Source organism: Pseudopodoces humilis, chromosome 1 (genome assembly GCF_049639895.1).
Source record: "Pseudopodoces humilis isolate 2021_Gansu_Grassland_sample_001 chromosome 1, ASM4963989v1, whole genome shotgun sequence".
Classification (NCBI taxonomy): Eukaryota; Metazoa; Chordata; class Aves; order Passeriformes; family Paridae; genus Pseudopodoces; species Pseudopodoces humilis.
The window spans coordinates 148,866,555-149,154,912 of NC_142200.1; the positions used below are offsets into that span (position 1 = coordinate 148,866,555).

The window sequence follows — 288,358 nt, forward strand, 5'->3', positions numbered from 1 at the left end:
AATGAGACATGGAGACACAACCTGTGACTTACAAGGTATTGGCAACAGAAAGGTGAAATTTCACATCCCTTTGTAAGTATCTTTTCATCTTTGCCCTTAGGAAAGATCAAAGGGAGTTCATGTTATTTCTATTCATGCTCAGAGCTTTATAAGTTGTACAAATATTTTGCCTAATGCAGTGTTAGAGCCCTTTGGGAGCTGGACTGAGTCCACTCAACACATTGCTCATGATAATTTTGCCCATGCTTTTTAATCTCTTTATGGAACAGATCTTGGTCCTCAGGACAAATTCTTTACCATTGTACAGAGCCAGACGCCAAAAAAGAGGTAATTAAACAGAAAATGAGCACATTATTTAGAATTTCTTTACATAAGATTTTTAAGGAGTAAGAACCTAAAAATTAAGCCCCAAGATTTGCATCTTGAGAATTGCAAGAGCTCTTGCCATCATGACTTTCAAGACCCAGAGGACAACACTCCTGGAAGCTTATAAGACAGACTGGTCCTGATTCCTGTCTTTAATTAATTAGAGATCCTTAAATGAGCTGCCTTCTGCTGGGAATGTCCTTGAGATTAATGCTGGGTCAGTGCTGACACTGGATAGATTCAGTTTTTTGCAAGGTGTTGCACAGCGAGGGGCGAAATGCAACCTGAAATTTAAAATCCTTTGCAGTCGTAGAGAATCTGCAACATTCGTGCAAAGCAGCTGAAGAATCACATTTCTTTAATATGGCAAATTCTGCTAGAGCAAAATTATCTGTGTCTGCCTCCCTCTCCTGTGAGGTGGTGAACCTTTTGCTGCTCCACTTCTTTATTCTGCATCCCAGTCAGCCCAGCTATTCGTTTGTGCTTGGAAAGGATTATTTTTGTCCATTAGCCTCCTTTATCTCCATGTGAGAAATATCACATCTTGAAATCCTATCCACCCTTGATACATGAAAAGGTTGCTTAATGAAAGCCTTAGTGAGACACTAATTATCCAGTTGGATTTTGAACTTGTGCTTGAAGTTCAGCTGCAGGAAGAGGCTGAAAACTGCAGCACAGAACAGAATTTGTGACTCTGGTTCAAAGGATAATCTACTGAGCAAATGCTCAAAGTCTGGTGGTGCATTTGCTTGAGGCTGCACACAGGTTGTGGTGGTCTGAGGAATCATGAGTGGAAAGCAATCCCTTCATTTAATTAATCATTTAATTTCTTCATGCAACCATGTGAAATGTTTGCTGCGTTCTTGTCACTGGAAAGGGCAGTTCAAAAAACATACCATCATCTTTCCTTCTTTTTAAATGAAGAAAACCTCTGTTTAACAGATAAGAGCTTTTATTATGTTAAGCAATGCAGTTAATTAAATTTATGGTAATTTTTACTTACATGACCATACTATTACTTTTCACACTAAAATATAAATTCAGGGAAGAAATGGAGTTCATGAAATTACTGAAAATGGCTTTCTTAATGATTTTCATTCCAAACGTCTTTGGAAACAACCTTGATAGCATTTTGAATGGGTTTTAAATATTCCATAGCAATAATAGAAGACTTAGCCCTACTCTGTAAAGAAAAGGGAGATTATATAGCTGGAGAAATAAGGAGAACCTGTGAGGTAATTCTGATTTCTGTGTCTATGCTGGAGGAGTGAACACTGTAAGATTTAAGTAACTGCTTCAGTTTAATGAAATGAGGAATATAATATACTGAGAAATTAAAAGTATCTTGATGCGGTTTTAATAACTTGAGGGAACAGAGTAATTAAACAAATAACTTTATTTATACAAAATGAAAAAACAACAACAAGTTTAACCATATAAAAGTTCACCAGATTGTTCTGGTTGCCCAGGGGATTTAAAAAGAAAAGAATAAAGATCTTCATTAGCAGAAGGCCTTGTAAAGTCTGGTTTCTTTTCCATTCTGAAGATTCGCTGGTGTCAAATATTATGATTAAAATCCTGAATATCCAATTCTTATAATTGCAACACCAGCTGTTGCCCATCTCCTCTTTCTTCCTAACCATCCTTAGCAGACTTTAATATCCTTGAAGCATTTACCTCTCGTCTAATGATGATTGAACCTGGCCAAGGTATTTGATGAATAGTGGGGACTGGCAGACATGCAGCAGGGTTGCAGAAACTTCTTTTCCCTTAGGAAATCAATTAAAAAATGATGAAGACTTTGTTTGTGCCTTGCATTTTATGTGCTGGAGGTGCTGGGCAGGTGAAAATGGAACAGGAAGAAAAGTCTGCTGTGGCATCTGAGCGAGGAGAGGTGTCCAGTGTTGTGGGGAAGGGTTGCAGGCCAGCAGCCTGGTCTAGGGAAAGGTGTCCTTGTCCAGGGCAGGGGGTTGGAGCTGGGTGGTTTCTGAGCTCCCTTCCAACCCAAAGCAGTTTGTGTTTTGATGGTATAACTCGACTCACAGGCCAATAAACGTGAGAAAGTCCAGGGACTGTCTAGAGTGTGTGCACCTGCAATATCTCACCTGAGCAAGAACTGCTTCCTAAAGACCAGGTGGCTGAGATGGCTGAGAAGCCAGACAGGGTTTTTAATTCTCTGCCAACCCCTTTCAGCCATGGGAGCCCTGCAGAAACAGCTGCAGTTTTCAGACCCTGACATTTCAGAACTCATGGTTGGGTCAGCCTCGTGGAATTGCTTTCCACCCGTGATTCCTCAGACCACCACAACCTGAGCAGCCTCCCCAGGGCCAGGAACACCTGCAGAAGGTTCTGTTTAACTGGCTTTAAAAAAAACCAAAACAAAACAAAAAAACAGAACGAAGCAGAGAATCCAAACCTGGCAGACTCATCTGCTGCTCCTTCCTTCTCCTCAGCTACTTGACACTTCTGCAAAGTTTTCTCTCAGTGCAGCAACCATGTTGACCTTGGTAGGCTGGCCTAAGAGGAAAAGAAAAATTGAAAGTATTATCTGATGCCCAGGTGATTCCCATCATTTCAGCACGGAAACACACATCCTGGGATGTCTCTGGAACAACCATGCCATTAGAATCTCTGTATTGCTGTCCCAAATTTCTCACAGGGAAATGTTTGTGTTTCCCTGTTTAGTCCATTTCTCGGGTGTGGATACGGCTTCCATTCCATTCTGCTGGATAAAAAAATCCCCAAAATACAGAGTTTGGTTCATGCCATAGCCAGAGATAAAGATTTCCTGCTGTTTGAGACTCCTTTTGCCACCTGCATGTAAACAACTGTAATGATCTTGAAGGGTTGATAGCTTAATCTCCTGGGAATAGTAAAGGTGAAAGGAAAATGTCAGGCTCTGACAGTAATTGCATAAGTATGATTAAGCTAAACTGCTGCCTACAAACTTTGATTGTGGTACAGCAAAGGAAAATGAAAATTATTTCCTGCTTCAGAGCAGCATGGAAGGAAAAATACATCCTAATTTTTAATATATCAAGTGACAGAGGAATGATACCTCATCAGTTTATTTATACAAATCCATTTGGGGATTTAGAATCATAGCTCCAGGAGAGTATTTTCATTTTGCATTACCCAGAGCCATCAAGGCTATAATTTAATTTGGGAGAATGGAAAGAAGAGGAAAATGTGGATTAAAATGGTGCTGTGTGTGTAAATAAAGCAGTTCATAGTGCTAAATTACAGCAGTATTAGGAGTAAACCATGATTATTTTGGAAGCTGTGGAAAGACTGCAGAAACATGACCTGTTTTCCCTTTTCTTCTCTGTTCTGGAGAGAGATGGGAATACTTAGTTCAGTTCAGCAGAGTTTTCATCTGCCTTTGACTCGGCAGTGATCTCACGTACTTATCCTCTCCAGTCCAGATCCACAGCTCGGATTAATTTGACCCAGCACCAGTGACTTTACTGGAATCTCACCAATTTACTCTGAGAATTCAGCCTGCCCTGATTTCCTCTTCTTCCTGTAGCAGTTTGTGGTCTCTTGCTGCCTTGGCTCTTTTTTTTTCCTATTTTTTAATTAAATATGCTTTTTCACAGCTTATTAAACCTTCTTTTTTTTGCAGGCATTCAAAAACAGAGGTTAATGTGTCAGGTTTTTCTTCCTGATATAAGACTTTAGGCTTGACCAAGGCCACCAGGGAATGACTTTTACAAATTGCTCATTGTTTCTCTGAAAAAAACCTAATAACTTCAGAAGAATTCAGCTAATACATGTCAAATAAATCCCCAACAGGAGATAAAAAACCAGAACACACTCTCTACTGGAAGATGAAAATTGTTCATAGTTTTACCCACTCTGATCAGCTTTGTGTGTGCTGAAATGCTCAGAATCAAATATTTCAGACAAAAGTGCAAGAAAATCTGAAACTGACAAATGAAGCACAGTTTCAACTCAGAATCGAAATAGAAAAGAGGTCCTGATCCCTTTTTTTTCTGGAACTCTGTTATCCATAAGTTTTCCTCAAAATTCTCAGCTCCTTATCCTGCAAAGGGCAGCTGGGTTGCTAAAGAGTTGGGAATGTGTAGAAGCATTTGCTAATTGATGTATATTACACCGAAATTAGTGGTTTTAAATTTGCTTTTACAAGAAAGACAAATTTTCCAGAGGAAAAGCTTGTAAAATGTGAACCTAAGTCCAATAAAAATAAATTACAAAGCCTGATTCAAAAAGAAAAGGTCAAAATATCTTTTTTTGAGAGAGAGAGGAAGGAAAGGAGACAGTCTTGTCAGGGGAGAGAGAATAGTCCTCTTCTCCCTTTCCTGAGCAGCTGAGGTTTGATCTGGAGTTTAGCACTCAAAAGCCCAAATGTGTTGGAATGAAATAATGACTTCCTTGGGCCAACTTCTGTGTGTAGGAGCAGCATTCAAAATTAGACAATTTTATGGCAGTGTCATTTTCTGGGTTGGTTCAGCAACTTTTGACCGGGCTTGGAGCAGCCTGGTCCAGTGGAAGGTGTCCCTGCCCATGGCAGGAAAGAGAAGCACTGGATGATGCTGAAGGTCCCTTCCAACCAAACCCTGCAGGGGTTCCATTGTTGGGGAAGATGAAACAGGTAAACCTTATGAATATGATTGTTTAGCAAAAGATTCTGAAAACATGAAACCTAGAATCGAAATAGAAATGAGAGCTAGCTTTGAGCCATAGGATACTGAGTGCTAGTGACCATATAACCAAAGAACAATAGCCTAGCCAGCTGAAGGAGAATCCCTGTTGATAGAACAATACCCTTCTGATGATATAGAAGCAGCAAGAGAAGAATTTGAAAGGCTTTTAGAGTTTAAAATGTAACACTGTATGGTAATGTAGTAGTTCTTATAGGCTATATGTAAATTATTTAGAATGTGTGTCATGTAGTGGTTGGCTACTTGGAATTAGAATATTCACTATAGAGAAGGATATAATGTATTGTAACAAGAACTTCACTCTCTTAACTCTCCCTCTTACTCTTAACTCTTAAGTTCCACGCTTCTCTTGCTCTTAACTCTTAATTTCTCCCCCCTCTTAACCTGCTCCCTTAATCCCTGCTCTTACTCTTACCTGCCCTTACTTGCTCTTACTTTTACCTTCCCTTACCCGCCCCTCTTAACTCTTACTCCCTTCTCCTACTCTCTCTCCCCTCTCCACTCTCTCTCTCCCTCCCTGACCACATTTATGCTGTGGCTGGCGGGGGAAACAGGTCTCTTCCTCCCTCTACCCAAATAATAATAAATACATAAATTAATATAATATATAATAAATAAATGATAATAAACTGCTTACACCTGAACAGCCTGACCCTGGAGAAGTCTCTCACCACATGTGATTTGTACATCAATAACTGGCGCCCAACGTTCGGAAGCTGCTCCACGCCTTCTCCATCGGTGAGACACTTCTCCATCGGTGAGACACTTCTCCATCGGTGAGAACTTCTCCATTGGTGAGACACTTCTCCATCGGTGAGACACTTCTCCATCACTGCTAACTAAAAACACTGCTTTTTCACCCTTTAAGGCTGTCTCGAGGCGTGAGGAGAGGAGGTGCAGATAACCCTGGTTTATAAAGGGTTAATTGGCTGGTCCCCACTCTCTTTCCCGTGGTGGGATTTTCCTCCCCTCTCCTGGGATGCCTGAGGTGCAGATGTGGGTGGGAATTCCATCCCCCAGGGCTTCACTGACCATCAGTGGACAAAGCCAGGCAGTTCCTCAGCGTGGCTCGTGTCACCAACACCGGATGTCACACTGAGAGTTAGAAGATTTGGATCTCCCCGTGCATCGGATGAATTGATCAGACCTCAAGAAGCTCCATGGGAGCAGCTCAGGCAGAAATATCTCTATTTTTCAGGTGCTTATGAATAGTAAAAGTAAATCCTTTGTGATAGATATTGTCTCCTTTTTTAACACAGAAATACCCAGAATCAGCTTTTTAGCCCAGAAACTTCTATTTGCTTCTCTTTTTGCCATTTTTTTCTTTTTTTCCTTTTTTTCTTTTTTTTTTATTAAAAAAATATTTTAAAAAAAAATTTATTAAAAAATCTGTACCCAAGATATCTGGGAATTCCTCTTTGTTGTTCTGGGAACTTCTCTCTTTCTTTTCCACATCCCCACCTAGAATTGACTTTTTTTTTTTTCCCCAGAAATCATGATTATTTCCACAGGAACCAATGGGAATTCTCAAACACAGAGCTGTTATGTCAGCTGAAAAGTAAACAGCAGAAGCAGATCCATGACTGCAGCAGCAGAGGTACAGTCTGCTCTCCTTTTCAGAGTTTTTGAGCATCCCTCGTCCTGTTTTATTCAAAAAGCATGACTGCAATGCCAGCCTAAGTGAATAAATGTTTTCTTATTTATCTTTGCTACTAAAAGTCTATAATTCAGTAGACTCTGGAAAAAAAAAAAACAAAACCAAAAAAACTCTTACATCCTAAAATATTAACTTGAAATTTAAATGTGGACTTCTTGTTCAAATAAGAAAGAAAACTAAGGATAATCCTCCATCAGTATGGAATGGGTTTTATCCAGTTTATTTTCTGATATGGTCTGGAAGGGGCAAGTTATGATGCTGATGCCAAGCATTTATTGGACATGAAAGGAAAAAAATATCATTCTAACAGAATGACAATGAAGGAAAAATACTGCTTGCCATGGGTGAAGGAACCAGATTGTTCCCAGTTGTTGTGTTATTTATTGTAAGTCTGAGAAAGGAGAGTGAAATTCATTTCACTGAGATCCACAAAAGCATCCAAGACATCTTCCTTAGCTCCCTCCACAGTGATTGAAAGAAAAAAGGCATCTCCAGGGTGTGATTATACCTAGACACCTTATACATAATATAAATTTATCCTGTAACATGAAGGACTAAATTTAAATGAAAGCACAAATTATATTTTTTTCTCTTTGAAGTCCCAATTTCTGTGTAAATATGAAGAGAGAAAAAACTTAACTATAATTGAAAAGGAAAATAAAAGTGTCCCCCTTTCCTGATTGACATAGAACAGCTTTAAAACACGTTGTGATGTCTCTGTAGTTTTAAAACAAGAAGCAATACACAAGGTTTTAATTGCTTTGGAGGTTTTGTTATTTATTTATACCTGTGAGGGATTTCATTCCAAGTAATCAGACCCCAAGGAAAAGTGACAGGACAAGAGGAAATAGCTTCTGTTTGGGCCAGGGAGGTTTAGATTGGGTATTAGGTAAAAAGTCTTCATGGAAAGGGTCAAGTGTTGAAACAGGTGCCCAGGGAGTCGCCATCCTTGTGGGGATTTAAATGATGTGGCACTTGGGGAAGGGGCCCAGTGGTGACCCCCCACATCACTGGAGAAAACACTTTTAACCCAGACACTCTTTCAACTTCAGTTTACCAGAATTGTCCCAAAAAGTTTGCTCCTGGGATTTCCTGTGCAGCTGGCAGCGTGGTGACCTGGCTGGGGACACAAGTCAGGGCTCAGGCAGAGGTTGAGGGAGCACCCATTGCACCAGGAACAGCAATTAACTGTCCTTGGATGCTTGTGGGCATGGCAGGGGAAAACTGAATGAAACAGCTGCTGGGATGCAGCTTTGCTGGAGCTTTGCAAGGTGAAATTGCACGTACAGGGATCGTGGATCATCTGCTTCGAGGCACAGCCAGGGCATCCCAAGTGCCCGTGCTTGGAGAAGTTTCCACGTTCTGTGGCACAGCTGGCTGTGCTTGCTGCCACTCCAGTGATCTGCAGCCCAAATCAGCCACTTCAGGACCAAAGATGTCCCATTTTACTTTGAATTTCCAGGAAGTAGGGTTGGACACGTCTCCCACAGTCACTTCTCAGCTGTTAAGGGGAGTTCATCAGCTCAGATTTTGTGTGGGTCTGTGACCAGAGACCATGGGCACTCCTCAGAGAATGGGATGTGCTCATTTCTCACTTCTCTCTCTTTCCATCCATTTTATTGCCAAGACAAATTCATGAGCTTGGCAGATCAAGCAAAAGACCCTTGGGAATCCCATACCTCTCCTGAGCTGCTGAAGGAAGCCTGGCAGAGTGGAGGCAAGGTTTGGTTAATTACAAAATACCCAAAAGCCTCAGCAGAGCGAGGTCAAGGAGAAAGAAATTGAGAAAGAAAGAATGAGAAACAAAACCAGGTTCCCTCAGTGCTGCACTCTCCAGTGTAAGACAGCAAAAATCAGGTGGCCAGACAGTGTTTCTTCTCATCACAGGTGGGTTTTGTGGTCTGTGCATATTTTAAGCAGGAGAACTTGGAGAAACAAGCATTTCCCAGGAGGAGAGGTGTCGAGATGAAGGACAAGAGATGGGACCACCTTGCTTTGAGATGATTTATTGCTCAAGTAGCCAGATAAGATGTCAGACTGAAGGTGTGAGATTTAGAGGAGCAACAAGTCAACCATAGCTCAAGGAAGACACAAAACATAGAAAACATAGACAGTTGTCACAAGACTTGTTTCCACTCATTAACCTATCACTTTAACTTAATTTTGCCTCACTGTGTCTCTCTCTTAGCCAATAAGCAGACAGGTCACGTACTCACATACCCCTCCACTACAGTTTCTGGATCTCTAACCTACTCTATACATCACACTATTGCAGCTTAAACCTCAAACTATTTTACATAATATAATTTCTTATCTACTCTAGGCATATTCTTACTTATAACTATAGAGACATAAGTTTATAATTTCTCTACCCCATGTCTGTGTATCTTCATCACAACATTAACCCAAGCTCTTTCTAAGGCTGCAGATGAACCCTTCAGCACCTGTGGAATTTTCCCTTTTTCTGTTTCCAACAGAGAGGGGTAAACTTGGAGCTGCTGGAGCAGGTCCAGAGGAAGACTCTGAAGGTGATGAAGGGGCTGAGCAAAGGCTGAGGCAGCTGGGGCTGTTCAGCCTCAAGAAGAGATGAGTGAGAGGGGCCCCCATCCCTGGGTGTCTGCATGGATCAGACCCTGCTCCGTGGGACCCAGCAGCGGCACCAGGGGAACGGGCAGGAACTGATCCCAGGAAGTTCCCCCTGGATATGAGGAAGAATTTCTCCCCTGAGCAGTGATCATGGGAGGGTTTGCTTCATTCCCAAGGATTGTGGGAAGGCAAGTGCCACACAGCTCTCTGAATCCTCTTTGTTGTTTTGTTTTGTGGGTTTTTTTAAATTTTATTTACACTGGGGACACCTCTTTAGCTCAGAAAACTTTCATTTAAGATGTAAAGTGGCAGCATTTTGTCAGCCAGCTCCCTGCTGGATATATCCCATCCAGCTCCAGCACTCGTACACATCCAGTTTACCAGGAGTAGGGGTTTACTAGACTCCCAAATCCCCAACCTAGTGCTTCAATTTCCTTCTATCTGAGAAGAGAGACTTTTTTTTTTCTGCTGTTGTTCCTCTCTGAATCCATCAACCTAATTATTATGAACAGCTACAGCTGAGGCAAACAGCATCTACAACATTTCAATTAATGCTCTATTGAAAACACTTAGGACTGCATGTATCCACTCCAAACCTCCCATCCAGTCACATTTTTCCCCTCCCAGCCTTCAAACTTCCAGGTCACCACTGTGGGGCATGGAAAATGGATTCACATTGCACATAGCACAACAGAAGCTAATTTTGCTCATCTCTTTAGTCCCTACTGATCAGCTGAATCTGAGCCTGACAGAAAACAGCTCATGGTGACAAGTGGCTTTGTCTCTCAGCGTGGCCTGATGTTTATCTCACCTTGCACGCTCCAAATGTTTACCCGGAACCAGCATGGGTTGTGGATGTTGATGAAGATTGGAGGATTCTATGGAATGTTCTAGTCTCAGCTGGCAGGAAGCCCTAAAAAGCTGTTGGAGACTCAAAAAAAAAGTCATGAAGTGAAGCTCAGCCTGGAAAGGGAGTTCCTCATCTTCCTGAAAGGAGGTTGGAATGACGTGGGGCTCATCTCTTCTCCCAGGTAACAAGAGGCAGAAGAAGAGGAAACGATCTCAAGTTGCACCAGGGGAGGTTCAGATTGGCTTTTTGGAAATATTTCTTCACAGAAAGAGTGGTCAGACATTGGAACAGGCTGCCCATGGAAGTGATGGAGTCACCATCCTCGGAGGGATTTAAAAGATGCGGATGTGGCACCTGGGGACGTGGTTTAGTGGTGGACCTGGCAGTGCTGGGTTAACATTTAAACTCAGTGATTTTACAGGTCCTTTCCAACCTAAATAATCCTGTGACTACGAAATCTCACCTTTTCTGGCTTGGGACACCACGGAGAAAGCAACAATTCTTTCCTGACATAAAGAGAAGCAGTAGAGCACAGCACATTTATTTTACTCCCTCCCTCAGGGAGTAAAATAACCTCCCTCAGGTCAAGGATTCTCAGATGAAGTGTCCTCATCCTCTGTGCCAAAGCTGCAGACTGAAAGGGCCAAAGCTACAAAGGAATCTGCTGTGTCACCTCCAGCTGATGTTTTGCACAGCTGGAAGTTGGGGATGAGCAGGACCCAGCTCAGTAAAAATTAACACTGACATTACAGACATTTAACCCTGGAGTGGGCACCACCCTTTGTGGTCAGATCTAGGATAGGATTCTTATTCCTAAACAAAATTTCTTGTCCTGTCAACTTCACAGCTGTGCTCCAGAAGGGCATAAAATCCCTCCACATCTGCCAGGTTTGCCAGGCCTCTGCGGATGCCTGGTACCCACAACAGGTGAGCATCCTGATCAACAGGCACTTCCAAAAAGGGAAATAAATGAATGTGTCCCCTGAAGTCTGGCAGGGTAAATCCTACCCACATGGACTCCTTCACTCCCATTCCTGGATGTGTTTTTGATCGGTCCCCACGTAGTTGGAATAAAATTCCTCTGTTTTCAAAGGGGGAAAAAAATTGCTCCTTGTTTAAGACATGACTTTATTCCATTCTCAAAGGGTTCCCTAAATGGAAACAAGCTGAAAAATTAACAATGACAAGTGTGATTAATATGTTGGAAGAGCTGGCAGATTTATTTTCTATTGAAAAAAACCTTTTTCATCCAAATAATGGAAAGAATTTTAAAATACATTTTTAGTGAAAATTTAGCCACTGGCACAACTCTAACCAGCTTCCTTTTACTTCCTAGAAACAATTTTTTTTTCCATAAAATGGGGGGAGAGGGGAGCTATTTGTTTCTTTTTCTTTCTAGGTTATAACTTCATATTTTTATAATACCCCTATCACACTGAGTCATTTGCTTGTCGTGGGAATGAGATATTAAGTGTTTTATATGAAAATACTGTGAGCAACACCTTACAATACTGATATTATTTACTTTAGTGAACACCTTAGGAAAACCTCACAGGGAGATTAAATCAAACCTCCTTAGCAATTTCAATAAGGTTCCCATAAAAACACACACAAAAAACCCCATAGACAACAGTGAAATTCACTCCTATTTAAGAACCCTGTAAATTTTAACAAAAAACAGTTGGATTGTCATTCTTTATCCTTCAATTATTTCAAGAAGGATCATGATATTATTTTCTTTAATTTTTAAATTGTGATGATGATGATGATGATGATGATGATGATCCCCAGTCCCATGGGGATGTACATCCCAAATAACACAGGGTGCCAAAAAACCAATCATATCTTTAATTAAGAGCAAAGCTCTGGGAATTTAATGTGTGTTAAAGATATTGAACTTTAAGAAAAAAATTGTTTGTTAGTCTAACAAAGAGCCTGATCAGAAGGGATTAAAAGTCACTAAAAACTAAAATTACGGAAAAGTTAAAAATTCAAAATTAGGGCAGACTGGAAAACTATATTTAAAGAGGGTCTCTGTTTATTAGACAAACCTTCTGAAAATCTTATTTTTCCTCCAGAACAGGACTTGAGTTTGAAAAGGACAGAAGTAAAAGGAAGTTCTTCAAGGAAAAGCAGCAACGACCTGGCAGAAGGTAGAGGCAGGAATAAAGATGATGACAATAAAAACTTCCTGTGCATGTGAAGAAGTTGGCAATATAAATGTTATTTATAGAGCGCAGGGGTGTCTGGAGTGCTGACCATAACTAAGCACTGTGCTGTCAAGTTATTGGCATTTTAATGAACGAAGAAAATATGAAACCACAAAAGCCATTTCCTTCCTTTCAACAAACTTCCAGCTCATTTGGTTTGATATCTATTCTGCAGCTGTTTATTCCCAATAAAAATGTTGTGCCCAGCATGGACTGAATAAAAGCACTCACTCCTGGATGAGGTTTACAACCTTCTCTGGTTGAAAAGTCACTTTTTTTAAAGCATGGAATCCTGAACACCAAAAAATATTTTCAGGTAAATTTTCCTTTCAGAGGGAAATGGCGCTGGCAGACATAATCTGAACTTTTCATGACAGATATCTGAGAAATTAAATATATTCTGTAAAGATATGACCAATTTTTTAATTTTCTTTTTAGACCAGGGTAAAACAGAGGAAAAAAGGGAGAAGAGAAACAATATGAGCAGGACCTCTTGTTATATGGCCATAACTCTAAATCCAAACCCTACGACAATAAAGTCTTAATTCTATCAACTTATTCTGCAAAGGGAGTCAAAAGTCTGGTTTTTGAAGAAAAAGAGTGAACTTGATCTCCAAAATTCACATCTGGAGGATCTCACCCAGAAATGAAGATTCACAGTGATTTACTGTGACCTTCCCCTGTGATCTTTTGCTTGGGCTCTCCCTTGTGCTCAGAAAGTTCTTGTAAGGATCCAGATTATCCCATTATCTTGCTATAAATGTTCTTTTCACAGATATCTGCAAATGTTTTGTTAGTCTGGTCAGCTGGGGATCATCACCCATGCTGCTGCTATTTAATATTGACTAATGACTTCTTTAGAAATTGAATAATCTTCAAATAAAGTTTTCTCTGTGTTCTGCACTTTCCATCATAAGGTCCTGAAACAGCAGGGGCACGGGAATTGAGAGGACCAGGCAGGGGCAGCCAAAATCCTCATTTCTTGTTTTAGGAGTTGTTTTAGGAGTTTTAGGAAAGGCTCAGCTCAGCAATGCACAAAGCTGTAAAATATTCCTGCAGGCAAGAGACAGGTAACCTCGTTTATCGTGATGTTAGAGCTTGCTGGATAATGGGACAGAACACACACGCACCTCTAACAAGGTTAATGGGTTTGACAAAATGGCAAAACCATTGTCAGGCTTTCCTAATTAATAATTTATAGCAGCTTATAGGAGATTAAATAACACCAGCCAGTGACAGAAGGGAGAAGAAGCAGATGTTTAGCTGAGACTTTGAGATGTGTGTAAATGGAATGGGCATTACCCAGACTGGGTGGTTTAATTAGTCAAAAATACTTTGTGAATCTCTCCAGCTTCTGAGGATAAATAGGCAATGCTGAGTTGTGAGCAGCACTGAGATTCCTTCCCTAAAGGTCAGCAGAATATGAGCTTCTGCTCCAGATTCAGTGAAGACACCAGTCCTAATCAGAGCAACAATCCCTAAAGTTTTGCCAGATTTTGTGGCAATCACTGAATCTGCCAAATGCACAGCACGTCAAGTTTGTATTTTGTATTGTCCCTTTAAAATGTGTGATCTCTGCACCATGTACAGAATAAGAGCCTGCTGGAGTGAAGAGATTCAGTTCTCTCTAAACCTACACTATGAAGTCTTTTATTTGCTTTAAGCTTCTTCTGAGCATTGTTACATCCCACAATTTTATATATATATATATATATATATATATATATATATATATATATAAATATATAAACCCTAACCCAGAAATAAAAACAAATCAAAATTAAAAACAACTATTAATGACAATTTCTTGTAAATGAAGAAAAACTATTTTCTATGAATGAGCAAAATGATCTGACCCATTTCTATTACAGACCATGTAAAGAAAGAGAGAAGAAGGATGAGAAAAAGCAAAAGGTGGGAAGAAAAACTCAGTCATCTTTATTTCAGGCAACAGTATTTGGCAAAGTTAGAGGTAAATTAAAGAAGAATTGTAACACTTTGGTTTTTAATCTTGACTACAGGAGAATGACACAGAAAAGGAGGCTCATGGGGACTTTCTGGCTCTGCACAAATCCCTGACAGGAGGAGGCAGCCAGGGATGGGTCAGGCTCTGCCCCCAGGGAAAAAGTGATAAAACAAAAGCAAACGGCCCCAGGTTGCACCAGGGGAGGTTTAGTTTGGATATTAGGAAAAAAATTCTCCCTGGAAAGAGTTGTCAAGCATTGGAAGAGACTGCTCAGGGTGGAATAACAATCCCTGGAGGGATTTGTGGATGTGGCACCTGGGGACACGGCTCAGTGATGGGCTTGGCTCTGCCCAGTTCATGCCCAGCCTCAACGATCTTTGGGGTCTTTTCAAAACTAAATAATTCTGTAGTTCTCTGCCATTCAACCCACGCTGAGCCTGTGCTCACTGATTTGTCCTGACTGAAGCATCTCCTTCTGAATTTTTTTATTCATTCTATTTTTATTTGAAGGCATCAGAAAGGAAGAATACATGACTCAACTTGGAGTGGTTTACTGAATACTAAAAACATGTTTTATTTCTAATGTGAACTAGTCTGGCTTCAGCTTCCATCCACTCCTCCTCTTTTACAATTAGGTTAAAGAGCTTATCAGGAAGCCTTATTTCCTTCCAAGGTGTTATATTTATTTATTATCTGACCATTATCAATCTGATCTAAGTCATGTTGTGATAACCAAAATGGCCTTTTTTTGTTGGTTTTTTTTTTGTTTGTTTGTTTGTCTTTCAGAGCATGATTTATACAACTGAATACCCATTTTTTTCAATAAAAATATCTCTACTAGAGTGATTCCCTCTTGACTCTTGGCAGCCACTTAAAAGCCAGTGAGAAGAGTCAGTGGAAACCAGGACACGATTTATCTCACCCAAAATAAATATCTGAAATGTGCCACGTGACTCACACCTGAAAAGGGCCCATTCCTTCCCACTGACCATAAAATGAGCTGGGTCTGACCTGCTCAGCAGCAAATGCCAGTTTTGCAGATAAGTGGTGTCAAACACGTTCTGGATCTTTAGCAAATTTTATTTTTTTTTTCAGCAGCAGTGCACAAGGACGTGCAGTTTTCCTGGATGAATTCCACAGGAACAGTATAGAAAGCAAAAATAACACACTATTCTCCTCTTTGCACAGCCAATAACCACTCCCACTCTTATTATTTTTGCGCAGACAAAGAGGATCACATTGAATCTTCTCTCCCTCTGCAACCTTTTTTAAATGACTACTTGTCAAAACACACACACACATACACTCTTCTTCCATTCCTAATTCTCAGGTGTGGAACTCTCCAAATTACAAGGAAGCATTGCACTGGTCCTCTTGGATTCAAGTGCCTCATTTGCTGTTATTTGATTATTTGCTGGGAAAGAAAACACATTTAGAAGTGTTTTTTTTCTTTTTCCCCTCTTTCCATGAAAGCACAGATTTAATAATGGTCAGCATCATTGTTGATGCTGGTCATTAGAGTTATCTTGTTCCATCTGTCTCTGGGCCTGCATTTCATCTTCCATCAGGTCTTATCAGGATGCTGCAGCTGTCAATTAACCTCATTATCTGCAAGGGGAAAATAGGCCCAGAACTGCTGGCTCATGAGATATCTGCAGCGGCGATTAAAAGAAGATTTTGCCATGTGAAAACAACTCTGTTTACAAGTCAGGAGTCTGCATTTTGTATTGAAGTCCTGAGCTCTGCCCCTGATCAATCCCTCTGTGTGAGACTGAGGATACCTCTGCACTGTTTGAAATCGTGTCCACATTTATCATCAGTGAGAGGACAGGAGCCTTCCAACCCTCCCTCCTCAAGCTCTTTTATTTGTTGGCTTATGAACCAAAATGCTTTCCACATCCTTAATCTCCTTTAATAGATTTTTAAGGCTGTCTGCTGCCAGTTAGGATAGACAGTTGCAGTATTTTAATATTTATTGTATTTAGAAGAACCTCCCTGTTTTGTCTTAATGGGAATGACGTCTTTGATTCCTTCCAGACATCACCCCTACATCACTGGACCTCTGTACACAGCAGGTACTGCTCGTGAGGGATGTGAAAAAGGGGAAAAAAGCCCCACCAGAACCACAAACCAAACCCATCTGGGGCTTGGAGATCCCAGGCAGCACTTTTGTGCCATCACTGCTCTGCCCTTCCTCACCCTCAGGGACATGGCAAGGTAGAGATAACAAGGCCAGCTTGAAACCTGCCAGGAACCAGACAAGTAAAACACTCTGTAACAAATCCCAGGTGCCCAGGGGCAGCCCAGGCTCCATCTGCTGCCTGTCAGGGTTGTTGGCTGTTCCAAAGTGGTCACAGGGATAATTCCCTGATTTTAGGGATGATGTCACTCACAGTGAGGGAGGTGAGGTCCTGGCACAGGGTGCCCAGAGAAGCTGTGGCTGCCCCTGGATCCCTGGCAGTGTCCCAGGCCAGGCTGGAGCACCCTGGTCTAGTGGAGATGTTCCCTGCCCATGGCAGAGGTTTGGATGAGATGACCCTTAGAGGTCATTTCCAGCTCAAACTCTTCCATAATTCCATTATTCTTTCTCCATCCACCAGCTGCCCGAGATAAAAGAGGCTCCTGTGAAATTGGACACATTTACCAGGCCCTTGGAGGACAAGTGGGTATTTTTCATATTCTCCTGATGCAGGTGCAGGTGCACATGTCCTTTGCTTATAAACTCACCAGGATGGGTTTAGTTGTGGTTGAGGAATTATTGCCCACCAAGGTACAGCTGGATGTCACAACTTAATTCTGTAAAATATGAAGGGAAGAGGTGAAGATTCTCAGGCCTGACTGGAAGACTGGGGCTAAGAAACATTCCTTGAAAAAGGAATTTGTCAGAGTGAGAGGTTTAGAATCATAGAATCATAGAAACATTGAGGCTGGAGGAGGCTTCTGAGGTGATTGAGTCCGATGGTTAATCCAACACCATGTCCATCACTAAACCCTGTCCCCAAGTGCCACATCCACGTCTCTTTTGAACACTTTCAGAGATGATAATTCCACCACAGCTCTGGGCAGCCTGTTCCAATGCCTGACTGCCCTTTCAGAGAAGAATTTTTTCTGAATATCCAATTTAAACCTCCTGTGATGGAACTTGAGGCTGTTTCATCCTGTCATTTGTTACCTGGGGGAAGAGCCCGACCCCCACCTTACCACAACCTCCTTTCAGGTACTTTATTACATGCTAGGAAATTAAACCTATTTGATTGACATTTCTTTGAGACTGGTATGTTCAGAATGTTCAGAAAGTGTTAACCAGACCTCAGATAACAGAGGCTGTAGGAATATTTGGAAGGAGTTGTTTTTCCAATGAAGAGATGATGAAGTGATAAAGTTGGGTCCCTAAGTTACACTACTGAGAAAATCTTACTTGATGAGACACATTTTTCCCCAAAGAAAATCTGCTATTCTTAAAAGCTGTCTCAAATATTATGTATCCCCTTCCATGACTTGGGTTCTGGAATTTTCTCTCCACCTTTAATTAGCTAATGCTCAGATTACATTGCTCCTTCCTCCCAGTCTGAACGCGATTAATTAGAAAATGCAGTTTAACTGTCCCTTGGACACACTGGCCACAGCCATTGCACTGGGCAGAGTCAGTCTGAGCCCAGAGGATTTGTTAGCACTGAGCCAGAACAAAGGGAGTGATGTTCCTGATGCTTCAGGGTCACCTCTGGTCCAGGAAATTATTGGGACTCAGGCTTACTCATTTGGAGGAACACAGTCTCTTGGTAAATACTTTCTGTTATCTGCAGGAAGAAAAAATAAAAATAACAACCAGGTACTCTTCCTCCCTCCTTTCCTGGCCTTCTTCTTAATTTTTCCCTTGGAAAACAAGACACTTGGCTGTTTTAAAGGGGTGTTTGCCATGCACATGAGAGACCCTTGAAGGACTGGCACAGGGGCTGACACCATCATTTTCTGGTCTAGTCTTCATCCCTTCCAAATTTTCCACTTATTAAATTACTGCTTCTTCCACTCTCTGTGCTGCCATGAGTACACAGTTCCCGATTTCCACACAAAATGTGCCTTTGAACAGAGTTAAATCCGTCTCTGGTTTGTTGGTACCCAAAGCCTCCCTGCCCCGAAGGTGGGGTTGGTGTCATTGCACTTTTTTTCCCCCTGCCTGTGCAGTTTTCCAGTGGCCTGGAAAGTAATAATTTTGAATGACTCTAAAATTACTTCTCCCCCATTTTACCTGATTGTGGTAATTACACAGCTGAGATGGTTTTTAGGCTTAAATTTGCTACATAGCAGTGGAGAGGGAAAAAAATACCCAGGGGTTCACAGATGATCAGATATTGAAAATCACTGCTGAAGAAGCACACTGAAGGAAACAAGAAAATTGGCAAACAACTTTCCTGGGTTTTCTAGGCTCATTCCTGATGAAAATTAAACATGGGCAGCATTACTTCTGGTTTCTAAGGGTACTTAGGGAATTCTAGGCCTCCAAGTGCCTTTTCCAAAAGGAAGTGGCCTCTGGCTGTTCCATGTGAGGTTCAGGCAGGATGTCAGGGAGAATTTCTTCCTTGGAAAAGTGGTCAGGCGCTGGAAGGGGCTGCCCAGGGAAGTGGTGGAGCTCCCAACCCTGGAAGCATTCAAGAAACAACTGGACATGGCACTCTGTGCTATGGTTTGGCTGACAAAGGGGTGTTTGGTCAACGACTGGACTTGATCTTGGAGGTCTTTTCCAACCTTAAAAGTTCTATGAATCTTTAAAATCCTTCTCTGATCGTCAGCAATCTCAAATCTATAAAACACTCCCCTCTCCTGCTGTTTTCATTCTCTGCCACATCGACATTTGTACCCATCTGCACGGGAAGATCGCTTTTCTATTTGGAATGAATCAAAGTACAAAGGAAAGAGGGTGTGGGGCTGGCAGAGCATCACCTTGACCCTCCATCCCTTCTCTAACACTGAATTATCCACATGCTGAAGCGCTGTCTGCAGGTTCTGAGCTTTGCAGGGGTGCAGAGCACAAACCCTGCTCTGGCTGCCCGAGGGCACTGCAGGGCTCTGTGCTGAACCATCTCCCAAGCACAGGGTAATTATTATTGTTTCACCAACACTTTCTTTGTTATTCAGGATTCCCCAGGCTGTTTTGCTTCCCCCATAGAGACAATTCCAACTCATATTGCAAATTTCTGCCTAAGATTTCTAAGGAGATGCTCTGAAGTGCTTCAAATGAGAATGATCGCTGGCAATTTTACTGGGAGACAATTCCATGCAATCTAAATGATTGTGTTAAGGCAGCCTGCTTGCCTGTCATGATTTGGAAAGCTCTTTGGAAAAAAAAAAAAAAAAGACCTGAAAGAGTTGCCCACAAAAATTGCAGCTCTAAGGCTTATACTCATTATTTCCAGTGCTGACATTTCTGATTGTTTTTTTTTTCCTAGATTTCCAATTCTTACTCATTCAGAGAGTTTCATTATGGCCCTAAAGTGTAAAACAGCAGAACTGATAGAAAGGTGTTTTTTGATGCTCTTAAAAAAAGAGCTAGAAATGAATAAAAGGAACATTCAGAGGCTCTGTGGCTGGGTTGTGTTTGAGTAGGTCGTGGCTTGGTGGTTCCTTGAAATATTTATCAGCAGAGCAGATCCTTCAGAATAATCTGGGATAGTCACAAATACATAGAAAACCAACTTCAGCTTCTGTCTTGCCATGCTGATGGAGAATCCTTAATTAAATGTGTGTGACCCATGGCTGAAGTATCCTGGGAAAACATCTGTGTCCAGGGACTGTGCAGTAAAAGTCAGGTGTGTGTCAGCAACTGCTTCCAAGAGATGGAGGAAAAGCACTCTGGAGTTCAGAGTTGTGCTGTTGGTGTTCTCCAGAGGAGACCAGTACCACAATTGCCATTTCTAGATGGGGAGACTGAGGAAGAGAAGGAGAAATGAGATCACACCATCACGGTCACAGCTTCAGGTTTTCTATCCATCAGACACAGCCATCACTTCAGAAAAAAGAATAACCTCAGCTGAATTCTTAATGTATTGGCTGGATTTATGTTTATTGCTTAAAAAAAAACCTAAACAAAGAAACAAAGAAACAAAAACAAAACCAAAAAAATAACACATGGAGAAGAAGTTTTGAAAGAAGAAATGGTGTTATAACCATTTTGCAATATGTAAATTCCTGCTGCCTGCAGATCTAACGGTATTAATTCTGCACGTACTTGGTGGAAAGCCAAGGATGTCATGGGAGACATCTGAGGGATGTACTTTATCTTTGGCTGTAAAAGCACTTAAAATCAGCATGAGCAATGTGTATTATTACAAGAATTATTGACCTTATTTGCACTGGGTAGATGTACATATGGAAGAGGAGGTAGTGATAGTCCTTCCACATTTATAAACGTAAACATTTATACTGCAGACATCTTCACTTAGTGGAATATACTCATATTTTTACTTTCAGCAGAGATGAGCTATTTTAGGAATCTCTTCTCTAGGAGAAAATGGGTTGAATCCCAGACCTGTATCTTTGCCAATGTTTCTAAACCTTTCGTTCACCACTTGTAAGGATGGAGTAAGTTTGCTCCTGAGGGTTGTGACATTCAGTTACCATGGCATGGTTTGGCTTGGAAGGGACCTCAAAGCTCACCCAGTCCCACCCCTGCCATGGGCACAGGGACACCTCCCACTATCCCAGGCTGCTCCAAGCCCTGTCCAGCCTGGCCTTGGACACTTCCAGGGATCCAGGGGCAGCCACAGCTGCTCTGGGTACCCTGTGCCAGGGCCTGCCCACCCTCACAGGAAGAATTTATTCCTAATATCCCATCTAACCCTGCCCTCTTTCAGTTTAACATCATTCCACTCTTACCACTACCTCCCCGTGTAAAAATCAGATTAAGTGACAAAAACAGCATCTTTAAAGCAGCAGCGCAGGTGGAGAGAAGCCAGAGGAATGAAAAAGAGAAATGCAAACAGATGCAGCTGGATGAAGTGCAAAGACCAGAGCTGATCTGAGAAAGGATGCTACAACATTTGTACAAGGTTTTAGACTAAATTGAGTAAGAGAGGAATTAGGTTTTAAGGCAGGCATTAAGTGAATTTGTGGTATGTTGATGGGATAAAATAAAAAGACAAAATGTATTTGTCTTGGGCATAGGCAGATCTGACTCTTGCTAATCTTTTTAGAGCAGGGAAAAAAACCAAAAAACTCATAAACCACCAATTTTTAGGATGAGGATGTGTTATATCCACCTTCTGTTGTGCCAGCATTTTAAAATCAGACAATGCTTTGATTGAACGGAGAGCAGAAACAAAGATGGTATTTAAAATAAGCAACGTGTGAGGAACTATTAATTTCAAATGTAAAATATGTGCAGAGTTACAGTGAATTCTGAGACAGTCTTGCTGTGACAAAAATACAAAAGGAGTTATATTAAACCCGTGGAATTTATTCACAGTTTATTGTAAGGCTATGTAAAGCAAGTATAAATGATTAATAGAAATGGAAGTGAGACAGTTCCAAGATAAAAGAAAGTGCTAAAGAATCGTTTTTTTGGGGAGCTTTTCCCTGAAGTGACATTGCACCTTGTCTTTCTGCCACGTGAAATGCGAGGCCTTTTGTTCTGCATGACTTTGATTTTTGTAATTAACTTACTCTCTGTTTTGCTCTCTGTAACAGGTTTTTCTGTAACTCTGTCTAACTGTAATAATGATGCTTGTTCCTGCTGAAGAACTGCCAAAATCAGTTATCCACCACCTGTTTAAAAAAAAACATAAAAAACTCAAAAAGTGAAGTGATAAATTTCACAATAGAGTAGAAATCCAGATCCAAATAAGAAAAGAGGGTGGAGGTTTGGTTTATTTGCCTGTTTGAATATTACTAATAACATCAAAAAATAAGATGAATGGATTTTCCTTTTCATATTTTGAGAATATAATATATTATTAAGAATATTTTGAGAATATAGTAATATCCTATATTCATCAGATCCTTTTCTTGTCTAATCCCATCTTCTCTTTGCCCAGAAAAGGTAAATTAGATGAAAATGTAAGAATCTCAAGTCTAGGGTAATATATTTTGTTATTTTTGCCTTGACCTTTAGCAATTGCAGACTGATTAAAGCTGTCAAGTTGTAACATACCCTACAAAATTTATTTCAATATTATTAATGTTTCCTCTGGATAATCTTGACTTTTTTTTTATAATATTCCAATTCCTTTCATTTTAAACTGTATTCTTGCTGTCATTTTTTATGGAATTTTTTATGGAAAAAGTGTTCTATCACTGAAAATTGTCTTATGAAGTATTTCCCTTTCTCAGGGTTAAATTCCACACATTCATATTCATCTGGCATCAGAGGACAATACAATTTATTCATTTATGGAAATCAGTGATTTATTTTTGGATAAAGCATCTCCTTTAAGTGGCAAATGTACTTTTCTTAGAGACATCCAGAGTGGGATTCATCTCACCCACCTTTAGATGCTGAAAACACAGGTTCCTTTAAAACCAGTGGAGAGAAACAGCACTTTCAGGATATGATTTTTCTTGTTCATTTTGCATGCCTGCCTTAGGTTGATGTGATTCATGCTCTGGTTTCTGGTGACTATAAAGAAGATTTCTGCAACTAGGAAAGGAAACAAGCTCAGCTACAGTCACCTCCACTGCAGATATATCCAAACTTTGATTAGATGAATCCCTTAGATACTACAAACCTTCCACTTTCTCTGGTACTTTATTGCAGTGGTTACTTTTCCTACTTCCTTAAGATTATTATTATTATTATTATTATTATTATTATTATTATTATTATTATTATTATTGTTTCTTCTTCTTCTTCTTCTTCTTCTTCTTCTTTTCTCCTTCTCCTTCTCCTTCTCCTTCTCCTTCTCCTTCTCCTCCTTCTCCTTCTCCTTCTCCTTCTCCTTCTCCTTCTGATATTTTTTTTCTGAAACACATTTGCTTGGCCTCTGCTTCCTAACTTTGGCTTTTGCTTTTCTCTTCTATGTTTGACAGAGACAGAGGAGAAAGTGTTTTCCTGTTGCGAATATTTTATCTAATTTATTGTTCTCATTAGGTTTGCGTTAGAGAAGATGAAGAAAGAACTTTTTGATGAACCTGCCTTTGGTTGTTTGCACAGAATTTTGTGGCTGCTCCTGGAAGTGTCCAAGGCCAGGTTGGACGGGGCTTGGAGCAGCCTGGGATAGTGGAAGGTGTCCCTGCCCATGGCAGGGGGTGGAACTGGATGAGCTTTGAGGTCCTTTCCAACCCCAAACCTTCTGTGATTCTGTGATTTTCAGGCTCAGAGAAGGGAAGGGAGGCCACAGCCTCCTGTAGGAGATCAGATTTTATATCAACGTACACTAAAATGTAAAGGGTTTTGTGCAGCAGGGGAACAGCAGAAGAGATTTCTACTCAAGAAGGAAAAGGATTTTTAGCTTTTTCATATTCCATTTAAAAAAAAAATGGCTTTCAGCCAAATGCAGGGAAAGATTTGCACAGAAAATAAAACATATAGGGAAAAAGCAGGGAAAAAAATAACATATCTGAATGCAATTAGCAGTTACACTCCAGTGACAAAGCATATTCCTTTTTTTGCAGTCTGGCTTACTAAATGATGATAAACTACCAGCAGCCACAGACACAGCTACTCCCTTTGTGTAAGCACAAGTAGGAGATATTTTGTCATGGCTGAAATTGCATTTTCAAACCCTGACTTATCTTGGAAGTTGTTATTTCACATATAATTTCTATATATGTGCAGCACTCAGGACTCAAGACAGTATATTAAGAAAAAAACTATATGTAATAAAAGGAGTAAGAAATTGAGTTCTGAAATAAAGAAATGAAGTTCTGAGACAAATATGGAACAAAGAAATTTTTCTCTCTAGATTAAAGAAAATTCCATCATTTCACATAAAGAATTGCAGCAGGTAAAACAGCAGAGGCATCAGTTCCTCGAGAGAAAACTCCATTAATTGCATTTACAAATGTAGCCATGAGCTCCTTCCATTAAAACCTCTCCATGATGGCTTGGCTAAGCCAGACTTGATGTTCTGGCCAATCCCAGAGCTTCTGCCACCCTCTCTAGAGGATTATTTGCTTCCATTTGAAGGAAAAGAGGTTTTTTTTGATCTTCTATAGCTGGATATTTTTCCAGTTGTCCTCCTCCAGCAGTGGAGAATCTCCCTCCAAAGTGTTTCATGCAAGACCAGATGTTAAACTGAAGATGTTTTGAGAATCAAAACCTTGAGTGCTCTTGGATAATCCTCACCAGGAGCACAGCAAGGAATGAACTCAAGACATCCAGTCAGATGTCTGGAGAAAGATGAATCCCTTAGATACTACAAAAAATTAAAACCTGACTGCAGGGTTAAGGGAGAAATCTGTCTGTGCCTGCAGATAAAGGAAGGCAGAACTGTCCCAGGTGGAAAAACCAGTTTATAAATCAAGAGAGTTCAGATGGGGGGTGCAACCTTTGAATTTAACCATGAGTTGGTCATTAGTAATTTTAGCAGGAACTGCCTAAGGAGGACTAATTGCATCTTCCAGCTGCTGAAAAAGGTGGCTGGAAGATGAGGGAAGGTGTGTGGAGTCAGTTGGAGGTGGGAGCTGGAGAGATCAGGGCCCTCTTCCTTAAATCTGCTTCATTACTCTCTTTATTAGGCTTTCATTAAAAATAAATATTCTCAGCCAGAACTTAGGCCACAAACCCTCAGAGATCAATCTGCAACACAAAATTTCTCAGGTGGACTCCCCTTCAATCATCTTCAAGGTCTGAAAGTGAGTATTTTACTGGGTGGCTTTTAAAGGAAGATTTAATAGATTCTGATAGGCATCCACGCTCTTTGGATAGATTAATGCACCTGAGAGGAGACTTCTGCTCATCAGTTACATTCAGTCACATTCAGATAAATTTGCAGGAATGTCTGAATGCTTGGTGGAACGTTTTTTCCATGCTCATTGGCAAGCAGGAACCACAGACAACTTTCAGCCCTCAGTGAACATTTCTCTCTTCAACTATTTCCAGTTTAAGCTCCTTATTTCACTACAATCAATAACCATATCTCACAACAATCAATATCCATCATTCTAAGAACTAATAAGTGCTAATAACTGCTTAGGCCTGTATTTATTTATGGTTTCTTTTCTTTAGAAACAATCACAAATTCTTATTAAACACAAAAGCTTTGTGTATATTGAGCTTCTTTATGGTTGTAGGTGGGAATTCAGAGTCAATCCTTCTGACCACTCATTGATATTTGGATTATCAGAGAAGGAACAGATTTATATTCCTTGTTATTTTAAGGCTGTTTTTTCCAATTCTTTCTACAGAGTGTCAAAAACTTTGGTCGAGAAATAAATCTATGCAGTAACACTTTTAGAGTGAAAAAGGGTTTTGAAAAATCTGTTCTGAGAAATAGAAAAATATGTTGTTAAATGTGAGGCTTTTTAAATTAAATATCAGCTTGGGAATTTAGAAATATCCCTGACCAAATCACTGACTTGTGGTGTTACTTAAGGACAAGCCCTTCATTGTATTTCACCACTCCTCCTGCAACCACCAGCCCCCAGCAAACAAACCAGGACAAAAAAAAGAAGATAACAATATTTCACTGGAAATTTCAATTTTCTCTTCCAAACCTCCTGTTGACCCTTAGGGGGAAATAAGTGACAGCTCAGAGCTTGTCCCTTAGAGCTTCTCAGCACTTTGCTGCTGCTCTCCATTCCTGGCCAGTGCTGGCAGCACCCAATCCATCTCCTCTGTGCTCCTACAGACTGCCCAGGAAAGTGGTAGAGTCACCATTCCTGGAATTGTTCACAAATCATGTGTATTGGCAATTGAGGACACGGCCTAGTGGAGAACATGGTGTTGAACTGGTAATCATGACTGGTGATTTTGAAGGTCTTTTCCAACCTTAATGATTCCATGATTTCGAGAAGGCAGAGAACTTCACTTGGCGGTGATTGTTTGTTCTTGGATGCAAATGTTGGAGAATTGGACTTCCAGGAACAAGGCAGCTGAAGAGAAGTCAGTGGGCTGGCTCTCACCTCAGCTCTGGGAGTAGCTGGTGTCTTCCATGTGAAACTTGGATGATGTGACAGCACGAGGTTCACAGGCTCGTCATGACAAAATCCAGAGCCCCAGCCTGGGCTTAAAGTGCAGTTTGAACACACTCCCGTGGAACTGGAAGTTCTCATCGTCAGCTTCATTTTTCTGTCACACATAAAGAACCTTTTTGTGCTCTTTGAGACTCTGCATGTCTTTTCCTCCTGATAAAGAGGTGCTGTCAGATAATAACATACAATTCCTTCAGTGAGTGCCAAGTATGGAAACACAATGTAAACACTGTTGGTCTCCCTTCCAATTCCATTTTTATCCAGGTTTCGGAAGGAGTGAAACTCACAGATGTTTCTGAAGTCCCCTGATGGTCACAGGAGGGCTCAGTCCCCAGAAGCAGAGGACACAGAACACAAAAATCTCTAGAAAATTTAGACATCTAAATGTCTAAAGTGTGGTAGGATGAATCTTGGCCACACAGCAATAGAGGAGTTATAAGCGGAACTGCAAGAACGCGGCAGCTTTTGGCTCAGATCAAAATAGAAATTTATATAATAAATTACATAACATATTTAAAGGTATATTAATAAAATATATTTCTGTAAATTACATTTTTTTGTGGCAGTCAGGTGAAGACCTCAGTGATGGGGAAAGGGGAAACTTGCAAGCAGTTTTTGAAAAAGTAGAAAGAAGGACCCTGGGAACTTCTGACCTGTCAACCTCACCTCTGTGCCTGGGAAAATCATGGAAGGGCCTCCTAGAAGCTGTGCTGAGGCTTCTGGAGAACAGGGAAGTGATTCAGGGCAGCTTTGCCAGAAGTACATCCTACGTGAGCAGCCCAGTGTCCCTCCCTGATGGGGTGACTCCATCAGTGGACAAGGAGAGGGCTGCAGATGTCATTTATCTGCAATTCTGTAAAGCCTTTGGCACATCTTCCCCTCAACATCCTTCTCTGTAAATGAGAAAGAGGCAGAGTTGAAGAGTGGATAAGGAATTGGTCACATCCAGATGGGTGTGGTCAGTGGCTCAGTGTTCTAATGGACACCCGTGGTGTCCCCTGGGGCTGGGGATTGGGGTCAGCACTGATGAAAATCGTCATTAATGGCACAGGCAGTGACATTGAGCACAGCCCCAGCTAATTTGCAGCTGGCACCAAGCTGAGGCTGCAGTGACACTCCTGAAGGATGGGGCCATCCAGAGGGACCTGGACAAGCTCCAGAAGTGACCCATGTGAATCTCATGAGGTCCAGCAAGGCCAAGTGCGAGGAAGGTCCCGCATGTGTTTGAGGCAACAGGAGAATGGATTGGGAGCAGCCCTGTGGAGAAGGACCTGGGGGTGACCAGGTGCGACAACAGAAAATGTAAGAATGTCTGCACTGTTAGACCAGAAATCAGCAAGTCTTGCAAGGTCCCACAGAGAATATTAGCAGGGGGCAAGCATTAACATAGAAGTGCCCTAAATTATCTCCCAGCATCTACTGAACAGTACTTCAGAAGCTTTCTGAGCCAGAAGTGGTCTCATGATATTTAATTGCCTTTATGGACTTTTCCTCCATGGAGTAGCTTTGAATCCTTGGACACTTATAGCATCTGTCAGGTCATGTCACATTTTTAGTTTAAGACTTTGTTGTTGTTTTCAACCAGGCCTCCCTGGATTTATTTTTTTTTTTTCTTTTTTGGCATCTTTCCATCCTTGCATTGGGAAGGACAGAGGATGCCTTTTTCCTTATTTACCTTCTCAACACCATTTTTATATGTTCACACCATTTTCTGTCTCAGTAGTCTCCACTGAACACTGAAGGCTCCTAATCCAGAATAATTCCACAGGTTTAATTCCCATGATGATGATGTCCTCTTGTGTCTCTTTCATCCCTGTTTTGCCTGGTTTTACTCTCTCAGAGGAGCTCACACACATTCCCTTCTGCTGACTCCCTTCAGTGGGGATGAAACTCCCATTGGAAGGATGATTCACACAATGTAATTTCTTTAAACAGCTGATCTTGAATCACAAGGGGTTGTCAAAGGGCTTCTGTAGCTTATTTACCTGAGAAGAGGAAAGAACAAATTCTGTCTTCATTCCAAGCTGGAGCTCCAGAAAGAGGAGGTAGGGAAAAGGATTCTGAATTTATTGGTGAGTGTACTCTTGACTTCAGGAGCAGTAGGATACTGGAGCCTTGAACCTGAACTATTCACTCTTTTAGCAAATTTTGTGGATCTAAAACAATCCTAGAGGAGCTGCAGGAGATGCTTGATTGGATACAGGAATCAATGAGTTTGTTTCAGATAAATTCCTTTTGGGGGTACTGAGTTCAAGAGCTTCCCATCCATTCATCTGGGCTGGAATTTCCAGCACTCAGCTCTCACTGGTGGCTGCTCTGACACCTTCCAGCATCCTGAGGTGCACAGCTCTGCGGGCTAAGCCACTTTATATTTGCTAAAAGGCAAAACTAGTCACACAACATGGTACCTGCTGCTCTTCAGGTTCAGGGTTTGAGTCACTGCCTTTTAACACAGTGGTGCAGACCTTTGTCCACCCACCAGGAATATCCCAGAGGACCACAGCAGGTGAGGGATTTAGGATGCTGCATCCCCCTGGCTGTGGACACAGTTCTAGGAGCAGAAGTGTCTTAGAACAGTGCAGCTCGTTTATATGGCTAAACAGGGAACAAGTGACTGCACTGTCTGCATAGCATTCCCACCAGATCTTGTCCTCAGGAACCAGGAAAGATCTCTTTCTGACTCTTGGGAATCTTCTGGTTGGTGGGAAGTGACTGAGGAATATGGAGACCAAAGGGCCCCACCTGTCACGAGGTGTTTTTCAACCTCACAGCGCACAAGGGAATTTTATTTTCCTCTGGCTCTGCTTTGGATGCCCAGCACAGCTTGACCATCACAGCAGAGGATCTGCAGGCCAGCCAGGCCTGGCAGGAGGGATCTCGGTGTGGGTGGGAGCCTGTGGCTCTGTCTGGGGGCAGTTCTTGTCCAGCAGAGCAGAACAAGCCACGTGGGCGAGCCTCAACATTCCAGGCTTGTCAAAGCTGATAGTGAAAGAGGGATTCATCTCATTAACCCTTCGAGGTGTAGAGTGGAGACAAACAGGCACATCTAGGGCACAGCTCCTTGGAGCTGCTTTCAGTGCCTCCTTGGGCTGGGATGGATTGTGCCTCACATTCCAGCGGCTGCACTGACAACATCTGACCTTAATACAAAAGGAGAGGTGCTTGACCAGCTCAGACCCCATTGTCCAGTTAAATAAATCACACCTCACTGTCAAAATAAAAGAACAAGGACCTTCTAATAAAATAGAAGCCAGTCTCAGCAAATATTCCTGAAACCAGCTTACCTGTGTAGAGGATGGATGGATGGATGGATGGATGATGGATGGATGGATGGATGGATGGATGGATGGATGGATGATGGATGGATGGATGATGGATGGATGGATGGATGGATGGATGGATGGATGATGGATGGATGATGGATGGATGGATGGATGATGGATGGATGGATGGATGATGGATGGATGATGGATGGATGGATGGGGGATGGATGGATGGATGATGGATGGATGGATGGATGGATGGATGGATGGATGGATGGATGGATGATGGATGGATGATGGATGGATGATGGATGGATGGATGGATGGATGATGGATGCATGGATGGATGGATGATGGATGGATGGATGGATGGATGGATGGATGGATGGATGGATGGATGGATGGATGGATGGATTCATGGATTCATGGATTCATGGATGTTGAAATCATCAGTAGCAGCTCACACTTTGCCCTCAGGAAGCCTCCTCCTGCCCCCCTCAGTCCCTCACACCAGCCAAGAATGGCTATTGTGCTTCACACCCACTTAAATAATAAAGATCTATTTAATAGACTGCTCAGGGGGATAACAATAAAAAAACATTTTCCTGGGAGTGGCTTAATTGGTTTTCTACTCATAAAAATGGACTTCTTTGGGGAACAAAGTTCTTAGACAGCCTTTCCTCACTACTTCAGTAGGAAACCTGATACTAAAATCAGCTGAGATCATCTAAGGCAGTCCAACTGCTGCTGGATATGGGCCACTAGATGATTCTCTTGGCCCACTGCCCTTCTCCTGGGAAAGATAGGGAGCAGATGTTGGATCAGCACATAATAATTGAACACCTGGGAGTCTTCTTCCATGCTTAGCAAGCTAAGGCAGCATCTCACTGCGGGGCTTTTGAGGTAAGGCTGCCATAAATTCTGGAAGTTTTGAGAGAACACAGATAGGGTTTTGTTTTTGTTTTCTTGTGGGCTTTTTGGAGCTGGGAAAGAGGTTCTTTAAGTCTGCAGAGTGAACATAGATGGCTTTTTGTGGGAAGAACAAACATTTTGCTGTGGAGTTTTGTTTTTTTTTTGTACAACATCGTCTCATGCCCTTCATTATTGAGTGCATCCTCAGGAAGTTGGCCAGTGACACTGAGCTGGTGCTGTGGTGGACATGTAGGAGGGAAGGGATGGATGCAAAGGGGCCTGGACAGGCTGGAGAGGCGTGGCTGTGCAAACCTCATGGAGGGCAATCCATGGGTGCTGCACCTGGGTGGGGCAATCCCAAGCATAAAACCAGGCTGGGCAGGGAATGGATTGAAAGCAGCCCTGAGAAGACTCAGGGGAGCTGGTGGTGAGAGGCTGGACAGGACCCAGCACTGAGCACTCCCAGCCCAGAAAGTCAATCGTGCCCTGGCTGCATCAAAAGAAGTGTGGGCAGCAGGTGGAGAGAGGTGATCCTGTCCCTCCACTCTGCTCTGGTGAATCCCCACCTGCAGTGCTGGCTCCTGCTCTGGGATCTCCAACTTAAGGAGGACATGGACCTGTTGGAGAGAGCCCAGGGGAGGCCCCAAATCAAAGGGCTGAAGCCCCTCTGCTCTGGAGCCAGGCTGGGAGAGCTGGGGGTGCTCACCTGGAGAGGAGAAGGCTTCAGGGAGAGCTCAGAGCCCCTTCCAGGACCTAAAGGGGCTCCAGGAGAGCTGGAAGGACTTTGGAAAACAACATGGAGTTGAACAGAACAAAGGGAATGGCTTTAAACTGAAAGAAGGCAGGGTTAAGGGGAATATTGGGGAAAAAAAAAATTATACTATGGGTGTGAGGAGGGTGCCCAGAGAAGCTGTGGCTGCCCAAAATCCCTGGAAATGTCCAAGGCCAGGTTGGACGGGGCTTGGAGCAGCCTGGGATAGTGGAAGGTGTCCCTGCCCTTGGCAGGGGGTTGGAACAGGATGATCTCTAAGATCCCATCCAACATAAATCATTCTATTATTCTATAATCTTTAATTTATTTTCTTTGCGAGCTGTGACTAGAGAAGACCCGCAGGAAAATCCACAAAGAAAAGCTCTGAAAGTTCTCGTCGATTCTTTATTCGGCTCCATGGCGCTGGAACAAAACCAGGGCTGAGTGCAATCCCAGCGTGTCTGTACAAGGTTTTCTCCAGAGGAGGCATCTGTGCAGCCGTGGGGCTGTGACTGTGCCAGGGGCAGCAGGGCTGCCTGGGCTGCTGTGGGGCTGTGCCCCCCAGGCTCCTGCACGTGGGATCAGAGCCACAGGGACAGTGCAGTAATTGGGACAGGGCTTTTCATGATGGACAGGTCATGGGTTTGGTTGATTTTACAACAAAATTGCCTTTTTTTTTCTCCTTTGTTTGAAGGAAATAGGATGAAGGCAAGGAGGATTTGAAATTAATTTGAAATAGAGGATGAGTGATGCAGAAAATGAAGGGGAAAGAGTAAAAACCTGGAGAAAAGGAGGCTCAGGAGAGACCTTATCTGTCTCTACAGCTCCCTGAAAGCAGATTGTAGCCAGGTTGGTCTCTTCTGCCTGACAAGTCCCTGGAGAGGAGGAAAAGGCCTCAAACTGTGCCAGGGGAGGCTCAGGTTGGACACCAGGAAGAATTTCTTCACTGAAAAGGTGGTCAAACATTGGAATGGGCTGCCCAGAGAAGTGGTGGGCTCCTTCCCTGGAGGTGTCCAAGGAATGACTGGATGTGGCACTCAGTGCTCTGTTTAGTTGACAAGGGGGTGTCAGAGGTTGGGATCAATGATCTTGAGGTCTTTTCCAGCTTTAATGATTCTGTGATCCTATAAAAAGTTTAGCAGAGGAAAGGGCCTCCACAGCAGGAAGAGCAGCAGTAGGCATACAGGTGTCATGGAATTTCAGGGTAATTAGAAGAACCTCATTAGCAGGCAGCTGCTCTTCCAGCACATCTCACAGAATTTGGGTGAGGATGTGGGCATTCAACACCTCAGATTCTTGACAAGGATCTGTGAGTCCTGAAAGCAGCAAAATCATCATGGGGCTGAGTGTCTCTATGGGATGTCCTGGCAGAGGACTGCTCTGGGCCTGCTGTCGATGCTCAGGATCATTTTAGGTGTCATTCCCCAGGTCTGGAGAGCCTTCCCTCGGGCCCTGTGCAGCAGGGAGCAGTGCCTGGATGCTCCTGTGCAGGGCACATGTGCCACCCTGATCTTCTGCAGGAACTGGACACAGAACCAGCTGGACATCCCTTCCCCTCTCTCCAGCCCTCCCTACAGCTCCCCTCCGGTAATTTTCCAGCAACAAGTGCCACTCGTGCCTTGCTGTTCCAGGGATGCCGTGGCTGGCAGGCTCTGTGGCGCTGCAGGACAGTGCAGATGCTGCTGTTCCTGTGCAGCCACCTCCCTCCCGGGGTGTGCATCTGCTGTGGGAGAGAATGGAATCCTCTCTCCGAGCTCTGGGAGCTCAGCCTGGACACAGGCCACCTGCCCATCTGCACACACCATCTGCAAAATGGTGTTCCCAGCTGAAATTCCTCCTCTGCTCCCCCTCAGTTCCCCTCCCTGACAACTCCAGCTACTTTATCGCTTCTCTTTGCAATCAACTCTGCAGGTCCGGGAGAAATTGGCCCCTTTCATCCTCCCTCGCACAGCCCCCTCTCCTCCCAGCGGCGATGTCATCCTCCCTCCCATCGCCGTGTGCTGCTGACCCTGCCACAGCAATGAAATAAGAAATAAAAAAAAAAATTCTGGGACTGCAGAAACGGGGCTAAAGTGACAGGGAAAAGGCTGATTTGGGGTACGTGGGAAAAGGAGAGAAAAAAAAAAAAAAGGGGAAAGGGTGTTCGATTCAGTAAATTTGATTTGAATAAATCCCTCCTCCCGCTCCTCCTCATTGGTTTCTTTTTCTCCTCCATATTAATGAGAGCAGCCAAGGAGAAGCTATTGGTTCCGTATCGCTTTCCCTTTGCTCAGGCACTCGGGGGAGGGAGGTGTTTGCATTTCTCCGCAGGACCAGCTCGCTTTGCAGAGCATTGTCTGGGTATGAGAATCACACACAGGCACAGGGGCAGGGGCTAGAGCACCGGAGCATCTCAGCCCGGCACCGGAGCATCTCAGCCCGGCACAGCATCTCAGGCAGCCTGAGCGCCCCTCTCATCCCCCGCCCCGAGCCCCCCTAAAAAAAAGAAAACAAAAAATATAGAGGGGAAAACAAAAAAAGAAAAAAGTTTTAAAATATCCCGCCTCCCTTCTTGCTTTTATTTTTTTGTTGTTGTTGTTTGGGTTTTGTTTTTTGCTTTGGTTTTTTTTTTTTGGGGGGGGGGGTTTGTTTTTTTGTTTGCTTGGTTTTGGTTTGTTTTTTTGGTTTTTTTTTTTTTTTTTGATTTAGCGATGGCAAATTCCTTCACGGCCAGGAGCTGGCCCATCCCCTGAGCAAAGTCAGCCTGGACATGACCGGCAGGCGAGGGAGGAGGAATTTGGATTCCCTTGGGAGGCGCCGACCCCTCCTGCGGCCGGGGGGAGCCAGCGGGGCTGGACCGCTCCCCGCGGTCACTGTCCCCCCGATGGGGATGCGGCATCGCCAGCACCGGGACGGAGCCCTGCAGCAATGGTGAGTCCTTCCCCGGCCTCCCCAGCTCCTCCCGGGGCAGCCCCATCCCCCGAGCCCGGGGATGGCCCCGCGGCGCTGCGGTGAGGAGCCTGTCTGCGAGTGACACTGATTTATCCAGCGGCTCGTCCCTCCGCGGCCCCGGCTCCTGGCATCGCTTCGCCAAGGGGAATTGCATGCGGGCTTCCTGCCTCCGGCAGCCCCGGAGGATGCGTCCTCCAGATAGCTTTGGTTCTTTGCAAACAAATCAATCTCCCTTTGCTGGCGGTGACAGGTTGAGGCGCTCGGTATGGGAATCACGTCTGGTTTTAACACAATATGGCTGGTAAATAAAACCTGATTGCTAACAGCCCCGCCGCTGCTGTCGGCGTTCCCGATGCAGCTCTGCATCCTCACCTGCCGCAGAAACTCTGATTCACCCTTCGAGCAGTGCAGCAGGACCTGCTTGATTTTACTGAGGGCTAGTAGGGAGAAACTGCGGCTCGTGTGCCTTTGACCTCCGCTAGCGTGCCTCTGGGCACTTCTTATCAGTGTTTGAGCAGCTGGCTGTAATAACACCGTCCTCATGCAGAGCACATCTCCGCTCGGGGATGGCACACAGGACAGGCTCCTGTCCGCTGTGCTCTCAATTTAGGATGCGAAGCGCTCAGGTATGTGCTGGAATCTGAGGAGTTTACAGCCAGGGAGAGAAGGAGAATGCAATAATGCAGCTTGCTGTGCAGAACTGGAAAATGCACGGGAATAAATGAGAGATTTGATTAGTGGCACGCTGGTGTTTGTGGCTACACGATCATCCCACTTACACAGCAGCAGATCTGGGAGAACTCCCTGGAAGTCAGTGGATTTCTTCTGCATCTGATCTGCAGGTAAACAGAATCTGGCCTTTAGCTTGAAGGATGTATTGGAGTAGCGCTGGAGGTAGCTATAATAAGCAGAAAATCTTAACTAAAGTGAATAAGGCAGCGAAGTGACGTGATTCTTTCCCAGGGAATTATCAATTACCATCCGTCTGGTGCATGTTAATTACAGTGCAAGTGGTGGACTGGTACAGCAATATGTAACTGAAGCAGCTTGGTGGATTTTTTTTTTTTTTTAATTTCATCTGTTGGAGTCAAAAAAACAACAAATGGATTTGCACTTGCTGTTATTTGGGTACACAGCCCCCTCACTCCTCTGTCCAGCCTATGCAGCACTGGTCAGGTACAGCAGGAAAACGCTTCCGTGGCTAATCCAAGGGAATGTTTGATTACTGGAGGTTAATGATAGCACAAACTCCTGAAAGTGCTCCTGGTGTAGCTGCAGAGAAAGAAGGTGTTATACAACCATCTCGCTTTGGCTAATGCCAAACACCCTGGAGCTGGCTTGGAAGAAGCTGTCCCGTAGGATGGGTAAGGCAACACTGGAATTGGGTGAATAATTAAGGAATGCTGGTCAGGGCAATAAGGGGAGTTGGATTAAAGTTGATGTGTCCCCTTATGTGTGGGTTGTGGTCTTCCACTTTTATTCCCACCTGTTTCCATGTGCTGTGGGCCAGGGTTGCTGCTTTGCTGTCATTCAGGACAGCTCCAATTGAGCTCATTTTGTCCCGGGCATTTATCTCGGACACCGCAGAGCGGAAGATTTCCGCTGTTTTGTTCTCTCCAACCAAAGACGTGTGAAAGGCTGGGAGGATAACCACGGGCACTGCACAGCCTTCAAGGTCACGAGAAGGGGCTTTTTGTGTGATAAATACACTTATTTCTCTTTAAACAGGCTTTGTGATTGCTCCTCAGCTTTAGCTTTCCATCATCCATGGGGGTCCCTGCAGGAAACTGGAGGGGTCTGTCCTCGCTGTGGGTTTGAGATGTCTGCTCTTGGCACGGTGGTGCCACAGCCTCAGACCTGCTGCTGCTGCTGCTGGTGTTTGTGAGGCTCGCAAACACGGAGGCAGGAGCTGTGGGATGCTACCAGGGAGAGAAAACCTGAGATTTCTCAGCTGGTGGGCTGCACTGCTGAGCACATTCAGACCTTTGTTCATCACGTCTCTCCTCGTTTGGCTGGCTGAGACGGCATCCTGGAGATAGTTTTTTTCCTGGGGTTGAGTTCCATATGTGCCTGTGCCTTTGCTAAGTTCAGCCCCGTGTCCCTGAGCTGATTCATTCCAATGTAGCAGATTTTGTTTGCCTTTCCTTCCTTCTGAGCACACTTAGTACAAACAGTCTAATTCCTAAATTAGCTCAGATTATCTTGTAATGAAACCAGAGTATCTGAGTTAAGAAGCGCTAAGAAAAGTGAACTCAGGGCAGGATCATGCTGTAACTCATGCCTGGTGGAAAAATCTGCAGAAATACCAGGTCTTGCAGTTAGTCCTGACTTAACAGAGAAATTGCTTATTTGCCACCGTTCCCAGGAGAGGAGAACTGATCTGAGGATGTGGAAGTCAGTGGAGATGCTGAATTTTATTTCACCCTTTTCCTTGGCCCAGGGAGTGCAGCCGCAATCTTTAAGTCAATGAGGGGAATTTTTCAGTTGGCTTGTGTTTCCTTGTTTCCATTTCCTCTGCTCCTGTCACATCCAGCCAATCCCTTACCATCTGTGCTTCAGCACACACTGCAGTCAACAGGGTTTTTGAGTGAATTTTCCACATCAGGACAGAAGTGGAACAGCTCTGCTGAGAGGGATGTAAATGCAGCAGTGAGGAAGTCTCTGTGTTTTGCCATCCACAACTTGAAAGTCATCTTTGCTGACAGTGTCTCGTCAGGGTGAGCTGTGGCACGGCTGAAACAGGCTGCTCAGAGGAGACTTTCCCAGTTCCCTTGGTGCTGAACTCGTTCAGTTCCTAGGGAATGCTTTGCATACAGAAAGGTGTTTGGTAGTTTTCCACAGCACTAACAAGTTCTAGAATTCCTGTGTCTGTCGTGGCTGCTGAAACATTGTTTGGATTGTGATTGAGTGGGCACAAATATATGGGGAAAAAGGCAGAATTTTTTTTAATTTTCTTTTTTCAGAAGCTTTATGGCAGAATATCCACCCCTCACCTCACTGCTTTGCTGGTGTTTTATCCCCTGACCACCTTTTGCTCTCTCAATTTATTATCTGTCTTCTTAGGCTTTCATCTGCACAAGGCAAACTAGGAATGAGAATAAAACTGGCTGGGTTGTTGAAGCCTTGTTTATGTAACTCACTGCAGCTCAGTGACTGTGTGCCCTGCAAGCTCATCTCCAGAGTAGCTGGATTCACAATTTCAGGGCTGAACTCCTTAGGACAAGCTAAACCATTCCATCTCCTAAAGAAAAGGTGGAAGCACCACCACACAGAGGATTTAAAGCCAATGTGGCTGTTGTGCTGAGGAATATTTCCTTGGAAGGGGTCCTGCAGGAATACGCAGCTGCAGGGACTCTTGTTTGTTGCTCTGGTTCCAGGCTTCTCTTGAATACAAATTCCTCAATTTATCTGCCCTGGAGACACCCTGATGGTCCCATCCCTGCTCATTCAGGTGTCATATTTTATTCCTTGATAGAGAGCTATGATCTGAAACTACTTTGATCTATTTAACTGCCATAGTTTTTGTTAAAAAAAAAAAAAGTTTTTAAAGGTGAAAAAACCTGTACTTACTGCCATTGTTAAAAAAACCCAAACCAAAACAAGCACCAAAATACCCAACAAATAACCCAATAATTCTAGTTTTTGTTAATGTAATTCATAATTCACTCTGATACTGAGAGAAAAGGGGATGAGTATGTATATGGTTAAATTCTTAATAAAAATTTTGGCAATAGCAATAATAATAATTTATTTCGTGACACATTGGGAGTATTGATGTCTAAGAGCTCCTTACTGAGCGTACATTAAACATCTGCCAGGTCTGTTTTCAGGTTTGTCCATCCAGTTTGAGGCACTTCCACAAGAAATGTGCCTCAATCACTGTGGCTTTTCACCCCATTAGAGATGCTTGGGTCATGATTGCTCGGGAGCTGCAAATGGAAGGATAATTATGGTCTGTTATCTATGATTTGTTGGTTTGCTAAATGGAGCTGAGGGTTAGGGCAGGAAAAGATGTTTTAATCTGTATGGTGAGTTAATAGCCTGGATTTTTTATTTTTACTCATTTGTTGCTCAGAATCAGGGAAGTTTTGCTACTTTCTGTCCCTGCAAGGGACAGTGCATTGTCCATCTGATTCTGTGAAGATTCTTAAGAAAAAAGAAATTATGTTGAACAGAAATGCGACTGAATTAAGTTCTTGGTTTCTGGGGAGCAGATTTATCATTAGGTGCATCTCTGAGGGATGGAGGATATATAAATTCACTCATTCTCAAGAGGAAACTTGTCCCCAAAGGATCCTCTGGCAAAACTGTTGCTCATTTCACGTGGAGGGAAGCCTTTCTCACTCAGGAGTGTTTGGCTGCCTGGATGATGCATCTGAAAACTCAATCCTCACATCCAAGCCAATCACCTTAATTCAGTGTATTAGGAATGAGCAGAGTTCATCCCACCCTGGAGTGGGTCAGATGAATCACCCTGAGGAGGTTCTTGCAGCAGCTGACTCAGATACACATCCACAATCAGCCAGATGGAGCCTTCCATGGTGTCTCAGAGGCATCCCCGGGAAGTGAAATGCTTTTCTCCCATCTTTCTTTGGAGGGGAAGGCTGGCCATATTTTGCTAGCTGACAAATTTTGATAGTTGGTAAGTTTTATGAAAAGCCCAGGTTTTATGAAAAGCCCAAGACTGCTGTGGTGGACCCCATATCTTTATTTCATGAAGGGCAGACACAGCTGCTGGAGAATTCATGCCACACGTCCCAGACAATATCCCACCTAGTTATCTTTTTTGTTTTAATTACTTCTTGACTTTTGAGATCTGATAGGCTTCCTTGGTGTATCAACACTTCCTTCCTTGGTCCAGTTACTCAGAGGGATTTGCCAGCTGAGGCTCGGATGTGATTTTGTGGATACACCAGCACAGGGACACATCTAGGACAGTGACACGATTTTCTGCAGGCACACACAAGCTGGCTCTGCCTGTTCTCCCAGCCAGGCAGGAGCTGTGCAAAGCTCCAGGTTCATCTGCTCTACCCTGGATGGGAATGGCTGCGCTGGAAGTTGCACAGAGCTGGAGATGAATGCTGACCAGACCTCATTAGCTCAGGGCTGGCACCTTGTGAAATATATTTTGACCATCTTGGAGCCCTTGTGCTCAGAACTAAGTGACCTAAAAGGCAGCTTTTTGCCATATATCAATAGCTCAGTGCTTTTTTATTTTAGTGTTTTCACCCTCTGTCCTGAGCTAACAAAGTCCACTGATAAATAGAGTTAACTAACATCTTCCTCCTTCACTATGGCCTTTAAAATTATTTACTGAAAACCAAATAATGCAAAAAAAAAAAATATGAACCTCTCAGAACACATTGATACATAGACTGGAGTTAAAGTTGTAGCAGTAAGAGGTACATTTCTCCACAGCAGAAATAAATTATATATATTTCGAAAGGGAGTTTAAAATAGCTACGATATCTTTAACTCCAAATTCCTTTTCCTGGAATGGAAAGACTTTATTAAATCACAACATTTCTGTTTCTGCTCTTACTGTCACATTTTTGAAGTAGGTTTAGAGAAAGAGCTTTTTATTTCTACCAAAAACATAAAATGGCACGGTCATGGTCATAAGTAAAAAAGCATTTCCTTTTAAAACAATAATATTTGTAATAATGACATTTTACATGCATCCACATTCTTAAATTGATGCAATTAGTACCAAAAGCCAAAGTACCAAAATATGTGCTTGGGTTTAATTTGCATCTAAGATTTTGGACACACAACAGAACTTTGTATCTTGGCCTAGAAACAAATTCTATAAAGAAGCCAGCACAAGTGCATTATTTAAAGACCCATGTTAAAGTTAGTGAAGTTACTCATTTCCTGTGTTTTAGAGAGTTGGATCATTGGATTCCTTCCAGGAGTTTTGTGCTCTAACTTAAAATGCAGAGGAGATGAGAGAGCATCTGAAATACCGCAGATGCTTGAGCTCTTCATGACTAAGGCTGCGAATGTGTCACAGCTGTTGCCGGAGCCTTGGATGGCACAAGCCACTCTCATTCATCCGGGTTTTGTGGCTTTTGACAGCCTGGATGGGCTTTTTGTGCTGCTGAATGGGTTTGTGAGCCGAGATGATTACGTACAGTGGGCAAACAGCTGGAACCAACTTCATTAGAGAATGGTTCTTGGTGGCTGCAGGGAGAGAGCGGGGTGGAAAGCCCACATTAGCCATGTGGAAGTTGTTTCTCTGCATCATCCGAGCCTCTGGATGCTGCTCTGCATTCTCCAGCTTTTTGTTCTCTGGCTTGTTGCTTGTTCCACAGCTGCATGTAGCAATGACAGTCGTGGAAATGAGCCTTCACAGGCTACCAAAGTCTGAATTTCATTCAGGGGAGAAGAAAAGCACATCACAGCCTTTTTTGGTGCCTCTAGCAAGTGCATCCCTGACAGATTTTTCACCTCTAGTATTCAACTCATTCCCTTTTCTCTGTATGGAACTTTTAGGACCCTTTTGCTAAGATAATTTTTATGATGCTGACCCGAAATGGGATCCAGCTCTCAGATCAAGACACATCAAGACGGGCATGGGTTTTGGAGTGTCTGCCTGTATCTGAGTGCAGAAACTCCTGCTAAAATAAAAGGAGAATTAGGACATGATTCAGCCACTTAAACAGAGGTGTTAAGTGTCATTTGAGATCCCCCCGGGGTATCTGACATCCATCAGGGATTTGTCAGTGTGATGTTTATCTACAGCACATCATTTCCCCTCTTCCTGAGGGCAGGTTAAATACCCTGGGGTGTTGCTGCACCAAGCACCAGCATTTCAGCTACTGATTCTGGCCTCTGGCCAGTGCCCAGTCAATGTGGATAAATACACTTATCTACTATAGACTGAGCTCTGTAGCTCTTCAGCCGAAAAAAGTCTTCCATAAATACCACTGAGATGGTTTCATCTGCTGTCTGAGTCCTGTCCTGGCTTTGTGATCCCTTCTCCTGTTGGTGTAGAATGAGACTGATCAAATCTTGGCCTCTGTGCTCTTATCAAACACACAAAAAATTGATTGACTTTCATATACTCTCATACAGGGCTTGAAAATAACTTTTTGAATTTCTGTCTTGGATCACAGTTAAAGTACTGGACCACAAAAAAACAAAAACAAAACAAAAAACAAAAAACCAACCAAACAAAACAAACCAAACAAATCCTCCCCCCAAAAAAACAAAACCAAAACAAAAAAACCCAAAAACAACAACAAAAAAAACACACACAAAAATGCTACATTCTAGGTGAATGTATTTAGCTCCAAATGATTCCTGGAATAATTTTTCATGAGGCAACCTTGAGATTGTATTTGACTTTCTCCAGATTCAGCTACCACTGACAGCTCCTGGCTTTTGTTGCCCAGATTTCTCTCTCCTAGGGTGAGAAAGAACTTCTGGATTGTTTGAGTGTTTGTGATTCACCAGCTTCAGTCTGGAGTTTTTCCTTGTGACTTCTTTGCCCAGCTTCCTCGAGATGTAGATTCCATCTACACATAGTTTTGCATTTTTAATGTGAAAAGACCTTCCTGTCCAGGTTCCAAAGTGCTGAGGCTTTACTACCAGGTTGTTTCAGTTTCTCCAAACTCTCCTCTTTGGGATGAGCAGAGCAATGTCAGCTGCACACTTTGGTGGAGGCTTGCGTGGCTTTTGCCTGCTTTCATTTTTCTGGCATGTTCTCTTGTCTCCAGAAAACACAAAAGTGGGTCCAAGGTGATTAAAGCAAAACGTGGCTTATTTAGAGCAAAACTCTTCAAAGCACCAGGCTTTAATATTCTTCTGATAGACTCAGCATCTCCCAGGTCCTCTGGGGAGCTTTATGTGCATCAGTTTGGAAAACCTCTGATGAAACTCTCCCTGAAAGAAAAATATTTTTTTTTTTATCTTTCCAGGATCCATCTGGAAAAGTAAGTCTCACATCTTAGCAGAAATAAAAATGGTTTCTCCAAACTGAAAGTCTCCCTTTTGACATGCTCTTGATTTAATATTTTTTCTGGATGGAACATTACATCAACCTCTTGCTTTCCTTCCCATTGACCCTACTGAATTAGAACAAGGACATAATTTAGTTACTCTGTTACTCCCAAAGAGCTCCTGAGACAGACCTCAATAAATAGATTATGCATATTTTCATGTGCACTAAATTATGCAGTACCATGCATGTGACCCTTTGCCAAATCCAGTCACAGCCAGAAGAAGTTCAGTGTGTGAAATGTCATGAAAAATATGGGTATGAAACCAAGAGCATGAGAGCTCAACCTGATCACTGAGATCAGATAACTTGGAGCTCACAGTTATTTTCTAGAAGAGTGAGAAGGAAGTTCACCTGAGCATTAACATGCAGTTCATTTCTCCACTGACTGCAGAAACTCTAACCTGATATTCTGCCTAATGAACTGACAGACTATTCCGTACTGAATGTCATTCACTGAAATGTCGAAGTTTAAAAATGCTTTCATTTAAACCAAGGGTTATCTGAAATTTCTGGCAATCTTATATAATTTTATGTAATTTCCTTTTTGCTTCTTTTATAGCTACTTGCTCTAAAACTACAACCCTTTTATGTGTGCAGATGTCTGGGTGGAAATAAATGGTGTTTATTAAATGTTATCTTTACAACAATGAAACCTACGGAATCCCGATTTCAATTCTTTAGATCTCAAATCACGTTTCTAAAATTAATCATTGGATTGGACATACTTTTTGCCTCCATTAGCTATGTGGGAATACTGGGCAGTAAGTGCTGTGGAAGAGCCAGAAAAGCCAGATATGATGATCTCAAAAGAAGAAAAGTTAACAGATCTCCCCATTCCATGTAGACTGGCCAGGCTGGAAAGGATATGCAGGCGTGTCTGAGAGCATGGCCAAGATAATCCATATCACTCTCTTTAGCAGCATGTTCAGGCTGGCATTTTATAAATCAGCTCTGAGAGCTTTAACCCAAAATATTACATCTTGTGATTCACGGGCTGGTTTCAACATGCCAAATTTTTCTGTACTTGTGCCACGTCCTTGCCATTTCCAAAATGCATCCCTGTAATGTGCTACTACTTCTGTGTGGCTGAAAAATCACCACCTTTAGTGCCTTTGTGTTTGCATTTAGCCTGCAACTGGCAGAAAATCAGACCAGAAAGCAAGACCTGTATTTATCATTTTAGTGCATTTTTATCAGGAATGGCAAAGATAGAGAAGACAGACTTGAGGAGGGTTGAGCTCACATTGTTCCTTCACATGTCTGCAACTGCCCTCAACATAGAATCAGAGAATCAATCATAGAATCAGAAAATCATGGAGTGGTTTGGGTTGGAAGGGACCTTAAAACCCATCCAGTCCCACCCCTGCCATGGTGAGGGACACCTTCCACTATCCCAGGTTGCTCCAAGACCCGTCCAACCTGGCCCTGGACACTTCCAGGGAAGGGGAATCCTCAATTTCTCTGTAAAACCTGTTCCAGTGCCCCACTGTCCTCTGAGTAAAGAGGGCAGTAATCTCCAAGAATTTCTTAACTTCTTGAAGAAAATAATAATTTCCATCTTTCCTCAAAATGCATCTCAGGACTTTGTTTCCTTTGCTGCTGGAGCAACATAGATCAGGACATCGTCCCGACATCCTCCTGCCTTTATTTTCAGCACTTCTAAACACTGTATTAACATTTGCAGTGATTTTTTTCTCCTTTAAGTTGAAGAAGGCAAAGAAAAAACATTGATGTAAGGGAACACGAAGAAAGAAAGAAATACTAATGTGCTCTAAATTGGGCAGGTAGTATTGACACCATCTGAAGCTGGACTTAGCCCTCAACAAAGTTCTCATCTCTACGAAAGATGTAAACTCCTCCCCTCTCAGTGAAAGGAACCACAGTGATTTGCCAGCTCATTTAATAATCAAATGTGAAAAAGAGCAAAAGAATGCACATCTTCCAGGCACTTTCTGCTCCCCTCTGTGCTATTATCATTCTTCACCCTTTTTTGCTGAGATCCCTCTTTGTCCAGTTGGGATTCAGGCTGTTCTTACCACGACTTCAGCCAGCATCACCATGAGCTCCATGGCTGGAAGCTCTGTATTTTCAAGCCTGGTTTTATAAAATGTTCTTTAGGATCCAACACTTTATTCTTCATTGCCTCTCTCAGCTGACTGCTGCCTTCAGTGACCCATGAAATACAATACAAAGCAGGAGACACACAGTGTGACCTACACCTTTCTCCACCTGTTGTTTTGAATTTTCCCCTCTGAGTTTCCTGTAAGCAGGTTTGGAAGAGCTCCTGCTTGATGCTGTGCAGTGAGCTCAGGGAAGGAGCTCATGTTATTGATGTCAGCAATGCTGAAATGTTTGTCAGGTATATTCATCCTGCTTGTTGCAACTTGGCCTTTCAACAATACCATGGGATAAACGAGACATGACCCCAAGTCCTTAATATGTCTCTTAGCAAATTTTCTACAGACATTCTCTGAATTCTTTTAAAAGAAATCATTTAGACCAATCAGTCTAAGTATTGAAACAGACATTCTCTGAATTCTTTTAAAAGAAATCATTTAGACCAATCAGTCTAAGTATTGAAACTTGTTTATTCATTTGGGGATTTAGTTGATGTGTTGCTCCAGTAGCAATGAAATTCCATTGCAAAATCACAACACCCTGCAGGAGACACCTGCAGAGAGGCACTTTGAGTAAATTTCTACCGTATATCATTGTCATGGAATCACAGAATGCTTTGGGTTGGAAGAGACCTTGAAGATCATCCCCTTCCACCCCCTGCCATGGGGACACCTTCCACTATCCCAGGTTGTTCCAAGCCCTGCCTGGGACACGTTCAGGGATGGAATATCCACAGCTTTTTTGGGAAACCTGTTCCAGCACTTTACCACCCTAGAGGGAACAATGCCTTCCTGATAGCCAATCAAAACCTGCTACCATTTTGTTTAAAATCATCCTCCTTGTCCTAGCACTACATGCCCTTGTAGACAGACTCTCTCCATGACATCTACATTAATTTCTACCCTGTATCCACAGAGCATAAAATATAAAGTTCAATTAATGTATTTTTTCCTCAAGCAAAAATTTTAAATAAATCATATATGCTCCATACCAGCTTCCCCTATCCTCGCCCCTCCACTGTCCAGTACAGGAGTCTGGGATTAACTTGGTTATTTATAAACATCCACAAAGTACATGTCTGAAACTACTGGAGGAAAATCCACTTTGATTTGTAAAACACTCTCTTAACTCCCCTTATGGATTTACAAAACAAAGGCTTTCCATGTCAAGGATGGGACATAGGGTTAATAGATTCAAAGTATAAAAAAAATAATAAAAAAAAAAATCAAAATATTTCCTTTGTAGGTTTATAGAATTTAAAAGCGTGTACTTACTCTTTTCCCAAAGGATTTCTTAAAAGTCTGGCTGTCATTATCCTAAATTGGTAGTTAAGGAATTATCTGAGGAAAACTCACGTCAGAGTTCTTGTGTGCTCAGACAGGCACAGAGTTGTCGTCAAACATCTTTCAGCTGCTTGGGTTTTGCATTTGTGCCTTTTTTATCTCCACGATGCACAGTGACAGAAATTTCTGCTGTCTTTTCGAGATGAAATGAATCTCCCTAGATGAGGGGAAACTGTTTTCATTAAGATCTCTTCAGCAGAGGTGTGTTTGCTTGACAGCACTGGCATGAAAACCAATGAGACTGGAAATGGTGAGGAAGGCAGATAATCATTTACAGGGCTCTGATGGGAGGGAAGCAGCAAGAATCTGCAGTAGCCTGGGAGAATCTGATCTCCAGACTCTCTCTGCAATATCTAAATAAGGTATTTCACAAAGGAAGGCAAATAGGAGTTGCGGAATCGTGGCCCAGAGGGTGTTTCCACAGGCTGTTCTAGTTGGTGGTGAAGCAGTTTTGCAGAGTGAGCAGGAGTGATGGCAAAGTCATTACTTGACCTCGGGGCCAAGGAAGGTTCCAAACCTGGTGCATTTCACAATGTGGTTACAAAATTAAAGCCATTTTCTTGCCCCTGCTATGAAACCACCTCTGTTGGTTGTTGGCTGCTCCTTGAGCTCCCTCTTGTTCACAAAGAGATAGCAGAAAAATCACTTCTGATCCAAAGGTGGGTGATGAGTTCAACATAAAAGCAAAGGCTCCTTGCTGGCTGCACGGAGATTTTTACCCTGGTAGGGGATTGCTCTGTGGTTATTGATTTGTTGCCATTGATGGATGGACTCGCTGTGGTCCAGCTGTTGGCTCGGACAGAACAGCTTTGCTTTTAGACCTTTTAAGCACTTTTGGTCTACACAGCTCAGAAATGAGAGTTAAAGAGAGCCAGATTACTCTTTTACACAGGGAGGAGGGGAATAGAAGACTAGAGACTGCAAGAAGATAAGGACACACTAGAAATAAACTTGTCTACAAAGAGACATTCTGATTCTTGGATAAAAGTGCTTTAGTTCTTCAAGGAGCCTTAGGAAGTCAGATCTGATATGGATACCTGTCCATGGTAACGAGAAAATATTTTCAAATTTCAAATGCTCTGAAATGAATTTATATTACTGAAGCCTTCACCTGTATTCTATTTAACCAGTTTTCTTTAAGTCTTGGTTAAGTCTCCAGTAATTAAGAAAATAATTCTGTTCATTAGTTGCTGCCTGTTCTGTGCTGTCCCTTTTCAATTCATTTAGCCACTATTTGCTCCTTAGTCTGCAGCAGAACTGGTGACAGGGAATATCTGCTCTGTGTGCTCCTGTTTGAATGTATTTCAGCAGAATATGTTATCAAGCTTTTTGGGATATGAGGGACTCTACAACTCAAGAAAACATCGGCTGTGCTGATGCTGGGAAATTGAACACCACTAGGGAACATCCTAAGCTACAGGAATTTGGTCACTAAACCCTTATTAAATTATTATTAAATGAGTGATAAATAATTTGCATGTTGAATGGGTTTGCAGGTCGCCTGAGATTCTTCTTTGCAGTGCCTGGGCTCAAATCAGAGATGATCCCATCTCGTACATCATTCCCAGCAGGCAGTGTGCAGATGGCCACTCTGCTTGAAGGGCTGAAGAAGTTAAACAATTCCTACAAACCCGTTTGCCTCAATCCAAACCCAGCACACATCTCAGTCACTGTGTGTGTGGGGAGGGTGTGTGAAGCGTGGCTGAAAAAAACACCACAAATGAACAGACAGAAAAAATTCTGCCTTGTGCCTCCCACACTCCACAGCTCCTGTGCTATTCTAGCTCTCCTGGCAGTGCTGTGGGATTGCAGAAGTATCTTGAGGCAAAGTCCCTCAGTTTAGTCATGACTCTGTGCTTTGATAGCGCGTGTTGTGGCAAGTCTGGATTATGGCTTTTCTGGAGATTCAGAGTTCAAACCCTGCATGAAGTGAGGCCTCAGCTGAGACAGGGCAGGAGAGATCTCCCTTGGTGGACAGACCTGATTCACAGAGAGCTGGGAAGTGTGGTGGAGGAGAGAGTTGGCTGTGCATCAAAGAGCCTGTATACTCAACTTGCAGATTCCTGGGAAGTTGTTTCCTTAGTGACAATAACAACAAGAGCAATTTTAGAGCATTTTCTTCATGTCTGTTTTTAGTGCTTTAGAGATGTTCAGAAGTCAGAGTACAACTGGCACTTATCTTCAGAAGGGTTGTTTTTTTACTGGGTTGTCTTTCTTTTCTCTTTTTGTACCTCACGTTGACATATCAGAAATTTTGTTTATCATAGGGATCTGTCTTAAGACTGTTGGCATTTTTAAATCCACAGACACCCTGGGAGCTGAAGGAACAGATCTTGAAGGACTTTTAATATTCCTGTAAATAGTAACAAGTTGGGAGGTTATCCCTGTGACATCAGTGCTGGGGGGAGTGGAGGGTGGACACTCCTTAAAGCCAATCCTGCTGCCATGGAAGGGACTCACCAACCCCCAGAGCTAGGCTTGTAAAAGGAAAAAATAAGGAAATGAAATGGGAAAAAAAAACCCAACATAAAATCATGCTTAAGAGACAAATCTTGATAAAAGTCATCAACTTCCATATTTGTTAACATTCACTGTAAATTTTGAAAAAAAAATTGTAACGTGATCTGGGGGGTGAAGGGGAGAAAATATCATCGAATTCTAGAATGGTGTGGGTTGAAAGGGACCTTAAGGTTCATCTCATTCCAACCCCCTGCCATGGGCAGGGACATCCCCCACTATCCCGCTGTCTCTAAGCCCTGTCCAACCTGGCCTTGGGCACTTCCAGGGATGGGATGTCCTTGAAAGAGAATGACCTGGAATTAGCTGAAAGATGGAACTGTTGTAGCAATAAAACCAATTTTTCAGTCTTTTATGAGGAAACCATGCAAGGTGAACACCTACTCTTCATCCTGGCAATTAAAGACCCTGAGCTCTCTCACAGGAATTTAGTTTTGATTTCCAAGAAAATGAGGCTGACTGAAACCCTCATGAAAATATGCAATCTGGAAGCTGGGAGAACCTTTAGAGGTCACAGCGTGTTGTGAAACAGAGGTGGAACATGGAAAAAAAAAAAGTACAAACTCTATTATTTCTGAATTAGGAGGGCAGTCGGTACAGGCTTCATCTTTAACCAAAGAGACCAAAGAGTGATTGAAGTCAAAATATGATTCATGCCACGGAGGTGTCAGGCTCTTTTTATTAACAGCAGAAAGAGACTAAAATATCTCTGCTTATAATTTAAACACTAATAATTAACTGGGAAGAACTCTTTGTCCAGGAGCAGCACAGTCAATTCACTAACACCACATGATTCTTTCTTTGTTCAGGGCATCACGTAATTCTCAATAAATTTCAATGTCATGAGCAACTTTGTTTTCCCTTCCTTAGTCAGGGCAGGGGGGCTTAGAACATCGTGTGTGTGCATTTCCAAATGTGCTTTTAATTTCTGTTCAATTCTTAGACAGTAATTCTTGATTAAATTATGAATTGCTAGAAATTAAATCAGAATGAACCATATGGCATGGTCCAATATGGAAAAAATCAATGAAAAAGATAAAAATTAATCTATATATCTATATATCTATCTATATATTTATATATCTATATCTATATCTATATCTATATCTATATCCAATTAAAATATTCCTGAAATACTTTCCCCAATTATAAAAAAATAAAAATTTCAAACTCTGTCTCCCAACTCATCATCCTTTTTTCAAGATGGGGGAAAAAAAAGCTGAAAATGTAAACAACAAACAGAAATAGCATTTATGATTAAATATAGATTGTCAATTTGCTGTTTTAACACTTTAAATCATTAATTTAGATGGAGATCCCAAATAATGAAGCAGCAAGATTAATTAAATTCTAAGTTCTCTTTTGGATGACTTATGCTGGTGTCCACATTTTACACCAGCTTTGGAGCCAAATTTCAGTCTCTTGTGAACTGTTCCTTGCTGTTATGCAACTACTTTTTTTCACTATTATTAAGTGGTTCCAGCCTAGACTTGAATCTTTATCCCTTCATCAAAAACCTGATCAGGTTTGACTCAGCTCTGCAACACATGGATGATAAAATCTGAGATCACAAACTGTGCACTGCATGTGTGTTTTACATTAAACCACTCGATAGTATCTGAGAAAATGAAAGTGATTTTTCTTAGCTCCAGCCTTCCGGGCTCTTTTCATGGGTGAATCTATTAGAGCAGAATAGCAAATTAGGAATTAAAAGATTTACTAGGTGAAAGCAGAGAAATCCCACATGGGATGCAAGATGATACGTTGGTTATGTACTGGGGAGGGGGGAAGCAAGGAGGAGTGAAAACAAGTAGCACAACAAGAGTTGAACAAATTAAACTGACAGCGCACCATTTACTGAGCATGATGTGAACACATCGATTAAATGGCAAATTAAAGAGCAGGAGAATTTGCTTCATATTTTATTACTGGAAAATTATTCCAGTCAGAAAATTAGAATATGTGCATTGTTAAGACCCAGCATCACCTGCTCTGTCAAGAATGACAAAATGAATCTGCTGTTTGAGACTTAAAATCATAGACATCAAGAGAAGTAGCACATAACAAGAAAAAGGGGGAAAAGAACCCCATAGGACCATAGGAAGACCTTGGGTCCATGAGTTTTGAAGTCCATGCAGTTGTTTTGGAGCCCTGCAGTTCCCTGAAGACACCAGAACCTCCAGCCAGCTCCACCATCCCATCATCATCTCTTCAATCTCCCCGCTGAGCTGCTGAGGGGAGCTCCCTTACCCGATTGGGTCTCACTGGCCTTGGCTGGCAAAGCTTTATTCATTCATAGAATCACAAAATCATAGAATCACAGAACATTTTGGGTTGGAAGGGACCTTAAAGATCATCCACTTCCCACCCCCTGCCATGGGCAGGGACACCTTCCACTGTCCCAGGCTGCTCCAAGCCCTGTTCAACCTGGCCTGGGGCACTTCCAGGGATCCAGGGGCAGCCACAGCTGCTCTGGGCACTCTGTGCCAGGGCCTGCCCACCCTCTAAGTAAAGAATTTCTTCCTAATATCCAACCGAAATCAACCCAGTATTTTACCCAATTCACCTGGAGTAAGTTGGGTCAGGCAGCGATGCTGCAGGGAGCTCGATGTGGACGGGCAGCGGTGCAGCGTGGATTGGTGTCTCCAGGCTGACTGGGGGTAATGTCCTTTCCAGCACAGCCAGAGCTGGGGACAGGCATGTCTGTAGCCTTCCTGAGGTGTTTGGAGCATTCCTATGGGATTTGTACCCAATGGTGGACACCTCTTTTCTACAGAGAGGCAGCAGAAGGAAAGAATTCACATCTTCTAATGAAGAAATTTCAATTTCCTCTCAGCTAGTGCAAACAAATTCTATTAACTTAAAAACAGTTGAAAAGAAAAACACTGTGAAAGTAAAAAAAGAGAATTTGGTGTTATTCCCTATGCTGGTGATCAGAGGAGGTACAGCAGGTACTTAAAGCTAAATTAATCCTTTGTGGATCTATAATACTGAGGTTACCTAGATGTGAAGTACTCACTGTCCTCCTTTCTCACTCAAGGCACTCTGAAAAAGTTGCTGCTTTTGTCTTCAGAGATGAACATTGCCTTGAGGAGGCCTCTACATGTGGGAGCAAACTGGGGTGTGTGGTTTGCTTTGGGAAACACATTAAAAAAAGCAGGAGAAGGAGAAAACCACATTAATTTCCATTTTAGAGAGATGCTAATCATGGCCTTTTGGACTGGAGCTGGATGACTGTCACTGAATAAACCTTATTAGGTTTTATTCACCTATTATTTATGACCTGTAAGCTTTAATGTCCTGGTTTGGGTTTCAGAATTGTTTATTAGTTTTTTCTTTTTGGAAGGGTTGTTTGCTTTCTATCCTACATTATTTTGATTTTAAAAACCGTCATTATTTTCTTTGCTGACTTGGAGATAACACAGAACACCACACTCCTTTGCAGAGCATGAGCCAGAATTATTTTTATAAAACCTGCTATTATTATCCACCAAGAAGGATTTTGTGATCAATTAGAGTCAAGCATTGCTGGATAGAATTAAACAATCCAAAAGACATCTAAATCCATGCCACAACATTTTGGTTTCATGTAAGTGGGAGATCTACACACACCCAAAAGTGTACAAAATATTCCTGGAAAAAATTATTCTCTGCCTCACACTGCGTTTTCATTTTATTGCTGTTTCTGAATAAAACAATTTTCAATAAAATACCCAATTCTTTGGACATGTCTAATGGCAGCCAAGCTGAGCCCTGGAGAGTCCTCTGTGCACCATCCTATCCAGCCTCCAGCATAAAATTTATTCTTCTTGTCCAAAACAGGCTCCTGCTGTGCTGACTCCAGGTTATCACACATTCAATTTTATTTGCTGAGAGAAGATCATTCTCTTCCTTTCCTTTCTGTGTCCCTATCCTGCTTTCCCCAGTGAGTTACATGTTTCAGAAAAACATATAAACTCATCCCATGCCTCATTTGCTGCAGCTGGCAACAAACTCCAGGGACGGAAGTGAGCTCTGGGATATCACGGAGGAAACACCATAAAATGCAGATTCACCTTTTCTACTGCATGTGGAGGATTTGGTTGGGGTTTGTTTGTTTGGGGATGGAGATTTTTGGGGTTTTGTTTGTTTGTGGGGCTATTTTGGTGGTTTTGTGTTTTCATTTGGTTGGTTGGTTGGTTTAGGGGTTTTATTTGAGGCGTGCCTTCAAAGAAAAAATGGTCTTTGGTACAGAATACATTCCCAGGGAACAACAACCCAAGACTGAGATGCCACTTCACCAGACTGGCCTGAGCCAGAAAATGTTGTGAAGAAAACTCAAAATTATTCTGTGCTACCAGTACCTAATTCCTAGGATTGCTTCCATGTTTAAACACAAGGGTATTTCCAAGGTCAGCCAAAGCACAGATAAACCATTAAAATTTGCCCTAGGTTTTGCCAGCTGGCTCTCACCTACCATTGATGGTTTCTCCTTTATTTTCTTGTCCTGGTCCACCTTTAATCCTCTCTTTAATCCTATATTTGGATGAGGAAGCCCAAGGAGACTCCTTGAATGAGATCTGTGCCATCTGCAGCCATGAGGGTCCTCAATGATGCAGCCTGCAGAAATGAGGGCTTTGGGACAGCTGGAATCCTTGTCTTAATAAATTGCAGCCCTTGGAGGCTGCTGAAGTGGATCTCCCAGTGCTGGAGATCAGTGAAACTTTCTTTTTCTTAGGTTGCTTTTCTTCAGATTGGATATTAGGAAGTGTCCTGATCATTTTCAGAAGTTTTTATCAAATGCTGACGGTGGTGGGCAGGTCTTGTGTGTCCATGAGAAACCAGCCTAGGAAATTGTACCCATCTAGAGCACTGTTCTTGTAGTTATTCCAAGAGCTTAGAAGGAACCCTCTCCACAGGGTATCCAAGGAAATAGGGGAATAATGTAGAACTGATAAATTACACATCATGATGAAATTGTGAAATCTTTGGCCAAAATCCCCTGTCCTAAAGACTTTCTAAAGGTTTAAACCTTCATTACCCGATGTGCTGTAAAGGCACGTGATGATGATCACATTTTTTCACTGCCATTTTTTTCATTTAAATTACATGTTAAGCTCAAGGTGGGTGTGAAAGAAGACCTGAACAGAAATTACATTTGATCTGATGTGAGGAAAGTAGAGGGAGGAGGTTGGAGCAACAAGAAAGAAGCTGTTGTTAAACACACTATTAAACTTTAATTTGCTGCCCATTTTAAGATGCTACTCACCAGCTGAGTGTGGTTTTGGCAACTTTTAATTTTTGGAATGAATCTTTTAATGCTGTTTCTTAAGTCCTTCTCTTTCACTCCCTTCCTCCTGATAGAAAACATAGAGAAATAGGATGCAATTAATCTGTTGCTTTGAAATACATAATTTAGGATAAACTAACATAGGCTGTGAACTCTATGGGATGTGCTGATTGCATCTCAGGGACTATACAAGGGATCTGTGGAAATTATCTCGGGTTTAGAGGTACACATTTTAATGAGATAACTCTCACCCCATGGGGAGAGAGGCATTTTCACTCTGTCTTTGAGACATGAGTCAACCCATTTCAAACTGAGCAGTGGGCACGTTGGAGAAGAGGGGATTTCAGCTTGGTTGGATTTACGTGTTTATATCCTGGGTTTTACTGGGATGCATGACGATAAAATGACAAAGCTATCCAGTGGAAAGGAACGGCACTTTGATTGTTTTCTGGGCCACAAGGGATATTCCAGTTCCACATGACACCTAAAGGAAAATGTGAATCACAGCGAGTTGAGTTGCCTCTCATCCGATGACCACCCTGTCCGTTTATAAACTTCACAATCAGACAGCCTAATATCTATAATCAGGATTTCCAGCTTTCACTTCAACAGACACATCCAAGACAGGAAAATTACTCATTTTTTTTAGTTTCCATTGTCTCCTGTTCACACAGGATCTGTAGATAATATTGCTGCTGTAGTAGCTTGGAATTTGACAGAAGTATAAACAATTCTATAATGGATACAACTGACATCTTCTAGTTGTGTTTTGATGAGTTTCTTTTGGGGTTTTTTTAACACCTCTAGAACTGATAAAGTAACAGAACACATCATTTATTGGCCAATAAGTTCTGCAGGTACTTGTATGTCTGTGTGTGTGTGTATTCATACAAAATCATTATGGTCCTGTGCTGTTCTGACCTTCCCAGGTGTTCCCTGTCACCCTATAGAGCACCATAGGGCCAGCTCATCTTCCAGAGCTCTCATCTGGAGATCCATGAGCAGACAACGAGGATGAATATAGAGATAATCACTGGCTGAAAAGATGATTACATGGGAGTGAATCACTTCCCTTCATTTATATTTGCCCTTTTTTTTTTGCTTTTTTTTTTTTCTAGAAGTGGTAAAGCTACTTTATTCATAATAGTAGTGAAGTGGTGGTGTATGAATTAAACTGAATATGTACATTATGTAGGGGAAGGGAAGGGAAGGGAAGGGAAGGGAAGGGAAGGGAAGGGAAGGGAAGGGAAGGGAAGGGAAGGGAAGGGAAGGGAAGGGAAGGGAAGGGAAGGGAAGGGAAGGGAAGGGAAGGGAAGGGAAGGGAAGGGAAGGGAAGGGAAGGGAAGGGAAGGGAAGGGAAGGGAAGGGAAGGGAAGGGAAGGGAAGGGAAGGATAAATTTTTCTCTAGACACTTTCCTTTCTGTGTCAGGCTATGACTGCCTTTTGTGTCACAGCTTTTAGAACCTTAGAATCTTTTAGAACATAGAATCTTTTAGGCTGGAAAAGACTTCCAAGATCATTGAATCCAACCATTAGCTGAGCATCACCAGGTTCATCACTAAACCCTGTCCTAAAGTGCCACATTCGTGCAGCCTTGAAACACCTCCACTGATGCATTTTTCCTCATCAAAGATTTCCTCATTGCAGGGACATGAGTTTACCCCGTGCTTTAAGATGAAAGGTGGGATCCAGCTCTGAATCAGAGCCATTGGGAAGGTTGGGAATCTGTATCTATTAACACTGCAGTGTCTTCATGTGTCAGAGAAATTGGTTTACAAGTATCCACATTATATGGAGTCCTCTCAAAATTCTAATTTTATTTTTATTTTCCTCCTCTCTCTGGAAGACACATTCCGGTCTTTTTTCTGCTGATGGTCCAAAGCGTTCTTCCATTTCCAGCTTAACCTCTTGACCCAACACTGACTTTGATTTCTATCACTTTTTTTTCCTCTTTAATTTGATATTTATGCTGTTCTCAGGGCTGTGCCTATTCCACACAGGCTCTCTTGAGCTGATCACACTGATTTTGTGCTTTATTACCCCTCTGTTTGCCAAGATGAGTAGCACATTGTCTGGGAGCAAGGCAAAGCCATGTGGTGCAGAGGGCAATTTCTTCCATTCACTGTGAAAGCAGCTGAGAGAAGCCAGCGCGGATAGAGATGGTTCCCTTTCAGACAGCCAGATTTATGTGCCTTGGATTCCACCCCTGGTGTTGCAAGAACACGTGCTGTGGAAGGTCCTAATGATGTCCAAACGTAATGAGTTTATTAAGCACAATATGGGACACGGCTGGGAGCCCAGGCTGTCAGAAATGCAATAGCGAAGGAGGACAATAGGAAATGTGGAGGAAAAGAAAATTACACAGTTTCTAAGTGCTCATGCAGTGTCTTAACCTTATCTTTCAGTGTGGTAGAGAAGCTGAAACTGTTAAAACAAAAAAGGGGTTTTCACTTCCCTGAGAATGGAAGAGACAAGATTGTAGCCCCAGGCTTTTTCTGGGATTCATTTCCTTGACAAATCACACTTGAAGAATCACAGCAATAGAAGTATTTTTTTCTCTACCCAGTGAGAAGCTGGGAAACATATCTGTCCCTTTATTGAGATGGGCTGGAGTTTGGCCCATGAAACTTTTGCTGTTGATTAGAAGTGTAGAGGAGGAGTGTGGATGTTCATCTGGGCCATCACCACAGATTGTCAGCTCAGAATGCTCAGTGATGTACAAGCTGCTGTATTCAGAATGCCTCTGACTTTGCACAGGAAAATACCAAGGAGTTGTACACATGAGGCAAAGAAAAATCATTTGATCATCCTCTCTGAACAACTTGGCAACTTTTCCAGACTCCCAAGCACCCTTTTCTCAATACCAGGTTTATATCAGACTGTTTTCTTCACACCATCTTGTATTTATTCCTTTGGCATCAGGAAATACAATTTCATTGTATTCACCACGTTACAAACCAACAGATTACTCCCTTTCATTGCCTATTTTATTACTTTTGTCCTGCTCTCTGACAGGAAGGTTAGTCTTGTTTCCCAGGGGTGATAAGAGTTTGTTGTTGGAGCTGCAAGACTGAAATCTTGCCCTTGGGTCCATCACCAGCTCCAGGAACACTCCTCTGGAGTGCTAAATGAACTGTGGAATGTTTTGTTAAAGATACTCTTGGCATTTCCTCACAGCTGAGAGCACCTTGCGTGGAGCCTGGCTCAGGTCTGGGGAGCAAAGGTGACTTTATAATGGCAGTTTGATCTTAAGATAATCAGCTCAGCACATCAGCAGGGCTAATTGAGGGTGTTAACAGTGGCCCCAGACTCTGATAAATAGAATATTTTGAGTTAAGGAATGGTTTTGAAGGTACAGTCCAAGTCCTGAACTTGGGAAGATCCTCAGAGAAAATGGGAATAAAAGGCTCTGGTCCAGAGCTGCATTTTCTGCTCTGTTCTTAATCTTTCCTCTGCCTGTGAGAGATGTCTGCTGGACATGTGCTCAGCAGGTTCAAGGCAGAGCCTGAAGGACAGGTTGCTGGACTGTTTACAGCCTTTTACAACCTCCTGTGTGACCATGAAAAACAATATTTACACCTACAGCCAGGGCAGGAAATGCAAACCACCAGTCAAGGAAAGCAAATTAACCAAGGAGCTCCTGCTCTGGCATTGATCTGCCAGGTAGAGAACGCGTTTTCCTGGTTGTGGAGTAATTATTCTGAGGGCCCTCGCCAAGCAGCACTTAAAGCCCTGCTGGAATGGAGCAGCACATCGTTATCTTTATGATCCCAGTATTAATTTCATATTAGCAGTGAAGTATCACATATACCACAGATGCTCAAGAAGGATAATTGATCTGCTGTGAAAAGGGGGATCTTCTCACATGATTATTTTATTTTGCTTCGCCTAATGCTTCCTGAATGTGTGGTGGTTTGCAATTATTTCCCTGCATCAAAGCATCTACGGTCCTTAGTTAAGAAGTTTTGTCATTTCACCAGGCCTCTGGGGACATCAGCAACATCAGGGCACAATAAATCTGATGGATAATGCAATAGGGAAAATAATGCCAATCAAGGCAAGAATTTTATTGATGATGTTATGTGGGAGACCTGCCAAGAAAAGCAATTCTGTGCCCAGGAAGGGATGAATTGTGTTCCATAGCCTCTGCTATCATGAGTCCATCACTGCAAAGATAAACTAGAAAATCTTGACCTCTGGATGCATGACCCACTCATGTCCACTTGAACCATGAATTTTCAGAGAGCCTGAAGCAGCACCTCCATCAAACAGACATTCAAAGTTATTACAATGTCAAAATACTCAGATATCCAGAACTGAGATGTCATTAACCTTCAATATTTCATCATATCTGTACTGGTGAAGCAGCATAATAGGATGGAGAATAATTGTTATATTGTGAGAAATTCTTTTATTTACAAAACTCAGGCATTTAAAATGGAGTTTGTTTTAAAACAAAGTATCAAGTCTTGCTTAGTTTTATACATATGTCCCAGAAAAGCATAAACTTTCAAAGCTCAGGAAAGGCTCGGCTTCATGAGCACAAATATGAAGGGAAGGGATATAGAGGATGAAGACTTTTAAAAAGTTTTTGATAATTTGCAGGTAGTCAAGAAATTAATCAGATCTTCATATAGTGTAAATTTGGATATCTTTCTTGAATTGGCTGAGCAACACTTACTAAAATCTGTTTTAGAATAGCTTTAGGGGTTTTTTTTATATATTAGGAAAATTCTATAAAGCTAGAGGACTACAAAATGCAGGAGCTGTCAGGTTATACAGAAGTGATAAGGAGTGTACTTTGTAAGGACAAATTATAATGTTCATATCTTCAGGGAATTTCAATTTAATTGAAACCACTCACAGGAAAATAATAAAAAAAACCCCAGAAACCAACACTCCACCAAAATTGTAATGGGGAATAGCTGAAATAAAATATACATGGAAGTTATTGGGCTGTGTTAACAAAAGGAACTAAGATAGCATTGAAAGTAAGAAAAGGCTGCAACATGGAGGGAAGTCAGGGCTCTGTTTTACTTACCATTAATGCTTTGGTGTCTTTAACTTTGGGAATGGGATTTTCTGTTTGCCCTCATCAGGCCTGAACAGACAGAAAAAAAAAAATTGGTTTTTGCAAAGCAGTAATTCACTTTGTCCAAAATTAGGCATAGTGTCAGAGAGCCCTAGAATGGTTTGAGGTGGGAGGAACCTTTTAAAAGTCATCCAGTCCCTGCCATGGCAGGGGCACTTTCCACTAGATCAGGTCCCTCCAATCCCCATCCAACCTGGCCTTAAGGCTCAAGGTTTGGGATATAGAAATTGCTCCTCGAGGTTACCTGCATCTCCACGGACTGTAGAGAGAGCCTGAGCAGGCTGGGCTGAACTATAAAGACCTTTTTGATGTGGGAAAGTTGGTTAATGCCTTCACTAATTTATAATTACATTTACATTTACTAATTTACAATTACTTCTACAATTTTCACTAATGATCAGGATGATGGGACAGAGTGCACCTGCCAGAAGGGTGAAGGTTACACAAATTTAAGACCAGGATAGACCAGGAGGTTGATTGTGCTGTTGCTCAGAGGGAACCAGAGAGGTTTGAGAAATGGGCAGAGGGATGAAGTAGAAAGAGCCATGCAAAGTCCTGCACTGGGAGAGGAATAATTCCATGCACAAGGAATCAGCTGCTGGGAAGCAGTTCTACAGAGAAGGACCTAAAGCTCTGGGTGGACACAAAGTGGATCCTGAGCCAGCAAAGTGCCCTTGTGGCGATGAAATCCAAAAGCATCATCAGCTGCATGAGGAAGAGCCTTGGCAGCACGTCAAGGGAGGTGATAATTCCTCTCTCTCAGCCCTGGAGTGCCTGGTCCAGTGCTGGGCTGAGAGAGCAGGAACACAGTGGATTCTGCAAGGAGCCACAAAGATTATTAAGGAATTACAACAAGAGGCTCAGAGACCTGTGGCTGTTTAGCCTGGAGAAGAGAAGATTTGAGGGGGATCTTATCAATGTGTAGAGATACCTGATGAGAGGGTGCAAAGCAAATGGACCCAGGCTCTTTGTGCTGACAAGAGGCAACAAGCACAAACAGTCATACAGGAAATTCAGAGATCATTTTAAGATAACACTTCATTATTGTTAGAATGGTCAAATACTAAAAGAGGTTGAACAGATAAATTGTTAAGTCTCAACATTTGAGATATTCAGAAACTGAACATGGGTTTTGAATAACCTGCTGTAGCTGACCCTGCTTTGAGCAGGGGAGTTGGACTAGACAATCTCCAGAGGTCCTTCTTACCCCAAATTCTTTGAATCGTCTTTGGCAGTCATTCTTCTTGCAACATCACGTTGCTTTCATTTATTTCCTACACAAGTACTCATGGAAGTAAATGAAAATGAAAATCCTACTTCATATAGAAGTATTTGGACACCTAAGCTCTCATTTTCATGTGGGAGTCTCAGCATCTGCAGTTTACAGTTTCCTACTTCTATAATCACACCTTTATCTTCACTTTTAGAAAGGGAGTCCTAGTAAAATTCACAGGTGTTTTCTGAGTTTTATGCAAGGAAAAAAAAACATACCAAAAGCCTATTCCTCCAGAAAGTAAAAGGATTATTAGTGAGTATTGCTAACAGACTTGGATATTCATTAACACTGAAATGCCTAAGCCACACAGCAGCTGAATCTGTTTCTTTTAAATATATCCAAAATTGTTTTAGTGCTGTATCAGCTCCCTTTTCATTTTATTATTTTTTTTTTTTTCTTAAGCAGCAATTTTCCTGCACAGTGAAAAAACTGGATGCCAGCAGGGTCTGCCTGAATGGAACTGTCACAAATGGATATTTTTCAGCCTATGATTCCCACATCAGATCACATGTTAGAGCAATGGGCAGCCTCCATCCATCCTTGTGGACCATTCTGGGAAAAAAAATCCACGTTGTTTGTTGACAGCTCTTTCAGGCAAAGGTTTGGGATTTTTGCCTGAGACCCTCAAGACATTCATGTGCAGCTGAAAAGGGTTTTGTCCTTTGTAGAAGTAAATCCTTTCTGAAAATCCAGCTCCTGATGTAATGACCCTTTGAATCCTGTTTTGTCATTGACAGCAGACTTGGTGAGTGAAAACAAGGACTTGAGGGACTTTCCCAGTAAAGTACCTAAGGGGAAAATAAAAGTTATCTTGGTTTATAAAAGAAAGTAGAGTCAGACCCTCAGCTGCTGTGACCCGTGAAGAAGCTTTAATTTCAGCAAATTTAGAAAGCAGGTAAAGAAAACAAACCCAAAATATTTAAACTTCAAGAAATAATAACTACTTTATTAAAGACAGTGGAAAGATCATGATGTTCTTTGCCTTAATAGGGTTGCTCTTGGAGAATTTTACGTGGAAAGCTTTAGAGCTGTTGCTGTCTGGTGTTAAATCTTTGTTTAGGTTTTCTGTTGCCTTAAGTATACCAGTATCGATTTATTGACACCTAAACCCATCAAATTCCTCCTCAGTCCCTTGTGGCAGGTGAAACTTTGCTGTTTTGGGTTTCATATTACTGATCCGTATATTTCAGACTGGAGCTGGAGTCATTCTGTCCAGATTTAGATCTCCACAGTGTAGATATCCACAAACAAGCTGGCTGTTCAGAATTCCTTTACACTCTGGGAGAGGAGATGGAAGTTTGAAGGAGATGGTTAAAATAGGTCAGACAAAACACTTTCTTCACGTCTGCTTCTCTCTGTTGATATAAAAAGAGACTCGACAATGAGCTCATGTGTGAGGATGTCTCTCCTGGGTTTCTAAAATTAGGAGACATGTCCTAGGTCACTGAGGGGTTGATTTCCCAATTCTGCTCATAGCTGGTGAGCAGGAACATGAGGAAGGGGCACTGTGCCTTTTAAATAAATGATGTAGCTGGAATCCCACATTTGGGAATTTGCAGGAGGGAAATCGTAGAATGCAACGGCCTTTGCACCTTTTATTGAGAGCCTAAAGATAGAAAAATATTGGGTGTATAATGAAAGGTGTTCCAGCCCTCAGGAGAGCCACTGAGCTGGGCAGGGGGCTGAAACACCTCTCCTGTGAATTCAGGCTGAGAGTTGGGACTGTTCATCCTGGAGAAGAGAAGGCTCCAGGGAGACCTTAGGGCACCTTCCAGTGCCTAAAGGGGGTTAAAAGAAGGCTGGAGAGGGATTCTTCATGTCATTGAAAGTCCAAGGGGGAATGGCTCTAAATTGAGGGAGGGTAGATTGAGATTAGATATTAGGAAGAAATCCTTTCCTGTGATGTTGGTGAGGCACTGGAACAGGTTGCCCAGAGAGTTTGTGGACTGACAATACCTGGAGGTGTCCAGGGCCAGAAATCTGCTCTAGTGGAAGCTGTCCCTGTCCATGGCAGGAGTTTGGAATGACAATCTTTAAGGTTCCTTCCAACCCCAAGCCATTGTAGGATTTTATGATTATTACCTGTTCATATATTTTGCACCCAGTAATTCTCCACTCATGTTTATTCTTCATAGAGAAATGTTCTTCATGTCTCTAAGAAGTATTGGAGTAACTGGACATGGGGTGTTTGACTTTCCTGACATGTATTCAGTCTGCAAAACCTCAATTTCTCCTGCACCTTGTCAGGGCTTTCACATTTCCACTGAAACCTGAAAGTAGCTTGGTTGTGGGGCAGGAAGAGGATGTGGTGGGAGGCCCTGCCTGGACACTGGAGTGAGGTGAATTAAGTAATAAATTCCCATTAGATCATCAGTGGTCTAAACCATTGTGGGTCAGCTTTGAGATGTCTTGGTTTCCTTTCAAACCACTGGCACGCATCCCAGAGGACCACAACAAGGAGCCCAGCAGATCAGGTGGTTTCTTTTGGGTAAGATCTCAGTAAGAGCTCGTAATTGCCTTGGAAAGCCACTAAAAATATTCTTTCATTATCAAAAAAATTCTCATTTCGTTCATCCAGTGGGTACACTCTGCTATGCTGTGTAATGATTTTACCCATATTTGATATGGGGACTTTTTACCCTTTTGAGCAGTGATTAATTACATTTTTTATGCCTCCCTGGGAGTAGTCCCATCGTACCTAGAAAGGTCTCACTATGTGGTTTTGTTCATTGGTGACATCAGATTGTGCAGTTGACACTTCTGGGCTTCTCATGGAGGAATTGTCCTCACCAGCCTCCAGAGACCTTTTTAGATGGAGAAAGAAATGGGCACTTGCAGCAGAACAAGTTTTGCCAGAGCTTTTCCAACCTACCCTTGAAGCAACTCAGATACTTTCATCAAGAATCTGCTGTGGCACTGAGAGCATTTCCAGTGGACAAACAAATTCACCTTCAGAGGGAACGAATTATTTTCTTAAGTCACTAGGTGACCAAAACAATGTTCTTTTTATTTTTTCTTCTTTCTTCCTGTATATCAGCCATATTTGAAATAAACCCCTGAAACTCGTTCTGTTTTGGCAACAATCAGCTGATTTTCAGATTCTCAGACACTTCAACAGCCCTTCTGTTTCACCAGAGATAACTGAATATTATTCTGAGGAACTGTTTATCCATAACTGAAAGGTGCAACCCCTCTGGTATTGGCTCTCCTGACTTCACTAATTTTAATTACAGTGACAGATGCAGATAAAACAACAACATGAAGCATCAGTTATGAAATTACAGGATTTATTAACCAGTGACATCAGAAGAAAATATAATCATTCAAGCTTCCCTTCCAAATCCAATAGTGATATATTTATTTCTCCTCAGTACTGAATGGTAATGTTTTATCAGCATTACCTATATTTTTAAAAAAGGTTTATTTTTGCAGTGTAGCATGGCTGATAGTACTTATTGAGGAGGTAGCTGGGCTTTAATTTGTGACAGAGGTAACTTCCCTTTAATTGATAATATAGATAAGTAGCCTTTAATTAGTAGTAGGTGGACATGCCAGGAACAAGTCAGCAATAGAAAAGGCTCTGATGCAGGTCCAGGGCAGTTCTGGTAGCTGTTTTTCCCTAATAAACACTCCAGTCTCTGTGGATGACATGAAGGCCTCAGCCCAGTATTTGGTGCAGGTTTCCATGACTACCTTGAAGGCAAAATATGAAGTAGATTCTTTTATTTTCCCTGCAATATGTGAAAGAAAAGCCACAAAATGGTTTGCAGATGCTCTTGTTGTCTGTTTAGAAGCTCCTTTGAAACTCAGACAAGACAGAAAACAACCACCCTCCACTTTTCAAACCTCGGGATTGCCAGGTTAAAGTCAAAAGAGTGTGCTCTAAAAGTCACCACTTTCCCCCAGGGCATCTGTATGTGTCCATCTTTTAGTCAGGCATCTCCCACCCTTCCACTGCATCCTGATCATCTCCTGATGCATTGCAGTGACAGAATGAGAGGACAGAATGCAACCTTCACATCCCTCTCTGGCTTTCCTGGACCCAGCTGCACACAGGAGTGCAAATGATCAGGAAATAATTCCAAATCCAATGGCTGCTAATGCGTCTGTCTGGTTTTGTCTTGCTTCTGTTAATGGAATTCCAAGTCCTCGTGGCTGAATGTCACCAGGGATGTTTGCTGTCCTCCTCAGCTGAGATCTTATCAATTGCTCATTATTTGATAAACCATCAGAAATACAGTTAAGTAATTAAATTCAGTGCCAGAACAGAGCGTGAGCAACTGATCAAGTGAGGACAGAAGAAAACAGATCAGTTTACAGTGAATTTCATGAATCATTGTTCTCCCAAAATTTAGAGAGATATTAATTTTCCTGCTTTATTTTTTAATTGAAAGACTCTCTCCTTTCTAAATGCTGATGTCCTGGAAGCGTGTTGCAGTCAGTATAAAAACCTGAGTGTCCTTTGATTCTAAAAGTTCTTATACAAATCACTCCTTTACAAATCAAAGTAGGGTAATGAAAAATAAATCTGAATCTTAAAATACCTTTCCCCCAAGTCTTCAATCCTTTCTGGTCAGAGGCCAAGCAATGGAAGTCACAGACACAGGTGACATTGTTGTTCATATAAATCATTCCTGATTATGTCCTGGGTGAATCTTTCACCTGAGACTACAATTCATTCCTTTGCCCCTCTACTGCCAAGTTCTCAGAGAGGTCATTAACAAGCTTATTAACAGGTTATTAACAAGTCTGGTAATAACCAGGATTTTGGTATCTGGACAAACTGTTTCGGGAACCAGACCCCTAAAAAGCCCCCAGACAGTTTTGCTTTTAAGACAATACTGAAAATCATGAAGGGTGAACCACAACTTCAGAGATGAAGCAGACAGGTCTTTTTTTTCTTCAAAATAATCCACCCTTCCTTCTCTCCTGGGTTCAATTTAGGTGTTTGCAGCTACAGAACCCGTTCCAGCATTTCTTTGACATGTTACTGATCTTACAAAGTCCTTTGCCTTTTAATTAGACCAATGAAAGACCACCTTTATATCTGCAAGGCTGGTTGATCTCTAATAAGTGCAACTCCCACTTCAAGTGTTGGGTTCTCTGTTTTCTGTCCATTTCTTTTTCATTCTCTCCGTGGTTTATGTATCTATAATAATTTTCCTCTTTTGCTGCAGAGATCTGAGCCTTGACGTGAAGACCTCAACCAAAATATCTGCAGAGAGCCTGTGCTTCCCTCCTAATCACAGAGTTAACGAGCAAAACTTGTCCACAATTAGGAGAGAAGATGGCCATCAACTGGAAGGTCTGCTTGCTCAGCCTCGTATTGCTTCCTGTGGTAAGGAAAAATGATTTTATTTGCATTGTTCTGATATAAATACATGTTCTTAAGGGCAGCCCTTGCCAAGAGGGAAGGATCTGCTGCTGGCACTGATTCTGGATTTTTCTGGGTGGTCTTGTAGTTTGGGTTAAGACTTTTCCAGGCTCCTTTGTTAATGAGTTAGGACTGTGATCACTGCTCATCCTGAGAAGGGCAACTCCATCCCTTGAGGGCATTTGTTCACTGTTTTTAACCAAGATTCAAAATAAAATGAAGTAATAATTAGAAAAAAAAATAAAAATAGTGGGTCTTCTGTTTCAAATCCATTGGTTTAAGAATATTTTTTTTTCCGGACAGAGGGATAAAATTAGAGATTCCCTTCATCCCCCCCTGTGAAACCTAAACCTCGAGATATTCCAGGCAGTGCTTTTGGAGGCCCCCATTTTCAGAGCAGCAATTTTAAGGAACAATACAAATGGGCCTCTAAAGATACTAAAGGCACTTAAAGCCATCCATCATCTTTCTGAAGATACCCTTTGTGAAGATGACTGGGATTAGTTTTCCCCACAAATCTTTTCTTACTAAACAACGTTCTCTTCCATTAATAACTCCGTGCTAACACGTCTGGGGATTGTAACTCTGCCTCTGCATGGTCCCTACACACAGTGATGCATCTCTCCTCACATAACAGCCACAAAACCACTGAACAAAGATATTTTTTTTCCCTTTTGTAGCTGTGAGGAGTCCTACACAAGCCCTGCAAGAACCTCTTGTTGCATTTCAGCAGAATTCTGTATTAAACTGTTGATCACAAATGTGCTTTTCTGCTCTTCTCCAGGAGCACTGCTCACAGGGATTCAGTGACAAATAGCACCAGGATTTAAATCCTCCAGCTCATTCCCACTAAGAGCCTTCTACAACTTCCATGCAAATGCTTTACACTTGCTTAATACATAGATATTCTCATGTTAGTTCACTTCAATAGTCAGGATTTGAAAGAATTTGGAAGAAAGTATTTGAACTAACGTTTTGTTAGTTTTATTTTTAAATGACAGCTATGTAATGTGATGGTGCTGTGACCAAAGCATCTTTTAGCAGTTTTTGCAGAGTATTTTTTGCTCTTGTGTATTATGTGGCCTGTCTCGTAGCAGGCAGCACACAGAACTTGTTTTCACTTTGGCACAAAAAAAATTGCATTTTCTTTCCTTTTGGCTCTTACTTTGATTCCATTTCGCTGCACATCGGAAATGGGAATGGGAATAATTCAGTGAAATTCTGTAGAACTGGGTTGGAACTGGTACCACAGTTGTGTTCATTCAAATAATACAGTCCTTTACATACAAATATAATTGGTCTTGGGATTTTTATCTAGAGCATGGTCCCTGTGACTCTTCCTTAGATTTCCTGGTCAGGTAGAAATGATTGCTTATTAAAAACTGATTATGTTTAATTTTTATAATACATCTCTAAAATTACTACTGAAAACTTCCTCTAAGCTAATGGGGAGAGGGAAAACCCCCCACATTTAACCTTAGTTAGGTGCTGATGCTCATGTGAGATTCCTGACTATAAAAGGAGTTTAGCTCAAATTCAGATGCTGTTTTTATTGACACAGAAGTGTTGATGACATGGATCCTGCCCTGGGAGAAACTGGGAAGCTGAATTCCTGGCCATGCAAGCATATTTTTCAGACTGCAACCAAAATAATTAAATGACTCAAAAGACAAAAGTAATTTCTGTTAAATGACCAACAACCTTCAGTATTTCAAGATTTTTGGTGCTCAGCTTGAGACCCTTGGAAGGTGTCTTGTTATTTAGAGGTGAACAGTTTTTAATTAAGGGAAATAAATGAACAAACCTCTTGAGCTCTCAGATGGGTGACCTTCCTGGCAGATGGAGAAGGACAGAAAATTCCCAGTTGCTCACGTTTCAGGACATAACAGTGGTTGCTGAGCTGGATAATTAGTGATCAGCTCCAGCTTGTGGAAAGAACAGTTCTTAATGAAATACCAAATAGCAAATCCAAGCTAATAAGAAAAAGACCCTGCTTTTTATTTGCTGCTCCTGCAAAGTTTGTGATCTTATTTATGATTATAAGGTTTTCCTTCTAGAGGAATCCAGATATTAAAGTTAATCATTTAACACAGATGAATTTGTCTGTTTGCACACACAGAGCCCACCACAGAGATCACACAATAATTTGTGTATAGTATTCATTTCACATTAAATCCCTACATTTCTTTTCACAGACCAAATTTCAGGAATGATAGAATGTCATTCATGTTCCTTCCCTTGCTGTGATTCTTTTGCTGTTCTTGTGGTAACACATTTTTCTCCACTGGGGCACACTCTTTCCCTGTGAACCATCTCTAATGTGCTGTGCTGACCTCAAATTGACACTTTCCTGTCATGCAGATTTTCCCATTTTCTACTAAGGGAGTGGATGTGACTTTTAAAAAATGTAGAGTAATTGAAATTCATCTTAGACTCCACAAAGTTCCTGGAAAAAAACTGTTTATATACTGTTTTCATCTAAGCACATCTGGTCAGACCCATTTCACCCACAAAAGCCCCCAAAATGATGTCCACATCCATAAACAAATCAAGAAAAGACAAAAAGAGAACCAAGTATGAATGGGAAATTCCAGGTGGCTTCAAGTATAGGCTCCGACCAGACAACAAGAATATAATTTGCAAAGAATTAATTAGAAATGAGTATTTTTAAGCCACTTCTAACTGTCAGAGTCAAGGGTGGTTCAGTTTTTCCTGTGTTCAACAGGCTGTTCTGCATTAACCTAACCTATGAACCCCTCAGCACTGAAGGCACCATGATGCCTGCAAGGCCTTTAGAGGAATTCTTCAGTTTTCCTTTTTTTTTTTTTTTTTTGCCATTTTAAATGCTGTCCTAGATTTAAATGCCTATGTTGATATTTTAGCTGGTTTTAACCCATTTCTTTCAGCTGGCTCAACGCTTCCCAGTCATTTCCATTCTTGGATGAAACTCTGAACAACCTGGGACAGTGGGAGGGGTCCCTGTCCATGGCAGGGAGTTGGAAATGGATGATGTTTGAGGTCCCTTCCAACCCAAACCATTTGAGGATTCTATTATGTCTTTTTATTTTTGCTTCTCAATTCACTTTCACAGGCATTTTGATTGACTTTGCATTCCATTCATCTGTGACAACATTGGGTTATGAGGTTGTTTTTTTTTTAATTGGAAAATATTAACAAAAGTCATCATAAAATTATGGCGGAGAAAGGATCCTAAACCATCGCTCCTTTGTCCAGTTCCAAATGTACTTGAGAAACAATGAGTTTCATGACTCACAAAGTTGGCTTGGTGTATGAACTGAATTTTAAATGTAACTGCAATGCAGGTGTTTTAACTGTCCAGAATAATTCCATCAGATGTATTTCTTCACCTAATACTTGGAATTTTTTGTGGGTACATATTTAATATTGCTAAGCTTAAATGTTTGCTGTGGTAGAATAGTCTGTGTAATGTTTGATTAGCTGGGAAGAATGTTCTCCTTTAAAAAAAAGAGAGAAATAAGGAGAAGGGAAGTCCAAAAATGCCTCTTGAATAACAACACTTAAGCGAGATCTCTGACTGAGGTGGGCAAACACAGATTTGGATGTGCATCCTCACCGAGCACAGGATGAAACCTGGATCTGGTGATAGTTCAGTAATTCATGACGAGGTGAGGAGAGAAACTGCAGTGTTTGCTCAGCCCCTCTTTACTGAAGGGGGGAATATTTCTCAATCTTCTCAGGGTGTGGACAGGCTAGAGAGCAGAGAACTCTCTGTATCTGCTATTATTCATCCCTGGCTGTCACTCCCAGGGCCAGGCTACCTCCAAATAGAATAATTTACATTTCAGCCTCTGTTATTTTTAAAAGCACAGTGTATTCAGACAAGACAATATTCTACAAGTTTCTCTCCCAGGCTGTAATGATTTTAAGCACAGCCCAAACCTGAGGCTCCTCAGGCACAGATAAAAAAGCTTGGGTTGGTCCCTGCTCTTTAAGCAAACTATTTTTCCATTCCAAGGTTTAATGAGAGAGCTTTTAATGAGTTTACCTGCCTGGTGATTTGTAGCATCTCATAACCCTGTTAGAGAAGTCAAGCTCTCCGTAGGACTGCAGGTTTCTCAAACACAGTGCACAGTTGCATGCGACTTCCCTGTTATTTATGTAATGAAAATATAAATATTTTATATACAAAGACAGCCAGGGAACTGCTGGAAGTGTTCTCCATAGGAGATAAAGACTCAGCTAACCAAGGCATTAATGCTGCTGGAGCTTTTCCATTTTGTAGGAGAAGCTGGTGCTGGGGGCAATCAGGAGAAAATAGCAACCTCTAAAAAGCCGTGTTTAAGAGAGAAAAACAAAGTCTTTGGATGTGTAACACCAGGTAAAGCAGTTTCAAAGAGCAGGTTCAGAACTCTGGTATCACAAAAAATCACCTGAGAAAATCAGCATGGCAAAACCACTTGCTACCAACCAACTTCAAGGACATTTCAAAGGCACAAAAATTAGGATTTCAAGTCCCTGATGGTCGCTGTCCTGTCACTCAGGTGGGATAGGGACTTACAGAGAGTGCCAGAGTTCTCTCAGGGTGAGATTTCCATCTGACTTATCTCTAAATCTCAGGAGGGTTTTTCTGAGAAAACTCAGTGTGTTTACACTCCTGCCTGAGTATACCTGAAGGTGGTAGGAGCCCTGGATATTGTGTTGGTGCTCAGGTGCCAGTCAGGGTTGTTGCAGAAGCTAAAGAAAGACATCTGGTTAAAATTTTAACATGTTTTTCATAGAACTACAGAATGGTTTGGGTAGGAAGGGACCTTAAAGGTCAGGTAATATCCGGTGTCCTGGCAGGGACACCTCCCACCAGACCAAGATTTTCAGACCCCTGTCCAGTCTGATCTTGAAGATTTTTAAGTTTATTAAGCTGATTTGCACAAAAGATGAATGGCAGGGGGAGAAAAAAGTCTAAAAATGCACATATTTTAGCAAAATGTGGCTCACAACACTGTGAACAAACACAGGTATCTACCACAACTTTCCTTTAGAGAGACAAGACATCTTGGTCTTAGAAATGCAAAGCAGCAGGAAACAAGGCACAAAACAGTCAGCCAATATTACATTAAAATGTTCCCTTTTTTTGGCCCTCTGGAAATTGGAAAAATTTCTGTGAGAGGCAAATAAAATGATGATAACAGGGATTTAAGGGCATTAATTAATGTGGGGTTTTTCTTTTCCCCTGCTGGTTTTGTGTTCATGAGATTGCAGGAGGGTTGGATGAGCAGTCAAATAACAAATCGGGCATTAGAAAAAGTTCTTAATAAAGGAAGCTGTAAAAAATTAAAAAAAAAATTAAAATTAAAATCAGAATCAGTGATTTTTTTGTGTTGCTCAGCTGTTAATATCCAGCTCTTGGAGGAATAGTTCTCAAGTCTCCAGCAAGAGTGTTGCCTGTAATTCCTTGGGTTTGCTGAGTCAGCAGCCCAGGAGGGTTTTCTGTGCAGGAAAACGAGAGATCTGTGAGGCACAACCAAAGCTGCATGGAGAGGAGGGGGAAATGGAAGCAAAAGAGCAGGAAGAGAGGACAAAAATATGGAAAAAGTCACATTTACAACACTATTCCTCTATTAGGGATTTGTCTCTTGTATTCCCTCCTGCCCCTCTCAGCAGGGCTTGCAATAAAGGGATTTTTTCCCAATCTGTGAAATAAACCCTGCTGCTCCTGTGTGTCCTGTGGCAGGTACTGGGCCCTGCCTGGGCATCAGGGAATGATGCTGGGAGGAGCAGAAGGGGTCAGTGCTCGCCCCAGGGCCCCACAAACTCTGCAGACCAAACTTCTAAATGTGAAAAACGAGATTCATTTAATAAATTATAAAAAGTTTAATATAAACAAAAAGACAATTAGGAGACAAAGGAATTAAAGCAAAAGGTTAAAACAGCCGGGTGCCCTGGCGGGTTGCCAGGAACACACCTGGTATCTTGGGAACACCCTTTTTATCCCCTCCTGCTGTGAGGGTTTAATGCATATTCAAACTTTTTCAAGAGGTATTTAGCATGTCCCCTCCCTGGTTCCGCCTATTTAGAACATGCTCTGTATGGTTTTTATTTTTGCCGTTCAGCACTATTTTTTCTGGTCATCATTATTCTTGCTGATGAGCATTATTTTGAGTTTGGTTTCCTTTCTTCTGCAAATGGTCAGTGTTGATAACAGTCTGGGCCCCTCGTCCTGCCCTGGTGACAGCTGGGCTTCACAGCACATCCTTCTGCCACTGCCACCAGCCTGGTCCTGGCTGCTGATAACAGCCTGATCTCCATTGTTCTTCCGCTGATAACAGCTTGGGCCCCACTGTCTTTGCCCTCTGGGGTTTCCTTGCTTTGTACTCAGGAGATTCCATTAAGCTTAAAACTTGTTAGCAAGAAAAACGTACATACATAGCCAAAAAGTATTTAACATATAATATTCATCCTAATACTTGCGAAAGCCAATATCACAATACAGATTTATAACACAAAGATCGTCTGAGCCCAGCCACGGGGTTGGGAAAGCAGAGTTTGCCAAGCTGGAGGGGGCTGCCAAAGCAATAACAAGGTGGCTGTTTAACCAAGCAGCTCTTTAACCTCTGTGAGGCCCCTCAGAAAGCGCTGCCAGCCCTAAAGCCACGAGTTACTGTCACTGCAGTCCCTGGGGATGCAGAACCCCAGTGCACAAACCCTTCTCTGTTTCCCTGGGCAAGGGGTGAAGTGCTCACTCCAGGGAAACTTGTGCTCCTGGCAAGAAAGTTGGGTTTCTCTCAGGTTTTTTTCTCTCCATGTGGAAATCACTTGGAAGCGCAGATTTTGGAGCTACGGATCCCATCTATACCAAAATCTGATGATCTCTGTGATGTATTTATTCCATGCCATGTAACACCAGTTTTGCCTAAAAGGACACCATGAATGAATCAGAGCTGCCTCTGGACTTCCCTGTGTGTGCTGGAGCTGAGTTCTGCACCTGAATAAGTCAGATTTGCTTAGAGCAATAATCAGCCCCCCAAATTCTGGGATGTCTGGATGGGAATCAGAGAATTCTGGAATGGTCGGGGTTGGAAAGGACCTTAAAGCCCATCCAGTTCCACCACTTCCATGGCAGGGACACTTCCCACCATCCCAGGCTGCTCCAAACCCCGTCCAGCCTGGCCTTGGACACTTCCAGGGATCCAGGGGCAGCCACAGCTTCTCTGGCCACCCTGTGCCAGGGCCTCAGATTGAGATATTTATATTAATATATAATTTTGGTTCTTCTATACTTTGTGTTCTTCTCTACTTAGTGATAGACACCTCTAGATATTGGTATAACCAATCCTAAAAAAACCCCTAATGTTCTCTTTACTGCAGGACCCTCCAAAATGATCCTAGACTAGACTTTGTCTCTTTAGTTTTTAGAAATCTCATTTTTATTGGGCATTTATAAATGTTATGTGCATCGGGAATAGATGACAGTAACTCACCCTTGCCCAATTGATTGTCTTGAATTTTCTGTATTTTATGACTCATCTTGATAGGATGGTTTGTAAGGTTATCACAAATGCTCTTTACTACTGTTGGTTCCTGGAACACATTTTTAAAATTGAAAATTAAATGTATGTTCTTGTATGAGTGAGGGCAGATGCCAGTGGGATCTTTGTGTCTGGTTTTAACAAAAAAAATGACAAATGCACCCATTAAATACTTCAGAATCATAATAAAAAACACCCCAAACACAAAGAAGATCTATTTTAAACAAAGCAGGAAAAATATGGTCCCCACAGAACAACATTAAAAAAATATTCTGTTCTACTTTCATAGAATTATTATTTCCAATAGAGTTCAAAGAATCCAATCTCAATTTAAACCACTTTCCCCCCTTTTTTGGTACCATCTAAAATTTTTAAATACTTATTTTCTTATAACAGGAAATAATAAACAGTTTTTTAACACTCAGCTCTTTTAAAAAGGAACAAATGCCAGTTGCTTGTAGTTTGTTATTTTTTTGTTTTGTTTTTTTTTTGCTATCAGTATGGCTTAGACTGTAAATCCAATGAACATGTTGGGGGAAAATAGTCTCAAGGAACATCTTTCATCCAGATTTAATTTGTGCTGGGGAGTTTGATGGTTTCCCAGCCTTTGTGCGTGCTCAGTGCCTGACCTCCCTGTTCCAGCCTCTGTGTCTGGATTTCTCATGAGGATTTCAAAGTGATAGAGGATTTTTCTGTTCCTGCCCTTCCCAAGAACACATTTCTGCAGCGCTCTGTTCCTGCTCAGTGGGCTCCTTTTGGAGAGCCAAATTCTCCAAGAGAATATTAATTCTCTGAGAGCTTTAGATGGAAGAAATCTCTTTATCTGCTGCGTCCCCTTTCCAAATGATTTTGGCCCCACAGTCTCTCTCCAGCTCAGAATCTGTGACCAAAATGTGTTATTGAGGGGTTATTTAGGCTAAATCCAGGTTTTGCTTTGGTTTGAAGACTTCTAAACCAGTTTGTCAACAATTTCACTTGCTGATATTTGCACATTTGGGAAGGGGCAATCCCCAGATTTGGTTTTTTTCTTCCCTGGGAGCCACATCTGAACATTTTTGATATTTGGCATAAAACCGTTTTAGACCTTTACTTTCCGCTTTCTTGTTTGCTAAAGGCTTGCAAGATAACTGATAATGCAAAATGTAGATTGGATAGGATTAAAGATATGCTAAAGCTCAAGGGTATCAAGTTGTTTTCACTTCCTCAGAGATATTAAAATGTTCTTTTTTCCTGCTGCCCTCTGGCTGAGCTGGTTTTAGTTATTAGGTCTCTGTTAGCCAGTTATGATAATTTTCTCCATTATTTAAAAGAACTTAAGACAAATAACAGATTTGCTCTGCAACAGCAATTAAATTCTCATGTTGTTTCAATCTAAGTCCATTTTAATACCTCTTCCAGCATAGATGTGGGAAATCTATGGGCATTGAATGTTGTTTATTTTGGCTGAAGTAAAACAGAAACACCAGGTGAACAAACTGCATCTCATTTAAAATAACTCTCCATTCTCACTGTGCATTTTCAGTTTGCCCCCGAAAATGATGAATTTACTGTTCATCCATGAGTGGCTGTAGCTGTAGGCATTCCCAGGAACATTTCATTTGCAGAGCAGCTGTGGGAGATCCAGGAATTTTGTACAGGCAGCATCAGTGGGAATGGGCTGAAAGATGCTGAAGGGCTTTTAATACCCTAAGGCCAGCAAACTAATATATATATATATATATTATATATATTATGTAAAATATATATGCAAATATATTTATTTTTCTGTTCCTCCGCATCATCCATGTACCCTTAAAACCTGAATGCTGTGCATCAGTTCAACTGAATTTGACAGAAAAAAACATTCTCAGAAAATACAATTTTCTGACAGTTTCATGTGAATGTTTAGGCAGAGATTTTTTTACTTGATTCCTTACAGAAAGATAAATTTCACAAGAAACTCAATAAAATTGTTAGACAGAAAATTATCCAGACTGGAGCTCATCTTGGGACAGGGGCTGTTGTCTTCAGACTGAAAGATTTAGAGATTTAGGTGGGATATTAGGAAGAAGTTCTTCCCTGTTGGGATGGTGAGGCCCATTTGTCCAAGGGTAAGGTGCTCTGTCTGACTCTTGGCTTCCAGGAATTCTGAGCTTCGTGTCTTCAGCTATCCTGAAATGAAATTTTTTAAAAAATGCAACCTTGGGTTGTGTATTCCATCTCTTTTGTAGCTCAAACCCTTAAAAAAATTGCATCAGTTGGATCTGACGGCCTCAGGTCGTTATTTCATTGCTCTGAAGGGATGACCAAACATCCCCATTTTTCTGCCTTTTCCCACACATTTCTTTGTACATGGCCTGGCATCTAAATTCTTCTCAGCCCTGAAATCCATGTCCAGGCTCTTGGCACAGCAGCTGGGGACACCCTGGGAGTTGTTGCAAAGCAATGCCTTCACTTTTGCATTGATACACGTTTTCCTTCTCCACAGCAGCTTATTTATTCCGTTTACCCAGTTGATTGCTGATTCTATTTTAATGTTCAAGGGATTTTTTTTCTGTGAATTAAAGCAATAGATGGGTACAAAAACAATAAATTTTATTTCCCATTGGTTTAAACCTGCTGGTTATAACACGAATTCTGCAGCTATTTCATTTAGGGAATACAAAAATAGAAATGAGATTTCTTTTCCCTTTTGTATCCTTGGATTTTTGTTGCACCTCTGTTAACAAAATCCAAAATGTTGCCTTGGGAATGGCAATCAGGATTTTAGGGGCAGCTCATCTTGTCCCGAGGGCAGCTCCCCACTACACGGTGCTGCCTGCAGAGGGAAACTTTGGGATGTTGGGAGATGTGCAGTGACAACTCTCCAGCTGTGCCCATGGATCTGGGGAAAAAACCAAACACCAAGCAGCTGCAGAAACTGCAGAAGCCATTGTAAAATAGCTGTTAAAACTGGGGAAGAATTAAATCTTACTTAATGTATTGCAAGGAAGGAAAAAGAGGAGTTTGATGGGGATGTGTATGAATAACATTAATCTAGAGAAAATTCAGCTCTCAGTACTGCTTTACGGCATTTTGGGGCACTGTTTGTATTATTCAGAGCTTTGTGTGTAACTTTTCTCTAAAAAATTCTTTTTCTGTTTCTCTGATTCTGCTGCATTTCTTCTGTATTTTTCTTTCTTTCCTGGATTTCTCAGCCTCCTTTGGACTGAATTCTTTTGGGATCCTCCCTTGTGGGGAGCCCTGCTTATCTCAGTTCTTATGATTTGAAGAAAACTCCTGAGCTCGTTAGAATCTTGTTTCTCACGTTTATTAACAGGTCATCACAAAACTTGGCAGGTCTCTCCAGACTGGCTGCACAAGCCTGATTCTTTGCAATCTGGTACATTTCTTTCTTCTGATGGTACCACAAGGCCTTGTGGCTCACTTTGGCTTTGAAAGCACAAAATGGCCTCGAACAACACAGATTTTTTTATTTTAATACTTATTTTTACCCAATTAACAATAGACACCTATATTATTTTTCTTAATGACCCAATGACCTGTGTGCTGCACTGTGGCATTTTCTGTCCAATCACTTACTATTACCCAAAAACCTCTAGAAGAAGAACATGAAGAAGAAAGAAGAAGGGACAAGGGACAACACCCTAAATTCTCCATCTTGTCTCCTGTTCTCTAAACTAACTTTTTCACCCAGTGGTTTAAGAAAATTTTCTAATCTACACACTCACACTTTTAGCTTTTTCTATCTAACTTTAACAGTTGTTTTCATGTGTCAACATGAGAAAATGCCCATTAATTTCATGTTATGTGAAATTCAGTGATTTTCTGGATCTTAGAACTAACTATCAGAAACAAGGGCACACACTCTGTGTCTCAGACTCCAACATCTGCCTCTCTCTTTTAATAATAAAATAATGAATCTTATTTAATGTATTGCAAGGAAGACAAAAGGGGAGTTTGATGAGGATGTGTATGAATACCATTAATCTAGAGAAAATTCAGTTCTCAGTACTGCTTTATGCCATTTTGGGGCATTGTTTGTATTAGAGCTTTGTGGGGTTTTTTTTTTCCATGTGTGAAAATGTGAAATATTTATCTGTTATCAAAGGTGTAATGTCAAAATTCTGAACACAGTAATCTCGAGGATCAAATAAATGAGTTAAGGTATTGGAATCACCCAGAGTAATCCATGAGGGATAATATAAAAGAGGTTTCACCAGTTTTGCTTTCAAATCTTTGTTTAGCTGAAGTATGAGAGCAATTTGCTCTCCTGGCAGAGGAATCCCTGCTCTATTTCTCTCTCCAGCAAGGATTATACAGACAGTATTTACATGTGTTAATGTTTTCTTCTGAGAGCAGAGAAATCAAAGCAGCCAAAAGAGCTGCTCCCATTTCTGATCCTGTCATTCTCCCTGGAAAATGAAACATTCTTCTTTCTATTAACTGCAATCTCAATAAATTAGAACATTGCCACAATTTAACTTTACCACTCCAAGGTCTTCAGAACTACACATTTATTTTATTTTATTTTATTTATTTTATTTTATTTTATTTATTTTATTTTATTTTATTTTCATGGCAAATTTCAGAAATAAGTGGAGAAAAAAAGCTCTGCATGTCTTTATTCCACTGCACACGTCTGACTGAATTGCTGAACAATTATCAGAAAATTATGGGAAGGTTGGGGTTGGAAAGAATCTTAAAAATCATCCAATACCAACCCTGCCATGGTCAGGGACAACTCCCACCATCCCAGGCTGCTCCAAGCCCTGTCCAACCTGGCCTTGGACACTTCCAGGGATCCAGGGGCAGCCACAGCTGCTCTGGGCACCCTGTGCCTGCCCACCCTCACAGGGAACAATTCCTTCCCAATATCCAATCCAACCCTGCCTTCTGACAGCTTAAAATCATTCCCCCTTGTTCTGTCCCTCCATCCCTTTTCCCAAGTCCCTCTCCAGCTCTTCTGGAGCTCCTTTAGTCCCTGGAAAGGGCTCAAAGGTCTCTTTGAAGCCTTTTCTTCTCCAGGTGAACACTCCAGCTCTCCCAGCCAGAGCCTAAACTCCCTGAGAAGTCAAATTAATGTACACAGTAGAACTGAGTTTTCTTTCTGTAACTGGAAATTAATTAGCAGAAGAGAATTTAGCACCTGGATATGAGCAGGGAGGTGAAGATGAAGCTGTTAAAGGTCAATAAGTGAGAAATTCTGGGCACTTCAGGTCCTGGGCAGGCATTTATGTGAGGAAATCCAGCAGAAACCGAGCAACAACCTCTTCTGAGGTTTTGGTTGACTGAGAACAAGACCCAGGTACAAACCCATGGCTGTCCTGCCGGGCAGGGAAGGTTTTCTGAGCACTTCTTGTGTGGCTCCCAGCAGCCACCACTGAGAAAGAGACAAAGTCTGGCTTGTGCTTCTGGGGTGGGTCATGGGTCAGGACACATCAAAGTGTGGGAATCAAGGATTCCAGAACCGTGTCAGTGAGGTTATGATGTAGTCGGAAATCAGGAAAAGTTTCTTCCCCCCAGAGGTTTGTCAGGCACTGGAACAGGTTTCTCAGGGAAGTGGTCGTGGCACCAAGCCCAAGAGAGCTCCAGGAACATTTGGACAATCCTCTCACCTGGTGGGATTTTTGGGAAGTCCTGTGCAGGGCTGGGAGCTGGACTCCTTGTGAGTCCCTTCCAACTGAGGATATTCTGTAATTCTGTGTCACAGATGAAGTAGGATCCAGCATTTTCAAGCTCAAATACATAAGATTGGGCTCTTTTAGTCCACAGTCAGGGACCTCATTTATATGGCATGCACAAAAACCCCAGCAGAAATCTCACCTCTTTCTCCAGGGTGCCAAGTTATTGATGCTTCTCCACCTTTAGCACATTAAATTTAGGAGGAGATGCTTGAATATATCAGCCAGCACTTCTTATCTGTCATGTAGAGCTGCAGCCATTTATACTTTGGCTCTAAAGCCCTTTTTTTTCCCCTTTCTTGAAAAAGAAAAATTGTCTCTTGCTTAAATATGCAAAAGGATCTGATTCTTAAAGGCTGCAGATTGCATTCAGCTGCAAACAGCACAGCTGAGGCTTCTGCTACCCTTGGGAAGAGTCACTGTGCCACCAGCTCTGCATCCACAATGTCCCTGTACCTGCCAACACTTCAGAAACGCCTTTTTTTTAACTGTCTTTTTATTAAATGCAGATTAACTGCTGTACCTTGGTGGAGCTGAGAGGAACAGGACTTGTGCTGCCAGGTTAATCAAATCCATCTCGAGTCTGTCCTTGTCTAGTAACGTGTCCCTTTTCGGAGATCTCTGTGTGGCACAAAAGGCAGGAGGTGCTGGAGCAGAATCTGGGTCATGACAAGGCTGTGACAGCGAGACCTGTGGTTTATCTGTCGGGGTCTGAAAGGCAGCCAAGCCCTGCTGCTTTCCTTGGAATGAAGTCACCCTTTAAGGATGACTGAGGGCTGTTGGAAACACGAGACCATCTCAATCCCTGCACCTTGTCCCTCCTTAAATCAAACCCGCCGTGATATGAGAGTAAAATCGGGATTTGGGGGCGGGTGTGCAATCTGGCACTGGGTTTTGTTCGGTTTAGCTTGGTTTCTAGTAATTCTACAATGCTGTTTTGTAAAGACATTTCTGAATTTTTGAAACCTGCTAGAGGTTCAGCTCAGGAAATGTTGTGTGGTTACGAGTAGGGTTTTCTAAGGAGGCCACATGAGCAGTGCATGGGAGATAAATTCATTTCTGTACATAATTTATGCTCCTATCCCGATGCCATGTGGACTAAAGCATTCACACATGGATAGGAAATGCACTTTTTTCAGGACTAAGTAATAAATTGCATTTTTACATCATGGTTCACAAGAACTTTGAGTTACAGTTTAATGGCACAGTATTCTTGATACAGCAGGAGTAAATAAAATGTTAGGAAAAGGGAAAAATATAGGAAAAAATTTGGAAAGAAAGAGTGAGCTGGATATGTAACACAGCAAGAACTACTCTCAAATATGTTGCTCCACACTAGTCCAGATTTTTACACAGTAGGTTACCCTTCCAAAACCTCAACTTTTAGGGATCTCATCCCATAAAAATGTGAAAAAAACACAAAACCACCAAAATCAGGAGTGTTCAGGGTCAGCTTCAACCAGGGAAGATTTTCCAGGGTATAGAATATGTATAGTAACATATATATGTATATATGTCTATATATGTCTATATCTATATATCTATATATCTATATATCTATATATCTATATATCTATATATCTATATATCTATATATCTATAGATATAGATATAGATATTAATATATTTATAGTAACAGCTCCAGCTGTTAGTAGGAAACCTTTCTGGGTATTCTGCATTGGCTGTGATGTGGACCAGAGGTTTCACCTGGTTTTTTTCTGCTTTTCCATCTCTGCTCTCCTCCCATATCTCCTGCTCTCAACTCCTCAGAACATGGATTGAGGTGGATATGTCTGAATATTTCATAATGTGTGAAAAGAAAAGCCCTCTAATTGTCACACCTTTTCTGTCATGTTCTGGAGCTCAGCTCCTGTGATTGAAGAAAGGACCCAGGTGTGATTGTGTTTCCCAGTCTCTCAAGCTCCTGTGAAAATGTCAGTAATTAATTACTGCTTATTTGGTTTTATTGTGGCTAATGCACAGGTCCCTGCTGACTGTGAGTCTGGGCCTCTCCTTTATGGCACCTCTGAAAGAATTTTGTGGTTTTGTTGCTCCTTTGAAACATCAGGGATGGGGAATTGAGGTCCAAAGTTATTTTTCATCACCTGTTCACTGCATGTCCTTGAGAGGGGCACATTTGTGCTGCATCCAGATCATGAACATGATCCTAATTCAGAGCTGCATGTTCTCAGGATCTGAAAATATGTTATATATAAAATATAAATAACATGACTGTAACATAGGGTTAAATACAAAGGCTAAATCTCCCAGTGAAAGTCATTATTTGGTAATATATGCATTAATGGAGAAATTAAAACAATTTAATGAGACAAACACGATAAAACAGGTAATGTGTCTTCCTACTCTCAGTGGTGTCCAGGGCATCATTAAATGGCATTAAATTGTTATTTTTAAGCTTAGAGATGCCCAAGATGGAAATGCTGCATGTGGTTGAACACCAATGAATTACAAACATGCCAAATCCCTTCTGCTGCATCAGTGGGGGGAATTGTGTTGGTGGAACTGATCACTCCTCTGGCAGGGATTTATCTGCCCAGAGCTTGGTTATTCACTGTCAGGATGCCACTGTGTGCCATCAGAGATTTTGTTTCCTGAGAATTGCATTGAAATGCTTCACTCCAAGAACTGTTTGCAGATATTTAAACGCTGGTGATCAACCATGTGCCCGCTACTTCTGCTGGCCTATGCAGCCTGCTTTGCTGAAGGTGAAAGAATGAGGCAGAAATCAGAATTTCCAAGGAGCAGGAAGGGGCTGGGATTCACCAGTGCTGGATCTGCAGCCACTCGAGTCACCTTGGCATCCCATTTTTGTTATCCAGACAAACACTTACACTGCAAGTCTCCCTCTCCTTTTTTTTTTTGTCTCACCCTGATAACTTGAGCCATAAATATTGATCAAAATCAAGTGTCCAAAGCATTCACAGGCTGTGAGAGAGGTGCTTCCTGATGCTCCTCAGCAGCACAGCACTGAGGCAGCCCTAAATGCCGAGATAAGGGGACCATCAATAAGCAGACAATCCTAAAAGCAGGAACTCTGCTTTGCTAGGTCACCTAATAAAAGTGGCATTAGTAACATTCTCTGTGGAATAAACCCAGACTGAGGGATCAAGGTGGATAATAATGTCTGAGGGAAAAAATTTGGAATTCTCTATGTTGTGGAAAATTCTGTTATTTTAATATCTTCTGTCATCCTGGAGGAGTGGGTTAATATATCTCAACTTTTTTTTTCCTTATTGTTTTTTTGGTTTTGTTTTTGTCTGGTTTTGGTTTTCTTTTTGGGTTTTGTTTGTGTGTTTGTTTGGCTTTTTTGTTTGGGTTGGTTTGGTTTGGTTTGTTTGCTTAATTTATTTTTTCTTTCCCCCATGGAGGAGATTTCATCACCCTTTAAAACTCAAAGTAAAAATTTTCCTTGCCCCTAAACTGGATTACTTGAATGCCACCTCATGGGGCCTCTAGGAGAGCTGGAGAGAGACTTTTGACAAGGGCATGTAGTGATAGAACAAGGGGGAAGGGCTTCAAACTGACAGAGGGCAGGTTTAGATGAGATATTAGGAATAAATTCTTCCCTGTGAGGGTGGGGAGGCCCTGGCACAGGTTGCTCAGGGCAGATGTGGCTGCACCATCTTTTCCTCTCTGATCATTTCAGCTGAGCTCCACGCTGGTGCTCTGATACCCCCACTCAGTCTCCTCCCTTCTTTCCTTCAGAAATATGTTCAGAAATATGTTCTTTATTCTCCTCCTTGAGTTTTTACAGCAAAATAGTGATGAAGCCATCCAGAAACCAGAAGGAGAAAGAAAGGCTTGGTGAGAAAACAGCTCTAAGCACGGCCTTTTGTACAGTGGGGCTTTTTTCAGTTGTGGGGTGATTTGTTTTTCATCCTCCACTTCAGCACAATAACCAGCCCAATGTCTCTGAGCACTGAAAGAGAAGGAGGGAAATTGAGAATAAGTTTGAGCACTCCCAATTACCACTGCTGTAAGAGCTCTTTGCCTCCCTTCTCCAGTGGTCTCCCCATTCCCAGAGCCCCTTAGGGGAATATTGGAGTGAGAGCTGCAGCACGAGCTCACTGGAGCTGCCCGCAGGGAAGAGAGAAAGGGAAGAATGCATGTGCTAGCTGAGGGCAAATAGCTTTAATTTAATTAGCAGATTAATTAAAGCTTCCTCCCCTGGGCAGGGGATGTGTGTGTGTGTGCAGAAGTGTTTCTGCAGCCTCCCTGTAGCTGCTCATCATCACGTTCCTCTTCCAAGTGTGACTCAGATGGGGCTCCATTGAACTTGCTGGGAGCCTCTACAGAACAAATTTCCTGTCAGGGACCTTTTCTCTTCAGGGTTTTGTTTAAATCTAATGAAGTATAAATGGGCAAATAATAACAAGTAATGACAAGAGCTTGCTTTGCAAATGAACATGACATCCAGCGCAGGACAACTGCGGAGCTCCTGAAAGCTTCTCTGTTTCCTGGTGTCCCCACAGTGAGAGAGGCCTGAAGTTAACACAGATTCCCTCAGTGGAAGGCCCCAGGAGTTCTTTGCAGTGTGGAAAACCATTCAAGAATTTTTGGGAGCCTTGACTCTGCACACTTTGCACGGGTCCTGAGGAAAGCAGGGATGGCCAGCATTGTCCTGGGCTGGATTAAGAACAAAGGCAGTTGATACAAGGAAATGTTTATCCCCATCTACTGAGCACTTGATGGATCAACTACAGCATCATAGAATCACAGAATGGTTTGGGTTGGAGGGGACCTTAAAGGCCATCCAGTCCCAGCCCTGTCCTGGGCAGGGACACCTTCCAGTGTCCCAGGCTGCTCCAAGCCCCGTCCAACCTGGCCTTGGACACTTCCAGGGGTGCAGGGGCAGCCAGAGCTGCTCTGGGCACCCTGTGCCGGGACCTCCCCACCCTCACAGGAGAGAATTTCTCCCTAATATCTCATCTAAATCTACTACTTTTGGAATATTACATCCAGTTTTAGAGTCCTCAATAAATAAAATATCTCAGTCAACTGTAGCAAGTTCAAAGGAGGAACACTGAGATTGCCTGTGAGGAGAGGATGAGGAAATTTGGCTTTTTTTTTTGCCAAAGATGGAAGGAGAGGAAATTAGGGGGAAATCTTGTAGCAGCCTTGTGGTATTTATGAGGAGACCATCAGAAGGAAAGAGCCAGGGGTTTCACCATGATGTGTGGCATGAGGACAACAGAGTGTCGGTGTAACCTGGAACAAGGGAGGATCGTATTGGAGAGAATCTATTGGTGTCTAAAAATGTTCGCTCGCAGTGAGAGACTTCTCCTGGGTCAAACTGTTCAGGTATAAGCAATTTATTATAAGGGTGAAGAGAGGGAGAGACCTGTGTCTGCCACCAGCCTTGGCATCCACGTGGTCCCAGGGGGAGGGGAGAGAGTGAGGTGAAAGAGGGAGAAAAGACGTTAGAGAGCAGGGAAAAGTAGAGAGGGGTAGGAGTTAAGAGAGGAGAGCTGAGAGCTGAGAGTAGGGGAAAGCTAAGAGTTAAGAGAGCGAAGTTCTTGTTACAATACAATATATCTTTTTCTATAGTGAATATTCTAATTCCCAGTAACCAATCACTACAAGATACACCCACTAAAGAATTTACATACAGCCTCTGAGCATCCCCATGTTAACATACAGTGTTGCATTTTAAGCTCTACAAGCTTTACAAATTCTCCCCTTGCTTCTTGACCTTTGGACTCTCTATCAGCAGAAGGACATTGTTTTATCAGCAGGGATTCTCCTCTAGCTGGCTAGGCTATTGTTGTTTGGTTATATAGTCACTGGTACTCAGCTTCACGACTCAAAGCAGGCTTTCATTTCTACTTCGATTCTAGCCTTCATATTTTCAGAATCTTCTGCCAAACAATCACATTCATAAGGTTTCCCTGTTTCATCCTCCCCAACAAGAATCCTTTTTACTCTGAAAATAAGTTACCACCGGGGTAAGTTCTACAGAGGCTGTGCAGTCTTCATTCCCAGAGTTCTCCAAAACTCAGGTGGAAAAAGCCCTGGGAAGACTTAACCCGTTCCATTGCTGAGCCTGCTTCCAGTGGAAGGTTGAGCTGGATCCTTCTGGAGGTCTCTCCCAACCTGAATTATCCTGTGCTTCCATGGTTGTCCCTGGAAGACACATGTGAGAGCTGACATCATTCAGAGAAAGCCACCAGGGACGTCTGGGTGAAGGCAAAGTAGGAGACAACGAAGCTTTAAACATCAAAACTGTAGACCAGGAAAAGAAAGGTAAAGCTCTAGGTTATCTTTTTCATCCTGTTGATTTTAGGTTACAGACTGCTTTAAACAGGGGACATTCCTGTACTGCCAGTGCTGCTTGAAGAGTGAAAAAAGTGTGCTTTCCTGAAAATCCTCTGGAGAAAACAGGAGAGGAGGACGCCTCTCTGTTGCTGCTGCTGACAGAAAATATAGCTGCAAAAATGATGGTCCAGGACCTTCTCAAGGATCATCTGGAGCCCCCTGTTCACAGTTTATGTGGAAATTTCAGGGTTCAGAGTAACCAGTAGTTTTGTCAAGACAGCAGATTGATCTAACAGAGAAAATCTGGGAGCTGAAAAATGAATCATTGTCACCTACAGGTTTTCCCCTCTGGATCAGCAGTTCCTCAGATTATACGAACAGCAGGTCCCAGATTGCTCAGAAATTAAAGTGTTTCCATTTCAGCTCCCTCGTTTCAGGTGTTCAGCTGGATCTGAACATCTCATCCCAGATTTATGTCGATATAAATCCTCACTTCTCAGCCAGGCACGATGTGTTAAAAAAACAGAGATCCCACCCTCCAACTTCCACTCCAGTCATTCTTGTTAATTGATTCATCTGAACTGCTGTGCCAAATCTGAAATGCTTACCTGAGGCTGGAGTAGTGGGACCACAGAGGAAAAAAAAAATACTCATTATTTTTTCCTCCTTTATCAGTCACAAATTCCAGCAATTTACATGTGCATGACTTGCCTGTAACCCCCCATCCAGGAACTCTCCTGCTGTGACACAGACTTGGCCAAACCCTGGATCCACGCTGGGCTGTTCTCTTGCCAGCAGCTCTGCCATGTCACAACCTGTGTCAGGAGCTGGAAAGTGTCCTTGGAAGTGACTGTCAGTGATCTTTGCAAGCCCTGCACCCCTGATATCCTGCAGTGATATCCATACAATCCAATTTTGCTCCATGCTAAAAGCTCTCAAAGCGGTGAGAACATTCCCATAAAGTTTTGTAAGGGAGTAGACCCTGATCTGAACACCTAAATTTCCTTTCTTTTGAACAATTTAAAAAATAAACTGGAATTGCAATGCTGGTTATCAGATTTTCAGGCTGACTTTGGCTTCTGTGAAATGAAGGAAAAGTCCAAAATGTGCTGTTGGGAGTTGTACTTCAGAATTGAATCTATGGAGAAGAAATTCTCAGGAATTGCTGGAGAAAGTAATTTCTATGAAATAAAAAATCAGCAATCAGAAGGGCTATTAAACCCTTAGTTTAATCTCAAGCACATTTTGTCTAGCAGGATTTTTAATCACTTTTCCAGTGAGTGGTTCATCCTGCCAGTAGAAGGCTTTGGGAAGCACCACCTGCTATTAGAGATAAAGGGATATTTTGGTTTAATCCAAGATGACATTTCCCATGGAAGTCCTCAGCTCTCCTGGGAATGCTTTACAATGCTCAAAGAGGGGATTTACAACTGATTTCCAAGATAAGGGAGCTTGCAAAAAGTTATAGAGAGGTTATTTACAAAAGCATGTGGTGACAGGACAAAGGGAGATGGTTTCAAAGTGGAAGAGAGGAGGTTTAGATGGGATATTGGGAAGGAATTGTTCCCTGTGAGGATGATGAGGCCCTGGCACGGGGTGCTCAGAGCAGCTGTGGCTGCCCCTGGATCCCTGGAAGTGTCCCAGGCCAGGCTGGATAGGTCTTGGAGCAGCCTGAGACAGTGAAAGACATCTCTGCCCATAGCAGGAAAATTGGGAAAATATCTCTAAGGTCCCTCCCAACCCAAGCCATCCCACAATTCTATGATACTACAAAAGCCAGTTCAGACAAACTCAAAAATAGTTTTACCCTGTGTTGTGTAAGGATCTTTTGTCCAGCATTCACTTCAGAAGGCGTCCACTGAGGGAAGGGGATTTGTGCTGCTGCTATTTTCTAATCTGCAGTGGGATGTGCATCTCTCCAGGAGCCAGGAGTGTTAGTGTACCCAAATCTTACATTTACACCAGCCGCTTTGAAAGGGATCGATGCCTTTTCCTGGCAGCGTGTTCTGCTGGTGGGTATTTTTTTTTTTTCCCCTGTACAATTTGTTTAAAGTGTGGTGTCCAAGCTCTGCTGCAGATTGTACCATTGTGGCTGGGTTTGAATGAGTTCCCAATGGCTTTACCCTTTCACTCAGTGTGAAGTGTTTTGAAATCACAGCGGTTTGGATGCCATTTACTCAGGAAGGCAAAAAACGCAATCAAGTGACAAACCTCAGACCTTCCTGGGGACAACAACTTCTTGGATTGCCAAACCAGTCTTGTGGGGCCCAGCAGTGATGCAAATCAGTTCTGGGGGAAAAAAAAAAATCAATCCAGATAATCAGAGCTCCTTCCCAAAGCCCTTTATTTTTAACACAGCATTTTGCCCGTCTTGGCCCTGGTGTGACCAGTTGAATCATTGCTTGGTGAGAACAGGGACTGAACGGTGTCGTTTCCATGACAAAGTGAGCCTCTTTTGGCAATGCTCACACAACAATTTATCATTTTTGAAGCTAACTTTTCAATACTGGAAGTCATAATAAAATTAGTAAAACGTGTGTAATTCAGCTTGAAGTGAGTGAGCTCATCTACCTTGTGGATTAAACGCCTTTCTTGCATTTTTTAGAAAAAACACTTAAGCAAAAGTTGAATCACACTCTAATTCATCTTTGTGTTGATGTAAAACCATGGCCATGAAGGATTTAATGAAGAGTTGCTGTCACTGTTGTTGATTCTTATCTGTCCTTCTTTGCCCTCTCATTGTCACAGTGCCTGATATGGCATATCCTGAATGAAGTAGAAATGTTCCCATTCACTTAAAAAAAACCCCAAAGAAAATAAATCAGGGCTTTACAGACTTAACACAAAAATGCAAAAGAGAAAAGAACAGCCAATGGTACAGAATTGCCATATTTGAGCTGGTGTTTATAGAAATTCCAAGTGAATTCCCATCTCACCATCACGTTATTACTAGGACATCAAAGCAGATTTTCTGATCCTGCAGGGTCTCAGGAATGCTGGGGACATCTCACTTCTGCAGATCCACTGAGTAAACCCATGTAGGGAAATCAAGTTTTATAGCAGTTGTGAATATTCTTACTGAGAACAAAATGAGCAAAATGGTGTTTTTTGAATAACTGAATGCAGTCAAAGGCAGTTCAGATTTTCTGGCTGGACTGTTCTGCACAGTTGGTGTGCATATATAATTATATAGACCAAATTTATATAAATATATATGAAAAATATAATTAAACATACCAAATTTATTGTAAATACGTAAGTTGTAACATAACATGATTGTTGTTAATTTTACCATAATTTCAAGGAAACTGCAAAGAGTTAAGCACTCAGTTCACGTACCAGTTTATATTTGTGGTGGCCACCTTAATAAAAGACACGTAAAGAAAATGAAAGCTCTGAATTTGTTGTACCTTTTTAGTGTCCTGCCAGCTTCTTGTGTTCTCTCAGAACCAAACAAATATTGACTGCCTTTGTATCTAAATGGATATAAACATTTTCTAAACTGATGTGAGTCAGAATCCTTCACTTCACTGAGAGTAATAAATTTTTCAAAGACCTGTGAATTTCATGCACTATCGACTTGGATTCTTGATTTTTTTTCTAATATGTGTCAAAACACTCTTTAACTGCACATATCCCTGATCTCTTCTGGGAAACTGAAACCAGACTGTCTCTGCTAAGCACAGGAAATTGCAAATGTCCTCGAGGCAAAAGAAATGGGATGAGGAGGCCTGGAGTTCAAGCTTACACTGCCACTGAAATCAGGAATTGAAGCCTGACTTGGCAGATTAAAGGCTTTACCAGTCCATGGTGGCCTGAGAAACAGCAAAGCCCTGGATCCTCTCAGGAAAATGTGACAGCATCAAAGTGTCTCTGCAACCAGCAGACAAACCTTTTGTTATTATCAATTCAAGCCTTTTCTATTTTCCCAGATATGGAATTGCTTGTTAGCAGGGACAGGCAGCTCCTGTTCTGTCCTTGACACCAAGGCTGATGCTTCCTCCTTTGCTTTGCTTTCTGTTTCGGTTTCCAGGTTCCCCAAAATGATATTTTTTAAGATCTGTTGATGAGGTGCTACGAAAGACGGTGATGGGAAGTCACATCAGAATATTGTGGCAACAGTGAAAGCTTGAGGAAAGCTGCAGGGACAGGTGAAGCACGTGGCCCTGTCCACACCTGAGCCTCCTAAGCCAGATTTACTGGGATGCATCTGACTAAATTTAATCAGACTAGATGTGCCACTCTGCGAGGAGAACAGAAAAGTCTGACCTTTTAACTTTGGTCTTTCTTTACAATCAATCAAGTTCTGGCTTTGATACACCTCCAGCAAAGAAGATACCAAAGAAATAAGGAAAAATCACACTTTTTTGTCTTTTCATTGTAGATTGAATCTGAATTTTCATATCAAATGTCTCTGAGGACAGGAGCATTGTGGGTTTCTTAATATTCTGGAATGCAATCATAGAATGGTTGGGGTTGGAAGGGACCTTAAAGATCATCCAGTGCCACCCCTGCCATGGCAGGGACAACTTCCATTGTCCCAGGCTGCTCCAAGTCTTATCCAACCTGGCCTTGGACACTTCCAGGGCTCCAGGGGCAGCCTGGAATAATCTGTTCTAGTGTCTCACTCAGCTCCATTATTGGATGGCCTTTGGATAAATATATGAATACATGTGTGGCATTTAACATCCACAATTTCAAGCTGAATATTTCTGCAAGTTAACAGTGTGTGAAGAAATATTTCCTTTTGTTTAGTTACATCCTGCTTGCATAGACAACACATTATTATTATTATTATTTCTATTATTAATAATAATAAGGACAATATTTTTACTAAATGACAACTTTTCTAATCTGTACCTAGTGAACTGTATAGAAACTGCCACATTTGTGTATTGAGACAATCCCTGGACTCTCCTCTCACACCTGGGCAGCTGTGGAGGGTGAACCTGGCCTAACAGCAGAACTCTGTTTTTCTTTCTATTTCCCTTTTATCTTCTTAAAATATATTCTAAAAACTTGAATGCCAGCCAATGCAATTTTCTCTATCTTTGGGGATGCTTAGGGGATGATGTAGCTAAAGCCCTTATGTTCTTGGGAGATCCTGGAGATCTGTGACAATTTATCTTTTCCAGGCACTTGGGAGCCCTTAAAACAGAACTGTGTTTGTTTTGAAGACAAACAAATCTAATATGGTTGTGCCTGGTGTGTCCTCTGGGGGAAAATAGCTGAAATTTATTACTGGGATCTTGGAGATGATGAAACTGTGCAGCATTATGAGTTCCTACAAATGGTGAGGAAAGCTTTCCAGGAGAGTTCATCAGGAAACCCTCTCTGTCCTTGAAATAGCAGTGGTAGCTTTTAACATCTACAAAAAAAAAAGTGTGCAGATGGTTCAGAGCATCATCACACAAACAAAAGCACAACACAAGCACCATCCAACTGGATCTTTACAGACTCACTGAGTGGTGTGGGTCAGAAAGGATTTTACAGATAAATCTCATTCCACCTCCTCCATGGGCAGGGACACCTTCCACTATCCCAGGTTGCTCCATCCAGCCTGGTCTGGGACATTTCCAGGGATCCAGGAACAGCCACAGCCTCTCTGGGCACCCTGTGCCAGGGCCTGCCCACCCTCACAGGGAAGAATTTCTTCCTAATTCTTGATCTGAATCTCCCCTCTTTCATTTCCAAACCATTCCTCCTTGTCCTGTCGCTTTCTGCCGGTGTAGAAGTTTCTCTCCCTCTTTTTTGTAAGTCACTTTAGCTGCTGAAAGGATTTCACCTGCCTGGGGATTTGCTCTCAGGTTTTGTTGACTGGTGCATCCCTGATCCAAACTGTTCATTCCCCGGGATGTGAGGGAGGAAAAGCTGAATTGTGCACGTGGGGTTCCAAAATAACCCAGAGCAAATTAAATTTGGGTATTTCTTTTACTTAGCAGATAAGGGAAAACAGGTCACACACCATTTCCTCTGTGGTTTTCCATTGTCAAGGGTGATGGAAATGGGATGGGAAAATAAAATAACAAAATTGCTGCAGTGCACCACCTTCAGCCAGGGCACTGATTCCATGGTGTTTTCCACTGGGTGGGGTTTGGACCTCAGCTATGCCCCTGTGAAGTGATCTCATCAAATCTGAGGTTTTATTTTCCTTCTATTGATGTTCCCTGGCCACTCTCTGCTGTCCTGTATTGGTTTCCAGAAATGGGTCACATCCTTATTTTGTTGTTGCTTTGGCATTGCCTGAATTCTGTTGGCTGCAATGTTAATAAACTAAATTTTTTGTTCCCTTCTTTTTCCCCCCTTTACTTTTTTTCTTGTAGTGGGCTCTACTAGAGAGTCAAAGATAAAAAACAGAAAAAAAAAGAAAGAAAATATTTGGATCAAGTCAGCCTGGCTTATTTGACATTGTATTATTTTTGGCAAAAGAATTTACCTTGTATTCTCTGGAAATAAATAAAAGTAACACTGAGGAAAGAACAGGGTGACAGAATAAGAGAAACTGATTTTAATTTGGTTTAGATTACAGAGAGATTTTAATGAATTATGCAAAGACTCATACGAAACTGGTGGAAGATCAAACCACACCTAAATTTATTCATAATTCTTCTTTAAATTATTTCTGTATTTCAAGATACCCTTGTTCAGATTTATGTGAAGAAGGAATTGAATAAAATAAAACAAACATGTTAGAAAACACATTTTGACAGGGAGAACAATATAAAACTCTCAAATAATTTATGAGAATTTCAATTACTTAATTTCACCTTAGACCTGCTAGAAGAAAAAAGAGGAGTAAAAGTAAAGGAGAAAAAAAGGACAGAAAATGAAGCTTGTTTCAGTTTTTCCTCAACTTCAAATGATATTTTTCTTCTTTTTTTTTTCTTTCTTCCTTGTAATGGGATCTTAAAACTTACTGGCACTTCCTGATCACCTCACAATTTTATTTCTGTAACTGTTTTGGTTTTTTTTCCTCCCATATTTCAGGTTGCAGCAACTCATTCCAACTGCATCATTAAAAAGGAGCAAGAGACTTGTCTGGAGAAGATCCGGAGGGCGACGGCCCTGAACCCTCTCAATGACTCCTCTCCAGGTGAGTTCCAGATCCTGCACGTCCAGCTGACAATTTAAAGTGTTTTTCACCATTTCCTGTTGGTGCCTGGAGGGGTTTTCAGCACTGTCAAAGCCAACATTTCATGGTAAGAGGAGCATCACTGCTGCTGAATCAGCTTGGGGAAATCAGGACACAAATTCAATCTGTGGGGGTGCATGAGAACCATTCCTGGTTATTATCAGAGGTCAGGAATTTGTTTCTTTATGTTAGGTAATGGAGTTACAATATGTCTGCAAATTTATATTAAAAAAATAAAATAAAAAGAAAGGATGCCTGGATGATTTTTGCCTGGATGACAGCAGCTTTGGGGACAGGATGTGACACAAAGTGCTGCTCTGGAGCAGCTTGTTTTCCTTCCTCATCTCAGTAATAATTTGTGTATCTCTCACATGATCTGAAGCCCTTTACAGGGATTAACGTTGTGGTATCTGTAATCTTGATGAAGGATACTTGTGCTGTTGCTGAGATAAGAAACTGAGGCAGTGAGCAAAGAAATTTATAGTTTAATATCCTGTCTTATTTCCTCCTGACTGCAGCAGGAGCTGCCTGTGGCCAGCACCAAGGAGAGAAGGACAAAGAATGACAAAGAAACTAATTGGAAATCAGGGTCCATTTACTGAGTCCTGTCCAAACTGCTTCTGCTGTGACTGGAATTGATAAAACAGCAGAGAAAAGCTGATAAAACACGTGGTGTGTGATAAAAGAGGGGAGGTTTGTCTCCCCTTTTTCTTGCAGCACATTCTAGTGCAGAAGCAGAGGGCAGAACACAGGTGTCTGTGGTACCAGGGTCCTCTAAAGCAACACTTCCTTGCATTTGAGCTGCTAGGAGTATATTTCCATCAGAGAGGAGGGTTTCCATCAGGGTCCTGCTATTCATCTCATGCATAAATTCATTTCTGTTCTGCTGCCCAGCTCTGGGCAGAGGAACTGTGGGGTGTGGTGGAAGTGAGGAGAGCTCAGTGTACTTTGGGCAGTTCATCTCACCCCCAGGGATGTGCTTTTGAGACCCTCTTTGTGCTTTACAGAAGAGCTTCCCAATTTTTCCCTGCTCCAGAAGTGGCATGAGCAAGGAAAAAGGGAAAAAAACCTTTTTCCTGCCTCCTACCCCCAGAATGGTGCCAGGAGCTGATCATGAGACCTATTTCTTAGGCTTATGCAATGGCGATTGTTTGGGTTCAGGAATTCATAGAACTCCCCAGGTGAGAAGAGACCATTTCCCAGCCAGCTTTTATTTCTTTATCACCCAAATCCAGACCAACCCTGACATCTGGGGACTGTTCCCACCGAGCTCCTCCCCGTGCCTGTTCCAAGTGGGAAGGACAGAGCTCAGAGCTCAGAGTTGGAGGAATCCCAGAGCCTCTGGAAGGGCTTTTGCACCTCAGTGTGATGGATTTGTATCACCCACTCGGGCAGGAAGGGGCTGGATCCTTTCAGGCTCTCACTCAGAGCAGAGCCCAGCTGCTCCCTGTTCTGTTCCCCCAGTGTTTGCAGGCTGAATCACTGGGAAGATTTTCCCAGGCTCATTGAGCATCTTTTAGTTGTTCCCCACATCCTGTGGCAATGAGTTCCACTGCTGATGTGGCTTAGAGTAAAAAAAAACATATCCTCTCCAAGAGATTAATTTTCCAGTGAAGGATTCTGGTGTACTTCTTGTTTGCAAACCTTTTCATTCCATGGATCCTGCTTGCTGGCCTTTTTATCTGCATTTTAATTTATTTATTCATTTATTCATTTATTTTAATTTTTTGTAGACTTGTTTTAAATTTATTTAATTTCACCTCTGGGAGTCCTGACCTCAAGACTCACCTTTCATTATTTCATTATACTTCTTTCAAGGCAGATCCCTCCACCCTCAATCCCAGCAAAGCTTTATCTCCTTAAAGGATGGGATATCAAGAAAATTCTACCACCTCCTTACTGGCTGAATTTTTGGGAGATGTTTCACCACAAAACTCCCTGAAGGTGCAGTAACTCTCCAGAAATTAAGCAGTCATAAGTGCAGGGTGTCGATTCCTCCTGAATTTCTCCTGCTGCACACAAACTATTTTTTATTTGGGAAAAATGAAAATTGTCCTGTGTAATTTTTTATATTCAGGACTGAGACTTGCTAGTGATGGCAACCATGTTATAATATGATATAATTTGGTTATATTGATTTGGTTATATTTGCTTATAATGATATATTTGATTATATTTGGTTATAATGATAACCACCAGTTAGTGGGTAAATGCTATCAGCTTGTTTCTTTCAAAGAAAAATTTAGGAAATAACCCTCTTGCTTGTCAGAAACAACTGAAAGAAGGAAGAAATCCCTTCTGACTGGTGAATAAAATTCCATTTATTCACAGGAGAAGGACACAATTACCTCTTTGACTATTTCTGCATGAAAATTCTCATAGAAAAATTCAATATCTAAATTTTTTTGAGAATTGATTTCTCCTCAGTGGGGCTGCAAGTTCTGAAATGGGATCATGAGCCTTTCAGAAATCTGTAGGGGCTTGTGAACATGGTCAAGTTACTGTGACTTAAAAGAAAAATCCACCTTTTATGGCAGGTGGCACAAAGAGGGTGATGTACAGAACTTGGGTCTGGGACATGAACAGTCTCTGTATTCTGTATTTCTGCAGTATCTAGAACAATATGATGAAATATTAGGGTTCATGAGTCCTCCAGGGCGCCCACATGGTGAAAAATGTGATAATGATAAAGTGTTTGTACTTGTTTTCTGCACTGGTGATTCCCTGCATGGGAAGCCCTGTCCTTGGCTGGAGAGAGAACAAGAACAACTTACGGGGTCCTACATTGTGCAAGAATTCAGCTCTGCTGCCTTTGCTTTACCCCCTTGCTGTGTTCAGGGAACACAAACATCGACCAAATGGAGTTTCTGATGTCTCCTCCCTTCTCCCCCACTCTGCCTCTCATGCCCACATGTTCTGCTCATTACTTCTTTACTCTTCACAGCACTGTTTCCTCTCCTGCTGCTGCTGGGCCATGCCTTTAATGCTTCAGAGGCAATGATTGCCCTGAGATTCTCTGTTTGGTTTTTCCCTTTTTTTTTTTAATTAATTTTATGAAGGATTCTTCCTCTTAAATGCTTTAAATTCTTTAAGAAACTTTATATGAGAAGAAATAGGGGGCATGTGCTGACCCTATGTGTCCATTCCCGTCCAGTCATCACTTACAGCTTGAATGGAAAAGAGAATTTGAAGGAAATGAAATCTCAGCAGGACCCAGAGTCTGACTCCCTTGCTCTGGAGAAGGAATTAAACTGATAAAGGGGAGTAATGAAAGCCAAAGGCAGACAAGAGAGGAAGGAGAGCAGTGATTACTTCATACTCAACTTCCCCAGGCAGTGGTGCCAGGCTATTTCTAAGATCAGTGTTTCCAATCTCCTTTGTTTGAGTTTTTACCCCTGTCCTGCTGTGGAGCAGTTTGTGCTGGACCCTCTTCTAGCTCTCACCAGCCCTGGAGGTATCTTCTGCCAGATCAGAATTGATAAATCTCACTGCTGATCCACATGCACCCTCTTTTATTATTATTTCTCCCATCCATGTTCTTCTGACCTGTTCCCAAGCCTGGGGCTAGGAAAGACTGACACAGGAGTTACTGAGATATTAATGACAGTTTCCTGGGTTATGTGCATTTAGCAGGGGATTTGTCTAATTAAATGTTGATACCTGCAATTGCATCTGCACTACAAATGAGAAGTCACCTTCCCCAGTTTGTAGCTCTGGATGTCTACCAAGTAGAGCCTGAGACATAATTTATTTCATCCTCAATATGGATTAGATGATGTCTCTTTTTCCTCTCTGGACTCATGGAATAAAGGGTCACCATATCAGCTCTAAAATATCACATTAACATGTCTACATTTGATCAGACAAATCCCACTAGCTTCTGTCTTTGTTATATTGACTAGGTCATACTGGAGGTCTGGATTACCCCAAAAATCTGAATTCTGATGGAAAGAGCCCTGCTGATGCTGTAGATTGGCATGAAATACTTTTCCCAGCCTGTTCCCTCTCTTGCTTTCCACTGTTGGAAGCAGATATTCCAGACTTGTCCCTTGAACGTGGCTTTCTCTCAAATGGTGGGAGAGCTCCTCGAGTGATTTGCAGATTTGTGTCTACAATTTTGTGTTCAAAGTGCTCAAAATGCACTGACCTGGAATGAGCCAAGGTGTGAACTCAGCACGAGAATTTGGATAGAAGAAGAAGTGATGAGGCCTCCTTGGTGATTACGTGGCTCATGACTCACTGTCAAATCAATCTTTAACTTGCAGCCCTTCCTTTCCAGTCCCACTCCTCCTGCCCTTCCTCTGAAAAATGCTGGGAGGAAGCAACATTCCCAGGCATGTCAAGGAAATGAAAGGAAATAAGGATTTGAAGAGATGTGATGATTCCTGCAAGGAATCCCATTGAATCCTTGTAAAAAGTTACCCCCTAAATCAACAGGAGAGAAACTGGTCAGGGCACCACGGGGGTAGGAGATGGGAATTAGGAGGCAGCGTGGTGATGCAAGGAGAGATTTTGAATTATGTTTCCATCACACGAAGATGATGGAGGGTTTTTTTTTTTTTTTCAGTTTCACATTTTTTATTGAGTGTCTCATCAGCCTCTTGTTCTCTCAGAGCCTTTGAATTATCTGCTGTTATTTCCACTGGCACCACTGGGAAGACATTACTTCACTGTGTCTCACTGAGGCAGCTGTGCCCAAGAACAAGAGGACTAGGATTGAATCCAAGCTAATGAATTCCTAGAGTTGGAAGGGCACAGAGAAGAAAACGTCTCTACACCTGAAAGTTTCCTCCATGGCTCCTTTTAAAGCAGAACACAGACCTAGATAGCTTTGATCTCTATGGATACATCTCTCCTTGGTCAAAGATGATTTTTTGTGGCACTGATGGATTTATCCACTTGACACTGCATAAAGTGTCTTCTACTAAATTAATGTTAGAGCTGGTAGGAGCAAGGAGGAATTTCAAGGGAGAAGCCAGGGACGTGTGATGACAGACACGAGGTCTGTGTTTATTTCTGTCATCCATTCTGTAGAGTCTTTGTCCAAACAAATCTCCTGTGCACCCTTTGGGACCCAAGCTGTGATCAAACTTTGCTTTTTCTCAGGCAAATGCAAGGAAAAGTGCTTCACTTATCTCTGTGTCCAAGCATTGGTTCATTCTTCAGCTCTTTGCTGAATTTCTCTGACATTGCCATCATGATTTTAGATGTTTTTTGGGAAAGGGGGAAGGGTTTTAAGTGAAAGAGGGTAGATTTAGGTTAAATATTGGGAAGAAATTCTTCCCTGTGAGGGTGGTGAGGCTCTGGCACAGGCTGCCCAGAGAAGCTTCCCCATCCTTGAAACTGTCCAAGGCCAGTTTGGATAGGGATTTGAGCAGCTTGGGATAGTGGAAGGTGTCCCCATGACAGGGGTGGGAACTGGATGAACTTTAAGGTCCCTTCCCACCCAAACCATTCTAGGATTCTATAAGTCCATTCACCTGATAGAGTGGATAATTCATGTCACCTCAAAATGGATTTATAAAGTAGAGAGATCTTTATCAGTGCTAGATATTGAAACTATTTATAGTCAAGAGGTCAGAATCAGAACTTGGAACTCACTGACACTTAACAAATACAGAACTTACACTTGTCCTATTTCTGCATCCACCTACTGCTGAAAAGGTTGTCTGATGAATGCCAATTTTTCTGCATTGCCTATTAACACAATCATTGTGGAGGTCTGAAGCTGGGTTTTATTAATTCTGTTGGTTATAATGACCAAAATCTTCATTTTCCAGGCATAAACCAAGCTTCTGGCTCCATTAAACATCTTTTCCTCAAATGGAGCAGCTGAAGCTAAAAAGGTTGATGCTGAGCTACTGTGAATTCAGTCACATCAGTGAGGCTGAAAGCCTGGGAGTGCATTGCCATTGGAAAAGTTCAGGACCAGCTTTGGCAGGGGAAGGAAAGAGTGTTGTGTCACAGCCAAGCTGCTCTGGAATAATTTAAGGAGAGGTTTTTTGCTAGACACAGCTGCAGACAGGACAAACCTCAAATGGATGAACCACCACATTTCTTGGAAAAGCCTCCAGGATGTTTCTTTCTCATTCCTCCTTAATAAACAGCCAAGCTATATTTACCTAGATGCTCTGCCTGGGGAGGCAAACAGAACAACGATAATTTTTCTTTTCTGAAGAATTCCTGGAAAGAGGGATTCAAATACCATCCACATTGCACCCTAGACATAATATCGATGGCAGATGAGTAGGGATGTTCTTTGGCATTATAACTCTCATGGTGCTGGGAGCAGAAAGAGTTTGTGTGATCCAACAGCTTTTTCTTCCAGGCCCAGCTGGATTGCCACTAGACTGGGAAGCTCTGGGCCATTCTCCACCAGGGATCACAGTGTGTGTTTCATCTTCAAGGGAATCATTCCTCAAGGCAGTTCCCTCTTGTCTCCAGAGCTGTGTGCTATCCATGGGATAGTGCTGAGCCCTGGCAAAAGGGTGGAGTGTGCACAGGTGTGCCCTGCCTCACCTGGGCACAGCCCTGCCGTGGATGTTCCACAACACGGTGTGGATGCTTCAGTCCCTGTCGTGAGAATCTTAACCTCAAACCTTGTGAGTTCTTTTTCACCACTTTGTCTCCAGGGATGGAATTTTTCTCTCTGCATTTTAGTGAATAACCCCTCAATTCTCTGACCTAAACGAAGTCTGAACCCTGTAGAGGCATGGGTCCTTCCTTGGAGCTATTCCTTTCTAGCTCTGGGTTCAGAGCTTTATTATTTATTATTTACTATTTATTATTTATTCTTTATTATTTTTATTTATTTATTTATTTATTTTATTATTTTATTATTATTATTATTATCTATTTGGGGATAAATTGTTCTCTGTAAAGGTCTTTTTCTCTCTCCTGACCCAAGAGGGAGGCCAGAGGACGAGTTTAGCCCTATGGACTCTCTAACCTGGTTAAAGCTCAGGCAAGGTGATCATCAGCCTGGGGATGGTCAGGGAAGATGACTCAGAGAAAAAAGATGCAAAGCTTGCTGTAATGGGGCAGAAATTTCTGTTATCTCCTCGGGCAGCAGGAACACACTTTGGTGGTTTAAACAAGGACTGCCACCTTTGCAAGCCCTGCTGATAAATCTGAGTTTAGTCATCATCTCAGCGTTTGCTGGACTTCCATTCAGAAAAAAATAAAAAGGGAAAGGAAAGTACTGGAATTTAATATCTACATCTCTGGAAACACCATTAGCTGTGAAACATGTGTATGAGCTACTGTTCCCATCCCATAGTGTATTCATTGTGATAATTCCCACCCGGTTCTTTCAAAGCCATTACTTTTGTCATCTCCAGAATTGCCAGGAAGTCCTTCTGTAATAGGCAAGGAACATAAGTTAAAAGAAAATGAAAGGTGAATTTGAATTTGTCCTGGCAGCTGGGTAAGATAATGACTTGGATAAGATGAGTTTCTGGGAATCAGATTGAATAAAAGTATTTCTCTGCGAGCAGTTTAGTCATTGAAAAATGTTCAGGTTACATTTTAAAATAATTAAGGCTGAAAAATAGCAACCATTAACAAATTTGGAAAATGAAAATATATGGCCATTTCATATTGTTCTGTTCAACAGAACATTGTTTCAGAGGTACTTGTACTTAAATTGAATCAGGGATAAAAAGTAAAGAAATGATAGAATTCAAGATAAAAAGCTAAAAATGAAATTTCCTCTCTTTCCGACTCTGTTTTCATGTCAGACAAAATAGAGGAAAAACTCTCACTTAATTAAACAGAACTGGATTTTTTTAAACAAAATTTAGAAGTAAAACACACATTATTTGCACAGTTCTACCTGTGAGTTCCTTGTTTCTGTGATGACATCCAGTTCATTAAATCCTCTCCTTTCTTTGGTCCAGACTTAATTATTATCAAGAAGAACACTCTGACCATCCAGTTCATGGTGTAGATGATGGAGAGCAAAGTCAGCAGTTTTTTTCCCAGTTTATGCAGAGATTATTAAAGTGTAAGGGTTTTCCCCATCTATTGTTTGCTTTTAGTGGGGTTTTTTGTGTATGTTTCATTGATTTTTGCTTGGTTGGTTGGTTGGTTTGGGGTTTTTAATGAACATTTTCAAATACACAGTGTACTAGATACAGCCTGACACTTTGTAAAGTGTCCCTGACCATGGTGGGGTGGAATGAAGTGATCTTTACTGTCCCTTCCAATCCAAACCATTCCATAATTCCTTGATTTTAGGTGCCTTTGCAACTGATTTTACTACTGGGACATTGGTACTCTTCTAATTCACATTGTCCCAAGTCATTGTGAGCAGCACATGTGATTGCAATCATGTTCTACCAGGCCACTGAAGTTAAAAAAATGAATGATGAGCAGCAGTAAAACTTACCCAGTTAATGAGGGGTGGTTTCATCTGTCAGTATCTGCAGAGCCATGAGCAGCTGGAAGCTGTGACAACATGCACTCATCAAATTTTTAATGTATGTGGTACCATGGCCAAATATACAAATCCCCAAAAATCTGTAAAGAAGTCATCTGAATTCTAATTGAGTGATAATTGATAAGTGATCTGTGATGGTTAACTCCTTCTAAACCACTGCTCTATCCCAGCAGGCAGCTGCTGCACTCTTCTGTGTTGCTGGAAAAAGAGTGTTTCCTTGCATGGAGATCGTGTTTCCATAATGGTCCTGCAAATGTCTTGTGCTTCTGTAAAAATGAGTGAGTCAGGTGTCAGACAAGTGGATCTTCTTTTCAAAGGGAATTGTGTGAAAATCTCTTTGGTTCTTATTCCCATGGCTTCTTCTGTGGCTGGCTGCTGGATTTTCTGGCAAAGCAATGCGTTTTTGCTGCTTCAGACTGAGTGTGTCCCTGAGAAAACACAGCAGTGAGAGACAGAGCTCGATCCTTGCTGGAGGCAGTGGCACAATTGCCTGGTTTCTGGGATCTTTATTTCCAGGGATGACATGGAGTCAGACAGCACTGATGGCCTTTGGGTTTCTCCTCTCTGGCAATGATTATACTTCAGAGGAGCCCTGGATGAACCCTAGACTTTGCCTGTAAATTGCTTTCTGGTGTCCAACAAGCTCCTGAATCAAGAGAAACGGGGAATTTGGAGATTTTTAGGACCAGATGCAGGTGCACGTGAACACAAGAGTCCCTGGATTCCTTAGGGTATCCAAACATTCTGACATGGGGCTTTGAGTAGATCCAGACTGGAAACTCAGTCCCCTGAAAAATCTAAGGTTGCAATAAAACCTTACCTTTGTTAAAATAAATTAAATCCTCAGAGTCAGAATACCTGACAGAGCTTCCTAAATCCCCTGTGTCCAGTCTGTCACCCAGGCTCCCTGAATAACCAGTGATGGAAAATAGAAGACTTCAAAGTGCAGATCACTGCCCAGAGACACCTTCATTTTATCCCAGGAATTGCTTCCAAAGCTTCAGTAAATACATTGACTTCATGGACTGGAGTGGAAGGTGAGACACTTAAGCTGTAATTAAAGATGTCTCTGATCATTGCAGCAGATTTGGACTGGATGATTTTCCAAGGTCCCTTCCACCCCAAAAAACTCATGGTTCTCTGAATCTCAGTGAAAAGAGATAGGCATTTCCAGAGAAGCAGTCATGTTTCCTCAGAAAATCCTAAAAACAACCAACCAACAAAAAACAAAACAAAACAAACAAAACAAAAAACACAAAAAAAAAAAAAGGGGGAAGTTTTGTTTGCTGGAGGATGTTAACCAAACTATGAAAAAATGCATTGATTGTAGACACAAAGAAAGAAAAAAATATTCCTAAAGTGAATAATTCTGAGCACTTGTTTGTAACAGAGAAAAGCCAGGATTACTGAACATCACATCCAGGAAATTTGGTTGTTTTAGTCAAACTTCCCAAAGGCAAGGAGAAGACAGTACAGCAATAAAGGATAGTACAGCAAGAAATTATGATCCCAGCTTGATCTTATAAAAGACTGGAAGGATGAAAAAGATGCTGATATACACATTAATACAGACAAAATACAGATTTTGATCCTCTCCTTAATTATTCAGCTTTGAGCTTCTGCAGATAATTAATTCCATAATTATGGCAAATGAATATAACAGGATCTACCAAAACAGACTGAAATTAGGACTCTGGGCTGTGTTAATTGCATGTTTATTCCCTGGTGTGATGGTAAATCTGTAATATCTGCCCATCCCACCATGCCCTGCAATGGCTCCCCATTTGCAGTGATGTTCCCTGTTGCTGGTGATGACAATCAGGATCTCTGTTCCTTCTGGCTTTCTGTGGGGCAGGAGCAGGAAAAGGAGCAGAGACTCAGCTAGGACCAGCAGCTGGATTCCTCAATCCTTGCGTGTCCCTGCTAACTCAGGAGATTCTGGGATTCTCTGAGTTTTCCTCACACAACTTGGTCTCCATGCCTTTGGTGCTCCCAGCTTGGCTATTGCCCCAAAGCTGCCTCCCCAGTCCAAGGACAAAAGCTTTTTTTGGGAGGAGTGACTCCTGAGATGCATTTTGAACATCTGCTGTCCAATGAGGACAATGTTCTCCGGAGTTTCCTGTTCCTATCTATCCCCACAAAAACTTGGAGGGCCATTCAAATGTAGATGTTGGAAATGGTCCATTAAATCCCACTCTGGAAAGCACATCTGCCAGGTGCTGCTTCCTTTATTCATGGAGTGCTTGCCTGTACTTAGAGCACTGCTGGGAGAACAATAAAAGCCATGGGAGCAAGAAAGGGCTGGAAGAAATTCCCATGGCATTCTGTTGATAACTCCTGTGCCCACTTAAGAGTCACCTCTTCACCAGCACTTGGGTTTCTGGAGGAACATTCTGACATTTTATTTAAAATCACTCCTTTTTTTCTATTTGCCTGTACTTTAGGATCACTTGGAAAAGCTGTGAATAAAATTTTATTGGACCAAAGACTCAAGAGAGTCTTCTTAGCCCGTTCTTACCATGAAATGTTTTTCTCTTATGAGATTTCACCACACACTAATGCTCTCACTGAGGTGTCCAGTGCTTAAAACTGCCCAACTGTACAATTTCATTTCTTGTTGCATCAACTACTTCTTAATATACCTCACAAACTTAAGCCAAGAACTTCATTACAGGGAACTGCCTACTCAATAATACATGCAGCTGAATAAGTGTAATAATTTGGACTCCAGACAGGCTTTGCATATTGATTTTTCCTCAGCAAAATAAAACTGAAGCACAGTAAGTTAAATCATCTTCAAATGGATGAGCAAGTTGCAGTGCTGTAACAAGTTTTTAACTGCTCCATCTGGTAAGTGGTAGGAAAATCTCTGTATGTACTTATCTCAACATGGCAAAAATGAGATAATTCAGCCCTATTTACCCTCAAAAGGAGCTGCACAAAGTCTCATTCATATATTCTATGCCCATGGCAGGGGAATTGGAATTAAATGGTCCTTAAGGTTCTTTCCAATCCAACCATTCCATAAATATCAACTCCTGAGCCCTTACTAAGCTTTATTTTCTTACACAAATTTCTTGGGCTTTTGCACCACTGGAAGAACAAGGGAGGAGGAACTGGAGGTCCAATCTTCATTATATTTTTTTTTTTGAGTTTCTGTGAAAAGGAGGATGAGGGTGAGGAAGGGAGAACCTTGGCTTTGCCCATGAGCTGCTATCCAGCACTGCTGGCTCAGAGTGGACGTGGTGATTTGCTCCTGGAAAAAGGCAGGGAATGAAAAATGTGCAATTCCTTCCCCAAATTCCTCACAAGGAAAGGAGGGAACACAGAAGTACAAAGGGAAAATTCTGTCATGCTCTTTTTTCAGTCCTTTGTAACAGAAATGAATGAAAAAAAAGAACTCATATTTTGTTTTGGGGGTCATAAAGCTTAATATGTGGCAATATTTCCTTCTGGAGAGGAGAATTTTGCATTCTGTGCAAGAAAACAAATTACCTTTGCCTGTGCTGTTCTGCTTCCCAGCTTGAGATTTCATTTTCTAATATGAGTTCCACCACAGAAACAAGTTATTCTGTGGTGCAGGGATTCTTTGGCAATGTCACTCTTGGGTTTAAAGGTGAAATTAATCTCACTTTACCTGGCTGAAAACAGAATATTTGCTTAAAGTGGACATGTAGGCTCTCCTATGAAAAAAGAAAAAAATTAAAAAGAGAGGAAAAAAGTTGATTTTGCCTATGTTTTATAACTATTTTAAGAAAATATATTAAGATACTTCAGAAGTAAGATAGAAGACCTTCTGCCCTATTGATGTGCCATCTGATTTTCCTTCATTTCCTATCAACAGGAGTTGATAGTTGGAGTCCATTTTCTTTCCAGTATAACCATTATTCCTGCAAAATAATTGGAAAGGAATAGAATTTAGAAAACTTGCCAACAAGACTTCAAATTGATCTGTTAAAATAAATGTTCTTTCCTCCTCTTTTCCTTTGTGAGTTTTGCTCCCAGATGCCATGAAGGCTCACGATTTTGACAGCTCAATGAATGTATAATGTCTTATAAATTATTTACAGATGAATCAAAGTAATTACCTGTCTCTTGCACAACATTGCAAACATGGAGTTTAGAGGCATTTTTAGTTTTAACTTGAATATTTTTTGAGCCTCAAGCCATGTGGAAATACCCAAAAAGCCTCACTTCCCAGATAATAAAATATTTATAGCTGTGATCAGCTTGTTTTTTAAAAAGATCTTTGACAAGTTGCACCTTTAAAATTTTGATGATTCCTTGAGTAAACACATTTTTTACCAAAATGAGAGCAGCCAATCCCCAGCTGGCAGTGGAAGGGTTCTGCTGTCAACACCAAGAACAGGTGGAATTCTGCTCCTCTCAATCCCATCTCAACTCCTGCTGAATCCATTGGGCATTTTTGGCGTGTGTTTCAGGGAAGAGAACTGTGCTGGGCTCTGTATTCAGGGAAAAAATGCCCCTCTTGGGGAAAAATTGCATCACTGGATGTTAAACATCTAAATTATTGTCTAAATTAGCTGGGGAGTCTCCCAAGACTCCTTGTAGAGTTGATAGATACAGAGATTTACATCCAGTTTGCATATTAAAAAACCTAAATTAAGGTGCCTCAATAAGCAAACTGAGTTCCACTGAAGGCTTATTCATAATCTCAGAGATCTGAGCTGCCTATTTCACTTCCCAGTCCTGGAATTCCTCTTTTTTTCAGTGTTCATATTGTTCATTATTTTGTTTTCCTAGTTGGTGTTTTGGTTGTTGTGTTGGTTGGGGTTTTTTTGGTTGGTTGGGGTTTTTTGGTTTTGTTTTTTGGGGTTTTTTTGTTGCTTTGTTTTTTTAGGTTTTGGTGGATTTTGTTTGGGTTTTGGTGGTTTGGTTTTTTTTTTTTTGGTAAACCAAATGAGAACCTTAGGCAAATAGCTGGACATTGGTTAAACAACATCATTTTCACCCTTCAAGAGCAGAGTTCAGTCTTGAGGACAAGCACCTGCAGATGCTTTTCCTATTGATCCTTTTCCTTGCCTTTCTGATTACCCTAAAAGCCATTTCAGACTTCCATGGCAGCTTGCACTTTTGGTAATCAAGCCATACATTTCCTGCTCCCACAGCTGCTGGAATCGATTGGTTTGTGTCCTTTTGCACAAAAACAAATCGAAGGGAGCAGAGTGGAACAAAACAAGTGCAAATCACAACCCAAACAAAAGGCAAGGCTGGAAGGATCCATCACTGAGTGACCAGCCAGGATCTGGCTGAAAAAATTACTGGACACAGAAGTCAATGCACAAGGAAATGCTTTGGAGGAGAAAAACAATTATTAGAATGTGTAATGAGTATTCCCAAGCCAAGAACAAAGCCAAATTGAAATAACACAAACAATTAATAAAACTCTCTGAAGGATTGTTGGGTGTATTTTAAGAATGTGCCTCATCCTTATTCCCAAGACAGGAAAGGACTTGAGTCTGCTCCGGGTTTTTGGCCATAAAAAATAATGACTAATGTAATTCCACCCCTTCTCTGCTAACCTGCAAAGTGCCCACACCAGAACCCAGGGTTATCAGAACTGAATAATCCTGAACAGAATTAAACAGAGTGCTCCCAGTCAGAAAGACTGTTTCATAATTATCTTCATGCAGGACAGACCAGAATGATTTGTTTCCCATTATTCCACTGGACTGAGAACTGATAAAGAGATTTTCCAGTGGTGTGGTTACAGCAGCTGAGCATTCCTGCTCACATGAACAAGATTTCTCACTTGGGTGATAAACTGAGTGGATTTTGCATGCTTCCTAATTTTTCTTCTACCTGTATCTCAAATAGAATGTGCACAGGGTAATCTGTCTGAAGATGAATATAAATATAAACCTATACTCTATACGTGCATAAATACACACCTACAGCTATAAAAACTTACATCTAACTGAGGGTCACATCAGGATTTCATTTCATATCTGCTAAATAACACAACATCTGTTCATTCTTAGAATATCAGAGAGAAATTTATTATTGTCTTTATAGATGACACTGAAGTTATTGTCATCCCTGCAAGTCAAAAATTCTCAAGTTGACTGAAACATAAAGAAGTTTCTGGATCTTTGTAACTCAACCACACAGAATTGTGCCCTGTAATATTTTTTTTTCATGCTTTGTCCAGCTAATAAACATGTCATAGACAATGAGAACTCCACAAATTCCTTTTGGATACTTTAGTTATGGTTTATTTTGCCTGTGTGCAAGAAGGGAGCTCTGTAAATTCCACAGGTCCCTTTAGGATTATTTTCTATTTTTCCATAATGATTCCATATTCCAATTTAAAAAAAAATATTGATTAGATGCATGCAAATTTTCATATGGAAGGGTAATTACCTGCCCACAAGTATTTGAGAGAAAGACCACAAAACAATTTCCTTCCTACATGATCTTTAACTCTTTCTAATAGGAAGAGGGTAAGAAGGAATAATAATATACTTACTTAATTTTTATATTTCTTTTTTAACCCATCTCTAAACTTTCTAAATCAATTGATCTCTTACTCACAGCAGCTTTAGACATGGAGAAACTAATTAGCTCTTTTGGAATTAGCTCCTCTTTTACAGGAATAAGCCATAAGAAATTGAGGATGTGCAGATTTTGGTTTGTTTTTCACAAATACTGGTAAAATCCACATTCTTTCCAAAATACTTCTTCCTTCAATGATTCCATCAATGGCTTTTATGGAGGTAGTGACTAACCCAGAACTGCTGAGGGCTGGAACCATATCTCTGTATGTTCTTGGTGTTACTGCTCCTGTGAATTGACCATCAATTGTCAAGTCCTCTTGGCAGTCACTTCCCATTTCTTGGTGTATCCTGCCAGCCTTTAGATAAAGAAAGCCAGACCCATCACACTTCTTCTGGTCCAAAGACAAGCAAAGAGGAATTATCTTGTCTCTATTTATTCAGATTTTGCATTAACACAACTGTAATTTTGGGTCTTGCTGTGGTTTTCTGGGAATTTTCACCTAAATTGTTCCCTGTACCTAAACATGAGAAATACTTCTGACATCTTCTATTTTATAGAATATATAGAACTGTTTATACCATTTCCAGTGACCCCAGTGAGGTTGAATCACACTGAATTTGCATTGGTTTTTTTTTTCCACTCTCTGAATACATTGTGGGCCCTCAGAGAAGTTCAGTATGGAAGAGGAGACAGGCTTTGTTAAACTCTGACATTGTGTTCCTGCTCAGGAGCATGAAATGCAGCATGTGCACGTCCCCCTTCACAGGGGACACACTGCACTGCCTGTTGAGAATGTATTTATTTCCTTTGTTTCCTCCACTAGACCATCAGGTCCCACGAGCTCTAATAAGGAATTGTTTGACTCACCACTGGAACAATTTCCAGGACAGATTATGGAATTTACACACTGGAAGGAATTAAGTTATTTAATTCAGTCATTTCTCATCCTCCGAAGGTTTGAAGGAGTAAACAAGGAACAAATGCCTCTCAGGAGTGTCCCCACTGGCGTCACTCTGGTGACATCAGGAGTGAATTTGGCCCAAGATTGGTTGTAACTTGTCTTCTCCTACATTTTCCACTGAGATAACTCTATTTATAAACACCAGAAAAGCAAGGAGGTGGGGAGAAGGAGTCAGAATATGAAGGGGCAGCTTGATTTTACAACTCTGGCTCTGGAGAACATTTAGATTTCAGTGTCACCATTTGTTCTGGTTTGTTTGGTTTTGTTTTCCAGCTGTAAAAAAGAGCACAAAATCTTTTTAAACACCCAGAGATAGCCTGAAACAAAAAATAGTAATCATTTGTAAATTCCTTTGGAGGGATATTAATATATGAGTACCACAGTTTAATTTCTGAAATTATCCATAGCATAGACTTGAGGTCAGCTGCTTTTTTTCAGTTGTTTATTGCTTGCCTGTTTCCTTTGGTTTCCTTTTAGAAACAAGTCAAAATTCCTGACAAATCTTATTGACTAGGCAATTATGAACCTCAGGCTTTGCCTGAATAATTCCCTTTGAAAATCCTGCTCTCCTGTGTTGGCATTTTTTAAGACTCAAACTCAGAGACCGTTTCAAGGTTTGTGTCCCATTTTAGTCTCAGTCCAGTGCTGGAGTGAGATTAGTTAGAAATGAACAAATCAAAGGAAGATGTTATCATTCTTTTATTTTGAGATGGAAAAGAGTTGAAGCTGTGAATTTATTATTGTGAATCCTCAAGGCTCAAGAGACCTGCTGTTAAATTTTCTCCTCATCTCCTTCCATGCCATTAAATCCTGTCTCCATTTTCAAAGGAATGCAGACTCCAAATTACGAAAAAGACAGTCTGAAAAAATTTCTACTTTCTCTGTCTCCATGGCAACTGTTTATCCCAGAGATCTTTCCAGATGTCTTCTTCACAGGCCCATAAATCTCATAATGGTCCAAATATCACTCCAAGGGTGGCAAAACTGTCAGTGGACTGTTCAGCTCTCCAGCTTGGGAAGATTTTTTACCTTTTTAGCCCTAGCTGAAAGCCAGGTTCACTGTGAGGCACATTAACACTTGTGGGAAAAATATATTTTAATATATATAATATTTTATATATATGTATTTATTTCTATCCAGCTGCTTCAACACCATAACCAGCTGCATGGTTAGATAATATTAATTGAACTATTGACAAAGACAGGCCACAGCTGGCAGTGCTCCATGCTGGTCAATCCCTTTTACCACCAGGTTGTGGCCATAGGATGTTACCAAGGGAAGATGGAGCTGCGTGGAAGAGCAACACATTTTTATGGTTATTAACCCATCTTCTCAAACTCTGTCCTGGCTCTGCAACCTTCAGGCAGGGTTTTTCATGATGGCTTTCCCAGAAATTACTCTGAGCCCAGCCGTGTGAGGATTAAAATTTGTAGCAGTGCGATGTACGAGAAGCCCGCGAGGCACGGCTGGAGCGGCTCCCTCTCCCCATCTGTCTCAGCCTGGAGAATTAATGAAAGACAGAGTTGATAAAGTGCAGGATGCCGTCCCCTTCCCCTCAGAAGGGAGGGAAGTGAGTCAGACCTGGTGCTGGGGGAGGATGATGATGTTCTGGCTGCCCCCAAAAATAAAGGAGGCGAGGGGGAGCAGGTGGTGCCAGGCAGAGCTGCCTCCAGCAGCTCCCCATGGTGTCCTGCATCCCGTGTCCCCAGCAAGGCTGGATTATCTGCAGCTGCTGAGCCTGGCACTGCCTCGGCTCCTGGAAGCTTGGAAGTGTCATCCTGTTCCCAGCAGTGATGGGGAAAAAAAAAACCAACCCCAAACTTCACAATTTTTTCAATTTTTTTCAGTAATTTCGCAGAGTCTCCTGCCTCCTGACCAGCAAAGCGGTGACTTTCTCAAGAGGAGTAGCCAATCCTTTTTATTATATTTAAAGGAGGTTTAAAAGAAACAACTCTGCTCGATTTCCCAGCTTATTGGCTTTTTATTTTCCTGCCTAATTAGACAAAGAAATGTTCCACAGATTTTGCCAAATTGAAGTTTCCCTTTAAAACTCTCCAAAGCTCACCTAAGGCCAATTGGCTGGCAGCACTTAAAACATTCTGGAGATTTTCTTGGATGAGGTTTTCTTGGCAGGTATCAATGCAAGAGCAGCAATAAGTGCGAGCTGAGAAATAAGTATCTGGTGACTGCAAAGAGCTGAACAGGTTAAAAAGCAAAAAAAAGAATTTACACATCTCTGATTGTAAATAACAGCTCCTGTAATTTAAAAGCTGATCTTTGCCATGTATAAAATCCTCAAGGGATAAAAAAAGTTATAAAATGCAGTGTATTTAATAGATCAAGTATGATATTTTTGTAAAATGTTTCATAATATTTATAGCATATGAATCATTAGATATATAATAATATAAAATATTTGCACCATTTAATTAGGATAATAATATACAACAAATGTGTATTTATAATTAAAAGATATGTTGGATTTATCAGGAAGACATATTTTTATAATAGTATAAAATTTATTTTATAAACATATTATGCTATAAAATTAGTTATTCAAATAAAAAAAGTGTTTTGAGTGCTTTGCCTTTTACTTTTTAATATAATCTATTACTAACTCAGTACATAAGTGAAATATCTCAACAAATATTTTTATAATGTTCTTTTTCATTAATTAAGACAATTTTTTTAAAAAAGTTCTCTGCAAACAGTTGGATCTCTGATAATGTCATCCCATAAAACAAATTACTGATAATGCTGCACCAGTAGGAATTGCTCTGATGGTTTATAAGTTTAATTATATAAAGAATGGGTTCTAAATAATCATAACATGGTTCTGAGTAACTTTCCTGAGGCAGCAGCTGTCTAAGGACAGCTGATGGAAAACACTGAGGTGGGTCAGGTGCTGGTGAGTTGGATCACAGTTTATTGTTCTTGTTCATGAACCACTCTGCCAGAGAAACCTGGACAATACCTGTACAATTCCTCTGATTCCGGCTGGTTTAAACTTAAAATTAGGCTTTTTCTCATTGCTCTTTCTGATTAGGGGAAGAAAATATGCATCTCCAGGTGATAATTTATCCTAGAACAGGTTTCCAGAGAAAATGATGGATGCTCCATCCCTGGAAGTGTCCAAGGCCAGGCTGGGCAGAGCTTGGAGTAACCTGGGATAGTGGAAAATGTCCCTGCCATGGCAGGGGTGGAATGAAATGATCTTGAAGGTCCCTCCCAACCCAAACCCTTCCAGGATTCTGTGGTTCTGTGATAATTGGAAGCTTTCTAGCAGTGTCCTCCACAGTTGTTTGGGGTTTTTTGGTTTTTTTTAATTTTACTTTGTACACTGTAAAAGAAATGCAGAATTCCCTGAGAGTTGCACATAAAGCTTTGATACTGATGAGGGGAAGGAATACCAGGTTAGACAACACAAGATCATCTCTGGGCAGCAACAGCATTACTTGGGTAGAAAAAGATACTTCCTGGTGGAGTAACTGTGCCAGGTGAAAGAACAGATTTTATTCTCATAATTCTAAAATTTATCAGGAGCAGAACTAGGAAGGGAAAAAAAAACAACTTTCTCTTATAACTTACTCTGAAATTCCAGTTGATGTTACATTTCTGCTCTGTTATGGTTTGGGCTTTCAAATGACACTAAAGAATCACAGAACCCCAGAATGGTTTGGGTTGGAAGGGAACTTAAAGCTCATCTCATTCCATCCTCTGCCATGGCAGAGACACCTTCCTCTATCCCAGGCTGCTCCAAGCCCTGTCCAGCCTGGCCTTGGACACTTCCAGGGATCCAGGGGCAGCCACAGCAGCCTCGTTCACTGTCTCAGAGTAAAGAATTTCTAACACCTTATCTAATCCTGCCCTCTGGCAGTGGGAGCCATTCCCTGTGTCCTGTCCCTCCATCCCTTGTCCCCAGTCCCTCTCCAGCTCTCCTGGAGCCCCTTCAGGCCCTGCAAGGGGCTCTGAGCTTTCCCTGGAGCTTCTCCTCTCCAGGGGAACATTCCCAGCTCTCCCAGCCTGGCTCCAGAGCAGCAGGGCTCTGACCCTGGGAGCATCCCTGTGGCCTCCTCTGGATTCATTCCAACAGCCCCACATCTTTCCTGTGCTCGAGGTGGAATCTCACCAGAGCAGAGCTGCAGAATCCCCTCCCTTGTCCTGCTGCCCACCCTGTCTTTGGAGCACAATTCCCTCTCTGGGCAGAGTTCCAGGGCTGGTGGCCAGCTCCAAACACCTCCAGAAACAACATTTCTGTGACAGGAACTCCTCAAAGACACCTGCACTTTGAAATGTCAATTACTTTTGGAAATCATATCCCCACACCCAGGCCATGCTCAAGCCCTTATTTATTTTGGTATTTACCCAGATTTATGAAGGAACAGAGAGCTCCTATCTCATATTCCCCTCTCTCTGAAAGGCTTTATATGTAGTGTGCCCTTTAGAAGTTATTGTGCACCACATAATTCAGTTTAATATGCTGCTTTGTTGCATTACGTTTCCTTTGATATTACTCTCCTGAAGGCAATACGACCTTGAAGGTGATATTTTAAACCAATAAATGAGGAGAGGAACTGAAAATCAAACGGAATGCTGTAAGCCAGAAGGGTGGATTTTCATCTCAGGCCTCTATTTCCCTTCATGAAAAATACAGATGTCTAACATTTATGTGATTACATTTTTTCTTGATTTGCCAAGGAAACAAATTTTATGCAAATCCTTGTCTGTTAACTCCTGTCTATGTGTGAATCCATAAATCCCTCTGCCCACCTCATTGTTTCCCCATTTTTGAAAAAGTGGTGCTGGTTACAAGAAAAATGTCAAAATCATAATTTTGATAGAGGAGGAGACAGGTAGGAATTATCCACTTTGTTTAGAGGAGGGAATGAGTAAATAGCAAGTTACTGCACAGGGATTTACCATCCAAAAAAAACATCTCTGGCTTGCACCTTCTCTCACCAAAAAGTTGTCAGGGATGAGAGGAACTTTATTTTGCACTAGAGCAAGATGAGGACATGAGAGGATGTTGTGGAGACTGTGAAGATGATTTTAATACAGAGAGTGTAAATAGAGTGCAAAGATTTTAATATAGGTAATGTAAATAGAGATTGAGATATAGGCACCGTAAGAAAACAGGACACAAATCTACCCAAAAGAGAAGTTTTTACACAGTGCTGCTGCCACAGTCACTCTGTGTTGGTGAAAGATAACAGGCCCTGCCCTCAGCTGGTTTAAAATTAAAATTAAAATTCCTTCACCTCTGAACTTCACCCACGGGGCTGAATAAAATCTGGATTTCTGTCTACACACTAGTAAGCTGTGACTCTCAAGACAGCCCTAGACAGGGGAGAAAAGGAATGTAAGGGATGGGCACCTAAAGATTTTTAGCTTTGTAATACATTTGTAGCTTTGTAGGTTTTTAATATCTATCTGTGGAGTTTCTGGCACTTTCTTACACTTCAGAAGAGAAGTTACCCTTTCTCACACGTTGTGTCACCTTCCTGAAATTCTGTTTAGTCTCAGGGACATCTTCTGCTATCCCAGGTTGCTCCAAGCCCTGTCCAACCTGGCCTTGGACTTTTCCAGGGACAGGACATCCACCACTTCTCTGGGCAACCTGTTCTAAGATAAATTATCACCTGGAAATGCGTATTTTCTTCCCCTGGCTAGAAAAGACAATGAGTGAAAGCCTAATTTCAGAATTTCTAGAGAAAATAATTTTAGAATTTCTAGAAGAAAATGATTTCTAACAAGGACACCCTGTTTTGCACCAGAAATTGGGAGACATAACAAGATAAAGGGTGAAGAACCCCTTGGAGGGACTCCAGTGGGGCAGGCTGGGTTACCAGGACAACCAGTCTCCTATGGGATGTAATTCCTAGCTATCCTAATTAATTAAACTTATAACAATTGTGAAAATCCAATGCTATGCCTGCTCATAGGGATATTTTGTGCACCTGAAGGCTTTCATTAAAAGACTGCCCTTTATGTTATCAATCCTAATATTGTTTTGAGGGTTTTTCTTCCGATTCTGGGCAACAGGAGCATCAGCAATTTCAGAAGAGCTGTTTATCACTGCTCTCCTGCCAGCATGGCTTGCTTTGGGGATTTATGTTTTTATTTTTTTGTCCTCTTGGTGCTTGTCCAGAAATTTCAGGCAAGTGGGAGCCTTTCAGCTGCCAGGAGTAGCAGGTTAGGGAAAGTGTGAAATGAAAAATGGGAACAAGGTTTGTGAGGACCTCTGTGGAGGCAGGATGACTAGAAGGGTTTTAATGCTGGGTGTAATTTTAAAAATGCATCAGAATGCTCTGCAATGATAAACAATTGTAGTTTCCTTTTTAATAAATGTGACCTTTCTCTGAAAGAGCTGTTCTTCTTCAGTGGCTGCCAAGTCAGATCCATCCTTAGGTGTGTGGGCCACCTCCCTCAGCTTCAACAATGAGGAATTTAAACATGGGCATCATGGCCTCCACACGAAATTTATATAAAATCCACAATAAAAAATCCACAGTCTGAAATTCATATAGACATTAATATAAAATTTACACAAACGTGCTTCAGCAGAAAGGACTCTTTTTTTGAAGTAAAAGTTCACAGTCACAGGGAGCTCAGTCTAAACAAGATTTTTTTTCCCCTTCTGAGTAGAAGTTTGAGGCAGAGATACAGGGACTGATCATGATGGCTTTTAAAAGCAGCCAGTGTGGTTTGCCTGTGGTTCAGATTCTTCAGGGACATGTCCCAGCCCTCAGCTGACTCCTCAGGATTGGGAAGTGGCTAAAGGAGATTGTGGAGCCACTGGTGATTCCCTAAGCAGAGGACAGAGTTGGGTCATTTCTACTCCAAAGGACCTCACAGCACCTGTAGGGAATACAAACACTTCAAAAAACATTTCAAAGGCAGCTGTCCAAGCTAAGCTTTTCATTTCCCTCCTTCTACTGAGTGCAGTCAGTGAGGAGATGCAAGTCCACTTTACAGAGTGAATCCCCACCAGTGCCACCTTAAAATGGGATTATTCCTGTCTGGAAAGTCTCTCTCCCTGAGCTACAGAGGAAACTTTGCTGAGCAGGGAAAATGGGTAAAAAAAAATAAAAATAAATAATAATAATAAAAAATAAAGTTAGAAGTTCAACTAATCCAGATTTAACCTGTAGTTGCATGATTTTGTGTTTCCTCAAAAAGTCAGCAGCACAGAATAGGGACTCCCAAAGGATCATCCATCCCCCAAATGAGAGGGGTGAATAAGTGGAATAACTGAGTAAGTGGAGGCACTTCTCTGCCCATCCTATGGGAAGGCCAGAAGCACTTACCCAGGACCAGATTCCAAGTTTGGTGACTCTTCTGTTATCTGGGATGAATCCCACAGTGTTCCCCAGAGAGGAATTCCAGCTGCAGGCTGCGGTGCAGACATGGAAGGCAGGGTTTGTGCCTTCTGGAAACAGCTTTGGGTTGTGCCAGGGGAGGTTTAGATTAGATATTGGGGAAAATTTCTTCACTGGAAGAGTGGTCAGGCATTGGAACTGGCTGCCCAGGGAAGTGGTGGGATCACCATCCCTAAAAGTGTACAAAAAACACGTGGATGTGGCACTGGGGGACATGGCTTAGTGGTGGACTTGGCAGTGCTGGTTTGGTGCTCTGAGAGGGCTTTTCCAGCCCTAATGACTCTGTAAATCTGTGATTATTTTGACTGCAAGACCATCCATTAGCAAGACCACCATCTGTAATTTTTTTTTTTTTATTCCATCTCACGTGAAATCTTATTCTTTAAAACCATTCCTTGTTATTACTGATTTCCTAAGATGGTAAAAATTAGGAAATATTGTCCAGCCTCAATTGGAGTGTGTGAGCCACCTCTTTCCAAGCCCTATCGAGCATCCCTACGTCACTGGGCAGTGGGGAGACCCAGCCAGTGCCAGAGGAGACCTTGCTGGGCAGTTTCACACTCAAGTCACTTTGATTTCCGTGGGCAGATTTCACCCAGCAGGAATTGCTGGCTGCAGCATGGTTTACAAATGCAGGGAGATCGTGCATGCTTCCCTTTATTCCAAATAATTTTTTTTTTTTGTTGTTGTTGTTGTTGTCAGCTTTTTCTTTGCTCTTCTAAATGGTTTATTTCAAATACTCTTTTCCATGCAGGATTGGACAATGTCTTTATTTATGGGGAATTCTTAACAATCTCCATCTCTCCCCTATTTTGAGATAAATTACTTGACTTGCTGCTTCTCTCTCCCCTCTCTCCCAATATCAGCACAACAGTGTTTTCTACAACAATGAACTTGTAATTTGTTTCTAAATGGGGCTGGTTTTTATCTCTGCATGGAATTACCACAAAATCAGCCACCTGCTACAACTGAGTTTCATCCACACTGCCGTGGGATATTTACACTGTGGCTGTTCCTGTTCTGCAGCCTGAGGATTCCCTTGCATTTCTCTGCTTTGCATTGTCCATTGCTGGATAATATCTATATATTGGAAGATATCTATGTTGAAATAATAAGAAAAAATATGAATTTTTTTCCTATTCCTATTCAACACAGTTAAATCAAGCAAGGCCAACAGGTGTTTCTCCAAAGATGTCATTAACCACTGATTATCTCCAGCATCTCTTGTAAGCAAATGTCTCATTAACGTGGATGTTCACATATAATTTACTTTTGTGCATAGTGCCACACTTCAGTGAGCTATAAACCTGTTACTGCACATCCTCAGCTTCACATGGAAAATGCATTTCCTGCTGTGTGGACAGACATGAGCTATCAAAGACAATAAAATCTAATAGCACTCGATGTGGTCTGGATTTCCATCTTTAGTAGATAAACAGGATTACAAAATTATAAAATCGGGATATCCTGAGCTGGAAGGAGCCCACAAGGATCACTGAGTCCGACTTCTGGCCCTGCACTGGACACCCCAATGTCACCACCATGAGCTGAGAGATTCCAAACCTTTCAAACCCCAGGTTTTGAGACTTTTAGAAATATTCTAGTGAACTACAGCATTCATGGGATGAGATCTGGCAAAGGAAACAATCTGGGAGAGGAGTGGGAAAAGAGGAGAAAATATAAAGGATCCCTTTATTTTTTTCCCAGCTCCTGTGAAGATTTCATGAGAATTTTTGCCACAGTTTTGTATTTTGGTGGGTCTAGTGGATCGTGTTATTATGATTATCACAACAAGGTTGTTTGACACTCATTCTCCAAACACCAGCTCGCTCAGAACTGCTCTGCTCACCACACGTGGAGCTCTCAGCCTTATATTTTTGTGAGAAAACATAGGGCTGGATTTGCTACCACTGAAGCTGATGGGAAAAAAAGAGACAGCAGTTCCTGTCCTGAGAACATTCCTGCTCTACCAATGGGTAGAACCAGGACCAGGACCAGGACCAGGACCAGGACCAGGAGGATCTGCTGTCACCAGAGCTGATGGGGCCCACACAGCTCTTACAAGTTCATCACCCACATCTCGTTATATTGGACTCGTGCCAGGCAGAAAGTAACACTTGGAGGTATTATCTGCTTTTCCTGAAGGTTTTATTTCCCTTGGCATGCAGTCAGAGACAATTTTGACAGAAAACCTTGCAGAAAATCATGGAGCTGGAGGCTCTTTTTCGGTTGATAGGATTATTTATTCAATCTCGACCTCAAATTCAAGTAAACAGTGGAAATATTTAGGTTTGCTTCCTCTTTCTTTTCCTGCTGAGGCAAAAGATGACTTTAATTTGAGATTCACTCACTAAGTTTTTGGGGTTTTTTTAATATTAGTAGGAAATTTAAGAGATTGCTCTGGGTTTTTGTGGACACTGGATAAGCCCTCTAGGTTTTTGAGCTGGTAAGATGGTGGCTTGAAGGATTACAGGAAGATTTATTCTTCTTGAAAGCCAGTTTTTCACACCTCTGGCACAGAGACCAGAAAGAATCAGGACCTGGGTTCATTTACTGTATCTACAATAAATTTCAGATTAATTTTTCTTATATCCCAAGAGAAGACAGCTCCCACCCTCAGTCCTCTTACCTCCTCTTCCCGCCTTCATGTAACAGGAAATTGGTATTTTTTTCCACTCAGACCTTTGCTTCAAAGTTTGTCACCTGAAGCCTCATCATTGAACTGTTATTAAAGACCTGAATCTATTTTTAGCTGATGCAAGAAATCATTAGAGGTCAAAAAAATCCTCTTTTGAGACTGTGAGTTTATATTTTCTGGAGCAAAGACTGCAGTAAAAATAATGGATGATGTTAGGACAGTTCTTTGGTAAGGAATGACATTCTTTTAGAAAATAATCAGGATGGAAGAGTGAGTTTGCTTCACATTTCCACAGAAATGGCTGCAGGATGAAGCAGAAATTGCTTTTCAGTTTTCAGAAAAATTCCAAAATGAGCGAGTTCCCAGACCTTCACAGGGATTAAAACCAAGAGGAATTAATAGAATTTAATCAAAGATATGATCCATGAATCGTTTTTTTGTGTTTTTTTTTAATTAACCCAAACACTTCTGAAAGATAACTAAATGGCAGCAGGTTTCATACCCAAGGGAAAATTTGTTTCTGGCATGTTGAAGTGATTTAATTGGGACTAAGGAACGTCACCTTCTGGGAGGGTAGAGTCTGGCCATTCCTGTGTGATGCCACTAAGCATTTTATGCTTTTCCTATGAATTAAAAATATTTTTTCCCAGGGAAATTGACGCTGTTTGTTATTCTAAACAGGAATATTTTTATTTATAGAAGGAAGAACCAACCACAAAGCTCAGTGTGAGGAAAGGGATGGATTTCCACCACTAATGTATTTTATCCCTCCTTCTCTTCCTCAGGTTGCCCAGGAATGTGGGACAATATCACATGCTGGAAACCTGCAAGTGTGGGGGAAATTGTCTTTGTCAAGTGTCCTGCACTCTTCAGATTTATCATCTCTGAGGATGGTAAAGTATTTTCCCTTTGTTCTTCACCTCTGCCTGGTAAATCCTCGTGGCCAGCACGAGTGTAAAACCTCACTCAGATCCTCAGGATGAAGAGACATCAAAAACTCTACAGCTGGGCTCTGGTTATAAATAAATGGCACAAAGCCAGGATATTTGTGTGTAGATATGTGAGTGTGCACGGGGTGGGAGGGAAGGTGTGAATAAAAGCCTTTACAGACTACTCAACATGAAAATATCACAAATTTAAACTGCTAAAGGGAATATTCTGCCCTCAGGTCTTACCGAATTCAGTGAGGACCCAAATCTATGTTTGGTAACACAATTGGAATCTATTTTAGCGAGTTATGAAAATGTGGAGCAGGTTCTGCTTGTGCTGAAGGAAAACATAGGCTTGAGAAGAACAGCGAGGAGCTCCCATGTTGGGGGTTCAGGGAGGAATTAAAGACTTCTGGAGAGAGGCAGAAGTTCCATCATACCTTTTTTTTTGTGGTCTGTGGAAATGAGACATGAACACCCTTCTGTCCCCGTGCTGGGAATGAACACAGACTGCTCCATTTGCTCCAGCAGCTTCACCCACTGCAGGTCCCTCAATTAGCGATGTCTCTTGAGGAACAATTTCACCACTGTCCCCCATGGGATCCTTTTTCCCAAAGCTTATTTTACCAGTTAATTATGATTAATTATTAATTACTCATTTACAGCCTTGAGTCCAAAATCTGCTCTTTTTTTGCATCACCACACACAGGGAGCACCATTTTTTGGAGGCAATGTTTCATACACAACTCCAAGAACACTGAAATCCTCACCTTTAACACGTCCAGGCACCAATGTCACCTAACCCTGACCCACTTTAGAAACAAAATTAACTCAATTTGACCAGTTCCAGGTCTTAGGTAAATGGGTACCTGTTAATGGAAAAAATAAATTAAGTAAAAATATTTTTATTTATTTGAAGTATATAATTTAAATAAAAATAATTAGATTTTTATTTTATTTATTTTTATACCTACTTAAACAAAATTTTTATTGATTTAAATAAAATCAGGATTTTTCTTGTATTGATTTAAATGAAGGTTTTTTTTCTTTGCATAAAATTATTCAAACAAGAATAATAAAAAGTGTTTACGTTAAAAAATAATTTTCAAATTTTATTTTCAATAAAAATAATAGAGCCTTTAGCAGAACAAATATATAAAAAAATAAAAATAAAAACAAAAATAAAAATAAAAATAAAAATAAAAATAAAAAAAATTAAAAATAAAAATTAAAATAAAAAATAAAAATAAAAATAAAAATAAATATAGATCCACATATAAATATAAATATAAATAATAATATAAATAGCAATAGTAATAATAATAAAAATAATAATATAGATATAGATATAAATATATACAAATATAAATATAAATATAGATATAAATATAGATATATATAAATATAAATATAAATATAAATATAAATATAAATATAAATATAAATATAAATATAAATATAGATATAAATATAAATATAAATATAAATATAGATATAAATATAAATATAAATATAAATATAAATATAAATATAAATAGGCTTTATTTGTTTATTTATTTATTTATTTATTTATTGCTCTATTTATTTTACCTATGTAAAATAAAGGGCTGAAATAACATTTTAAAATAATTTTCCCAGGATTTACAGATCTCCTCACGCATTGTTCTTCCTGTTTGGCCTGTGATGGGGTGACAGTACGACCCTAAGGGAGGAATATTCCATCCAGTGGAAACATATGTCCCGTTACTTTATCTCCTCACGGGATCCCCAATAAAAATAACAGCTGCTGCCTCGTGTAAACTCTGGGTTTGAGGGGGTTTTGGACATCTGTTCACTAGGAACAAACCCAAGATTCATAATTCATTAGATAAACAAATAAACATTTAACCTGCAGTATCTGGAAATCTCAGCAGATGTGGCTGGGATTGCACTGCTGACCCCAAGATGGAATTATCAACATCCCAAATCACTCTCCTGGGTGAATCAGAATCAGCTTTGCCATTGTTGCTGCTAATTTTAATTAGCCAAGTGCATTTGTTCAACGAGGGTTTAATGAAAAAAGTCACATTTCATGATGGTTCCCTAAATAACGGGTTATTAGAGAACTCTAATGTTTGTAAGACATGGATAATCACATTTTAGGGATTGTTATAGTGTCCTCTGGCTGCTGCTCTGTTTCTAGAATATGGAGCTAGGCTGGGAATGGACACTAATATTTATTAATAGCAAAATCATTCCTAGTACAGCAACATTTTTCTATGGCCACAGGTAATTTTTACAACCTCAGCAATAGCTTTAAATTATACTTTTTAAAAGTTTGTGCTCTGAAGCACCTGTAGGTACAGCGTAATCAGGAAAATCATGGGGTGTGCTAATCTTAAAGAGTGGGTGGGAAATATTTCATTTGGCTTTGGATGTTTAAATTTATATGTGAATTTATGAAGTGATCACATGGATTTCTGGCTCAGTGAGCAGAAATCAATGGGCACTTGTTGAAGATGCTTTCTCTGACCTCTCTCAAATGCTGGTCTGGAGGTGAGCTGTCCCTGCTTCTTTTATGAATTTCAGAAAGGAATCTGACTGCCTTGACTTGGATGTCTATTTCCATATGGAACAAAATGGGGAAAAAAATAAAAGAGACTGCAAAAGAAATATTAACTAACTGAGCTGTCAGCTGGAGGGATGCTTTTTTGGAAAAATTAGCTGTGTATTTAGCTAAAAATACCAGCTGTTGCTGGTTTTATCTGCTCTGCTGTGACCTTCACTGCAGTTGAACCAAGGAGTAACGTTTGAGCTGCTGTCAACATCATGCAGAAAGTTCAAAATTAAATCCTGTGTGCTTGGCCACCCTGTCTTCTGAAATTTCATTTCTCCTCTCCAAAACCACCACAATTCTTCATTCCTTTCAGGTGCAGACTGTGAACAAAATTATTGTTCTCAAAATCTCTCCACTGGAGATTCCTTTCCTCCAATGGAAAAAAGCTTATTAGTTCCCGACTCTTTTCTCATCTTGTAAATTAGGGATTTTTAATTTAATGTAGTTTAGGGATTACCGTCTTTTCTTCTAGATAGTTCCCAAAAAATTAATTTTTTTCCTCTTCCACGTGGATTTCTTTGATTGATATCCATCCATCATTGTTTCCACCAGGAGCTGTCACTTCCATGGCCTCTCTGTTGTATGTTACTGCTTCTCCAGTGCCTTCCCAGCTCCAGAAACACCCACTCCACAACAGGACATATTTAAATCATCCTAAGGCATCTTTGCTGGGATAAAAAGAAGAAAACCATAGTCAGGCTGTGATGTTGCCTTTTAATAGCACACAGCAAGACCTAGAGGTGGCCCTAACACAGGGATCTGCACTCCCAGCTGGAGAATTTTCTCTTCTTTGGGTGTTTTTTCCAATTTTTTTTTTTATTATTTTTTATTTTTTTCCAGACACAGGTGATAGTGCCTGGCATTGGAAATCTATAGAAGCTAAATCTTTGGTTTTTTCTGCTTTGTACTGTACAGCCAAAATATTCTGGAACCTAAACACACACCTGAAATGAAACAGAATGAAACCCAGTAACCAGATCAGAAATGAACATATTTTCCATCCTTTGATTTGCAGTAAAAAATAATACAAAGAATAATAGACAGTTTCTGAGCATTCCACATTTGGAAAACGCTTTCATTCACAAATCCAAATAATAAATATGAACAGCTCTTACTGAATCTTCCAGCAATTCAGTTTATCTGGTGCTCAGTTTAGGACACTACATTTACCACAAACATTGTTCACTATGTGCAACAGAGAAAATTCTCCTAAGTTTTACCAAAGGCATAAAACCTATCCCATGTTGATACTAGGATTAAGGGTTCCTAATTAAAATCCAGTGGAATAAAGAATGTAATCAGGTATTAGAGAGTTTAAAAGGGAATTACATCCTATGCTCACATTTCAGACCCAAACTCTTTGGCTTGTTGCTTCTCTTGGTTGAGCACCATCAGTGCTCAGGCGACGAGCTCTGTCATCCCAAGAAATTGGAAATAGTCTGTCACTGATGCCATTTAAAACACAGGGATACACTCAAGTACTTTGTTGTACTAATTAATTGATTAATTGATTGTCTGTAAGAACCCTAAGCCTCATAAGTGCTGCACTAGAGCTGCTGCAGGTGGACAGTGGGATTTATGAACGCGGGGTTAATCAGATTTGGGAAGCAGTCTGTGCCTGAGTTTAGACCTTATCCCTAATCAATTAGAGTAAGATGACAAGAGAAGAGTTAATGAGGGGAGAAGTGATGCTCCATCTTCGAAGTGGAGAGGCTTTTTGTGTCCTTTCTTGGGGGACAGTCCTGGTGAAGCCTTTAAAAGCTGACATGGGAAATTGGTACAAAACCCCCAAACGGGGTGAAAAGACAATAAAAGTCTTTTGCTTCCCAAAGTGAAAGCTGTTGAAAATATTTGCAAGTTACAGTTTCTATTAGTTTGGGTTATGTATTGATAGTGTTTTTGTTTAGACAGGAAGAAAAGGTGATTGATAAAGATCAGGGGCCTCCTAAACACCAGAATATCCCTGGGGGATTGTGTGCTTATTTCCTACTGAGGTAAAACATGCAGAATTTTGTTGCTACTACTGAAATTAAGGGCAGCATTGCAGCAGAGAGAAGTTGGAAATTGCATTTGCCTGTCAAAAAGGCAAAAGATCAATGCAAAAGTCCAGATTTCTCTTCTAAGGATGTTTTGTTTGGGTGAGTGTTCCAACATCCTGCTTGGAAACCAAGGGAAGGAAAACCCTGCCACCAAGTTTCTCTGGAAAACATGTATGACCAATCCCAGCATTCTCATCATGGGAATAATAATGAGCCACTGGAGCTTATTTTTATTTATTTTATTTATTTATTAAAGCTTATTATTTATTGAAGCAACCAGGACTCTGAAACCTTTGTTTCATCCTTAATTTTATATAAAATCCTACACAGCAGTCACAATCAATTCAGTGTTTATTTTATGTATAAATCATTTAAAAAATGTTAAAAAAAAAGAAAAAAAAAATTTTAATGGCACTTGATAGATAACCAGTCATTTCCAGCTGGTTTTCATCCCTGGGCTTTGCACAGGCAGTAAAGCCATGGGACTACTCCAACTTTTCCAAAGAGAGGAGGACAAGCTGTAATTTAGCCTCCATGGTCACAGCATCACAAAGTCCATCTGCAGTGCAGAGAAAATGGGAGGAAAATGCTGTCATCAAAGAACAGAAACTGGATCTACATTTCTAATCAAGTAGCTGAGGCCTCTCAGGTGTTCTCTAGCAAAGCAAAACAAAGACATTTTGTGGCCTTTCCCACCAAATTATGGGGACATAAGGTTCTGTGCCTCCCATGCTCACACGTGCAGCATGAGCAAGGGCGTTTCAGCTGAAACCAAAGTCTTTGGTCCTTTGCAGAGGAACGTCCTGCAGTGGTCAGGGGAAAGCTGCAACGCAGCTCAAGAACTTTGGCAGTGACCTGAGAGCTAATTTGGCCTTGGGGAAAAAACATCCTACACCTTTAGGCAGAATGCAAGGGTGGGAGTTGCTCAGAGCTGCTGAGTGGTTTGGAGAACACTTGGACTGCAGAAGGTAATAGATTGAAGTACCACTGTAGGGGCAACATGAACAGACCCTACAACCTTTCCTAACAGTCTTTTCTCTGTTCATGTTTCTCCTCTTGACCCAAACGATTGGGAAAAGAGATCCAGGTGATTGCAGGATTTTAGGTGTGGTGGGAACACATTTGTGCTTACCTTTGAGCAAGGCATTTAATTTGCTTTCTTCTCTAGGAGTTATTTCAGAAGTGACAATCTCTGTTGGGAAATGTTTCAAATTTTTTCATGGTTCTTGTTTGAAAATCTTTTGTTTTTTTCTCTCAAATAAAATCCCTGCCCTCTTCAGAGCTAGGAGACCCTTTAATAGTAATTGCATTGATCCTGCACTCTGATTGATGCTCCTGTGACAGCCAGACTCAAAGGAAGGACTCACATAACATTTAGATGATGGTTAGTTGCTATGGTGACCTCAGTCCATTTCTAGTTTCACATCCTTTAACAGGAAAGAGGAAGAAAATAATAAAGCCATGATTTCCCTTAAATGTTATTGATCATATCTGTGCATCAGTCCTACTGTAGCCAGCCCTGTGTGCTCTGGCCTTTCTGTTCTCCACATGGGACCTCACTGGAATTCTCTGAGATTTCCAGGCATGATTCACTGGATCTTGTCCCTGTGCCCTGAAAGTAAACTGGGATATAGGAAGAAATTAATTATGTATCAGTTCTATCCCTGCCTTTACTGCAATATCTTGCACAAACCTCAGGGTAACACAGATTTTTCAGGAGCTTGTTTATCTCATGGTAGGACAGATATCTAAACGCAACCAGCCTCTGGACATCCCTGTCTCTCTGCCCCTTATGGGAGAAGGCTTAAAAACCAGGTGAACTTATCTTCAGGTAGATAAACTAGATGGCATGGGTTTGTCCCACAGGATCAGTTACTCAGCTGTCCTTAGGCACCAGTTATTTATTCAAACACACAAATACGAACAAGGCTTCCTAATCTCACCCTTGATTATCCTCTGCCCCAGTTTTCTTGTTTTCTAAGTAAAATGAAGCCCACTTCATTTTGTACTGTCTCTGTGTAAATGTTATGTTCACAAATCCCTTTGTCAAGGCAAATGGAGATCTACAGTAAATGATATATGAACAGAATCCCAGAATGGTTTGTGTTGGAAAGGACCTTAAAAGTCTTTCCAGTGCCACCCCTGCCATGGCAGGGACACCTTCCACTATCCCAGGCTGCTCCAAGCCCTGTCCAACCTGGCCTTGGACAATTCCAGGGATCCAGGGGCAGCCACAGCTTCTCTGGGCACCCTGTGCCAGGGCTTCTCACCCTCACAGAAGAGAATTTTTTCCTAATATCCCTTTAATCCTCCCTTCTGTCAGTTTGAAGCCATTATCCCCTGTCTTCACCTCCTGCTCTTGTACAAATGACTTTTAATCTGTAGTTTAAAGTTTTGGCTAACGTTTAAACTTTAAAGCTGGCTATGGGGCATGAGGCTGGAGAGACACAATCCCCTGGAAACAGTTGTGGGAAGCACTTTGAACAGGGAAAGGTGTGTGAACCTGTGGGACCATGTACTCTGTGACCTTGCCTGCCTGCTACTTCCTACAGATCCTGCTAATGAAACTGTCAACTCCAAGCAGCTAATCCTTTATTAATCAATCAATTATGGAATCGCAGAATAGTTTCAGTTGCAAATAACCTTAAAGAACACCCAGTTCCACCCCCTGCCATGGGCAGGGACACCTTCCACCATCCCAGGTTGCTCCAAGCCCCATCCAGCCTGTCCTGGGACACTTGCAGGGATCCAGGGGCAGCCACAGCTTTTCTGGAAAACACAAAGATCTGTACCAAAGGAGCTGGCATGGTTGGATAAAGCGGGATGGTGTGTGTGCAGGCACAGCACCGGGCAGAGGGATGATGTCCCTCCTAGGGAAGCAGCGGGCAGGGTGTGGAAGCAGAACCCGTGTGGGGAGCTCAGAGAGAGCTGCAGGAAAGCTGCTGAGCAGCCTGCTGCTCCCCACTGTGGCTCTGCCAGCCGGCTGAACAGATTGATGGAGCAGGAGAGCAGCAGGCAGCGCGGGGAGGGCACAGAGGAGGCTCAGCGCGGTGGATGCCGCGGAGCCGGGTGCGAGAGCTCGCTGGTTTATTTCAAATTTGGAAATTGAATGGAAAACTTCTAATCAGTGCTGTATAAATCAGGACAGAAAAAAAAAAAAAAAAAAGAAACTCCTGCCCAGCCAGCTCGTTATCCACATAGCTGGACAGCAGGATAACAAAGGTGTGACAAACGAGGTTCACTCTCTCGTTAAAATTTAAAAGGTTTAATATAAACAAAAAGACAATTAAGAGACAAAGATAATAAAGCAAAGGGTTAAAACGGCCGAGTGCTTGGCTCTCTGCCATGAGTACACCTGGTGTCTTTGGAACACTCCTTTTATCCCATTTTGCTGTAGGGTTTTAATGCACATTCAAGCTTTTCCAAGAGCTAGTTTGCGTAGCCACTCTCCAGGTCTGCCTTTTTAGAGCACGTGCATTTGTTCTTAATTTCTCCTTTATCATCTTTTTATTTGGGCTGGGGTTCTTTCTTCTACAAGAGGTCAGTGTTGGTAGCAGCCTGGGCCCCATCATCTGTTCCCTGGAGGTTATCTGGCTTTGTACAGACAGGACATTGCCCTAATGCCCAAAATTCTTCTTGACCTATGCCTAAAACCTGCCAGCAGGAGAAAAACAGGCATAGCAAAAGCATGTAACATATAACATTCATCTTAATACCTGTGAAAAGCCAATATCACAATATGGATTTATAACAAAGGGGTTGTGAGTGGTTTCCCCCTGCCCCAGTGGCTGCACTTTCTGTAGGGACACAGAAATGCCCCTGCAATGTGAAATAAAAACAGGGCAGGCTTTGCACGTTGATCTTAATGCCATCAAAATCCAAAACCTTCTGGAGAATTACCTTTGTGCAGCAGTCCTCCAACCCACAATACTGTGATGAGAACAAGAGGGCTATGGGAGAAGTGTGGGCAAGCCAGCTGAGGGCAGAACAGCTTTGGAAGCCTTTCATCCCCTCTCGCCCCGCCACTAATAAGGGACAAACGCTGGAACAAAAGGGTTAAATGCAAGTTGTGTTCAGATAAACAAATCCACGGGAGGCCAGGCAGGTGGAGAGCAGCCAGCACGGATTTGGCACCACAGAGGAGATCTAAAAGGCTCTGAGGCTCATCGTGCACAGGCTGGTTCTTGGCTTCAGCTTCCCCATCCCTGTCCACTTTAAATCAGGAGCAATTGCTGTCATCGAGTTTCTCGTCAGTTGTTGCATAGTGAGGGGTGAATTATGAGTTCTGAGTCTCGGTAAATAAAAATCAAAGAGGAAAGTCTGATAAATGTGCAAGAAAAGGGCAGGAAAGGTCTGGGTCTCTGCCACCAGCTCTATGGGGAGCCATTGACAAGTCCTTGGATATTTTTTTTCCTCCCTCTTTTACCTCTTCCTGCAGAAAACAGAAATAAGGAGTTTTCTGTACTTGGTTTTTAGAACTGGTAACTCAGCATTCTGATAGATCTCTAGGATCTCTAAGAAGTGCTGCAAATAATATCTAATTAACAATGTCAATTAAAGCATTAATTGTAGATTTGCTTCCCAAAGAGTGACACTTACTTAAGTCTGGTCAAAGAGCGAATAGCACAGCCTGTCAATAGACTGGATAAACCATCCTGTGTCCAGGATAACAGCAGCTTCCTCAGGAGTTTATTGACTGATAAGAGTAATTATTGATTTAGTAAATGCTGCTCCAAGATGCTGTTTGGTATCTGCTGTTGTGTCCATATTTCCATAGTTTGGGTTTAGCTACATGTGAGAAGCACAGATGTCATTCAAATAAGTCATAAAGTCATGATATTCGAGATTTTGTTATCATAAAATAATAGAATTATAGAATGGTTTGGGATGGAAAAGATCTTAAAGATCATCCAGTGCCACCTGTGCAGCGCAGGGACGCCTTCCACCATCCCAGGCTGCTCCAAGCCCTGTCCAGCCCAGCCTTGGACACTTCCAGGGAACCAGGGGCAGTCACAGCTGCTCTGGGCACCCTGTGCTGGGGCATCACCACCCTCTGAGTAAAGAATTTCTTCCTAATACCCAACCCAAACCTTCCCACTTTCAGTTTAAAGCCATTCCTCCTCCTCCTGTCACTACATGCTCTTCTCAAAAGTCCCCTGTAAACTTAGCCCTTGAATCAAACCCCTGAAAAATGTGTTCCCAGTGAAAATACAGATGCAAATCATACTTTATTTATTCTTCATTTCTGAGAAAGCAATGCATTTCATTAGGCCATTGTATAATCATATCAATGGGCTTTCTCTTCTTCATCAGTGAAGTCAAACAGGCCAATTTCTCGTTGCTTGTGCCCTAAAGAAAACAAGAAGGCTTGTGGGAAATCCCATGCTGTGAGGGGTCCTGTAGTCCTGCCCACTCCATCACCGAGAGCAGACTAAATTTACTGAGACCTCTCCAGAGTCTTAAAGGCGCTCAGGTGAAAATATAACCCAGAAAAACCATGTTTTTGAGGTGATATTGTGAAAAGTGAGAGTGACCCTGCTGTGTCTGGCATTCCTTACAACCTTTTAAACGCAAGGTCAGGTCTTGCCCCGCTGAATGTAAACATGTTAAATGTTGTGCACAAAAATCATCCATTGGAATTCCATTTCGTTCTCAGCCATGTGAGGAAACAGCACCAATGACACGGATTTCTGCCAAGGAAAAATACAGAAACTGGCTCTGTGTGAGGGCAGGGCAGCAGCAGCCTGCAGGAATTCAAAGATACGTGGTAGCTGTATGTTCCTTCACGTCCTTTTATGTATATATAAATATATCTATTTGTAAATAAATTCATATATAGAAATAGATCTGTTTATAGATATATTACATACCTGTTTATATGCATATAAAATATATAAATACATCCTGTGTATAAATATGTATATATATAGATATATTTTATTTATATAAATGCATATATTTAAATAATGACATAGAAATACAAAAAATATAGCCATACACCCACAAATATAATTGTATATGTGTTCATTTTATCCCAACACTCAGTAGATGAACTTTGCCTTTTTCTTCTAACTCAGGGCATGAATTTCAATGTAAATCTAATTAACTTCCTGGTATCTTAACCTATTAGTGAAAATTGATTTGATGAATCAAGCCTAAAAGCCTGTACAGACAAATGTTGTACTGGAACTTTCTTCAGTACATTAATTAGGACTCAGATATATAAATATATGTTAATAAAAGGCTTGTTTGCTCCTACAGATCAGAAAACTAATGTTGTTAGAAAAGTGAATCCCTTCATAAGGTCCAAACACAGGGAAATGTAGTCATAATTTCAGTATATATACAAAAATATTTCTATAACAAGCCTATTTATTTCCAAAAAACTGCATTAATGTGTTTTAACTGTTATTACAGATGTCATGAAATTGAAAATGAACTAAACTCTTATAATTTGACATCAACGAGACTAACTGCTATCTGTATTTAGAATGAAATAATGATAATTTTTATTTCATGCTTTTTAAATTGTGGAGAAAAAATAGGTGAATTCAAAACATTTACATTTAAGAGAAATGTCTTTTTCTAAGCCATCACTGTAAAATGCAGGGTGCCAAGAACATCAGGCATCAATCTACCTCATACTGGCCTGGTCTTTCTCCAGAAAGAATTCTGCACAGTTTTAAGGTCAAATTACTCTACAAATGATAAACTAAAACTGGATTTTTATGAGTCAAAGAGGTTTTTGGGAGGTTTTTTTGCAGCTTTTTCTACCTTGCTTGTGTGGATCAGTGTGAGGCACAGGCTTCTGTGTTAGCTGACCTCACTTAGGGGACAAATTCTGTCACAGCTGCTGGTTTGAGTGGCAGATGCTGTGAAAAGCATCATGAAAGAAGTGATAAAGGAGTTGTGGTTTGCTCTGTGATCCTCTGATAAACCCACAGATAAAAATTCCCCTGCCACAACCTGACATCTGTGCTCTGAATTCAGATTTTACCAACACGTCCTGATTTTAGAAACAAATTCCTAAAACTGAGCTACATGGCTGCTAAAAAACCTGGGGTTTGGTGGATTTAGGAGGAGAAAAGGTCTCTCCAAACTATTCTGCAGAGCCATCCCTGATATTCTGCCAGGGATGTGGAGCACGGCAGCGCTGCAGCAGCATCTGCTGCTTCAGCCCCGTACAGCACCTGAATCACCTTGGCTGGAAAATGTTTTCTCAGAGCACTGGGGACTGCTCTGCAGAGTTTAGAGACCTCCCCAACACCTGCAAACACCGGGAATTAGAGTCACAGAATAGCCTGAGTTGGAATCAGCCATCCATGAGATCATCCAGCTCCTGTCCCTGCACAGAAACCCAGCCTGTGCATCCCTGGGAGCGGTGTCCAGTCGCTCCTGGAGCTCTGGAAGCCTTGGGAATGTCACTGTTCCCTGGAGAGCAGTGCCAGCACCCTCTGGGGGAAGAACCTTTCCCCAAAATCCAGGCTAAATTCTTCCTGTGGAATCCTGGAGGCAGCTGGAGTTGGGCAGAGAGGGATGGAGACCGTGGGTGTTCTCACCTGTGGCTTCCAGTATCAACCAAAGTCCCCAGTGGGAGGGATGTGTAGGACTGATGTTTAATAATCCAGTCAAAGCCACAATACCTGCCTGATGCTTCAGATGAGTTTTCTATACTACCACCATCATTTTCACATTAAAACCACTTTTTTCTGTCTTGAAAGGTACAAAAGCACATCTGAGCTGCTTTGGAGGAGACACAGAGATCAAGGAATTTAAAATTATTATGTGAATTGTAAAATTAAAAAAAAAAAAATATCATTTTATGCTGTGCTGAAAAGCCTCCTGTTATTATTTTATTTCTTTAGATGCTTTCTCCTTTCCCATAGGATCAAAATCAGTCTTTGTTTGGATTTTACTTTTAATAAAACCCTTCTCATACAATTTGATGAAGGTTTTTCCAATTCCCTAATTAACATTTGACCACCAGGGTTAAAAGGGGAACAACCTGAAGCCCTGTGGCCGCTCCAGAGGATGCAGAGCTAAACTGATGTGGACATTTAACCCCCAGGGAAGTGCTGGGAAGGATTTTTCCCTGGTTTCAGGGCTCCCCGAGGCTTCCCTGTGCACGGTGCAGCAGCTCCACTCCCTGGCTCCTCCTGCATCCCCAGAACCCACCCAGGATTCAGGAAAGTCGAATTTCAGCCCAGTTTGGATTAAAAACCGAGCACAGGGGGTTGGGAGGATGGATTTAGCATCACTCCAGCAAGTTATTTTGGAAGAATGAAAGAAAGGGAAAGGGAGATTTCTGGTGTAAACACGAAGTTTTATCACGTTGTGGTAGTTGCGTTTTTAGGATGTTAAGCAGCATGGGTTTGGGTGCAGTGTTTTGGAAATGTGTGAGTCTTTCTTACTTCAAAACTTTCCTCTAAAATAATTTTTTAAAAAGCCACAAAAAAGCTCCTACATCCATTTTCTTATTCTTCCTAGAGCCTGATGAAGCATCATAATAACCAGATATTTAACCATATCATACATCAAACATAAAAACACGGGACCAATACAGAAATAAAGATTTAAACTTGCAGCTCTTCTCTGGGCTCTGCTACATCCGTTCCTTTTATAGGAGTCAAACTTTTATCAAAATTAAATTGCAGCCTATTAACATTATGAATTAATTATTTTCATTCTTCTAATTTCAGGTTGGGAAGTGGATAATTTGGGGCAAACCCATGCAGGTAAGAACCAGTTGTGCTGCCTACATCCTTGGTACTTCTGTTCCCAAAAATTGTGTGCACAGGTTAATTTCAGATTATTAACAAGCTGTCTGTGTATCAGTCATAATGACAGTGATTCCTGTGCTTAACTGTAATACTTGCACAAAAAGTGAAGTGAAAAATCTCATGAGTTTCTATAAACTGGTGTGATTTTACCTAAAGGCACAAAATTAAACTACCTTATTTAAACCAATCAGTTACTGCTCATTGTCATTGATGGATGGAAATAAATTGTCATTAATTCTCTGAAAACTGGTCATATTTAAATACCTGAGGATTATAAATGTAAATTCCTATAGAAATAATATTTGACTTCTATATTTTTACAATAGACTTTGCCCCTGTTTATTGCATGTGTTTTTAGTTCTAAATTTAGAGGTTCAGCTTTGATTTAAACTCTCAAGTAAAGCTGTGTTTACTTCCTGAGAAGACAGCACCAAGTATTTATTGCCTTTGGGCCTGATCTAAACAAATAAAAATCAATTGCACTCCATTCACTGATTTCCACAGAGATCAGTTTGGGCTCTAATAGAAAACACAATCAAAATAATTTCATACCCAATTTCCACTTTTCTAGGTGATTATGACCTGCTGGAAAGCACAGCTCAGTCTCTCCTAGGTAAGAAACAGAACCATGGAAATTTTTGTCTCTCTTTTAATTTATCTCTGTTAAAAAGGAAGCTCTCAGATTTTTTATTTTTTTTCCCTGCAATTTTGGTATTATTCTCTAATTAGTTCTAATTGTTATGACTTTTTCTGCTCTGTTAATTTTAACAATATTATGAAAATTTATTCCTCCTCTGTTAATCCTTGCAATCTAAGAAGTGTGCTGCTATAAATTACATCTACCTGTTTAACATTAATTACTAAATGGTGCTAAAGGAAGTCAGCACCATGATTCAGTGCTTTTTTTCCACAGAAAACTAGGGATGAATGTACAAGAGTAATTTAACAAAATTTGCTGAGTAATGCAATATTCTTAAATGAATGGTGTGATTAAAGAGAGATATTCTGCTGCATGGATGGCAAACAGATTCTCTTAATAAGGTTAAAAATAAGGTTATGAGAGACTAAACTGCTGTAAGAATGCAAAGCAGTGCAATTTAATAGCAAAAAGCAAACCCAAAACTTGGAAATTTCCATCAGTTTTGGTCCAGGTACAACTGAAACTCCAAAAAGTGTGATCATTTGATAATTAGAGCCTGTTTCTTTGTGCTGGGGAGGAAGAAAAGCAGCAGCAGCCCATCCCTAATTTTTTAGGAAAGCCACTGAGCTTTGGGAAGAATGATGGGAAGAATAATGGTGCTTCAAAAGAGCCCCACAGGGGCTGTCCCACCTCAGGCAGCTTTGTAGGTAAAAGAGTTTCAGGAGATTCTTCCTTTTCTGCCCCAACTCTTCATTCCCAGTATGGTTTTAAAGCCTAAATGTGTCAGTGAAATCATTTAGGAGCTGGTTCTTATATGAGATTAGCCAAAAAATTATGGTATTTAAGCCAATATTTGCTTAAAATTAAGGTTGTAAACCAGGATTGGAATAATTAATAGACAGAGGAACGTGAGAAGCTCTGAATTCACCAACTGAGGCCACCCTGGGCATCTGGAGGTGGAAAAGAGCACATTGCCATGAAAACAGGGATGGGGAAGAGATTCCCAGTCCATGTTCCTTTGTTTTCTGCAAACCCTTCCCACAAAGTCCCACTCCAAGTGCAGAGCCCTGGACTTGGAGATAAATGAGTGGGATGTGTGCTCTCTGCCTACAGGGGAGCAATGCAGCTGCCTCTCCATGGATAAGTAATGGCTATCTGAGATATCCCACAGTATCCTGCCTGCCTTCCAGCACCTGGACCAAAAAAATCATGTTATTGTGGTGTTTTCTCACCAGTCTCATGCATGTGCATCAGACATAAACCATTATTTTGTGATATTTTTATCACAAAGGGCCTTTTTTTAAGCACTGGACTTGCCCTTTGGCCACATGGAGTGGAGATATTTTCATCAAAGCTGTACTCCCAAGATGCCTTTTTGAAAGAAATGGACATTCAGCTGATCCCTGGTTTAGGAACCATTTGGGAATGAGATTTTTAGTGGCCTGGAGACACTGAATGTGCTGATAAAATCTTTTTGCTCTCTGGTGACCAGCTGTAGAAATAGCCATCCATAGGTGGCTGTTGTAGGACTGGATCATTAACGACCTTATTAAATTTCCAGAATTAAACCTATGGATAGGCAGATAAACAGTGCTTCCAGCAGAACCAGGGGGAGGGAAGGGACGTCCTGGGTTTTTTTCTTGGGATGTCACATTCCCACCTGCCCTTGGCACAGGGGACATCAGCAGGAATTGCACTGAAGATGGCTGGTCTGAACCTTTCCCTCATTATTATGATGCCTGCGGCTTCGATGAGAACGAAACAGAGTCTGATAACCAGGTGGGAATTAATCTCATAATTAAAAACAAATGAAGGGGGGAGGGGGGAAGCAGCAGACTGCTTTCTGTCCAGCCTCTGGTCATGTTCTGATAGTGATTAGAACGAACAATCAGATGTACATGGGTATAAAACTGGGAGAAGTGAGATCTGAGTCCTTCCTGGGCCTGTATTGAGTATTTATAGAAGATGAGCTCTCAGTGTTGATGTAGTTTGGAATTTCTAGAATTGCTCAATTCTACCCCTGTGGGTAAAGAATCTCTTGGCCAGCTGGGTTTTGTTCTACAGATGTAGTAACGCATCTGAACAACTCGGGCCATGATGTGCTCCAGGCAAACCGTATTTAGAGTTTATTATCAGACCCTCTAGAATTTCTCAAGGTTGATGAGACATAAGCTATTCTAAAAATAAGAAAGAGGCTAAAAAACAAGATAACAGGACCACAAGAGCCAGATAACAGAGGGTGGTTGAACACCTGGACTGTAGCCAATCCTGTGCCCTGAGGAGTGCGTGGACAGGAGAGGGGCACTAATGAAAAGATCATGTGAACAACAGTTTTAGAATGTATAAATAAGTGTATAATGTAAACAATGAGTGGCTGCTGTGAAATCATATTGGTCCCTTATCCGGAGGTCGTGAGCTCCTGCATAGAGATACTTACAAAAAAGAAATGTATGGATAGGCTTTGTTAGGCCCAGCCACAGAGCAGAGCTTGATGTACAGTGAGATCTCAGAGGAAGTGAGGAGAAACCAGGCTGTCCAAGAGACAAACCCTGCCTCTGGTTCCCCAGCAGGCTGTCCAAGAGACAAACCCTGCCTCTGGTTCCCCAGCAGGCTGTCCAAGAGACAAACCCTGCCTCTGGTTCCCCAGCAGGCTGGCAGGTGTGTGGCTGCTGATGAACCCTTTAACCCTGTGGTTTTTGCCTCCCAAGGATTACTACTATCTCTCGGTGAAGGCGCTGTACACGGTGGGATACAGCACCTCCCTGGTTTCCCTCACCACTGCCATGGTCATCCTGTGTCGCTTCAGGTGAGTGGGGGCACGAGCAGGGAGCTGTCCGGTCCATGGAGGAAGGAAGCTGGAGCTCAGCTGCCCCAAACAGAGTTAAAGGTTTTATCTCACCAAAGGTAGAATAAGAAGGGGGAAATCCTTTAGCTGAGTTGTTCCCCCGGCTTGGACACACTCCAGAAGTCACATTTCAGCCAAGTGTAAATGCAGCAGGACAAGCTGTGGGTCTGGTTTATGAAACTTCACAAGCTGCATTGGGATTGTTCTGTTGCCTATTTTATGTTTCTCTGCATCCTTTTTGCAAGAAAATCCCCACATCCTCCTCTTTCTCAGGTTTAGGGTCAGTACTAACACTGTTTTGGCTTAGATGTTGCTATTCTTAGCACCAAGGTGCTCTGGTCAAGTGTGTCCAGGCCCAGTGTGACATTTCTATGAAATAAAACTGTTTTCTTCTATATTTCTCTTTTTTTTCCCCCCTCCTTTCCTCTTTCCTCTCCAGAAAGCTTCACTGCACTCGGAATTTCATCCACATGAACCTTTTTGTCTCATTCATCCTCCGTGCAATATCTGTGTTCATTAAGGATGGGGTTCTTTATGCTGAGCAGGATGGAAACCACTGTTTTATCTCCACGGTGAGTCAAACTGAAACCAAATCCTTCTCCTTTACATTTCTTCAGCACAAGACAACAAAAAGCAGTGGGGCAAGCTGCAAGCTGTGGAGTATCATGAGCCAAGAAGTTATTAGGGGGAAAGGTGGTTGGTGTTTAACTTCTCTCCCAGTTCACAGCCAGACTGGGTGTTTCATCTCGTGATGCCACCAGTGTCCTTCAAAACAAACCCACAGGTTTTATTTTCTGCCCTGATTGTTCCTCCCTCTCCCAGATCTGCTCAGTGGTCGGTGGGATGAGAGCAGACACAAGAAATTTCCTTCCTCTGAAGGTCTGGTTTTTCTCCAGAGCCTCATTTGTTCTGGATGTCAGGCAGAGTCATGTGTAAACAGGGTGACCATTCAGACACAGAATGCACCTGATGGTCACAGTCTCAGAAAATCATCAGCATTTCCCACCTCTTTGTCTCTAAAATATGTAGTTTCATGCAGAGTGCTCTTTCACTGATGCATTTAGCGTTTATTATGTGTAATTCCCAATTCCTTTCATATTTAAGGCTAGTATTTGTTATAAATCAGCTCACTGGGTGTAATTATGATAGAATTACAAACTGAGCTCTCCTTTATCTATCCAGTTATGAGCTAAATTCCCTGTGAGTCACTTCCACAAGGCAAGTGCAGCTGTGTAGTTTCTTAGTCAGCCTTTTCTTTGTCATTGCAACTAGTTTTTGCTCTCAGTTCTCCACAAGAAAGCTGAAGCCATGTCAGGTCTGTAGTTTCTTCCTGCCGCTCTTCAAATGGTGGCATCTTCCTCTTTGTTTGGAAACACTTAAAGCACAAAAATAATTTAAAATCAGCCATTTCATGACCAGATCCACAGCCTGGGTAGAGCTTCCATGAAGAAACTCGAGATCTGAAGGTTTAAACACCTTAATGGTAGATTTGGCCCAGAGGATGAAGTCAAAGTGGGAGATAATCACTGCCTCCAGCAGGAGCTTCCATTTAATACACAGAATCTGCTCGGATTTGTTGGAAAATCCTACGTTTGTAGGACTAATTGTGTCTCACTAGGGCACAGCAATGGCAAGACCAGTGTATCCTATTCTCACAGGGCAGAGCTTGCCACATTAGGTCTTAGTCACAGAGTCATTTGGGGTGAAAAAAACCTCTAAAATTGAGTCCAACTGTTCCCAAGCACCACCAAATCCACCACTAAGCCACATTTCCACATCTTTTAAACACCTCCTCGCAGGGTGACTCCACCACTGGCCTGGACACTGTTCCAGTGATTGATGACCCTCTCAGGAAAGAAATTTTCCTTCATATCCAAGTTAATCGTCCCCTGATGCAATTTAAGCCAATTTCCTCTTGTCCTAGGATTTGTTACCTGGGAGAAGAGACTGACCTTGTTACCACCTCCTGCCAGGGAGTTGTAGAGAGCAATATTGTACTCCCCGAGTCCCCTTTTCTCAAGCCTAAACAAAATCACTTCCTTTTCAAGCAATTCCTATATTTTATTTTAATTTCATTTCTAGTTTACATTTTTCTTTAGTTTGCTCCTTCCCCCTCCTGCCCATGAATGAAAGCTACCATTATTTTTTTACATCTGATCACTCACATTTCCTCACATTTACCTCCATTTTCTGTCCTTGTGTGATAACACTGATGATGGATGGCAAGGAAGTGCAATTCCCAGCTGCACACAGGAGGGTTCATCCTTTCAGCTCCCGCTCTCAGGGCTTTTCACAGCCATCCTGCCATTTCACATCCTTCTCTGGGTTTCTCGGTACACAGCTGGATCCTTTTCTTCCCTGCATTTAATCCTGGAAGGGGGCCAAGTCCAGCAATCGGTGCTCACAGGGGCTGTGAGCCCTCAGCAATACAGATTATGCTCAAGCTGCTCTGAAATCCTCCTTGACCACTTCCCACTGGTAAAATTGGCTTCTTCCCCATGCAGGCTTTGCTGTCTAAGTGATACCTGACATTCTTCACATTCATTAAAACCTTCACCATAAAAAGTGTGCAAAACCAGCCCCAGCTCTTCCCACTGAGAGATCTGGAGAGGTTGAAAACGTTTAATTCTGTTAGGCCGAAGCAGTGGGGAAATAACTTGGTTCTTCTCGATCCTCTGCAGGTGGAATGCAAAGCAGTGATGGTGTTTTTTCACTACTGTGTCATGTCCAACTACTTCTGGCTGTTCATCGAGGGGTTGTACCTCTTCACCTTGTTGGTGGAAACCTTCTTCCCGGAGAGGAGATATTTCTACTGGTACACGATCATCGGCTGGGGTACGTGGCCCTTCCTGGTCTCAAACGTGTCTTGCTGTGTGTAACTTCTTCTAAAAAATTCTTTTTCATTTCTTTTTTCTCTTCTTTGATTCTGCTGCACTTCTTCTGTACTTTTTTATCCACTCCTGGATTTCTCTGTCTCCTCTGAGCTGAGCTCCTTGGGGATATTCCCTCACGGGGAATCCCATTTATCACAGTCCTCCAGGTCAAGACAAAAACTCCAAAGCCTTTTAGGATCTTGTTTCTCATGTTTATTAGGATGTTATCACAAAACTTGGCAGGTCTCTCCAGACTTTCTGCACAAGTTTAATTCACTGCAATCTGGCTCATTTTCTTCTGATGGTACAGTATGGCCTTGTGGCTCACTTTGTGTTTGAAAGCACAAAATGGCCCCGAACTATGTGATTCTTTTATCTTTACACTCATTCTTATCCAATTAACCATAGACACGTATATTATTTTCCTTAATGACCCAATGACCCATCACCTGTGTGCTGCACTGTGGACTTTTCTAACCAATCACTCATTATTACCCAAAAACCTCTTGAAGAAGAAGAACGTGAAGAAGAAAGAAGGAAAAGAGACAACACCGTAAATCCTCCATCTTGTTTTCTGTTCTCTAAACTTAAACTGTAAACTAACTTTTTCACCCAGTGACTTAAGAAAACTCTCTGATCTACACACTCACACTTTCAGCTTTTCTATCTAACTTTAACAGTTGTTTTCATGTATCACCACGGAAACAGACTCATGAATTTCATGTTATATGAAATTCAGTGTTCTCCTGGATGTCAGAGCCAGGCATCAGAGACAAGGGCACACACTCTGTGTCTCAGACTCCAACACTGTGCAGGATGACTCCACAAACCATGCATGGTATATCCACACCAGGTTTTTTTTATTATATTATTATATATTACTATTATTATATATTACTATTATTATATATTACTATTACTACAATATTACTATTATTATAATTAATTATACTCTACATTAATTTAAATATTTTAATGAATTAATTAATTAATGTATGTATGTTAATAATAATAATTAATGATTATTAATTAAACTATAATTTTAGTCTTGGGGCAGAAGTACCGCTGCAGGCCAAACTGTGCTGTGATTTTGTGTGTGAACAGAGTTGCACTGAAATCCGGAGGACATCTCTTGCAGAGGTGTAATCTACAACAGAAAATTGCCTCCTACAAGATAAGATCTTAACATCAACTTCTTCAGCTTAATCAAATCTGCGAGGCTAAGTCCAGTCCATTTTCTTAGGCTTCATTTGTGCCTTTCTCCCAGATAATAATTAAATTGGAAATGTATCCAAAGGATATTCACATCTGCTTGTCCTACTTGAATGGGAAATAAAAACTTGCACTGGGAAGAAACAAGATTTATTTCAGAAAAGCCAGTTAAATGGTTATAGCCATGGCAATTATTTTTCATTCTGGCCTTCTGGATATAAATTGATTCCTGTGATATGTTAATGCAAGCAATTCTTTGCAGAGGTTTTTGTGCAGAAGTCAGATGGTGAATGCAGAAGAATACAGTAATTTAAAATGTTCCCTGAAAGGTTAAACTTGATTTTTATATTTATAGACACTTCTGAAATAATCCTGTATATTCATATGTAAAGTCTACACACAAACCCCATGATTTAAACTACTCTCCTTTGAAAAAACATCCTTAGGTAGCCTGAACCTTCAAGAAATCAACAGATAATTTTGGTTTTTCCCTCCTGAAGCAGCTGCACACGAACCAAAATTTTCATCTCCTCTGGCAAAGCCTCCCTACAGTAGGGAGAAAAAATGTTTCTAGAAGATACAGAGGTAGAAAAGGTATAAAAGAGAAAGAAGTGAACAAATAACCATAAACAATCTGTGTCGTAAAAAGGCTGTTGGAAATGGATGGTTACTGGAAAAGGCTTTTGGAAAGGAAACTGTTGGAAAGGGTGCTCAGGGTTCCTTTTGAACCACACAGACGTATAATCACATTATAGCTGAGATAAAAGTGGGCTTCCAAGAAGAAATTGGGGTTTATGTACATGAAAATCTGATCTTTTTTTTAGAAAAAAAAGCAATGCAAAATTACAAATTGTAAAATCTTTGTAATCTGAACATAAATCAGAGGTTGAGTTCCTTTAATTAAGTTTGCAAAATTTTCATATCTGTAGATTTGTCTGGATGTGAGAATACTGAAAACGAGCAGGTAGTAACTGACTTCAATATTTTTTAATCAGTCCTTGTAATGAATGAACTAGACAGATGGATTCATTCTGTAATGTAACCTCAAAATATTTAGTTTTCAGCTGTGTTCAATTTATAGACTTCATAGAACTCCAGAATGGTTTGGGTTTGAAGGGACATTAAGGATCATCCATTCTACCCCCTGCCATGGGCAGGGACACCTCCCACTATCCCAAGCTTCTCCAAGCTCCATCCAGCCTGGCCTTGGGCACTTCCAGGGATCCAGGGGCAGCCACAGCTTCTCTGAGAATTCCATCACAGCCTCTCACCACCCTCCCAGCCAGGAATTCCATCCCAATATCCCATCCATCCCTGCCCTCTGGCAGTGGGAGCCATTCCCTGTGTCCTGTCCCTCCATCCCTTGTCCCCAGTTCCTCTCCAGCTCTCCTGGAGCCCCTTCAGGCCCTGCAAGGGGCTCTGAGCTTTCCCTGGATCCTTCTCCAGGTGAACATTCCCAGCTCTCCCAGCCTGGCTCCAGAGCAGAGGGGCTCCAGCCCTTGGAGCAGCTCTGTGGCCTCCTCTGGATTCATTTCATCAGCTCCATGTCCAGCTTGTGTTGGTGGGAACAACTCTCAGATCACTTCAGATTCAAAACAGCATCAATAATATCCATTAAAATCTCTCCAGATTTGGATGGTTTTTGTTTATTTGGTTATTATTTTCTCATCTCCAGCATGTTTCAGCTGGACTCGCAGTTCCCCTGACTTGGTGGGAGCAATTGGCGATTTGCAAAGCCAACAGAGCCACTTCCAGACTCTGGATTCAATCCCTGGAGGAACAAAAGCTCGGGGCTGGTGGGGAGGGAGCTGCAGTGAGGCAGAGGGAAACAAGAGCTCAGCACTTTGCAGCATCTGGATGTTGATCTGTTCCTTCAAATGTGCTGAGACCTCGGCGTCCTCACCTGTGGGGATTCATCAGAGCCACACACGGCTCTGTTGATCCAGGCAGTTCTTTCCTCCCAAACCTGCAATGTGCTGGTGAATTCTCTGGATGCACTGCTGCCTTCCTGAGCTGCCAATGCCTGCTCCCAACTCAGGCCAGCACAAGTCAGCAGGAATAAATCTCAGCCTTCAGGGCTTGTCTGTTTTCTAATGTTCCTCAGAAGCTGAAAAGGAGGTGATGGAGAGATATAAATCTTTTGATGTAGAGAGAAGTGGTGTGAGTATATGTACATTCATAGGGCAGATGGTTCAAAACTCCAAGCTGATCTGAAATGTGGGGCTTTAAAATGTACTTTTATGACACATTTAGTTCTAATTCTGCCTTCCTGCACATTTTACAGATTTGGAACACTATTCATAGCAGCAAAATCTATATAGAGGAAACTAAATACATGAGACCCCTCTTTTATGGAATCATATAACGATTTGGATTGGAAGAGACCTTAAAATTCATCTCATTCCCAACCCCCTTCCCTGGGCACTTTCCACCATCCCCGTTTGTTCCAAGCCTCACCCAGCCCAACCTTGGACACTTCCAAGGATGGGACATTCACTACTTCCCTGGACAAATATTTGGTACTTCAAAGTTAGTTTGATAAAATTAAAATTAAAGTTTGATATTAAAAAATTAATTTTAACTCTTTTAAGGGCAAAAAGGGTTTTCTCTATGTATTCACCTGTGAGAAAAGCAGACTTCAACTGAAATTAAATATGCATGACTTCTTCTCCCCAAAGCCTGTCATTTCATCTCTTTATGTCATTTTCCTTTCAAATTGTTCTCTGTGTGGTTGTTTAAAGGAGGAGGGCTCCATCAGTCACCCAGGTCTAACAGGGATATTTTTATTCCTGAAGGTGGGAATATGATTAGACAGAGACTCATCTAAGTGGGTTCAAACGACTGACTAATTAATGTGACATCAACACAGCCTTGCAAAATGTATTAAATATAATTGTTCCTGTCAACTCACCACAGTCTTGTTCACTGCTGGGAGCTGGGGTTATCAAGGTCCTTTTTTGTTTGCTTTTTAGCACTTTATTTTTCCAGTGGTGCCTGAACAGATGTCAGCAGTTTCTAGTCAAAGATTTTATTTACCATACAGGGGAGATCCAACTTACCCAGGGTTGTCTTGCATAAATGAATTATTTTATAAAAACATTTCCACTGAAAAAAAAATAAAAAATCACACTTCTAGGGTTTTCAGAAAGGAAAATAAATTCAGGTTTTTCAATGGGTTCTTGTTGTTTTAATTAAATTTACATTTTGTATGCATTTTTTGAAAGTGAAGAAATGTCTGAAATAGGAATTAAATCCTTACTCCAATATTCTCTTTTTGGAATCTGTTGTTTTGTTTTGGTATTTTCTTAATGAAAAAAATTGTGAGCAGAGGAAACTTCTCGTCTGTGGATTTGTTTTGGTTGAATAAGTAAGGAAAAACTGGTTATTTACACAGTAACAGAGAAAATGCAACATATGGAAATCATTTACAACAAAACCACAGAAAAATACACAGACTCCAATAGTGCCATTCCAGCTCAACATCTGGCACTGCAATTCTTGCATGATTCCAGTAGCTCTAGACACGGATGTGGTTGATTCTCTTCTGTCCAGACATTGTTTTATCCTTCATGCAACAAGATGCAGTAAAACACTGAGCAATAATGACCTGGCACAGCATCATCCTTCCCTGGTACCAGTTTTTCTGCTACAGTCCCACCCCTGACTGAGAGGGATGTTTCTGGAGCTCTGAATTAACTCAATAAATTGCATTACCCCACGCACAAGTGCTGTTAGGAGACAAAAGCTCAGTGGAGAGGTTGCATAAGTGCTCCTTGCTGAACATCAAGAGTGTCTGGACTGTTAATGTGTCACTCTCTTGTCCTCTGCAGGTACTCCAACAATCTGTGTCACTGTCTGGGCAGTGCTGAGGCTTCACTTCGATGACACTGGGTAGGTGTTGCTGGGTGGGAAATGATTCCAGCTGCATCCAGCACTGTGGCAAGGGTGCAACAGGAATGTGGTGATTGGAGGGCACAGAACCACAGAGTGAAAGAATCCTTTAGGTTGGGAAAGAGCTCCAAGGTCACTGAGTCCAACCTGTGGCTGATCCCCACCCTGTCACGCAGCCCTGAGCACTGAGTGCCACATCCAACAACAGAATTTCAGTCACAGCATCACTGGGTTGGGAGAGACCTCCAAGATCATCGAGTCCAACCCAGCCCTAACACCTCAAACAGACCATGGCATTGAGTGCCACGTCCAGTCTTTTGTTAAACACATCCAGGGATGGTGACTCCACCACCTTCCCAGGCAGAATGTAAAATTATGCTTTAATTTTGCTGAATACTGGAGATATCTGGATGCAAAATTTCCACAAAACTCATTGTTCTGTCAGGTTTGCTCCATCCTAGTTCTTTCAGACTCTCTCTGGAAAGCAAATAAAGCCTTTCCTCCACTGGGAATGCCAGTGCTGTGACCCAATGTTCTATTTTGACATTAAGACAAATTAAATAATTTACTTCCATGCAAAACAAGCCAGAAACCCCTGTTGTGTCATTATTAGGATTACAGCACCGGCTCTGAAAGCTCTAATTTCTCTTACAAGTCCATTCAGCCCTTGCATTTTGCAGGTAGGGAGAATGTCTCGCAGAAGGAAAAATAAGAAATTAAAAATAAAAAAAAAACCCCAGCCAAAAACATTCCTTTTATTTAGAGAAACTATTTAGCATGCAAGATATTTAGACAGGTTCTGTCTGAGAGTCTCAGTGGTTACTTTTTAAAAATCAGCAAGCATTGTTCTGGGAGTGGGGGAGAAGCCAGCGTGAGCCTGAAAACCTTGTGGAAATTACTGAACTGGAAAGCCACAGTGGCAAGGGTTGGAAATACAGGCTCAGAGCCTGAGTCCCCTCCTGCCTGATCCTTATAAAACTGGCAGAGCTCCCTCAACTTCAGCTCCTGACTCCCATCCCTGCAAGTGACAGGACTGAGGAGATAAATTCAGCTCTCTGTTGATCCAGAGCTCTGCTCCTGATTTAAGTGGAGTTATTCCAGGTGTGCACCCAAGATCCGACTCTGGCCTCTGCAAATGGAAATCACATCCCTTCCCCAGCCCCCTGGCTCCCTTCCCTTCATCCATCCTGGAAAAGAATAATTTCCTTTCATCCTGCCTGTCTGACCTGCACTGTAGGGGAGCATTTGACAGAAATTAGGGAGCTTCTTTACATAGTACAGAAAATTCCAAACGTTCTGTTGTGCATTCCCACTACTTTATCTGAGGAGGAGATGGTGGTTCCTTCCCCCACATTAATCCTGTAGGTGCCACAGGGACTGGACATCCTTGAAAGTCCTTGAAAAAAAACCTGTGTGAGCTTGATCAAATTCATTGTTGACACCTGCAAGGTGGAAGTTTGGAATGGAGCTCACTGGGGACATGCCTTGTAAAAACAGAGTGGTCTAAGTAGAATAAAAGGTCTAAGAAGAGGGGAAGAAAAAAGCAGAGAGGTCTAAGAATAAGAATTTGTAGGGGATACATGTGTAGAGCACACATTTAAAATAGCTCAGTGTGAGAAAAACAAACCCAAAACAACCTCCAAGGCTCTCTTTGTCCCAGCCACATTCAGGGATAATTAACTTGGCTGTTGATCTCTACAATCCAGGTAACTGCAATCACAGGTGGATTCCTGTCCCTGTGATTCCTGATTCCTACACAGACAAATTGCCATACATCAATATCTATTTGTACAACTAAATTAATATGAGAGTTTGTCCAGATTCTTCCAATATTGGTCAACTCACTAAAGACTTTCACGGCAGATTCAATGTCCATCATAAGGAGGTTGAGCTCTGCAAATAATGGGTAATTTTCAGTAGACAGCACCTAATTTATAAATGTATACAAAGAATTGAAAAGATAATTGGTGATTTTAGGTCCATACCACTGTTGATCACTGACAAAAGCCTGATTTCCAGACTGTGGGTGAAGGGTTCCTTCTGAGCATTTATCCCCTTTCAAATATTTTAATTTGGGCATTCAAAGTGAGGAAACTAAGAAATATTAATTTGCACTTGAAAATCTCAGTCATCAGCCCTTTAGATTTTGGGTGATTTCAGGTTTCCATGCTGTGCAAACAGATGCAAAACTACGTAATTTTGTGTAAATTTGACAAACCACTATCTAAATTTTCTCAATTCTCACCTGCTGCACCACACACATCTTTATTCTTGGTTTTATGGGAATGCAGTAAATTATCGTTCATCTGAAATGAATAAATGTTGTTCAGCTGAAAATAAGGAATATTGCTCAAATGAAAACCTAAATTAACTGACATTTCTAAACCAGGCATCACTTAGCCATTTGGGATTTCTCTCAGACACACTTTGATGATGGGATTTTGGCCCTTCCTCCTCACTTTTACACATATATATAGTTTTGTTTAAAGATTTTCACTTTTCCCCCAGATGCTACCACACAACCATTTAAGTGACACCCAAGTTGCATTAACTCTCACGAGACCAGCAGTGTTTTATTGCTTGATGTTCTTCCCAATTGTTTTTTTTTGGCATTTGACAAATGCACCATGACAGCCTCTGCTGGGACTTTGGCTCTTTTCCCAGTGGGAAGCAAAAATTCCTTCTCAGAACTGCAGGTACAAAGTAGACAGATTTCTGTGATTTTATACTTCCTATGGAGAAAATCAGGGAAAGAAAGTGGAGACAAATGAAAGAAAAAATTTTATCTGGAAGATTCTCTATGACTTAAAATAGTCATGAAGACATTTCTCAGTAATAAATAGTAGTCATTATAATAGTGTAACAGGGACTGGAAAATAAGATTCTTTTCATTATTATTGGTTTTATAGCTCAAAAAATGTATGTTAACATTAAAACCCTCTATGAATATAAGTCATATATTTGAATGTCCAAGTGCACCTGTGTGAAATAAACTTCTGCATAATCCTTTGGTGATTTCAGAGGAAGATTTTAAACTCTGGGGTAGAAATGTCATTTTATTTATGATTACTCACTAGCAACAGCTTAACAAAGGAGCTGACTCTAACTGTTGCCCAGTATTTGGTCCTTCTCAAATGAATCCTGAATAGGACTTGCAAGCTAATGACTGGAAAATTATTCCTATATGTGAATACATCCAGGATCCTGGTGTGCTGAAAATGTGTAAAATTCCTTGTGTCAGGGTCAGAAACCCACATTCATATCTGTTAACCCTGGAAAAATAAGTGAGACATGAAACTTTGGAATAATGTTCAGAAAACCCCATCCTTTGAAGTACCTCTCTTTTTTCTTTTTTTTCTTTTTTTTTTTTTTTTTAAGGGTCAACTTTACAATTTTATTATAGAGACAGAAACACACTTGAAGGGCTTTTCCAAAATATCTAACCTGTTTAATAGGAAGTACCATTGAAACAGCCACAAAAATACTTATTTTACTTCCAAATGATTGTGGAAAAACTGTAAAAGAAAGATGCAATAAGCCAAACTAAAGAAGTATCACTTTGAACTCTAAATAATTTAGGTTTGAAACCAGTCTCCCACATTCTGCCCCCTTAAAAACAGTTGAAAGTTCATCAATTTCATTGTTATGTCTTGTTTTTTTCCCCCTTCTCTTTCCCCATCCCACTCTTTCCTTACCAACTGCAGCTGCTGGGACATGAATGACAACACTGCCTTGTGGTGGGTGATCAAGGGCCCCGTGGTTGGGTCAATAATGGTGAGTAGCACCTGGAGAAGACACTTCCTTCTCTCTCCTGAGGGCAAAAAACCAATTTAAACATCTTCTAATACTTTACAAGCTGTGCTGCATCCCTGTTTTTGGACTGGTGGAAAAATTCTCTAAATTTCCATCGTTTGCCACCCACAAAGCCAAGGAATTTCATTATTAAGAGGGATTAATACAAATTAAACAATGGAGCACTGCCTGCAAGCAAAAGAGTTATTCAGATGCTTAAAACACAGACACAAGCACCAGAATTAAAACTCCAGACCACGTGGAACATTTGTCTGGGGCTGGCAGAGGTGTCATGGGATGTATGGAAAATCTGGGCCAACTGGGGTGGCAGCTGAAGGCCAAGTGGGGCAATCCAGGGCATCTAAAACAACAGTAAATGTCAGGGATCAGGGAAATGCACCCTGTTTAACTTCACAGCTACATTAATTTATCCCAGATTTAAAATAGCACTTGGTCATAGTGCTGGATGCTAAATTGTCAGCAAGGTGTCTGAGCTCTAACTGGTGGAACTCTTGGATTTAGCTCAAATTTTGTCAGATGCCTGCACATGGAGGACTGAGAGCTTCTAAAGTGCCCTGTTTGGGTTTCACAGGATGGCTAAAATTGGAAAAGATCACTGGAAGTCATTTAGTCCAACCTCCCTGTTTCAGTAGGATCCCCTAGAACATATAATTCAGGATTATATACAGATGGATTTTGAATAGCTGAAGAGAAGGAGATATTCTGGTGCTCCAAATAATATGAGGGTTTTAAAATGCTGTTGGGCTCCTGCATTTAGGAAAACAAATTGAAGCCCTGGACAACATGGTCAGTGGCAACTGAAAATCTTTTGGGCTTGCCACACGCAAGTGTCTCATTCTGGGCACCCTAAGTTGTTCTCCACTCTCCATGGAGAGAATTAAGGAGGTTTAGAGTGACTTTTGTAGGAATTCAGACTTCCAGCTCACAGGTAACCAATAAAGCAGGGGTTTATCAGGTTTGGTGCTTCTCCTTTGAAATCTTTGGACAGCTCTGTAAAGCTCAGGAATTCTTAGTTAAATGAAAGGAAATTCAGACAATTTCAGCACCAAAACAGAGGGGGTTCAATGATCCAAGGTTTTTGTCCATGTGTGAATTTCTGTGAATTTTCCTCATGCTTTACAGGCACATTCTATGAAGGATCATGTTCTGCTCGGGGGATCAGTTAAACCTGGTTTCTTTCAAAGGCATTAAAGGAACAAGCATAAAGCAAGGGACTATTGGGCTTCTCCATCCCTTTGTAGTTCTCAGATCAGACAGAAACTGCTGGAAAAATCCTCATGTTCAGTTTCTGCTCTTCCTAAAGGAGTATAAGGTTTTGTAATGGACCAACTTAAATTTCCACTCTCCTGGCTTTAAGAAACAATGGACTTGTTGGCCAAATCTCAAGTCAAAGCACTGAAATAAACTAATTTTATCATTCTCCAAGGTTTAAAACCGATGGAAACTGTTAAATTGAGACATCCATTGGTCAGAGAATGGGAGTGAAAAATTATTTTACCCTCAAGGTCTTTATTTTATGTATTTTTTGTGCAGGGATCTTTCTGTTTACTCTGCACAGGTTGATAATGAAAAATGTTGAAACTTTTCCATTTGTGTTTCTCTTCTCTTGTCTTGAAACTGCAGAAATTTTGTCTCATTTTAGCTGCATCTAGGCACATAAGACCCTTGTGAACTTTCCCCATTAATCCTGACCCTATAGAACTTTTAGATTGGTTTGGAGAAGAAAAAGGGGATGAAACCAGAAAGTCAGTGGGAATGTCTCATTTTCATACTTTTTAAAACTATGCAATTGTCACAAATTTTTCCATTTTTTTTTCTTTCCCCCAGATAAATTTTGTGCTTTTTATTGGCATAATTGTGATACTTGTGCAGAAACTCCAGTCACCTGATATCGGGGGCAATGAATCCAGCATTTACTTGTAAGTACAAATAAAGCAGTAATCAGTTTAAATTACTGATATACACATAGGAAAAACCCACAGAATAAACAAGAAACCTCAGCTGAATTAGGCTGATTTTTGAAAAGAATTGCAAAGTCTATTAAATTAAAAATTTGATTTTTACTTTAATTTTTCAGTCCATCAGCCATGAAAGTGTATTGTAATGCCAGCTTTCAGCTTTCTTTAAAAGGCCTATAAAATAAGAAGAAATACAAGATTAAAAACAAAACCCAAACAAAATCTAATGTTTTTCCACGTCAATTATCTCAAAATTAACCTATTGACCAGGTATAAATACTGTTCTTTTACTCATGGGATGGTTTGCTGTGCTTCATAAATTCCAGGGCATGGTTCAAAGTTCACTGAAATCAATGAGATTGGGTGAAAAGTTTCAATTAACTGTTGGCTGAATTATAGTGCAGGAAGATCCCCAAGACATGCTTAGGTCCATGTTTCTTGTAAACTGAATTGCATTGCACTAAAGCCAAACATTTCACACACACCCCCTTAAAATTGTTTAAAAATGCACGCAAATCCTAAAATTTCCCTCTAGATGCTTGTAGCTTTGTAGTGATTTATATGTATTTTTAATCTGGAACTCTTTTTATTAGTTTCCACTTCATAATAGTGCAGAGGTTGGCCAGTTGAGGTGGTTATCATTAGCATTTTGACTGCATGTAGTCATTCTCCACATAAAAATTATATAATCCTCTGCAATAACTGGGATATGGGGCAGCACATCTGGTGTTGGCCTAAACACCACACACATTTGGATTTTTTTGTGAGCTTGAGTGCTTTCTTGCGCTCATAGGCATAGGTAGGACTATTTAATTTAGTATTAAATTCCTGATGAAAATAGGTGAGCTACGAACACCTTAAATAAAATTAAAAGATGTTAGGGTAAAGTAGGAGATGCTTATTTTGTAGTAAATACAATTATCAAGTGATTAGTTTCACCCTAAGTAACCACAATCATGGAATAATGATATCATCCATCATGACAATTTTCAGTGAAAAGTATATCCTCCAGCTGCTTATTTTTCTTTTTTTTTCCCCCCTGTTCTCTAGTTTAGATTTGCATTAAACAATAAAAAATCCTACATCAATTTTCATGTCTGTAGCCAGACATCCACTTACTGAAAGCCCTGCCCCTTTCATCTTGCTCTGAACTGTGTTTCCACAGCCCAAAATAATGCTTCAAACTGATTCTGGGGGTGGGTTTACCTCAGAAACAAAACTGAGGGTGAGTTCATCACTAGGTTAACCTGTTCATGGTCTGCCTGGGGCCTGCATGAAAGGCTTCCCATGGAGCTCCCCCGAGTCCTAGGTGGTAATTGACACCTGAGATGTGCAGAGTCTGAATTTTTAAGTGCATGTTTGGTGTCTGCTGCACATCTCACGTATGAAGCAAAGCATGCCACGGACTCCCGAGATTTCACTGGATTTCCGAACATCCCTTGTCATCCTGGATCAATATGGTGACTGGGTTTTGCTGGTGCTTTTCCTATGTGTATATTTAGCCACCAAAACCAAGAGAAAACATCATATTTTCTGTTCCATTCGCTGCCATTATTTTTTTCTCATATTTTTTTGCAACTTTTGTAACCGGGTGTGTATAAATCGATCTCGCATTGATGTACGTGTTACGGAGTGGAGTGTTGTTTATCCAAACAGATTTGACAGCAGAAAAGTTCACACAGGGATGATGAAAAGGAATTAAATTTATAATTCTGTGCAGATGAACACCAGACAGAGTCAATATTTGTGCACACATACCCTGTATAAAGAGAGCTTGTAAGGAAGGAAGACTGTAGATCATAATCTGGTTCTGTCACCATATTGAAATATCTCACATTTAGACTGTGGCTCATATTAAGCATTTTCCATGTTCTATTTTGCTGCTTCAAACACTTACAGCATCATTCCATCAGACCAAATTTCTCATCCAGAACTTTACTCCAGAACATCTTTAAGCATTTTCCCTTTAGTGGGTGAGGAGCAATGAGGTTGAGGAAGGATTTTCCACCTGTTTCTGAAGGTAATTCCACATGGATCTGCAGCAGGGATTGAGATTTATTCTAATATCAGTCCTCCATTCATTGGAATCACCCTTTAGGCAGCTGGTACTTCCATCATCAAGAAAAGAAAATGAAAGGCCCCAAAAACTTGGCTACTGACTTTGAACAGGATTTCTTTTTTTTTATGTGTTTGGTACATGTTTAGGTTCAGGTTTTTTTAATTACTGTTTTGTCAGAAAAATCTACTTCTGCATCCTACTTCATAGACACTGTGAAGATGGTTCTGCAAAGCACTTAAGCCTGTTTGATTTTTAAATTTGATTTTTAAAGCCCTGGGGATGGGCTTAAATTCAAAGATTAATCATATATTGCTACCACTGTGCATTCATTATTAAAATCTCCCTCTGGAGAAGTTAGCTAGGAGCTATGACAGGACCATGGCAGAAGAATGCACTGCAGGGGAACTGAGGCTTAATTAATGCAGTGTAGCCACTGGAGAATATAAGATTTGCCTTAAATAAATCAAACAATGATTTTCATCATTTGTCACACACTACCAGGGCTTTACTCCCATTAAAAAAAAAAAAAAAAAAAATTTTCTCTAAACAACCTGATTATTGTGTGCAACAGCCTTTGCTTTTAGGCTGACTAAAACTTGGAAACATGTTGCTAATTCCTAACAGTTTTCCTGGAATAGCCAAGTGCTTTGGTGGTTATCAACTTCCATTTTATCCACTTGTATGTTCAGTCATTCATCACCAGCCTCATTCCTCCCCATCCTTTCCTCATGCCTTTAGTTGCCCTCGGAGCTCTCTGCATGCTGCTGATCCCATCTCAGCCCGAGACCCCAAACACCCACCAGGTTCTGGGAGAGCAATCACTCCATCTTCCTTTCGCTGGTGTTTTCGAGAGAAACTCCTCTCTACAGCTGAAAATACGGGGGGCTAGAGTCATCAAAATGTCTAAGCAGCTGAGGTAGGAATTCAAAAAAGAGATAGAAGGCACCCCTTTAATGAGAATTTTAACTCTATTATTATTTTGGATTATTTTTCCAAGAAACTTTCATATTTCCTCACAATAGTCATCATAACCATTGGTTACTTTTTAGTGTGAGGAGTGCTGAAGATGTAAGATTTTTTTATTGAAATGTCTGGTTTCAGTTAACCTTGTGTCATTCTTGAATAATTCTGCCAAATTAAGCATCAAACTGAAGAAAGATCAGTAATGCAAATGCAATAGATTTTTATCTGGGGGAGAAGTTCTGAGATCCCCAGGTGGTGGGGAAGCATAAAGAGCTATTGATCGTATTCTTAGAGTAATTAAGACAGCTATTAACGCAGTTCAGGCAGGTTTCTCACCCCAGCTGGTGAAACAAACAGCAGTAATGTGCCATGATTACAGACGGACAGAAAATGGTTTGGGTTGGAAGGGGCCTTAAATTTATCCAGTGCCACCCCCTGCCATGGGCAGGGACACCTTCCATGGTCCCAGGTTGCTCCAAGCCCTGTCCAACCTGGCTTTGAACATTTCCAGGGACCCAGAGGCAGCCACAGCTTCCCTGGGTAGCCTGTGCCAGGGCCCCACCTCCCTAACAGTAAATAAGTTCTTCCTAATATCCAGTCTAACCCTACTGTGTTTCCATTTAAAGCCATTTCCCCTTTTGACATGTCCTGTTGAATCTTACAGAACAAATGACCATGTCCTGAATTGGTCCCTGTATTTTCCATCCAGATATTAACATGATTCCAATCAGAAAAAGAAAACCCTGATTTTTAGCAGTCTCCAACTGCAGTTTGTAAATATTTTGAAGAAGTAGGAGATTATTTAGGGATAGTTACCCCATATGCTGAAAGCCAAGGAGCACCACATCAGGAGTCCAAGAATTAAGTGGGATCTCCCAGTCCGGGGGATGGCAAACACATATTCACAACCCTACAATGGCTGGTTCAGCACTCAGAGCAGCACACCAGGCCCACATTGTTTGTATGGATTTATCATCTATCAGTTTCTTCCCTGGAATTTTAGGAAATGGATAATGAACTGATCTGGCAAGACTTCACTGTTTTGACCATGAAAAATCCAGCCAACAGCGTGTAACCTGGTATGCCAGAATCTGTTTTCAGATATCCTGGTTTTGGTCAAGTTGTTGTAGAGAGAGTATACCACCCCCCAGAAAGAAACCCATATTTCTACAGAAAAGCCTACACAAAGCTTAAATCAACGCTGTTATTTTCATAAGCATTGTTGCATTGCTGAAATATTCACTTTAGAGAGAAAATCATCAGCATCACTACCATAAAACACCACTATATTTAGTAGGTGCATGATGTAGATGCATGCTGGAATAAGCCATAAGATTAAGAAGACCCACACTTTTCCATCAAACCTTTGTTTCTTCATTCATTTTCAAGGATGAAGCACATATAACTGAAAAAAAAAAAAAATCTTTTTATTTCATCATGATTTCCAGTTTATCACGACTGGTATAATTTGGGAGGGGGAAGCTTGTTTCTGCTTTTGCTTTGACAGATTCTTCATAAATTTTGTATCACATGTTGAAAGCTCAATGAAAAGAAAATAAACCCCACATATATATCTAGCTAATTCAGGTCTACGTCATTCCTCCAATCAGCATCTTGCTGGAAAGAAAGGAGAATCATGGCATATATCATAGGTAGGTATGATTTTACCCTTGGTGCGACCTAGAGGGTTAGGGCAGCAGAAGCAATGTTGCAGCCCAGATGTTTTGGTAAACAACACTCCTCTAAAATTCACCTCCAAAGTCACTGGACACGCAGTGATTCATTCTGCTACCGCTTTGTCTTGCTGCAAGTGCTCAGGCTGCCAGAGTTGATAATTATTGGCAGGACCTTGGTGCCAAAAGGCTCGTTTTTCTGACAAGCAAGTGGCAGATGTTGGATGGACAGTGTGGTGCTGTCAGCTGGGTGCTGGGACTCCCAACGAGCCAGCAACAAAAGGAACTCGTGTCCTTGGGTTAATCCTTCTCTACCACAGGAAAATACACTGCAAAACACAGATAATGGTCATTTGATGTCAGTGCATGATCAGCAAGGACCTAGTGCTCGTTTCTAAGGAATGCCAGGGGAGTAGATACTTGCTGCTTTGATCAACACTAATTCTTGATGGATTTATTTAAAGTTCTAGGAAAAAATGTGCCCGTTCACAACTATACTTTTCATGTGCATCGCCCAAGGCAAATTATTATTTTGGGTGCTGGTTTGATTTTTTTTGTTTGTTTTTTACTTTGGAATTTTTGGGTGGAAAGGATGGGGGTGCTCATTTGTGCCAATCTTTTCAGGTAGGGATTGGGGAAAAAACCTAAGTGTACTCATTAGGAATGTCAGACCATGCAGACTATGTACCATAATTAGCAGGAGTGTAATTATCAGGGATTTATTTATTTTCAGATAAAACAATCAAAAGCCCTATTTTGCTTTGATTACCTATCTGTGGTTTCAATTGCTCTCAATTCAAACAGCACAGAGCATTTAGTGTGTTTATAATGTTCCTGGGAGCTGTTACTGCTATTGAACAATTGAGGCTAAAATGTACCTAAATCCCCCAGGTGCCTGTGGCAAGGACAGGAAGATGAATTTTTGGTTGTCAAATCTACTTTCCCAAGCTAAAAACTGTCCTTTCATCCAGTGCATTCTTCAAATTCTTACATAAATTATGAGATTAGACCTAAAACCATTTCTACCTTGAGAGGGCTTTTGTTATCTCTTGGCCCACCTGCCAGGGGAATATTCCAGAAGAGCAAACCAATATTTATGAAGGAAATTCCATTCCATGTCCAGTGATATACAAGCACTGACCAGAGCTTTGGCAGGATCTGATTTTGAAATCATGGATCACAAATCTTATTTCTTGTTATAACCTCACCTGTGATGGATACATCATTAAAAAGGTTTCTACTCCTATTGTTTGGAAATCTTTAGAAGGCAGATTTTAGGGTGCAAAGCCTTGGCCTGCACAAGAGGTGTCTGTGTGGTAGAGGCTGACTCCTGTCCTTTTTCCTTTTGCAGTAGTATCGAAAAATTGGCTGACTTTGTCTCTAAACACTATTTCTGTGGCTGTAAGGCATTTTTATGGGAAAATTTAGGGTTTACAGGGATATACAGACAGAGAAAAAGATAAAATGGTGATTTTTGTTGTTGACGAATCACGAGATTTTGAAATCTGCCTAGGTTTCACGTATAAGAATCCTCAAATGATGACTTAAAATTTCTCCTTAGTGCCATGATCTGTGGCAGTCTTAGAGAACAAAGTCCTTTGTCCACAAGTTGCATCCTAAAAGAGCAATGCACAGACTTTTTCCCCCATCTGTCACAAGAGCAAACCAGGAACTGAAAAAGAGCAATTTTGCATGACAAGAGAAGCCACTAGAAGATTCTTCTTCTCTTAAAAGGTCAAGGAGGGAGAAAATAAATGAGCTTTTATCCAACACTGCAATTCCCTTTATAGAAATGATTTTCATATGTGTATATATATATATCTATTTAAGAAAACACAGTAAAACTTTCTGCACTCTCAACAGTTGTATCAAGGGTTGGATTATCCCTAACAGCCCTGTTTCCACAGAGTTTGAGGCTCCAAGGAGAGGCTAAACAGAGTTTATTTTGTTCCCATTGAAAAGGTAGCAGTGTGAATCTGGAAATTTCAGATCTAAACACCTTTCAAAGAGAGTAACAAAGCCATCATGGCTTGATTGCCATAACTGCTATGGAACAGAACTCAGAACACCCAGAGACTCAAGCCAGAAGGATTTATACATAAATGCTTGCATCTGCAGGGTGCCTGTGTAAATACAGGGTTTGCCCACGCATGTGCTGTCTAAAACACTTTAGATATTTAAAATTGTTCCAGCCTTGCTGCTTAAAAGGCCACAAATACTTGAGCAATGTGCACCATAAAAAGCTTCATATTGTGAAGGCAGAGTGGCTGTACTTCACTAAATTTGCTGTAACCTTGTAAATTTTGCCACGCACTGGAGCTTCCTGATTAGCAAAAAATAAGGTAGCTTTCAGAAAGAAAATGCAGAATGGATCTCAAATGTGCTTCTGAAGTCACTGCACTTGGTCAGAGTGAATAACCTAATTTTGATGAGTATTGATATGCTTCAGTTGTCATGGAGATCAGCAGGATAGGGAACGTCCAGTGCCCAAGGCTACTCGTCCTTTTGAGTTAGCCACAGATTTGGGTGCAGTATCTTTTATCAGAGCAGCTTGCTTAGATCCTGGGAAAGGTAATGGGTTTGGAGAATCAGGAGAATTTTCAGAAGTTTCAAACTGAGCGTTAACTTGAGAATATCCAAATGAGGCCATTCTGGCTTTTGTCCTTTTCCTCATGCATTGCTCATGTCTAAGTTTACTGGCTTGAGTGCACTGTTAGACTGAAAGGGATAGATCTGAATTTTGCCTTGTCCCCAAATCAGTTTGCACCGCTGATTCTTTGAATCATTTACTTAATGTAAAGATGGAGGTGAAGCTGAAGCAACTGGTCATGCAGCAATTGATGTGAGACTGCAGAAAATGGGGAATAATTCTGACATCTCTGAACCTGAATGTGCTTTTAATTTATACCAAGGCTCAATGCCCTCCAGAATCCATTGTTTTCCACTTAGTTTTTCCCACCATTCAAACTTTTGCCTCTATCATTTGAGGACAGCAGGAATTTACTTTCTCCTCAGTGTCTCTGCTCCTCCTTGCCATTGATTTATTGTGTCTCACTTCAGCAGCTGGATTGTTTCACATCCAGTGGGGTTGGTTTTACATCTGGAGAATTTTTAGGACGTACTCCAAGTACACAGCCTGAGGTAGGAAAGGGACAAGGAAAATGGTGCTGTCCCAATGCAGAAGGTTTTTTGATCTGGAAAGATGAATTTCTTGTGAGGATCTTGTGACTAACGCTGTGTCAAAGGAACTGTGTGGTGCAAAGCAGGAAATCAGTTTTCTAAGAACAATCTCTGCCTGCCTTGGAGACTTAAAGAACTTCCTCAAAGCCCACCAGGATAAAGTGGCTTAATACAGAATTAAGTCTCAATGAAGGTTGTTTAAACAAATGGAAACTACCTCAAGATAGGACCAATCCAAAGCCATTTGTAAGGTTCATACCACAGTCTTAGTCCCACCTGTACCATTACTGAGGGATTATCCAAACTGTAATTCCTCTTTATATTTCCAATGAAAACACTGGAGTTGTTCAGCTGATGAAATGTCTGCAAGCCCAGGCTTTTTTAACAAAGGCAGTGCTCTCTTTTCTCATTAAGGAGAGTTGTAGAGATGGGTTGTGAATCTGCAGGGATATGGTATAACATGTAAGGCAGGTGAGTCAAAGCAGTGTAACTGAAGCTTTAGAGCTGCAAATTATATAAACCCAGTGTAGTTATACTGATGCTGAGCTCTGCCAGCTGACAGGAACCAAAACCTGTCTGTTATGCTTGAAAATCCACTTCTTGTGCCAGACTGGAACAATAAACACTCTGTGGGATTTGCTCATTTGCTTTCTTTTGAGGGGACTGAGCTAAATCCAATTCTCAGATATTTATGCCTGGTTTTGGATATGTACATTTTTCATTTGAAATAGTAAAGTATTCAAAATCTTCGTTTATTTAAGAACCTCATTTGGCTTGGTACATTTTTCTCATTGAACATTGTATTGCCTGCTGCACCTCAGTTGTGTTGGTGCAGCTCCATCAGAATTATTCCACAGGGCATGACTTTGATCTGTGCTCTGGAGTCAGAGAGAAAAACCCAGCCTGGTAAAACAGGAGCTCCAGAATTAATGCAGGGGAAGAATCTGGACACAGAACCTTGGAGCTACAGTTCATTTAAAGGCTGTTTTTATTGGAAGAATTGTGCCCTCTGCTTCCAGATTTATTCTCTAGAGTACAGGCAAACATTAGGCTTGATCTCTTCATTATTTAACTCCAAGTATAGCAACTGTGATCTCCTTTTTATGTCCACTCTATAGAAGTTAGAAAAGCCAAGAATGAGCACTGCAGACAGGATTTTTTGCTCTCTTTGGCCATTCTGTTTCACTTTCAAGCCTCAGATCTACTCAAGGGTCAGATTTACTGGACAAAAAGTTCCAGTCCAAGTTCATGTTTGTTAAACATTTATTTTTAACCACAGCATTAATCTGCAAGCACTCATTCAGCTTCAGCTTCTTATTTTGGTGGCATTAGCAAGGAAAGGTAGAACTCTAGGCAGCAAGCCTAAGAAATTGGGATTCATTTGCCATTAAAGGCTAGAGACACAGTTTCCTTTTATTTTTTATGTTTTTTTTTTTTGTTGGTTTGGTTTGGTTTGGTTTGTGGTTTTATTATTGTTGCTTTTTTTTTCCATGTAGAGCACAATATTTGTTGTATTTTTAGCAAGACAGGAGGGGATCAACCTGGTTTAATAAAAAAAACCTGCTGGTCTCCTTCCACAATCAGCACAGACCTATCCAGTCCAGAGAATAAAATCCTTTATTACAGCTTATTTCACTTTAAACAACAAGTTTAAAATAGGTCAGGTAAATCTCACTTTATGGCCTGCTTCTCACCAGTGACTTCCAAGCTGGCATGGGTGGCAAGGAAAAAGGCACACAGCTATTTTGTTAACCTCAAAAATTAGGGGAGATAGAACTAAAAGACCACTTTTCTGAGAAGCACTTGTGCTTCCTCTGTGTCTGATGAGAGGGATGAAGGACTCTGCCTGCACACAGCGGGTCAGAGCTGCAGCCGCTGCAGTGGGATGGAATTGTAGAATCTGTTTGCTGCTCACAGAACAAGTTCTGTTTTCCAAACTTTTCCATCTGATCTGTGAGGGCATGGGGTTTGTAAATGTAGTTGGTGTTTTGAAGGGAAACACGTGCAGCTTAAGGGAATTCTCAGCAGCAAGGAAAAGATGCCTCCCAGCCTAGGGAAGCGTCAGCTGAGAGGAAGCGAGTGTGTGATATAAATAATATATTATACAGATCCACTTTTCCACTTTTCAATTTTCTCCTCTCTCTCCCATACAATGTCTCTACTTCCACTTTGGTTAACTTTCTACTGTGTTTTCAATGCTTTATTTAATTTATTTTGTTCTGCATTCCTTCTCCTGCTGCTGCACAGCTGCCAGTCCTACTCATGGTGAGGTTTCTCAGAATTACTCGAGCAGGGTGCACAAAGATTCTTCATGAGGCACAGTTTTAATTTGCATGAATCAAGTTCTACCTTTACTGCGTTTCCCAAAGGATTCCCTTCAGCACATTCAGAGACAAACCTCATCATTCCCTGTGTGTTGGTAGCGACCTAAATTCAGAACTCTGACCGTTTTCATTACGAATATACCTGGATAATGCAGCATAACGTCCTTCCCCGGACCAGCATGCTTATTTCACTCCTCTTAAGCACCTCTGAGGTGTCACCTAGGTGCCATCTAGAACTGAATTACAGCTCCTTTTGCCTCAGATTTGTGTTCTCTCTCATTTGCATTGGGACGTCCAGGTGTTCGGTCTGATGCGGTGGCCTTCAGCCACATCATCCATCGCTCGTTCCATCCCGGGAGTGTTTAACTTTTTCTTTCCCCTTCCACCCTAGCACCCTCCCTCTTCCTCCCAGATGCAGCTGCAGTCCCTGCCCAGGACACTTGCGGTGAGACTCAGCTTGTTTGCCTTTAGCTGTCTAAAGTCTCGTGCTCGATCTGAGCAGTCCGGTCGTCGTCTATGGTGGCTCGGGGAGAGCAGGGCACCTCCGTCAGACAGAGCATCCCCCATGGCTTAGATGTCTCTGTCACACAGGCCAGCTCAGCCTGGAAGTCCCTGTTCTTTCCCTGACTGAGTGAGTTCAAGGTGATAGTTCAGTTTGGAATCTGTCTTTGGCACGTAGAGTTAGATGTGACCGATTCCGTTCTCTGTGTGCCTACAGAGGTCTGAGGATCCTGCCCTGATTCGTGTAGTGTTTTCATAGCCATGCTCTCATTTTAATTCATTTTCTTATATTTGTCTATTTTTTTACTCTCATATTTTTTTTTTCCTCTGGTTCCTACCTCCTCTGTCTCTTCTCTCTTTCTCCCTTTCCTTCCACCAATGTCTCTATTTTTGATAATAAATAAAGTCTGAAAAATAAAATGGGAGGAAGAAAGGAAAGAAATCATGTATAAATTCCATAATCTGAAGATCTGGGACACTTTACACCACCTAACATCAGAGAGATGACTCTACCAAAATTAGAAATAGCAGAAAATAAGTGCTAAAGGCACTAAAATATTAAGAATTTCCTAAGAAGTGCTAACAATGTTTTCCATCACAAACCTGTGTGTAAATGTTTCCTCACTGCGTGGGCAGCAGCAGCTAATCCTTAGATATTATCCTTACTATATATTATCCTTAGATAATATTTTCAATATCAAGTCTGTTTTTTACAATAATTCTAGTAATTACCAAGTGCTGTCACGTTAGGTCTATTCACCAGGGTAACCTATTAAAAAAACAATCCCTGTCAAGTAAAACAGGGCATAAGCAATAAAGGAAACATGGATGGGAATTTATTTCTAGATTGCCATGGCAACATTAAGTATATCATTGAAGACCACAAACCTCTACAACAGCCCACGGCTAAGACTTTCCAAAGTGATTATTGATTTTTAGATGTTTCCTTTTCAGGGTCTGCACCTTAACATGCCTCATAAGTGCCTCTTTTCAACACAGGCTGAGCAGCCCTCTTGTGTTAAAAGTTGGTCTGAGAAATGTGTTTCACATCAAGTGATCAAGAAAATGAGTGGCACTCAAAATCCATAGTCACTTCTGAAAGCCTCAGCCACAATAAAATGGAACGATCCCTAAAACATCCTTGCTCATTTTTGATCAATCTAAGCAGACAATTAATGCCCAACTCTGCTCTGTGAAAAGCAGGTGGTGCAAAAACCTAACACAGAAATTATAGTGTAAAAGGAGCAGTCATTTTCATGTTTGCTTCCCCAGCAACATCCAAGAAATGAAATTAATTTTATGAGTCGGAACACGGTTACTATATCTGTTTGCTGGATGTGTGCATGACACAAGACTGCATTCTTTCCTGCTCTTCTACTGTAATATTTAATAACAACACAGTTATCAGGCTTTAATTATCCAAAAGGAAGCAAAACCTAACTCCAGTAATGGGGATTGACTTAAAGGAGTTAAAAGTAGGGAGAAATTTAGTATGTTTTCAATTCATCCTGGTTTACTCTTCAGATTATAAATTCCACGAGTTGTGAATAGAGATCTTAGATTGTGTAACAGAAACAGAGTTGGGTTTGTTTGGACAAACTTAAGTGTTTGCCTTGAAGGCAATTGCCTTAAAAATCAACATATTATCCTTTAAATTAATGGAGATTTAGTCAGGACACTCAGTGGTGTTTGGTGTTCATCCCAGCCTAGAGTGAACATCTAAAACAGGTCAGATGTACCTGGCCAATAAATGTGTATTTCTCTCTCAACTGTTTATTCTGATGATTCTCGGGGTCCTAAGGATGCCCATTTTCCTTAGACATCTGTACTGTAAAGATCCAACCTCTCCTGAGGTTAATCCCACCTAAACAATGATGTGTTGAAAACAAAACAAAAATTCTCCCCTTGAACGTGGACAAGAAATCACTATTTTCAATTTTCACGTTTTCCAGCCCAGACATAAAATCTCTTACAGAATCCCTCCAAATGCCTTTCCATGTTTCAGATTACCCTTCTTGTGATTGATTTAAATTAGCCTTTCCTGGCTGGTTGGAGAGGAACTGTTTTGTTCTCTGTAGCAGCTGTTCCTAGAATCCATCATGCAGGGGTGAAGGTCCTGCTCCACGGTGGATGAGCCTGCTGCTTTGACGAGCACACTGTCTGAGTGTGTGTGACGAAAAACAAGTGGTACCTCCAAAATTACCAGCCAGACATGCAGATTCCATACTGAGCTCCCTCCCCATCACCAAGGAGGCTGGAAAAAGTGCTTAGGTGTCCTAGAAATTCTGTGTTAAAAAGAAGGAATAGACTCTACAGTGAAAATGAAGAACACCTGATCCAATTCACCTTAGATTGATCCCCGTCCTATGAGTTTATGTTACTCTCTGATTGTTCTCCATGAGCATGCAGTCAGCTTTCATTTAATATATTGTTCTGTGACCCTCTGTACAAAACCAGACCGCACAGGTCGTGTGTATTTTGGATGCCTTAGCGCTGCCCGCCTGCCTTCAGGGTGTTTGAGTTTTGGTTTGTCCGTGAATCAGCACATCACAACGGCCAGCAACAGCCAGTGCAGTTTAATTTTTATTTAATTTTTTAATTTCTGCTTCAGTCAAGCAGCTGGTTCGTGCTGTGACTCCATTCTGTCTTGTCCGCTTTCCATCTTTGTGACGTTGTCTCATGAAATGTGTTGAAAGTGACCTACCTTGGCCTGTTCACGATATGCTGAAAAAAATGCTAATCTTGTCATATTTAGCAGCTGCGTTCAGAAATGCTACTGTAAGCCTAAGAGGGCTAACCAGCACTCTTGCAAGATGTCAGAACTATCAACCATTACCCTGTAAGTGTACGCACTCCTGTGACATTACTGTGTGTGTATGACGCATGTTGCAATTAAATGAATGGATGAGAGCAGAGGGGAAGTGACCAGATGTTACCAGAGAGCAAAGCATTCATTTAGTTCTTGTTGCATGTAGAATTTTTTTTTTTGTTCTTGTTCTGTGCTTTTGCTGATGCGCCACGACCGAGGATTTGAAGGTTGTTTTAACTTTTTTCTTTTTTTTTTAATTATGGCTGATGCTATTTATGGTTTTGGGTAGTGTCTGTACAGAATTAATAGCTGCTCTTTATTGTACAGCAAAGAGGTGAGCACCTTCATGCTGAGAGAAAATGTTTCACCTGAAAGTTTCCTAGAAAGACTGGGTGAGATTGAGTTAATCAGACCCTCAGCGGGTATAAAACATCCTTTGTCCATTGAACTGAGTGAAGTTAACTTAATGAACACCCAGGGGTGAGGAAAAGCTAAAGCTGACCTAATATCAAAATGAATTGTGTTCATCAGAAGTTACAGAATCATAGAATCACTGAGTTGGAAAAGACCTCCAGGATCATCAACTTCAGTCCAACATTGTCAAATATAGAGTGAGGCATCCAGAAGAGTGAATAAAAGCCATTCAGCCAAGAGTTGTGTGAATTAATCACTATCCCATAGTCCACCTGACCCTTTGCACAAGAAACTAACAGGTTTTCACAGATTGAAATGGAATCATTAAGGTTGGAAAAGAGCTCCAAAGTCATCCTCTCATTTTGTTTAGATGAGGTGAAATTTCAAACATCTATTATATGTTTTCTGATGATCTGTCTCCTGAATTTTACAGCAGTTTTATAAGTGTGAATCAGCATTCTCTGAGGCGTCCTGACAAACAGACCCAAAACTCCAGGATTTTGCTAAAGAATATTCAGTAGTTACCTTAGACACCATGAAGGAAAAAAGATTGATTTGTAACTTAACTGCTATATGGTTCTGGTTTTTACTTAGAGGAAAAAAAAATTAAAGTGAATTTTCTGTGTGACTTCATATATCTTTAAGGCATTTAAGATATAGAACAATGAAGATGCTGAAAAATATTCAGTTAACAGACTGGAACTATGCAAAATCAGATAGAAATAGAGAAGAGAAAAAGGAGCAGCTCCATCTTCTACACAGAGATCAGCTGAAGACTAAGGACAGTTAGGTAAAACTAGGAGTTAGGATTAGAAGGAGATAATTTGAAATAAAAAAGTTCACTGCCTAATGGACGTCCTGATGCAGCACAGACATCATGCTGGGCCTTTGCAGAGAACCAAATTTTACATTTAATGCAATGTTTCTGAAAGATGGGAGACTGATAACTCTCTAAGGTGAAATCCTCTGCCTAGTGAAGGGCAAGAAGAGTTCAACCTAAACAGGAGGTTTAAACCTATGATTTTTGTGTCTGTTGAAGCATGAGAGTCTTGGTAAGCTTCCCCAGTTTTCAAGTCCTTGGTGTGAAGATGTGGTTTGTGCATGGGAAACTTGAAAATCTGGAATCATTCAGATGTTCAGGTGTTACCTCAGCTGTTTTGGAAGTGATGCTACAGACCTAATTAAATTTTTGGGAAAGACTGGAAAAGATCTGTCAGGGAGATTACTGAGGTTCCTGAAAGTCATGGTAATATGTTCAGCATTTTGTGATAAAATAGATCTTTCAGTTTATTAAACATGAGCTGTGTTGAGCATTTCATTACTAATGACATCCTTTGCCTTCATGGTTTGCTCTTTTTCCTTCAATCTGAAATATTGTCACAATTCTTCTTTGCACAGATTTGTCATGGAGCTGATGGATATGTACCTTTGGCCTGAGAAATTGGGTTCCTCTAATCTAAGCCTCACAAATCTACAGAGCAGAAATTTGTGTGACAAACTCACTCCAGGTTCCCTTTGAGGTCAATGGATAGATTTAGGACGTGACAAGAATTTCCTTAAGGGCAGAGAATTTGTCCTTATGTGTCAGTGATCCTTGCTCTTCATAGACTATAAAGGGAATTTAGGTGTGCATTTAATTTAACTGAAAATAGATGCCACCATTGCAGATATGTCAGAGCATTAAGTTAATCAATAAATACATTAATAGATGTACTCAGTACCCATGGGGTTTACAACAGGAGTCACCTCTTGTTAAAAAGACATCTGTAGCACACAAGAATCATGTTTTAAAAGTGTATTTTTCTCTTCATTGACTTCAGAGACATTTTTAAAAATAATTCCATTATCAATATCTACTCCAGGTATGTCCAAACCTCGGTGAGGTGAATGTTGCTTTTCAGGACTACAGACCTTGATGTTTTCATTGAAGAAGTTAATATTTGATCAAAGTATTCATTTAGGACAGCTTTTAAACTTTAGAGAGGCAGGACTAAATGGCAAAACAATTTAATCTTCCTTCAAAATCTATGGTTTGGAGATTTTTGCTTCTTTTTTGATTTTTTCTCTCAAAAAGGTTGAGAGGTTGAACCTTCAGCAATCTCCTTAATAAATGTGGATGTGCAATGGAAAAATAAAAGCATGATTCCTTCAAATACTGGTCAAATTAGGCAATCTTTCTACTTTGTGTTCCTTTTACCATGAATTTCTAATTTCATCATTCAGTAGAGGAGTGAGGGAGAACAGAGGACACCGTTATTTGTTTGTACTAGCACTTCATGAAAAGTCCACATGGCACTGGTGGTCTTATGCTTTAAGTGATTTTAAGGAAAATAACAGCTGGAAAACAGAATGTCAGCCTCAACAAAACTGATATTCTAATTGTTTTTTTTAAAAAAAGTACCCTTAAGACTTTCCTCTCTCTGTGGGAGTGTGAACAAGGCTTTTGCTAGACATTTTTGGAGAACATTATCATCCAAACAGCCACTTGAACAATTATTGTCCTCAGAACTTCTAGACCCACCCTCAGAAGTTTCTTTCCTGTCTGAAAGAGTGAGGGAAGAAAAGAGGATTAATGTCTTAGGCTGTTACACACCTGAGAAATTCACTGTATCCTTTAAGATTTTCATTCTCTGTTGCACATAAATTTACCCATCTCACAGGGCCTGCTTTAAGTCTTCTCTCTTCCCAATGTTCTTCAAAAAAAGGAATTTCTCATCATCCATACAAGCATTAATGTCTCTCTCATAAGTTTTTTCTTATGATTAAAATCTTCTTTGCCTCTTTATTGATCTTAATAATCTATAAACTTCAGAATATGTGATTTAATAGATTTTCTTCCTCATTTTTATGACATTATTGAAGATAACACCTCAAATAAGTTGATGATGGCATTATATTTCCAAATCCTATGAACTAATTGTGTGATTAATCAGGTATGATTAATGCCAGAAAACTGACAATAAAAAAAGATTCCCCCTGTATCTGCCCCTAAGTTAATCTCCCAAGAGTGCAGTGAGACAGAACATATTAATAGACAATTCTATTCTGACTTTTAGATCAAAACAACATTTATCCTTTTGTTGTTGTTGTCATCAGGTCTGAATATAAATGATAGAAGATATGGGGAGATTATACATCTTTGTCCAGTTTATTACCTTTAATTTGATTTTTCTTTTAATTCCATGAGTGGTTCAAGACACTAATATTCTTTACATCCCTTTTTTACAGAGATAACATTATTCTATACCTCTTCCTCAATGTTTTTGTTCCTTTTTATTATCCTGATTGCATGTCCATAGAGAAAATGGACTGGAAAGCACTCCAAAAGCTCTTTTACGCTGGCTCACTCCTGTACAGATTAATTTTTTTAGAGATCATCAAAGCTGGGCACTCTGAATGTTTTTCATCACCCTGTTCTGAGGTTGTTCCTCTCTTTTCAAAAGGTTTTGGCCAATGTCTGATTTTATTACCCACAAGAACAGTGTTCTCTAGTTTGTGGGGTCTTCCACCAAGACCTGAGGTTTGGTGTCCATCAAATTTATGGTTCTGGTGTAAGAGTTGGGATGAATTTATCCCCATTGGGGCCCAAAGTCTGACTGAGAGGTACCAGCGCTGCACTCACATCCCAGAGCTCTACTGGAGATAATTGTGCTCACAAAATTCTTGAGAGTGTGTTAATTAAGTGTTGAGTGCTGCTAAAATAAACACATCATTTTGGGTTATCATTGAGCATTTATTAGCAATCTAAAATCTGTATGCAATGCATCAAATAGATAAAGGCAGAGGGGACATTTGAGTTTTAAGAAATATGCAGCTCTTTGAAAAATCTTTATGGCTTTTTACCTTCCTTTGTCCTTCATCTGCCTTCTTCACTTAACTGAACGTAATCAATGATATTCTTCCCTTCTGAAAATGTCCTGGAGGTTTTTTAGGTCACTTTGTTTTTAATAAAGCACTTGCCTTCTTTTCAGATCAACATTTGCTTTTTCTTTGCTCTTTTTATTTATTTTTTTTTTTTGCTTCTTGATCAATCAGTGACACTCAACAAACCGTGCACAAGTTTTGGCTGGCCCCTGCTTTGGGGGAATTTCACCAGTTTAGTTCTCACATGTAAAACATTCATTCCCAGCCCTTTTGTTTATATCTGCTGAGCTTAATTTCCCTCTGAAGCCCCTTTATTCTGAAGCAGCAAAGTAGTTAAAACAGTGGAATTACACTCAGGTTTCAAACAGCATAAACTGAGACTAAAATCAAACCTTCAGGAACAGTTGTGAGTACGAGAACGTGCAAGGGGGTTACTTTTATTTGTATGGCTGTTGGTTTTTTAGCTTTATTTGTGTGGTTGTTTTGGAATTTCTTTTGCTGTGCAGAAACATATCACACACACACACACACAAAAATCAACAAAAACAAGTGATTTCGAACACTCCACTGGGATTAAGCAATTGGATGAGAGTTTTATAATTGTACCATGGTAGCAGTCTGAATCCCTTAGCAAGATTCCCCTCGTTTTTTGGCATGGTAGGAGAAAATTCCTGATTATAATAATGCAAATGAAAATAGCAGCAGAGAGCATTAAGCATAATTAATGTGCCATTACTGTAGCAGTGTAAAGAAGGGGGAGCAAACTGCAGTGTGTGTGCAAACAGTCTTTGGGAACAAATAGGAGTGTTGCGTATTTGTTTGTATAATTACGCCGTGTATGTATTTCCAAAAGTCTGTCAGCAAAATATTTTCTGTGCTTTCTTCTTTAATTAAAATGCAGGTTGCTAATTGCAAGGCTGAATTAAAGTTCTTTCCCTCTGTTGTGACAGGAGACTGGCTCGCTCCACCCTGCTGCTGATCCCTTTGTTTGGAATTCACTACACGGTGTTTGCCTTTTCTCCTGAGAATGTCAGTAAGCGGGAGAGGCTGGTGTTTGAATTGGGACTGGGATCCTTCCAGGTGATTACACACTGAATTCAGCTTTCCTTAGAACCAAATCTCTGTTCTTTATAACTACATTGCATGCACAGCTCTCAGAGTGTGTCTCTGCTCGTTTACGTGTATGTTTTGTGTTACCAGGGTTTTGGGGTTGGTTGTTCGCTTGTTGTTTTTTTTTAACTCCGATTATTTTCTGTCATTCTTTCAGGATTTTAATTACTTTTTCTTCTTCTTCTCTCCCATTTCCCTAGGGTTTTGTTGTTGCTGTTCTCTACTGCTTCCTGAATGGGGAGGTAAGACTTTCAATATTTAATGTCCCTCACCTGTCATCGGCATCCCATTTTCTTGTGGGAGTAACTACTGTTCCAACTGTCCATTTTAACTCATCATTTGCCATAACTGCTGATACTTTAGTCGGAATCTCACAATTCTCAGAAAAAAAAAAAAAAGAAAAAAAAAGGAAAAAAGAAAAAAGGATTTGTGATGCCTTTACCAAACCAAAACATTGGCCTTACCAGAGATGATGGCTCAGATTAAGGCTTCCTGACAGGGCTAGGATATGGACAAGTCTCTTTTGAAATGTCCTCCAGGTGCAGAATTTTGGATGGATTTTGTTGAAATTTTCCCTGTTCTTTTCAGCCCATTCTCCCAGCCTGTTCAACTCTCTCCAAGATCTCTGACATGTCCCTATCACTGCCCATTTTGGAGCCATCAGCCAAATTGGTGATGGTGCTTTTGATTCCATCACCGAGGTTGTGATGAAGATGGTGAGGCCCTGGCACAGGGTGCCCAGAGCAGCTGTGGCTGCCCCTGGATCCCTGGAAGTGTCCAAGGCCAGGTTGAACAGGGCTTGGAGCAACCTGTGACTGTGGAAGGTGTCCCTGCCAGGGCAGGGGGTGGAAGGAGATGACCTTTAAGGTCTCTTCCAACCCAAACCGTTCCATGCTCCATGTGGAACAGTGTAGGGTGCAATCTCAATACCTGTAGGACACCATTAGTGATAAGGTGCCAGGCTAAACAAAAACCATTGTTCACCTCTCGGTGTGGTCTCCATCCCCTCTTGCAGATCACCCACCCACTCTAAATCTTGCCAGCTTTCCTAGGAAAGGGCTGAGGGAAACATTGTCAAACCCTTCAAGTCCAGGTTTTCTTGTGTCCTTGGCCTCTTTTGCTGGCACCACTCAACTGGTGCCAGCTTCTCTCCTGAGCCCTGCCGCCTTCATCCCTGCACAAACACAGCCAAGGGTGTCAGATGCCCAGAGCCATCCCCCAGATACCTCCTGGGTGCCTCACACACCTCACACTCCTCTCAGCACATGGCAACTGCTGCTGCTGCTGGCCACATTTGTGGTTTTTCTGGTTCTCCTCTTCCAATCTGCATTTCCCTGCCTGTTTATCTGACAGAACTGAATACCTGAGGTAATTGTTTCTGAATTGATGGAAAAGGGTTCCCTGCTCAGTGTTGCCTTAAGAGGAACATGGAACATCTAGAGTTCATCCATTCTCTCCTGCACTGCTACACAACTCTTGTGCAGCCCAACAGTTGGAATATTTTCCTAAAATCACCTTCTTTTCCTCTTTTCAAGGGAGCTGAGTGCAGGTCTTGCCTGGCATTGCTGATCTCTGGTACAAAAAGATCTCAAACTCCTTAATCCTTGTGATTCCTTCTCAGATAAACCACAACAATCTCCAGACTCAGTAAACAAACTTATGGGTTACCTTTGCTCATGGGCACAGTCAAGGTCTCCTGAAGCCCCTTGGAAGGAGCGTGTGGAGGGATGGTTCTTAGCCAAACCAACACAAGCAGGTTGATTAAAGCTATTTTCCCTCTCAAGATATCAGAAAATGGTAATTAGAGAATGTCTTGTGTCGCCACTGAATTTCCTACAGCAAGAAAATGTTTGGAATATCACGGTCTTCCAAATGTAAACACTATTCCCGTTTTACAGAGATAATATAACCCCATGCTCTATCTAATCTATAAAATATCTATGCTTTAACCAAAATTTGGAGGTCCTAGAAGGAGAATGTAAGTTTTCCAGTTGGATTTTTATTCCCTGTAGTTTTTGTCCATACAGTTGAAGCCCTTGTTTAGCATTTTGACTTTTACTGATCCATTTTGACCATATTGATCCAGGAAAATCTAGCAATGACTTTTAGAGACAAGACAAACATCTTTGGCACAGAGGCTCATTGGAGATTAGAAAGATATATTGAGAAAACATCTCTACATATTTCCTTGTTCTTACACTATTTTATTTGGAAATACGATACAGGAAGGAGTACTCAATGGTCTGAGCAACTACAATCTCCCTTACACTAAATCTTTACTTCTTTATATATTTATATTATTTTTATATATATATATAAATATATATATATATAATTTATTTATTTATACACTTGTTCACAACCCAGCATTGTTGCCGGAAAACTGGTAATAAGTGAAAAGTAGAAAAGCTGTGGAATTATTTGCTTATTACCTAATTGAACTTCTGACCTTGGATTGTTTTACTCTTGGTAATTTACTGTGGGTACCCACAAAATAAATCTCTCAAGAAAATGAGGGTGGCACAGATGTACATCAATCCTAGAGCTGGTCTGCTTGGAGAGGATCTGAAAGCAGGAGGCAAAGTTTCCTGTAAACATCCATCCACTAATGGCAGGTGAGAGAAGCTGTCTCTGTGCACAAGGAGTTTCAGTATTTTCAGTACTTTTTGATTGCTGGTTTCTTTGGCTCCTTATTGTATCTTTGGTACTGGCCATTGATCAAAGCAGGCTGTTTTTTCCTCCAGGTGTTGTTGATCAGGTGTTCCATGCATCTCTGGGTTGATCCTAAATTATCTGAAGTCAGACACAGAGCCTGGGCTGGGCTGTAGTTCCCCACTACATGCCCAGACCTCTTCCAGCCATGGAGGAGTAACTTCAGATTTTGCTGAAATGGGGAGTTTAATAATAACCTTAAAAACAGTTCTGTTGAATTGTGGGTTTTTTTCAAATCTTGATACTTTGTCAGCATGTCCTCGAGCGGCTAAGTACATAAAAAATGACCTTTTGAAGTTTCTCCCTAAAGGTGCAATCAGAAATAAAGAGAAAATGGAGGAGCTGGAAAGTCAACCGGTATTTTGCTGTGGATTTCAAACATCGCCATCCTTCTCTAGCGAGCAGCGGAGTGAACGGGGGGACACAACTCTCCATTCTGAGCAAGAGCAGCTCTCAGATTCGGATGTCCAGCATAAATGCAGAGAACCTGGCGACATGAGCAGCTGAAGAGAGCAAAGCAAGCAACGAGCAAACCAAAAACCATCCCTTGAAAAAGAAAAATATGAAATAATAGTTTTGGTGGTGGTACAGGTCTTTCTTCCTTTCCCTTTCCCTTTCCCTTTCCCTTTCCCTTTCCCTTTCCCTTTCCCTTTCCCTTTCCCTTTCCCTTTCCCTTTCCCTTTCCCTTTCCCTTTCCCTTTCCCTTTCCCTTTCCCTTTCCCTTTCCTTTCCTTTCCTTTCCTTTCCTTTCCTTTCCTTTCCTTTCCTTTCCTTTCCTTTCCTTTCCTTTCCTTTCCTTTCCTTTCCTTTCCTTTCCTTTCCTTTCCTTTCCTTTCCTTTCCTTTCCTTTCCTTTCCTTTCCTTTCCTTTCCTTTTTTTTTTTTCCTCTCCTCTCCTCTCCTCTCCTGAAAAAGCAAAGGAAATGTGTAAATATCTCTTTTTAACAGTCACTGTAAATACCCAGCTGTACTCAAGGCCATTACTGGAGAATGTTTAAAAGACAAACAAGAGGCCAAACCCACCCACTCAACTATTCCCATTTCAGAGCATCTGCGAGTAATCCGTGTCCGTCCAAAGTGATTGCTGTGCAGTTGTGATCTTTGGTTGCCAAACTGATCCTAGTCTGTGAATGGACCTGACCGTTGTCATTTTCCCACTTGGTTTCCATTTTGGGTTGGATTTGCCTATTTTTTTATTCCCTAGTCCAACGTGTCTTAGCTGTCCCTGTCTTTTGGCACGTGAATTTCCGCAGTGTTTCTCTTTGGAGCCTTAGGATGGAGCTAACATGCTTGGGTTGATCAATCCAGCTGATTCAGGAGGATCTCCAGAAAATTAAGTTCATGGCTGGATTGAGTCAGACATTCCCGATGGATTTAAAGGAACAGCTGTGCCAACATGAAACTGCACATCAGCGCAGGAACTTCAGGCGAGAGCAGTGGGATCTGCTGTGCTTTTCCATACCCAGGGACACTCCCAGGAATGCTTTCTGTCCTAGCTAAGCTGTGAATTTTCTAAAAGGGCCATGCAGTTGAGATATAGCTCTATTTTTGGCATCGATTGATAGATTGATCATTTGGACTCTTTGAATAACACGAATAACTGTCCCTTCCCTCCCACCTTGAGAGTAAGAGTCAGTTCCAGGGTGGCCTTTCCCTCCAGGTGACCTTGGACGCTCTGCTCCAGTAGCCGGACGTGGCGTTGGTGGCTGGGGGCAGAGCTGTCACGCAGAGCGCCGTGCCTTTGCAACCTGGTTGATTTCTGTGTGCTGACTCTTCCCTGCTGGAGCAAAGAGGCACGAGAAGGACCTGGCAGGATCACCCTGGAAGGTAAAAAATCACCGGAATTTGGTGAGAAAAAAAAAAAAACAACTAAACTGAACGCTAAGATGGCGCAGAAGGAAAGACTTTGGATGACTTCCCACACCTGGCAATTCTCTCTCTCTCTCTCTCTCTCGGAATATTCTGTTCGTTTCACCACCAATGGTCTTACTGCTTTTCTTGGAGAGGAACTCGAATGTTCTTTCGACCTTTGCCTTGTAGTTAAAGCCACGACTGCTACAAATCTACTTCAACCCAGTGTCGATGATGTCAACTCTTAAGAGTCTTTATACAGCGCAAAAAAAAGGCTTCGAGGGCCGTCCTTAGCGCTCCCTTCATCTTGGATTCATGAATTTATGAACTGAGAAATATATATATATATATCAAATATATATATATGTGCGTGTATGTGTATGCATATATTACAAAGATGAAAATGGCATTTTAAATGTGAAGTTTTGAACTGAAACTAATAGTAACCAGGAAATTCAAAATTCAGGCTTGTTCTTCAGTGTTAGTTGACATGATAATAAACTAAAAACAGGAAAAAAAAGTGAAATACTCCGAATTTTAGTGTCAGCTGAGTGTGAGCTTTTAATTTCACTGGTTTTTGTTAGTTTAAGTAAAAAAGCAAAAAAGACTTTTGATGTCATTTTAAGCAAAGATTTTTAAAGATAATCCTAGTTTACTTATTTTTAAAAGGAGGAAAAAGAAAGGTCTCAGAAAGTTGTGAAAGAAATATTAATTACAATAATACTTAACACTTATATAATCCTTTATGGAAATAATCTGTTCTTGGCTGGAGCCATCTAAATGAATGTAAATTTAATTAAAAACAGACAGAAAAGTTGTTTGAGGTCATATTGGTACAGGATCATGGTCTTAAGAGATGGTGACAGCCCTGTCATGTGAAATCTGCCATGGCACAGAGGACCAGCAAACCAGTTGAAACCACTTCCATTTTACTCCAGCTCCATAAATGGGATTTATATGATCCAAACACCTTTTTTTTTCCCCAGGTCTACAGCCCTGATCTGCTGCTCTCAGAGCAGAATTTGTTTCTCTCTTCCCAACTCTCTGCAAAAGTCAAAATGTTTTCAACTGATAGATTGGCTCTTCGTCTCTCCTCAGATGCTTCTTAAAGCTATTTTAGAAAGTTTCCCCAGGAACCAGGTATTTGCTGTCCAGAGATGGGGAAAGGCAGATTTATCAGGAAAATCCATACTTGGACAATTTTCTATAGAATGGGCTTTCACAAGGATTGTATTGCCAACACTGTAAATGTATTATTTAAAAAAAAAATAAAAAAAATCAAAAGCTATTTTTTTGCATGAATGACTATTAGCCAGTTTTCAATCCTTAATAAATTAGAATTGTGGAGAAAAAGATACTAAATAACTGCCTCTAGCTGGAGATTTTTTCTTGTTTCAGTCCAGAGCAAGGTGTTTGGATATTTTTTTTAATTTTTTTTTTTTTTTTCTGTTGTTGAAATTTTTCTGAGCTTACTTCTGGGTTCTGTTCTTTTCCTGGCCATCCTACAGTGCTCTGCAGTTTGAGTTGGTGGATCTCAGTCCAGTGCCTTGTGGGCAAATGTCCACATCACCAAAACCACCCTCCTACCCTGCACACTGGAGACCAGGTCCTCAGCTAAATTAAAATCAGTAGAGAAAACTGCTGTTACTGTTAGAATAAACCTGCTTAAATGGAATTGGGATTTGGCCTCAACATGTCATTATTACCATTAATTTTTGGTGGTCCCAGCTAGAGAGTCCAAGGATGGAAAAGTTGGGAAAAGTTGGATTTGCTCCTTAATTCACTGAGCCAATGATTAGGAGTTTGGAGAGCAGTGGAGGGGAAATTTCTACTGCTGCAGATGTTGTGTTTCTTGTTCAGTAGAAAAATTGAATCTGTTCACCAGCACTGAAATTATCAGAAGAAATGGGATCTTCAACATATTAAATATAAAATATATTATACAAAAAAATGGAAAAGAAAAACAAAACCTTCTATTATGATTTTATTTCTCTGAATAAAAGTGTTGATGCACTGGCAGGTTTGGCTTTTCCTGAGTCACCAGAACTTTCCCAGTGTCCCTGGAAAGGTCACAGTTGAGGTGGAGACCTTTATGGGATCCAGAGTCTGATGCTATGGCACCGATGAGCTCTCCACAAATCTGTCAAATGTGAGCTGCAGGTGCTGGCCAGGCGTGGCCACCCCACAGTGGCTGATTTTCCATTTGTTTCAGGAGGGAAGAATCCAACAGGCAGTTTGCTCCTCTGTGTGTGTAAATGTCAACTGGGTGTAACAGTGCTTCGTTTGATTTTTCACTGTGAAATATGTTTTGGAGCTAGAAAGGCTGTGTTATTAAAAACAGTACACAATTAAAACAAAACAAAGAAAAAAAAAAAACAAAAAACAAGTGTGCAGTGCTCCTTGAGCCATTTTTTCTACCATGTCCATAATGTATCTCCTGTCTAATTTTCTTATTTTGCTTTCATAAATGTACAAAAACTTTCTGTGCTGCAGGTTTTGTGACTATTTGCTGTATCTAACCACTGTTTGGATTATTGAATTGTCAGTGTGGAGTGCTGGTACTGCAGGACAGTTCACATCCCAAAAATGAAAACAACAACCTAGATTGAAAAGGACGAGGCGGTTTCATTGTTGCATGGTGATATCACCTCCTTTTGCGTTCACTTTTAGTATTCTGGAACTATGAGCCCAGGGGAAGAACCTTAAATGCTTAGTTTTGGGGAGTTTTGAACCATAGAGGAAAAACACCCAAGTTCCTCTGTATCCTTTAATTATTTGCATTTGAAAACCAGTTGTTAAAATGGAGTGGTGTGAGAAGGGATGGATCCAGGTGAGTCCAGAGGAAAATGCAGTTTGGAAGTTAAATCCAGGCACTTTATTGGGTGTTTGTCTCCTCCCTTTCAGCATCTGTCTCTCATTGCACCTTAAGGACAGTGCCCTGCAATGTCGAGGTTAATGACAACCACAAGTGGGCATGAACTGATAATTTGAGTTTACCTTTGCCACCATGACTCTCCCCGGACTCTCTCCATCATCAGTGGTGTGAGATGCTTTCCAGAAGGGAATGAAGTTCACAGAACCAAGGCTGAGGTGACATTGAATGACAAATTTGGTCCAACCTTCCACAAGAAAGGGAGCCAAGATGAGTTTATCCAGCACATTCAGTCACCTCTTGAAAAAGCCTCCTCTGACAGGGACCACACCACACCTCTGGGGAGGTTTGTCTTCATGAACAGCTGTTCTCACTCTAAATAAATCCCTTTCTTATATCAAGGTGATCCCTCTGCTGGTGCAACTTGTCACCCTTGCATTCTCCACGTGGATCCTTGTGAAACAGAGAATTTTCATCCTCTTTCTGAGCACTCTTTTAGTACTGGAACAGTTTGGTGAGGCTGCCACTGAGGTTTCTTTACTCCAGAGGAAAAATTCCTTGAGTTTTTCTTCACTGCCCCCATTGTCCATCCCTTTGATGATCTTCATGGTCCTCCTTTGGACCTTCTCCAGCCTGGCCACTTCTTTCTTGCATTTTGAGGACCAGAATGGGGCACAAGATAGAGTTTCTTGGACTCATGCTAAAAACCTGACCATGAGACTCCAGTCCTCCTCAGCAGTGACAAAAGAATTAATTGCCATAATTTGCCTTGCCCATGTATTATGAAATTGTGGCTTTTCATAATATTTTCATATCAAAATTGGTTGAAATTCCACTTCTGAATAGCAGGATAGATCCAGTGCTTGATATGAAGGGACCTCTGGTCAGCTCAAAAATCCAGGGGTTTTTTCAAATGTCCCATGGACAAAAGAAACCAGTAACTACAAATAGGCAAAGCCAAAATGATCAAGAACAAAACATATTCCCTCAATATGAAGGAAGCTCTTTATTTGCCATTATTTTCATATTATTTTACTCCCATTCCTAAAGAGATCACCTATCCTTTTAAAAATCAACACCATTTTTTCACCTTCTCTTCCCACTGGAAAGTTGCTGCAAAACTTTTTTGGCAGTTAAAAACCTTTATCTGAACCTGGAGTTGAAATAACTCTTGGCTCACTTGCATTCCTTGTCATATTAATCTTGCTTCCAGTTTCCTTCTCTTTTCCTGAGACAGAAACATCTTTATTTCAGATGAAGTTTACAGTTTTTCTTTGATCATGCAGCTGGAAGATAAGACTAAAAATAACCATGCTATTACTGCATTTCTCTCAGCTCTACTCCAAATTTGGGCAGCAAAACCAGTGCAAAGAATCAAATACAGACAGACGTGGATCCATTAAGAATAGCAGGAAAATTACCTGGAAGCAGCAGGCAAAGCATTCTAGGGGAAAACACAAATAAAAAAGGAACAATAAACATTGAGAGAAAGATTTCCAGTTCTTGAAAATGTATAAATGAGATTTGGGGGTTGAGCAATTTTTGTTCAGCCAAACCTAAAAGGAAAATAACTCCAATATTTTGCTTTTCTGTTTTCAGTTATAATCTGGGAAGGGAAGCTTTTCCAATCAAATGGATGGGACACACAGTCAGTCAAAATCCTGCAGGAAGTCACCATTAAAATAGGTTAAAATCCACTGATGGTGTAAGTTTGGGAGGTTTCAGTGCTTTTCTCTGACACTTCTACTAAATCTCTACTAAACCTGGCCTGTGAACTGTACAAATATCCAACTTTATACTATTTTTCCAGCCCAGTCCTGACAGAAATTAGATGTCAAAATTTCAGAGTTACAGGAAAAAAAGATATTGTTCATAGTGACATTAGCAAGCAGTAGCAACAAAAGAAATATAAACCCCATTAATTTAATTGGCTTTATTTGCCTTGGTATTTGAACCTGGTTTTCAATAGTGTTTCAGAAATCACTGCCCATGTCAGAAGTTTTCAGTTTGTGGCCTGTGGAGGCTTCAGAGCCCAGAGATGGTTTCTGAAGTGTCCATGGATGATTATAAAGGAAAATAAGTTCATTCTTTGTATATCAATAAATTCCTTAAGGCTACTTAAGAGCTTTAGTCCTTACTGTATTTATGCAAAGGCTCCCACACATCAAAAACCTAGAAAATTCAGTAAATTAAGATTTTCCCCCATAAGTTTATGCGATTTCATGATACCAGACTTTCTCTTTTGTTCTTTCTCATGTGGGAAAGGCTTCCAGAGCGAGGTGTGCTGATATTATTGATGTTGTGCATCTCCTGCTCTGCTCTGTGGCTCTGCAGGGCACACTGACCTCAGCAGAGCTGCCACAGCATGGGAGGCCTGAAGGGTTGGTGAGAACAGGATGTATGGACTCCACATGGGATCCTGCTTGGCATCCAGACTTAGTGTCTTCTGCAGAAATATGAAATTTGGGCAGCAAAACCAATGCAAAGAATCAAATACAGGCAGGCATGCCATTAGGAATAGCAGGAAAAGTCATATCTGTGGATATCTAGGGAACAGATAAACTCACAGAGTGGGATTCAGTCCAAACTCAGGCTCTGTAGTCTCAGTGAAGGCAGTGGCTCCTGTTCCTGCAACTGTAGAAATGTACATAATGCAAAAATACAACCAAATCTGTGTTCTCAGTTAGTTTTCTTCCTTAGGAGTTAAATATTAAGGGCTGTATTAGATGTGTGTCCCTTTCAACATCTGGCACCACTGGCATTAGGTATTCTGACCCAGAGTTAAACCTCTGGAGCAGACCTTGTGTTCCCGAGCAGAAGGCTGAAGGACACGCCCACATCACTTAGACACAAAAAGTGAAGATTTCTTCCTTTATTCTGGTTTCTCCACTTTGCCTTTTTGGTCACAAGAATGAAATGAGCAATTTCAGAGGACAAGCATCAAACATTTTTGATGTCTGCTCCGGGGTGAGATGATTCACCCTTTGCAAGTGGCTGTTTCTCCCCACCAGGACATCTCCCTGACCAGAGACAGATGCTGATCCTGAGGAGGCCTAGAGAGAAATGAATTTTCCCTGGCAACTTTGCCCAGTCACTGTTGTTCTGTCTCATGCATGCTGAGAAATGATGGTCTTGAAAAACTTTGAGCTGGCTCCTGTTGGGTATTACCAACCAGATTTGGGAGAGGTGGACGCCTGGTAAAGGGTCAGGAGCTCTCATGGAGAGTTTTCAGGATGCTTTGTTCTCCCTGTCAGGTTGTGTCCACACAACCAGAACTTCTGTGCCCAGAAGCAAACCACAGTATATCATGCACATGCAGTGGGAAAAAAAGATAAATAAATAAAAGGATTTTACCCTCTGATTTTAGCAGTCAGGCACATGCAACCAGTTTGGAATTGCATTTCAGTACAATTTAGGAAGAATGGAGGATGCAGTAGCAGCTGAGGATGCTCTGATGTTAATGATGCTCCGTGTATATCTGTACTAAAGAGCTAAGTTCAGCTAAATACACATTGTACTTTGTGTATGAAAACACACCAGCAGAGCTTGAACAATGTTTTGAACCTCATGGTCTTTCACCTTCTTATGATTCAAGTTGCAATTTCCCATTGGCTTTCTTTTGGGGAATTCATCCATGTGAAGAATTACTGTGTGATATGACACTGTGTGATATGACACTCTTCAGTGTCTGAAATTACTTAGGCTTCTGCATATGCCTTTCTCAATGGACTTTGTGCTTGCAGAGAAGTCTCAAGAGGCCTTTGTGTATCAGTATAACCTGTAAGAAACAAATATTTGGTGTGTTCATTCTCTTTCCCTTCTACTTGTCAATTTAGTGGCAATGCAACCTGCTGTAGCTCTGAGAAGAACCAAGTAATCTGATAGAAAGCTGTATTTTGGCTTTTGACTGTGTCAAGGTACAAAGTTACTGGCCTGTTTGGTCTAATACTGACCTTTTTTGGTCAAAATTGGTTTAATTGGTAATGGGATCTGGGGTTATTCAGCTGTGTTATGAGGTGGAAACACAGATATCAACTGCTGCTTTCTAACCTTTTTTGTGTTTTGAGAAATTGTTTTTAACATGTATACTGCTGTAGATGACACAATAAATGTATTATCATTTTGTAAAAGTCTGTTCTGATATAAAATTGCACCAAAGAGAACTTTTTGTCTGTGAACTTAGAGGTTAGTGTATTCTTTTCCTGAAGCAGAAGCTCTTTGGGCTTAAAAGGTTCTCTGACTTCTTCATGGGAAGGAGACTCTGGAGTCTGCTGGGCAAAGTCAGTCCTGGACCAGCCAGGGGTGAGGTCTTTGCCATGGACAACGTTCCTGCTCCAGAAACCAGTGGTGTTTATCTCCCTTTGGCACCAGTGTCACCAAATCAAACGTATCACACTCTCTAAAAACCCCTGTGTCTCTGGGATGGATCCACAGGTCTCTGGGGAATAAGTATTATTCCTACAGGGTATAAACAGGAGAAGAAATTCTGTTGTCCTCAAAGATGGTGCCAGTTGGAAAAGGTGGAAGGAGATTGGTCTCTGTAACACCTGATGTGCCTCAAGGCTTCCTTTCTTTTATAGTCAAAGCAAACCTCAAGAGTTTGATCATCAGGGTAATTTTCAAAGCAAGTAAATGCAAACTCCTGGAGCAGAGGATTCCACAGAAGATGAACTATTCCTGATATTTCCCCCATCTCCACCCTTTGTTTCAGCTTCCATAAGCCTTTGCCTGTCCCTCGTGAATCCCTCACACATCTTTTCACTCGGTGTTCAGCCAAAGTCCAGGGCTTTGGAGCTGGGTGCTTTGATGGAACAAAGGCCACACATTTCATTGAGGTCAGAGATGTGTCAGGGAGCAGCAGAGGGCTGGAGATCCCCATCCCACAGGACTTGGGAGCAAAGGGAGCCATGGGCAGGTGGGGAATTGGGAAGGATGGGGCAGATCCATACATTTTCATTTTTGCTACATTCCAAATCACTGTAAATACCCTTCTCATGGATTTCCACCGTGACCTGAGGCAGCCTCAGTTGTTTTTTTTATTTAGGGGCACAGGATGTGACTGCCTTTCCTACCATGTGCAGAATGGCTGCACCAGACAGTGTCTCCCTAATCAAAATCAAATCAAAAAGCAGATGTAGAAGAGGGAATTCCTAATTTCTTATTTTATTAGAAATTATAATAATTTCTAATAAATTTATTTTAGAATTAGAATCTAATTTTTTATTAGAAATCATTTAGTTATTTTTCTAATAACCCCAATTTTTAAACATTTTATGTAGCCTGAGTGATTTTCATTTTTTAGGCAGAGAAAGAAAAGGCACCTCCAAAAGTATTTCAGCCACTGCACAAGCCCTATGTAAATATCCACTATTTCAAAGACAAAATTCCACACTAGAGCACATTTGCTCCAAATCCCAGACACCTGACAAATGAATTTTTGAATTTAAGTTTTTAAATTTAATTTATTATTTAGATATTGTTTATTAAATTTATAAATTTAAATTTAATTTAATTTAGTAGGTGTGTCAACACACCAAGGACCAACTACCTTGAATTCAGTTGTATTTTCTGCAATTGAACAAATCCTCCTCAGATACTCAATTCTTGCTCTGGGAGCATTAGGCAGCCTTGGGGAAGTTCTCAATGTGAAAAACAGGTAAAGCTGCCTGCTGGAAGAATTTCTTTTAATTTGGAGCCCAGTCAATCAAACTTTCTGAAAAAAAACTGGCTGACACTATCAGAGTTAGAAATCTACTCTCAATTAGAAATTTCAGTTACCTGAATAATCTGTCGTTGCTGCAACACCTGAAAAAGAGGCTGAAAAAGCAGGATTTGATCTTTTCAGGGTGTCATATAGCTTGTAATAGGATTTAAAAGGAATTCTCGGGGAGTTAAACTCTGCAAAAGACCTCAGGGGATTAGAGGAGGAGAAAGAAGCTGATGGAATTTAATGATGTCTTGCAGCTGCCCTTTGGGAGTGGTTTAAAACTCATTTAGGAGAGGTTTGGGAGCCCTGCCTGGCTTTGTGGGCTGCACACATCCAGCTCCAGGAGGTGGCAGTGGCTCCACACGGAACACACAGCTCAGCTAAACACGGCTTGGGACACTTTTTGCTGCCTTCCGAGAAGCAAAACATCCCTGCCTGAAGCATTCCCGACTCAAACACACCCAAAGGAACTCAGGTGTGCCACCAAAAAGGGATCAGGATTCTTTTCATAGCCCAAATCAAATATTTATCCAAGAAATTTTAGCACTCCCCAGGATTATTAAGCTTTTATTTTATAAAGCCTCAAATGAAATATCCAAACTGACACAAATTAAATGTACAAACTCGAATGAAATATCCAGACTGACACAAACTAAATGTACAAACTCACAATGGCTGTAATTGCCACTTGCACCTTATAGATGTACATCATACATTTTGTACACAAATTATATTACTATGTTTGGCAACCAAAGACAGGAACAGAGGTTACTTTTACAGGCAAAGCTGATAGGAAAGTCAGAATAGACAAAATTTCTCCTTACAACGAACATATGACATTGTGACAGATGGGTTAAATGCCTAATTAATAAATAACTTATTTGAATCTTATTTATAGAAGCCTGGACAAATCATCTCTGCTCTAACAGAACTAGAGATGAAGCACCTAAAATCAGCAAAGAGATTTCCAGGAGTCAAATGTCTGTTGCTTGAAATAGTTAACCAAGAGCAGAGCAAACTGAGGGGCTGGAATATTGGGGTTTTTAAGCTGAATTGATACTGGAACTCAGAGAACAAGTGAATGGCTGTGTTCTCCTAGCCTGGGGCAGGTTCTCCTGGGAACTCTCCTGTCTTGACCCATCTCATGTCCCTCCTGTGCCTTTTCTCTGCTCCTGGAGAGGTTGAGGTTGATCTCAGCTCAGTCCTGAAGAGGAAGGTCGCTCTGAGAATGGTGCAAGCACAGTCCTGGCTCACTTTGCTTCACCAGACCAGACTTTGCTTCTCCATCCCTCAGAGCTGGGTGTGCATCCTGACCCCTGAAACTTCCCTGGCTGTGGGGACAGCGAGCTGAGAAACGCTGGGCAGGAGTGAGACCTCAGTGCTCAAAGGCACAAAATCCCCTTTAATAGGGTGTTTCACTGACTGATCTTCGAGGTTCTGAACGTCTGTCCCACCAAAAAAACAACAGCTGGGCACCAAGATTAGGTCTATAAGTCATTCTGAGCACAGGGTAGCCCAGCTGGCACCTGGCATTGGCTTTGCTCTGATTTATTCCTTCACACATCATCTGCCTAATATTCCGCTGCTCCATGTTTTTCCTTTGGACAAGAAAGGGTTTGGGGTCCTCTGGCCTAAGTTCAACAGGCTTAGAAGAAAATAAAAAATAATCAAGCAGGTGTTTTGTGTGACTTGTTTGTGTTGCTGAAGACAGTTTGAGTTTCCTTTTAAGCAGATTGCTGTTCTATGTGTGTTTGTCAGGTTTCTGTGCTTCATTTCCTTTAGCTTGTCTGAAGACATCTCAAAATAAGCAGTAAAACACCAGAAATCATTATGGCAAAGTTTGGCCAGCAAATAACCCTTTCAAATGATGGTTAGGAATCGTGGTCTTGGAAACTGGAAATTTTGGGAAATGCTAACAAAGATATGACAAACATGCTGGGCCTGGAAGGAGCTAATGAAGGGTTGTTTTTATTGTTGGTAACCTGTTGATTCACTTTAACTCAAAGTCTGTCTTTTCACAACAAAACAAGAGTGTTTTATGCTTCAGGAGAGAGAGAACCAGCATTGTGATGCAGATCTGTACCAGGTGAGGAAAGCAGCTGCTGTTCAGGACAAGGAATTTGCAGGAGGCTCCTTTGGAAAGCCACCAAGGATCCAGGTGGCCACCTCAGGTGGGACATTGCAGTGGGAGAGCAGCTGGTCCTGCTGGGACCCCTCAGACAGTGGTGACACCATCCTGGGGCACAGAGCTTCTCCTTTTGGGGCTGATTTTGTCCAGCAGGGATAGCTGGGTGACGTAGTTGACTGGGCTGGTTTCTCTGGACAAAGCCCCGTGCTTGTGGGTGAAGGTCAGGTACTCCTGGTGCTGCCACTTGCACAGTTGTTTCTTCAGCTCAGTTTGAACCTACAGGAAGTTACAAACAAAGAGAAAATTGAGACTCAATGAACAATGGGGGTAAAATATGCCAAAAATTCTGCCTGAGTACTTAGCCTGTGTAAGTCAGGATTAAGCCTGTCCTGGGGTGACACCTCAGCGTGATGTGAAATGGGAGGAGAAAATCTGATGACAGATTTCCGGGCAGCTGGCATCAGAGAAATAGAAAACTATAACAAAAATAGTTTTCTCATGAGAAACTCCATAGATTAGCAGAAGAAGACTTCTGTTTCTCTACAAAAGGCTGATGAAAACACTCTAGCAAGAATTGAAACTGTTTTAAACACCAAAGTTTTTTGTCTCTATGTTATCATGTGAACAAAAAAATGGTGGGTAGTGGGAGATAAAAGAGTTTTCTAAAAGTTTATTTTAGTGTTCTTATTCTTGTAGTTTTGTTAATAAACTTTGTTTATTCCTTTTAAGTTTTAAGCCTGTTTTGCTCTTGTTCTAATCCACATCTCACAGCAAGAAATAAGTAATTTTTTTAGTTACTGCTTTAAAACCACAACAAAGCCTTAACACATTTTTAGAAGAACTCGAACTCTGTCCTTATTCCTTTTGAAAAGATACAGATTTAATTTCAGAAATTCAGAGGATGGCAAGCAGAAGTACATCTGGACACCAGGGCAAGTCATGGGCAAGCAGAAGTACATCTGGACACCAGGGCAAGTCATGGGCAATATTTATCATTTTGGTGGCCCCTATTCTGCCTTAATTTTCCCTGTTAACCACACAGACAAAGCCTGAGTACAAATTCATGGATGGGTCTCTGGATCTTCCAAGAATTGATTAAATAAAAGAGGTTTCCTCCACCAATCCAGTGTTCCAGCTCTATCCCAGCAAACCCAAGGTCCTCCAGCACTCCTCAGATTCATCCATACTCATAACACCTTGCCTGGCAGCAGCACAGTCTCTCACATTGTCACAGATACTCAAAACTGCAGCAACACACACACACACACACACACACACACACAGAGAAAATAATAATTAGTTTTTATGATTGCAGGGAGCCACGAGAGCTGCAGTGCCAAGTGGCAATGAGCGGCCAGGCTGCTCCAGCAGCAGTTATCCTTAAGAAACCTGGACAAAAACCAACCCAGCTTCATCCTGGGGCCAGAGATCAGGCTCTGCCTGTCCTAACACCTACTGGATTTCTGTGTTGTGAGGTACAATATGCAAGCTATTAAAAGGCTGTTGAAGCAATTAAAAGGCTTCTGGCAAGGAGTCTGTGGTACAGAAGGCAGGTTGGAAGTAGAGCTTGATGTATTTACAGCAAAGTCTTGAAGGGACTCTCTCAGAACAACCATTATAAATTGTTTTCCTAAGTCAAAAAAATATTTTAGGAATTATTCATCCATGGATTGGATGGAAAATTGCACCTCCATTCAGCCATTCCTGTGAGGTGCTGGAGTGTGGGGAAACGGAACTGGTGAGGGGTCTGGAGAGTAAATTAGGTTTAAGAGGAGGAGCAGCTGTGGGAGCTGGAAAGGGGCTCAGCCTGGAGAAAAGGAGGCTCAGGGGGAATTTCTGGCTCTGCACAACTCCCTGGCAGGAGGGGACAGCTGGGGGATCGGGCTCTGCTCCCAGGGAACAGGGACAGGAGGAGAGGGAACGGCCTCAGGCTGGGCCAGGGGAGGCTCAGGGGGGACAGCAGCAGGAATTTCCCCATGGAAAGGGAGCTCAGGGATTGGAACTGCCCAGGGGGTTTGGAGTCCCCATCCCTGGAGGTGTCTGGAGGTAGCACCCAGTGCTCTGGGCTGGGGACAAGGTGGGCATTGGGCACAGCTGGGACTTGATGGTCTTGGAGGGTTTTTCCAACGTTAATAATTCCATGTTCTATGAGAATTGTCCAAGTTTAAACCACTGCAGAGACTGAGGCACAATTAGAGTGTCAATCCCAACTAACCCCCTCACTTTCCTGGGGAAGAGATGCAGTTTTACATTTTCTCATCAGTTTTGATTTTTTCTGTGCTTCTGGGGGAAAGTGCCAGCAAATTTAGTGAGATTTTTAAATGATAGGCTCACAACATTCTACTGCAGGGAGTTCACCCAAATTCTACCAATGTTATAAAACTAGGAAAAAGTGTTTGAACAAAAGTCCTGGTTGAATGAGCAGACTTGGGAAAGGGAAAGGGGAAAGGGAAGGGGAAAGAAGAAAGGGAAAAAGAGGAAAGGGAATGGGAAAATGAGATCGAGAAAAAAGGGGAAAAAGAAAGAGGAAAGAAGAAAGGAAAAAGGAAATGGAAAAGGGGAACAAAAAGGAAAAGGGAAATGAAGAAAATCACCAGGCTAAAATAAACCTAGAGAAAGTGAGGAGCTCTACAAGCTTTCCATTGAGCCATCATCATCATAGCTATCAAACAGAAACCAGGAGAAAAGTCCCCTGACAGGAAAATCAGCAACCATTCTTGAAGGGTCATTGCTTCAAAGTTTATTTTGTGTCCTCCTGTCAGAACTGTATGAATACAAATAAAGTCAACAAAGCTACCAAGGGACAGAAAAGGTATGGGGATGTCATGGTTTCAGGAGCAGAACAAAGACAGATCTGTTCTGAAAATAGGAAAAGAAATTAAAAAACGAGGGGGGACTGTGAGCTTTGAAGGTTTTGATAATCTCATGTGCTTGCTACTCACCTCTGCATTTGAGAAGCAATATAGGAGAGCAACAACAAAACCCTAGGACAGGGAGGGTAGGGAGAGAAAAAACATGGATTTAAAATCTAGAATCAATAACAGACATAAGGTTTCATTCACAGTTTGTGTAGGACAAAAAGGAGTACATATTTGCCAGTTTTCTACTGGAGTTCAGGCGATGTGACACTATTTATTGAGTTCTCATAATAGAATTAAATTGCTCAATGCACTGGTGACATTTTATGTTTATTATTGCCCTTGTACAGAGACAACAAGGATTAATTTGTTGTTCATTGTATCCAACAAACAAATTCTCCCTCAGATAAGGCAAGCATGGAAGACAAATAATTTGCAACACAGATCAGTGTGGACAAGTTGTGGTGGGGTACAGGGGAAAGGGGAAGGGAAAAGATCTCAGCTGTTCAGTACAAAATGTACCACACGCAGGCCCTGACCCTCTCAAATCCATGCTGCTGTTCTGAGTAGTGGAACAGCAAAGTAAACAATGAGATATTTGCATGGTTCACTACTCCTAAGGGTAAGGTCAGAGCAGGTTGTTATGTACTTTTATTCACCACCCCTCTTATCGTCATATTACATGTGAAATCGTTTTCAAACAGTTCACCTTAATCCACAGGCTGCTCTTCATGGATTTCTGCCATTGTTATTCCATAAAAGTAGATATTGTATTTATTTTTGGTGATTATTCATATGAAGTCTGACTCAGAGATTTCAAATAATAAGGGGGCAAGCAACAGACGAGCTCGTGAAGGAGTGAGATGAGACGTGTGTGTTGAATTTGGACACACCCATAAATCCTGCTGTATTAACCAGCCTGAAGTCTGGTGTGTAATTTCTCTCTCCTTGCCTCCTTTGGGCTTTATTTTCTGTGGATACAACTTTTCTCTAGTCTCTCAGCCTCCTTTGGTCTGAACTCTCTGCGGATATATCTTTTCCCTAGTCCCTCCGCCTCCTTTGGGCTGAATTCTTCTGGGATCCTCCCTCATGGGGAGTCCCTTTTATCTCAGTCCTTATTATTCGATGAAAACTCCCGAGCTCGTTAGAATCTTGTTTCTCATGTTTATTAACAGGTGATCACAAAACTTAACAGATCTCTCCAGGCTGGTTACAAGGTTAATCTTTGCAATTTGGCACATTTCTTTCTTCTGATGGTACAAACAAGGCCTTGTGGCTCACTTCGTGTGTGATGCACAAAATGGCCTCGAACTACGCAGTTCTTTTATCTTTATACCTATTTTTACCCAATTAACAATAGACATGTATATTATTTTTCTTAATGACCCAATGACCCATCACCTCTGTGATGCACTGAGGCATTCTCTATCCAATCACTTACTATTACCCAAAAACCTCCAGGAGAAGAACATGAAGAAGAAAGAAGAAGGAACAAGGGACAACACCCTAAATCCTCCACCTTGTCTCCTGTTCTCTAAACTAACTTTTTCACCCAGTGATTTAAAAAACTTTCTAATCTACACACTCACACTTTTAGCTTTTTCTATCTAACTTTAACATTTGTTTTCATGTTTCACCATGAAAACATGCTCATGAATTTCATATTATATGAAATTCAATGTTTTTCTAGATCTTAGAACTAACTATCAGAAACAAGGGCACACACTCTGTATTCCAGACTCCAACATGGTGTTACAGACCAAACATCTCAACCTGTTAAACACTTTGTCCATCTTACCTGAAATGAGCCCAGGCCCAGCTCAATATAAAGCCGAGCTTCCAGACCAGTGCTCTCTGGGAAAAACGCAAATACGATGTAGTGCACCCCAAAGAGGGGGATCAGAAGTAATGTGGATTTTGCAAGTCTCCTGGAAAAGCAAGAATTAAAGAGCAATGCACTGTTAGAAACATGGAATGAGTGACAGCAATTACGTGTTGGAACATTTTTTTTTATTTTTTTAATTCATTTTTAATTCAGAGGAGAGCTTCAAATGGAGACAGTTGCATCCAGAGAAGATATGGAAAGGTCTTGTGACTGCACTTCTGGGATCCCCAGTGGTTGTGAAGGGGTTTGTAAACAGCCAGGACTAGGTTTGGCTGCTGATTGTATCCTGTTACAGCAAAGAATTTAAACAAAATTATCTGCATCTTTCTCTATGTGGTCATTTATGTGGAAAGGACTGGGAGTGAGACAGATTAATCACCTGACATTTAGTGTTCACACTTTCAAGCTTCTGAAGTTCCATACTTTATATTTTGCTTTGCTCTTTGTCCCCAACACATCCAGCCCACACTTCTTCCCCTGAAGAAAAGCAAGATGTGATATTTGGGATGAAAAAGAAAGTTCAAATTGCCATTTCTTCTCTTTCTGTTAGGAGTAAAACATTCTGTTCTCCTACCCATAAATAATTTCTTGCAGAGTTAGAACAGGTCAATCCTAAGAGACCCAGAAATACTTACACAAAGTGGCTTGAATGGCTCCCTCCTCCCTCTTGGGATTTCAATTTATGGACTAGAATCCTGATCACATTAATGAATATAATAAAGTTAATCTGTAAAGACAAGACAAAATCTATAAATTTACTACAAGCCAGGACATGCCTTCAGTTGATACAAATAACTAAAAATCCCCACTTTTAGGAACTGCACTGCTATAAACCAACTGTTCTATAAACTGAGCTGTTCTCAGCTCAGATCGATAGCTTTAGAAATAATAATTATCTTTCCCACCAAGACATAGTTGTATCTAAAATGTTGAATTATTGTAGGCCTACACATTTTAATATCATTTTATGTCTGATATTAATGTCTTGTACTTCTGGTCAGAACTTTAAATTTAGATTTTAAATTTAGATTTTAAATGATCTAAAAAAAGTCTCCCCTGTTCTTATCATTGTTTATGACAGGGATTATACCATACAAGACCTAAAAACCAGATCTCTCCCTGCCTAAATTCAGGGGGTATAAATTTGTGGATAAGGGAGATTTTTTTTTTTTTGTCTGAAGTTAAGAATCATAAGGACTCATTTTAAAAGCACACTAGATAAAATTATCTATATGCAGAAACTCGAGGGGAAATGAAAAACCTTACTAATACAGTCAGCAGGATGGGGCCTTTGATGATCCATAACACCACTCCATTTTCATCATCATCCCAACAGCTGAAACAACAAACAAAACCAGATTTTAATCTGTCCCATGGGAGCTTCCCATAACACACAAAAACACTTCTGCCACAGGGAAGGAAAGTGGTGGACACCAAGTTTTAAATCACTGTCTGAATGTCCTTGGTTTCCATGTAGTCAAATCTAAAGAGAATTTTACCAGCAAGAATCCCAGACTGAAGAACCAAAGCAAAGTAAAAAAAAAAAAAAAATAAATAAAAATTTGTATTATCAAGGCTTCTCTCCTGCTCTTCTTACCACTCTGAACTCAACTTTTTATTCAACTCTCCTGAGCTCTCAGCAGGTGGGTATAAAATATTATCTTTTCCAGCTGATGTGAAAAGATCTGAAAGCCTTCAGGATAGCTTACAGTAAACAATCTTTCTATCTGGAGCTCATGTTAAAAGATACAGATAAAATTAAAACAAAATAATTGAAACAAAAGAAGAAACTACTTAAGAAAACGTTGGTTGTTCGGGAAGTTCTTATTTGAAGAGATTAGGGTTAGTAATTTATGGTTGGCTTTATACAGAAACAGCAATTTTCTTGAAATACAGTTATTTCTAGGACTGGGCATTAGGGAATTGAAATTTCAATAATTAATATGATATTTCCAGGTTTTATTTCCCAGTGTATGGACAGAAAAATCACAAGTTATAAGGCTATTTTCTCACTTATAGAGAAGTTGTGAAAATTAGAGGCACAACTTTGGAACATGAGGAGTTTTTCCTTTCTTTTTTTTCCCTATACATCTTTTTTTCCCCTCAGAAAAAGAGAACGCCATAAAAAATAGGATGTCCTTGTCTTCCTTATCCCAGCTGTGACTTACCCAGTGTTCTGTTGATGGATTCGTGTGAGGACCCAAGCAAACATCACAGCAGTGGGAGCTCCTGAGCAAATCAACAGGAACACAATAATTGGTTGGAATATCATGTCCCATGGAATCTTTATTCCAACAGGTTCACAGCATAGCAGGTTTGGATTAAAGGTCAAATTACGGGTCAGACAATTTTCAATAACTTTATGAAGGAATTTAATTTCAGGGAAATTAAGAAATTTAAGTTCAGGGAAAGGGAAAAAGAAAGGAATAAAAGGGCAGGAGAATGAAATCATGGCAAAGGAGAATAGGGGATGGTGTGAAATTCCATTTTCAGAAATAAATGCTAAGAATTACTTGAAGGTTTGGATAGGAATTACAAGCACTTGTAAAGCTGGAGTAAGCACTTATTTAGCTGGGGCTCTTTTATCCTGTGGATTGTGACCAACAAACACTCTTTGTACAGCAGCTGGAATAATTAATTTTTGTCCTAAAGACTCTACTAAGCACCCCAGACCGATCAGTTGATAAGAATTCCATGAAAATTTAACTGGATCCAGGATCCAATAATTTCTAGCCTGACTTTCCCACTGCTTATCCTTCTACCCTTCTACATTTTTCACTGGGGTTTTTTGAGGCCTACAAAGCAGAGATTGATTTTTCTCTCCTCCTGTAGAACTGAATTTCCAAAGACAAAGGAACTTTCAAACCTGCCACAAAAGGGACTTTAATGCAAAGCAGGTGACATTTTCACAGATTATTCTATAGAAATATAGGTAATTTCTTTCTAAGTATCATTTGAGAGCTGTGGGAAGGGCCCAGAATTCGTCCTTCCATGTTTTAGCCCTTTGCTCAAGTCCTTTAAGCTGGGCCCATGTTAAGTTCAAGTTGGCTTTTTAATTAATGAAAAGAAATATTTTCCTCCACATCCCCTAAAATGTGAGTTACCCCTGAGGTGTCTCTCACCTTCCATTGATTGCAGAAGGAGATGAGGATTACCACATTATTAATTGAGTTGTTTGCTTTCTTATCTCAAGTTGGCCATGATTAATCAAGGGTTGAGAGTCTACTTTCAGACAATCCTGTTTGGAACAGCTCCAAAAAAAATTTTAATTACATTAAATAAAGCCTAAAAATCTGAAGGTGAAGGATATATTAATATTTATTCAGGATAATTTGGATTTCACTTCTAAGTCAAAAAATGTCATTGTAACTACTCAGTTTGGCTGCCTGCATTTTAGACCAGCCAAGGTGAGACATGGGAATATCTGGGAGTCACAATAAACAATTCTGAGCAGTGAAAGAAATCCTATTTATTTCACATTCACATTCTGAATATCAGAGATAACTTCAATTGCTGTATAACCTCAAAAGGTTCCTTAAAGCCAGATCTCTGAAAACAAAACAAAAATAGAATTGTTTGATTCCTAGGCCTGGACTCACATGATTTAAGATAAATCTGTCAAATTCCACTTGCTAAAAACAAAAGGCAATTTAGTCACCCAAACTTCTTTATTCAGTGAAGGAATTATACATATTCCTAGGGTATTATCCAGCCATATCACTCATCCTCTTGAGGCCTGGATTATTCACCACCATGGTGCAAATAACTAAAATATAAAATATAAAAATGATGTGGCTTTAATGTAGCAGCCCTGGATGAATGAGCAACTCCCCTCAGAAAACACCTCCAGCAGGCTCCTTTTGCCTCAAAACACACATTTTATCTTTATCAAAAAAAGATTTTATCCAGTTCTGCATTAACCAGAAACACTGAACAGCATGAAGAGGAAGGGAGCACTAACCCCAGCCAGTAAATATGAACCACCACACAAACTTCTTGTTGGAAACAAAGGTCAGCAGCAGCAGGGTCTGCAGGTAGATCCCTTCGATGAGCAGCCAGAAGAAATTGGCTAAAATACTGAATTGGAAGAAGGCCACAGCAGCCTTACAAGCAACCTGGAAGTGCAGAGGGAGAAAAGCCTTTTAGGCCTACTCTCATTATGGCTCGTTCCTTCAGAAATGTAGGAAAAATTCAATGTCACACCACAATGAAGAAATAACAAAATTTCTGTAGGTTTGGGGTTTCATAATTAAAATTGACTTTATTTTAGATTTTTTTAAAGGGAAATATTGGGGTTTATTTCTCACAGATTAAATTATTTACTGGTAGGAGTAGTTAGAGCTTCATTAGAGTCAACAGACCTAAATATCAAAGCTGAGTGCAGCCTGAGCACTTGGTCTTTGGGTTTCCATAAATATTATTTGTTTAAAGTTTTCGGTTTTAGCAGTAGGAGAAATAGGATGAAAAGATCTCCCTGTTCCTTTAGGTACAGAATGAAATGTTCAGTCAAGGGTGAGAAGGAGAGGGGAAGTTCAGTACCGTTGACATGAGGCAGTGGTCCATAGTTTCATCTGCAAACAAAACAGCATCTTTGGTGAAAACAGCCAGTGCTCTCAAGATAAAGGAGACAAAGAGGTGCATGTGGATGTAATTCCGTGTGCAGTGGAATTTTCTGGCAAGGAAAGAGAAAAAAAATTGTTCTTTGAGGGAAGTTCCTCATGGTCTCATCAAAAGTCAACCAGGAACACAGGAGAGTGCAGACACCTTGCAAAGCAATAGATGAGCTGTCACTATTTGAGAGGCAGTGAGACAGGAGGGAGCAGAGAAGTTGTTACCTTTTTGAGCTAATAAAAATTCCAGGATAATTGTCCTTGGATCACCACACGTTTAAAGGTGATGCCAGAGAGCAACTGTGGGACTTTTGGGCTGGATTTTGATAATACCTCTTAATTATTTTTAATAACTCTTTTGTTGAACAGGTTTGCATCAGGTCAAAGAAAGGAGTGAACTGGTGTCAGGCACATATTATGGGATGGCTGCCAGAGGAGTTGCCCTAAACTGAATTAATTAATGTATGTATTAGCTGGGAAAGGAGCTCAGGCTGGAGAAGAGGAGGCTCAGGGGGGAATTTCGGGCTCTGCACAACTCCCTGCCAGGAGGGGACAGCACGATGGAGCTGGACTCTTCCCCCAGGACAGGACAAGAAGGAAAGGTCCCGAGTTGTGCCAGAGGAGGTTTACACTGGATATTAGGGAAAATATCTTTATTCAAAGGGTTGTCAAGTACTGGCACAGGCTGCCCAGGGAAGTGGTTGAGTCCCCATCTCTGTGGGTATTGAAAACACACGTAGCTGTTGCGGTCAGGCTCGTGGGTTAATGATGGGCTTGGCAGGGCTGGATTAATGGTTGGGCTTGATCTTAAACGACTTTTCCAGCTCAATGTTTCCATGATTCCCTTTCCCTAGGCTGCCCTGTGCACATTTTGCCTTGAGCTGAAGGAATCTCTCCCAAGGTTTGGGCACATCAGCCTCGTGCTCCTCTGTAAGGGCCGTGAGCTTTGAGACTGCCGACCCACTCCAGTCAGGGGAGTTTGCCCCAACCAAACCCCACACCCACTTCCTAATAACCAACATCATCAAATGAGGCATTTAACTTTAATTAAATCCCTTTTTATAGCTCTCAGTTATGGGAGCAATGGCCTTTCAACAGAGGGAACTCACAATTTAGGAAACTCTGGTTCTGGGGTATGGGGCAGTGTTTATGCAGAGTCTGTCCTGCCAGGCACTGTAGGAATGATTAAAAAATGTTAAAAATTATCTAAAGTTAGGGCATTTCCACTGTTTGATGCCAGTAAGGAGATTCTAAGAGATATTGCCCAGCTTAATTGTTTTAACATCTGCAGGGAAACACCACAGCGTGACTGGGGAAGGACCCATCACCATCAAAGCTGTTATGTCTTAGAACGATTAGAAAACAACCATAAAAAGTCCCCACAAAACAAAACCACAGAGGATCTGAGAGAAAGGCATCCTGAGAAAAAGCCCATTTATGTTTACCTGAAGGCAGCAAAGACAATTAGAGCTGTAACGAGAGATGTCACGGATGCTGCATAGCCAGCGGTGTAGATACGCCAAAATGCAGAATAATAGGATTTCTGTGGGAAAAAGAGACACAGCCCAATGCAGGTGGTTGTGCTGGATGCATCCTGGGGTGCTCATTCCCCTGGGACACATTTCCCTCACTGGTCAGCCCCACCGTCTCTGGGCTGTTTTTCATGCTCAAGATCTGCTTCAGGATTTTCCCTCCACCTCCACTAACAAGAGTTTTCCTTTGAGTCCTACTTAAGCCTTCACAGGAGAGAAGATTCCCAGCCCACAGGCTCATCTGACCCCCTCTTGAGCATGTTCAAAAGGAAAATACTAACTTTGATACATAACCACCTTTTCTCATGTCAGTACATAAAAACTCTGGAGCAATGAAACGTTCTGGTGGGAGATTTGTGAATCTGTTATTTTAGACCTGGGCTAGATACAATAAGTATTGATTTTCATAAACAGCTACAGCTGAAAGAGAAATAAAACTCTCATCTTGCAGGTGGGGAAGCTGAAACACTGATAAAGAGTTACATCATGTTGTGGAGGTGAGCTAAACCAAGAAAATCACCTCAGTCCTTAATTCTCTGGACAAACAGTTTATTCCTTGCTGTATATTATAGCACTGTAAATTCTTTATCATTCACTTGTTTTCAATTCAGACCTATATCCTAAGAAATCCTAATCCTGTGTCCTAAGGAAAATAAAGCTTGTTTGCTTAGCTTTAACGATGCAAATTTTATTCTGATTCACTACAAAATCACCTCATTATTTAAAATCCCAAGAAACTAAATTCTCTGAACCCAGGCAAATTTCCTCATAAACCCAGTGGACACTTTGTTCTCTAATTGATCATGAATCTGTTTATCCAAATGGCTGCAATTCTAGGTTGGAGAACAAATTAGCAATTTTAAGCAGATTCATAAAGAGATCTTGTAACCCTGACATGATAGGAATCATCCTGCTGTTCCTGAAATACTCCTGATCTTTTATACAGTATTTTCTAAACACAGATGAAAATTAGTAAATAGGTTATTTAATTTCATACTAAAGTGCTTCAATTAATTTTATCTGGTTTTGTAGGATGGATTAAGAAACAATAGTCAATACAAAAGACACCCTAAGTGCTCACTGCAGACACAAAATACAAAACAAGTGGTTCTCTTAGGACACAACTGGGATTTTTACTCACTTCCCTCTGTTTGCAGTGCAGCAGAGATTGCTGATCTTATCTTCCTTTTGTAGTCAAACCTTGTGGATTTGACTGGAATAACAAACTAACCCCATCCAGAGCACAGACAGCAGCTCTGTGCAGAAATCTGCTGTCATGCTGAAATATAAATATAGCTCCTTGCTTGATTTTAGCCTAGACCAGCCAGAAATTATGCCTGGTTTAGCATAATCCAGGGACTGCTTGGAGAAAGCCACCTGGAGAGTGAGTTTAACGCTGTGGGAGAAACCCATGGGGACTGGAGAACTGTGCTCCAGGATACACCTGGTCCTTTTATGAACCTTGCATCCCTTCTGGGCTGTTCAGATTATTCCCAACATCTTTCTAGAAAGTTTTTAAGCAGATATTTAAGTTTTCTAAGCATTTATTTAAGCTTTTAAAGCATTTATCTTTCCCCAAAGTGCAAAGTACAATTATTCTTATTTATAGAAGGTCATTGAGCTCCAGATGTGAAGTCCAGTACGATGAGGAGGAATGTGGAAATTTAAATCATATCAAGATGTGGATGTGAAAGAAATTCTGAAGCTTAATTGAGCATGAATGATGACTTTCAGATAGGAAAAATATTCATTTTCTGCTCCACTGAACACCTGAGATGAAGTGTGGAAATATTCAATGAGTTCCCTCCTAAGGGTGTGTGTTGACCACCAAGAAATGTTTTTCTATGACTCGGAGAAAATCTGGAAAACAATACAAATGAGAGGGATCCAAAGGAACTTTTCCTGAAGAAATCCCTGAGCACTGGTGGGTAGGGCTTCCTGGGAGATGTGTGCAAGATGAGGATTTACATCACCTCTGCCAGAGAACCAAAGTCTTTGTTAGTTTGGACAGGTGAACTCAGCATGAGTTTTACACCAAGAGGAGACATTTGGATGAAGAGGAAAGTGCTGACTGCTGCTCCCTTGATTTATGTTAAGCCTAATTCATTAAATAACTTCTAAATATACCTAAAAGTTTTGAGTTTAGTGCTGAAAATGGGTAATCACTGGCTCCTGACAGGACTCAGATGTGTGGAGCATGAGGCTACTCAGGAGAGGGTGCTGTGGAGATGTTCAGAAGCAGAAAATCAAACCCCCACCTGATCCTCAGGTCCTTTACTGGAACCTTCATCAAACCCACAGGCAATGGTGTATGGTGGGAAAGGCTCTGACCAATATTCCTCCTGTGAGCAGTTCCTCTGAAGGAAACCTGCAATGGGAAAACACAGCAGAAAGTTAATTACGGGTGCTGGTGCTGCTGTTCTTTAAGTTTTAATGAGTAGCAACAATTTCTTATTACCCCTTTGAGTCCTAAATTAGAGACTTACAGGTTTAGTCATGTTCAGTGAGATTAGCTGTAAGAATGACAATATTCTATATATCTATCCATTGAAAAATCAAGGGACATGTTCCCAGTCATTTCAAGTTGCAGAGGGACTTGTGCATTTCATATGGGAAATAAACTCTGAAAATTCATTCCTTCCACAGAGGAAATCAAATTATAATTTTATAACATATTTGGGGATTTTGGGAAAAGCCCTGAGCCATTTTTTCCAGACTGGAAGCTCCATACAAGTTTTGATCTTGGTCCTGCTCTGACTGGAGGATTGGACTGGATGACCTCAGGAGGTTCTTTCTAATATTAATTAATGTACAGTTTTATAAATCAGTGATTCTATCACATATTCCTCTGTAAATTTGCTTGTCCATCGTATTTAGATCACCAAAGGGATAAAACAATTCAGTAGAGCACAATACAAAGCATAAAAGTGTCAATATTGACCCCAAGCCAAGATGTGTATCTGGATAATTACTGAATGCTGACAGACATTAGAGCATTGTAAATCAGGAAAATATGAAGGAATCCTCAACTACTAGAATTCATTTAAAATAAAAAAAAACAAAACAGGATAAGAATAGGAAAAAAATCTTGCCATGGGTACTGGTAAATTCTTCAAAAAATCGTGGGCAGGGAACTTTAACCACTTCCCCAAAAGTGGCTCTGGGCCAGCAGGTTAAACCATCCCAATCTCTGGCACATCCTGCAAAAAAAAAAAAAAAAGTGACTCAAAATGAAGAAAATCACAGAGAACATCACACATTTGATCTTCCATAATGAGATTGTCTGTGGCTTTCCCACTCATTGACATGCACGAAGAGCCACAGCAGGATGTGCAGCTCTGCAAACGAAGGAGTGTTTTCCTTTTCTCCTTGAAAGTATCCTTGCCCACACTTGGTATTCCAGCTGGACCCTCCCCTCCTTATCTCATGAGAGAATGTACCTGAAATTCAAGCAGACACAATCCGAAAGTCAAATCAATTGGAGCTCTTTTCCATTGTCAAAACAAAAGCCACCGAAATAAAAGTATTGAATAATGATTAGCACTTGAGATTTCTCATTACTCTTTTTTCATTACTTGAGATTCCTCATTACAGAGCCTAACTGAAATACATCAGACTTAAAACTCAGCCTTAACCTCTTTATTTCATGTTTAAAAATCTACCAATTTCACCTGGCTTAAAGGAAATAAGGGCTGAAGCCCCAGTCTCAGGCAATCAATGGCATTTTTGCGACTGATTTCCAAAGGGATTAAATTCATCCCGAGCTAGGGGGACATCTCAGCATTATAAAAAATGACCATCACGGGGAGTAGGTCTGACTGGTTGGAATTCATGAGGTTCCCTAAAGCTGAGGCTGCTGGCTGGTGACACAAGGTGTGTTTCTGGCTCTGAGTGCCCTAAAAAAGGGTTTTCAGAGGTTTCAGTGAGTCACGGCTTTGTCACTGCTGCATCACACTGAGACTTCAAGCTGTTGGCAAATGGGCGTGGGGGCAGCACAGAAAACTTGCCAGCATGTAAATGTGCCTGAAACAATAAAAAAAAAAAAGCATCATGCTCTAACCAAAACAAATCTCTAGGTAGTCATAAGGGGGGTATAAAGCAGAGGGTTGGGTTGGGAGGTGTTATTTTTCTTCCATGATTCTTTTCTGCTGCCTCTGCGATGGATGATGAGGCAAATGTAAAGTTGTCAAGTTGAAATGTGGCAGCAATGCTTGCCTGGAGCTGAGCAGAGTTACTCTGGCTTTCAAAAGGATAGTCCTGAGAATCTCCCACAGAATTATCCTCACATCACCCTCGGGAGGATGAAATTCCTGGTATAGCAAATTTTCCAGGGAAAATAGAGGCCCTCATTCATTAGCTGTAATTTTAAATGCCTCAAACACGTCAGCTAATCTCAGCTCTGTTCCATTTGTGAACAACAGAAAGGGACAAGAGACTTCCAGAGCTGATTCATCCCAAATACTGGTGGCTTCTTCCTGAGGACAGGATGAATCACACCCTGCAAACACCTGGCTCTCACTGATGCTTACAGCCTAAACTCAGCTGCTAATTGTCAAATTAATGAAGCCAGGTAATATCATTCCCACTTAGACGTGCAGTGGCCTCCACACTCACACTTAGCAGCTGAAGTGGTCCTTCTTAGAAAGGCTTGGCAGATCTGAGGAGCTGGGTCTAAAAATCTATTTTATTTGGCAATGTGGAAATAAAAGTTATAATTGTGTGGCCTTGTGTAGGAACAGAACATGTATGTCTTAAGTCTTGGAGATGATTTATTTCCAGTGACTTCTACAGTTTATATCAAGGAAACTGCTGAGTGCAGGGGCTGAAAGGGAATTTTTCATGCCAAGGTTTTCAAGAGATTGGTGGAGTCCAAGTCACTCAAGTCTCCATAAAGACACTGCAGCAGGAGCTGTATCTATGGATGGTGACACCACAGATTTTTTAAGTCTTGTTCAGCAATCCAGGAATTTTTAGACAGTGAATCCAGGAATTTTTAGACAGTGAAGGAAAAAAAAAAAAAAAAAAAAAAGTGGAGTTAGGATTTGATTAATTTGACCTATTTTACACATCTGTTCCTAAATTAGAGGAATTTCACTCTGGGTTCTGCTGATTCCAGGACAGATTCTCTGTGGCTGCTGAGGTTTAACTCTACAAACTGTGATGCTTTGTTTATCTCATTAAATTCCTGAAAAGTGAATCACAAACAATGGACTTTTACCTATCTTAGTGTAGTTTTATCCTCCAGATAAAATATTTGGGATAAATTGTTTTTCCAGCTCCAATATTTAATTTCAAGGTATATTGAGAAAGGCTGCAAACACCAGAAGATACTTTCATTAAAGTCTTTCCTTATCTGGGGAATAAAAGGTGGAAAGAGGAGCTTTGAGAAGCTCAGAGTAGACATGGTTGAAGATTTTTTAAAATATTTAACTCTCAGGAACTTTTATTTCTCAGGAACTCTCAGGGGTTTTTATTTCATTGCTACAAACAGGATTCTAAAACCATGCAATTATTTTTGTGTTGAAGAGGAAGATGCCTGGAATGACATCCTGTAATTCAGGTAACAAATAATTTTTGAAAATGACTAATTTATATCAGAAATTTTGCAGTGGGTTACTGTGTGTTCTAAGTGCAAAATGTGTCCACGAGGTATTTTGGAATTTAATAAAGTGTGTGTGAGAAATGGCACCAAAATTAAAAGAGGAATATGAAACATGGGAGTAATTGGAAATTCTGCAGAATAATATGAAAGACAAAGGAAATATTTTGGGGTTAGATTCTGATTTTCACCAGGCTGCTAAAGGCAGACTTCCAAGTGGTTCCAATAATTCTCTCCCAACCAAATGCATGAGGTATCTTTGTCTCATAATTCCTTTGCAGAAAACAAACATCTTGAAATTCATGGAAGTGAAAAATCTCACTGAGGCGGATACAAATTTTTCTAAGCAAAGCTGACCAGAATAAAATATGACTGAATTTTTGAAAGAGTCTGAACATTTTGAAATTCCATGTTGAGTTATTTCTAAGCATGTTTCCACAATTCCAAACCCCAGGAGGGAACATCATATGCAGCATTCTGGATATATTTTACAGGCTCTGTTATGTGTTCATTTTAGTTTCCTAAATTTACATCTGAGCATGTGAAAGACTTCTGGACACCACCACAATAAATCTTTACAAGCAAACAAATAATGTCTAAAATTGTAAAAATGTATCATTTTGAAGAATTTGGGTCTTTCTTTAACTTTTTTTTCCCCCCAAAGAATATTTTCACCAGACTGGAAGGATTCCCAACATGATACAACTTCAGTGGGATCTTCTGTGGGAGTTTCTTTGGAGTTCTGGATGTAAATAAAGAACACACCAAACACTTCATTAATGGGAGACATTCCAAGGCAGGGAATAACCATCAGGACCTTTACCTTTAAGATCAGGTGAGGCAGATTCGTTGTGTTCCAAGCAGAGAGCCTCCTCTTTGACCACCTGCTGGAATATTTTGCATTCTGGATGGATTCCTGTAACCTTGGCAAGACAAAGACAAAAAAGACCCCAAGAACTTCTGTGATTATCAGAATGAAAAAAGTCAGTTTGTACCTTGTGGTTTATATCTTGAGGTCTGTGAATGGGAAAACTCCAGCTAAAGTTGGGGGATTTTTACAAATAGAATGTATAAATGGCAGGAGGAGTCTGTGATCCCAAATAATTATTAATTTGTGCACATTTCATACTGCTTTTTCATTGTACCATAATAATCAGCTCATGCAGCATCTTTTCTGCAATCTGGACATTTTTATCTCCTTTGCAGTTATATTTTACACAAAACTTAAATGACAGTCACAGTTTTTGGATTTTCACATATTTACCAGCTGGTGAAAATTGAATGAATCCACCAGCTGTGGGATTATTCACATCAAGTTCTCCAAACTTAAACACAGCCTGACCACAGAAATATTTATTCTCCATAAACCAACTAAAATCAAATAAATTTACTTAAAGAATTATAGTCTTGGCCATAGTTTAATCTGAATGATTGAAAAATTCTATGAATGTGTTATCTGAGGCTGCTGCACACACCTTAGACCAGGGAGCTGCTTCCATTTTAACAGCTGAAGAAATGATAAAAAATTAATGATTTGGGGATTAAATTGGGAAATTGAATGAACATTTTTATCTCACAGATTAAGGTGCATTTAAACAGTTAAATGTATTTATAGCCAGCAGCTGTTGATCAAGGTCTAAATTCATTCTTTTAGCTACAGATATTTAGTCCCATTTATTGCCATGTATTTTGCTTGACCTCCATCTCCCACTCCAGCAAGTTTCATGTCCCCTGTAGTCCTGTATCACAACTCCTGTGATTGTGAAGATGTTCTAAAAACCCACACAGCCCCAGAATGGCTTCCTCTGCAAAGGCAAATCAGTTCTGAGAAAGAAACTGCATGTCAGTGTCTACACTTGATTTGTTATCTCAGCTTCTTCTGCAGTCCTTGGGGATTTCCAGGATGAATTTCAGTCCCCCAGGAATGGTTGGCGCTGTTTGGGATGTTAGAAGGCATCTCAGCCCTCTTGTGTAGACCTGCATTCATTTGTCAGCCCCATGCAGAAGTCTCAAATGCATTATTTGAAGTCTCAAATGCATTATTTGATGTCTCAAATGCATTATTTGAAGTCTCAAATGCATTATTTGAAGTCTCAAATGCATTATTTGAAGTCTCAAATGCATTATTTGATGTCTCAAATGCATTATTTGAAGTCTCAAATGCATTATTTGATGTCTCAAATGCTTCTACACACCCCTCTTTAGGAAACTGAATTAAACTGAATAAGAAAGCCACTGAACTGTATTCAGAGAACTGGATTCTGGATCAAAGGCCTCTTTTGGGAAATTGGGTTCTTCAAGACATAGAAAGTCTTGTATGAGATAGAAATTCTCTTTTTTGTTTCGTTGCTTGCTTCTTTCTACCCTATCCTATTCAAGACAAAGCCAGGGGCTCAGTTACCAGGGATTTTAATGGAAAATGATGGATTGAAGACTTTCCAACTTGTTTTTGAGGAAGACTCCAGGCTGTTTTAACCTCTAAAGACTTTGAAAAGTAAGATGTAACCATCACTTCTATACTGCCTTTTCAACCTCAAAAAAACTGATTTATTTGCCTTCAAAATGTTTTCAGTGAGCAGAGAAAGCAGGATTTCTTTTAACCTCCACAGAAATGTTACAGGAAGTTATGCAGGCTATTCCCTTGCAGCAATAATATCTGCAAAGGGGCAAAAATTAGAGCACGACTTTGTCTTTAAAAACTTTTAAAAATTCTGCCTACATTTGGGTTTTAAAGTAGAATAGACAGACTTGTCTTAATTATGAGGCCCCAGAGATGGTTCATCCATGCTAATATTAGAACAGAAAGAGGATTAGGGGCACTGTTTGAAAAGAAAGTTAAGACATGGTGCTTTTTCATGCATTATATTACTCCGGTGGGTAATTCAAAATACATTTTATAAATCAGCATGAGTGACTCTTAAAATAATACTTTTTGCTCTTCAACTCTAGTAACTCAATTCTGAAAGTAAAATTTTCAGGTGTTAATAGGATCCCTGCTCATCACTTTACATTTAAACAGACATTTCACTTTGCAGTTTGCTCATACAACAAATGAATTCTCTGAGTAGAAGTCACAAAACAATTGCTCCATAAATCTCTTACTATTTCAGTTCATAAAGGTGGATCCAGCTGGACGGCTGGAAAAAGCCATCCCTCTGTTTTCTGGAATTCCTGGATTCTGTTACTGTTGGTTTTGGAATATCTGGAATACTGTTGCATTTGGAATATTCTTAGGCTTCATGTTGAAAAGTCATGAAAATTTGAGATAATGCTGTACCATCTACACTGAGTCCTCTGCTGAAAGGCCTGAAAGCAGCAGCCACTCATAACCCAAACTGAAAACAAACCACAACATTTGAAACGTTTTAGTAAAAGAGCACTGAGGAGAAGTGGGTTAAATTAACTCCCACCTCATGCCAGAAGTGCTGGGAATGGTGGAAACACACAGGATTAGTTCTGGAAAATATTCTGAGGAGGAAGAGTTATCTTTTCTCCAAAAGTCAGCCTGAGAGAGTTCACAGGTGGACTGAGGGACACTGAGTGAGGGTGCCAGACTCCTGCTCTAGGTAGGCTGCATCTCCTGTCTTCTCTCCTCTGGTAAATGCACACCTGCTGAACCAGAGCCTCAATCACCATCACTCATCAGAGCTGTTGGAAAAATGGAGAGGTTCTTCGTTTACATGGCTGGGGAAGCTCCTACCCCACCCCTGGGGAGGTGGCACTGCCTTGGCTTTACACAGAGGAATTGCTAAAACAGGTCCATGTTGTGTCACTGCTGGACACGAAATGATTCACACAGACACAGCTCAACGTGTGTGACAGAAAAAAGAGAGCAGTTTATTCTGTCCTTTCAATATTTATAGATTCCTGACAATGACCAGGGATTGGATAGGTAGGTTATGACCTCTCCAACCACAATGGTCATGAGAAATGTCCATCAGAAAACATTTCTTTAATGAAATGCAAAAATATCTATGTTTATAGTTACTTTCTGAGAAAGTGGCTGGAAACTATAAAAACAAGATCAGAAGGCTTAATTCTTAAAACAACAATGTAGTCCTGCCTCCTGCCTCTGAAAATGGGGATAAATCATCATAAAACATGATTTTATGGTTTCTTTTGGAAATTCTTATCCACTAGTGATACCCACAGGTTGGGGAGATGCTGGCACAGGTTCCCACAGAAGCTGTGGCTGCCCCTGGATCCCTGGAAGTGTCCAAGGCCAGGCTGGACAGGGCTTGGAGCAGCCTGGGACAGTGGGAGATGTCAGGAATCCAGTGGAACTGGATGATCTTTAAGATCCATTCCAACCCAAATCATTCTGGGATGCTTTGGTATCCACAGTGGTACTGCAGTCAATCCCAGTGACACTCAGAGCAATGAACCATTGGCTCAAAGTTTGTTTCCTTCTGGGTTTTACTGGATTTGGCATTGGCAGGGCTACAACCACAGGAATTCACAGAATCACAGAATCACTGGGTTTGGAGAGACCTCCAAGATCATCGAGTCCAACCCAGCCCTAACACCTCAACCAGACCATGGCACCGAGTGCCACATCCAATCTTTTGTTAAACACATCCAGGGATGGTGACTCCACCACCTCCCCAGGCAGAACATTCCAGAACTTTATTATTCTTTCCTTTTTCCTAAGATCCAACCTGTATTTCCCTTGGCACAGCTTGAGGCTGTGACCTCTTGTTCTGTCAGTGCTGCCTGGAGAAAGAGACCGACCCCACCTGCCCACAGCCACCTTTCAGGGAGCTGTGGAGAGTGATCAGCTCACCCCTAAGTCTCCTTTTCTCCAGGATAAACACCCCCAGCTCCCTCAGTGGTTCCTCACAGGGTTTGTGTTCCCAGCCCCTCACCAGCCTCGTTGTCTCCTCTGGACGCGCTCAAGCCCAGAATTTTTATGATAGGCCAGTGCAGAGATTAAATATCACTGACACTTCAGGGTTTGAAAATCAACACCAAGCCCTGTTTCAGATGTAACCCACAGACTTTCCATTAAGAAACAAAAACAAAGCTGGTGTTATTAATTTGTAATCATGCAGCCTCACTGAAAGTAATGCCACTGTTGGACAGAAAAAAAATAAAGAAAAAATGAGACATATACAAGAAACTGAGAGTAGTGATGATGCTTCAATTTGTTTTCCTCAGGCTTTAAGAAAGAGAAAGACATTAAACCATTGCATAGTTAAAGAAAAGCCTTGTGGGCAGAGCATTACTTGGGATTTGTTGTCTATGGGTTATTTTCTGTTATTAGCTTCACAGTGCCTTGAGTGAAAAGTTTTTGCTCTAATCTGCCTACAGGGGTTGGGTGATGGGGCTTTCTAGAAATCAGGAGCTCTGCATTTGGTGCAGGGACATATTATGGCAATTTGGGAGGCATCTGCTGAAAAGGTGGCTTTAGCAGGAAAAGAGTAGCTCCTGCTCACCATAAAAAAAGGAAAATTTAGGAACCAAAGCAGAGCAGAGCCATCGGAGCAGACATGTCCAATCTGGCACAGCATCCCCAGACACAGCCAGAGGTGGAAGAAGCTGATTTAAAATGTTATTCCTTGGATCAACATTTCCCAGTATCTCAGCAGTAACCTGGCCTGACTCTCACTGGAAATCACAGTGGGGCGCCTTCATTCCAAATTTACACATAAAACTTAGAGATTTCAGGAAGTGCTGTGTGCAGTCCTCCAGGAATTGAGCTTTGCATTCCTGTGTATCACAACACAAAGGGTTTTTTTTAACTGGATTGAATGTTACTGACCAATTTGAGTCAAAACTCACAGGGGTGTTTTGACTCTGAGTCCTTACCACAATAACAATCTTGCCTGGAACACAGTGACCACTAAAAAATTACCTATGACAACCAAGAGAATGCTAAAATCCTGCGACGGTTTAGAGAGACAAATGTGGGGCTTGCATTTACTTTTAGACTTCATTTTCTTCACTTCTTGTAAGGTTATTGCACCAAAACCTTAAGTGGTTTATTCACTGGGAGTAGTATAACATTGTTTTCTATTTCCTCTGTTCCATGATCGTTTATTCATTTCCCCAAACCTTCACAGAATAATCAAAGTAAAGGCACTTTGGGCTTTGATGTACTTATGTTGGACAACAGGAGATTTAGCAAGCACTGGGAGGAGCAGTTCTAGCAACATCCTCATGCCACACTTAGTGCAATTTAATTAAAAGCAATCTTTCCTGAGAGTCCATTCAAAAATGGTGCCCCTAAGCTGCAGTGGGGGTAGAAAAACTGTAATTTAGATGTCACACAAAAGACAGATCTTCACTCATTAAGAAGTCCATTAGCACGCTTGGGGAAAAGTAGGGACATTTTCTGTGCTCTCTGAAAATTAGGGAAGTGCTTCAAAGCTGGGCACTGAATATATTATTCACCTTTGAAAAAGCAATTCTATGGGATCAAAGAGCCAGCAGTAACACTCAGCCTTTTTTGAAAATTAATCAAAGCTCAAAGAATTGGCTGAATTCATTGACAAGATGAGAAGGCTTCAAGAATTTGAAGGCTCTTTAAAGTGATCTGTTTCAGCTTCTGATGCCCTGCAATCCTAAAGCCTCACAAATAGGTTTTGTGTACATAAATCATTGACTGAGAATATTTATCACTGTTCTTTCTGCCTCTGTCTCCTCAGCTTGCATTCACTCAGATCCCATCTCAGATATGCTCTGAAATTAATCCTGTGCTCCCAATTCCCTCTGTCTGTGCTTCCCCAGTTCTTCTGATATGACCCTGATGCCTGAATATTTTAGTTCTCCCTCACACAAGGTTGTCTGCCTTTCATGTCACACATGGACTCCCACCTTGGAGGATTAAAACTCACCTGGTATTTTAGAACACAGAAAAACACAGCAAAGACAACTCCTGCATCCCCATTTTAAAGTGTGGAATGAAGTGTTCAGTTAGTCCTGAAAGTTGGCCAGGATTGCCAAAGACATCAGGCAGGAGAATCAGGCTATGCTTTGAAATACACACATTTTTTTAGTGAAATTTTGATGGGCAGGAAAGGCTTTTAGGATGGAGGAAGATTCATGGGAAAAAAAGAAAAAGTTGAAGACAGGTGAAACAACAGACAAAGAAAACCTCAGTCTTTTTCACAGGCTTCCCAGTCTGTTAAATGCATTTCATCTAAACCTTCCATCTGCTTAGCTCCTTCTCAAAAAAACAAGTGCTAATTCAAAATCTTTGAGACTGGGGAGCACAGGACACTAAAGGCAATTTTCACATTTTGCTTTTTCACATTTTTCAAATTTCCAATTTGCTTTGGAGGGATCTGGGGCCCACCCCAAGCTCCATGAGCTGCTGTCCATTTCATAGCAACATTCCCAGTCACTGCAATAAAAACCTTACTGCCCAAGCCCTGGCCTGTAAATAATTCTGGGATATTTATAATGCCGTATGTGTAGCGTTGTGTGCTGTCAGAAAACAAGAAACTATAAAAAACAAAGATTTCTTGTGCAGTAAAAAGAAGTCAGCTCAACTCTTACAAGCTCAAGTGGATGCATTTAGGTTTTTTCCACCATCCCCAAGCCATGTTTACCACTGTGGGCTCTGAAAAGCACCAGGTCACCCCAGCAGAGACAGAATCCAGTCCCCAGCCGTGGATTCACCTCTCACACAAAGTCCTGCCCTCGGCTTCCAGCTCTGACACCATCCTGACCCCAGAAGCTTCCAACCCTAAAGCTAAAGCCTCATTTCCAATCTTTCTCTTCAGTCAGTTAAATAGATTATTTCAGGAGTCTTTTTGGCTGAAAATGACTACCTAGAGGATATTTTCTGTGTTTGTTTTCTCTCTCTAACTCGATTACCTATGGAAGAAGGGAAGCTGAGACACTGATTGCCTCACAGTCATTTAGAGGAACATATTTTCAATATTGTTTTCAAGACATTGAAGCAATGCTTGAATGCTCCTCTGTGGATTGGACTGTATTTATATGACTGTGTTTAACTGCACGACCTTATAGAGAACAGCACTTGCAATACATATTTATCTGTGTGTATCACTATATTTATATACTCATAGGTATTCTTTATGAGACAGCACAGCCATACTAATTTATTTTGTTTATGAATGCTGTGTAATTAGTATTACCTTGAGAAAATTAATTTATCAGTGCTCTGCTAAATTGGGTAAAGCATTTAATTATTACTAATGCTTGAAGAATAACAGAACACTAATAACTGAGGATCCCCATTTTCTACTATTGCAAGTATTCCTGTAAATTAAAGAGAAATTTCTCCTTTTCTGTATCACTTTTTTGCCTGCAGGTGAGTTTCATGTCATCTAATCCCAAAGTCCTGAAACCTGGAAATCAAAGTCCTACAGCAAGCTCATTTCATTGATCTGTATTCTTGGCGTGTTTCTATCTCTTCCCAGTAATACTGAAGGAGGCTCAATGAGTAGCTTTAGACCAGATTCCTAATTTTAGACAGTTAATTGTAGATGATTAATCTAAATTCCCCCATCAAGCATCCCTTAATGATCAGTGAAAGCAGACAAGCAGTTCCAGGGAAGGATTCCTGCTTTGCTCAGACACCTGCATGAGGACAGTGACTGCCTGTACAGGAGCCTGTCTCACCCCATTAACTCCCTCCAGGCTAAAAAAACACCTAAAACCAGATTATTCCACACATCCAGCTCCCCATGGAGAGGAACTGAAGGTTTGCAGGGACCAGGCTGGTGGAAGAAGCACAAATTAAACATGAATTTTTAGACACCCAGCTTTGTTTTACTGGGAGCTCAGCACCTTGCCATGGGCTTGGCTCCATATGTCCATTAGCACAAGAAATACTTTGCTGAAGGGAATGTACAGCTCAGTGGTGACCCACCTGTGCTCACAGTCTCACCTCCATTTATTAGATCAGACTAAAGCCCTTCCCAGAAATGGGAAATGTCAGTGTTTGAAGAGGAAAGCAGTTTAGCACAGCAGGAAGAGCAGTGAAGGCAGAGTCTTTTCTGCTCCTTGTCCTCTGCTTCCTGAGACGCTGAACTCTTCAAGACAGGAAAAGTCATTTTTAGGCATTTCAACCTCCACTGCTCTCTGTTCCTTGTCACTTACCAAGTGAATGGTGATTTTTTTAATGTTGAGGACTCTATTCTGCAAGGCACAAAATATATCCTGCAACATCCCCGTGGAGCTGACAGGAGGTAACTGTACCCAGTTCCACAGAGGAAGTTTTCAGGATTAGCCCTCTGGTTAATTTTCATATCTGATTAATGACTTATCTGCAGAATCCATACAGGAATTATTTCTCTGCTCTCATGATCCCTTGAAATAGGAAAGGATTATTTCCTCAGTCCATCCTAAGGGTCTCAGGCCTTCCCTGACTCTTTAACTGAACATGCAAAGAGACCTTGATTGAGACTCAAACCCCACTGACATTCAGAGCGCGGCCTCTCACCAGACATGGAGCTGATGTTCATATTTTGAGGCCAAAACCTGTGCAGATCACGCAGTTTATAGAATTTCTTTTCTGATGGGCACAGCCTGCTGCAATATGCTGCAATATTAAAATGATGTATGGCAGATGTGCACGATCCATCACTTCGGCTCGGCTCCACTCTGCTGACAGCTGCAAGAATGAGTTGTGCCTCTATTAGGTGTAAAAAGGCTGGCCCAGATGCCAAAATCACTTTACCTGCAGCAGTCTAACCCTTTTGCATGAAAGAATGGTATTACACATGATAATAGCTGTGCTGGCGAGGTTTTCATAGCAAGGACCCACAAGCTATCCTTTGTACAAAAATCTGTGTGAATACAGAGATCTGTGTAAAGATCCAGAGGTCATGCAGGTGTGAAAATTTACATCCCATCTCTCACTATTTCTAAATGAAAGGTCAGGATCAGTCTGTAATTTAAGCTCTCACAGTTATCTGCAGAGGAAAGCAGGCCCTAGAGAAGCGCCCACTCCATCTGGCTTTCTCAGGACAAAATGGAATGTTTCCTGGGACGGTGACTCTCTCCCTCCTGACTCCAGCAGGCTCCTTAATCCCAGCCCACGCTGAACATTTCTCTGTGAAATGAGTAAAGTTTGAGTTAACTGGCAATCACACCCAGAGGAAGGGTTCTAAACACTTCCCTGAGGCTGAGGATTGAGGGCAAGGAAGAGAAATTACCGTCCTTGGATTTGCACCAATTTTTGTTAAGCATCCCAGGCAATGCCAGTGGTGGAGCATGGAGATCAGGGAGGGACAGCCCTGCCTGGATTGTGTCCCTGTGCTCAGCCATCTTCCCTGTGGGAAGCCTCAGCTGCTGCCCTCAGGCATTTCCAGTGGCATTACAGTTCATGCTCCTGCTCGGTGCCATCAGAAACCTTCAGCACCGAAACCATCCGTGCCCTCCCAGAGAGGTAAATGTCCCCCATCCTTCAGATGCATACATAACTACTCCTTCCTAGTTACCCTCCTTGTCCTGCAAAGCCGCCTTTCTCAGGACAGCTGGGACAGTGACCTGTCCCTTTCTGTCTGCTACTGCCATTCTGATTTAGGGATGCTCTTCTGTCCTCTGCAAACTGCAATTTTAGTGAATAGAAATGAAAAGAAATTTATTAACAGCATCTTGAGGTCACAAAATTTTAATGAAAGGAGCTAGGTCAACACATTAACACAGGGATATCTTTTTCTTTCCTTCCCTCTAACATCTCTGTCTCATAATTTTCTTTGTAATCCTTTCCCTGTTTTTCTTTCTTTCTGCCTGCTCCCTGTTCAGGAGAAAAGTTACCCAGCTTCTGCGGACTTTCCCCCACCCCAGCTGCAGTGGGGCAGCTGCGGAGCCATCCAGCTGTGGCCGGGAGCCAGATGTGCGGTCCCCCCACCCCCGCGGGCACTCACTCACTCACCAGCGGGAGCAGCAGCCAGCGCAAAGTTCGCATCCTCCGCAGCAGCGCCGGCTCCTGCCGCTGCCTCTGCCTGCTGTGATGCTGCCAAAAGCCGAGCTCTGCCCGCCCCCACCTGCCCAGGGCCCGCCCCGAGAGCCCCGAACCTCGCGGAGCCCCCCGGCATCCCCCGCAGGGTGGGAGGAGAGGGAAAAGGGCTCTGCAGCATCCCCCGGGATAAGGATTCACCGCCAGGCTCCCGGCTGCTCCTGCAGGGCAGGGAGCTGGGACAGCAGCGTTCATCCCTCCCACTGTGGGGATGCTGCTTTCCCAAGGATCAGGGCTCTGAGTGGAGCATAAACTTTGAAGAATTTAAGATATTAGAAAAGCTACGGCCTTAATTAAAATTATTTTTTTGTTAAAATCGAATAAAAAACTAATCCTTGTTAAATTTAATAGAGAGGCACTACTAGAATTAGGAGCTAATCATTAGCTAATAACTTATTATCTATCAACCTTCTGTTTGTTCTGCTGGGCTCGCAATGAGAAACGAAGAATCTTGTGAGGAACTTCAAGAACACAAGACAATTGCAAACCAGAAACCAACTGGAAACATGAAGCTAGGGACATGGCCAGGGGTTCATTTGTCACTTTGGATTGAAAAGGTAGAAAGGTCAGAATGAGGAAGAGCCATATCCCTTCCTCCCTGCATGACCCCAACTCATAAAAAGACCACCGACCCATTTCAAAGGACAAACTGCCCATGCTTAATTGCTTTTTTCTAATTAGCATAAGAAGGGGAGAGTGGGTGGTAACTGGGTTATGAGTATGGATTTGGATTCAATATTTCTGTAAATAAAAAGCCTGTATTCACCTGTATTTGGGGCCCTGTGAATTAAGGGGTGACCCTGCACATCAGCCCAGCACTGCCAATAAACACACACTCTGTAACCCTCATCTGTTAAAGAGTCTTTGTCCATCTCAGCTGGATACTGATACTAGATCATATCCATATTTTGGTAAATCATGAGTGGGTCTGACAGTGTGGGATCCCCTCTGGGACTCAGAGATGGAGTTTCTGGGTTTCGGCATCCCTCTCCTCTCAGACGGAAAATCTTGTGCAGTGACAGAATTTCCTCCATACCTTGAACAAGATATTTTTGGCCCTTGTATCACAAAGATTTCTTGAACTCAGGTTTATTCTTGGTGCTAAGAAAATCAAAACTTTTCTTGCCTACACATCATATTTTTTGGGGGAAAAAAGAAAGAGGGGGAAAAAAAACCTCAGGGTTAATAGGATCCAGGCACCATCTCTGGTTCTTGCCCCACTGAATATTGCACCGAGCTACTTTCAGGCCCTGGGAAAACCAAAATTATGAACATGACAAAATCAGTTTTCTCTGATCAGACTGAGGTGCTGTTTCATATCCTGTTTTTCATTCATAATTTCCCAGTGGTGTTAAGCACACAAGTTCTGTACAGTCAGGAGATTTGGGGCTTGTCTAAGTTACCCCAAAATAGGCATTCAGTGCCACCAGAAGAAATATTGATTTCTACAGCTCTTTTGCAAGTCTTGTGTCTGGTTTTCCAGCTACACCTAAATATTTCAGATATAAAACATACAACATTTGTAACCAAATTCTCATTTAATCTTCTCTTTTCTATATGTTTGTATTTCATTGCTGCAAGATGGCACCTGATCCCTGACCTGCACAGCCTCAAGTGTTATTCCAAAAATCAGATTTGTGAGAAGATAAAGAGATTAAAACTTTGTGAAAAAAAGAAGTCTGATTTTGACTTTTCCCCTATCTGTAATGAATAAGTTGAAACTGTGGCCACTTTCACTGGTCAGCAAGGTGGTTCCTGTCACACTGGAATACTTTTAGGACCCCACTACAAGGCAGGCAACACATGGTGTCAGGCAGTTCCTACTTCTAATGCAAAGAAAAATGCAAAGTGCAGACCTATCAAACACCCCCAGGATAGGAACAGTTCATAATCCCTGCTGAACTTTATCCAACCAACTCAAATGTACAAGATCAGAGAATAACAGAATAATTTGGGTCAGGAGATGGAGCTCTGACCCCAACCCTCTCCCCTCACAACTCAAATTTCACGGCATTGTTGCTCAGGAATTTGTGTTTCAAAGGGAATTTCTCTCAGGAGCCACGCTGTAAACAAGAAAATGCCACTGAAGGAACACGTGTGGCATTCCAGCCTCCAGTATTTCACCTGGATTCTATTATTTAATGCCTTGAAGGTCACTTAAATTAGGTTTTTTGGGTCATCACAAGCAGCTTGGAGCAAATGCAACTGTGAACCACTTTTTTTTTTTTTTTAATTTTTTTTACATAGTTTTTTGTCATGAGTATTTGCAAGCAGTTTTTAGGAGAAGGCATTGCTTGTTCAAGCAGACCAGATCTCTCAATATTTACTTTCTCATACATTTCCTCTCCTCCATCTGCTTTTCCTAACCCATCTCCAGCCGATCAAAAATGCAGACCACATTCCCATCCTTGAGATTTAAATTAATTAGCTGGAAATTCCTCTTGTAAGAATATTTTTCCATCCTAATAAGGAAATCAATCCTGTTTTTATTGGGTTTTCGTAACATCTCATTGTAGTTAATGTTATGAACCTCACCTACATTAAAGTCTCTGATTTCCTCAGTCTTCTAACATCCCTTCATTACTTTAAAAAGACCCTTAAAACCTTATTTAGTCTAAAAACTAATTTCTGTTCATCATATCAATTTGCTCTATTCATTTTACTCTTTGCTGTTTCTCTGTATGTACCCAAAGATCCGATAAGGAAATAATTCAGGAAAGAAATCATACTTATTTCTCATAAAATTTTCCTATGCTCTGATGCATTTTGCTACCTTTTGTCACAAAATAAGTCCTTGCCTGATAAATTTCCTCTAATTAAGCATTGTTGTTTTTTTTTTTCTCCAAGAATTACAGGATAACTAATCAAAGATAAGAACCACCTTTGTTTTACTGCTGCTCCACAGCATCAACCTGGGCTCAGAACACAACAGATGAGCATAAAAACATCCTCTTGTTAACAACAACGAGCCATTGTGTTGGTATGAAACTTAATCAATGAGGCAACAGACCTGAGATTCCTCCTAATCCCCCTCATGGATATTCTGAATCAATTGGTGCCATTTAATGAAAATTACTTGACATTTGCTGAGCTGCTGAGCACCTCTGTGGAAGCTGGAGAATGGGGTTTCGATACCATATGTTACCTGAAAATGGGTTTTTCATAATAAAAACCTTCCTGAAATGCACCTGTATTTCCTCCACCAGGCTGGGAAATTGGGTGCCCCAGCCCCAGGCTGCAGCATGAGCCATCAGCCAGAGCATAAAGGTGAATTTATTGACATTTCTAAACAATCCTTTGATAAATCTGACTGAAGATGCAAAACAGAAAGCCCTGGGATTATGAGAGGGAGGCTGCAATTACAGACAGCACATAATTCAGTGCTCAGGCAGAACATGGAGTTACTGAGAAACATCTTGTGACTGTAATTAACAGCAAAACTTCACGGTATTTAACAAAAGGAGGTTATAAAAAAAGGCTGGGGGTTTTATTCCTGAGAGTGATCTCTGTGGGGTGTTTGAGGCAGAGGGGTGAAAGCAGGAAAATCAGGAAAATAAAACAACTGAAGGCAATGGGCTGGGTTTGAACAAAAAGGAAAGCACTAAAAAGGGAAGGCACTAAATATCAGGTGAGTGCTTGGAGCTGCATGAGGATAATTTGTCCAGTTGATGTTCCCTGTAAACCCTCCCTGTGTTATCTCCTTACTGTTTCTCTTGGATGAAATTGACTGCTGCCATGTCCTGGGGCTCTGACTCCATATGTGCCCATATTCTGTTCCTGTTCCTTGGCCTGACCCCAGGGACACCTCCAAAACAAAGGCAGAAATCACAGAGCCTTGGATTATGTGGATTCTGTCCTACCTGTTTTGATCTGTAAACTTAATTTCACCCAAGTATCTAAGGGGCTTTGTGAATTCGAAAAACATATCTGATTTGTACTTGTCTTCCACAAACATAGTATTTAACTCTTTTAAAAATAAACTCCTTTAATCTTTCCAGCATTTCTACTTGAAAAAAGCAAATCTGTCAGCGATCCCTTCTCTATTTCCATTGTACTTAAGAATAAGCAAGTTATTTTTTCCAGCCTAAGGGAAGTAACTTTTCCCAGTGACACACAATGAAATCTTCATTCCTATTAATAGTCTCTAAAGAGTTGACAGACCAGCTGTTCCTGTCCTCAGAAATTGTTTTATTCATTGTATTATTCATTGGTTTCCTTGCTTTCCTCCGGCCACTTCAACTCAATTTCAATTCTGGTTCTTTTCCAAGAAGAGGAGAACAACCCTGATTTTTATTCACTAAAATGCAGGTTTAAGACTCAGCTTGATCTCTTTCTAAGGGCCAAGAAAATATTCATGTTTCCACTAGGTATAGATTGAGCCTATAAAATCAGATTTGGGTAAACAGGAATAACCTATTTTTAACAACACAGAAATCTAGTTACTGGTGTGTACTGGTCTTTGCTTCTTTTATGTTTAAAAGAGAGAGTCGTGGAATTCCAGGATGGTTTGGGTTGGGAGGAATTTTAAAGCTCATCTCATTCCACCCCTGCCATGGCAGGGACAGCTTCCACTATTCCAGGCCGCTCCAAGCCCCGTCCAACCTGGCCTTGGGCACTTCCAGGGATCCAGGGGCAGCCACAGCTGCTCTGGGCACCCTGTGCCAGGGCCTCAGCACCAAAAGGACATCTTTTTTCCAGAGTTTTCCCTTTATTTTTTAGAAATCCCTTTGGGATTTTCCCATCCCAATTTCTCCAATGACTGCAGAGGGGATTCACTTCACCCCCCTACAGCAGTACTTGTCTCACCCAATTTCAGACATTAAGAATGTAAAAGTGAACTGATTATTCTGGGTTATTTTCACAGTCACAGACACCAGTGAATGCAATCTGCCTGACATAATTTGGATGTCTATGGAGGAAAAAATTAATAATTTCCTCAGGGCCTACTCCTCTCCACCACCATCTCTGAAAGGAGGGAAGGGTGAGAGCTCAGCTCTGGGTGCTCGCTTGAGGGGTGAAATTCCACACGCTCCACACTTTGGGTTATGACTGCCTGATGCAGGCTGGGTAAGCTGGAAAAGTGAACTTCTCCCTCTGTGGTTAATCACCAGCCTGAGGTAATTAGTCAGTTTACCCTTCCAGTTCCTGTGGGAGCCTCCTTTGTGCTGTGGTGTGGTAGGAGACCCTGAGTCCAAAGCCATCCTGTCCCTTTCTGTGACTTCAAAGGCAGGTGTGAGGTGAGTTTTTTAAAGACACTGGGAAATTTAGATCAACATGTCGGTGTGCAGATGCAAATTGGATGTTTCAGTTTCCTTTGGGGTCAATAATCACCTAAAATGCAACCTTTTAATGCATTTAGTCCACTGAATGGTTCTTCAGAGTCCATCGAGTGTATTGGCCAAGATCCTGCCTAAATTCACACACTTCAAGGCTCCGCTGTGTTTCCCAACAAGAGGAGGCCATAACCAACTAAGATCCTTTATAACATAATATAAACATCTGTTCTTTTTGCAGTGAGGGGTCAGGGTTAGATCAGGCCCTGCCCCGTGGGCCCCAGCAGCGGCACAGGAGGAATGGGCAGGAATTGATGCCCAAGAAATTCCACCTGAATGTGAGGAAAAACTTCTTCCCTGAGCAGTGACGTCCAGACAGGACGTGGTGCCCCTCACTGGAGATATTCAAGAGCAATCTGGACACAATCCTGAGAAACGTGCTCTGGGGAGCCCTGGGGAGCAGGAGGCTGCACCAGACACCTCCAGTCTCCTTTCCACCCTTCCCCAGTTTGGGATTCCCTGATTTAACAAGACACAGGGACACTGAAGGCATGGCAGGTCGAGGCTGCCTGGGCAAAGGGAACCAGATTCCTTTGTGTGGAGAAATGAATCAAGCCCTGAAATCAAATGAGATAAATTCCAGCCAGACCAGATATCTGATTTTGGCTGACTTTTCACATTCATCTTCACTAAGAGGAATCCCTTGCCATGTGTTTCTCAAAGATAAATTGAATTGCAAAGCCTGGCTTCCTTTATCAAAACTTATTTTCCTTTTTACCTAAACTCCTTACCTAAACCTATTGTCCACACCACCCCAGACTGTTTTTCCTCAGGCCACAGAATTTCTTGCATAGTTGTATCATCTGGTGGAAGACTTCACTTCTTCTATTTAAAGTAAATTCTTTAATTTTACATAGAGAAAAAAAAGGTCTTTTGCTGACAGAAGATTTTCATAAGATTTTTGTTCCTTGCTGGTTGTATTTCTGCATAATAAAATGAACCCCACAACTAAATCTTCCATTATTTATGCTTGGACTCACAATAAGAAAGGATTTATGTCTGTGACTTTACAATCACATTGTGACTCCCTTATTAAAGTGCTCAGAACATGTAAAGGATCACAAAGTTTACCCTGGAGTTTTCTGGGTGTGGTAAAAGACCTACTGCTGAGAGAGTGCAGTTTCTTTGGTGATTTTAAAGATGGGTGTCAATACAAACATGATTTGAAACTACTCTGGGAGGGAAGGTGATAAAAAAGCAGATTTGTCACAAGAGCTGATTCAGATCTGTGGGATCTCCACAACTTTCCTGTTGGTGGGAAACCAGAGTGCTGTGCTGCCAAAAATGATGGGAGATCAGTTGTTTCTGTGCCTTCCTGTGTTACTTTTCACGTCAACCACAAGGAAATGTGCTCAGCTCTGTTACCTATGAGACAAATCTTTCTCTGAGCAATGGACAGAAGACTCCACCACTCTTTTCTCTAAAAAAAAAACACAACAAAATTCTTGGTGTGTTCCAGCTCTTCCAGTCATTCAACACAACCTTTTTAGCATTTCTGCCTAGAATCTCAGCTTTGTGAAATATCACACCCCACTCAGTTTAACCCAAACCCCAATTTCTTAATAGTCATGGGGCAGTGTAAACAAAGCCATCTAAGAGGACACAATTAGCTAAGGACTGATTGCCTTTTGATTAGCTAAAGATTGCACACAGAGCAAGATTGCAAGATGTAAATAATTTTTTAAAAAATACCTGTTATTTAATAAACAATGTCAAATAGAAGTAAATACAGATACAAGTCTGATGTATTGCCAGCCATCATTCCTCATTGGTTAATTAATTCATCCATTCATCCCTGATCCTAGAAAGAATGAGGTTCTTCTCTCCTTCTTCAAGTTTTATGTTGTATATATGTACACCTGAAATTCTCAGGCCATACTTTTATTTATAATGAAAGAAGAGGACACGCTGAAGCATCTCTTCTTCATGAAAATTTTCTGATTTTTATCTTACCATTTACCATTTTTATTTTACCATGAGGCCAACCAGATCCTTTATGCAACTGCCTATACTTATAAATGAACCCAACACATAAATCTTTTATGTGATCTGTTCACTGGAGACTCATTATTCTGAGTGTTGGCACTTTGTAAAAAGACAGTGAAAGACAAGGGAAATCATAACAGGAACCAAAATCTTTCCCATGAGGGAAACTTTGTGAGCTCAAGGCCAAGGACTGCAAGTTATGCATAGGGGGAAATAACTGATTCAATTTCTGAGAGGGCAAAATGCTGTAACTAAAGATTTCTGAGTCAGAACCCTCAAATGAGACAGAATCTGCTCTTACAGGGATGAAACTTTCTTTTAGGCATTCCAGATCAAGCTGTGGTCATCAGAGCACTGGTATTTACCCAGAAATGTAATTACCTCAGGGAAACAGGAGGTCAATCAGTCTCTGGCATTAAAATCAAAACCAAAACCAGAGAATTCAACCACAAAGTGGTTTTGTTTATGTTTTTGTGTTTTTCTAGAGAACAGTGCAATAGGGATTGTATTGCACAATTATAATCAGAGAATGAGCCTACTTCCTACAGTGTAACACAATATTGTGTTGAAAAATGTGAGAAAATTCTTATTGCAAAACCCCAATAAAAACAGCCGGGTGAAAGCCACATCAGCCTTAGGACTGATCAACACTGAAAAACTCACAAATAGAATGTAAATAAAATCTCCCTCAGTGTTACAACTGATTTACACTCAGGAGAGCAGGAATAAAGAAATGTTCCATGAAGCACAGACAGGGCAAGCTTTGAGATTTAGAGCATTTGCCTAAATCTCATTAGAGCATTCCAAGATCCTATTGAGTTAAATTCCTTTATTTGTCAAAAATTCCTTTTATTTTAAAGACAGTTTTATTTGCCTTCCCCTGCTTTCTCCACCAGTATGTCAAAAACTGTAAGAAAAATTCTGGAATTACAGTGGTCAGGCCAGAAAACATAAATCCATAGATTTCCTCTTGAAAAGGGATAATTCCATTTATATTTTTAACAGAGAGTTTTCTGTGCTGAGCAGTTCGTCATTTCTACAGTCACTGATCTCCTTTTCCTGGCAGTTAATACTGTATAAAGAGATTTTAATTCTTCCAGATGAATTCTTTGAAAAATTGGTGAATAATTCTTGCATACTGACAAAATAACTGTGACTTGAAGCTTCAGGCACGTGGCACCTTTACATGCTCTGATCACACCAACTTTGCATGTGCTTTTGGTTTCCTGGTGCAAAAATTACAGTGATTATTTCAATATTTGGCCCTTTCTGTGTGTGTGAGGTCATCAAAGTGCTTATTTCCCTAAATTTTCTTCTCTCCCAGGGAAAATATTTGTGAAAACTGAAATCAGAAAACAAGATCACAAAATCCCTGCAACGGTGGTGGTGAAAAAATTGCTCTAATCTGTGGGGAGATCAAGATTTACACACAGGGTGGCTGAAATATGAGAAATTCAGGATGATGATGGTGCAAACAGATTAAAAAAAAATGAAATATGATACCACCCTTAACAAATACCTCCTTTTAGCTGCAGTAAATATAAATTTCTAGGGCCAAATGGATTAAAAGGCACCCAAATGTGAGCAGCTGAGCCTAAACCATTGTGCTGAAAGTGACTGACCAATGGAAAAAGTCATGAAACCATTCACAGATTTAGCCCAGAATATTTTCCAGGAGCTGCTGAGCTGCAGATTTGCTGGAAATCAGCCCTGTATTCTTGGAATGATCTCTGTGTGTTTGTGGTGCTCTTTCACCTTTTTGCTACAGCCACTCTCAGAGTGGTTTTCATGTTCTAAAGCTTTAACAAACAGGAAACAAACAAAAAAAAAACCCTCAACAACAAACAGAGCAATGCATTTTCTCATTTTAAACATTTCAGGACTGGAAGGTTGATTCTGCTATTTCAATAAAAGCTCTTGGAGCAATAATGTTTTATTGTAAATTATGTTTGCCGTTAAGAGATGCTGGATTTTTCTCTGAGATATTATTAAGGGAATAACAACATAACAGCACTCCTATTTACACTTGATGCTGGATCTAATTCTGGCTGGAAATACTAACAGCAAATCAAATTACACAGAGGTAGAAGGTGGGCGAGGATGAATGAAGAAATCGACGTAGAGTTTTCCACATTGGTAGTTTATTCCTGGAATTGCTTTTTGGGCAGGGAGATGAATCCTGAAAAGACCCATGATTACATCCTTGTCCTGAGCACACATCCTCAGAGCTCTTCCTGGAAGCTTCAGCACCTCAATTCAGGTTGAAACGGGGTGATTAGTGGGTTATTTCTGCAGCTCCGATTACAAGAGGCATAAACTATCAGCTGCAAATATAATTCTCTTCCAAGAGGAGCAAAAACAGCTCCAGTGGCCTGTGCTAATTAAGAGATGGCAGCGAGCTTGGCATGGAGGGCTTAAATGTTTCCTCCTAATGCAGGGCTTGTTGTTATAATTGTCTCTCCTTCTGACAGGGAAGGGCTTATTATAGTGGAAAAGCTACCGAGGTAGAATCACCATAATTAAAAAGACATTTCATGGAACACGAGGGAGCAAGAGCGAGATTGTCTTTTTATCTGCTGGCTAAATGTGAAAATACTTTGTGCTCTGAGGTTCTTTCATATTGGAAGTGAAACAGAGCAGTTGGTTGGGAAGAAAAAGGAAAAGAGTGTGGAAGTCCAGGCACCACAGAATTGAGATTTTTTGAAGTGGAAGAGCAGGAATGATTGTTTTTCCATCTTGCAGTTGTTTCTCGTAAATGGAAAAAAGTATTCAGGCTGGTTTGGTTGGGTTTCTTCCCTTCCAACACATCACTGAACCCAAAAACCCCAAATGTCAAACCAGTAGGAATAGTGTGCTTAGGTTTTATAAAATCTCCATTTTTTAAGTGAATCTCATGGGAAATCCCAAACTGCCGGAGGGAACGCGGTAAATATCAACACTGTAAAAGAGAATCCATCCCCAAAACCCTCTGTGATGTTTTTGTCACCTTAATTTATCTCCTTATTTCTCTGCAATCTGGAACAAATAAGGAAATGCCAACTATTGAAAAGTGTTAGAACATAAATGCTGTATTTATGTGAAAACAGAGGCAAGTCAAGCCCTTGGAAAGGTGTTTTGAGCTAAGAAAAGTGCAAGAAAATCAATGTTTTATTAGCATGCAGACCTGAATAGAAACCACATGGACAGATTTTAAGTCTTCATTAAAATCTTCACCTTCATTATGGAACCCATACAGAAATGTGGGTACACCAGGAAATGTTTGTGTAATGCACATTTATAAACTTGGTAAATGTTTGTACAAAGCCAACTCTTTAAAGGACTGCTGCTGCATGCATTTTAATGAGAATCCCATAACAAATGAAAAAAAAGAACAGACAAAATGAAATCAGAAATAAAAAAAATCTAAATAACATTTGGGTTTTGTTCTTGGGGTTGCTTTTTCTTGGGTTTTTTGTTTTGTTTTGTTTTGTTTTGGGTTGGGGCTTTCTTTGAGCAGAACCAATTAATGATAACAAAAAATTATAATCAGGTTTTATTGTTGTCTGGGCTTCTGAGAAAGGGTAGGACATCCACAAAAAGTGTTTGTTCACACTTTGAATCCAACAGTTGCGACCAGCCCAACAAGGTGATATTTGGGGAGATACTCTGTGATCTCTTCTTGTAACTGTGCTTCCAAATATTAATGCCATTCCCATGGAATATCCAAAGCTAGCTCTGAAGGCAGTGGAAATTGGTTATTTCCTCACAGAATCCCAAATTCTGGAAGCAGAATGCCACCAGATGAAGGCAGTCTGTAATTATAAATCAAGTGTCCTTTCATTCTCACCCCACTTCCAAAACAACACTAATCTGTGCTTTAAAATTATTTCAGAAATTTTCCAAATAGGTGTAACCTTTATTTTTCTCCCCAAAATACCATTATTTTATGTGTGATTTTATGAGGGGCTTTGTCATACAAAAAGTTTAAATGTTTTACTGAAACCCTCCAAGTCAAAACAAAAAAGGAATTATTCCTACAGTGTATCTGATAAAATAATCTTTTTTTTTTCCCCCCAGGCTTAAAGAATAATTCAAATAATTCAAGTGCCCAAGGATGGACATCTGGCCTCATTTGAGATTTTTGGGGACATTCTGCCTGTTCTCCAACTCCTGCTCCAGGAAGACAAAATCTATCAGCAAAATACAGCACTGAAAATTGTGATATGGAGCACCTGAAAATGAAATCCTTCTGTGAACACTTCAGTGCCTTCATGGAGGATGAAATGTGTGATTTCTGAATATCTGTGTGCCCTCAATGGTTTTCCAAAAAATTGAAATCCAATGTCCCACTTCAGCCACTCTTGAGAAAGTTACAGTCTGGAAAAAATAATAAAAATAAGGTTTTCTAGAGTGGAGCATGAACTCTTTATCAGTTTTTGTTGTGCATGAACAGTGCAGGAGACTCACACTTAGAAAACACAGAAATCACACGATAGTTCAAATTTTATGGCTCATTTTCATTAAAAAATAAAAAAGTCCTTCACTGTTTCCACTAATCACAGACCTACCTTCTTTATTCAGGATCTAAAAAATCTGAATAGTGAGTGAAAGGTGATTTTTAGTGCACTGCTGGCACAGAAAAATATCACATTGCACTTTTGTATATATCAGTAAATAAAGCTTTGTCTGTCAACAGTAATTTAGTGATTGGTCCTTACATTTTTATAGGTTTATCTTTGAAATGCAACTCTCTGGAATATATTAATATTCCTATAAGTATCTTTAGTCCTTGGAGACATCAATTAACCCTTTCAAAACTCTGGGAGGGGAGAAAAAAAAAGGACCTGTAGCTGCAATGTGCTAACAACACAACCCTTCCCAAAAGACCAAACCCTTTCCTACCCTTGCTAACTTCACATCCCAAAGATTTTCCTGGCAGAATTTCCAGCTCTTTCCTGTCTCTCTCCCGGCTGTGTGGCACTAGATGGAGCTGCAGACCTGCAGGAGGCTCCGTGCTCCATCCCTCTCCTCCTGCCCGCAGAGGGACCCCGAGCTCTTCGCATCTCCCACCAGCCCATCCAAACCAAAATCCAGGCTGGGATTTGGAGGTGTGGGACAGGCAGAGTCCCTGATTGTCTCAAGGGGGATTTTTTTTATTATTATTTTTTTTAACTGAGTTTTGAGAAGTGTGGATTTTTGGAAGCAGGTAAAGATGGGATGGTCAAAGGTGCGCAGCAGGGAGTTTGGGAATGTTTTCGTGCTGTGGTTTAAGCAAGCTGGCAAATAAGGACCAGGCAGGGGCTCACTCCCTCCCTCCCCTGAGATGGGGGAGAAGAATCAGGAGAAAAAACTCATGGCTGTTAAAAAAAGATGGTTGAATACCAGGAAAAGCAAGAGTCCCCCACACAAGCAAAGCCAAAGAGGGAATTCACTCCCTGCTCCCCATGGGGTTCTGCCAGCCCTGGAAAGCAGGGATCCATCAGGCGTGACAGTGACTTGTAGGCAAACACCATCATGTTGGAGTCTGAGACACAGAGTGTGTGTCCTTGTCTCTGATGCCTGGCTCTGAGATCCAGGAGAACACTGAATTACATAAAAAATGAAATTTATGGGCATGTTATCATGGTGATACAGGAAAACAACTGTTAAAGTTAGATAGAAAAGCTGAAAGTGTGAGTGTGTAAGTTAGAGCATTTTCTTAAGTCACTGGGTGAAAAAGTTAAACTACTCTAGAGAGCAGAAGAAAAGATGGAGCATTTAGAGTGTTGTCTCCTTTCTTCTTCTTCATTTTCTTCTTCTAGAGGTTTTTGGGTAGCAGTAGGTGATTGGATAGAGAATGTCACAGTGCAGCACACAGGTGATGGGTCATTGGGTCATTAAGAAAAATAATATATGTGTCTATGGTTAATTGGATAAGAATGAGTATAAAATAAAAGAACTGCACAGTTCAGGGCTATTTTGTGCCTGCAAAGCCAAAGTGAGCCAAAAAGGGCAGGATGAATTGAATTTGTGCAGAAAGTCTGGGGAGACCTGCCAAGTTTTGTGATAACATCCTAATAAACACGAGAGACAAGATCCTAATGAGCTTTGGAGTTTTCTTCTGACCTGGAGAACTGAGATAAACGGAGCTCCTCGTGAGGGAATATCCCAAAGGAGCCCAGCTCAGAGGAGACTGGGAAATCCACAAGTGAGAAGAAGTACAGAAGCAGAATCAGAGAAAATGAGATTAAAAAGTTATACATCACTCCAAATTCCCCTTCTCCTTCTCCCCCAGCTCTATTCGCTGAGCATGTTATAAGGTGTGGGATATCAAATATCAGATATCAAATCAATTTGGATCAGCTGTCCCAGCTGTGTCCCCTCCAAACCTCTTGGTCCTTTCAGAGATAAGCAGAAAAGGCCTTGATGCTGTTCAAGCCCAACTCAGCCATGACAAAAACATCCCTGTGTCACCACAGCCCCACAGCAGAAAGAAAATGAAATCTGTCCCTGCCAGACCCAACACCCTGTGCTGAGTTTTGGGATGCTTTCCCAAGGAATGCAGGGTGGGAATGCAAAGACAGGGTTTGCTAAGTCTGGGGGCTTGAGAAGCTGCATCCTTGCAGAAGCCCAGGAGACAGATGGATCCCTCCTCCAATGTGGCACCAATGTGGCTGTGGGGACATCCCTGAGATGCCATCCCAACACCTCTGATACTCCATTCTCTCTTTTCCCTCCCTTTTCAGCAAGTTACAGACCCAGCTCCTGTGGCCTAACGCTCACCCTCAGCTCTTTCACCTGTGCACAAGGTCTCCCAAAATTCCAGATGCTCCTCCAGACAAATACTGAGCCATCCTAGAACGGTCCCATTCCTAAACAAAATGTTTAGCTGAACGTGGCTGCTCATCATTTCCAGATTTCCTGGCATGTAGTTAAGGGAATTTGATAGGAGATGGAGCAGCTTCAATGAGGAACCTGCAAGATGATCAAAGCTGCCAGGTACATCCTAATAACACCCTGCATGATGATGATAGCATCCAAACTGGTGATTCTACAGCAATTTTAAAAATATAGTTCCCATTTCCAAGGTAAATTAGGCAGATGCACTTTCTCCTTATCAGAAAAGGATGGGATTAGATTTAATGTCTCAAGACATATAGCTTGTATAAATCGTTATCTAGAATATAAGTTATATAAAATGTATTTCTGTGCATTCTTATCCAACTTTAGACACATATTTGTTCATATTTGCCTTCCCTTGAAGATAAACTCTGCCATGGGTACTGCCTATTCATTCACTAATTAGTTAAAAGAATTAATTGACTCTACTGCTCTATTACTCTCAGAAAGCCAGACAAATACAACAGTTCTTGGGGAAAAAAGTGGCTTTTCTTTTGATATTTACTTAGAGTGATTTCAGTTTAATTTTTGGATTAATATGTAGGAATCGTCGTTTTGTAGTGCTCAGGCCATTTTTTTTCCCCCCACTTCATCTGCAACAAGTGCCTGCCTTAATGAGGTGCAGGAGGCTTTGAAAAGGGCAGATTTGTGAGCAGCTGCCTCACGTGTCCATGCTCTGCTTCGTGGCTGATGGCAACACGAAAACCTGACCTTGTCCAGCAGCAGGATTGCTCCTGGATTTAATGAAGGCAAGCCTGGAAAGGGAGGTGACATCTTTTGTAAGAGAGGCAGACACGAGGGGAAAAGGCAAAGCACGAGCTTTTCTTCGTGTCTGATGTGAAAAACGAGGTTCACATAATTTTTATAGAATTTAAAAGTTTAATAAAAAAAACAATTAGGAGAGGAAAATAAAGTAAAGTATACAGATACGGCCGGGTGTCTCTGCATTCAGCTAAGAGAGCACACCTTACTAACAAAGGATTGTCCCTTAAAAACAGAATCCTACTACATATCTATAAATTCTCATACATATTCATACATTCTTCTTAGGATCCTTGGTGTTCTTCTGTTTAGTTTTCTCTTGCCCCCTTCCCAATAGATCAATCCTCTTGGCGCCATTGAGATTTACATTCCCTGATACCAGGAACGCAATAAATTCCTCCCCCAGAGCTCTTGTCACTGCTGTCTTCATCTGGATAAGATAGTTTACAAAAGCAGGAGTTCTCTACCTATTATTTTTTTTTTTTTTTCTCAGTCTTTGGGTTATACAAACAAAGACAGTTTTTATTTTAATACTATGCCATAACCTAACATATATGTATTATACTACTATTTCTAAATTTCATCAATAACAGAAATAAAGAAAACTATATTAATACAACAAAATTTCTCATTCTTATACACATAACATCCATCTTAATATTTGCGAAAAGCCAATAACATAAAATGTATCTATAACACTGAGAAAGCAGAAGAGCAGTGTTCCACCTAAACTGAGCTTGGGGAACTGTTCTATGTTTAATTTTGTGCTGATCAGCCAGAACACAAGTAAAAGGAGACCGTGGGAAAAGGGAAAAATCATTATTTGATGTGTAAACATTCCTTTATTCACTTGCTGATTAATTAAATATCTGGAATTTTATTTCCCCCCTTAAAAAAACCTTAATTTTTGTTATCTATTTGGAACAAATTATGTTATTAATCTATTTAAATCAGCCCAACTTTGGTCTCCAGACTGGGCCACCAGGGCTGGTTTGTACCAATCCAAGTGGTATTTATGTTCCTGGGATGGAAAGTCCATTGGACAAGGAATTAACAAGAATTAGAAATAAAATTTCTGTAGGAAAAGGGGAAGGGACTCTTTATGTGTGGGGTTTTTGTATTTTTGTTTTTTTCCTGTTTGTGTGTGGACGGGGACCTTGTCTGTCTTTAGAACCCTTTACCAAAACCTTTAACCTAATAATTTTGTCTAATATTTGGAGGCTCTTTGATCTCCCTTAAACATCAGGGAACTTTATTTCCTCGTGAGCAGTTTTCTCCTGGAGCTGGCTGAACATTAAGCAGCAAACCCCAGCTCTGAGCAGTCACTCCAGCAGCGAGATCCCTTTATCAGGCTAATTAAAGAACAATTTAATAAGCTCACACAGGACACGCTCAGAATGCTGCAGTCTGTGGGGAGAAGAGTCCATCAAAGGAGTTCTGCATCAGGGAATGTGGCTTGGGTTGTTAAAGCTCTGATGGCACATTTCTGCCCTCAGTGCCGCGAGCTTTCCTTTAAACCTTCCTTCAGAATGCGCTGGGTCTCTTTCATTTAGCTGCTCGCTGCTGAAGCAGGGAAATATCCTGTGTTTGGAGCCTCTCCTCACATTAAAAAGTGATTTTTGCTTTAATGCAGGGTGACCACTGATGGCAGAGGGAGCAGAATTCGGGGCCTAATTACGAGAATCCCCTGCTGTGACGAGCAGAGGTTTTGTTTGCAAGCAGGTCCCTGGGAGAGCAGGGATGCTTCAGGAGGTTGGCAGAGGATGGTGCTGAGGCAGAGCTCAAGCTGATGAGCTGAATCCATAAACCAGCACAGCTGATTAAAAGCAGACTTTAAGACTTGATTTTTAATTTTCTTGTAATTTTGGAGAACTTGCTATGAGATGTTTCTGTTCAGCCATTACAATTTTAATGCTTCTTTTTTCTTAAGTGAAAGCAATTTTGAAATTTTGTTGGGGTTTTTTTTTTCTCTGCTTTCACATCTCCCACATGTTTTCAGAAAGTTGGAATTTTTTATGGAGATGTAATACTTTTTACTGTTTATCATAGAATGGTTTGGGTTGAAGTGTCCCTAAATTTCATCTTGTTCCACCCCATGAGCAGAGACACATTCCACTATCCCAAGCTGGTCATAATTATGGATTTTTAATTTTTTTTTCCCAAAATAACCCTAAATACACTTTGATTTTGACAAGTAGAATGGAAAAGCAGAATGAATGCACATGTCAGCCCTTACTGACAGGGAAGGGGTCGATCTCCTCCTCAGCCCCAGGAAGTGCATTTGTCCTTCTCAGTGCTTTGATGTTTCTTGCACAGGAGCTGACAATTATTTTATCTCCAGAAATCTACAGACCTTGAGTCCCTCATGTGAAGTGGCCACCAAGCAGCTTTTTGCTGCTGTTACAAAACAAGATATGAATTTCTTCAGTCCTGCAGAGCAGATCTGAACAAAAGACACAAAGCAACAGCAGATATATTTTTGGAACAGCACACATGTGCCCTACACATTAAAACTGCGCAGTTTAAAATTGTTCCACTCACTCCTATGATTATTAGCCCATGTAAAAAGTCATTAATCCTGTTTGTAAGCCATTTTTATTTATGAGAAGGCCAAAATGAGATCTCCCTGGATCCTTCTCTTCTCCAGGCTGAGCAGTGGCAGCTCTCTTTGTCTCCACAGCAGAGGTTTTTATTCCTACTGCCCTGACAATAAATAGCCTACACTGTTTCTGTTTTGTACAATGTTGTTCTCCTAAACATCTGTTGCTTAAAAACCAACATAAGTCAACTGCAGGTTTTTCTCTGCCATCCCCACTTGTTAAGAAACATTAGAGCTGCTGGTAATGGCTCTGCCCTTTTGTTTTGCTCTCATTCAGAGAATTCGGGCTCCTGTGCCTTTTGCTGTGCAGCATCCCATCTGGTGCCCCAGATTAGCTGGCTTTCTCCCAGCCTTATCTCATTTCTGCCTCACTGGGATAAAACACCCACTTTTGTTATGGGCATTGTATCTCCCCTGCACCACAAGCAGCCTTTTGCTTAGAGCTGCAGGAACTTCCCAGGGTTAGCCACAATTTTTTTTTTCCCAAAATGAAATCCTGGAGAATTTTCAGAATAATCATTTACACCCCTGGAAGTGCTCAAGGCTGGGTTGGATGGGGATTGGAGCAGCCTGGGACAGTGGGAGGTGTCCCTGCCCATGGCAGGTCCTTTCCAACCCAAACCATTCCATAATTCTGTGATAAGAAGGAATCATTAGGCCAGGTAATTTGTGCCTGTCTCCCACTGATGCTGTGGGAGGGCCAGCAATGATTTCCATCCTATCACTGCAGTGTGGAAACTCTTTAATTCAGCGATTCCAACCAAGCAGCCTTCAGCAGACATCCAACACTTCACTGCTGCAGCTCAGCCCCCACATCCAGCTTTGGCCTTCAGATCCCTCAGCTTGTTCATTTAGCCATGGAAGTAGTCTTTGCTCCCCAGGGGATTCTAAATCTGTTATTTGCTTTTTTTTTTCCCTTAATTTTATTTTTTTTTTAATTAACTTGCTTCATCTCCAGCTCTTAATGAGTGTTTTCTCCCCTCAAGTTGCATTTATATCTCTGACCCAGAGATTTTCCACTTGCAGCCCTCCTCAAACATTTCTATTCTGCCCTATGCAGAGGTTGTGCTTGTTTCCTTCCAGGTTTCAATAAGGGTCATGGATGATTACTATGTTGCAGTCCCAATAATGGATTAATTATTGTATTCCCCCCTTTACCTCCTGAACAATAGTACAAAGATGCTTCTTTACAGGCAGAATTTGCTGTAGTCAGGATTTTGAATGTTTGCTTAGTTATTCTTTGCCTTTCCATCCCCTGGAGCATCTGCTGTAATAAATACTGGATATGAGAGCAAACCCCTGCATGAATCTCAGGAAGATCCCTAAGGATGCACAGGACTCTGACCTCGGGCAGGTAAAATTTAGAGGAACCAGTTTGGAGCTTGGATTTGACTTTGACATCTCTCTTAAAGGACTTTTCTCAGCCCAGGCCCCTGCCAAGCTCACAGCACATTATTAAATTGTTTTTTTCAAATACTTTGTGTCCTCTTGGAGAAAAACACTTTTTTTTCTGAGGGGGGAAAAAAAAAGGTAACTGCAGGATTTAAAATGTTGATGATGAAAACTCTTGCAGTTGAATTGTTCCAGCCACAGGGTCACGGGGCACGTGGAAGAAAGACTGAGTAATGTGCTGTTTTCATCAACTGGTGTTTTACTGACAGCTTCTGTAGAGAAAACCAAGCCTGAAGGAAGCTTTTCTGAGGCTGAGAACAGTTAATAAGGGATACAAAGTTGGCACTAAGCTCCCTGGAATGATGGGAACATTTCCCATTAAACTGGCACGTTAAATATCCTTCCTTGCACTCAAAATTGGGCCCCACGTGAGGACCTCACTTGGCCTGCAGGTCCTTGTGGCTTGACTCTAAAACAATCCTCTGAATTTTATTCCACTTTTTTTTCTTTATCTTTTTGCTATTTCATATTTATCTGAATAAATAAATGCTTGGGGAAACCTGGGATAGTGGAAGGAGCAGCAGGGGGTTGGAATGAGATATTCTTTAAAATCCCTTCCAAGCCAGACCCAGACCTTCAAGCCTGGCTTTTCTTTTAAACCTAGTTAGCTTTTTTTCCTTTAGTTTTAACTTTTTAATGTTACGAATCAGAAGCTGCAACTCCTTTCCTATTCTATTTTGTCTTTCTTTTTAATATTGCTAATGATATTGGCATTCATTCAATTAACCCAAACTCAATTTGATCTTACTAGATTGATTTTCCTGTTAACTGAATGTAACACTGGGGCAATATTTGTAGAGCTAAAATAGATCTACAGGGACTTGCTGGAATATCCATACAATCTTCATGTAGTTTATCAGAACTGTCTGTTCTTCTTATCTAATTCTGGCACTTACATGACCTCATTATTGAGAGACCTGAGCCTTTCAGGCCTTTTTTTATTTATCTTGACAGCTTCTTTAAGAGAAGGGACACACTATTATCTCTCTTTTGCAGTTGGCTGAAACCCCTGAGATCAAGCCTGGATTTATTAATTACTTTTAAGGAAGGTTGAACCTGTTGTTTCTCTGACTCAGCTATTTAGGGACCACAGGGCAATTAAGAAGAAGATTCTTAATGGTAAGTGGATTTTTAAAAGATACAATAGTGAAACACATGGAATTTGTTGGAAATGAGTTTCTAATCCTGGGGGTTTTAAAAAAAAGGGTATTTTGGAAATGGTGTAATCATTTTGACTACTCAGGTATTATAAAACTGCATAAGGAAGCACTGTATGTTCTTTTTGGAATCTGGTCCTTACTGATTTCCACAGAATACTGTTTGTAATTACTTTAAAACCTCAACTTCTGCTCCATAAAAATTAAATAAAATTATGAGAACACCTGAAACCATTATTAGGGTTTTTAGGATTATTAAGCTGCTTCCAACAAATAAAAAAAAATAAAAAAAGGAACTCTCTTGACTTGCTCTCCTAAACTGTGATTTTGTGGAAAACAGCAACGAGGTGGCACATGGATGAGAAGGAAGCTTTCATTTCTAATTCCATTTTGAGAGTGGACATCAAACCCTGTGCTTGTTCCACGTGCAGCTGTGGCTGTTCAGCCCTCAATAAAACAGAAACAGGATTTACAGCAGCGCCTGTCTCACCAAAACAGTGGGGTTTTAACTGTTTAAAGCTGTTCACTGCTGACTCTGTCGTGCTCAGAACACTTCTTCTCCAATATCTCACCTCAGTTGGTGTTTTTCAGCCCACAAATTCCTCTTTCTTGCTGTTTGCAGCAGCTGCACAGCAAAGCACAAATGAAGTTTAAACACCTCCTGCAATTCCTCGGCATTTTGGGGTTAATGGTGGAGGTTTTATCGGCTCTTTTATTCCTAATAAAGAACTTTTCTACACATAACTCTTTTTTCACTCTGTTACAAAAATTGCTTAGGGGGAACCTTATAATTTTGAGAAGATTGAGCCTCCACAGCTGCTGGAGCTGACAGTGTCTGACAAATCCTTTTCCTCTGGGGTTGTGTCAATTATGCTGTTTCAGAACATGCTGAGCCTGGATCCACCCCGGGATTTTTTGCCTTTTTTTTTTTTGACACGTCTCTAGGAGTTGTCACTTGCACTGATGGATGGAACAGTTGCATTCAGGCAGCACTTTCTTTAGAAAGTTGTGTTTTTTGGAGAAAGATCGGTGTTTAATTGCAGGTTGGAACCATTGTGGCTTTTTCTATTCAGTGATCTAATAATGGGATAAAGAGGCCTCTTAACATCTCTGACTCTTGGGGTTGCTGCACTAAATAAAGTTTCACAAAGCTACAATGCTTCTTTCCACTCTGAACAGACTTAATTCTTCTGCTTTTGTCTCTCTTTTATTTATTTTATTTTTTTTTTTATTTTCTTTTTCTACCATACTTTTGTGTTTTGCCATTTGGATTTCTTTAGCTGATAACATTCTGGTGAAATATATTCTGTGTAATATTCTGAATATCCTCTGTAAATGCACAGGGCTTGATCCCATCAATACCTTTAATTTCATTTGGCTTCCTCTGGTTTTTGGGGGGAGTTGGAATCAAAAATATCCATCAGTTTTTAGATTAAATGTCACATTTTCAGCCTAGCCAACGCTTCAGCACCAGGGCAGATTTGATTACCCCTGCAGCTGAATGATTGCATTTTTAACATGGTTTTGGCCACGCATTTGAATCAATTCCTGGATTTGTTCACATCATTTAGCACAAACCATCAGTGATTTTCAAGAAGCAGTTTGGACGATTTCCTGAAGGGAAGGGATGGATTTGTCCCATTTTAGGTACAGATGGGGTCACAGAAATGAAGCAGCTCAACACAGACTCCAGAGACCCCAAGAGAAGAGATTTTAGGATTGATGATTTCAGACTTTCACAGGTGTCTCCACCAAGGCTGCTCACGCTGACCCCACAGTCCATGGGGAGAAAAGATCACTTCTTCCACCCTTTGCTGACTTTCTGTGAACTTCTACAGTAGGATGAGTGGAAAACACACGTGAGAAGTTCTGTAGCTCACAGAGGAGCTGGAAGGGAAACATCAGAGGTGCTGCAGCACAGTCTCACACTTCCCACCAAGGGTCTGGAGTTGTCTGTGTGACACAAATTACAGCCAAAAGTTTGTTCCTCAGCAGCATTTGGGAAGTAAAGGGAACTTTGGGAATTGTGGCTGTTCCTGGCGTTGCCTTTGTAAGTTATTAATCTGTTTTTCTCTGATTCTGCCATGATTCTTCTCACTCCTGGATTTCCCAGTGCCCTCTGGGCTGAGCTCCTTTGGGATACTTCCTTACAGGGACTCCCACTTATCTCAGTTCTCCAGGTCAGAAGAAAACTCCAAAGCTCATTAGGATCTTGTTTCTCGTGTTTATTAGGATGTTATCACAAAACTTGGCAGACTTTTCCAGACTTTTGCTCAAGTTCAATTCATCCTGCCCTTTTTGGCTCACTTTGGCTTTGCAGGCACAAAATGGCCCTGAACTGTGCAGCTTTTTTATCTTTATACTTATTTTATCCAATTAACCATAGACACATATATTATTTTTAATGACCCAATGACCCATCACCTGTGTGCTGCACTGTGACATTTTCTATCCAATCACTTACTATTACCTAAAAACCTCTTGAAGAAGAACATGAAGAAGAAAAAAGTACAAGAGACAACACCCAGAATCCTCCATCTTGTCTTCTGTTCTCTAAACTAAACTCCAAACTTTAACTTTTTCACCCAGTGACTTAAGAAAACTCTCTTACCTACACACTCACACTTTCAGCTTTTCTATCTAACTTTAACAGTTGTTTTCCTGTATCACCATGATAACATGCCCATAAATTTCATTTTATATGAAATTCAGTGTTCTCCTGGATGTCAGAGCCAGGCATCAGAGACAAGGGCACACACTCTGAGTCTCAGACTCCATCAGCCTTCTGCTTGGGATTGAAACTGTTGTGTTTTAGGAAGGTGTTCCCTCAAAAGCTGCTCCATTCACAACATCAATCAATTTGGGTTTGGAAGAAGTGAGGACACCCACCTTTGTTAAAGGGATTTTCTGAGTCTCTGCTTTATATTTAGAAACAGTCTAAGGTATTTCATTCCTTCTGCAGCTCTAATTGCTATAAAACACACAACACTGGAACCCAGGCCACCAGAGGGAAGACAATTCTTCAACAAAGCCCCAGAAACAAAGAAAAATTCTTGCAAAATGTGCTGCTGTTGGATACAATCTTGCACTGCAGTTATTTGTCATCTTTGCATGCAATTGCATTTTTCCTGTGCCATTTTCTGTTCATTGAGAACTAAAATTTCCTTAATTTGCTCCTTTTGAAATTCCTGTTAAGTGCAGAAACATTAAATCCAAAATGCAATTTCTTGGTACCTTTTCTAACCACTGCTGTGAGAGCTCTGCAGCTTCTCATGATGCTTCCAATTGTCATTTCTTGTCTCTCTCAGGTCTCTCCTCTTTGCTTTTTCACTTGCTTTGTGACTCCATGATGGCATTTTAACCTTCTCAGAACATTAAATTTGTTAAAGAACACCTCTGCTTTGATTTTGGTTTGGAAATGTTACAGTGGTTCCTGAGGTAAAAAAAAAAAAACCAAAACCACAACGATTTTCATATACAAAATTTCCCCTCTTTGGTCCAAGGAAAAAACCACAAAAATTAAGTACTCCTACTCACAGTTAATATTTGGAATGCTGAAGCATGACAAATTGGTGAGAAAACTAAATATCACATTCATCTAAAATTCTGTCAATCAAACAAAAAGCCAGATACTTCTAAAAAGCAACATTTTATGGTCCTGTTTCTGTGGATAAAGAAACTTCTATCCTAAAGCTAGCAGCCCAAGACTCTTGAAGAATTTAATATGAATTTTTCTTGGCTTCCAGCGATTTTTTCTGTGACATTTGCTGCATTACCAACCTTGATGAGCCTGACTCAATGTTTTCCTTCTGGTTTCTTTCTTCATCAGGAAAGGCTTTTAACACAAAGACCACTTCAGCTCCTCTGTTACCTTACCAAGGACACAACAAATTATCTGCACCACAAATTATCCCAGGAATTTTATAAAGGTCTCCCTCTTGCTGCGGACTGGGGACACAAAGCTGGGGATGTTTAATTAAGGCAGAAGAAAATGTGCCTTTAACCATATAAACACACACCCTTCTGATCTCTGGGGACACCCATAAGGAGCATATTTGGGCTGGATTAGCCACTAAATCCCATAATCACTGCTGCACATCCTCTCTCCTGACGCTCCTGCACAGGCATCTGTTGGAGTTCTGGAGCACGAGATATGGAAAAAAAAAGAATTATAATAAACAAATATAATTTTTTAATTTTTTTTTTCCCTCACATATTTATTACAGAGTAAGTACACAGATATAAGTTGTCCAATAATTTCCACAATCTTGCATCCACGGAAGACTGGACCCTGCAGGGAAATAATTTCATTTTACCAATTTATCTGGCAATATTAGCAGATAAATTCGGTCAACACAGTCACTGATATGAGCCACGAAACTGCAGATGACTAGGATGGGCCATTTCAAGTAAAACTGGATCATTTATAGCCCACCCCTCTGCTGGAGGTAGTTTCTAAATCTGTTTTGGGAATTGGCTCACGGTAACCCTGTTTGTCTCCTAGGATCCATCAATGCAAGATCATTTCAGGTGTGGGTGAGGACAGCTCTGTTTTTCTCCAGGCAGAGTCAGAATTAAGGTTCTCCCTTCTCCTTGAGGAATTAGTCCTCAGTAAATCCCAGTAAATGTTCATTAACTCCTTAATTTCTGCTGGCAACCTCAGCCTTCATGCTCTGGGCATTTTAGGACGTGGTCATTGGAGATTTTGACGTGGTCTGTAAGTGCCCGTCATTTATAGATCTAGTGAGGGAAGCTCTGTGATGAAGTAAATTTGATTTAAATGTTGCTGCTGAGATTCCTCTCCTTTGGCTTTAGGGATCTGCAGTTGGCAGCTGAGCTGGGAAACACAGGGAATGAAAGGAACATTTCCAGAGTGGCTCATCGTGGCTTTTTGGGTGCCCTGGTCGAGTGAATTGTGCCAGAGACTTCACTGTTGGGGCTGATTCTGTCTGTCATGAAGGGAGCATAGGGTCAAAAATTAAATTTATTTGTATTTAGTCAAATACTTTCACTTTTTAATTCTTTATATCCATGAAAAAAATGTATCCACGTTCATGGACACGTTGATTCAATCACCTCAGAACTCAGGGAACACAATTTCAACCCTTTTCACTCAGAATTTGATTTTACTTTCATTTCCTAAGTGAATACTATGATTATTAGGCTGGAAGTGATTCTCTAGGATGAGATTTTGAAAGGAAAATTCAGCCTGCATCTTGAAAACTTTTTTTTTTTTTTTTTTGGTGTGGAAATAATTGATATAATCCTGCCTTTACCAAAAGAGATGTCTGGGGGGGTCTGGTTGCCTTACTCAGTACCTGCTTTTATAAAGCTCCAATGGAGATATTTTGAGTATTTATCTCTGCATTTGCCTGGTGAGCTTTTGGACACCATGGGAAACAGAGCTGATCCATTCAAGATTATTTTATTCTGCTTCAGAGCTGGAAGTGTCTCAGACTCTGGGCTGTCAGGGAGCCAATGTGGATTGTTTTATAGAACAGAAATATTGAATGAGCAACAGAACCCTCAACTTACCACTGCTGGTATTTGCTCTGTAGAAGATTTAGAGCCAGACCTTGAATAACCACAAATTGGTGTTTCTCCATTTAATTCTTAATTCTGTTTGCAAATTGACATGACCATTTAGCCTGTTAATTGATTCCTTCCTACATCAGTTGCTGCTTAAACCAATGTTTACGTAGCAACACTGAGTCAGCCAGGCTCCACTTAGAGCTGAAATGTTTAATTGGAGTTTTTTCTATGTTCTTTTTTAATAGTTGTATTTTACATATTTAAAGAAATAATAAAAGCCCCACTTGGCCTTTTCTCCATCACTTATTTCGTGCACCTAACCTGTCTTAGAAAAGTTTCTCACTGAAGAGATGTTTCCTTGGAAAGCCAAATTAATACCTACAGGCGTGACAGATGGTGAGGCAAAAATCCATTCCTTGAGAGCCTTTGGAAATATTTCTTGCAATCAGACTGTGCTGATCCTTGTGTGTCCCTTCCAGTCATATTCTGTGACCTCTGTTTCTCAGGCCAATTAACTAATTAAACCCCTAATTAATCCCTATAAGTATTTACCAGCAAGCAGACTTTGCATAATCAAAAAGAAAAAAAAAATAATCTGATTGCTAATAATTCAGTATTTTGGAAAAGCAAAACAAGGGGAGAGAGGATATAAGAAATTTTTTATTCCTTATCAAGCTGGCAGCCTAATTTTACTGATCAGAGAAAGATGTTGCAAATTGTCTGATTGCAGTTTCTGCCCTTAAATGAGTACCAGGCACTAGAAATTTAATAATAGCGTGTCTTTGAGTACCTGGGACTGGAAAATTTTCCCAGAAGTTATGGCAAGAGCAACCTTAAGGAAAATGTGCATGGCTCTGTCTCATAGGTTTTGTGCCTCATTGATACCAAGAACAGAACAGGGGGTTCTGGAAATCTGGAAAACTTAACAGAGCTGCTCATGAGGCATTTCTGTGCTCTAATCCCTACAGGCAGCTGGGTTTGATGGTTGTCACTCCACTGCCCAGAGGAAAAAAGAAATCAGATGTCACAAACCAGCCCAGGGAATCCCTCGCCTCTACCTAAGGCAGCAAGGCCAAATGTCAGCTGTAATTAACTCTGGCTCCCAGAAATCCTCAGAGCCTGAGGCAACAAATAAAGCACCTCGTACCTGGGAATTCCAACCAGTGATTATTTTCCTCTGTAATTGAAGATTTGTTCCGTGGCCACTGCACTCAGCTGCCCGCTGGAGGGAAAAGTGGTTTAAAAACCCCTCGTGGAGGGTTGCAGGACTCTGGGCTGCTCTCAAGTGCTTGCAGTGTGTCAAACGAGCCATTTCCATTCCTCTGCACAGTCAACACGGAGAGGAAAAACATCCATCAGGGATGAGCCACCTCCTGATTTCTCCCTGCTGCCCCATCATGGAAACAAACTCGGAAATTGCTCCACATTAAATCCGGATTGCCAGAGCGGAGCTCTCAGGGAACAGACAGCATCATTTCCTCAGCAATGAACCCCCCTCTCTTGTGGGGCGTGGGAATGAAGCTGTGGGGCCAATTTCATCCTTGCAGAGCTCTGACTTTATCAGCCTGCACGTTATTATCCCTTTCACTGCTGGCTAGAGCCTGCATTATGGGCTTGTCACTCCAGCAAGGACCTGCAGGGATTTTATTAAACCTTGGGCTGCTGCCAGGAAAGCACAGCCAGGTTGGGTTTTCAGCTTCCCTTCCCTCTGCAGATGGAAAGGCAGGCTCTGAGCAAGCTCTGTCCTTGTCCAGTGGCTCCAGATATCTCCTTTTCATTAGGGATTGGATTCCAATTTGAAATACAGCTTCTGATCCCCACATTTTTCAGAAAATTGTTTTCTCTTGTTGAATGCTGAGAATTTAAGTTGTGTAGCTCTCTTGGTGCTGGTTTCCATCAGCTTTTCCTGGTGGAAAACACCAACTTTAGCTGTTCTTGTTGGCCCCCACTTGCCTCTGTTTCCTTCCACTGCCTTTTTCTGCTCTACACCTCTGGGATTAACCCCTTCTGTGGTCATCATGGTACTACAAATCCAGAAACTTTGTTAATTTTTAAAATTTAAGGTAATAGAAGATTTAAACTGTCTCAGCTCACAGGAAACCCTTAAACCACTTCTTCTTGACCTACTTCTCTTGAAAAATATTCTTGCACAAATGCATTTGCTTTTATTCTATATTTTTTATATTTGGAATCTAACCCTTATCACAGAGTCATTCAGGCCCAAGATCAAGCCCAGTTTTTGGACTTGATCCCCACCTTGTCACCCAGCCCAAAACACTGAGTGCCACATCCAGTCAATTCTTGGACACCTCCAGGGATGGGGACTCCACCACCTCCCTGGCAGCCCATTCCAAGGTTTAACAACCCTTTCCATCAAGAAATTCCTCCTGATGTACAAAAGTTCTCCCAATTTCTGCCCATTATGTCTCTATGCCTCACAAGACACCAGCAAATTGTCACCTCATGCACCTGTAGATGATGATAACTCCTTTGAATTTCTAAATGTTACTGCAAGAAGCCCATTTTAACAGAAATACCTCTCAAAATCCTGAAAGAATTTTACCTCTGGCCAATGTTTTTCCTTCACTTGGATCTCATTCATTGCACCAGATAAGAGAATTCCCCTCTCTGTAAACTCCTCCCTTGTAAAGGCCCATCCTTGATGTGAATTATGTCCCCAGTTCAGTGCTATTTTAAAATAGCTTCTTGGGACTGAAATGTGGAGCAAAAAATGTTACAGCTGGACTGTTACTTTAAAAAAAAAAAAAAAAAAAAATTGTTTTAGCTGTCTGATTGAGGTGTTTTTTTTAAAAAAAATAAACATTTAGCACTGGTTCACAACACTTCAGTTGATTCTGCAGAGGTTTTATGGATTTTTGGGTGTGTGTGACCCAAATTATGCAAAGCACAGGTGAGTGGTGCAGGTGAAGACTCCTGTTCTGGAAAACCCTGTTGAGAAAAGAGTTTAACATTGCATGAAATTGATCCAAAATACTTTTATTTCAACAGTCAGGAAAAAAACAAACCAAACAACTGATTTTTTTGTATGTCCAAACAGGCAGAATATGTACCTTTCACTGGAATATTTATTCCATATTTGGTCACATTTCCAAACAGGAATTTCCATTCCCTACTGGTATAAATCAACAATCACTCCCCCAAACACACTCCAGATATGTCATTTAAGGAAACAACTTTTCCTCTCACTTTTACATTTCAACTCCTGCCTCACACCAATCTAAACCAGCACCAGTTTATCTGTGTTGATGGGGTTGTGCCTGATTTATAATGTTGTGCCACCAAAACCAAACTGGAAACCCATAAAGCTTGTAATTAATAATATGGATGTTCAGTGGTCAACGTAAGCTCTTTTACTTGGAGAAATAGATCAGAGTGAGTTATTCTTGTTTTTCTTCAAGATAAAAATGGCTGCAAGCTCTTTGCTCATGGCACTGGAGGGCTCTGAAACATTTCTACACATTCCTTAACGTTGCTTTGATTCAGATTTTTCTATTTTTTGCAATCCACAGTAATTCATTTAAAATGTCACCAAGCTGAGTCATTCAAGCATGTAATTCCAGCTTCCTTGGCACTGACCTTTCAGCCTCCCTCTCCTGTTTTTGCCATCCTCTCTGAGACAACAGAGACACCTGATCGACTGAAAGTGTTTGAGGAGCAAAGTAAGATTTGAGATCAAATCCAGCAAGACAAGGAAATGTGTTTGGAGTTTGTTCTTCAGCCTTGATAACCCTTTTTGTCACACAAGCTCCATCCAAGTCATGGAGGCACCAAATCCCTCTTTCTTCTCAAGAAATCGCAGCAGATGCTTCCTTTTCCTTCCTTGAAGGACAGAAGCTTCCAAGTCCCATTTCTGACTCGTTGGAACAACTGCTGTGGCTTTGCTCTGGTAATTCCACTTCCCAATTCCCAGCTGGAATTTTTGTTATTGCTGTAATCCTTTTCACCAGCAGCCAAAGCACTTTTGATTTATCCCTTGCCCTGCTCGCATGGACAGGGGGAAGATGCCAACAATTGTTCTGGAGAGTCTTTTCATGCCATGGTACTTCAGAAATTACATTAAAAAATGTCAGTTTTCTAATGTTTATGCAAAAATTGTTGTCTACTGTAGCAAATGAGAAGCACTGGACAGTTCCAAACCTCCCAGATACTTGGTCTGGCTCTAAAATTTTATATTTATTTGGAATTCTGTCTCCAGGTGAATCTCCCAGTGCTTGCATCACCCTTACCTGACTATAAGGGGTTTCCAAAGCTCCTTCTCCCTCTGTCTCATCTCCTTCTTATGCATAAAGCATACCTAAAAGTTATCTTTCAAAACTAGACTGATTTTATTTTATTTTATTTTATTTTATTTTATTTTATTTTATTTTATTTTATTTTTGTTGTTTATTTTATTTTATTTATTATTTATATTTTATTTAATTTTTTTTATTTCCAATGCAGTCATCCTAACCTAGGTGCTTGCAGCTCAACCAGTGGCAGAAATTATCAAGAATAAAAAAGATAAAAGCTCAAGGCCTTTTTGTGTTTTCAGACAGATTTAGGACGTGCTCGTGTTACTTCTGATGGCTGCAGGGTTTTCTGCAAAGCTGGTTGTGCTTGGTTCTGGAAAAGAAAAAAGAAATTGATTTCCACAAATGCAGAGGAACCCAAATAACCTGATGAGATAAATGAGCCTCAGCTGCTCCCAGGGCTGTGCCAGGAGAACCCTGACCCTGATCCTAAATAAATAAAATTTGGAGCCTTGATCTGGGGGCAAAACATCACCATGAGATGATGGGAGAGGAGTCTGTGCCTTATAATAGTAAGGCAAAAAGAAGTTTTAAGCTGGATTAGAATATGAGATTTGAGAATGCAAATACTGGAAGAAGTAGAAATGTAAATAAATCCTTAACAAATTCTTTCACCCTTCTGTGCCACCTGGTGCTTTTTTGTTTTTTTCTTCCTTGAGGAGACACTCATAAAATAAATGTTTCAATAAACAGCAAAAGGTCACTTCATAATTATTATGAACATTTTCATTAAAATGTCCCCGTCTCAACAACCCTGGTGTGATTGCTCCAAAATGAATTACCTTTTCTAAATTAGTTCTGCCAAAAGCTAAATATACCCCTATAAAAATCAGAATGAAAATTGGTCTTCGATGGGATTTTAGCATGGTTTGAACACTGCTGTGATGAGTAATTTTGGGACAATTTGTCCCATTTGGATCTGCAATATAATCGTTAATGCAGGTTGTGCTAACAAAGGTAAACAATTGGAAATCCAGGGAAGAATTCCCAATCAACCCCTCGAATCCACCCCTTAATTCCATTTATTGCTGGTCTGCATTAGTTAGCATTTTACTGAGAGAGGGAAAGAAAAGCCTCACAAGTGGCGAGCTCCTAGATAAGAACATTTCTGTACAATGCAGCAAATTCTGGATGCTGCAGAAAGCCAGAGGCAATAAATCCACAAATCCAGTGGGAGCTAGAGACCAGGAATCAGGATGAGAGCCCTGCTATTATTGTTATTATTGCTTTCTTTAGCAGTAAGATCACAGGCACTTATAACTGGAGCTAGTGGAAACATTTACAGGCTTAAGTGCAGTAAATGTGTTTTATTCTCTGTGTTTCAGGAGTAATTTTCCTTCACACGTGCTCCTTTGAAGTGTCTGCTGTATAAATTGCATATATTTATTGCCATGAGGTGAATAATGCAGTTACCAAGTTGTGGAAGGTGACAAAACCTTGTCTAGATATTCCCAAACTCTATTTCCACTACTGAATTCAGCAAATGACGACAAGTGAATTTAATTCAGTTGGGTTCAAAAGCAATGTCTGAGTTGAGCAAGTCTGGGGCCATCAAATACTCTAAATAAACAAAGAATGAAATTTCTTTGGTATTTCAGTGGGACTTGGAGAGGCTGAAATTCCCAAAACCTGTAAGTGAGCAAATTTGTGGTCCCCACATCTTCACCAAACATTGGAAACATTTGTTGTTTTTTTTTATTTTTTTATTTAATGTTGAGAAATGACTAACAGCGCTGCTTTCACCTGCAAAATTATCCAGTACACCACGGGTATTTGTGATTTGTGTTAAGGAAATTCTCTCAGGGATTTATTTGTTTTAAGCTGTAGATGATGAGGGTTCTGTCTATAACCTAAAATAAAGGAAGATAGAGTGGCTGGCAGTTCAATTCTATTAGATATTCGTGTAGGCAGGTAAATTTTGAATCCTGGGAGTCTTCAGTTTTTGAAAGAGGTTTTCCAGCTCTGGAGCTGCAAAAGAGTGGAGCTTGTTAAAACAAAGCATGTTTGATTACAATATTTAATTTCCTTGGAGATGAACCCTTATTATTCTACAGTTTCGTGCACATTACAAGTTCTTGTTTGCTTTGATTCCATAGAATCCAGGGGTTAAAATATCAAAGTTTGAAAAGCATAAAATTACACAGAGTTCGTAAGTGTCTGTGTTGTCAAATCTCTTTCTTTTCATAATTGTTTTCAGCTGAACTTCTTGACTGGAGGATTAATTCCTTCCCAAGTCTAACCAGTTTCTAACAAATCACATAAAAACAGCTAGAGATGGGTGAGTTTATGGCAGGATTTCCTTCCTAGGGACACTCAGTGGCAGCAGGATCTCCTTGGAATCCCACACCATGGCAGAGAAAGCATTGAAATATTAATAAAGCCTGGAATTTGTATTGCACTGTTCACTTCCCAAGCACTTGGCAGAGGCTGCTGATAGATGAATTCCTAATTCTGAGGATGAAGGTTCCTGTTCTGGGGACATGTGAGGGCATAGGAACACAAGATTTAGGGAATCTTGCTTTGGATTGAAGAACTCCAATCCTGAACTTGTAGAGCTGACTTGTCCCACTTTGTCCCAGGAGTTAATCAGGAAGAAAAGATGGAACAGAGGATGTTTCCTTTCCCTCTTTGTTTTGCCACTGTTGGACAGTTTGGGTAGGACATGGGGTGTGTTCCCCTCGTTGCCCACCTCCCCTGTCTTCCATGCTCCATCCATAAAAGCACACAAAGTTTTCCCTTAGATCTCCGTGCAAATCACAAATCAAACAAACTCCCCCAAAAAACCCCAAAACCCAAACAAAACACCCCAAACCAAACCAAACACCCCAAACCAAACCAAACCAAACCAAACCAAACCAAACCAAACCAAACCAAACCAAACCAACTAACTGAAACAAAAAGCCAAAAAATGCCAAGACAAACCAAAAAAATCCCAACCAAAAGCAAACCCTTCACTCCAAGGAAACAACAACAACACAAACCAATTTTGGCTAAGTTTAATCATTTCAAAATGTGGGAATGTCCTTGGATATAAGAGATGACCTGTCCTGAGATGTCTGCAGAGAGCAGGAGATGCCCTTGCTTATTTATTTGGAGAATTAATAATGGAGGTAACATTATTTATTGGGGTAGCTCAAGAAAACTGAGGAATATACTCAGATTCTTCTGTGGTTTGAATGGTGTGACAGCTGCTCCTGCAAGGTGCTTTCCTGACTCTTCCTTTGTATCATTCTTCATTAAATATCAAAACTCAAAAAGAAAAGGAAGTGAAATTTTAAGATCTGACAAAACCTCCTGGATTTTGAAGAAAGATTTTTTTGTTGCTGATTTTTTTTTCCTATTTTTTTTTTCTGTCACAAATTATGTGAATTATACAAATACTAAAAGAAGCTGACCTAAAGTGAATATTCAGTAATCAAAGTTAAAAGCAAAGGCACATCACATCTTACCATTCCATTTTGGACTCTGGTGCCCTGTTTTATGTGCTCAAACCCAGTCTATCAAGCTGAATAATTTGAGCTTTTTGATTGACAGACTTTTCAACATCAGGTTTTATTTCTGTTGGTATTTTTCATATTTGGCAGTATTATCACGCCACTAGGAGAGAAAGAATTTCACTTTTAGCCATGCTTCAATGCTGCTGAATCAAAACAGCCAAAAAATACCTTCAAGCCCATCTGTCCGAGGAGGAAAAGGATCAATTTGAAGTTTATTTGTGCACAAACTGTAAATCACTGAGTTACTGGAAGCACAATATCAGCTTCAGAAACATTACTTCATTATCAGCATCTTCCACGTTTTCAGTCACAGCCACTAAAAATGTAGCAATTGCAAGAAGAATGGGTTTGGGGGAGCTTTTGTAAATAAATTGTGGAATTTTTGTTCTTAATACTCCTTTGTTAAAACTTGAGGTTTTTATTGCACTCCAATATTTATTAAGCTTGTCTCTCCAACAGCAAAACTCAAAAGTTTTGTTGTTTGCTTCTCTGGTTTTTTTTCTCCTTGAAAAGTTACTGTTTCGTTTTATTTCATTATTTCAGAAACCGATGCTTTTAGAAACACAAAGGAGGAAATCTTTTGATTTCATCCCAAAATCAGGAGCATGTCAGGCTCTGGTTTGATCTCCTGTGGTGTCTTCAGTTTCACACTTCCAGAATGGCAGATTCTGCTTCCCAGCCCCCAGAAAAAGAGCCAAGATCCCTCTAAGGAAGGGAGTGGGAGAAGTCAGAGAGGCAAAGCTCAGCCCAAGGGTCAGAGCGTGGCTTTGCAGCAAAGAAATGATTCAGGGGTGGCCTGGGCACTTCCCTTGGCACCACTGAACCCTCCACCACATCAGCTCGTGTTCACCCAGCACAAATCCAGATTTACCTCATCTGGAGCCACACAGCAAACCCAGGTCTTCAAATTCTGCCCCAGTTCAGCTTCAACCCCCATTCACCCCTGCATTAAAGCAGGGTGCTGAGGAAATATTACATATCAGAGCCCTCTGCAAAATACTTCTCCAGCTTTGTAAAATATCCCCCTGAAATAATGGGGGGATAATAATAAATAAAATTTAAAAAAAAAAAGAAATGAAATGAAATGAAATGAATGAAATGAAATGAAATTAAATGAAATGAAATAAAATAAAATTAAATGAAATGAAATAAAATAAAATAAAATAAAATAAAATAAAATAAAATAAAATAAAATAAAATAAAATAAATAAAACAAAATACATTAAACTAAACTAAACTAAAATAAACTAAACTAAAATAAATTAAAATAAAATAAAATAATAAAAAATAAAATAAAATAAAATAAAATAAAATAAAATAAAATAAAATAAAATAAAATAAAATAATAAAAAATAAAATAAAATAAAATAAAATAAAATAAAATAAAATAATAAAAAATAAAATAAAATAAAATAAAATAAAATAAAATAAAATAAAATAAAATAAAATAAAATAAAATAAAATAAAATAAAATAAAATAATGATGCCAACGTTGCAGCCAAACATGGATGCACTTTCATGAGAGATTCTTTACTAAATAGAGTTCTGAAACTTTTAGAAATATATATTTTTTATAATAATTTTGAGGGAACTTATGGTGACTAAAATTTAAATCAATTTTAAAGCACGCTGTTCCCAAGATGCAGCTGACTTGGAGACTGATCCCCATGGCTCCAGTGAGCAGGAGGAGAGGAAAGCTGAAGACTGGGAACCTTCTTACATATTTAAAAAACTTAACTGCTCTCTCATTAAACCTTTAAACAGTTCAGGGTTGATTATCTGAGCTTTCTGTTTCTTCCTTTACCAGGTATTTCTGTACCTGGGAGCAGCAAACTGAATTTTCAGGATGCTGTGAAATGTATTTGTGCTCATTTACTGTTGCTATATATCATTGGAGAAAAACCACAAAACAGCATTGACAGAAAGATTTGCAATGCCAGAAGAAGCCTGGTAGATACTAATGAGACCATATTTTAGGTACAGAGGAAAAGAAACTTCCAAACTGAAAAAAATGACTGTATTTTGTTTTTACAATTGAGTTTACGCCTACTTTATTGAAATTCATAACTCAATAAGGGATGCATTGAGCTTAAAATATTAAAATGGAATTTTTGATGTTTTAAAAATTATAGTTGGCTATTTTATTTACTTGGATTATTTAATCTACATGAACACCTTTTAATAGCTGTGTGAAAACATTTAATTTTTAAATAATACTGGGTGCCATGTGGTTTTCCAGCTTGCACATTGACATTAATAAAACTCCTCCAGGCCATGCTAGATCATATTTCATATGCTCTGGTGTAAGGATCCAAAAATAGTCCTGATTAGCAAACAGCAAAACTGAAATACAGAATATTTAAAAGATAACAATGAACCTTTAGCACTATGGATTATAAATAGCCATGGAGCCCATATGGATTTCTCCATCAGCTCTTCCACTGCTTCTTGAAATAGTATTTTTTAAAAATTTTACATAGATGGAATTTATCTGCCCACCTGTGGCTTGTGCTGTGTCTTGGTGAATGCAGCAGTGTAGAGGTAGCAAAAGTGCCACCCACTTCTCTCTTTGTGGCCAACAGACAGACATCTACCCACTCTAAAGAATGGAGTCTTCAGAGAGACTCCTTTCATCCTGAAAGAAATATTTTGCACAGATGCTCAAAGGCTGGATGCTTGTTAAAATGAAAAAAAATCAAAAACAAAACCCAAACAAAAAGAGGTTTTTAGTTTCTTATCATTATAATGTTCAGGTGTGAAATCACATCTCTCAAGCTGTACCACTGGCTTTGGTCAAAGGGGGTCTCTGTTGAAAAAGACCTTCATGTAAATCTGGTGAGGCTTCCCAAGCTCTTCAGCTCACATTCTCTAATCCAGCTGCTCCGTGGTCCCATGGGAACACTCCCCATCAGATCCACAATCCATCTTTATCAATAATATTAACCACATGAAAAACCCTCCTGAAACTCAGCCACCTCTCCAGGACTGTCCTTACGTGAACATCTCAGCATCCACTGGAGAGTTTGTGTTGTTTGCAGACATCTCTGCCCTCTCCAGCACCTTCAGCACAGGGGATTGCCTGGAAATCTGTGAGTCAATTGTCCCAGGGTGTTATCAACATATTAACCACACAAATTGGCCTGGGCTGAACAGGGTATGTCTGGGGGAAGCTCCAGAAGTGTTTGAAATCCCCACGCTGTGAAACACTCAGTTAAACGGTTGATTGTTCATTCTGTCCATTAGTTACAGCTTTCTGCAGTGTCTCAAACCAGACACCAAACCTTTTATCTCATCTGTGCAGACAAGCGGCTCCACAGGCCCTGGAACAGGCAGGGATTTCACGGCTTAAATGCAAGAACACAATCCTGATACAGCTGCACAGCAATTGTGACTAAAGAACAAATTCTATTTCCATAGCTCCAATCAATAGCTGAAGTCACAGAGGCCTTGAATCCAGAAATTGTTTTTCTATCACCATGTATTCTAGAGAGTCCAGAATCACTGCTGAGCTCAGAGAAATCTGGGTGCATCTCCACTGAGTCTGATCCCAGGCACTGTGACACTCGGGACTGACTCTCTGCTGTCTCCTGACAACTCGGAGCCATATGCTAATATCAGCTGGAAACGAGGATGGGAGTGGGAAATTTTTGGACAAACGTGGAAGGAAATTGCTGGAACAGCTTTCCAATCAGAGCATTGCAAACTAAAGAAGTTGACTGACTTTGCTTTCTTATTTTGTGATGAATTTGTTTTCATTTTAAAGGCAGCGTTGCCCATGTAATAGGGGTCAGAAATAAAATATGAATGCATTGCCCTAAGGAAAAATGTTGTGAGGTCCTCAGATGTGACTATCCTTGATAAGCCTTCCTCCTGGTCCAAACAGCATCCTCAAACAATTCCTGGGCTCAAGAGCCAATGTTTAGATCTCTGTTAGTGAGGTGCTCAGATCAGTGAAGTGGTTGTGGAAACAGAAATAGCTGTCACAAGAATTCAACAAATAAACTCTAAACCATGGGGGTGGCATCAAATTAAATCCATTCTAGTCCCAGGGATGGGACCTTAATGGTAGGAGCACATTCATTTAACTTTTGGAGTAATTTAATCAGGGAATGGTTTGGGTTGGAAGGGCCTTCAAGGTTCATTCAGTTCCAACCCATGGGCAGGGACACCTTCCACCATCCCAGGCTGCTCCAAGCCCCGTCCAACCTGGCCTTGGACTCTTCCTGGTGTCCAGGGACAGCCACAGCTGCTCTGGGCAACATGTTCCCATGTCAGCTTCGAAATATCTCCAAATAAACCAGATTTCTCATTTAAATTAATGCCTAGTTTGGTTTCACTTTGCTCATTTAGTTCTCTGACAGGAAAACACAGAATTTTCATATGTTCTTTATTTGAGAGCACAGAATACCTCAGGAAGCACCAACCTTGGTAAGTCTCAGTAAAGGAAGAAGGAAAAAGAAGGGAAACAAAGTCTTTGATAATCTTATTTGTTCTTCAGGTTTGTTCTTCACTATGAGAAAGCAAGATACAAAAGCACTGGAAATACTTGGAGATGAAGAAGTACCAAGGAACAAGACAGCCATGAGTGAAGGCTTAAAATTCAGCATTTACAACAAGTTCAGTAGTCCAGGACTGATAAACTCACTGAGTTATCCCCTTTAGTTCTCTACAGTGCAAGAAATGTTTTATCCAAAAGGTTCTGACATTCTCAGGAAACAGGTTTAACATGAGGGATGTGTTCTGTCCCCCATCCTGTCCTTCCATCCCCAAGAGACAGCAGTGATAAATTATTTTCTGCAATGTGGTGAAAGGAAAGCTCTTTCTCACTCCCCAGTTTCCCTCTCCCTAGTCACTCCTGCACTGCTGATGTCCAAGGAAAGATCTGCTGCATTATTGCTTTTTGTTTCTTTTTTAAAATGATTTTCTGTGATTGTTTTGCTGCAAGGTTCCAAAGGAAAAGCAGAAGGAAAAGCAGAAGGAGAGAAGAAGACTGAAATGCATCACAAGTTTGACAAAGGACACATAAAATCAGTGATGAAAGAAAGGCCAATCTTGAGTCTTTGATGGAGTCCATGAAAAACTAAAAGGATCTTGCTCTCTCTGGGGTTACATTTATCACTTTAATTCATGCCAGGGGGAGAAATACCAAGATGTTTTGTGTCTGGATTGGCCAGTTCGGGTCACCAAGGGGCTAAGCCCCATTGCCAACACCTTCCTGAGACCAACAGAGTGAGTCCTTGCCTTTAGCCAGGAGATTTTAGATGAATATTTGAGCCACATTATGTACAGGTATTTTCTAGCCACCAGATTTGCGTGTCCTGGTTTCAACTTCTGAAAATTATCTAATTTCTGGTTCCGACAGTGAAGAACTATTATGGTTCTCATTGTATTTTAAAAGGAAATAAAAAATAACCCTAATTTTTCTTCCAAGATTAGTTTTAAAAATCCTTTATTAACACAAATACATATTGAAATTTACAATTTAGCCCTTATAACACATAGCTGGACAAAGACTATGGAGAAAGGATAGTAGAAATAGAAAGTGTAACTGGGAACTCTTCAAGGCTCCAAAAATAATAACAAGTGCAAAACACCCAAAATGGGATTCTTGCTATATTTCTGTCCTTTAACCTCATGAAGTTTTCCAAATGTATCAGAGAAGAATTTGTGCTTCTCAATAAGATTAATATGGTAGCAGCCACCTCAAAAGCAACATTTTAGATTTAGAAGCAACACTTCCAAAGGAGAAATGCAGGATCAAACAGAAGTCATAAACCAGGCTGGATTTAGGGTTGAATTTTCAGTACAATATCATCTGCAGGTGGTTTGTCAGTGTACACACTCTTTGCCTGACATTAAATGTGATTTTCTTTTCCTCTTGGTCAAAAAGACAAAAGTTACCTTCCAGCAATGATCAGGGATCTCATTTCTTCAGCAAATATTGCTCTTTTTTGCAGGTGTCAAGGTGTGTTCTCATTTTCCCCTCAACTTTTACTCCAGCATTAAATTTATATTCTCTGTATTTCAGTAAATCAAAAAGGTTTTACTATTTTTATTGTAGCTGAAGAGATCTCGCCTTCCTGGGCTCTTTATTGTTCATTTTATTTATTCAGAACTGTGTTTCAAAAGAGTTTATTTTTATCACACCGAGCTGTGTATGCATTCAAGCTTTAAAAAGGAGTAATTATGGCTCAGCTTCAAGTCTCAAAAAAGTTTTGATTCAAACATTACAGAATTCTGAAAGATAAATTTTCTCTTTGCAAAAATGCCACTCACATTAATGATTGATTTTGCTCATTGTTTTGTCTTTAATAATTTGTCATTCTTAGCAATTAATCTCTATTTTCTTTCATTAGAGACCAGCCTTCAAAAGTTCTGGTAATTCAGCTAATGTTTACATTGGAAATTTGTGGAGTGAAGAGAAAAAAAATTATCTTTTAGTGAGTGCACTGGCAGAATGGGAACATAAAGCTGCTATTAAAATGTATATTACTTAATGTCATGCAACTGGGATTTGCTAAGATTATTTGTTCAGGAAAAAGAGATAAGAAAACATAATAAGAAAAAGAGTTATTCAAAGTCCAGAAATCTCCCTGAGGTGTGTTGTAGTGGAAAAGAGAGAAGGGCTTTTTTTTAATCTCTGCATTGATTCCTGTCCTGTAGATCTTCAAAATCCAAGTTGGATCACATCCCTAAAATTTTATCATGCTAGAAATTCAAACAGTGTTCAGTGTCCTGTAGGGTGGGAAAATATCTTGAAATAGATCTTAGAAATTCACACAGGATATTTTCATTCACCTTTCCAATGTTACTTAATCCAGGCCCAAATAATCCCCGGATTGGAGATTATCCCAACATCCCAAACACTCCAGATACAGCACAAGGAATTCCATCCATTAATGGGGTAGTGGGAGGTGTCCCTGCCCATGGCAAGGGACTGGAATGGGATGGGCTTTAAGGTCCCTGCCAACCCAAACCATTCCGTGATTCCATGACTTCTTTAACTGGAAAATGTCAGTTGAGGAAGTTAAATCATTGTAAAAACTTAATTTTGTTTTGTCGTTGTAATTCAGTTCAAGGAATAAATATAATGAAAATGTTTATGTAAAAAAAACAAAACAAAAAACAACAAAAAGATGAGTTTTGTTCCCTGTTACCATCAGTCAATATTGAAGCACTTGGACCAATTAATTTCAGTGCCTAAATCTCTCATGGAACCATCCTCAAAAAGGCTGGGTTTGTCATTAATTTTAAAGACACCTGAGCCACCAGGTTTGTGGGCTGTGAGTCTTCAGCACTGGATGGAAAAATGTCCCACCAAATTTACCAATGAAATTATCTACTATGAACTCCACCTAAATTCTCCCTGTGCCCAGACTGGCATGGTAATTTCTGCAGCCACAGCTGCCAAATACAAAATTTAACATTTTAAACCTTTTTAGCAATTCATTGCCAGCTCAGTATTAACCAACTTCACTTTTAGGTGCTGGAATGAGAATTTAAAACATAGAAAAATGTATGCTAAAAAGAGTATATTGCACCTTTTATTTATATACATTGCTGGACCTGGCAGTGTTAAGTTTATGGTTGAACTGAATAAGGTAAAGAATCTATTCCAATTCTAGCCCAAATGATTCTATGATTATTCACCTCAGGTTTCCAAATTCTTTAATTTTTACAATTTCAGTGTGAGTAGAAAATTCTTTATTTCCCAGCACTGGAACCCTAACATCTCATCTCAAAATAATAATGCAATAATATTTTTTTCCTGACATGCTGGTAATAGTTTTAGCTCATGAGAGATAAACAGAGGTTTTCTGCCTGACTTTTTCTTTCCCCCTCTTTATTCTCCTGTTTCTTTTAATACAGGAACCCTGAATTACACACCTTATTTCCTACTCAGACCTAAGCCTGAGAGGACCAGGAAATATTATCTTTATTGTCCCTTCCAACCCAGCCCATTCTATGATTCTGTGATAATTTCACTACATTTGGTGTTGAAGTTTTGCTATTATTTTGCTTCTTCTTGTTTTGTTTTAATGAAGGTTTGTTCCAGGCTCCATGTGCAACTCTAGAGGCCAACAGCAAAATATTTTCTCAAAATCATCTTAAATAGAAAGATTCTGTTGCTTAGAACAAACAGATCAAATTCCTGGAATCAGAAAATCTCTGAGCACATGCCTGTATCACATTTGCAATAATAAACATGTCTCTTGGAATTACTCTGGATACTACACAGGTGTCTAGGAGAAAAGCAGGATAAACTTGAGTTGCAGCATCCCTGAAAGCCTTGGCAGCTGAGAATGCCAGTTCATGTTCCTGGATCCAAGATGAACAAATTATGGTGAAATAAATAATAAAATAAATTTTCTCTCTGGGTTTGGCAGATCCAATATGAACAAATTATGGTGAAATAAATAATAAAATAAATTTTCTCTCTGGGTTTGGCAGAATTTTCTATCTTTTCTCTCATTTAAACCCTTTCATAATGGGCCTGGCATAACTTCACCAAATGATTTAATGAGAAAAACCATATAATGGTAGCTGTTTTGAGCCATTGTTAATCATCACAGATCAGCTCCATCCCTAATTCTACTCCAACACTCTTATCCCAGTATTCCCATGACAGTGAAAAGTAAATTCTGAGCCAAAAGCAGGGGGAAATACAACCATTGCTGTTAAATTCCAATAATCAGGGATATTTACCTGCTCTCCTGGACTTTTCAGCTGAACCTGAAAGGCCAAGCTGGAAAAACAGAGATGTCCAGGTTGGCCAGGGGAATGGGGAACTCTCCAGGAGTCAAAGAATGTTTTCAGCCTTGAAAATGAAGACTGAGAGGGAACAGGCCAGGTGAAAGCACAAGGAGAGAGATTTAAATGAAAAGCCATTGAGAGTCAGGATAAAACAGGTAGAAATGGAATATGAATGCATATAGAATGGAAATTACAGGGTTTATGGTTTTCAGGGCTTTGTAACAGCCTCTCAAGAAGAGGAGGGCAGCAAAGGCCAGCTACATTCAAAGCAGAGAACAATAAATTTTTTGAAGGGAATTATGAAGTACCAAGGCTCTGACAAACAGGGTTTGAAATGGATTGTTGAGAAGTTTCCTGTTTTTATCTTTCAACCCCTCCAGATCAGAGAACACCAGAATTAATTCACAGGGAATAAATAAAAAGGTAAAAATAGATAGCTACATAAATATAGATGATATAGATATAGATATAGATATAGATATAGATATAGATATAGATATAGATATATAGATATAGATAGATGATATAGATATAGATATAGATGATATAGATTATATAGATTAGATATAGATATAGATATAGATATAGATATAGATATAGATACAGATATATATAGATATAGATGATATAGATATATATATAGATGATATAGATATAGAAAAATATAGATATAGATATAGATATAGATATAGATATATAGATATAGATATAGGTATAGATATAGATATCAATATAGATATATAGATATAGATATGGGTATAGATCTAGATATAGATTATATAGATAAATATAGATATAGATATATAGATATAGATACAGATACAGATATAGATACAGATATAGAGATAGATACAGATACAAGTACAGATATAGATATAGATGATATAGATATATAGATATATAGATATAGATTAGATAGATATAGATATAGATTAGATATAGATATAGATATAGATATAGATATAGATATAGATATAGATTAGATATAGATATAGATATAGATATAGAGATACAGATAGAGATAGAGATAGAGATAGATATAGATATAGATATAGATATAGATATAGATATAGATATAGATATAGATATAGATAGATACATTTAAATATATATGGAATGTGGCTAGCTTATGTCTTGTTAACAAAAAAAAACCTAAACTAAGAGATGTCCAAACTCCAATTTAGTTTAAACTGCTGCCCAACCATGTCCTATGGAAGAGGGATTTTACACAAGGACATGCAGTGATAACACAAGGGGAAAAGGACTTAAGATGAAAGAGTAGATTTGGATTAAATATTGTGAATAAATTCCTTATTGAGAGGGTAATTTCTTCCTAATTTCACTGAAATGTCTGATGAAATATCAGCTGTGTGCTGCATAATGTTGGACAACAATGATTCTGGTGTTTTGACTTAACAGCCCTCATCCCACAGCCAAAGAGCATTTATAGACAATTAACTTGCATTGACTAAAAAGGGGAAATATTTCTGTCTTCTTTTTGAAACGTGGGATTTCATCTGGATTCCCCCACACTGTGTGAGGATGAGCTGAGTCACAGAAATAATGAGACAGATCAAGCCCAGCCCCGTTACTGAGCCCAGGTTTAACCCTGGAGCAGCTCAAATATCACCAATGCAAAAAACCAGGGTGAAACTTTGCCCAGCAGAGCACAAACGAGCAGCAGGAGAGCAGGGAGAGCTGGCTCTGCACAGCCAAACTGCAGGGAAAATACAATTATCAGAAACATCCTGCTGTTTCCAGAAAAAAATGGGAATATTTTAGCGTACAGCACTGCCTGCCAGGGCTTGTTGTGGCCCCATTCTTGTTGCTAGTTTAAACTGAACCTTCCCTTTCCCAAAAGTCCTCAGTCTTGGAGAGGTCGTGATCCAGGGAAAGTCTTGCCAATCAAGGTGTGCTAAGGGCAGGAACAAAAAATGAGGAAAATAATAATTTTTAGTGAAAAAGAAGTCTTGATGTGATAAATCTAAACCATCCAAATTGGTCAGATTTTTTTAAATTATCCTAAAATTGTGTTTTCTTGCTGTTTCTGGGTGGAAGACCTTTCTAAACAGAAGGGAAAGAGGCTTAAATATAATTTTTTCCAATACTAGTTCTTGTTACATTTTCATCTTTCCCAATATAAATTAAGGGTTGTCACAGTAAATGTGCTCCATCTAAAAACAGCTCAGAACAAATCTGGGTCACTGATTTATGGAAAGATCTGCTCTCTGTCTGCAGGTTTTTTGGATATTTTTATAAATAACTATGAGTATGGTATTGAAAAATGTATATTTCAAGCTAACGGATGAAAGTTTCAGAAAATATGAGTAGCCAGGTGAAGGAAAACAGGAACAATTTAAATGCAAGATCAATGTTATAGGTAGAAATGAGATCTAATTCAGATAAATGTAAAATACACTGAGCTGTGGAGCAAACACTGACAGAGCATATATTAAATTGAAGAAGATAAAGAAAAAATTAAGAGTGTTACAGAAAGAAAATAAAGTAGAACAAAACAAAATAAGATGCTACATGGATGATTGAGGAGAAATAGAAAGGAGACACTAAATAAACTCTTGTATGGAAGAGGAATGAAATGGAAAGTTATAGTATTTATTAACTCCACTTTTTTCAAAGTCAAGGTCAAACCTACTGGTGATCAGGCCAAGAATGAGCTGTGAAACCTCTAGCTATTTATAAACAATAAATAGTAATTTCAAGAGGAGTTTTAATGGGAGAGGAGGGACTTGTGTGGGAGGATCTATTTTAATTAAAGTCAGTATCAATCACCTTTGCAAACAAATATTCCACCGCCACCAGACTCCCAACTACTTTCGTTTAGCCTAAAAATATCACTGTAAAACAACATTCATTCCATCTCTGATGCGTGGAGTTTGAGGCTGTCAAACATTTATTTTCCCCTCTCTTAGAGCTCTGCAGTCACCCTGGAGCCAGGAGAGGGAGGTGAGGTTTTCCTGGAGCCTGGTGGCACAGCAGGGGCACACGCACCTGGGGTTTGGGGTTTTGCTTCCATTCCCCTCTTCACCCTTAAATACCCCATTTAAAACTTGAAATGCAACTTTCTCTGTCCCACTGTGTCAGAGCAAGGCCATTCAGAAACAGGGTTTTTGTTGGAACCCTGGGCACAGAGGATCTCACAGACCCACCAGAGAACGTTGTGTTTGACCTGAGGCCGTGGGAAAGGCTTCCAGAACTGATAGCTGGAACTGAAACTGTGAGTGTGTAGTTTGAGCAGAAGTGTGTCATATCACATGGTGGAAAATATAGACTTTATGGTTTTGGGGTATGGTAATATGTATGTAACAAGATGGAGGTTTTAGGGCATTAAACTGCCTTGTTCTTTCACCTTCTTCTTCATGGATTTTAGCAATATCAAGTGATCGGACAGAAAAGCTCGCAGTGCGGAACACGGGTGTTTGGTTATTGGGTTAAAAGTAAAAATAAATGAGTTGGCATTTGATAATTGGATAGTTTATGCTTAAAAGGCCTTGTGGACAGAGCCCTGGGTCTCCATTTGTAGCTTGCTAGGTCAGTGTGTACAAGTGTTCACTGTCTGTGAGAATGTAACACAGATAAGAAAAATAAACATCCTCAGTCTGAAGGCGAAAGCCGTCTCTCTGCTCGTCAATCCCAATCCTGGGGAAAAGAACTGAGCACTTTTACAGGTTTTGTTCAGAGGTTCATCACCCTCATGCTCACCCTCATATTTTTGTGGCCACATTGCAAATAAAGGTTGTGATTCGAGTTTATCAAAGAGATAAAACAGAGGATTTGGGAATCCTTTTATTATAAAAAATGTTATCTTGTTGTGTGAGGCCTTTTTTTTTTGCTCTCTGTTGGGTTTTTTTCTCAATTTGACACAGTGTTTCATGCACAGCAGAGAAACTAATAATGCATTCCACATTTTGCATGTGGATAAAATGAGGTAGAGCCAGATTAAACTATTTGTCCTTTTATTTTTTTTCAGGAAAAGCTGAGGAATTTAAAAATGCTCACTCCCCTGAGTTTGTGCACCTCCCATGTCTGCATCCTTCCAGTCCAGGTGCTCAGCACTTCATCACCTCCAATCCCTCTCCCTTCTCATTAGGAGATAAAATAGATACAAAGACCAGCAAAAAACCATGGGATCCAAGAATCATAATGCCAGAAGACCAAATCCAGTTCCTGGAGGTTTTCCCTTTTTATTTCACACTTTATCCCTACATTCCCTTCCTTTACTACCAGGAACTGCACAGAGAGAAGATCCTATTTGTGGTAGCAAAATTTTTATTCCTACATGAGACTTAAATACCACAAATTTGCCAGCTTTTTACACAGTTTGTCCCAGACAGAAATGGGAGTTACTTTAGTTTGAGGGAGTCAGGAAGAACCAAGAACTCTGGCAAAGTAAATCAAGTTATTCTCTTCTGTGCACAGGAACTCAGAGTCTGCCTAAAGCAAGATCCTGTTCTGACAGAGATCAAGAACAGATGCTTAATAGATAAAGTAGGGCAGATTGGATCGAAATAAATTGAGAGGGGAAGCAAAAAGGGGGTTTCTCTCCTACTTTTGTTGACATCATCTCCTTCAGAATGTAAATTTTCATTTTTCTGTCCTGTGCTCTGCTGTCTGTACATGCAGAGATACTGATATAGAGCCTCTGGTGCCAGGGGATGCATTTCATAGCACTAAGGACAGGAGTGTAGAATATGTTCTGATCTTTCCAAGAATATATTTAGGTGTGTATTTTATTGGTGATTTCTAACCAGGCTTTAAAAACTGGGTCTGTTTTGATTTTTACCACTGTTTTGATTTCAGTTGTGCCAGGTAGATGTGGTGTCATCATAAAAATCTGGTTTAGCTCGGATCCTACATGAGAAGAAATCAGGCTGGTTTTAACACCAGGGTGGAGTTTTAAAAAAGCCCATTTCAATAGCCAGGCTGAGGGAGCTGGGATTATTCAGGAGAAGAGAAGGCTCTGGGGACACTTCAGAGTCCCTTCCAGTACCTAAAGGGGAAAGGAGGGAGAGTGACTTTTCACATGGGCAGGTGTAAATGGGAAAGGTCTTAAATTTAAAAAGGAGAGATTTAAATTAGATGTGAGGAAGAAATTATTGGCTGTGAGGGTGATGAGGCACCAGAACAGGTTGCCCAGAGAAGCTGTGGCTGCCCCTGGATCCCTGGAAGTGTCCAAGGCCAGGCTGGACAGCGCTTGGAGCAATCTGGGATAGTGGAAAGTGTGGAACAAGATGATCTTTAAGGTCCCTCCCAATCCAAACCATTCTGGAATTCTGGGATGATGCCAAAAGGCTTGCTGGAATCACAGACTGCAGGTGCAAGCTGAGGAATGAGCCTGAACCCTCTGTGTTGCCTTGTGGTGATGAGAACTATGACAAAACACTCAGGTGTTCAACAAATAGGACGAGCTTTAGGCCCCAGCTCACAGAATTTATTTATCTGAGGGAAGCTTTGCTAGGAAAAGCAAGAAAATCCCCAGCTGGAGCCTGTACCACTGTCCTCCCCTTCCCCTTCCATTGTCTCTGTCCCATTAAGTGCAGGGATGTCCTGCTTGCTGGGGCACAGACCCATCACTCATTTTGATCTAAGCAGTGGGACCTTATCACCCTCAGAGCACCATCCCAGCAATGCCTGCTAGAATTCCTGCCTGGATTTACATCTTTTATATTCCTGGCTTGGCTTCAGGCCATAAACAGAGACTGATTTATATTTTAAAGGATGTCTGAAGATCATTTGGTGCAAAACCACACTCAAAACACAGTCACACCCCAGTGCAGTCCCTTCCAGGGCCCAGGATGAAGGTTGCATACAAAAAAGGAGGAGAAAAAAAGGAGTAATAATAAATTGACCTACTAGATAAAGGAGCAATCTAGCCTGAAATGTGAGAAGAAACCTGCTTTGCACACTCCTAGATGAGACAGGGGAATGGCATCACCCCACACAAAGGGTGAGCACCATCAGACATAATTCAGCTAAAGGCCACAGAATGGAGAACGCAGGCTCTGTCAAAGGGGAGAATGGTCCCAAAGGGTGCCAGATAAAGGCTCTGTCCCGCGATCTATCACAAGCCTTTTAAGCCATCTGTCTGCCCAAATCTTGTCCAGCAGGATATGCTCTTGCCCAGGTCAAAATTTTGATCTTTCACAGATCAAACTGTCTTTGTCTCTGCTCTCTGGAAGCAGAACACGCCCCACAGAGGGCTCCTTTGCTTTCTTTGGGGTTGCTCAAGGAGAAAGTTTCACTCAGTTTGCCAAAGGTGTCAAATGTTGGCTCAGACCCCACAAAGAAAACATCTGAAAAGAGAGGGAACTTTTACCTGTCATTATTCTCCATCCCAGTCTTGTGCAACACTTTCTCCTTCCAAGCAGCTTTGGTGTGTAATGTGCTGTTAGGAACAATGCTCTCATTTTCGTTGAGAAGGTCTCAAAGTTCCTGCTGGAGGTGAGACTCATTCAGGCATGAAGAATAAATTGAAGGGGTGAGCTTCTGCACTCTGAAAGGCAAAATGACTTAAACACACACCTGTTCGTATGGAACAAAGGGTTCTGTTAAAAAAATTGCCCTTGAAATAGAATTGTTCCTTCTGCTCAATGCACTGGGGAGATTTGTAATTTCCCATAAGTTTAGGCCACTTTTCAAGTGTTGCATTAAATAATGAAGGCAGTGGGAGAGGGAGTCAGTCCATTAGAGCTTCATGTCCCTCCTTAGATTTTAATTCAGTGATGATCCATTCAATTTTCAGACTGGAACAGTTTTCTTCAAAGATTAAAGGAGCTTGAAGCAAAGAGCAGCATCAAAAATCAGGCTGAGGTTATTTAAAATGGACTGGATCAGGAAGCTCTGAAGACTCTGGTAATTCTGAGAAACAGAAAAAGGATCAATGATTGGGTTTTTTACCTTCATGCATATTCTCTATGATTTTTAGCAGACTGATTAGTTCCAGCCCTTGAAAGGTGTATAAGCACTTGCTTCCTGTTGGAATGCATTAAAGCCAAGAGGAATTAGATGTGGATACGTTGCCACGAGAGTGATTCATGTAGCAGCATCTTAATATTTCAGTGTTAAATCTAAGTGACTTTTAGATTTCATTTTAGTTCTTGTAGAGGAATAACTCAATGCAGAAGGATGGACCAGGGCCCAACAGGACAGAAAGAAATTTGGCATAAATTCCCTTGGAGTCCTTGAGGATGATGAGTTGACCCTGAGGCTTAAATGTGTCCATGTGGCAAAAAAAAGGCCATCAGCATCTTGGGCTGCACTGGGAGAACCATGGCCAGCCGGTGAAGGGAGATGACCCCTCACTGACTCCCAGAATGGTTTGGGTTGGAAGGGACCTGAACAATCATCTCACTCCACCCCCTGCCATGGGACATCTTCCACTATCCCAGGTTGCTCCAAGCCCTGTCCAGCCCGGCCTTGGACACTTCCAGGGATGAGTTATCCATGGTTTTTCTGGGCAATCTCCGCTCAGCTCAGCTCCGGTGAGACATTTGAAGTGCTGGGTCCAGCACTGAGCACCAGTACAGGAGTTGGGAGATCCTGCAGTGAGGCCAGGGAAGGACCATAAAGATGGTAAAGGAATGGGAATGTCTGACTCACATGGACAGGCTGGACAAGAAAAGGCTCAGGGGATCCCCCAGTGGGTGTAAACACCTGATGGGGGAGTAAAGACAAAGCAAATGTCCTCTCAGTGACAGGAAAACAGCAATAAGGCAGGAACTAAAATACCAGAAATTCAGTTTAAGCACAAGAAAACTCTTCCTTAGGGTGAGGGTGGCTGAACAGGAAGAGGTTGCCCCAGGGTGTTGTGGAGTCTCCATCCTTGGAGAGGTTCAAAAGCAATTTGGACATGGTCCTGCTCTAGTTGAGGCTCTGATCTGAGCAGTGAAGTGGGCCAGGACTAAATGGTCACCAGAAATTCCTGCCAGACTCAGCAATTCTGTCAGATTCCTTTGGGAATTACACTTGGAATCAGTGAAAAAAAAAATCCAAACTTTCCAACACCCACAGGCTTTAGGGTCTCTGTAGCTGAGCGAGATAAATCCCAGTCAACAATGAGAGAAAAACCCTTCAACAGGATTTGTTTTCCAAACAAAGGGCAAAAAAATGAATCATGACACTGAAAAGAAAATTAATAATGAGAAAGACATGTCCAGTTTGGGAAGCAGTGCTTATCACACACAAAATTTTCAACTATTTTAATTATTTTTTAAGTCCTCTGTAACTGTATTCCAACAATGATTATCAACATTCTTTAAAACAAACAAAAAAGCATAAATAGATGTTTGTTTTTACTATATTACAGAAACTTGCACTGTCACGTCCCTGTGGAAAAAGCTTCCAAATGTGTTTGGTTATTCACTTTAATATTCTCAGCCAATAATGTAATCAAAAGAAAAACATAATGACTAAGAAAAACTTAAAGTGAAACAAAATATATTGAAAAAAATATTGAATTTGATTTCCAGTAAAAGTGATTCTCGTTGACACTGTTGACTTCTTTAAATTTCTGCTCTAATTTTGCAGATCTGTATGTGATTATTAAAAATTCAAGCTATGGAAGTGATTTTGATGCATTTCCACTCAAGTAAACATGAAAGGATGAAATTAATTTCTTTTAACATAAATGTATTTAAAAATTTTACAAATTGTCCCAATCCAAGTTATTGTAGTTCCACAACCAGGTTGCTCCAAGCCTTGTCCAACCTGGCCTTGGACACTTCCAGGGATCCAGAGGGAGCCACAGCTTCTCTGGGAAACATCTGCCAGGGCCTCCCCACCCTCACAGGAAATAATTTTTCCCAATATCTGACCTAAATTCCCTAAATTAATTTTAATTTCTACCCATTATTCCTTGTTTAATCACTGCAAAATGTATTTTGCCATTTGATAAGGGATGAAAGCTACTACATTTTGCTCTCCCATTAATAGACACTTTTGGCATAGGAAACACACAGGAAATAGTGAAATAAATCACACTGGGAACTTCAGTAACCCAAAATAAAACCAGGAAGTTTAAAAAATGAGGTGCGGTTCTCTGCATTCCCCTTGGCTGGCTGACAACACCGCCACACCGTATTTCATGCATTATATTGCTTATGATGTTTTATCATTCTGAAAAAAAATAACCTTAATAAATGAAGAAAAAATTTGCCACATCTTTAGAAAGAAAAAAAAAAGAAGAAATATTTTAAAAACACTCAAAACACAAAGAAATTTTTTTTTTTTTAAATCCCTCTCCCCAGAAGAAAACCCATCCCATGACCAATATTGAAATTAGCAGTAAAATAAATGCTTAGAAAATGGATTAAAACTGATTTTCCTTTAATTCAGTTAACTGAAAAATCATATGCTCTGGCCATTTTAGATACTTTTTTCTCTATGGTCAGAAAAAAGTTAAAAACACTCCTTCAAAAGCCAAGGTCATGCATTTTGAGGGATGAAATAGTTTCTATTATATTTTTAGCCATTTCATTGGTTATTAAAATTTTCTAATCAATGTCTTCCAAATTTGGCCTCATGGAATTTGAGTAAGTGCATAAAAAAAGCTCTGAATTTAAATTTTTCTGACTTAGTCTGAACAACTGTGATGTGCTGTACAGACCATCTAAAGGAGGAGAGGAACAAGGTAGAACTTTCTCCAGACACACACCTGAATAAATAAATACTCAACGAGAGGACAATCTTTACTTTTTCCATCAAAACCAGGTGCTGACACCCATGGAAATAATCCAGTAAAACACTTTTCCTGACCAAAAAAAACAACAAAAAACTTGACTCAAGGCCAAACATTTCACAGAGCTATACAGACTTGAGAAGTGAAATGCAAGAAGAAAATTGTAAAGGCAAGGTAAATTTTGGATCAAGGGTTCCTCCAATGTCAAAATATTTATGCTTCATTCTAACTGTTACCTTTTGCTCCTCTTTTAAAAGAGATGTACTGTATATATTCTGTACACATTGTGCATTATCTTATGCCTGACATTAAATAACTAGTTTTGAACATTGAGATAATTGAAAATGTTGTAGAGTTTTTGTTGCATTTACAACCTGAAATTGCATTATTTTTCTTGCTCAAAAAACATTTTGCTCCTAGAAGTTCCAAAACAAAAGAGGTTTCTGTTTCCACCTAACAAAATCTCAGCTAGACTTAAGTGTGTGAAGTACAGAGCACTTTAAAACACAGACAAAAATGGCTTTTCATTCCATCCTTGCTCAAGTGCTCTTTATTTTTAGCTCCTACAGAGACAATTCCAAATCCCCAACAAGCACTAAAAGCATCCGTGATAGAAGACAGGCTGAAGACAATTTAACCTGAAATTATGTGGAGCTGCCTCACAGTCTTACCTCTGTTTCTCTAAGAATGTTTCTTTTAATTCCTAAAAAAGTAATAACTTGTAGAGCTGAAAGAAAAAAAAAAAAAAGTGTAGAAAGTTCTTTTTAAAAAGAACATCCAAAAGCCATTATTTTTGTTTTCTAATTAGAATTTAAATCTAAAATAGATTCAATTGTTCAATCTATTAAAGAAAAATAAAACCTTAGAATACTTCCTGTGTTATTGTTTCAACACCTACATTTCCCTTTATTTTTAAATTTGGCAGTTCTATCTTATTTAATATAAATTTTTATATATTTTTTATTCCAGAACACAGCAGTGAAATAAAAAAAAAAAAAAAAGAAGCAAGTTTCAACTGCACTTTTTTAGCAGTTGATGAAGAACAAAGAGGAAAATACTTCCCAAAAGCAGAGCTTGCATTTACTCATGGCCCTCTTAATTCCATTATTGCATCTTCCAGGGTAAATACACAAAATTTGCTGTATTAGTATTGATGCCACAAAGCAGAGAATCTATCTCAGACAATTTTTTCTTCTCACTTTTGGTTTTCTACGCAAAGGTTTGGAAGTTTATGGCAGCACAGGAAGGAATTTGTTGATTCTGAATTTGGTTTTGCACAGAACCTGACAGGAGCAGTCAGCCAGTGTTTGTGGGATGTGTTTATTTTAAAAGTTTGTTAATTTACAGTTGTATGATAAATGGTTTGTACCTTTGTTCCCCCCATGTTTCCCCAGTTAGTTTGTCCCTAAGTTGTATCCTCCCCCATGCTGCCCAGCACTGTGACCCAACCCCTTGTTCCAGTGCCTTCCCCATCCAGCATTGTATAAACCCTGCCCCCTGTTCTGGACCTTTCCATGTCAATCTCCTGTTAGTCCAGCCCCCTGTGGTACCTCCCCCTTGGAAATCCCCTGACCCTCGAGGCCCCATTGGCCCATGTGACCTGTCCTCTCCTCCCCTTTATCCTCACTGGTTCCTGTGTTGTTAACCCCACCTCATGCTCCTCTCCTGTGTGACACTGATTGGTTAAGAGTTTGTACCCACCCCCTGTAACCTCTCTGTATTTAATCCTGAGCATGGAGGTGTTTGGGGTTCTTCTGTCCCTGACCCCTTCAGCCTTTACAAACCCTTTCCTGCTGGAACTCCCTACAAAGAGCCTCCTCTTTACTCCCTTGCCCAATCCCTGGTATCTGTTGCTGTAGAGCAAGCACCTCTAAAGGCTCAGCCTTACGAGTTGTTCCTCCAAGGCTGTTCCCCACACCTGGCACCGTGCCGGTGTGTGCAAAGCGCTCGCCAGGGCTCCTGTGACTGTGCCAAGCTAGGATTGGGATCGGGATCTGTTCCCAGGGAACAGGTACTGGAGAAAAGTGAATGGCCTGAAGCTGTGCCAGGAGAGGATCAGGTTGGATATCAGGAGGAATTTCTCCATGGAAAGGGTGGTCTGGTCTTGGCAGGGGCTGCCCAGGGAGGTTTGGAGTCCCCATCCCTGGCGGTGTCCAAGGAACACCTGAATGTGGCACTCAGTGCTGTAGACCGGGGACACAGTGGGGATTTGGCACAGCTTGGCCTCGATGGTCTCGGAGGACTTTTCCCAACCTCGATGATTCTGTGATTCCATATTTGAGTGGGGAATGAAGGTGGGGACAGGTAGAGATGGTTTGAAGAGCCACTGAAATGGAATTACTGGAGGATTTTTTTGCGGGTGTTTTGTTCATGTGAGGGCACAAGAGTTGTAACGCTCCAGAGCTCTATATCTACAGGATGACAACAAAAGCACATTTCATTCTTTAATTCACGTGTTTATAGGTGGGGAAAAAAGGTGTTGGAATGCACAAATCTTTTTGGGATAGCACTGAAGGACTGCTTTAGATGAAGGGCACCAGAATTAGACACGATTCACATCCATAACTGCTTGGAGCCAGTTGTCTGGAGCCAAGTTTATATTGCCAACAGCTTCTGGAAGTTTTCCTGAAGGGGACTGGCTGGTTTGTTTGGGCAGGGAGCCTGGGTGGATGTGTCTGTGACACATCCACAAAGAGGCAAGGAAAAAGGAGAGTGTCAACCATTCCAGACAATCTCCTGTAGGGCCCCTAAAATCAATCTTTGGAAAAGAATTGAATGGGAGGGCTGCAGGATATATGATGACATAACAACCACTGGAAAGCCTTGTTATTTACTGCAGGTGTCTGAAATGATCCTAAATCACAGCTCTAATCACTTCACATAGAAAAAATTTACTGCAGTGGAACAGTGTCTATATTAGGTCACTGCAAGAGGATCCCGATTTGTCTTTGATTCTATTTACAGGGCATAGAACTTAAAATTTATTAGCAACTTAAAGCTTTCCAGTTTAATGACCTTCCTGGAAATTCAGGACACTGAACAGCCCCCAGAAATGCCTTTGGGACTGTACTGGAGATGCTGGATTTTTGAAAGTCCTGGTAGGTTTTTTATGGAAAAGGAATGTTCCTCTGAATGACCACAGCTCCCTGGGAACTGGTAAGGAATTCAGTTCCAGGAAGTAAATCAAATCTAACCTGACGCTGTGAATATTGTATTTCTGTAGCAAATATTTATTGTGGTGAATTCTGGGAAAGGAATACATGAGGTCAGGAGGGATTTCTGCAATGACACAAGCAAGAAAAGCATACAAAAGTCATGAATCCCTGTTAATTTCACCCCATTATGATGGTAGCCAACTTCTGTTCTTGTCTGTCCCAATGGAGGTGTGAAGGAATTAAGGCTTCTAAGGAATTAAGACATCTAGGGAGCAAGATACCCTTCCTTTCCCCTTCACAGTGAAAACCCCATGCACTGAATTTTTCTTTGGAGCAGCATTAAATTTTTCCATGGTTGCTAATATGAGCTTAAATTTTGTAAATGTGCTGCTAACAGGGTTGATAATTCAGTGATGTTTTAGTTATTTCTAAGCAGCACTTGCACAGAGTCAAGGTCTTTTCTCTTTTGATTCCACCTGTCCCAAGGGGTATTCCAGACTCCATGGTATCATGCTCAGCCTATAAACTAGTGGGAAATTTGGCCAGGGATGGCTGCTTGGGCATTGCTTAGTTGGTGATGCAAATTTGTCTTTCATTTGCATCATTTGTTTTGCTGCAGGTTTACCGTGCTCCCTCTCTTTAAAAAGAATACTTCCCTTTTCATTATATTATATTAAGGGTGTGATTATGGTTATTTTTACTATGCTTATTGTTATTATTGTTGTTGGTTTTGTCACAGTTATTATTTTATTTCAATTATTAAACTGTTCTTATCTCAGCTTGTGAGTTTTCTCACTTTCACCCTGCCATTTATTTTCCCTACATCCTGCCAGGAGCAGAGAGTGAGTGAACAGCCATGTGGTGTTGAGTTCCTGGCAGAGTTTAAACCAAATCCACTCCTGTGGATAATTCCAGAGAACTGAAAGCCTGCTCAACAAATCAGAATTGCAAGCACAAAAGCTCGAAATATTCCTCGAGATGAAAATAAAGGAAATTTAGGAGTGAACAAGGGAGCCAACACCTCAACTGTGGAAGTGATTACTGGGTAAGAGTCCCTCACTCAGTGCCAGCAGCACTGCAGAACTGACCATCACAAGAATTCATTGAAAAGGATGGTGGAAGGAAGGGAGAAAGAAGGGAAAAACCTTTGCTGGAGTTTTTAGGACTGGATTCTTCATATTTTGAGGGAAGACAAGTGAGAAGGCAAACAATCACCAAAAGAAACTCTGGAGTCATGGAGGAAACATGGACAAGAGACAGACTTTCCTTTCTGTTGAAGTCAAGGTTTGAAGTGAATCTTCAAATCTGCTTGAAGAACACTTAGAATATGCTGAAATTCTGGATTTGGGAAGCCATCACTAGAATTTAGTTTGACTTTAATAGAAGAGGGCCTCCTTTCAGCATTTTTTAATTTGAGGGCTAGTTCAAGGACTTTGAGTGCCGAGAGTCATCTCCAGTTTTATTAAAAAAATATTCCAGTCTTTGTAATTTTGTTCTCTCACTGAAAACAAAGGCAATAAAGAAATAGGATATTAAAACAGCCATGGATGCTTGACTCTTGACCTCTAACTTCCTTTTTTTATTAACTATGTGAAAAATTATTTTACTTTCTGAAGAATATGAATACTCAAGAGACTGCCCTGAAGAGTTCTTACCTTCCTAGAACAAGGGTATCGCTTGTTGCTTTTCTTAAAGAAACAAAGCAAACAATCCAGTAAATAAATAAACTTGAGGTCTTGTGGAACAAAAAACCCCCATGGTTAAGGGTATGAGAAGTGATGTGTGAGATACCTGTTTCACCATGGTGGGTGTACCTTTTGTTCATAAATCAAGATGAGTTTCAGGGAAACAAGGTGAGTCTAACAAGCTTCAAAATTAAAGCTCCTGAGAGCAAAGTTTATTTCATGCCTTTGGATGGATAATAACTATTCCTTATTTTGAGTTCAGGGGAGATGGTAGTGCTGCTCCATATGCTGATGGGAATTTGAAAGGCTTTATGGTCTTTGTGGGATGGTAAGGAAAGGTAAAAGGTAGGATGGGATGCAGAGAAAAGGATTTGCAGGGAGATCAGCCCCAACAGGCTCAGTGAGATGAACTGAGAGGTCACTGGGGCTAAGGGGAGAGAGAGCAAAATAATACTGGAGTTACCAGGAGATAATCCATTGTCCCTAAGATTGTGAGGTGAGGGAAATGAGGATAAAAATATGACAAAAAAAAGAAAAGCAAGCCTTAGGAAAAAGGGTTGGAAACCTGGTGATGTTGATAGATCTGCTGAGGGATGTCCTTATAAAGACCATTCCCATCTGACATGGCAAATCCAGATTTTGAGGTGGGGAGAAGTACATGGAGGTGGATTTGGTTAAACTCCCCTCTCTCATGTTTGCTCCTGCAGACCTCATGGTCAGTCTGGATTTGAGCACTGACCAACTTATCCCAGCATCCAATCCATCACTTCCTTTGCATCAATCCATCTTCAGCAAGCCTGATGCCTCTTTTTGGAGGAAAATCCCTGGGCATTTCAGTCAAGCTGGGGCTTGGGATCCTCTTGAAGAGGACTCTGAGCAGAATTAGGACATCTCAGATGATCCCAGCCACCTGAGAATCTGGAACTGTCCCCTCCTGTCACTTCTTTAAGTCCAAACCACGTTTGCTTACGTTGTGATAGAACTCTGATGTTCCGATCCGATGAAGTGCAAATAGGTGTGAGCAGCTGAATTATTGTCTGTGCCTGAAGGCAGCTCCTCAGAGATTTAATTTTCCATTTGTATTCTCGCTATTTAGCAAGTTGTATTTGCCTTGTTACAATTGCAGAGCCTCAGTAAATAAGCAGCAAGCAGAAGGCTTTGCTAAGTCCCTCTTCTTAAGAGACTATGAAGGGGAACTAATTTATTTCTAACACGGAGGCGTCCAGACAATTTCACCGTGTCTTGTCCCAATTATGAAAGCAAAATGAGAACTAAAGCCACATTTACTCAGAAACTGGAGATATCCACACTAATTTTGGTTAATTCTGTCAAGTGCCCTTTGACAGCTGGAGAAATTACTGCAGTTAGTTTGCTTTTTCTCTGGATGACTTTCAGCTCTCTTTAAAGACGTTGTTGTGCTGTTTATTTGGATAAAATTCTCAAGTTTGTTTGGATATGGAGTAGTTCCTAACTCTTCATGCTGGGCCATGGCACAGGATCAAGACTCATAATTTACTTGTTTTATACTCCTTGGAATGTTTTGTCTGCTGTGCCCACCAAAGTCCCACAGAAAAAGAGTTGGATATCACCATCCTGTTCCCAGGGAGAGGGAGGAGAATATTTAATAAGAAACAAACAAAAAAGAGCTGGGACCTACAGACAAATTGTTTGTTCTTTTATCTTCCCAGACTTTTCAGACACCTGAATCCTTTTTCTGGGGAAGTGCATCTGGGATGCCCCCTTATTGAAACCAAAAATTTATTTTCTCTCTGCGATCAAGAGATTGGCAATAGGATACTGGTGCAATATATTTTGCCCGTGTTTAATTGAAAAATGAAAGATTAGTAAGCAAATGTCATTAAGTTTGATCTTTCATAAGAGGCAAAGTAGTTGATATATTTAGCACATTTAATTTTGTAAATTAATTTCTGTGTCTCATGAGGGTATTTGTTTATTGATTATTTTTTCAATACCTACAATGTTTTCTACCATTTTTAACCAAGACTAAAACGTTTATTAAAAAAAACCTGCTACTTTCATTATTCAAACATTTTTAGATGGCAAAGAGATATTAACAATAAATAAATAAATGGGGGGTCACACTGAAAGAAGTGCTGCAGGATATTCTATGATCCTATGAGAAGTTTTTGCCCCATTAAACAGGATAATGAATACACAGGTAATTGAGAAGTGACTGCAGAATAATTTGTCTGAAATTTCTGGGCTTGTGACTATAAATGTCTAATAATTTTCATCTAATCAAGGGGATGGTGTTCTTTATTAAAAAAAGGAATAAAACAGAATTAGAGTCTGGTTTTCATCTCAAGCAAGAGGATATAAACATTAAAAATTGGTAATGTTAATTCCTAGTTTATTTTGCTTTGTTGGATATGCACTTGCCTTTAGGTGGATCAAAGTTGAAATATATGATGGAGCAAGAAGAAAACGGTCTGGTTTGTGTAGAATGAGAGAAATATCTTTGAAGAAGGGTTTGTAGCTGGCAGAATTAACTCAATTTAGTTAAACTTGCTGATGTTGCAATCTTCATCCATCTAAGTTCTGGGAGAAAAAAAAGGACAGATCAATGTTCTTTACAAGTGCTTTGTTTTGTTTAGAAGTGACAACATTCATTACTGCTCCCCTAATAAATCACTTCACACATTAACAGAGCACGACTAAATGGCTTCTCATTCTCTCTGTGAATCATTAGTAACTCTCCAAATCTCAGATAATTATGTCTTAGTTTTTTTAAACACCTGTGTCACTGTTAAAGCATTATAGAAACTGGGTTTGGAAAAAAAAAAAATTAAATAAAAACAAAACTTTTCAAGTCTCATTTGCATATAGTTCCCATAAATTTGTTCCCCAAGAATTCAATTAGAATACAAGAAAATGCCTTAAATTGAAAAGTTTTATTGGAACTCTCCTTCCAATAGTCAGAGTAATAACCCCATCTACAGTGTTATACATTCCTGAATACTAAAGATTTCTTCCAGCCTTCCTGCCTTTTGTTTTAAGTTTTGCAGTGGAAAGAAATTTTTATGCCTTCAAACTCTTTTAGCTTTTATACTGCTCTCCCTAAATCTGCCTTCTGTTTTTAAAAAGGTGGGAAAATCCCTTTGGATACTGAGCTCCCACAGCAGAATATAAATGTACAGCTAATTTAGAAACTCCACCAACCACGAGGTCACCCAGATTTTGATTTTGATTGACTGAATTTTGATTTGTATTCCGCGTTCTGCTCATAGGTTACTCTGGAGAGTATCTCCACAGCAGCAGTGTGAACTGTTTGTATCCTTATGTTCAACTCTCCACACCCAAAAGGAATCTGGTTGGAAAAGGCATCTCATGGAAAACGTGAATGTCGTGGCATCAGCTGGAATAAAACTGGTTAAGAAAAACCTGCACAAGCAATGGGAAGGGCAAAAAACTTTGGCCACAGGGTCTGAGTAACTGCTGGAATCAGGATGAGGAAAGAACATGAGCAAACTTCATCATATCTGATTTTCATGCTATCCCAAGGGTCTATGAAATAAACTTTAAATAAAGTTTATTTAAACCCCGCCAATTTTATTTCAAAGGGATGACTTAAAAAGGTTAATTCTAAATCCAGGAACTTTTTCTTTATGGATTCTTCACCAAAAAACCACTTGAAGGACATAAATAAGCATAAAACCCCCCATTATTACAAAAATAAATGAACTCTTTTATTTTGATTTCTCTTTCTCAGCTGTTAGAAACAAACCACAGAAAGCATTCTTTCCATTCTAATGGCTTTTCACCTCTTCCATTGTGATGGGAAATTCGTACTGACATGCTTGACCTATAAAAAATCCCTCAGAAAGTCTTGATCAATATCTGGGAGATGTTTTGAAACACTTGGATGAAAGGCACTATAAAATAAGAAGTGTTTTCCTTACTTGTACTCTGACACTAATATTTACCTTTGAGCTTGGGCTTTTGGCAGGGTTTTCAGTCTCTGTTCCCATTTAAGGAAAGTAATTCTGCACAGCTTTCCAGGAGGGAAGAAATAGAGGGAATGTTCTCCATTTCCTGTCCTTGTGAGTTAGACTGTTAACATCTTAACCTACTCAAGACACTCAGAGGGAAATAATGCATCAAAATAAAATCTGGTGTGGTACCAAATCACTAAACTCATTGAAAAGGGGAAGAAATAATGAATAATAATTTAAGGAGAGAAAAAGCAGGTGTTTAAATGGTCTGAAGAACCTGTCACTAAATATTTCTTTTCCCTTTTCAAGCCACCCACAATGAAATAAAGATATTTTACAGACAACAAAGTGCAACTAAGACCTGGAAGATTTTACAATCTCAGTTCATTCTTGAGAATTAGGAAGAAACGGGAGTAGTGGAGAGATCAAATAGTTCAGCAAGGCTTTCTGATTTCTGCCAGTGCTTTCTTAGGAATTATTTCACTCCTCTGTGCTCTGGCTTTTCTGTCTCAACAGCAGAGGAATCAGAGGATGGTTTTAGGAGGCTGATTTAGCCCATATACAGAGGTTTCTTTAAATAATTTTTTTTTTTTTTTTTCTGGCTTATTTTCTCAGCTCATTTTAGTGATTCCCCTCTGAATGCTGTGTTTTAACTGGAACAACCTTGCACCAGTTTGCAATTCAATATGGGTTTAGTTACGCTGGGTTTCAGTCAGTTTGAAGTATGCACATGGGTTTGTCAGGACTCACAATCCATCTGAGGGAGACAGGCTGAACTCCCTGGTGGTTTAGGATGACTGTCACAGTCAAATATAATCTTGTCTAAGCTCTCCTGGTTTTGTCCTCAACTTTGTCACACTGACTGTGTGAAGATCAACCCCTCCCCATTTAATCTGCCACTTCACAGGGATGCTTTGCCAAATCCTGTTGCTGTCCCACACCTCAAAAATCTCTAAATTCCATCCAGCTGTACAGCTCCAGTAAGCCCAGATGTCGATGTTTGCTGTCCCTCATCACTGCTGCTTCTGACTTTACTAATCTTTAATTTCCTCAGCTCTCGCAGCCCTTTCAGAGGACTTTCCTTCTGATAAAACATTGCAGCATCATTTCTCCCCGTCTGTTTTGACAAGCCAGAGATGATCAAACCCCACTGTGCTGGGTTTGATTTCCTTCAAGCTTCCTTCTTTCACCTTTGGTTTGGAATTCAAATCACACCACATGAACCCCCTCACCTCACAGCTTTTCTCTGACTCCATTCCCCCCATTTCTCCTTTTTCTCCCTCTCTCTGCCTACAGGCTTCTCAGGTCCTGGAATTAAATGGAACTGGGATGGGAGAGAGAAGTGTGAGGAAAGGAACTGAGCAATCAGCTACTCCAGGGTATGAGGGTGCTGCACATTAAATAATGCCAATAACCTTAAATCCACCATTAGAATAATGAACCACAGAATCACAGGATCCTGGAGTGGGTTGGATTGGAAGGGACATTAAAGATCATCCAATCCCACCCCCTGCCATGGACAGGGACACCTTCCGCTATCCCAGATTGCTCCAAACCCTGTCCAGCCTGGCCTTGGACACTTCCAGAGATCCAGGGGCAGCCACAGCTTCTCTGGGCACCTGTGCTGGGGCATCACCACCCTCAAAAGGAACATTTCTTCCTCATGTGTAACCTAAATTTCCCCTCTTTCAGTTTGAACTAAGACTTTTTTTCCCAGGTAACTCCATTTTCCTCATTAAACCCACAATGAATAGACAAAAAGCCCCAATCAAGTCCATATATTCCTTGGTGTTTTTCAGCCAGCCTTCCTGCATTTTGTTTGGGCTTTTAGCTGGGCCCAAACAAACACTGCCCAGTTCTGAATCACTTTATCTTCTCTGCCCAGAAAGGGAAAGGAAATATAATCTTACACACAGCAAAGGAAGGCAGAGAGAGGAAGTTTGAATCCTGGCTGAAAGGAACTGATAAAGGGTTCATAAAAAAATTCAGTGTAGTAATCCAGCCCCATAGACATGACAAATCCCAAAGGAATTGGACTGCTGTGGTCCATGGAAAACAGGTCAGACAAGCTGTTCTGCCTCTTGGATGTCTCCCACAGCAGGAAGTTTTTCAAAACTCCAAAGTGTATAAGCAATTATGATTTTTCTTCTTTGACTGGAACCCAGGAGTCATGGATGAAGTAATGGGGATAATCAGGGCAGTTGCTGCTCTGGGGAAAACTTTCTGAGAGATGGTGAACACATTTTTAGTTTTTTTTGGACATAATGCAGAGGGAGCATCTCTCTAAGCAGATTAATTGAAGTATTTCTCTTGTGGCAGCCACTTTATTGGGGAGAGCTGTTGAGGAAGAATTGGCTTTCAGTGAGAAACTCAAAATCATGAATGCAAAACTGCTCCCACTCTTGTTGCCAGCAATTTCCCTCTGCCACATTTATGTTGTGGATTAAATGAGATGCTTTTCATGATGCTGGAAAAAGCCACAAATCAGGACACTGGACAGTGTGGGACATTGTAATTTTATCTTCTTCTGTTTGTGGTCTCATATGTCAGAAGCAAAAGAGCTGTGTCTACCTTTCCTGTCACACAAATCCAGACTTCAATGCATGCACCACAACAGGGCAGGTTTCTTTGTCACACACAGCACATACCCAGAACACCTGCAAAGTTCTAATTGCCAAGCTTGACCTGAAGTCAATAAATTCAGAGGAAAAGCAGCTAAAATGTGATGAAGTTTAGGTTAGGTAGCAACACCATGGCACTGAGCCTGCAATAACAAATCCCTCATCACTGGATAAGAGGGAAGGATCCACAGACTGTAACCAAGGGGAGGGATAATAAAATAGGCCAGAAAACTTTATCTGGGCTTTAAAACAAGTGAGATATCATTGCTAACATACAGAGGACTGAATTCAGTTCTACCTCCCAAATGAATGTGATCACTTTGTCCTTTCAGCTCCAGGACTGGGCTGCTCCTTAGCTCATGAGTGGATATTCCTTGGGATTGAGGTGTTTTGGATGGGACAGAGCCACCCCAGGAGGAGGGATGAGACAATAATAACTTTGGCTATCATTGGCTTTGCTCAAGCCAACCCTGGAACCAAATTCTAAAGTATAACATCATTCAGTTTGCAGCTTTAGCACGAGTAAAACAAATAAATCTCAAAGTTTTCCCTCTGTCCATGGGTAAACATGATCAGCCCAGTCTTTCCCAGTGAGTCCCACAGATGTTTCTGCTTTGCCTCCATCAGTCATGTTACTTAAAATTGATTCCCTAATTAGTCTATGCCAGTTCACAAGTGGCTTTGTGCTGCATTTCTCAGTCGTGTTTGTTTTCACATGAAAGAAGAGACTAATTGTGCTCATCCCACAACTTACTGCACAGAATATTTCACTTTGGGATCAGTGTTCAGACCATATGATAAAAATGGTCCCTCATGGGAACAGAAGGAAAAAAAATTTGAAATGACCTTTCAGAGTTGTTTGGTTTTTGGGATAATTATCTTTTTCTATAATTATATATTTACAATATGATATTTGTGAAGAACACAGTGAATATGTCCTTGAGTTAAATGAACACTTGATTTTTGTCACCCAATCTGTTTCCTTTTTGATGCATTAGGATGTAGAACAGAATGATTTATGGCATATCAATAAATAGATTACCTCAGCTTGGAAGAATAAGAAGAAAAAAATGAATAAATGCATGCAATATTTTGCAGTATAATAAGAACAAGTATTTAAATAGCTGGGTATAATCAGGCACAAGCTCTCCTTTCAGATGAACACTGTGTTCTTTCCTCTAGTGTGTAAAAAAAAAGTGGTTAAAGAAAACCTCTCACTTTCAAGATTTCTGGATGACTTGTGGTCTGTGTTATATTAAGAACTAAACTGAGCTACTTTATTAAAAATTAATTTAAGTAAAAAACTAAAATTATCAAATAAATATAGTTAGTTAATGTGAACACTTTTTTTTATTTTATTTTTCCTAAGATTCTACAAACAAGAATTTAGAAAATGCCACTTTTTGGGTCAGACTTGTGTTGAGAAAAGCCTTTATATCTAAAACTTACAGCTATTGTTGAGGAGGAAAGCTGTTTTCCATAGAATTAAACTTAAAAGCATTTCACTTTATTGATGTAACAGACACAGAACATTACCTGTGGAACCAGTCATGCACCCAGCCTCTCCTGGATATCCTTCTTGGGTATTATAAATTACACCTTGCAGGTGCTTTATCCTCTCCTTAAACAGCACAGGATGGCTGGGGTGACATGAAGAGCTGGACAAGTCATTTCAGTCATCTGTGTTACCAATCCAACAAAGTAAGAAGTGGCAAACTACACAGAGCTGTGAATTTAATTCTCTTCCTTTGTTTTGTGCAGGATATTATCGATGATGTGGAAGGAAAATAACATGTGTGTGGGGAAAGTCTCTCATTCCAGCATTTTTCTGCTGTTGACATGGATCTGTCAGCTCAAAACTCACCTGGAAAAAGCAGAACTCCACGTTTCCCTTTGCACATTTAAAACTAAACCAGAAGCAAGCAGTGAAAGTTGCTGGAAGGAGCAGCTGAGGATGTGTGGAGTGCACTGTCAGGAGATGATTTGAAGGCCAAGAGCAATCCATTTCAAAGTCAGCAGTAGGACAGCTCCGTTACATAAGGTGCAAAGTGCCTGGAATAGCACTGCCACGAGGACTCTGCGAGACTGGGGTAGAGAAAAAAGCTATATAAAGACAAGGCATTATTTATTCACCATGTTGATTCCGCTTGATTTTGCCTCAATTCCTTTCCAAAATTAGGACAAGAAGGTGAGTGCATGAACAAAGCAATCCAAGCCATCCACCCTGGACTCTTTCAGGACAAAAGCTGCTTTGCTCTCTTGCCAAGAGCAGAGATTTGTGTTCATTCTTCATACTGTGGACAATTTTAAGGATACAGGACATACCTCAGATGTGTTTTACTGTCTTGCTGAGATGGGTGTAGGTTTATTGACTGCCCTTGCAGGGATATAATTTCCACTCAAAATCACAGATATTCTGCTCATAGAAAGCTGAAATAGATTAAGCCTAATGAAGATCTAATAACAATTTGCCCTGGCTGGGTCTGGTATGCAATACAAGCCCAGGATATCTGCACAGAGAATACCCAGCAGGAGCATCACACCCAGCAATGCCATTAAGCTCAGTGTTTAGAATATTTGTATTTATAATAGTAATAATATTTATATACTATATACTATTTACTATATACTATATTCTGTATACTATATACTATATTCTATATACTGTATACGATATGCTAGATGCTATATGCTATATACTATATACTATATATATAATCTAATTTTATATTACATATATTTATATATAATAAGTATAATATATATTTATTAATATATTTTACTATATATTATATATAATATATATTTTATGCATACTATAATTTTTATTACTATATATATACTAGTATATTATATATACTAGTGTGTAATATATACTATAATATATATTACTAAGCTCAATAATACCAACCAATATGTCTGCAGGGAGGTGACCCCCTTTTCCCCCTCACTGAGAATTTTCCACTTAAAGAACTTTATACTCACCTCTATTTTTATTTATGGTGTCCTTCATTATACTCTCCTCACTCTTTCTCTTCTTGTATTTTGTGTATCATCACAAATTCATGCTCATGATCAGTGCACCTATGGAAACCTCTCATCTTTAAGAGCTTGGCTGAGATAAAAGACATGACAATCACAGCAGGATATTTGATAATACCTCGAAAGGAAAGAGAGCTGCATTTCCCCTCTCGGCTACAAACGCTCTCATTCAGTCTGACTGAGATCCCTGATTCCTCAGCTCTGTGAGACCCATGGGAAAACCATCCCAAACACAAAACCCTCCCACAGAAATGGGATTTACTTACAGGCCTCCAGAATCTGTGTTGTCTTTGGAAAAAAAAAAAGCAGATTTAAGGCTTCATTTCTGTACAGCTGATGGAAAGAAGAAACTTAGGTGGGTAAATTGTTCTTAATGTCTTTCCAGTGGTCCCAGCAGAGAGTCAGAGAAATGGCACAAAAACAAGCTCAGTGCCTGTGGCTCACAAGATTAAAAGCAATGAAAAGACAGGAAAAATAAAAAATAAGACGATAGGCCTGGCCTAACATAACATTTTGTGTGGAAGTCAGGAATAAAAGGAGAGTTGTCTGTAAATACATCAACAGCAACAGGAGGGAATCTCCATCCTTTTCTGGATGTGGGGCTGAAGTGAGTGTCCAGGTGTCCAAGAAGGCTGAAGCAGCAGTGTGGCCACCAGGACCAGGGATTGTCCCTCTGTGCTGGGCACTGCTGAGGCCACACCTCAAATCCTGGTCAATTTTGGGCCCTTCTCCAGTGAGACATGCTGAAAGAAAACTGCACCAAGAAATAGTTGAGAGCAAGAGTTCAAGTAAATTGATAGGAATTAGGTTCCTTTGCATAGGCTTAGTAAATAATATATTTAATAAATAAATATTTTTGGTTTTCTGCCAGCCACCATGAAAAAGGAAAAGGGTTGATGTGTATTTAGGCTTTTTAGACAAAAAATCTCAACTTCAGGAGCCTTCAAATGTGATGCAGACACTGAAGCAAAACACAGCATAAACTGGAAGCTGAATTTCTGTGGGCAGCACTCAGAGCTGGGATTATGTTTGGTTTTTTTTCCCATTTAGCTCATTTTTAGCCACTCCCTGCTGCCCTCCTGATGAGAACATTTTGCTGAGCTGAAGACCTCCCGTGTCTGTTCCCCACGTTCTGCTGCTGCCCCAGCCTGGCAGCACAGGAATTCCTGAGGGTGAGCAATGACTTTGACCTTACTGTGGAAATGGAAAATAAGTCAAATCTATTGATCCAGCTGCTTTCCTGCTGCAGTTCAAGGGGACGAGCCAACACTGGCAAGTGTTTGCAGCTGAAATTGAGAGTGCAGTGAGTCCTAGCAGCAGACAAGAGCTTTCTTTACCTGAGGTGATGCTTGAATGCTCATCCTGTGCCAGCAATACTGGACTCATTTGTGTTTTGGCAGAGCCCACAGAGTTTGTCGCACGTTCTGAGTGGTTTAAAACCACGACTCAACAAAGAATGACCCGTGGAAAAAAAATCAGGGACAAGGAGCACGAAATCATAGAATGGTTTGGGTTGGAAGGGACGTTCAAACTCATCTTGTTCCATCCTTTTCATGGCCAGGGACACCTTCCACTGTCCCTGGTTGCTCCAAGCCCCACCTGGCCTTGGACACTTCCAGGGATCCAGGGGCAGCCACAGCTCCTCTGGGAAGCTGTTCCAGTGCCTCACCACCCTCACAGGGAAGAATTTCTCCCTAATTTCTAGTCTACACCTCCTCTCTTTAAGTTTAAAGCCATTCCCCCTTGTCCTATCACCGCATTTAAGGTTTTAAATCCTAATTCTAGAATTTCAACTAAGTTATTCAAATCCTACCAGCAAGATAATTTACATTTACATGTCAAAATGGAAAGAAAGGAGAGGATCTTGGAAGAATTAACTGACAGATAGAAACATCTTGTTGAGCTGCAGCAGAGTCAGAAAAGAATGAAAATGTAGGAGCATATTAGTGAAACAGATTGCTTAACCTGGGAGAGACTCCTTAACATCATAATAAAATATCACATAAATTCTCCTTCAACTGACTTTAATTCTTGGGATTTCACAGGTACCATTAAAACAAGTTTTACAATAATACTTCTGGGACTCTGAAGTACTGTAAAATGAATTAAGAAAAAGGAGAATGTCAGAGAAATATATATTGCTCCTTTGCTGTCAAGAATTTAGGGCAGTATCAGACCATCTGTCAAGCAGAAAAAAAATGAACAGACACAAGCACGGCCTGCAGTTCTGTTCTGTGGGAGACAAAACAGCAGGTGAAGAGGTCGAAACTCCTCCTCAGCAGTGTTTGTTGAAGAGCAGGTCAGTTCCAGCAGCCAGCAGGGCTCTCAGGAGTGAGGCTGCTCGAGCTACCCTCATCCCCATGAGCAAGGATCCCCTCTTGGCCTTTTGGCACAGATCTGTGATTCAGCTCCCTCTGACATGGTCAGGCAGTTCAGTCATTCCTGCCTCCCCTCCCGTGGGAAAGGCAGGAATATTTTTTTCCATCATTATGAGGCAGATAATGGATGTCATGTGGAGATCAGCTGTCTCCTGTGGGAGGGACCCCAGAGTGGGGCAGGGGAAGGACTCTGGCTCCTCTCCCTAAAAGGTGACAGGAACAACACGTGAATGACCATAACACCCATTTCCATCTCCCTGTGCCTCTGCTGGGGAGGAGAGAGGGATGGGGAGAAGGTGTTTTTAGGATTTATTTTATTTCCCATTATCCTTCTCTGAGTTTGTTGGTAATAAATTCAATTAACATCCCAGACTCTGAGTCTGCTTTTTCTGTGACTGCTTTGGTGACTGATGTGTCTCTGTCCTTACCCCAACTCTTGAACCTTTTCTCTCCCCTGCCCCCTTGAAGAGGGAACTCTCAGAATGGCCCAGCTGCCCATCCAGCCAGTGCCAACCCACCACAGTGTTAACAACAAAGAATTAATTTAATAATGAAAACAAACTACACATTTCAAGGCTCAAACTTCTGCAGAGGCATCAAAAAGTCCTGTTAGTGGAGCTCTCCAAAAGATCTCGTGCAAGGAGAACAACATCCCCTAAAGGCTGCTTGCCTTGTACAAGGAACGAGCCAGGATGTATTTGCTGCCATGGCGGGCACTGGCAGGGTCTCAGGCACCACTTCTCCTTCCTGCAGCAATCCAGAATGTCCTTCTGCTGTAATCCAAAATGTTCTTCTGCTGCAATCCAAAATGTTCTTCTGCTGCAATCCAAAATGAAATCCAAAATGTCCTACTGCAATCAAAAATGTTCTTCTGCTGCACTCCAAAATGCAAAATACAAAATGTTATTCTGCTTCAATCCAATATGAAATCCAAAATGTCCTTCTGCTGCAATCCAAAAAGTCCTTCTGCAGCAAAGGTGGCAGGGCAAGTGTGGGACGTTGCCTGTTCCTCCAGCCCATCTTTTTGCAGGGTTCTTATCTGCAAATTGGAAATTGATGCCAGCTCTTAGCAGGGGGATGCATATTCAGATCCTTTCCAGCAGGGAATTCCTGCTGTTCCTGCCATTGCTCACTGGGAGTTCCTTGGAGAAACTGGAGAAAAAATAACTTACTAAAGTAATTTTCTAAATCAGAAGACCCTGAAGCGTTAATGTACAAATTATAATGTCAGTTATAATCTGACGTGTCAACTCTGAGCAAGATGAATATTCTGAAGGAAAAGATCCTCAAAATCCCCATTCCAAAACTCAGAATTTACTGTAGGTGTTACATCAGCAAGAATCTAGGATTGCATGGTCTGAGAGAATTTTCTCCAGTCTTTATCAGCTTGAAAATGTTTGAATTCTTCCTGACACTGATAGAAGGAGGTGAATTGTGTCACTGAGGTTGAATTGCACAGCGTAAGTAGCAGGAAGCAGGTTACACTGAGAGATCTGCCCCCTTCACAGGAGATAAATAAATAAGTAGACAAATAATAAACAAATAAAAAGCTTGCAGGTAATTTCATATTTCATTTGAAGGGACACCACTCAGTATCTCTCTTGGAGCAACTCTGAGGAAACATGAATTGCTGCTAACCAAAGTTAGGGCCTCTTTAATCAGCCAAAGTGTCATCACAAACCTCTTTGTGCCTGAGAACCCTTCTCCAGGGCTGCAAATCCCACTGCTCCTTTGCCCTGGGACTTTAATCCCAGACCTTTTAGCCCAGCAGGGATTGGGGAATCACCAGGTTCCTCAAAGCTGAGTACCAGCATCATGCTGAGGACCAGACCTTAGGGGAGACAAGAGACTTCACTGCAGCGATTTATGTGGGATGGTTGGACCTGAAACCTCAAAAACTGCCTCTTCACAGGCTGAGTTTGGATGTCTTCGAGTATGTGGCAAATATTTTGACCCAAATACCTGAAATTTAACAGGATATGGTATTGCAAACTAAAGATAAATTGAACCCTCACCAAACCGTCCTGTGGCTTGTTTTTCTTTCGCTAGATGATGTTCATGTCTGTCCAAAAAAATAATGCAGTCACTTCTTTCTCCCAACATCTATCAAATTCCTCAGGAACAGAAGGTGACATTTTATTTTGGATGAAAACACATATTTGTGTAAGCTCAGAGACTGCTGTTACAGAATGTAACTTAAATCTTTATTTAAAAATACCTTAAATAAACAAACTCTTCCAGCAGTAACAAAAGCAATGACATTTTGTGCATTATTTCACTGCTAAGATTAATAACTTCTTTGTGTACTTTTAAGATAACTTTTTTCAGTGCTGGCACTGAGTTCCCAAGGGATTCACAGAATTTATTGAAGATAAACGAGAATGGGTTACATTGAAAGTCCATCAAAATCAATGGAATGTTGTCAGCTTTAAATCAAAAGCAGCAAGGCCAGCAGGGGCAGGGAAGTGATTGTCCCTGGTGAGGCCACACCTCCAATTCTGGGGTCATTTTAGGGTTCTTTGATGCAAGGAGGACATTGAGGGGCTGGAGCAGGTCCAGAGAAGGAAATGGAGCTGGGAATGGGGCTGGAGCACCGCTCTGATGAGGCTGAAGGATTTACCCAACCTGGAATTCTTTATCCACCACCTCAGGAAAGCATTAAAGAGAATTTTGTCCCTTCTGCACTGTTGTCACCTCAGCCTGCATCACTCAGGTGCTGCACCTTCCAGCCAAGCCCAAAGCCAGTTTTTCCATGGGGAATTTTGCCAGCCCTGGTTCCATGCATTCCTGGCTGTTCCTTCTCCAGGGGCTGAACTAGAAAGGGAAATTAAAGAACCAGGCTCAGCAGGTGTAGTTCTCTCACCATGGCAGAGCTGTCCCCTGTCCCAATTTGTCTCAGATCACTTCTGCCCCAGGCTGGAGTTTCCAAAAGGAAAATACTTTTCTCAATGTGCTTCATTCTATTTTTCACTTTAGGAATACAGACATTTACAGGAAACACTACATGGATATTTTCTGTGGGTCTGGGGTCCTTCCTATTAATTTTTACTTTTGGGTGAGCAGCAATCACACTTTTCACTCTTGGGTTTAGGTTGTAAGAAATAAGAGATCCTATTTTCACCTCATCAGTTGTATTGTTAAACTTTTACAGGTTTGCAAATTGTGTCAAAAAAACTATCCTATTTCTCTGGAAACCTGTGACCTGTGTCATGGCCAAACTAAGTAAATTTGGTTAATAAAGGAATAATTTGTGCTTTCCACAAGCAATTCTCAGTTAACAATAGTCTGTGATGTCACAATGTGATCCAGAGGTAGCGACCCTGCCAATGGGATACAATCTGCATAATAACCAACAAAACACAATTTTATCAAACCTTTATACTAATATTCAAAATTTACATAGTAAAAAATGGACCTGCAAAAGCAGCTAGAAAATTGAAACCATTTTAAATGACTGGTGTGTTCTTTAATGTATTTATTTAAAAGCAAAATGGTGACAAATCAATAATCCTTCTTCTCTCTTGATCAAGCAAAAATTGCTTTGATTAGCAGTTATTTACTCAGAATAAAAGTGGATGTTATGACCAAAAGAATAACAAGGGTAAAACAGAAATAGAATATAAATCTACTCTAAAATTATTTTTAGAAATCCATATTTTTGAATGAAAATGCCTTTTTTGAACTATTTGGATCTAGCTACCAAGTGGAACAACTACTTTTGGGATATGAGGGAATTCAGGTATGCAAAAAAAAATTGACTTCTGAGGTTTTTTGCATTAATTTGAGGGTTTTTTTCCTGTTAAAAAAGTAGTAATTCAACAGGAGTTTAGGAAGCACCAATAACTTTTGCTATGAAGAAAATTAAATTAGATGACTTCCATAGTTTTTTTTTAATTTAATAATCTGTAAGAGGATTGTGCTACACACACACAGAGAGTGTTTGAAATTGCCAAGCACTTGAGATAACTGCAATTCAATTCAAAGAAACATTCCAGCACTTCCTGAGGCTGGGGCACGAGAGCTCAGAGTGACATATGTTATTTCTCTGGTGTGTCAGATTCCTGCTCAAGAGCCAGCCTGTGTGTGCTGGGGAGCAGAGCAAAAACTCTGCTCTGACAGATTTACAAGCTGCTCCTCTTCCTCAGCTGCATCCCTGGTGATTCAAAGCGCTGGGAAGACAGTGGAAAATTGAGTTATTGCCCAGCTTTGCTGAGATTGACACTAAGAGGAGTATTGAGAAAAGACTCACCCTGCAGACCCTGAAATTGGCCCCAAAAATAAGTATAAAAATCTTGGTTAGGTGAATTATGCCTTCCCCAGGCAGCAGCTGAGCACAATCTCACCTGTTTTTAGCTCTGCAGAAAAGAGGATCTCTACATTTCCACAGTGCCTACATGTGATACCAAAATATCCCGTGGAATCCATCAGGATAATGGGCTTCTTTCTTTCCCAGAGTGTCCAGAGAAGAGAAGATGATGACCTTGTCCATCCTGTTTAATCATCCATCAGAACCTCCCCTCCTGTGGGAGGTGTCCCTGCCCATGGCAGGGGGGTGGAACAAGATGATCTTTAAGGTCCCTTCCAACCCAAACCATTCTGGAACTTCGTGAATTCTGTGAAAATTGATGGGGAAATTCCTGCTGCCTCGTCTGAATTTCTCTCACACCTTCTGCTTCACCAAAACCTTTCCTTCTGGGGCTGAGTCCAGGTGGAGCCCTGGTTGCATTCCCATCCTGGCTTTGTTTGCCAAGTGGCAGTGCCTTGTTTCTCTTGGTTTAAAACTGTGCCAGATCCTGGCAAAGCCCATCTGTGCCAGGGCTCTGTCCCTTTGTTCTGCTGCATCCACTGAAGTTCTCCTGGAACTCGGAGCTCTTCTTCTCCCACTCAGCACCCTGAGCACCCTCATGCCCAGACAAATCCTCCTGATGGCAAATTGTCCCTGATATAAATAGGAAAACCATGGATATCATCCATAATCCTTATTTAAACTGCTCCAGGCCCTGAAGCCACTCCTCCTTAGCACTTTTGATTTAAATCCTTTTTTTTTTTTTTTTTTATTTCAAGCCTGTTTAGATATTGGCTTTAAATCATATAAAACACCAGACTTCAGCACAGCCAGGTTATGTCCAAACTGAGACCATCCAGATCTGTTTTCCTGGGTTTCCAGCCCCTGTTTGCTCAGCATGAGGCAATGCCAGGATATTTAATTCTCTGATAAAAAACCTGCCACAGGTATTGGCAATAGCAATTAGGGTGGAGGCCCAGCAGGGCTCGCAGCAAGTTCCTATGTGAATGTTCTCTGTCAATATTTGTCCATGTGTGGAGTCATACTATAGCCCATTATCCCAGTTCTGGGAAATGTTTTATGGTCATTAGGGTGATTTTAAAAACAATGAAATCACTCAAAGGTTGGGGGAAAAATAAGAGGAAATCGAACATTTCAGAGAAACTGGAAATTTCATTCCCCCCGCTTGCTACTCAAGAGAGATATTTTTCCTTTTGAATCCCTACTGGGTCCCTTGTGTCCAGGGATGAATGTTGCCAGGATGGGGAATGCTAACACCACCAATTCCAGCAGTTAATCCTCAAAATTGGTTCTTCCTGTTTGTGCTCCAAGTGTTCAGTCCTTGACCTTTTTGTACAAAGCAAATAAGAGCCATTATTTTCAAATTTATCAGTGTTGCCATAGTTACTAAACTGTGTATGTGCCAGCTAATATTTTAAAGATATGAATAACAAATATGTATTTCATGTTTTGCAGAGTTTGCCATTATCATGACAATAAATTCACATGCCATGGCAAATAGTCATGCTGCAAGGTGTAGATAGGAATGATTTCAATTCATGGTTATTTTATCCTTTTTTTGGGAGGGGAACAAGCACTGGGACAGGTAAAACAGAACTTTGTAGGTGTTTTCTGCAATCAAGGCTGAGAGATGAACATCTCCAGGAAGTGGTTCACAGAAGCTGAGCTGCTAACTGGGGAGAGAAGGACGAGGGGATTTTATCCTAAATTAGGTGTGAAAGCAGAGTAAAAGGAGATGTTCAAATAGTCCCCACACCCAAGAGTTACACGTTGTGGATATAGGGATTGGAAACCTCAGCAAACTGCTTGAGAAATCCAAGTGGACACTAAGAATTACCCTGGGGACCTTTTGAGAAACCCGTGTGGTGGAAGGAAAAGGGATTTTCCATGTGGTGAAAATGCATTTCTTTTTAAAGCATTTCAAGCAGCTGGGAAGGTGAGGACTTGCCTGTTCTTCTCAAGTGTGTCCTGCCCCCTATTTCACAGCAGCTGCCCCCTTTCATGGCCACCCCCTGTACGTAAATATATGTATGGATATATCTCTGCATCAGGAATTAACCCCTTACACAGAAAATAATCAAATTAACATCTGTCTCTGCTGGCTCCGGCTATCACATTGTACCTGCCATTTTCTGATGGGATTCTTTAGAAACTGAGCTTTTTTCCAGGCTGGTTTTTCCATACTCCAGAACACACAATGCACTTTATCATTTTGGTTTAAAAGAGACATTTTAGCTCTTCATAACTTTGTGATTTCCTCCCACACTTGTCCCAGGTAGTTGCTGGGGGTTCCTCACACCCCAGCTGCTCTCTGGATGTTAAAGCATTGCTGATTTCTTTGTAATGTTGGCAAGGAGAACTCCATGAACCGTAACTCCATCATTTTCCAATAGTTCAGCAAAGGAGTATTTATTGTGTTGATTTTCTATAACAGCACTTATGACTTGTGCAAACTCTGTGGAGCAAAGTGTGTGTTGGTTCTTTGGCAGCTGAGGCATGGTAGGATAAAACCTGATTCTGCTGCTGGCTGGAGCTGTTTCTTTTCCACAAAATGTAATTTGTGACTGGGTGAACTAAGAGATAACAACTTTTGATTACAAAAAAAATCACAGTCATTGTGTGTGCACGTATGTAATTTTAATTGTATTTTATATACACACTATTGCATTGCTTTATGAATGTGTTGATTTTTTAAATAGTGTTTGAACTAAAGGATAATGGCTAATATTTCTCTGTTAGGAATTGAAATGACATCAAAGTGCAGTTCAGGTGTTGCTAGAGGTAATGGGAAAGCTGACAGAAATTCCATGTTCCATTTCCATGCTGTTCACCAGTCCATTCTGTAGAATATGGGAAACAACTTTCAGGGAAGGATAAGCAGTGCTGAAAACTGATTTTCTCCTGGCACAGAGGCCTTTGGAGCTGCCATCACCACCAGCATCCCTTGCCAGGTGATTTGGGGAGGACTGGAGATGTGTTTCATCATGGCCATGATGGTCAAGGGAAGAAGGGAGGTGTATTCCAAAATTGCTTTCCAGCTTGCACAGGTACCATAACCAGATCAGAGCAGCAGAGAAATTGTTTATTTCATTTATAAACAGAGAAAAAACACTCAGAGCTCCCCCAGCTAGAGCAAACTCACTCCAGTCCCACACAGCCCAGTCCAGAGCAGGCTATAGGGAAATGGCTGGACAAATAAAAGCTGAAAGAGAATCCCAGTGAAAAAAGGGATTTGAAGATACTCTTTAAAAGTCACCACATCATGATTTCAGAAGTTACACTTCATTGATTAGCAGTCAGGAATTTGTTTGTTCATTCCTCCCACGTCTTGCAGAGCTTCAGCACAGATGATCATTAAACGTGATGTTTAATAGAATTAAATAGAATTGATAGAATTAAAGCCAAACTGATGTTCCTCGTGTTTGGTTTTTCACCCAGAGCACCAATGATCCAAGCAGATCTAGGACAGCCATCAGAGTGAAATAAGGGCAGGGGGACAGACTTCAAAAGGAGATTTCATTTCTGTGCTTAATTATTGAAGTGGACTTAAGTTAAAATTTGAGGAAATGGGACCTGATTCCACTCACACATTTTGGTGTAACTCTTCTAGTTCTCAGATATTTTTGCTGTTTGGCTTTGGAAAAACTGCAAGAAGCTGGGATTATCATAACTGGCTTCAGGAATCTTCAGTGATGACGTTTATAGCTGAGCTCCTCTTACAGCCTCACCATGAAGACACAAATCACCTACTGGACATTTGCCATCTGCATTTCTCTCAGGAGAACTCTGCTTCCCAAGCTCCTTCTGCTCCCTGCTCACCGAGAGGTGATCCAAGGAATCATCTCACAGGAGCCATCACATCGATATCCTGTGAAGCTTTGCACAACTCTCTGCTCAGCCGAAACCTTTTCCTGTATCTTTAAATTATACCTCACCAACTGAGGTTTATTAAATATAACCACAGTAAATTGATTATTCTGCCCACTCCTTTTTTTTTTTTTTTCTCTATCATGCCACACCTTTCTCTTAACTGCTTGTTGTTTTACATGAATTTAAAAGAAATCCCACATTGCTCTTTCAGTTGCTCCTTTTGCCCTCAGGAAATGAACAAAATGAGGCTCTGAGTGTATAAAGTATTTTTCCTTAAATATTACATGAATTAGCACCTTCTAGAGGAACCATCAAGGGTTATCCCATTTCTGTGTAACTGAATCTTGAGAAGATTATATATATATTTATACATTTATACATTTATATATTTATATATTTATACATTTATATATTTATATATTTATATATTCATATATTTATATA

General features: G+C 40.7%; 2 protein-coding genes and 2 long non-coding RNA genes across 9 annotated transcripts; 3 read left to right on the forward strand and 1 right to left on the reverse strand.

The window, feature by feature from the left end:
- The first annotated feature begins 33,640 nt into the window (after positions 1 to 33,640).
- Positions 33,641 to 171,693, forward strand: ADCYAP1R1 (ADCYAP receptor type I). Of its 6 annotated transcripts, none has more exons than XM_088054310.1 (19): positions 33,641 to 33,709; positions 34,058 to 34,279; positions 65,098 to 65,258; positions 91,726 to 91,831; positions 118,594 to 118,701; positions 132,072 to 132,107; positions 132,724 to 132,765; positions 134,468 to 134,571; positions 135,501 to 135,598; positions 136,077 to 136,209; positions 138,319 to 138,472; positions 143,553 to 143,613; positions 147,318 to 147,387; positions 149,254 to 149,345; positions 159,975 to 160,028; positions 162,840 to 162,923; positions 168,122 to 168,251; positions 168,482 to 168,523; positions 171,291 to 171,693. In XM_088054310.1, exons 3-19 carry the CDS (start codon positions 65,208 to 65,210, stop codon positions 171,498 to 171,500), a joined length of 1,575 nt encoding a protein of 524 aa, XP_087910436.1. In that variant the 5' UTR covers positions 33,641 to 33,709; positions 34,058 to 34,279; positions 65,098 to 65,207; the 3' UTR covers positions 171,501 to 171,693. The 6 variants fall into 6 exon arrangements, with proteins under 6 accessions (XP_087910436.1, XP_087910439.1, XP_087910444.1 ...); XM_088054313.1 differs by having other exon boundaries at positions 171,304 to 171,693; XM_088054318.1 differs by lacking the exon at positions 159,975 to 160,028.
- An 11,944-nt stretch (positions 171,694 to 183,637) lies between these two features.
- LOC102101469 (vasoactive intestinal polypeptide receptor 1-like) lies at positions 183,638 to 210,964 on the reverse strand. Its single transcript, XM_005527814.2, has 13 exons — positions 210,887 to 210,964; positions 200,858 to 200,957; positions 197,528 to 197,635; positions 196,694 to 196,803; positions 194,349 to 194,446; positions 192,833 to 192,965; positions 192,255 to 192,408; positions 190,462 to 190,522; positions 189,560 to 189,629; positions 188,929 to 189,020; positions 188,207 to 188,336; positions 186,493 to 186,534; positions 183,638 to 183,826 (listed from the first exon to the last, which is right to left on the reverse strand). Exons 1-13 carry the CDS (start codon positions 210,917 to 210,919, stop codon positions 183,638 to 183,640), a joined length of 1,320 nt encoding a protein of 439 aa, XP_005527871.2. The 5' UTR covers positions 210,920 to 210,964.
- On the forward strand, positions 199,059 to 201,370 carry LOC148185267 (uncharacterized). The gene is made up of 3 exons (XR_015773631.1): positions 199,059 to 199,179; positions 199,890 to 199,995; positions 200,699 to 201,370. It is a non-coding gene; the product is annotated as an uncharacterized LOC148185267 (long non-coding RNA).
- A 53,708-nt stretch (positions 210,965 to 264,672) lies between the features above and the next one.
- On the forward strand, positions 264,673 to 267,475 carry LOC148185268 (uncharacterized). Its single transcript, XR_015774083.1, has 3 exons — positions 264,673 to 264,963; positions 265,869 to 266,002; positions 266,893 to 267,475. It is a non-coding gene; the product is annotated as an uncharacterized LOC148185268 (long non-coding RNA).
- Positions 267,476 to 288,358: the final 20,883 nt, after the last annotated feature.

Bases quoted from the DNA above. Each gene is read 5' to 3' on its own strand.
- LOC102101469 (XM_005527814.2), bottom strand. From the start codon at position 210,919: ATGCGAACTTTGCGCTGGCTGCTGCTCCCGCTG. The intron at 196,804-197,527 runs GCAAGATTTTTT...TTCCCATTGCAG, and splicing joins AGAATTTACCAGTACCCATG to GTTTCCTTCAGAGGAACTGC. The intron at 188,337-188,928 runs GTAAGTATTTCT...TTGCTTTTCCAG, and splicing joins AGCCATTCAAGCCACTTTGT to GAGACTTGCAAAATCCACAT.
- ADCYAP1R1 (XM_088054310.1), top strand. From the start codon at position 65,208: ATGGCCATCAACTGGAAGGTCTGCTTGCTCAGCCTCGTATTGCTTCCT. The intron at 147,388-149,253 runs GTGAGTAGCACC...TCTTTCCCCCAG, and splicing joins CCGTGGTTGGGTCAATAATG to ATAAATTTTGTGCTTTTTAT. The intron at 168,252-168,481 runs GTGATTACACAC...CCATTTCCCTAG, and splicing joins TGGGACTGGGATCCTTCCAG to GGTTTTGTTGTTGCTGTTCT.